We start from the raw sequence: 279,127 nt of genomic DNA, 5'->3' as shown, positions 1-279,127 counted from the left end.
TCCATCCATGAGGGAGGTGGAGACCTGCAAGAAAACATTCCGACACTCAAGTCAGTCTTTATTCAAGATGCTTGTAAAATATAGAATCATCTTATACCTCTCTACCTCCACTTTTCGTCAGATTCTAGTTCATTTATAGGCATAAAATACTTAGGCTCCAAGTCCCACTTTCCTTATATTTCTCCATGTTCCATCTTCCATGATCATGCCCCTTTACCCCAAATTTAGGAAGTGGCTGCTTGCTTAAGCCTTATTTTTTGCACCCACAAATGCCCTCCTTTTCCTCTGCAAATGTATATCATCTTACTTTGTAGAGGAAAAATATTTTTTTTGCAAAAAATCATGTGACTTGAAATTTCATTACAAGTTTAGCCTTTGGCTACAATCATAGTTTAGCCTTTGGTTGTGATCACAAAGTCATACATTATCCTTCGGACACGATCACTTGGTCATAATTTAGCCTTCGGTTACAATCTCATGATCATAATTTAACCTTCGTTCTTGGATTTTGATTTAAATTCAGTCTTAACCCATTTGATCTTGGTTTCTCGATCTTAGTTTGGTCTTAACCCATTCGATCTTGGGCTCTTTCGATCTTAATTAGATCTTAACCCATTCAATATTGGGTTCTCGATCTTAACCCATTCGATCTTGGGTTCTCGATCTTAATTCGGTCTTAATCCATTCGATCTTGGGTTCTCGATCTTAACTCGGTCTTAACCCATTCGATCTTGGGTTCTCGATCTTAACTCGGTCTTAACCCATTGGGTTGTCGATCTTAATTCAGTCTTAACCCGTCCAATCTTAGGTTCTCGATCTTAATTTGGTCTTAACCCATTAGCTTATCGATCTTAATTCGGTCTTAACTCATTTGATCATGGGTTTTCGATCTTAACTCATAAACCTTAGCTTAATTTTATATTTTCAATTTTTGGTCCTCAAATTAATAAACATCAGTTCATAATAAATCATGCAATTCATAAGCAAGCATTCTAATAATAGTATAAAAAATGGATCGTATTATATACGCAGGTTGGTGCGACACCCATAGTTGTCGTGCCTTAAACATTCCCATGCTGAATTCTGCCAACAACAACGTTCAAGAGCAAGGGAAATCATCAAAGTGATGCAGTCTTGTTTCATTCACGATATTAGGGATCCGAGGTGGCGTGCCGATCATCATCGTCTTGCCTTTATAATTATGTTGTTTAAACATTCCTCTCTGGCGACTTCGTCGCCACTAAAGTTTATGTAGAGTGTTTTTCTTTTGCTCAAAAGCCTTGAGTACACACCCTATAAGTGGCTTTTAAGTCTTTATGTTTAGCATACTGAAAATTGTCCATACTAGCAATAAACATGAATTCTTATTACTGGGGTTTAATCATGAGTCAGTTATTCATAATATATAATAGCGTTAATTGTACTCGTAGTCTAACATCAGTTTTCATACCTCTGCATTGTGCATTATTTTCCCTCCTTTAGTCATTTTTGCCAATGACCAAACCATTTCTCAAATATGCATCACGATCAAATGTTACCTTAATCAATCCAACATCCTAAGTAAATCGTGGCTTGTCCCACCATGCAAACTTTTTGGTATGAAAGCTTTCCTTGTAGAATTGCCTCGGGTCCAAGCTTGTCATGTGTCCCCACATGTTGCTCAAGGTTCTCTTTCTGCGATGGTGTTTCTTCCTCTGTTTGGTTTCTTGACGATTCGGGATGGTCATAGGCTGTAACTTCACCCAAAGTAGTTTGACCACTATAAATGTATCCCATTTGAATGCATAGTCTCATCGCCAATTATGGTTTGAGGATAGGGGTCTCGAGACCCAACTATCCGTGTGCGTACTCCACACAATTCACTTATCGTGAAACTCATCTCCAAATAAAAGCACTTGAAAAGATTTAGATCTTATAACATTCAAGTATGGAAAGATAGTCGAGTTAACGTAAGCTAGTATTTAATCCTTTGACAAGTTTCGAAGAATCTGATTCAAGAGTGATTGACATGTAATTTATTTCCTGACCAATTCAAGAAATAGAAAGAGTTTAGAAGCTTTGTCTAAAACGTAACATGGACAACACACATTCTAGTATGAACTCACATAAAATTATTCTTCATGCAGAATTTAAAGCCGATAAAAGATTTTTCTTTGCAAAATTGTAAAGCGATAGAGGATTGGTACGCAAATTTCTTTAACATGTTATGACGAAAATATGTAATGATAGAATTTGTATTTTCATGGTAAATCGTAAAAGAGCTAGAGGAAAGAAATTCTTCTCTATGTTTGGGGTATAAATTTGTGCCCCCATTGTTGCTTGGAGGGCATTCATGTCTTCTCAAGGCGACTTTTTGTACGTTCCCATAGTCTTGGGCCTTTCGCCCTAATTTGTTCTTGGTCTACAACCAACAATCTTATGATACTCGATCAAGAATTTATGTAGTAATAGCGTGCTCCAGGCCGTGAGTGCTTGCCGAACAATTTCCTTTTCAATATGCAACCAAACGATGTGTAATATAAGCATTTCCACTTTCTCTCCATATTCTCATAAATTGGGACAATTCACTGCCAACACAATTCCAAGAAATCCTCATTAGCGTTGTCAATATGAGGCCACAACATTAATAGTGAAATACTCATATTATTCATTGACATAAGTGATATATAAAGTAAATGATAAATAAGTTGAGATTCCATGTTAGTGATTCAGTGTTCTCAGCTTTCTTTGCCAAACAAAAACCATGGATTACACGAATATGAAACTGATTATAAATCAATGTGATAGTTCTTATCTGTTAGGCAATTTCATTGCCATTTGTGTCGCAAGAGTGAACTTCATGTTTCCTTGCTTTGCAACCTTGAACACATGTTGTATACATAGGTTTTCGATCTTTTTCATGTATAATCCCTATTTTAATGACATGGGAAGATGTCTCCAACGAATTTCTCTAAAACATGATCTTTGCACTCATTCTATAAAATATCATTTCAAGATGTTATCTTAATTATTAGGATAAACTTGCCCTCTATAAATAAGACTTTTCTTTCCAAATTACTGATCCAAAATCCTTGTAGGGGGATTAATCATTGGCTATAATAAAAGAATCTTCAAACGCAATGTAATTTAATTCAAAAACCAACTTATCTTTGATTGTAGTAATCAATAGCATGCATTTCAAGTGAGCGAAGAGCATAATTCATCTTATCCCCAACTTTGGTAATTCAATTTGCTAGGAGTTGCTTCCGTGCCCCCACTCTACAATGGATCTCCCTTAGGTACTTGGTTGGTTGTCTTGTTTGGCTTTTTAGGAACTTATTGTCTCTTCATGCAATTGTCTTTCTCAAGATAGGATTGAATGCAGTGTTCTTTCCCTTATTCCCCACTTTTGGGCTTTTTCTTTTTTTGTTCATGCCTCATTTTTTGCAACTATGTCCCTTTTTTGTCCTCAACTGGCTTCAAAGCAAGCTCCTGATATTCACGGGGCGTTATCCTTCCATTATCATGTTTCCGTCCGATCAAAAACATCATTATCCAATAGTAATAAATTGTATTCAGGTTCATCCACTGCAGTTCTCTTAAATGGTGCATTCCAACGCCATAGCCCTTTTGTACATGGGCAATGTGTAAATGCCACTTGAAATCCGAAAAGCTGGTTAAGAATAAAGCTTTTTCCCTGGTAGGCATGACCAACGATACAAATGGAGACAACCTCTTGATCCCTTCGGAACTTCCCATTCTTGTCGCAGTAGACGAGCCATATCGGCTTCGAGGGACCCGTCACAAGGGCAAGGAAGAGAACAACGACAATGGTGATGGTGGTTAAGAGTCATCTTCGCCTCTGAAAAATTTCCCATGTTTTACCCTCTGAAGAATTTCCCATGTTTTACTGTTGCTCTCGGTTACGACGTCTTATGGTGATTGTGCTTTACTTCCTCCAGTTCAACGAGAACAGGGGATAGAGAGACAGTCGAGGGTTTTAAATTGGGCAAAGAGAAGAATAGAAGAACTTATTCAGGTTTTTGTCCCGTGCCCCCATTGTGGAGTGAGTGAAACCATGACTTCTCAAATACGACTTTTTGTACGAATTCCCACAGACGGCGCCAACTGTTGGAGCGGAAAAATTTGGTTCCTCTAATCCTCCAACAAGTAAATCTTGTAACCATGTTGAGAAGCCCACAACACCATCTTCACTCGCCATCCATGAGGGAGGTGGGGACCTGCAAGAAAACACTTATTCAAGATGCTTGTAAAATATAGAATCATCTTATACCTCTCTACCTCCACTTTTCGTCAGATTCTAGTTCATTTATAGGCATAAAATACTTAGGCTCCAAGTCCCGCTTCCCTTCTATTTCTCCATGTTCCATCTTCCATGATCATGCTCCTTTATTCTAGCCCCACTCCCCCAAATTTAGGAAGTGGCTGCTTGCTTAAGCCTTATTTTTTGCACCCACATCATCTCAACCTGGCTGAGGTACATTTACATTCACACTTTCTTTTGTTTTTCAGAACAGTTTGCTTTACATTTGTATCTGTAGTTATTAAAAGCGGTATTCTTGATGAATTGCGAACTTAAATTGACGTCGGTGTGCACTGATTGGTATAGAATTTGCTTTGAGAATTCTGATTAGTATGAAAATGGTGCTAACCGGGGTACGATAATGGGATTCTAGCTTTGAATTAATGACGTGAGACATTGTTTTTCTTTGATAAGTGAATTGTTTGTCTTTGGTGTTTATAGTTTTGGTTTCTGACAAATTTATATGTGAAAGGTCTCCCTCAGGTAGTCCCGCTCTCATTTTCAATTTTGATGTCCTTGAAGACTCAACGATGCTATCTTTGAGCCTATTTTTGTTTGTTTTCCTAATTTTTTGGCCATTTTGTAGGCCAACTGCTATATAGTGACTAATAGAAAGTAGAAAAGAAGATAAAACGGGTTGAAATTTGGCTAATGTTGCCAATATAGATGTTTTGCAAGTGGCTGGGTTTTGCTTAGTTTAAGGGTCTTAATGCTTCTTTTTCTTTTACTAGTCTAGTGTTTTTGTTAATTCACGGTTATTACAATTTGCAAGTTACTCTTGAATTTGATACGACCAATATTGCATACATTTTAACGCCCTTTAGTTTCGATTCTTGTTATGTTTTTGAGTGAATTTAGTTTGTTTCACTTAGTTTTATGTTTTTCTTAGATTTGAAGAGTGAAGATGAAGAAAGAAGAAAAATGAGCACTTTTGCGATTAAAATGAGTTGGCATGCTGGAAGCAGAAGCTGTTTGTGCAGATCAGTCAACTTTACGGATTAAACTGTACTTCGTCAGAATGAACCAGCTGTTGAGCCTTATACCATTGGAAAGATATGGATGTTAGCTTTCAGAGGAATTTTACGGACTGTGATTTCGAGTTTTCTAGACGATGTTATGAAGGTTTTCGTACAAGACGTCGGTCAGCCGAGTCTATGCGGAAATTGCAAAGTCTGTTGGGTTTTTCGAGTCATAATTCAGTCGAAGTCCAAAGCCCAAGATAGAACGTGTTGAGCTGACTTTAATCCTATTTCGAATGGGTTTGAAGTAATTATTTGGAAAGTTTACTTGCCACATCATTCTGCAATAAAAAGGATATCACAAGACCTAATTATGTTAGGACTTGTCTACCATATAAAGGGGGGTTTTTGGGAACGTGCTTTTTGGGGTTTTTTCGAAGGTGCAGAGAAGAGGTCGCAGCAAGGAGTGAAACAGAGTCGCCGATCACCTGGGCAATCCATCATCATCGTGTGGAAGTATTTTATGTTTTTCAGAATTTTAATTATGTTTTCAGATTTTATGAGTAACTAAACTCTTTTTCTAGGGTTAGGATGATGCCCTAGCATGAATGTTTATGGTTTTTAATGTTATTCATTGGATTTCTAGATTCTTTTAGATGAATGCTTAATCACTTTTTGAATTGTTACTCTTTGTATGAGTTCTTTGATTGATCACCTTAGGGCTTTGCATCTAGTAAGATTGGAAGATGAATTTGAGGCTGAACTAGCAATATAATTCAATTAGCTTCTTGTGGTTAAGTGTGGTAAATTACATTATTGCTTGACAAAGAATAATGGTTTGCTTGGTTCCCTTGTTTTCTAGAGCGTAAAGAGTCCTACTTGTTAAATTTATGCCTTAACCAGGACAGACTGCATGTTAGGATATACGACCTCTGCCTGAACTAGGAGAGAATCATTCACTTAAGGAAAACTATGGTCTAATGTGCCTGACAAGGACTTAGATACGGGAATTATCATCTAAAGAATCGAAAGATCCATTGAAGGCATTGCAACCTAAACTAGATTGCTTGTGGTTGATTCCGAATCCCTAGATTTTCATCACTTGCCTTATAACACAACGTTTTCTTTTCTTTAATTTCAGTTTTTACTTAAGGTTCTGTTTTTGTTCGTTTACAAAATCATCACAACAAATTCTTCACATCCTTGATTGATTTATTAATTAAGATCGAGTCTAGTTCGTTGTTTGGGGTTGTGTGTCATTAATATTATTAGATTTGGTTTAGTTTATCAAATTGGAGATTTAATTAGAATCCTCGTGGGAACGATACTTGGACTTGCAACACGCTATATTACGACTATCTTGTGCACTTGCAAGTTTACACCAGAATTATCAAGCTTTCATTTAAAAAACATTGAATTGAGGTATATTTGATACGTATGCTATTTTGCACTACAGTGAATCGTACAGACCAATTAAATTCTGGGCGGCGAATCTCCACCAGTGATGAAATTGTGGTTCTATGTTTAACTTCATGTGTGTCCTCTGTTTATTTCTATAATTTCAATTTCTCAAATTGCTATTGCTTATTAGATTTTACTTTCGATTTGATTATTATTGTGTATGGTTTATTAAAAAAAATAAAAATCTTTGTCCTTGTTATTGGAGGCCTATTTCATACTTTGTGGATAGTTTGGTATTTCTAGTAATATTTGAATCTGCAATTTTTTTATGTAATTATTATATTGTAGTAAATTTGTATACATATTAAATGATTTATTTATTTTTGGAAATTTTTGGGATTTTTTTTATGACTAGGATTAGCTGTTCAATTTGTATTCCACAACGACCATAATGAATGTGGTGTTAGATCTCAATCTACTATGGGCACAATCTGTGTTTATATTACGTATGACAACATGCACAACCTGGTAGAAACTGAGACTTTTTTATCACATCCAAATTACTAACGGGTACAATGCCCGTGGTGAATTTCTATCATGGGCATTGATGGTGATAGATGAGCATTTTTGTACTAGTTGCAATTAGGAAGCTTGAGATTAGGAATGCCCTTGAAGAATCTAGTGTTTTCAACAATTGAAATTGCACTTTGATTTTCGAAAACATCTTACACTGATAGTGGTCAAGTCTGATAGGAAACTCGACTCACCATCTTTACGACTTCCAAGATGATTTTATTGAATGTTGAGGGTCTTGAGGTTATGAATCTTTCAAAAATTTGGAATCTGTCAATGTGAATATGCAACAATTTCGTGACACGATCTAGACTTTAATCAATGTGAATATTACACCAAAATACCAAGTACAAGAAGTAGTAATACACTCTTCACACATCTACTGCGATAACAAAAAGCTAGACTTCACAGGCACTGCCCGAAATTTCTCTATTGCAAAAGCACATAAAAAAGAGTTTCTATCCAAGAAAAGTATTCCTAATGGAATGAAGTTCAGATGCAGCATCATTGATATTCTTTAGTCGATCTGTTGCGGATTCAGCAGAACAAGCAATTCCAATTCTAAATATTAAACTCAAGCACACCTCAACTTTATGAATTCTCGCACTGCAATGATTGGGATTCTCGTTCGTGCCTCCTTGAAGAAGTGGTGCGTCAGCAATCTCAGTAACTTGCCCAGTGAGAGCCATCTTGACAAAATTATGAAGGTTCAAGCTATCACCAAACATCATGTCAGTGGGTCTCTTCCCTGTAAACATCTCCAACAAGAGAATGCCAAAGCTGTATACATCACCACTCGTTGACACCTCACTCCCCATTCCATACTCTACAATTCAAACATCACATTTGTGTATAAATAGTTCAGTTTGAATTTTGTAAATTAAATACTCCAAAATAAAAAAGGAAATATAATGAAGTATATATAATATACCTGGAGCTGCATAACCAATTGTTCCTCTTATTCCAACGGAACTTGTCTGACTATGAATTGTTGAAACATTACTCGTTACTTGTGAGAGAAACCTTGCTAATCCAAAGTCAGAAACATGGCCATTCAATTCATTGTCCAAGAGAACGTTGCTTGGCTTGAGATCACAATGAACTATTGGCGTTTCACAATGATTATGAAGATAATCCAATGCACAAGCAACACCAATGGCAATTTCTAGCCTCTGAAGAAGACTTAACTTCTTGGGTACATGATCTCTTAAGTCTTCAGTTCCAGTAGGTGGATGCAGCCACTCCTCTAAGCTCCCGTTGTCCATGAACTCATAAACTAAAGCCTTGAAATCTTTACCATTAAAATCAACACTTGAACACACGGTTATAATCTTGACGAGATTTCGGTGCCTAATATTTCTCAAAGCTTCACACTCGGCTATGAAACTCCTCGAAGCTCCATGGCGTAACAAGTTAAACACCTTCACGGCAACAAGTTGAGCTTTATCATCCTCATCAAGAACTCCTTTGTACACAGACCCAAAACTGCCAGCACCAATTAAATTAGCCTCTGAGAACCTGTCAGTAGCTTTGAGTAGAGTAGCATATGACACTTGCAAAATAGTGTTCCCCAAAGTGCTCAATGAAATTTCTTTCCTTTTCTTCCTTAAAGAACAAAGAAAAAAATAGAACACCATGGCTATTCCTAGAAGAGTAAGTCCAAATACTAAAGGGAGTATTAGTTTCAAGCTACGAGACAATCTTCGTTTCTTGGTCTCTTTAGACTTGCACTTGGGAAGGTTTAAATTAGCAACAGGGCTGCACAGATTAGTGTTGCCAACAACTGAAATAGCACTCGCATTTTTGAAAACACCTCCAGTTGGTACCACTCCCCAAAATTGATTGAATGATAAGTTCAGATTATTAAGGATTCTAAAGCCTTCTAAAAAATGTGGAATTTCACCTGAAAAATTATTGTGAGAAAGGTCTAGTTCTTGAATCCCTCTAACTGAACTCATAGACAAAGGAATGGACCCGTGGAAGAAGTTTCCTTGCAAATGCAGGACTTCTAAACTCTCACAACCACCAAGGCCACTGGGGAGTTCTCCAGATAACATGTTATCAGAAAGATCCAGTTCACTTAGACTATGGAAATTCCCAACCTCCGGGGGAAGGGAACCTGTGAAGAGGTTATTAGACAAGTTCAAAGAAATCGATAAGGAGGAGAGTCTAAAAACTTGTTTGGGTATTGTGCCATTTAGGAGGTTATCAGAAAGATCCAACAATTGCAACCCATGGCATTCCCCCAGACCTGAAGGAATGGGGCCCTCAAGATAATTTCCATCCAACTCAAGATGGTATAACTTGGTTAAATTTCTTAAGGAAGACGGAATATTTCCTGATAATTTGTTCATGAAAATTTCTAATGATCCAAGGTTTGAAAGCTTACCCATGTCAGAGGGGATGTTACCTGTGAAGCTATTATTCCCCCAAAGCAACCTTTCCAAGCTCACCAGATTCCCTATCCCAGATGGGATGCTTCCATATATTTGGTTATGTTGAACCCAAAACCATTCGAGTTTGGTTGAGAGATTGGCTATTGACATGGGCAATGTCCCTCCAAAATTGTTGCTGCTAATACCCAGCCTTTGTAACTGGGTGGCATTGGTCAAGTCCGAGAGAAAACTTAAGTCACCATCTTTACCGCTTCCAATATTGTTATATTGAATGTTGAACTGCACGAGGTTGTGAAGCTTTTGGAGATTCGGTACCCGTCCGATTAGGTTGTTATGCCCAACATCAAAATACCAAACACTTGTGACGTTGAATATTGAGGAAGGTATGGACCCAGTGAGTTGGTTTGAGTTGACGTTGAAGACTTCGAGATTAGGAAGAGTTTTGCCAATATCTGATGGAATACTCCCTTCAAATTGGTTAAATGGCATGGAAAATGTAACAAGAGAAGAGAGGTTATAAATTGAGGAAGGGATGCTACCAGACAACTGATTTATCGCCAATCCCAAGATGGCTAATTTTTTCAATTGGCCAAGAGAACTGGGGATGTTGCCCATCAAGTCATTACTACCAAGAGCTAGTAATTGGAGAGACGAAAGGTTCCCCAAGGAAGGAGGGACCTGTCCCGTTACAGTAGTATCTTGTAATGAAATTTTTTGCAGTTTCGACAGCAATCCAATTTCTGAAGGAATTTTACCCACCAACTTGTTGCGAGTGAAATTCACAAGGATAAGGTTGAAGCAATATGATATATTGTGTGGAATACTGCCACTAAATGAGTTCAGATCTAATCGCAATACTTGCAATCTACGCAAATTCCCAATTTGCGGAGGAATTTCTTGACTAAAGCTGTTGTTTTGCAGCCACAGCTCTCTTAGAAAACTCAGATTTCCTATGTTTGGGGATAATTTCCCTACCAGATTTTGAGATTGCAGGTCCAGCTTAGTGACCCTTTGGTGATGTCGTCGACTGCACGTCACACCATGCCACATGCAAAAGTGCGTGGATTCGTTCCAGGAGCTCATCACGTTGTAATTATGGAGATCTTGCTTTATTTGAGCTTTGATGGCAAGCAGAGCCAGCCTATCCATCGCATTCCCTCCGAGTCCCCATTGCAGAGAGCTCCAACAACAAACGAACACTGCACTGAAAAGCAAGTATATTAAGATCAATTTCAAAACCAAAACCCCCATTCCTGATCTGGTTAACTATATAACTAGAGAGAGAAGCAGAAAGAAAGAGATGGGTGTTGAGTTGTGAAGGTGGTGAGTTCCATTTGTTGCAGAGAACACAATTTATCGAAGAATAGCATCATAGGAGGAACTTACACCACGGTTTCTGGTTCTTGAAAATTCAAACATGAGAAGGAAAAAGTCCAAGTAAATGATAACCACTTTGACTGCTTTTTTATAAGACTTCAGCTTACTTCCACTACGGGGAAAAGCAAGGACTAAGATGATTTCATGGTTGATTATATATATTATGTTAATATTTTACATTTTGAGTTAAATAATTCAAGAATATTGTCTTTTAACAGTTTTTGTAGCCCAATAATACTTAGCAAATTTTATATTACCTTCATTGTTAACAGTTAAAAATATCATCCACAAACTATTATTTTAATTATTAGAATGATATAAGGACTTAAAAAAAATTAAAATGCGGAAATGTATGATGAATGTACCTATAACGGTGTTTAATTGTTAGAAAAATAAAATTATGACAAATTTTTCTTTTTTAATTTTCAAGTTGTTAAAAAAACATGTAGACGAATGAAAAATGAGTAAATGGTAAAAAGAAAAAGGATAAATGGGTAAACGGATACTAAACAGTTACGGTTAAATGGGTATGCGGTTATAGGTATGGTTAACCGTTTATAAACGGTTATAGGTATGAGTATAACCGTTTAAGCAATTACACAACAAGTAAACGGTTATGCGGGTATGAGAATAAACGTTATGGATAAATAACTGCGATTACCTGCCCGCCATAACCATTGCCCATCCCTACTTGTAAGATGGTATATTTACAATATTTAATATCATGAGCCAAAGATTTTGTGAAACTACATGTAATTTTTAATCCGGATGAACTAGGGGTGGACCAAAAACCGGCTGAATATTTTGAACCGGCCAAATGACATTCTGTCTCTTACCTAGTAGAACAGAACTATTAAGCTGGCTTGGTTTGGTTATACCTTTTATAGAAGAAGTATTGGCCAATTTTTCCGTCTTCAAATTTGTAAGGAATTGTTAATTTCTCTCTATAATTTTAATTTTAGCTGATTTACTCTCTAAACTTTTATAATTGGTTAATTTTTCTATGAATTTTAGTTTACCTCTTTGAATTTTATAATTGGCCGATTTCTCTTTTATCCCTAAAATTCAAACAAAAAGTATCCGAAGTGAACTAGCGGACGAGAAGAAGAAGAAAAAAAACAATATGTTGTCCACATTAGGGATAAAATTACCTTTATCTTTTTATAATTATTAAAGTTCAGAGGGGTAATCAACTAAAATTAAAATTGAGAAGAAAATTGACCAATTATAAAAGTTTATGAGGTAATTGGTTAAAATTAAAGTTCATGAGAGAAATCGACAACTCCTTACAAGTTCGGGAGAAAATCGACAAATACATGTTTATAAAAACCAAACTAAATTGGACCGTATCTTCTATCTTGCTTTTGTCACGCTTTGGGGATTGAGAAGCAAATGGTTTAGTTTTTTTTTGTGAATTTTAATACTTAACCTTTGATTAGTTTAGTCAACGAAAACATTCTGTGGTTTGAATAATGGATGAGGTTGGTTTCATCGGCATGGCGACTCAACGCGTATTTGGTATGGAATATATGACCTATTCATCTCGCTTCAAGTCTTAATCATGGAGGCTAATATTTCTAACGAAATTATGCAGTTACAACGAGATTTATGCTAGCACCATTCGTAAGTGGCCGCTTTAATGAATAAAATTGGTATTTAATGTCAGACCAGACAAATTAATAGTTGGCGAAGAAAAATGTCACATTATCCTCCAATAACCACCACACTGAATGTCGCCACGAAACAAAGGAAGCTTGCAAGAAGCAAGATCCCATGAGCAACATCACCACCAAAGGCGAATTCGGAAAAAAAACCAACAAGGGTTAACAAGGGTAATCATTCGAAGATTCGAGTTGAGGTTCTACACATAAATGTATAATAAAGGGGTGTGATATCCACACACCTCATTTTACTTCTCACACACCTTTTTAATTTTCGCCCGTCAGATCGGATGAATTGAAGAAGATCAACGGACATAAACTATCAAGGGGTGTGTGAGAAGTAAAATGAGGTGTGTGGATAGCAAACCCCATAATAAATCACCGTGAATACAGGCAGTACTATCATAATTAGGGATGGGCAAAGCATGTAGATTTTAACTTTGTTGTGGGCTTAGTAGGTGGAATGTTGCTATTAGTACATTCAATGATTATATATTTGGTACCATTACCTGAACAAGTATCGCCTCCAATTAAGCATTGATTGACTGCAATCTTTTAGTAACAAAAAATATTAAATTAAATTAAAAGGAAAAAGGAATATTCAAATCGTTGTTACGTCAGCTTGCAGGAAAATAATGAAAATTGCAATAGGACAAGGATTGTCTTCCCTCTGCGTCTTTCTATTTTGTATGATCACGGTTAAGCCACGTCAATATTTTATATATTTTTTTATAAAGATAATAAGACAAAAATAAATAGTAATATAAAATGTTGACGTGATTTAACCGTGACCATATAAACAGAGGGCACGGGAGAACATCAGAAGTGGGAGGACAGACAATTCTTGTCCATTGCAATAACTTGGTGGTGATCACTGACATCAGCAAAAAATTTCTCGTGTTCACATTCCACACTAAGATTAAATTAGTTAAAAACACTTTCAACGATTTGTTAGACAAATAAGAAATTAATTTGATTAAAGTATTCGCTAAAACTCACTGTTAAGGAAAACACAATGAGACTCGCTCCTAATGAGTGCGATTGTTCGACCATGTTATCAGTACAATGACATCACCTTGTAACAATTCTTTTTTTCTTCCTCTTCATTCCAACCAATCCGCTTGCTCGGCTTCTTGTATTTAAATAAGAGATTTATCGGTGTGATTAGATTAGAACATGGGTTGCTACACAACATGTTATTATATAAATTGTGAGATATGTGTGTTAAAAAGTTAAAAAGTTAATAACTTAAAAAATAAAAAATTTCACCACTTATATAAAAACACGTAGTCGTATTGTACCATCTGTGTTCCGGTTACAATAAAAAATTTATCGTCTCTAATCTTCAATGCCCATTTGATGATTTATCAAGGGTGGGCATAGTTGGTACTTGCAGAGCCTGTGGAAAGATTTTCTTAAATTTCTTGAGTAAGTATATTTTCATATTGTTTTGCACATAATATGAATCACACACTTCAAGTGGATCTAGCTCTCGTAAAAGCATTTGATATATATATATATATATAAATCAGCTGATGATTTCGTTATGGTAATTTATTTTTTCGAAAATAAAAAAAACCGACAGAGGTGTTTCGGCATTTCCTAATCACCGATTCACAGAAACATTGCAATAAGTAAGTTTATCTCTTGGGCACGTAGTTTACCCAAAGTCAACTGAACAACCTCACGTCAACGGTTTGTCTTTCGCGAGCCAGACTTAGCCAGAATCCAAGCCATTGATTTGCTTTCACAAAAAGCTAAAAACCATTCGGTGTCCGCGGTACGACGTCGTTTTACTCACGTCGAAGTAGAAAAGTACGAAAGGAGGAGGACAGACGGACGCCACAGAGGTGAAGCACGAAAAGGTCGGGCGTGAACTCATACGGTCAAATCCAATTGAATCCTCTCCGTCGGTTCCGATTTGCTCCGCACTGCGCAGAGACATTGAGACAAACGACGCCGTTTCGCCTCTGTCTAATGCTCTGAGAGATGGCCATCGCTGACCAAAAGTCGTCGTCGTCGTCTTCGTCTTCGTCCGACGGAAAAGTCTGGGGCTTCTTCAAGCGACCGTTTCGGACGTCGAGGAACGCCGCCGTTACGACGTCGTCCTCGTCGTCGCACAACGCTCCCCACCACCATAGTAACGCCCAGGGCGACGGATCGAATCAAAACGCCGCGAATTCGGTGTCGTCCGTCGCCAGGTCGCTGCTTCCGACTCGCCGTAGACTCAAGCTCGATCCCAACAATAAACTCTATTTTCCCTGTACGTCTCCTTATTTAGTTATCTTTTAATTAATTTAATTTACTTTTCCTTCTTCTATTTTTGGTATGTTATATGTAGATTGTGAATGATTGTTGTGGATTTATAGAATTGCGTCTGGATTTTAGATGTTGTTGCTGATTTTAGGATCAAGGAAACTGTAAAAATGCATTTGCAAGTTGCAATTCGTGTTATTAAGCTAATCATGTCGATAATACGGTGATTAATCCGTGTTTTATGGATGCAATCGATGATTTTCGTGTTGCTGTCACGATTTTTTCGAACGAGTTAGTGGCTATATAGGGAAATCAAATTAGTTTGCCGATTTATTTCGGTATTGGGTTTGTTGCCTGACGATTCATTTGCTTATTTATGTGTATGGACTCTGTTTCTTGAAGGTGAACCCGGAAAGCAGGTTAGGAGTGCCATTAGAATTAAAAACACCAGCAAGTCCTTTGTAGCATTCAAGGTACCGTTACGTGTTTACGATTTTACTTCTGTTATGTGGTTTGTAATTTGAGAATGTTTGGTGAACACTAATGTGGTTGATATTGTTAGAGTTTCTTATCCTGATTGATTTTTTCTAACGAGTTTTCTTGCTTACTTGCTTTAGTTCCAAACAACTGCACCGAAAAGTTGTTTCATGCGTCCTCCAGGAGCTATTCTTAGTCCAGGCGAGAGTCTTATAGCAACTGGTAACGGTTTCTGTATAACTTTGTGCAATTCAATTCATTTCCCTTTATGATATAGTGTTGGAAACGGTATTGCCCATTTATACGGGTTTCTGTTTTTCTTTAATGGAATTATGTCTCATGAACTTAAAAGTACCATCGTTTTTATTCAGATAGTTTTGTCTTCTCAAGCTTTAACTTGTGTTTTTATTCCGATAGTTTTGTCTTCTCAAGCTTTAACTTGTGTTGGCCTTTTAACGAGATTTTTTTGTTATTTTGGTTTGTTATGATAGTATTCAAGTTTGTCGAGGCCCCCGAGAAGAATGAAAAACTAGTGGATCAAAAGAGCAGAGTTAAGTTTAAAATCATGAGCTTGAAGGTGAAGGGACCAATGGAATATGTACCTGAGCTGGTGCGTAAATAGCATGCAAAATTTAAATGCTATCTCAAGTTATAAAATCCTAATTTAGTAGCTGGTCTTATAAACGTGTTCATTAGTGGAATTTTTAATATAAAATTTATTTGTATGCCGTGTTTAAATATTAATTTTCAAATTATTTTTTGGTGACAGTTTGATGAGCAAAAGGACCAAGTGGCCGTAGAGCAGATACTACGGGTTGTCTTTCTAGATCCAGAGCGTTCTACTCCTGTAAGTGCGGTTGACATGAAATTAACCTGATGTCAATATTTGTGTTTGTAAATGTATATCACGGACCTGTATGGTTTTCTGTTCGCATTTATGTTAAGAGATTAAAACTTTTTTGTTTCTTCAAAGGCTATGGAAAAACTGAAGCGCCAGTTGGCTGATGCCGATGCTGCGCTGGAGGCACGCAAGAAACCTGCGGAAGAAGCTGGTCCAAAGATTATTGGAGAAGGACTTGTCATAGATGAATGGGTGAGTGCATTGTTCTGTTGTCACACGAAAATTGCTTGTGCAATGAATACCTTCTTACGTGCTTCATTCATTTTTGCCCTTTGTGTCTTGTTTAGAAGGAGAGGAGGGAAAGATATCTCGCCCGGCAGCAAGTTGATGGCGTGGACTCCCCATGAGCATTTGTTTCGGGTGGCTTTTTCTGATGTGAGTGAGAAGCGATAGTCTACTTCGGTGTATCATTTGTAACCATCGTTTATTTGCATCTTTCGGTAATGTGAAGGATGTGGTATTGAAAAGGGTACAAAAAGGATGAGGACGGTCCAACGTTATACATTGATGTAAAAAAAGAAGACAATTTGAAGTGGAGAGTCTCTTGTAATTTGAGAGTACTCTGAACTTGGCTAAGTTAGTCACAATGATGAATGATATGTATGTAGATAACGCGATTTTGTTTCTCTTTCGAGAATAAAACTCGTCTTAGTTGTGTGATGTGGCATTTACCGAAGATAAAATTTTAGCATTTCTCAACATGGATTAAGATTTATTTTGAATCTATTCGTCCGAAGCCTAAGAATCGGGAGATCTGGATCACTCAATTTCAATTCTACAGCTCTTATTAGTTCATTTCACTGGTTTACTTCACCAAAAATTCAAAAACTTGAACGACTCAAATCTCTCTCTCTCTTGAATGGCTAGAATCTCTCGGTCTGCGGGCTTCGGACACAAAGTGATATTACAGTTGGATTGGCAACATGATGCCACCTCCCTTTTCTGTAATTAGTGTGTCAAAATTAGACACAGTTAATACATGCAAGGGAAAGGTATAAAAGTGCCGATCAAGTACCAAAATAGGCATGGAAGCCGGCCTTGTGCACTTCTACTTTCCTCCACCTGAGGCTGGTTTACAGCTGGTGCTGCCACTCTTCAAATAGGGTGGCCGCAGCCGCTGCTTAAGTTTGAAGATGTGCATTGACTTGTGCGATGAGCAACAGATTTTATACCGTTTGAACAAAATTGAGCAACATACAGAAGCTGTTTCAATCTTCGGAGTAACAACGGAATTGACATCACTCTCACTCCTCAGTTGTCATTTGCTTCACTATTTGCTTATTCCGATGCTGATTCGGCAGGTTGTCCAGACACTCGGCGTTCACCATCTAGTTATTTAGTCTATTTCGGCACTAATCTTATCTCTTGGTGTTCCAAAAAGCAACCAATAGTTGCCCGCTCTAGTGCTGAATCCGAGTACCTGTCTCTAGCTTGTGCTTGTGCTGAGACCACTTGGCTATGATTTCTTCTTGGTGAGCTTGGTGCACACTTGCGCTTCCCTATTTTGCTGCATTGTGACAACCTAAATGCCACTTATCTTGCTGCTAATCATGTTCATCATGCTCGCACTAGTCATATTGAACTTGAGTGTCACTTTGTCCATGAAAAAATGGCTCTTGGTAGTCACAGTGTGTGCTATATTTCATTCGCTGATCAACTTGCTGACCTTCTTACCAAAGCCATTCATCAGCCACGCCATGGTACTCTTCGTTCCAAACTCATATGATCTCGACCGTCCAGTTTGTGGGAGTGTTAGAATTGAGCCGTTGACTCCGGATTCTTCTCCGTAATTGTTATTGATTGCCTATTATGTAATTGATAATTGATAACTGTAATCGGACAAGGAAAAAACGTATCACAGAGTTGGTTAAAAGATGAAAAACCAATCACTCAGTACTACGGTCTGGTAATATTTCTTTTCACTTGGAAGTGAGAGATCTTATATTCGAATCTCTTGGATAACAAATTTGATACCAAATTAGGCTGTCCATTTTGTAGCTTAGCAAACTTTCTCTCTCCTTAGTATAAAAATATCGATGTACTTAAAAAAATTAAAAATAAAATAAAATTAAAAAAAAAACCAAAGTGTAACATAGCTACTTTGTATAGTATAATCCGCTTAAATGATAATGTATATATGCAGAGCAGCGGAAGCAACGTCCAACGCATACAGAGCTGGCCATTTTGTCCGAGGCTCGGATATGAACAACCTTCTTGGCTTCTTTTCCCACGTTTTTTACACTATAAATAGTAGAAACTCAATTAGGATGGCAAAACAAAGGAAGAAAGAACTTAGGATGGCTAAGATTGTGAACTTGGTTTCGGTGCTCTCTCTTCTCCTCCTCATTGCTTTTGCTGACGGCCAATTTCTCGGTAAAAATGAATTTTTCTCATTTCTTCCCGAAACCTGTACCTTATTATCGATTTTCTCTCTAAATTTTTATTTTGGCCAATTTCCCTACCAAACTATTGTAAATGACCAATGTCTCCCCATCCTTATAATTACACTCTCTATCCAATTTTCGTCCAAAAAATTTGCATATCTGTCCTTAATTGTTATTTGTTATTTTTCATTTTAATATTTTTTTCTTTCTTGAAAACAATGAAAAGTGATATTTTTAAAAACAATTAGATTATTATTTTTGAAACAGGGTCAAAAGGGGAAGATGGCAAATTTGTAAATAGCTTTAGACTTTAAGGGGAAATTGGTCGAAATAAATTTTTAGGGAGAGAAATAACAACATATAGTCGGTAAAATCCTATCAATTTTATGTTGTTAAAGTTTATATGAGGCTTTCTCTAGTGCATATCAAAATTGCACAAACAAGTTACACATCTGAATGGCAACGGTTAGATAATTTAATTTAATGAAATTTAACGACTCTGTATTGACATGCATTTGTTTTTTGTATTTTGAATAAGGACATGGGTTCTTGAAGCCGCCTCCCACCCTAAAGTGTGATAAAACCTACGGTGTAAAAAGCGGAGACACTTGTTTTGGGGTTGAGCAGACCTTCAACTTGTCTACTGCCTTCTTTGAGTCAATCAACCCTAATCTCAACTGCACGAGACTCTTCATCGGCCAATGGCTCTGCCTTAATGGATCACTCAGTTAAGAAGCTGCATGCCCAACTGCTCTCAAATATTGCAGAGTTCATGCACGATGATGAATAAGGAGAGACCAGAAAGTAATATGTATTAATCTGGTCACCATGTATTTGTTGTTGCCCATTAATTTTCAAGTGATTTTGGACCTTATATATTAAACTCAACTCAAAGACTTCCGAGTTGTTTTACCGTGTTTTTGTTATATATTCTTCAACGTCAAAGAGAAGTTCTTGAGTACGAGCGTCTGCATGCCGCACCCCTCGCACAAAAGGTGAGACATGCCGCATACTAGGGTTTATCCTTTAAGGACATGTTTACGTGTTTGTAATTAAAATAAGGAAGACCCAGACATAGCATCATCGAGTTATGAATGAATTGAAGTGAGCATGAATTGGAAAAGAGTCATTTTTATTAAAGTGTTTACCGACTATTATAAATCAAATTGAAAAAGAAGTTGAATCAAAATAAAATGTTTACTAAACTATCAAGAATTGATATACAAATCTTAACAGGAAGCCCAAACTTTATACATCCAACAACAAAAATGCCTATGAAAAATAAAGGACAACCCCAAAACCAACAAGGCTTCCCGCTTTGTGAGGCTCGGGAACGTCTATCATATATAGTCTTATTCTTACATTGCAAAGATGTTATTTCCACAACTCGAATCTGTGACCTTTCGGTCACAAAAAAGCGACATTTTTGCTGTGACAAGGCTCGCCCTCAAAAAGCTTATGAAAAATTCTTCTAAAAAGTGCTTTGGTATAAAAGTGCTTTTGAAACAATGATATAGCTAGTTAGCATATGATACCCAAGTTTCTATCCAAAAACATATCCATTTCAAAATCTAAGTCATGCGATTCTTCTTTTGATTCATCGCAAGGCCGTGACCAAATTGACAAACACCTCCCGCACACCTCTCCTTTTGTTGCTGCAAGATTTTGGCATGTGACATGTAGTAATTCGTACAAGATTTATCTCTTTGGATTCACATTCAAGTTTTGTGACAATACCAAAAGTTTCCCGCAACCCCATCATTACACTGCGGAAAAAAAAAATATACCAAAACCAAAAGCATGTGTGACATTTGATGCCCACCTCCCCACTTGAAATAAAGTTAGGAGAGTGATGAAAATGTTCATTTGGTTGTTGAATTTAGTTTCCCTTCGATCCCATAAACTTAGTATGATGCTATTTACACACGTATTTTTATTTATCACATACTCTTCTTAATTTTTTATCGTCAGATCGAAAAAATTGAAGAAGATTAATGGATAAAAATTAACAAGAATGTGCAAAGATAAAAAAGTGTATGTAAATAACATTATCATAAACTTCGAATTTTCCACACAAATGATTGTTTAACCCAATATGCGCCATTACAACTATTTATCAATAACTTGTTGGCGAGTGGATTGAGAGAGAAGATTGGTGTTTGGTTTCAAGAATAATGAGTCTTTAAAATTACTTGTCTTCATCTTATTACATATGTTAAAGGTCGGTAAATTTGGGTACCGACTCGTGAGTACCCAAGTAATTCGAATGATGTGTGATGTCCATATACCTTTTTTTATTTCTCCCACACCCTTTGTTAATTTTTGTCCTTTGATCTTCTTTAATTCATCTGATCCGACGGCCGAAAATTAAAAGGGTGTGAGAGAAGTAAAAAGGGGTGTGTGGATATCACACCCCAATTCGAATTTATATCTAACACTTGTATGTTTTCATTAATTTAGATAGAGTACTATGTGCAACTACTATATTAAACGGACAAAACTCCTTATTACTTGAATTTTTACAACTTTAAGTTTTGACTTGTAAGTGCGAAATCCTATGTAAAGTTTATAAGCAACTAGTTCAATACTTGATTACGATTAATTCATTGTATAAGCTAGCTTAGATCCTGACCAATATATAAATAAAGTACAAATAATACTAAAGATACCAAATTTTCAAACGAAAAATAATGCTAAGGAAATAAAATCTCACTCAACATGGTCCTAATTACCAATCCAAAAATAAAATGGAAAATAGATGGTCCTAATCAAGATGTCTCTTGCCCTTGTAAGACCCAAATACGAATCTCTTTTGATTAAGTGGATCCACCAATAATTGGTGCTCATCAAGAAATTGAATTTCAACTTTCTGCTCCTGACTTCATGGATACTCCTTCCCTCACAAATTGAATTCCTTTTCTCTTTTTTAATTATGTGGTTGCCTTTTGCAAGTCATTATTTTTGCCTCCTTTTGTTATTATTTATTCAAGTATGAATTGCTGTTTTCTTTTAGTCTACATCCTCTTTGGATCTCTGCGTCTAGATTTTAAGGACCCAAAGATCCAGACCATTGAAGAAAAAGAAAGAGAGATTCAGACGTTTGGTTGTGTAGGTGAGCTAGTGGAATAAACTAATGATAACTAGAGATTTAAAATGAATGGTCCGAATATCCGAATCCTTCAGCTTGGCATTGGCCGTTGGCTTATAGTGCAGAAATCACCACCCAATAAGATGCAAACACAAGCGGACTACGTTAGTTATAGCAATGTGTTTGTTTTCTATATTTAAATTCGAATATTATTTTTCATACTCTAAATTAGAGTAAAATATCAGTAAAAAAACCTTATAGCAAAACTAAATTGGACATAAATGCACAATAATTTTATATCACCCTTGCCGATGGGAACAATAATATTCACTGCTACAAAAATAAAAATAAAAGTTAATGAGGCGTATATTTGCCCATCACCCGAATTACACATTTTTGACAGTTTGAGCTGCCTTCTGCATCTCATAACCTCCTCCCTCTTCAGCACTCACGAATCTCTTCCAGTACCAATGTGACCTCCACACTTGGCCCATTTCTTCGATCGGAATCCCCTTCGTCTCAGGCAAGAAGTAGTAAACGAAGATTGACATCACAAACACAAAGAACGCAAAGAAAATGAAGAGCCCAAACTTCAAGTGGCAGAGCATTGTCAGGAAGATTTGAGCCACAATGAAGGTGAAGATCATGTTGACTGAAACGTTGACGCTCTGTGCGGCTGATCGGATTTCCAACGGGAAGATTTCACTCGGGACTAGCCATCCGAGGGGACCCCATGACCATGCGAATCCTGCAACATATGTGCAGATGAACAACACCACCACAATTGCATACCACTTTGGCAATTCTCCAGGGGTCCCATTTACTCCAAACTTTGCACCAATGCATGTTGCCACAACTGCCTGAAATTAAAACAAACACACAATGAAACTCAATTGACTAAATCATCAAAAAATTCTCTGCGCAGGACGTCCATAAGGGACTTATATTGTATCAATTTTATAAAAAACGTAGCAGTAACATGTCAATATATTTTGTTGACAACAATGATATCGATATATATTAGTCGATGACATATATTGTCAGTTGGTTCTTTACCTGGCAAATTAACATTTGAGCTCCACCCTCAAGGAAAAGGAACCTTCTTCCCCACTTGTCAACACCGTAGATTGAGACCATAGTTGCAAGAACATTAACACTGCCGGTGATCACAGCTGACATGAGCGAGGCATCAGATCCAAACCCGATCGTGTTGAACAAAACCGGCGCGTAGAACATGATCACATTAATGCCGGTGAGCTGCTGAAAGAAAGGAATGAGTATTGCCATGCAGAGGTGAGGTCTGTACTTCCTCCTCAACAAGTTTCTCCACGGGTCCTCAATTTGGTTCGCGGCATCACTGGCGGCAACTAGGTCACTGAATTCCTCGCTAACATCATCAACGCCGCGAATGCGCTGAAGCTTGGCCTTGGCTTCGTCGTGCTGGCCGCGCTCAATCATGGAGTTGGGAGTGTCTGGCAGGACAAGTGAGCCGATTGTGATGATAAGGGCGGGCACCATCGCGCCGCCCAAGCTCAATCTCCATCCCCAGCCACCCTTGATCTTGGCAAAGAAGTAGTTCAGCACATTGGCCACAAGGATACCAATTGTGATTGATAGCTGGAAGCCAATGTTGAGAGCTCCCCTGAATTTGTAGGGTGCCATCTCAGAGAGGTAGAGTGGCACTGACTGTAATCACAAAAGAAAGGGTAAACAAAAGAAACATAAAAACTAATTAGTCTAATTTACAAGGAGAGTGATTCGAACTCGAGTACATAAAAGAAAATTTGATTAATCTGGTTAATTGACCTAATACCCGTCTGCAAGATTTGCATTTGAATAGTGGTAATCAATTTTCGCAACCATTTTGATTAAAGTGAACAAAACGGTCATGGTCTAGGGCCACACATGGGTTTGACAAGTTGTCATGTTGCTTGGAACTTTGGAAGTAAATATCTTTATGAATTCTTTTTATATTAGGAAGCCGAGAAAATGACAATTTGTATTAAATTTAGTCAAAAACCGCTATCTGATTGCAATTTTTTAAATTTTCTATTCAAATTCTTCGCACATGACACACCCCTTGTTTGATGGCTAGGCTAAGAAAACGGAAAAACAATTAGCAAACTTTCTCCCCTACATTTTCTCAGCAACCAAACAGTGTATTAGAAACCAATTTTGATTCAGAAACAGTTCTATATTAGAAACCCCATTTTTTCATATTCCAAGTAATTTCAATTCAGATCTGAAGGAAAATAAGATCTAATTCTAATCATAAGCAAAACACTGTGATTTCCGTTTTCTTATTTACATCTTTTAAATAAATAAAAGAAGTGCGGAAATCACTGTTGGAAACAAAAAGAAGAATAGAATCTCATTAGGCATTTGTTTTTGTTTGTTTTCAGACAGCACGTTCCTTGTTCTTAACGGACAACATGCAATAAACAAAAATCAAACACCATGTAAAATATCAAAATCTCTCGACTCGATTATTAAAAAGGGAAAATGATTTCCGCCCACCCCGAATCAAAACTATGAAGCAGTAGTCTACCTGATTGGAGAATCCGATGCCGAAACCGAGCAACATACGGCCGAGAATCAACATCCAGACAGCTTTGGCAGCGGCATTGATGATAGCACCGGAGCAAAACAGCAGACCGCCGAACAACATGGACAGTTTCCGGCCGAATTTTCTCGTCACGGTGGCGGCCACGATCGAGGATATGAGGGCAGCCAAGTACAGCGACGATGTGAACATGGTCAACGTTTGACTATCATACTGACAGTACTGGTTGTTCGTCTTGTCTTTCTCCTTCTTGTGGTACACAGACAGAAAGAACTTCTTCAGGAACGAATCCATGGACGTTACACCACCTGATCATAAATGAAAATTACATAAACATCATTTAAAAAAAGAAGAAACTTTCGGAAACTGTAACTAAAATTGTGATCGGGAAGTTTTAAGTACCAGAAATTCCGATATCGTAGCCGAAAATCAGACCACCCATGGCTGCAACGATACATGTGACAAGAACGTAAGGAGTGAGATTTCCGGCATAGGCCTTGCCGTTCCCGCCGGTGGCGATACCAACAGCAGGCATTGTTGGGGTTTCTGGGAGGTTCAAATGCTAAGAGGTTTGATCAGAGAGAGAGTAGGCAAAAGGGTTTTAGAGAGAGAGTGAGAGTGAGGAAATAGGCCAAAGAGGAACAAGATGAGAACTTTTGGGCAAGCAGGAGCAGGTGTATATATAGAGAAAAGTGTTATTCAATATCTTAATTTACAGAGAAGTACTGAGCTGTCAAAATAATAAACAAAAATAGTATCTTTGTTTTTTTCAATTGGCAATCAAATATAATTTTCATACACGCTACTTAATTAATTTTTTGTAGATAAGATTGGATAGTATTTGGAGTAACATGTAAACAAGTTAAGCATGCTACCATAAATGTAAGGTTCATATTGAAACGGATTTGTTTCTTAAAAAAAAATAAGCTAGTGACTTTGTCTCGGCATTTTAATCTTTCGGAGGTCAAGAAGACTCATTGAGCCATTTCAGCATTCCTTGACCACCATCGTGTGATTCATCAAAGCCAGGAATCCAAGTGAGGATGTGTCATGTGAAATACGAGTCTGAAATTCGTCCACAACCACTGGATCACTTCGTGGTGCTTGTAAACTTTTGAAACCTATCAATTGCTCTAGACCAAATATGTCTAACTGTTTTTGTCAGATTTAACGTTTGTTTTCGTCTATCCAAGAGGGAAAACTAACATAAATTGTGAAAGTTTTACTGATAAGGGTATATTGAAACAGATAAAAAGATTTAGGGGCTCACAAATCACAATCAAGTTTAATAATTTGCCCAAGTTTTCCCTAAGCACAGGCAAGGGCATCCAAACATGAGACTTCACCATTTACTGATTTTTTACCTTGTTTGGCAGCAAACTTTACTTAACCAGAAAATAGTAATTGCTTTGCGGATAAGGGTCGGTGATACCGTTACAATTTCGTCAATTTACACGTCAGGTATTACTCAGCAAAAATATTGGATTAAGATGTTAATTTTTGTTGAGCTGTCACAACTTTTCTTTCTTTCCCTTGTTTCTTTTTCTTCCTACAACCACAATTTGCGCGGTTGGCTTATTGTGGATAATGTTTGGATACTTGGTACAAACTTCGGATTGGATTGGATTGGATTAATTAGTACGTTAGTGGCATCTGTATGGTACGTCGTCGACGGTATACTCATTAACCATGGGATTGTATTAAAGTTAGAAAATACGTGACTTACAAGGCCTTTACAATTACAGAAAACCAGAAAAAGCAGTCCCGGCCGTCGACTGTGATGCCAAGGACAAATACACGAGAATAATACGACTTCCAAATACAGGGGCGTAGTATATGGATGGGTTATATTTGGGATTTAGTCTAAGATTGATGACGACGTTAGGTCAGTTTACGTTACGGCAGGCAAGGACGAAAGAGTGTGTGGTCGGTTGTCTGTTCCTCAAGTCCCGGAACCTACATCGAAGTCTGAAAACTGCTGTGGACTCACGTTTCTTTTTCATGCAAATCGTATTCCGAAGACTCTGAACTTATCGCTTTTGGTGAATTGTTACTTTGAACTTCTTAATAAGCTAACCAAGCCTGCCGTCTTCAATAACTCTTTTTGGTGGTTAAGATCGTAATTTCATGCAACGCGATGTCAACGACGAATGGTGATAATATTCTAATCTAATTATGTCAGATGCGAATGTTAGCGAATATAATTAGTTTGAGATACTGATATAGTAACGAACGCAAATAGATTCAATAGTAAATGACAAGTATAAGGTCAAATTTGAAACACTCGTTTAATTATGCTCGATGAGGAAGTGAGATAGGTGAGAGTTTTAAGATATCCAAAGAATTAACTTAGTTTAATTAAGACCAAAACTTCCGTAATGGATTCAATGTGTTTTGATACGTGTTTTCCAACAACTGTAGAAACTAATTCTAGGTTAAGAATGTACTAGCTAGCTTTGCTAGTACATTCTAGGTTAATGAGATGACCTCGTATTATCTTCTAGTATTAAACACGAGATTTCAGTGAAATGCAATTTGATATAATTCACTCAATTTAAGTAGGCAATTTGTAAAATTAAAATTTTAAAAGTCCTTGATGCTGCAATTGCAATTTGCAAGGAATTCAAATAAAGCAAAAGGGACTAAAAATAAAAGGGAAAAGAAAATTGAATAATCTCTTTTACTCATTCGCTGGGCCCTAATCTCTTTGAGTGAGATGCTTTCAGTTCATATAATTTTTTTTTTTCGGTAAGATTTGTTCGGTCCAAAGTCGAAACACATCATGGACAGACCTATAAACCCTAACTTGATTTAACCAAACCACCACGTTAGTGATGAAAAAGAGATAGTTAGAGCAATTTCCTTAACTTTAGCTGAAATGAAGCTTTGGTTCCTGAACTAAAAATTCGTTAGTATTTATCTATGAATTTGTTATAATGTGGAGCAATGGTTATTGCAGTTAACTCCGTTAGAACTTCTATCTATTTTTTGCCCCTTTAAACCCTTGATTTTGGATAGCAATTCTAACAGAGTTAGTCAATAAAATGATCATTTCTCCACAATATAACAAGTTAAGGGACCAATACTCACGAATTTTTAGTTCATGCACCAAAATTTCAATTGAGCCAAAATTCAGAGACCATTGCTTCAATTTTCAAACTTTGAGGCAGAGAGAGATTTTATCAATTTTTTTGGGGGCTGGTGGGGGAAGCTTAAAGTCCAAGATTTGATCTTAGTTTTATGGTTATACTCTATCTGTTCTAAAACAGTTACGAGATAAGAGGGGCTGCCAAATCATCCTCAAGTTTATGAATATTTTCTCCACTACTTACACACAAGAGGGGCCGCCAAGGCATCCTCCAGTTTATTAATATCTTCCCCCACTACATATACGTCCTAATACCTATTACCTAGAAGGAATTAAACAATGACAAGATATGCCTTATAATCGGAAATGTAGCTGTTTGTATCTCCAACGCACCTAATGAGTACAACAAACTCAAACACAAGAGGATATATACACCAAGAGGTGAACTTGCAAGTGTACCACTTGTGCTTAGTTTTTGTGCCGTTCTGAAGTTTCCAACTCACACGAAAAAAAGAAAATTAAGAAGAAAAACACTTTTAGGGTTTCATTTTTCAAATAAGGCAGGCTTGACTTTGACCAGTACAAAAACAACGTCAAGCAACCGACGGGAACCCACCGCAGTTGAAAACTTGGAAGTTTGGCCGTCTGGTCATCTCCCCATCACCTTCGCTGCATTCTGCTCTCTCCAAATTAAGCAGAAGCTTCTCAAAGCTGTGATGATTCACACGTGCCACGGGTCATGACTCTGTTCACACGTGCAAGAAATGTTACACAGTGATCGTTTGCCGTTTGGTACGAGTAGAGCCGACGAACTGCTCGCTCTCTGTATATATTGTGGTCACTTTTAACAAAGACAATGAGAGAGAATTAGGGTTTATAACTTTTATGTGAGATTAAGAAACAGCTTCACATAATCATATCATTAGCTTATGACTCACCTCCACAGAATAAGTAGATTAATCATAAATTATTTAATTAATTAGATTTCATATATTTTTTAGAACCCGAAAAACAAGTATACATATCATATATCATTATACGAGTGGAATTATACTTAAACAAAAAAAATATATATATCTGCACTTGTAGAATAGCATATGGCCCCTTGTGTTACGTCCCGTGTTTCAGATTCGTTAAAAAATCTCCCATATCAACGGCCGGCATTAGGGCCCCACTAGATTGTTACTTTGTCTAAATGTCTCTTTCATTTTAAGCAATTTTCTAATCTTTATTCTCTCTACCCTTTTCTTTTTTTCTTTTTCTTTTTTCGGTAAAGCTCTCTTCCCTTTTCTTTTACCAAATGTTTTAGCATGATCAGAATATATAATTTGATAACAAAGGTATTTTAGCATAGAATATGATGCTTAATTTTTGTTGCTGGTCTAATGTATATGTCCAAGATAGTGTCATATACGTCCAAAACAATGTCGTTGTCCTATTTAACTAAAAAGATTATCGGCAAATTTGTAGTCGTTATTTACACACTCTAACCCTTAGGCCATCTTCAACCGACCCGGCCAAAGGGTTATAGGGCTAAAAATAGCTTGGAATGACACAAAAATCATCTCCAACCGAGGGCTAGGCCAAAGGGCTTGTGAGCCCCACTGGGCCTAAACCCCTAAATCAGGCCAGCGGGCTGGCCATTTCCAACCAGCCCTCCAGCGCCAGAATGTCAAGCTTGGCATTTTGCCAGCCCTCTAGCTTAGCTCATTTGAATGCCAATGGCCACCTGGCGTCAGCATGACGCCAACTAGCAACGGGTAGCTAATGTCAGGTTACCGTTGAAATTTGAAATTTTTTTTGCACGAATTTAAAAAAAAAAAATTCCTTTTTTTCCCTGTAAATACCTACACCATTCCTACAACATTGAAAGCTAAAGATAAGAAGTGTCACATAGATAAGAATCCTATCTAAAATTTGCACAACCAATTACATCTTGACACGTGGCATTCGAAATCCAATTCGAAAAATTATTAAGATTACATAAAGATAAGAAATCTGGAGAGTTACTCACTTTAGCGACATGCGTTACTTGAAATCCTATCCAAAAAATTATTGAGATTATATAAAGATAAGAAATCCAGAGGCTTATTCATTTGGCGACAAGTGTCACTCAAGATATGTCCAAAAACCTTATTTTAATATGGTAGTTTAATTAAATTAACCATATTAATTTAATTCAAATAATAAATTATGTTTGGCCTATGACCATTCGACCCTCTCAGTTGGAGATGATTTTTTGTCAAATGGCTATATTTGGCCTATGGTCCCTTCGGTTGGAGATAGTATAAAATATGGCCTAGCATTGTTCATTAAAATATAATTTCTTGCATGACTATAAAGCTAAAGGGAACCCTTTGACCCTCATTCGGTCGGAGATGGCCTTATTTCTTCCATCTCATATAAGTTAAGATTTTGTTAATTATTTACTTTTGTAAATCTTGATCCCATTAGGTCAATCAAATAAAACTACAAATTCATTCAAAATAAATAATAAAAATTAAGCAAAACAAAAACAAAAACAAAATGCGTATAACATTCTTGAGAAAAATAATATGGATTTAGATAGAAAGAAGTAATGTATGGATACGATGGTTCCATAAAAAGAAGTAATGTATGGATAAGATGCGGTTACTATAATTGATGAGTGATTCGGTGAATCTGCTTCATGTTCTCCAACCGAAGGTGATTGACTATTTAATTTGGATAAAGATGAATATTAACAGATTAAATATAAAAAACATTTGACAATTTGGGTATAAGAATTAATTTGTTAAGTATATCTCATACATTGTAGGCTAGCTTACATTTCCATTTGCACTTATAGTAGAATTGAAAATTTTTTTCACGACTCATTAACTCGATTCGAAATGATACAAAAATAACAAGTTTCGAGTCGATGTGTTAACGAGTCGGGTTGTTAGTGGGTCACTCGTTTAATGAATCGGATCATTATCGGGTCACTTGTTTAACGAAGCAGATCATTATCGGGTCACTCGTTAAGGATCATATAAGATAATGAGTTTAACACGACACGATCTATTAAAATAATGAATGTGATACAAAAACGACACAACCACAACTAACACAACTCGTTTGTCAAGCCTTAACTTACAATAGTGCATATAACAAGTCAACATACTGACCTGGATAAGCCTAAACTCCCCACGTCCAATTGTCCCTGCATTTATCTCTTTTCTTCTCTCCCAATGTGCATGCAATTTTCCCTATCTTTTTATAAACAAGATAAGGCAGAGAAATATGGAGTGGAGTGCTTTGAAGTCAACTTCCAGAAATACCAGACGAAAAAAAAACCATGGAACAAATTATATTTAAAGTCAACCAACATAGCATGAGATATATTGAGACTTCGTGGACCGTCGACAGATTTATTTATTTAGTTTCAGTTTATTTTGTTATACAGTTTTAACTTGGTAAGCTGAAAGTATGGCTGATCCTAGGACGTAGAACATGGACCCAACGGACGAAAAGTTTGAGGGCATGACAAGGAGATGAGATGGCCAAGCTACCTAGCTAGCTGGTTTGTTCTAAAATCGTTGACCAATATTAGCTTAAATTGTTCATAATTAAATTAACAATTTTAATTATTGAAGATTTTGAAGACTATGCTCCTAAATTAATATATATTAATTAAAACTTAAAAAAAAAACAAACAAACGTTAGCTTAAACGTTCGTTCTCAACTAACAATTTTTTTCTTGTTGATTTTGAAGACTTTTTTCCTAATTATATGTACATCGACTGTATATATATTTAAATTTCAAGATCTGTATATTGAATAGACACAAATCTCAAAATTTAAATTCATCTATCAATAAATAAATAGGAGAGCATTACCACACTTGAGAGCGATGAGCAAAAATACACCCATATATGATATTGTGAGACTGGCAACCATATTCATATTAACTTTTCGCCACATATATATCAAATATGATTTTTATCTTTTAATACCTGAAGGGGTACGTACGTGAAGCCTAAGGTTTACAAGTTGCCATTTAATTTTTATGTGAATTAATATTATTGTGTACACAGCAATACGTATTCCTCTCTCTCTCTCTCTCTCATCAGTTTCTTAAAAAACTGCAGCTAGATACACTGATTATTATCCTAATTATCTGTGACTAAAATACAATTTGTGATTTAAATAATATAAGATTCATACTACAATCCTATGCCAGTAGCTGTATCCTTTGTATTTTATTTACTAGTAATTATCACAGCTAACTAACTATATATATATATATATATATATATACACATATACATACATACATACATATATATATATATATATATATATATGATTTGTTTGTAGGGTAATACTAGGGAGACTATCTAGTTAAATTATATTTTGTTAATCATATTACGTGGTTGTTAATGATTGCATTATTACTAAAGTATTGATTAACGTGTTTATTTTCTATTTGATGATATATCACATGATTTACGAATTTGGTTTATAAAATTAGTCTAACTAGCATTAATCTTGTAAAGTAACCAACTTGTTCATATAATAAAACAGAAGAACGTGCATATTGGTGCCATTAATTTATGCTCCAATGCTCGTTATGTGTATTATCATATAAATAGACAGATTATATATTGATTCCTGTAATCATATGGAGTCATGCATGATAATATTTTTTTCAGTGTGATTGCCACACCATTATATGTATTACTAATTCACTCATATATAACGTAAAATTATTTTATATTAATTATGTCTTTTATCTTATAAATTATAGACAGTAAAATCACGTAACGGTATGACCAGAAAACTAACAATGTCATTACAAAATATGCCACACAAGGAGTCCTTGAAAGTTGAAAGCATGCATGCATGGATGAAGTTGTGAACATTTATTGATCGAAGATTTGAAGTCCAGACCCTAACTAGTATGCAGTCTCCTCCATGCCATTTGACTACAAGATGGACCTATCAACACAGCCAGCACAAGAAATGAAAATTAGTTGCACCCATAGCCACTTAATTTGTTTTTTTTTTAACTTCCTTTTTGTTCGAAGACACCATAGGCAAGTAGCAAGTAGCAAGTAGACTTACTATTAAGATAGCATATAATTAAGACCAAATCAGTTGAGGTTAATAACGTGATTAGAATCAGAACTGGATAACATAAGTAATCCTACTTCCCCTTTTCCAAGAACAATTGTAGGATAATTTTGTTGCAGGGATGGAAACCCCATGATTTAATTAAGTCAAGGGAATTACTAAGACATGATTTAAACACAAATTTTTATAATGTTTAATTGTATATAGAGATAGAAAGACATAGATAGAGCAGACAATGCTAATTCCAGAGGACTCCAAAAACAAATCATAATTGTCAGGAAGATTTTTATTATATATGATATGATATGATATGATGAATAATCAGGCACCAACTAGTCGACAGAAAAGGACCTAGGCCTCTTCTTGATACTCGCATTTTCACATGGTATGTGGGTTATTGGTGGGTCTCTGCTCAAAGTATGTTATAATTAAGACATCATATACACATATGCGTCATCATTAGACTGATACTAGACGATCTGTTACCCACAAAAATTTGCAGGACCAGCAAGTTAAGCTTTAATGTTATTACGAATTCAGATCCTCTTTGCATCTCTCGGTTTGGAGCCGACGCATCAGAGAATTCGAGGTCATTCGAGAGATAGCGAGAGAAAAAGATCCGAGTCGTTCAAGGGTTTGGTTTTGTGTGAGGTGGGTCAATGGGATAGGCGAATGAGACCCGTATGATTTAGATTGAGTGGTTCAGATTCTTTGATTCATCAACTCCAGACACAGAGATCCTGAAAGAATCTGAATTCTATTATTACAATATTCGGCGTCAGTAGATATTTTGTATATTAGTTTCCGATGAATATATATTGTCAAAATTATCATATGCGCAACGAATTTTTTGTAGGATTTAAGTGTAATTACAAATTGTAACATAATGATGTAGAAGTCATTCCTACTACAAAACGTACTTTCAAAATTGTTTTAAACGTAATAAAAAACTATAACATAAATAGTTTTTTTTTTTTTTTAAACAATACAATTTAAATAGTTAAAAAGAATTTTTAATCATTACCGAAACAATCTCAAACGAGTCCTAAACATGACTACCATCTTACGTTTCCACATTTCTTTCATATAAAACTCGGGTCGTCTTCTCCAAAGCAAGATATTACTTTAATCGCCATATATTCTTCCTCGGAAAAAGGGCCATTAGATTCAATCATCCATTTTCAACTTTGGGCATTGGGCTTACGACTTGTGTGTTTTCACTCTGGGCTCGTCCACATCAATCTTTGTTTGCTTTTATTATTTACGACGGAAAAAGACATTACCATGGTGAGCTTTGCATGCAGTTGTAGAGAGTTTTAGTCTAGAAGAGATTCAAAAGTCTTAATACGAAACACTCTTTTGATAAGTATAATATTAAAATTTTCTACTTGCAAAAATATTCAAGATGGGCCTGGGACCATCCTGGTACCTTCATGGCTCCGCTTACGTGCATTTGATATAAATATATTCTAATGCAAGCGATATTGGCCAAGAAAAAATTCAAATACGACATTTTAATTGTATGAATTGAATGCTGTCAATTAACTTAACGATAAAGCACTTTCACGCTAAAAACAAATGAAGGACCAACGATTACAACACCTAAATATCAGGAATTTATTACACTCTACATAATTAACTACACCATATCGAAATAAAGCATCAAGAAAGGAAGATTGAAACTACAAAATCGAATTTCATCTCATCGACAAAAATATGATTTCCATAAAATCAAGAGCAAGAAGAAACTTAGATGGTCCACATGTCCTCATCATCAAGTTGGATTACTAGTTGTCCAGGTCCATGTACCCTACTGCCTTATTTCCTAATACACAACCCTCTTTATGTCTTACAAATTATTAACATTTTTCCCCACCAAAACTCTATAAATCACTTTAAGGTCAGACGCTTCGGGAAAGAGTAATGTTAGATATATTAAATTTGTAGATTAAATTTGCAAATCAAATGATATGTCACCAATAAAAAAAACACGTTAATCAACACTTAAGTAATAATTCAATCATCAACTTCCACATCATTTAAGGACAGACGTTATAAATCACTTTAAGGACAGACGCTTTGGGAAAGAGTAATGTTAAATAGACTAAATTTGTAGATTAAATTCGTAGATCAAATGATATGTCATCAATAAGAAATAAACACGTTAATGAACACTTAAGTAATAATCCAATCATCAACTTTCACATCATTTAGTTTATAAAATTTAGTCTACATATTTAGTCTTCCTAACATTACGATTAACTCTATTCCATTTTGATTTCATTTATTGGCTGGGTTGATTAGTCAAGAAATAGAATCGCTTTTTAATTAAAGCTTCAAGTTCTTAAAATCTAAAGCTTTAAACCTAAAATCTAAGGCTTAAAGATTCTAAAGCTAGAATTCAAAAGTTTAAACTTTGAATGGCGACTCTACATCCTAAAACAATCAACTACGTCAATAAATGAGATCAAAACTGGGTAGAATTACGGTTAAACAGACGTCCCGTTTAAAAAACGCACGTCCATGACGAGAAATTTGCAGAAGAGACAATAACATACATAGGACAAGCAAATACAGCAGGAAACTTCATCTATCGCTGTCCTTTGTGTCCAGTCACAGAGGGTAAATGAAGTAGACCATGGCTTGCCTCTACTCCTCACATGCCCCTTTGGGAGTTCATGGCTTTCCCATGTGCTCCTTCCTAATAATACACAATCCCACTTAAATTAATTGCAATTGCATTCTCTTCTATCATTCATTCTCTACCACAATACTGCTACTACATGCAACACAATGCCTGAGTGTCTTAAACAAACATATTATCGTAGCAAAGTTGGACGTGGTTGAGTTGGTTAGGGTAGAGTCAAATCTTTATTCCCCTTAGTTTACATTAGATTAGAATATCGCTCGTATCAAAAAGTAGTATCGGCTCTGGCTGAGCTCTAGTTATGCATACAATCTTGACAAGAAGATGTTGTGATTCGTGAAAGTGGATCTAATTAAGATGAAATTTGGAGTTCCAACTTGAGCTTGACAAACCAGTAAAAACTTGGAAAACCCTTTTTATGCAGATATACAAGTTTTACAAAAATTAAATCAAAACAAATTATAAAGACAGAAACCCTACACTTGATTCATGAGTTAATGCCAGATTCCACTCAACATGCTACGAAATCTGTTTGTGGATAGCTTCTTCACAAGCTTCTTGGCATCTGAAACTTCATCTTCTGCTAGTTTTTCGATGTTTTTCATGTAACCCGAATGCGCAATCTTCCTCCTCCCGCTATTGCAGCTCGTCAGCGACATCAAAATGGAGAACAAGAGCTTTTTGTTGCCCGAATTCACTTGCTTCGGATCGAACCGCTGCAAGAGGAGGCACATGTTGCGATCATCCTGCACGAATCGTTTTCTGTTTTTCGGGACTGTGACCATGTTCGACAGCGCTTCAGCCGCCATTTCTCGAACCTCAAACGACTTGGAATCAAGAAACTTAACCAGCTCCGTCATGAAGTTTGCATCCCCCATTGCCTTCTTGGCCTCCTCTGATTTCCCACACATTCTAATCGACACTTTTAGCGCCAGTTCTTGAATCGAAACCTCCCCATTTTGGAGAAAGAACATGAGCTGATCAACAAAACCGTACTTGATCAGAAGACTAATCGAATTCGCATTGCGAAAACACAAATTCTCAATTGCCCTCAATGCTGTCTCCCTCACTTTACAAGAACAAGCCGCCGATCGGGTAGCCAAAACGCGAACCAACGCTTGAATTCCGCCCTCTTTCGCCACCATAACCCGAATTGCCTCATCCCCAGAAGCAATGTTTTGCAGAAACTCAATCGAATTGACCTGCAAGACTTCATCTTTCGACCTTGTGAGCCCGATAAACGTCGAAATAACACCTTCTTCGACCATGAATCTCTTGATTTCTTCAATGCCAACGAGATTTTTGAGTGCCCCGCAAGCAGGACCGACCAACTCTGCTCTGATCTCGCTGCCATCGCCGCCGGAACATAACTTAAGCAGAGCTGTGACTCCGCCGTGAGCTGAAATAGACCACCCATTATCCGAATTTTCCGTTAATCTCTGCAAGCTCTTTGCAGCTTCTTCTTTCCCAACCACACTCCCACACTCCAAAACCTGAATCAACGGCGCGATAATCCCGGCTCCGATCAGAACAACCTTGCACGAACCAAACCCAGAAATCACAGAAACAATCTTTGCAGACAACTCCTGGATTTGAACATCATGCGAAAAATCAAGAAAACTAGCCAATACATGCACAATCTCACTGTGCTCAACGACGACTTTAACATACTTGTCGTCTTCCACCAAAGCCTCGTGCAGATTAAGCAACGCCTGGCGTTTCATCTCTGCGTTGCCAATCTTCATCCTCGTCATCACGTCTCTGACGTAGAACCTCATGTCATCTCTGCAAGCTCCGTTTCCGGGCCTCGAAACGACAATCGCGAACCTCCGTGTCAAAACGCCGGCGTTGTAAACCTCCGAGAGGTTTCTTGCGTGAAGATCGAGTCTTGCTGAGAGAATGTCCAAGTCGCTCTGCATCAGGAGCTTCCCGCTGTACGAAAGATCGACGCAGCGACGCGCGATTTCGTGGCACTCGTTGACCGTCTGACATACGCCCGACACAATGCCTGAGAGAACTGCGTTTTCGCTGGCCTCGCAGTTTTCTACGGCCTCTAGGCCGGAGTTCAAATCTTCGAGCTTGGTCCTTATCGTCTTCCATTTCGCCGCAAATATTTTGATGGAATAAGACAGTGAAATCAGAGATGTAATGGACTCGATAGTTCGCCGGAGACTTGATTCGCCGGAGGAAGATTCCGACGAGTTTTGGCTCTGCTCTGTTTCTTTGGCTCCCTGCTTCTTTTCTTTCCCCATAGTTGCTCTCATTGGTTTTGGAACCAACCCATTTGGAAGTAGCGAAGTGGGTCGGATTCTGGATGGATGGGTACGAATATTCCGGCAATTCTGATCGGAATTCGAAACGGAATGGAATCTAGTTGACCATCTTATCGTGAACAGAGAGAGAGAGGCTCTGACTTCTCCCGTCTTTCTCCTGGTTCTATGCTTATCCTTGGTTTGGCAGCTGATCCACTGAATTGGACTTTAGTACGAAATTACATGACTGACCTTTTGGGCTGGCGTGTGGTAGTGGAATACGAATGGGGGATTCAATAGGGGTAATTTTGTAATTTTATTGGGTATCAAAAAATCTGTTGGAGTTGGAGCTTATTTATAGGAGGTGATACTTTTATGTTTGTATTCTGTAATCATTGTATTTTGTATAAAATTGATAAATTTTTCGCTTTGACGGAAACACGGCTCGATGTATGTATTATTATAATTTTTTGTTTCAAATTTTTAACTAACTGTACTATTACATTTTGTATTGAATCGTATTCTCGACACACTAAAACATCTCTCGTATAAAATAGTATATTCTAGTTGTATATAATCTACACAATTTAAATATGTTTTTAGGGCTAGTCACCCACTATTGGTGGTAAAAACTTTAAAGCAATGCTTAATTATGTATGTAAGGATTTTATTAATTATATATTCTAGAAAACTTTATAGAAGAAGAATTTAAATAGTACTGAAGATGTAACCAATTAACCATCATCACTCACAACACTCAATTACCAAAATTCCTCTTTTATCATCAAATAATTTGAGCAACTTTGAATATTTTGTGGCTGATTCATGGAACTGCAAGGACCTAGCATGTTCTTCCTATAGTTTAACCGTAAAGAGTTGGTATATGCGTTTTTTTGTGAGCTAAAAAATCTTTTAATTCTTTCAGGAACAATATTAAACGAATTATAGGTTGTTTCAGACGTTCGCAACTCACTTGTATCGGGATAATAAAAAAAAAAAGAAGAAAATGAGCATGAGCATACCATATGCAAACACAAAGAAGAATATATAAAGGAAATGAATACAAAATGTGAAGTCCAAAACTTTGACATGATATGGCATCAATGCTTTAACAAAAATTCATCTTTTTGTTATGGAAAGAAAAAATGAAAAAAGAAAAGTGAATGTTTGCGTTGAGTTCACGAGTAGGAGAAGTGTTATGCTAAGAAATTTCCAGGCTCGGACCGACATCAACTTCTAACTTTAAGGCTTTCTATCAACTGTTTTTAATTAGTAATGGAGACAAATTAAGCTGTATATTAATACTTTAGTGAGAAATTTAACTCGAGTTCTTATAGACCACCACTAAAATAACAAGAATCTTTTATGGTGACGATATATCGTCATAATCAGTGGCGAAATTACGCTTTTCAATTAATAGAGTTATGATGTCGACCAAAAAAATTTAATAGGACCATTTCGTTGAACATCTGACAGGAAAATGTCGATTATTGCTAACATCTGCTGAAAGCTAATACCGATATATGTCAACAACTACTATAATATGTAGAGACTTGTCAAAGGTGACTACATTTTCCTGTAGAGTAATGTTGAAGACTGCCAAAGCTTGTCAATTCAAGCATTTTATTAAGCATTTGGTGCACACAATAGAATTGCAGACAAGACGAGAGAAAAGAAAGACATGGATGATTAAAAAAAACATAGAAGAAGTAAGAAGAGGAGGTTGCAACATGGTTTACACTAACTGTTCATAGAGACAACACAATACACATACAAAGAGACATAGGATTGGACAACTGATGCCCTATGTTGACTCCTGAACTGGCCACAATATGTTAGTTTAATTGTTATAATACGGATGAACGACATACTGATTTGTCACTATATAACATACACCTATAATATAATATTAATAAATAGATACACAACAAAGAGCATCATTACCCATTTCTTAAAGAGTAGCATAAAATTTCCCTTTCATAGTTCATATCCTGCAAAAGAAAAAAATTACACCCGATCATTAACTAGCATGAAGAAACACAAGACCAAGTAAGTGTAGTATTAACTCGCTGTCTCAAGAAAAAAGAAGAAAAAGGAACTCGGTTTATGAAAGTCCAAACTTTGACATAATATGGCATCAACAAAAATTCATCTTTTTGTTATGGAAAGAAAAAAGAAAAAAGAAAAGTGAATTCACGAGTAGTAGAAGTGTTTTGCTAAGAAATTTCCATGCTCGGACCCTTTTCAACTTCTAGCTTTTAGCTTTTACCAACTTTTTTTAGCTAGTATATAATGGAGACAAATTACGCGGTCTATTAGTACTTTAGAGAAATTTAACTCGAGTTCTTATAGACTACGTCTGAAATAACAAGATTCTCTTACGACGACGATTTTTTATTATCATAATATCTAAATTTTAACTTTTATTGTTATGATATAGATGGACGACAAAATTAACTGATTTGTCATTATATACATATACCTGTAATATATTATTAATAAATAAATTCACATATTGTAATATCACTAATATTACGTAATAATCTGACAGTTCTACTATAAATCTTCCAAACAGTTGATTAGGTGAAAAGCAAAAAAACAGGTAGCTTTCAAAAGTTCAAAACTCTAAGCATGGGGATGAGATGACAAATCCGCCACCCCACCATGTGAAGCCCTTTGTTGGATGCCTTGAGCTAGCCGTCTCCTTTTGATCAGACAGGAAGTGGAGTTCCTATACAAACTTTGAAAAGAAGGATGCTTCTATTCAATCCAATATATTACCCTTTTGCACTGAAAAATAACGAGAGGAGCTTACAAAAAAGCCAAACGCTGCTTTTTCAAAGAGAGTGCCAAAAGCAAATCGAGAAAGGTTTTGAGCATCCTAACTTAGAGCTGGTTTGGTATTGCTATACTTTGAAAAAAAATTGCTGTTAGAATAAGCAGCTGTGCTGTGAGAATAAGCGGCTGTGAAGTAAATCAGCAGAGCGTTTGATAAACTTTTTTGTAAAAGTGCTTTTGGAAAAAAAAAAAAAAAAGCAGTCTGATAGTGGATCTTTTCATTAAATGAGCACTGTAGCTCTGTGTGCTTTGAAAAAAAAGCAGTTTTCCAAAGTTGCAAATAGCAGCTTCAGCTTTTTCCTTTGATTTCAGCTTATTCTCACAGCAGCTTCCAAAATAAGCCTTTTTTTTTAGTTTACCAAACACCTAAAACCCTCACAACTTTTTTTCATAGATGTTTTTTTTTAAGCACCTCACTCCCAAACTACCCCTTAATATTATGAGATAAGATTTTTGGTAACTTATCGTTTATTATTGTTCATGGAAAAATAGGAGACCTATTTATCATCGTGAAATGATAGTGATTTTGAAATTTAAACTCATTTAGTAATGATAAATAAGTTAATAGTATCACCATTACTTGATGATGGTGAGAAAAAATGCACTCGTTCTAGTACTAAAATCCTAGAAAGATGGCAAGTGAGGAAAACAAAAAAAAAATTCAATGACCCATGATGTGGTTAGGTGCCTTAAGTACATGACAATACTAGTCACGGATTATTCTATGTTATTTTGTCATGATACTGACCATGATTATTTGCAACAAGAGTTTAAGAATATTATTTGGTTTTAATTAATCATGGTTCTTTGTTTGATCGAATTGTTTTATGTGGGGGTCATTATATAGGCATAAACCCTTTTTTTGGTTCTCCAGTCTTTTGAACATTCTATAATTCTTAGGCCACCATGCTTACCCATTGAATATATCAAAAAATTAGCAATAATCAATGGCAGATTTTGGCCCTTCAGCATAATTGAATCTGCACATGGTCATCACAACTTAAGCCACACTGCCAGGGACCCCATATGTCACACCACATTCCAATTCCCATTGGGCCATTCCTCTCTACCAAGTATGCTACTAGCTTATTTTTGTTCGTTGCTTATCTACATCCAGAAAATTTTTCTTAGCAGTTGAGGAGGAGAGATTCAAACTTGAGACTCTTTCGAGGAGAGAAATACAAATAAATCAAAGGTTACAACTCGTTTTATCAACTAGCTTATGTAGGAAGCACTTCTATGTTTTGTCTTCTTGGAATGCTTTTATCAGAAACACGTTGAAATAAGTATCTAGCAAATGCTTCCTGAAGAAACATCCAACAAGTAATTCTCCAAAAAGTGTTTCCATGACCTAGAAGTAATTTTAACTACTTTTGTCAAATACAGTAAAAAAAACTTTATAGTTGTTAAGAAACACTTTTAGCTCGATCAAAATCAATTCCAAACATGGTCTTAACATAATGTAACCTATTACGTACGTGGGGTTGTGTTATGTAGCTCCTAGATAGAGGGTACGTTATGCTATATAACTATATATATTGGTTTTTTAATGGTGGTAAAGTGTAGGTACGTAGAAATGCCATTTGGATTGCACAAGCTCGAAAGTGATTGCTTTGCGTTGTTGGGACACCTTTGAGTATGAAACAAGTGAAACTCAATACAGCTGGCTAGTAGCACAGCCAAAATATGTACCTTAACTTTGAAGAGAAAAGTACATAAAAACAATCTTGCGTTTTCATTAGATCTCATCGATCTACTCCATCGCGATGCTGATGATCGATCAAATAGCTAGCTAGCTAGCTTAGGTGACTCTCCTAAGACAAAAATACATTGCTTTGATTAAGTTAAACCGATTTGGTGATGGTCAACCCTAATTATGATCGATCAAATAGCTAGCTAGCTAGCTTAGGTGATTCTCCTAAGACAAAAACACATTGCTTTGATTAAGTTAAACCGATTTGGTGATGGTCAACCCTAATTCCCACGTGTTTAACAAGCAAACCCTAATTCCCATAGGAAACAACAAAACCCTAAAGATCTTCTTGCATCCAAAGCACTCGGAAGTTAACCCTCATTAGGGTATAACATGCATGGAACCGATCGACTCGAAAATGTTTACGCGGAAGAACTGTACTGGTCAAGTCTTTAAACATGTTGGTGATAGGTGTTAATCGCACCTCTTTCGTTTTCTTGAAAAATAGCCATATATAATAACGTTTTCATCTACATCTTACGTTCCAAGAAAATGATGTGTGACTTAAGAGTTCATGCATGGGACCGGCATTGGCTAAAAGATTCATATAATCTAATACGAGAATATCTTTTACATAACTTTTTACACACGTTTTTGTGGAGCTCACTCCGTAATGTATTTTAACGATTCGAATCATCTATTTTTTAAAACATCATTCATAAATTATCTTTACAAAAAATTAGAAAAATCTAAAACCATTAAGACATTCATTTGTAGCGAAGAAAATAGTCGAATACAGCTCTATAAAGAAACCTAAACCCTAAATCCAACAGTTAAATGATTTCAGATTTAAGTGATTTTGGTAGACATAGTCTTTGAGAGAAGACCTAAAAGATGGGTAATTTAGAACGTTGAAATACATTACATAGTGAGTTCACGTGTTTCAAAAATTGTGTATGAAAAATGATACTACGAATCCGCTATACATATATGGTTATAATTATTTTCTCAAAATTTGAAACGGACAGCACACCAGAACCTGCATAATTACACAAAAGTTCAACTTTAACAGAAGTATAAAATTCATTTTTACAGAAGCAATACATGAACTTCATTTGTGTGTATTTTATATGCATCTAGTCTACTCTTTGTGCTAAGTATAATATTCAAGATATGACATCACAACAATAGACCTCTTACCAAACCACAGACCATCTCTAAGTTATTATAATTAGCTTTTGTGATGAATTCCTAGTCATGAGATTGCCCACAAAATCTAATTATGCCACTGTTAATTATTAAACAACCTGAACTCATTAGGGACAAATGATCTTCACGACTACATATTCTTACCAATCCTAAATAATTTTTTCGTCTATGTTTATCTCTCTAATCACGTGAAATCATATACTGATAAATATGTAGTTTTGAAACTAACAACATATCTGCATAAAGTAGCCAACATGTAAAAGCCCAGTTACATCATATGCCTTGATGGATAATTAAAGGCTCAAGCCTTGCTATTCACATTTGGAGGACAGAATCCGGGACGTATCATAATCTCGAATCAAATCTAGAACTTATCATAAACTTAACTCATTTCCGCTCAAATTTAGTTATATTTTTTAGGCTGACACTTCTCCAAGGGCCAAATGTTTCTTCAATAAAGTGCATATAGAGTTCTTCAATCCATAATGGGTGTGACCTCTCTGTGGCTTTAATCATTGACTGACACATATTAAGTTTCTGACAACAAAGTTAAGAAAAGTTAAGTTTATAAGCACGTATCAATCAATGATTGAGACAACACAGAGAGGCCACATTCATTTTGAGTGCAAAATGAGAGAAGCAATATTTCTTATTTTATTGATTTAATTTGCAGTATTTTTCTCATCAACATTGATCAATGACAAGCTACAAATTCTTGGATCAACGAAAAAGGTAAAAAAAAAAAACACAACTGACTATGAACCTCACAACACCATCCTGAAATTCAAAGGAAGCATCTTTTGTACAACCACAAACGTCCTGCTTCTTCGAGATAATGTGGACCCCCAATTGAAAACTGCCCCTCGCTATCGCAGCCATTGATCGAACAAGATGCGAGATCCTGTACACAAGCAATGCATCTTCCATGACCCCATCATCCATGACACAACATCTTGTCTGTTTTCTGACCACCTTGCTCTAATCCTTTGCATTATTCTTTGATAATCACACACAGCATGGAGACTACCACATAGAGATGTGAAGTTCCCGTTCGATATAATTCGCTTCACTACAGCCTATGCCTGCAATCTAAACTGCTTTATCTGCTACCTTTTTCGCTATTTCCCAACAGCAGCGGCAACTCCAGGCGGGATTTTCTGGAGCCATGTTGGAAGGCAAAGCCGTCGTCAATGAGACTGATATGCTTCAAGCAATGCAGCAAGACGCTCTCCATTTAGCTGCAAAGGCTCTCGATAACTTCGATGTCACCGAACCCACTGAAATTGCTCAATTCATAAAGAAGGTCACCTCTCCTTTTCCTGGATTATCCTCAGCATTGAATCCTCGCTAAATGATTTGAATTCAAGTGTTTGTTTCTACCTTCTTTGCTTGTTTCAATGCAGGAATTCGACGAGACATACGGGCTGGGGTGGCAATGCATCGTAGGAACAGATTTTGGTTCGTTTGTGACACACAGCCAAGGCTGCTTCATCTATTTCTTCATCGGTAGCCTTGCATTCTTGCTTTTCAGGGGAACGGCTAATCTCGCTGTGGAAGCAGATAAGATCCCGCCACTGGAGGTTGTGAAGGCATAAGCTCTGCTTCATAAACCTTGACTTCCTTTTTGCTCTCCTCAAATATGTACATCAAGAAAATAAATAAACGAATTCCAAGTTCTGTAATTTCTGGCCCTTCGTTCTGTCGACCTTCCATTTCATTAAGCTGAATGAAAGTGAAAATTTCATATCCAATATCTTTATCAAATGTCCTCTGCAGCTTGAGGCTGTATGAATAATATTTTTCTTAGGTCAGAGGCAGGGCTTCACGAAATAGTTTCAGCTGGGAGCAGGATAGTTGAAGACCATGCAACCTGATGCTTACAGATTCAAAGATAAGTAACTTGATGATCCATTCAATTGCTAGTGCGCAAACCTATCCCATGGTAAATTAGGAAAAAGGTTGCATGAATGACCATGAGTTTGTGCGTGTGCGTGTGCGTGTGTGTGTGAGAGAGAGAGGGTACCATGTTCTCTGTAAGCTTCAAAGCATTAGCAGAATAGGTTTGAATCTTCAGAAAGTGAGAACAAAAGGCGGGGCATCCCTTCTTGGCCCAGCAACAGAACGGTAAACATAAACTTTATCAGCCACACAGTCATCATCCCCTTCATCCTTCATTACCTCAACGTTCAATCTCGGCATCTGACTTGCCAATAACCGGCAGGCGTTTATAGTCACATTGCAGGCTGACATCCAAAGTGATCTCATGGATTCATACTTCTCTATATCTGAGAGAAAAGCTGCATTCCCAAACGGGCAGTCCCTTATCTCAAGTTTCTTGAGCTTTGGACAACCTTTCAGCACACACTGCATCCCCAAATCACTTTTTCCAGCGAAGGCTACTGAAAGCTTTTCCAAATTCTTAGCGTACTTCCCAATGTATTCGAAGGCATGGTCAGTCAATAAACCTGACACTGAAAGCCGTTGGAGTTTAGTGCAATTCTTCGCAACTGCACCAAAAGCCTCATCCATAGGCTCGTTCGTCATGTAATCTGGTTGCCCTGGGATCATTATGCAGAGACGAAAGTGGGTGATATCGGGGCAATTTTGTGCAACGGTTGCTACAGCTGCATTAGTCATCTGCCAACAGAAGTAGAGGATATAATGGAGTTTTCTGCACCCATGAGACACAGCAACAAACCCTGATTCAGTCACCCCACGGATAATACCATCACCATCAGGATCAGAAGGGAAAACACGGAGTTCCTCAAGCAAAGGACAGTTAGATCCAACAGCCTTCAACCCTTGGTCTTCCACTGTGTCCAGTACCTGTGATAAAAATTTGATATCAAGAGTTAGCACCTAAGGATTTCAACGGTGCACAACTCTCTGATTTCAACATTAGTAGTCTTGTTGATGAAGTATTTGCAATGTTCAGAAAAATAAACAAGTTAACTAAACCGAGTTCAAGTTTTTATGTCTTCCGCGTGATCAATGAATAATGATTTTAATTTTCCAACTATAAACCATGTCTGTTCTTCTCATATATTGATAAACTTTCCCAAAACGAAGAATTGCAGACCAAGAAAGATGTGGTAAATTTACCCAAAGGCGCCGGAGACGTGGGCAATAAGCAACAAGCTCAGCAAGGTCCCAACTTTGCAAAGCAGCAGCATAACTCAAATTCAAGAAAGTAAGATTTGTAGTACATGCAGGATATACAACTGGGAGATAAAGAGTGGTTGCTTCCCATAATCCAGAGAGGGTGTGTAAATTCTTGCAATTGCTAAATGCTCTTAAGAATTGTGAATTCTGACAGGCTGCGATCTCTTGCACGGCAAATGAGCCGGTCCCGAGCTCCAAAAGTTGAGGAGCATTGGTAAGAAGCCTCTGCAGTTGCTCCAAGGTTACATTTTTATTAACCTTCAACACCTTTAATGATATGCACCTTTTTACAAGCCTCTCAAGAGCATCAAAATCGACGTCGGAATTCAGGCTTGCAAAGTTCAGTATTTCCAAAGACGTGAATGTTTCAGGGAAACAACCTAACCAACTGCCACTTTTCTCATCAATTTGATTCTCCTGGATGTCAAGTTCAATCAAATTCCTGTAGTCAAATTACGAGGGGATCGATTTAGTTTATTCAACAAGTGAAGCTCAACATAAACTTCAAAAACAAACAATGCAGACAAGAGACAAGAATTCTCATAGATGTGTTTTTTGTTTCATAAGATGATCTTCTAAACTACTGTTAACCTATACAACAACAACAAAGTTTTATTCCACTAAATAGGGTCGGCTGTATGAATCTAAAATGCATCTATACTTAGTTTTGGCCAAGTCTATCGTTAGCTCCAAGTACTCAATGTCTTTTCTAAAGTCTCTTTCAAAGTCTTCCTAGATCTTCCTCTGTCCATCAAGGCTCTGGCTCATAATCGCATTTTCTAACCATAAGTTATGTGGGTTTTCAGTACACATATCCAAACCACCTTAATCAATTTTCTTTTATCTTATCTTCAATTACCGCCACTTCGACTTTAATCTATAATCTGTAGAAGGAAATTTCGTTTTCAGTTGCAAAAAGTATGCACACTGCCCTGTCAACTCTGTCAACTCTGTATTGATTGACCTACCTATTATGTCCACTAAATATTTGATGGTGGGGTGCTTTTGAATAGAAGGCGAATATTCCCCTCAGAAAAATACAGACTACTAGAGAGAGCGATGTGGTGGGGTCAGGATCTCTCTTGAGCAAAGGATGAGAATTCTTTTAATCAAGTTCATCGGACCGTTGAAATTTTATCCAACGATTACAAACAGGAAACATTTCTAAAAATTATAATAATTGTAATCGTTGGATAAAATTTCAACGACCCGATGAACTTAATCAGGAGGATCTTCATCCTTTGCTCGTAAGAGGATCATGATCCATGTGGTGGTAGTGGGGGTGGTTTTCTCAATAGAAAGAGAGTAAAGCAGAACACAAGTGTAAAATCAGAATCACTTTTTTTGAGGGGGTTTTTCTCTTTTTTTTGAGGTGGAGTATTTTTGTTATGTACATGGGTGAAAAGGTCATTTCAAAGCCTGAAACCTAATTTCGACTGTTAAATTAGATTCAAAATGATCTTTTTCACCTTTTAAGTTAAATTGATAACACTTTTCGCATGAGCCACGCACATAAATAAAATCGGACAAAGTTGAAATACGAAGTTCGCTTTGGACTAAATTGATAGTAAGTTGTACCGCCGAGCCTAAAAACACGCAATGTTTTAATTCAAATGTTATTATATGAATTGACGATAAAATTGATATGTCATCAAATTAGCGTATAAATAAATCTGCATGTTATAATATGATCGAAACAAATACTCCAAAATAAATAAAGAAGTAAAGGGACACTTATAATTCCAGAAAATTGAAAACAAAAACACTTACTTGGAGTGAGTGGCGATGGCGGCAAGGCCATCAGTGCTGAACCCATCACAGCTGACAAGCGAGAGAGCTTTGAACCCACCAAAACAAACACCCAACATCTCCAGACTCTCATCAGTCACCGTCATCCTCTTCAGCCGGAGCTCCTCCAGCAGCGGGTACTCGGCGGCGAACGCCTCCACCCACGGCCGGACATCGGAGCCCCAATGGTCGGGGACCAGATTGAAGTCCGCGAACCGGGGCTTCCCCTTCAGGGTCACGCTCCGAATGTTACGAAACCGCCGGGAAACAATCTCCGGCGATGTGGCGTAACAGTTTCCGATAAACACGTGGCGGCGCGACCACCGCTCCGCGTCGTACCAGTCCTTGCACACCAGCGACACCGAGCCCCGGTCCTTTCCCGACTCCACCATGCCCAGAACCCGCTCCAGAACCTCGTCGGGAAATACCGACCGGACCCTGTATTCGTCTTCCGGGTCGTGCAACCCGGATTTCTTCCTTTTCGGATCCATGAATAAAAAAAATGCAGCACGAAGAACTCGGACTGAAAACAAAAACCCGGAAATGCTGTGCGGATCCGAATACGAGATAGAGATTTGAAACTGAAAAAATGGAAAGATTTTAAGCTTTGAAATTTTTAATGGTGGGATGTGGCATTGATATGAAGATGAAAGCTTTGGATGAAGAGAGAGAGATGAACGAAAGATTTGAGGAGAGAGAAGGGCCAACCCAAAGACCTTTGCGTATTACAGCAGAAGGAACAGATGAATGAATAATTAATTATTGGTTTAATAATGGAGTTAATTATTTGTTTAATAATTAATTAAGGTTTTTTTTTTTAATACATTATGGTAGTTTATTGTACCTAATACTATATATTATTGCCCAATCAACAAATCTGAGTTTTTGAAATTTGATCCAACGATTAAAAACAGGGAATCCGTTTACAGGTTATAATAACTTTAACCGTTTAATTAAATTTCAAAGACCCAGATTGGGAGATTGGCGGATCCCTTTCATAACATTAGTACAAGTTTAGAAGTAGAAGTAGATATGAGACACGCTTACAAATGAAAGCGTTTCCGTTTCTCAAATTAATCATGCAATATTATATAAAATAATTAAAATATGTAAGAACGCTTAATAGGTTTTAGGGTTCATCATCTTGGTATTCCGTCTTAATAGGTTTCATGTTCTTTTTTCTCAACAATTATTTGTTACATTTATTCAAGATATTATCTACCGCTTCTTTGTGTAATTCCTCGACGACCACTTGAACCCAAAAAACAAACAAACAAAAAAAATCTTTATTGTCAATGACTTGTTCAAATGCACCCCATGGTCTAAAGAGACGTGTTCCACACGCGAACATTGTTGAAAGGCTAATCTCGTCTAATCCTACTCTGCGAGTTTGAGAATTGTCAGATGCCTCACCGCAAGTGAAATATCTCAGCCAAGACCGCAGGTATCACAAATTCCCTGTGGCACCAGCTGAATTGTCGTCACAATTTTCATCATCCCTCATTACCTCGGCACCTTACTTGCCAATGAACGGAAAGAGTTCGTTGTCACAAGGCAGGCCGACATCCAAAATGATCTCGTACGTAGGTTCATATTTCTCTAAACCTGAGAGCAAAGCCGCGTCGTCCCCAAACGGGCAGTTGGACCCACAGTGTCCACCAGAGCCTAAACAAGCCCATGTTCCACCAACGGCCTCTCTCCTGGGTGTCCATATAACCCCCATGCTGCGCACTACGTTGTTAATGCGTCACCTTGTGAATCTCAAAATTTTTGTTCAGCTTAATTCATCAAATATAAGGACGGAATCAAGAATTTTCACGAGTTGACTATTGATTTTAATTTGGTGAGTGGTGTATGATGACTTTTTCACAATACAAGCGCGAAATTAAGAATTTTTAGAAACAAATAACGCAGCGAGATATAAAAAGAAAGTGAAAATTAATATATAATAGAGCTCTTGTGCACAGTAAAAGTGACCTAAAAATTCAGATATCGCTTCACCAACCAAATCGGAGGGAATTTGTAACTGCAAAATTTGGGACCTTCAAATCCCACGTGGAGACGTTATTTTACAAAATTTGGGACGTAGGAGGAATATGGAGACAGTTATTTTACACAAAAACCCACGAGCCTGGGAGAAGGTTACAATGAAAGAGGAAGATCTGCTGCTGCTGCTGCTGCTGCTGCTGCTGCTGCTGCTGCTTCAAGTAAGTAATTCCTCAACGAACGATTTGAATTCGAATACAAAAATTTTGTTTTATTTGTAGACTCGATCTTTTTAAACGTGCGCCGCGGTGCTTGTCAATATATCGTCTGATGGCGGCTCAATTCAAATGCGACTCGAGTCCCTCCCCCAGATGAAACGCCTAGCCCAGTCCGTTACCACCAGTGACCTGTTGCGCCAGCTCACTTGTTTGCTGAAATATTGTTCAGACGCAAATGTGTTAAGATAATGAAATCAAACGTTTCATTTTTCTAAGGCATATACGCGTATTGGATTGGTGCTACCGCTCGATGAGCCATGACGATGTTATTTTCAAAGCGTTCGCAGTGTAGCGCGACGTTAATTATGCAGCTGTATCCAAATAGAATAAGTAATAATACCTAGCGTAAACAGAATACCAAAGCCACTGGGAGCTATGACCAATGGAAACCCAATCTCCAGGAAGCTGAGCTGCTGTCTGCTCTCCACCCAATGGAGCAAACTGCCCCAGATGCTTGTACCTTCACACAAGAATGTATCGTTCAACATATTAACCACCGACCAAGACGTCACTAAAAATTTAGAGTCCGTTTGATAATCATCTTGTTTTTATGTTTAATTATCAACTAAAGGCACTAAAATTCAGACATAAGAATCGCAAAGCATGGCTTCAGAAAAAGCACTCAACAAGAAATTTGAATCGTACCTAAAGGGTCGAAACCGATGGCGACCTTCTCCACGGAACCTGAGAGGACCTTCAGGATTTTTCTCAGCCTCTTCCATACGGTTGAAACACTTGGCAAGGTAGACACCTTGTTGAGCAGCAACCTGGAATGCATGACATTTAAGAGGCAAATAAGACCCATACATTATTTATATGGAGAAAACATGCGTCTTGATAAAAATTACAATTATCGAAATGTTCGTGTACCAAACCAAGTACCTGGGCTGTGGCTGGAAGATTTTTCATCTGGGAATCCACTTTAGAAAGAGCGGTCTTGAAATCTTCAATATTAAACTCCACATTTCCTTTTGAAACATCCGTTGTTTCCTTCAAAAGATCAACCATATTTTTCATCTGTTTGCTCTTCAGATAAAGCTCCACCTGAGGATACCTTTCACAGATATCCTTAATCACTTCTTCATACTCGTCGATTGTAAGTGTTCCTGAATTATCCTTGTCCGTTTTGCGGAATATGGCAGCAATATCCTCCTGAAAAGCAAACAGGCATTAAAAAAACAAACTAGACATAATAATGGAAGATTTAAACAAAGGATCGATCCAATACGATAGATATGTACTGCACTCGGTGGTTATTTAGCATATCACACAGATTTTCATATAGCTTAAGCAAATAGAGAATCAACAACTGGTTTATCGTATTGATTTTATCGGAGAAACCAGTCAAATTTCCAGTTTACATGACTCCCGTCTCCAGAGATATCAAAGCCTCCAATTTTAACGCAGTCATGCAAATTAATAGCATAAAAATCAATTGTTCATCAGGTAGCCAGAACTCCTGATGCCGATTAACAACAGGAAAAACAATACCACATTCTGCTGAACATACTATTTCACAGAGAAGATAACAAATAAAAGAATGACGAGACAAAAATCTATTGCAAACTGCATTTTCCAGCATTATCATTGCAACTTGCAACACATTAGAGAAATAAAAAGTGCAGTTACCATGACTTTGCGCTGATTTATTGTGGCACAATCACCAATTGCATACACTTTGTCGCATCCCTCCACACGCAGCCATTCATCAGTTGCTAAAGCCCGTCGATTACCCTGATATTCAAGTAACATATGCTAGTTTAATAGCAGTGACATTTTCTTGTAAAAGACACATAATTGCACATCATAAGCTTTCTTAAGACAGAGAAGTCAACTAAGAATCAATGAGAAGGAGAAACACACCTGACCAACTTGAGTCATGAAATCCTTTATGAAAGGACGCGTTCCAATACCAGTTGACCAGAGAGCCATTCCATAAGGCATAGCAGATACTTCCCCGCCATTTTTCATTTCCTTGGTAAAGATTTCTTTATCAGTTACTTTCACAACCATGGATCCTGTTTTCAGATCAATACCCTCTCTTTGAAACTTTTCTTCAGCAAAAGATGTGATTCTTTTGTCAAACCTGCAAAAACATGAGAAGAATTCAGTGATAATGAAGAAATAAAAAGCAGATATGGCTACTTTAAACAACAAAGTACTAGTTCCGAACAAATAACAAAGGTTTAGCATGTCAGATGCTTTACTAACATATTCAGAATATGATCTCCAGCCTCGAGAATTGTAATTCTAACTAGATCCTTGACCCCGGGATACAATTTGACCAAATCCTCGTTGACAAAATCATGAAGTTCTGCAGCAAATTCCACACCAGTTGGGCCACCCCCGACAACAGCAAAATGAAGAATTCTCTTCTTCTCCTCATCGCTTACAGTTGGAAGGCTTGCCTTTTCAAAGCAGTCAATAACAGTCCTTCGAATCTTTTGAGCATCTTCCACTTCCTGCACGAAGTAATTCCCCGAGACGCATAAAACAAAGATGCCAATATCAACTAACAAACCTGGTGAAAAAACTCCATTCACTTTCTTTATGCTACTAGCGGTAGCTGATGTGGGGATTTTATTTGCACAAGAGAAAACTTACAAGAATATATCGATTAATACAAATACAAGGTTTTCAAGAAAATAACCTTCAAGAAGTGGCAGTTCTCCATCACACCAGGAGTATTGAATGTATTAACATTGGCTCCCACAGCTATAATAAGGTAGTCATAATCCACAACAAACTCTTCTTGTCCATCCAAATTGTTTTCTAGATTAGAATGGCAATAGATTTTATTGTTTTGTGCATCGATCTTCAGACACGCAGCTTCAGTGAATTGAACGTCCACATTTTTCTGTACAAAAGAATCATTGTCCAGTCAAATAATAAGTGATGGCAACCAGAGACTCTGAAAACACTAAGCAACAAGCACTACCTTTCTAACAATGTTTCGAATGGGTTCAACAATGCTGCGAGCTTCCACTGTACCACAGGTAACGCTTGGTAGCAGAGGGGTGAAGGCAAAGTAATTCCGAGGTGATATGATCTGAACCTCATAGTTGGGATTTTTCAGATTCCTCAAGAAACTTGTTCCAGCCCAGCCAGTTCCAAGTACCACAATCTTCTGTTTCTTATTGTCCACTTGATCTATGACAGGCGCGCTGCTGATCAGTTTTGGCTCAGGGGTTGCCTCAGCGTAAGCCACATAGCCACCGCCACTGCCATAGCACAAAACCAAAACATAATCGTATGGTGCATCATGTAATATGCGAGCATATTAACACCAAATTGTAGTATCACTCTCATAAAGGGCTTGCAGCGCCACATATATTTAATTTTTACTCTCTGCGATCTTTTAGTTATCTACGAATAAGCATTCTCATTCGTTCACTACCTTTATGCACATAGAAACATTTTAAGTCAGTAAAACTGGTAAGCATAAAACAAGTAAAGACGCGTAGTTTCAATCTAAATTCCCTAAATATGCGGCAAAATTGGATGAATCTGTGGATCGTGATTCTTTTATAGCCACGGAACCACCAACGAATTGGCTGCAATTCATAGCTTGAACTAATCAAGTACACATCGAATGCTATATTTTCGTGCATGTTTCGAGTGGCGTCAAAATTGCCACCATAAGACATGATCTATTGAACCACAGCGTCCTTTTGAGTCAGTGAAACTGGTTAACACAAAAACAAGTAAACGCGCATAATTTCGAACTAAATTCCCGAAATATGTTGCAAGATTGGATGAATCTGTGCATGCTAATTCTGTTACATCCTTCAGATCAATGAACTCCAATTTCCTCACATTTTCAACTGACAGATTCAATTTTCCACATATGTGAAATAATTCCAAGAGATCTGATCGACTAAAGAGACTTCCAAAAATTTTGGAACAAAAAATATGAACAGAGAACATATTTTTCAGCATGCGATAAAACAGAGCAAATTTTTCAGAGTGTAGCAAAACAGAGCAAATATTTTCGAATTAAACAGAAATAATCGATTCATAAAGGAATCAAATGGAAATTAATTAACAGCCAATAAACTAGAAAAATAAGAAACCTAAATTTAGAAATTTCGCTCATATTTTCAAATAAATACTCAATAATCGAACTGAATAATCACAGAGGAAGCAGATTGAACACACAGAGGACGAAAGAGATGATCGAGACAGAGAGACAGAGAGAGAGAGGAGAGAGAGAGAGTATATACCTGACGGCGACGACGACGAGCATTTTGGAAGCCTTAGGATAATCATGGAAGGCTTTAGAAACTCGGTCGAAGAAAGCGAAACCTCGCATTTTCGGCGGTTTCAAGCTTTTCGGCGCTCAGATCTGCAGCCGAAAAAGCACAAAATCTAGAGAGAGAAGCACAAGGAGGCGGAGGAGAAAGAGGGGAAGTTACAGAGAAAAATGGGGAGAGAGAGAGAGAGAGAGAGGCGCGGTATGTAAAAGAAGTTAAAGAATCCGGAGAGGTTGGAGGCGAAGGTTCCAGCCTTGCCGACGACTTGGACCGCAAGGCACAACCCTCGCCACGTGTGATGCGGATGCGAGTCGAATCAAAACGGAGCGGTTCGTTTGTTAGAGTTGGACACGTCCGCCATGGTGGCCCCTATGATGTGCTGGAGCTCGAGGGCTGCGTGATCGATTCTACGTTAAATGCACGGCTCATGTTTTATTTTATTTTTTAAATTTAGAAAATTTTCTGTCAGATGGACCGACGGTTGCGTCTTTGTCTAATAGCACAATGTCGTATGCGAATTTCTTTTTACGTGACGTTATTAAAATAGAAATGTTATTGTAATAGTGTAATTAGCTTATATAATTTTTCTATTTTTGGGTTTTATGCGATTCTTATTAGCTCATTTTAATGACATATCTCAACGAATCAAAAATTCGAATCTCTCTCTCTTCAACAACTTGAAACTCTTAATTTTTGACCATCGAGCACAAAAACTCGAAAAAAATCTTGATACAAGGAAAAGGACCCCATTGACATCATCACATGCCACAAGATTGAAGTTGAAGAACCATTCCTACCGGTACATGATGTAGTACATCACGTTTCATTATACAAATGTTAGGATATATGTATTGAAAAGTTAATAACTTTAAAAAATAAAATTTCATATCGTTTACATAAAAATACGTAGTGTACCACTCGTGTTCCTGTCATAATAAAAAATTTCCCGTCAAGAGTAAGTTAGCATGCGGCCCCGGAATCAGCGGAATAACACCAAATCTTTGACTATTTTTTAGTTTTTATTGATGCTTACTAAATATCGAGTTTATTTATTTATTTATTATTTGCTTTGGTGAAATTTTATTATTTTGTGGCCTTTGGTAGACTAATCTCGAGAAATAGACCGAAGACATTTTATGGAACATGCTCTGTAGTTTCCGAGACGTCTTGCATTTGTCTTGTTATCTCAACAAATAAGTTGGTCAAACAAAATAAAGGAAATTGTAGTAATGGTCTACAATTTTAATTTAATTAGAACAATAGTTTTTCTACTAAAAATTCATGACTATTCATCATAACTTTCTTCAAATCAAGTCGTGTTGGAAGAATCATTGCTACAATTAGATTAAAGTTGAGGAGCCATTTCTCCAATTGGATTAAAGTTGAGGGATCATTGCTCCAATTGGATTAAAGTTGAGGGACTATTTCTCCAATTTGATTAAAGTTAAGGGATCATTCCTACAACTTGTTCATTTAGTTTTTCATATTTTCCTCTTGATTCTAACCTCACATGAGTGGCACGTACTCATTTTAACCGAAATTTTAACGAAGTTGAGGAAAATAATCATTGCTACACGTTTTGATGAATTAAGGAATTAATGATCATGAATTTTTAGTTGAGGAATTCATTGCTCGAATTAAATTTTAGTCAATAGAACATTGCTACAATTTTCTCAACAAAATAAAGCAAGAGAAATGCAAAAGCACTTTTAAACTAATCCTAATTCTTTGGCTTGCGTATTTTTTTAAGAAACTCTTGCAAGCAAGATTACGACGTTTGCTTACAAAAAAATAAATTAATGTGTCAAATGAAATGAGCATAAAGCTTTAAAATTTGTTGGGACAGGTTGTTCCACCCAAATTTGCATGTGATAGTTCACGTCGCTCAAAAGGCATGTGACTTGCCAACCTTTATATAATACTCGTACATGTCAAGCGCATGAAAGAGTGTGCTTTCATCAAACCATTCCCTTTTCCCTTGATTTCCTTGCCATACCGGCCAACTTCATAATATAATGCCACCTACTATAATGTCTCGTGCTAATGATAAAATGTTATATGGAAGATTTTTGGGAATTTTAATAAAAAACTTCTGGTATTGTTTATTTTAACGAAAAAACATATGTTTACACTAAAAAGTCAATCATGGTACCATTCACTTTATTCTTGATTTTGTCTTTATCGTTAAAATTCAAAGTTTTCAAGTCATTTTCATTAGTTTTACTAAGATTTTTTTCATATAATATATCGGTTAAATATCGGAGAAACTCTTATATTTCGTCCAAACCAATGTTTGACATTCCCTAAAGTTTCATTTTAGATTTTCATCATTCATATCGAAGGCAACCAATATCGATATCGATGTATCCCAATGATATTTTCACAAATGTACATATCGATATTCCAAATACTACTTAAGCCTGTCATAAGCCCACTTTCTATTTGAAGAGGCCCAACTGGATCAGTTCTGGGCCCAAATGAAGTCCAATTTACTCAAAACACACGCACAATCTGTAATTTGGTCATGGGAAAATAAAATTCCAATAAACTAAACGGTAGTGATTTGCTATCATAATCCAAGAAGCACCTTACTCAAATAGTATCACTTGCTAGTTGGAAAACGACAGGAATATTGCAAGTACAACGTTTTACTAGTCAAATCATAATTTTTGTACTTTGATCAAAGATTTAACAGTTTAAAAATTTTGAATATCCGACACTCTAAAACAACGTGGAAAATCCTAAGCTGAGCCATATTATGTACTTTGTTGTGAGGCAGGTCCATCCTCCAAATTTGCTGCACCACCATCAATCAATGTATTAGGTCCAAGTCTCTTTTTTTGACATTACCAATCTACTTGTATTTTTTTTTTTTGCTACAAATGTATTAATATTAGGTGATAATCTATTACCAAAATTCCGTATCCATGATTATACCGTATTCTAAATTTTAGACGTTTCTTGTGACAGTAGTTCTTAGATAAAGTTTGGAAAAAATATCACAAAAATAAAGGAAACCGATCTGAAGAGGATTCGAATACATAGTCAAACCTAGACCTGTAAACGGGTCGGGTTCAACCTGACCCGTTAAATTAACGGATAATCCGAACCCAACCCGTTAAGCTAACGGGTCACTCGAACCCGATCCTTTAAGCTAACGGGTCACCCGTTTCACCCGTTATCACCCGTTAACAATTATTATTATTTTTTCTTTTGCATAAAGTTTATTTTTTGTTATTAAGACTTTACTAAAATTACTAAAATATCCTCAACTAACGAGTGCTAACGCTCTAACAGGTTGACCCAAAGTGACCCGTTATTTAATGGGTTGTTAACGGATTCACCCGTTAGCGACCCGACCCGTTAAGCATCCATCTAAATACAAATATTAACGGGTTGGGTCGGATCGAATTAACGGATTGGGTCCAAAATGTCAGGCCAGTCAAACCCATCATCCTATTTGACATCACATACGACGAAAGACTCCAGTGAAACATACGACGAAAGACTCCAGTGAAAAAAATATACAACAGTACAGCACTCATCACGTAATTTGAACGAAGGAACTCATGCATTATATAACCTACAGAGCTAGCTAGGGCCATAGATTTAAAGATGACTGATACAGCAATTGCAAGTCATGCGGTTTGACAAGTTAGCATGCAGACAATGCCATGAGCTGACATCTGAGCTCAACAGCAGGTCGACCTTATTATAAACAGTGCAAATCATATGGGGCACACTGCACACGATCTGTCTCGATGTTCTTCAATGGAATTGGATTTCATCCTAATCCACTTTATAGAGATTTTAAAGATTCTCACATCTTAATTATTGATTGTATATTGTGCAGTCAGAAATCATATGATACTTAATTCTTGTTTATGAAGGAAGGTGGCATTGAAATCCTTGATTTGCACGATGTACGATAAACGACTAGGATGTGAGGATCCCTACGATCCCCACAAAGTGGATCTGGAGAGGATCCTCTTCCTTCTTCAATAGCATGCACTGCTAGCTAGGGTTCAAGAATACTAGCTACAATTCTAATGTGAACTCATGCTCTTTTTATATGGTATTAATAAACTTCGTATGTATTGTAGTGCTTTAGTACCATATAATAATTGACTGTTAAAATCTAAATTGAAAATTATATTAATGTGAGATTGTCCCCACATTTTTCATACTAAATCTGTAAAATTTCGAAATCCTAATTTTAGGAACATATGCTGTAACAGAACTAACACAAGTTACACTATAAATGAATGGCGAGGATCATGGCACAATGTTCATAACCTGTTTACATGTTATACAACAACAACAACAACAACAATAATAACAACAAATTTTTACCTTATTAAGTGAGATCAGCCGTATAAATCCTAAAATATCACTATGCTTGATTTTGCACCAAGTCTTCACAGATTTTTCTCCTAATCTTCACAGATTTTTCTCTACTCCTTTTACCTAGTGCTTCTGTCTTATAATACGAACAAATTTATTTCAGTATCGCATAATAATTTTTCTTGTCATTAAGCATAAGGCAACAAACATCAAAATTAATCACCATCTTAATGTGAGATTGTCCCCCCCCCCTCCCCTCTTATACATCAAAATTATATCTTATCAATTCCATCCCAATGTTTGTGTACATGCACCATGGACTCTGCCCCTCCCCCCTTTTCAAGTGCACTGTGGAGTATGGACCACAAGTTCAAATCCCACCACACCACACTAGCCTCCACGTGTCCCTCAAACCTCTCCAATCAAAGTCATTCATCTTATCCGAAAGTAAAAAAATGGTATTGGGCTAGGGGCATATTAGACACTCCAACTAAACATTTTAACCTTGGTAATATACAACGGTAAACCATTACACAAACATTTCAGCGCCCCAAAATCCCAACATCCCAAAACATTCCACGTAAAATGTTTTGGAGCCTATTTTAAAAGTAAAATTCTTTACATATTCTTTATCGATTTATTTTTATTTTTAGCATAATAATTTATGATGTTAATATAAAAATTAACGTTAAGCTGTAAAATGATAGAAAATTCATAAAAAAATTACCGTTAAGCATTTCACAACACTCCAATTTTCACAATCTCCATTTAACATTTACGTTTGGATTATTATTCTGTTAATTTAAATTAATTTAGTGTTGATATCGCTCGAATAAAAGAAGAGAACATAATCCATCTTGTATTGATATTAATCTCATAACCAATCCAACATTAGCTGAACCTAAGATCGCCGGAGAACTGCCATTTCTCGGCGCAAAATTCATTGCTTCTCGTCGGAGATATATCAATCTCTATCAAATTTTCTTCCTCGTGATCGTGATCAACCCGAAAATCCAAGCTGCCTCGCTTTGAATTGCCGTCCAGAGCAATCTCTATCAACCCTTCTCTATCCTCCTCCCACCGGAAACACATCGCCTCCGGCGAGTCCCACACTCCAGTCACCGAAAACCGGCCGTCCGAAGAGCTATCCGAGTCCGACTCCGGGTAATACAGCGACAACGAAGGGTGCTTATCAAGACCCAGAACTTGGTTTCCTTCCATTCGATTCGAATCCGGGTCGTTTTCATTCGGATCCACCTCATTTTCTTCACCTTCGTACTCTTCATAAATGACCTCCAATGGCGCCTTCAGGTTCCACTCAACGAACAAGTCTTCGAAACACGGGTTCGGGTCGAAACCCGCTTCGCTTTCGGAGTCTGTTTCGGATTGGTTGTCGAAAAATCTGTGTTCTTGGTCGCCTTGCAAACTTGGGATTTGTTCTTGGACTCCATTGCTGCTTCCCCTGTTTTCTCCGCCTTCGAGCAGAGAGCGATTGGTTTCCATTTGTTTGCGTTCATCGTCTTCCGTTTCAATCCTCTGAATCGCGCCGATACGGAGAATCGTGAGTAGGAGAATTCCGGTGATGATCAGGACCGGTGATAAAACGATTCGGAGGAAATGGTTCGGGAGGTAGAGGAGGATCAGAGCATAGAGAGCGACAATGCTGGAAAACAGAGGACTTGAGGAGATCGAAGCGCAAAAGTTCGTCATGGTTTCAGAAATTTGCAAGTTTGGAATGGAAGTTAAGATATTGAATTCCCAGATGATGAGACTCGCATTTTCTTCCATGAAAATGCAATCTTTCTTTATCAATAGAAAGCAAAACGAAATCCCATTGGAGGTGGGAGAAGAGAGAAAATGCAGAAGGAAGAGAGATGGATAGAGAGAGTGGGCTTGCAAGAGGACTCAAGACTGGGTTGTGGGGTTTAGGAGCCTTTAAAAGTCTTTTTCGGAAGAGGAGTGCGTGTGAGCAAGGCATGGAATATAATTGTTGAGGAGGATGGTAATGTTAACAAAAAATAGAGAAATACTAAGAGAGTCTTTTAAAAGCGAGACTCGTTGTGAATTTTTTGTCAAATCATGTTTTTGGTATAATACTTTGTAATAATGACAAATAAATTAACGTTAAACTGTGAGATGTTAAAGAATTAATAGAGAATTTCATTTTAAAAGAGTCTTATTAGCATTTTCCGAGAAAGTATCACAGGTGGGAGATCAAAGTTTTGCATTAGGTTGTCTTAATTTATCGAACGTTTGGATTTAAATGTGACATAGTATGTAGTAAGAAGTTAACAATGATTACAAACGTAAATTCTGAAGAACAAAGGTTTATGAAATCCACTGGAGGTTGGGATAAAACCCAAAGGTGGTTTGATTATTTCAATTGATGATTACATTGGGAGCCAAATGGCTTAAATCGAATTAAACACTGCCTTGAAAAGGATCATTGGAAATATAAACGACATATCAGATAGAAATTGAAAAGCTTGAAATTTATTACAAACTTTAAAACGTTCTTTTGGGAGTCTAAACAACCTAGGATGACTTTGAACACGACAAGCTCATGGTATAACCATGAGCCTTGTTCTGCTTGTGACCATCTTCAACAAAAGACATATTAGACATCCAATTCTGACACCAAAATATTTTTTGCTTCCGTTTCTATGCCATATCAATTGAATCCAGTATCTGTAAACTTTCTTCAGAATTTCAAACATTTTATTTTATTTTATCTTTCTTCGTTGAGCCTTATCTTATCCTACATCTAAATGTTAGATTGAACTAAGTATAACGTGATTACAGTAAAAAAAAGCTAAAACATAATTTCAATCCAAGGTGGAGCTCACACCAATAAAAATTTACATTTAAGTTTTATATCCAACCATCTCCAATACACATTCTCAATGTTTCAAAACATATCTAATGCGTATGCTCAACATTACCATCATTTTTGGATCCAAATGGGAGAATATGAATTTTGCATTAGAGTTTAGAGGCTTACCAATATTTAGATTTTTATATTATTATTAGTTAATTTTAGTATTCAAATGTTTACATTCTAACATGTTATCGGAACAAATTATCTATGTGCCAAGCATAACAGCCCTACATTCTAACACATTAGCCAATTAATATTTTTCATATGTTACGCAAGAGATTAAAATTTGTCACGAAGAAGATGACCCGTTATAATACTCTTATACCACAAAGAAGAGGATATGAAAGTGCTAGTTCTGATATGCATTTGCCAAGGTGATCTTTGTCCCATAAAATATAGAGTTAGAGATCAACCTTAAAAGGTGTATATAATTATGTGCATTCATGAATATAATCTGTCACATTCACTTAATGAGCTCAGAAGGTCACCACCAATCATCCGATACATCAAATTAGTCCTCATTCCACGTTCTTTTCCATTTTGAATTGAGATCCTGATGTCTAGGTTCGGAGTCGATGCATTTGAAATTCAGACCACTCAATTTAAATCATGTTGTCCTTATTTGCCAATTTCACACAAAACAAAGCCCTTGAACAACCCAGATCTCTCTCTCTTGAACTGTTCAAATTTTTGAGTTTGTTAACTTCAGACACAAAGATCCAGCGAGTATCTCAACTCCTCCATTTTAACCATAATTGCTATTGTTATGTACTTTATAGTGTTGTCGTATCACTCTTACATTACAAAATGGTACTATATATCTATTTATGTTCTAACAAGTATAACTACTTGTTAAACACAATATTCAACGTTCATAAAATATCAATTATCTCGTCTAAATATTCATAACCAAGTAATGGGAGATGTGCCTTAAATCGAAGGACAGTGCGCTTAAAGATAGGAAACGATTTCAATGCCATCCTCAAGTTATATGGCCAAATGACACTGCATGTCGCTTTCTTGGCCTTAAAGTTAAACCAAAGGCAGAAGCAACTTATGTTGCACTGCTTACCATCCAAATTATATGGACATAGAAGTACGGGAAATAAAAATCCCTAAGGAAATTATCACTGGTTGTTTAAGTAAAAATGCGGATAACTTTTCTGAAATGAAGAGTTAATTATCAGTCGACCGCTCTACCAAAAAGTGAAAGAGGAAAATACAGACCTAAAACTGCCGACTCTCGTTCACAGATGTATGTGAGGGTTAACACATAGCCAAGTGGTGGACCGAAAGGCATCAAAGTGGTATGGGAATGGGATTCCACTTTGGTTAGCATGCATGTGCAAGTGCTGGTAAAGTTATGGTGTAAAAGCTAAATGGAAAAACCGAAAAGAGAACGGAGACTTCTTTTTTTGCTTTCTGTACCATCCAGGTTTTGATTTGATGTTTTCAACTGAAACTCAAAGGGAACGGAAGAGCATCCTCTCCTGAGCTTAGGATAGAGATTCTCCTGATCATGAAATCCGAACCGTTCAAATTTAATCAAACGGTTGCAATTATTATAATTTTTAGAGGATTCCCCTGTTTGGAGCCGTTGCAATTATTATAATTTTTAAAGGATTCCCCTGTTTGAAGCCGTTGGATTAAATTTGAACGACCTGGATTTCGTAATCAAGAGGATTCCCATCCTGAGCTCAGGAGAGGATCCTCTTCCAAAGGGAACTATCTTTTTCTTGCACTGTATAATATATATATATATATATATATATATATAAACAGTCAATTATAAGTATATAATGAATGGGGCTCCCTGGATTTCTGTGGTGGGTCAACCGTGTACCACTAAATTCTAACTTGACTTCGAAGAAAATAATGCGGGAGTTATGATATGATCGGATGTGAAACAACAACATTAAATATCAAAGGGTGCTCTGCTCAGAGCTTTTATACATGTGTGGGGGATTAATGCAGATACATGATATAAATAAAATAGCACCCTCAAGTTAACAAGATTTATCGCTTTGCGAAGATCGAGAAGAAAGTCTGTCGTACGCAGTCTTACTCTTATTTTGCAAGGATGTTGTTTCCATGATATAAATGAATGAAACAATATATATATAGAGAGAGAGAGAGAGAGAGAGAGAGAGAGAGAGAGAGAGATGCTTACGTAGTTCACACTTGAAAACTCAAAAGTCTTACTAATTTTGTCCTTTTTTTTTATATTTTAATTTTATGAAAAACGGTATTCTACACTAATTTACATGAAAAGAAAGATGAAGGGTTTAAACCGAGAGGCAATCCACCATTTGCCAATGTATTGCTATATTCTTAAGTTCCTTAACTCAAAGCAATAATTTTGTATATTAGTCGTTTTATGTACTTCAAGCTTGGAAACCTGATGTGTTTTGAAATTTTGGAACTTCCAAATTTCAACATAGATACCAATTTTCTTATATTTTTCTGAATTTTCGGATTCAAGAATTCAGGTGTTCAAAATTTGGAAATTGTCGAATCAAAACAAGTTGAAATCAAAATTTCCAATCCAATTTGTACACCTATCTAAATTCTAAACTCTAAAGCAGACTTTTATATGCTTGAGTTTTCTTTTCAATATCGATTTCCATTTAATTCCAATTTTTCAATGAAGAGGGGTTCTAGACAGGAAGCCATATGGCTATAAAGGCAAATTGATGGGCGTTGTTAGTTGTGGCAGACAACGAATATAACCCACCAATTCATATGTTCAAGGCCAAATGAAATGGGTCACATACTAACTTTCCTATGCCCTCATCACATGGATTGGGACCCTTCAATTTCAAGACCAAGATTTGGCGATTCTTATTAACCACACAGCTCAAAACACTTTTGGTTGTCAAAAACCGCTTTTAGCACTTCCGCCGGCAATGCCGAAAATTTATTTAACCATCACTACGACACACTATAACGCGATTTTACGTTAATGTCGATAAAAGAACCAAAATGCAGTCAGTCATATACAACCCAGAGTTGAAAATATACAACTGGTTCAAGAACCTATCTCCCTCCCTCCCTTGCTCCTATTATCCTATGCAGCAAATGGAAGATGTCATGCTTTACAAGAAGCATGATATGTCTTCTACTTCTTCCCGTTTCATCTGTCTGGGGGAGTAGCCTACGGCGTCAAAATGATGACCGTCGAATCTGTATAGCAGTCAGTAGTAGTACCCCGGCGCAGGAGGTTTATAGGCTCCATGATATTGAGTGTTAACGGGAAGAAGATGTCAATACTGAGGACCAGGAGCTGGAGTTCCATATGGTATAAGCCTGAATCATAGCCAATTACACAATGAGCATAGCATAAATCATACAAGATACACGTAACGATAATATGAAGCTACCACCATGTGCAGGTGGGGAAGGATTGGGAAGAAATGTGGGTGCTATTGGAGACCGGGAAGCAGCACCTCTGGGATCTCCAGCACTGCCAAGATGTCTGTGAGCATTGCCTGTGAATGAAGTCGCCGCACTACCCGGATAAGCTCCACTCACAGTACTACCGTAGGGGTTAGTGGGAGCACAGGGTCGTCCATAACTCTGGTAATGATCTGTACCTCCCCTAGGAACACCACTGTAACCAGAAGGCGTAACAACCCTAGGTACAGGCGACTGAATAGGATATGGCTGCACCACAGATATCCTAGGTGCAGCACATGGCTTCCAACAGTATACGCAGAGGGGGCGTTGAGGGGGTGCGAAAGGTGTAGTCGCATATGGCCCCAAATTTGAAGGTGCAGCATAGAACTACATGCTTGGCTTAGGCTTCATCACCATGCACTCAATCACTTTAATGTCCTACTTACTCGCTAAGCAACGCTACTAGGCTTGGCATAGTGTGTGACTAATTCGTTAGCATATCGTGTACATGTTGAAGCTTCCATTCTTCTTTTTCCCGTACAAGGATGGTTAACTTATGAACTGTAAAAGGGAATTGTAGGTCATATTAAGACAGGATATTTAACGGAAAGCGTTATGAAATTAGGCATGTGAACCGGCATGGCCTTACTTTTCATTTGAAGAAGGATTTAATTTGAACAGCTAAAATTTAGGCAATGTCGACTTCCACCAAGTGCCGCCGATACAGTAAATTCTTGTAACTATTGAAATCTTACTTAGTTTGCAACTAAGAAAACGTAAACCCACGAATTGCTCCACATAAGAACCACCACTGATTCTGTCCTAATGATCAAACTTTCTAAAAAGTTTTAAGTAATTTGTACCTCAAGTCATAAGTTTTATTATTTATTTATTTATTTATTTTGAATACATACGATATTATCTATACCAAAGGGTGGTAGAGTGAGTTAAGACTCACAATGAGCTAGCTACATAATTTGGTTCGAATTCATCTTTAGCAAATAATAAGATGTATTTAAAAATCAGTGTAGTAAAACATGTGTTGGTCTTAGGCTTCGTTTGGCAGCTCGGACTATACTGACTATTTCAGTCAGATAGGATAATTTGTCATCGGATAGTACTGACTATTTAGTCGAGCGTACTGACTATTTAATCTGGCGTTTGGTGCAGTATCGGGTTAAAAAATCAATTCATCAAAGATTATCATGTTCATTTACTTCCTCAAAAGGAGATTGAGGAACATTTATGGCACTGAGTTTCACAATTTAAAACTAGCAAGAGAGATGGAAAAAAAGCCAACTTGATTTTGTTTTCAGCGACCCGACTAATTAATACCGACGATTTGGAGTGTATAAATTATCCGACGTACGTCGTATAAAATAGGCCGGACCGCATAAATAATTCGGTGCTAATTTAATACGGAATGGCACCAAACACCGGATAGTATTAAATAGTACTATCCGGTGTGTTATCTGGCATGCCAAACACGCTATGAAGGTCTTGGTTCTTTCTAACCGGTCTTAGCGGGAAGAGAAAATAAGAGCTCGTTTGGATGTGCTTTTAAAATGATTGAAAACGCTTTTATAGAAAATGTTTTTGGATTCCAAAAGCACTTTAAATGCTTTCTACAAGAAGCACTAGTTAATTGCTTCTTCCAGGAAGCAATTTAAGTGCTTTTCCAATATTTACTAACATTTTTACTAAGAACTGTTTTTAAAAATATTTTCATCAAAAGCGCTTTCTGTAATTTTAAAAGCACATCCAAACAGGCTCTAAGACTACAAAGGTTTATAATGCATTACGAGCATTGTTGGAACTAATTTTTGCACCTCTGTGAATGAAGTAGCTGTGCGAAAACGCCACCTACAAGCAAGAACAAACAACCATGAGTAACTTAGGGTATTGTAACGGCCAAAGGCCCTCCGACGGTAAGTCAATATAAATCTTAGAACTCAAGAGTGGGAAAGAGAGCAAAGCATGCGTATGAAAATGTTTTCATTGACTAGGTAAGGTATTTATACTAGTCAGGAAATAGTCATTTTAAGATGAATTGGTATTAAACTAAGAGAATTATAGAGGATAGCTAGCATAAAATATTGCTTCATTTTAAGATTATGATCTATGGTGTACGCCATAAATAGATTGTAAGAATCTTCAAGAATACAAGAAACCAATTCTGATCCCCAATCATATCAAGTTTTCATGTCTTGAGAAGCGAGTATGGTCAATCTCAAAGAGGCCTAAGAACCACGCCTAACATTCCAAAGCCCAACAGGGTATGGTGACATTGTTGGTCAATCTCAGCGAGGTCTGCGATCCTCGCCCATATTGCTAATTACATTTAAGAAGCCAATCCAATAAAAAATCCAAGAAAATAACAAAAAAACTAAAATCCACATAAAAAGAAAAGAAACAGAGAAAAAAACGAAGAACAAGTACATGGAAATTTCATTGAAACGCAACATCTATATACATTCTTCATTTTATTATCAAAGTGGAAGGGCACAAGATTAGCCCTTAACAAACAACTTGTGAATAGTGGAATCTCTCTCTCTCTCTCTCTCTCTCTCTCCTCTTCAAAACATGTACAAAAAAGAGATGAACAAGCAAGTTTATGATCTTCAACGATGGCTTTGAAGAAACTGCTTGCAACCATATATTTCTCTGTTATGCACACCCTGCAGCACCGTCTTTTGCTCTTTCGATCGTTACCCTAATCGACGAAAACTATGAAATTCACAAGTATGAGTTTGTATTTACACTACCGACATTGCATATATGCAGACTCATTCATCTTCCTCCATGAACAGCCCTTTTCGAGTCCCCTGATCCTCCTCCGCCTCGTCGTCCCATGAGGCAAACAAGTTCACAGACAACTCAGCAAGCTTCTTCTGGTTAGGCAACTTCCTGTGCATCTGCCTCCACTGTTTTGGAGCATTCGGGGCTTCAATCTCGTCCGGAGAGCTATTCGAATCTGATAAATCAATGGCGGTTCGGAAAGCAAGGGTTTTCGAAGGCGTGCTGTAAGCAAAATGCCACTGCTTCGCAACCAGAGTCTGCAATCAAACACTATGAAACATCAAAATCAATGCCAATTGATCAAAACAAATTAAAAATTAACTATTGAAGTTAATTGAACAAATTAAACTTACTGCTTCTCTAATCGCTTTCGATACACGGAAAAGCCGCTTCAAATCATCGTGATCGACTCCACACACAACCTTAATCTGCAATGCACAGAAATAGAAATGTGATTACAAACGAATTAAATCGAAATCAATTTTATATTTGATTGTTCAATCGCAAAAAATTGAGAATTAGTTTCCAAAAAAAATTGAGAATTTGGGGCTAACCAGAATCTCCTGAGGCAGAGCTTCTAGGGCGGAGGAGGCGGCAGTTTCCGATTCCCAAATCATCTTCCCACTCCGCTGCTTCTTCAATGGAGTATTGGGATACAAATCAGCCGGCGATGCCTCCTCGCCATTGTTAGAAATCCCAATCCTCTTCCTCCCCAAAGCTCGCGTGTACTTCACAAACCCTAACTCCATCATCGGCTCCGCCTCCGCCGCAACAGCACCGCCGCTGCCACGCTTCGTTTTCAAGCAACTCTTGCACTTCTTTCCCAACGCCATCTTCTCCAATCAATAAACAATCTCAAAATCCCTAAACCCAAAAACAAAAATGGAATCAGATTACAAGCAACACTGAAAAAACACAATCTACAGAAACCAGATTCTGAAAACAGTTTCTGAAAATTTCTAAAGTCCAGAGAACTGAGAATCCAAAAGCAAAGAGAGTAAGAAACCTTGCGTTAGATTAAACCCTAGATTCCTGCCCCGTTCAGAGTATCTCTCTCTTTCTCTCACTAAACTTTCTCTCTCTTCTGTGTTTTTTGGTGTAGAAATAGAAGCAGAGAAACAGTTTATATACGGAGCGAAAAGATTATATTTTTATATTATTTATTTATTGTTTTTTGAAAAAAGCGAAAAATGGTGAAAAATTAAATAAAGGAGGGTAAGCAAACTAGCCGTTGGAGTGCAGACGTGGCGGAGGGAGATGGCCGGTAGGAAGCTGCACGTGTGCTGCCGTGGCGATATGGACGGTCAGAGTCGGCGGCTATGTCGTCAGCTTTCCTAGCACGTTTTACGTGTTAGAGAGTCCCGACGACGTTGGCTTCGGGTTAGACTACAGTGACGGTCATCTAGTGGTGGAGCTTTATTGACTCGTTGGTTTCATGACACGTGTACGGATGATGTGGATGGACGGTGAATATTTTATGATTTTCTGCTTTATGACTGGGGATGAAGAAATTTTTAGTTGCGACGAAAACACAAGTGTTACATCACGTGTTTTAATAGGAATTGTGAGAAATTTTTTTTTTAAATTATTAATTTTTCAGCACACATATCTCAACATTTGTTTAGTGACACGTGGTGTACAATCCCGTGTATCGGTCACATTAAAAAATCTTTTCTGGGGATGGGCGTCGTTTGACAGAAGATTCAAAGATTGGTTGGCCGACGGCTGTCGCATTAGCAGCCGTCAATATCAACATACGTCAAAACCAAAAGCATGTTTGTGTAGTGAACATTTTTTATTAAGTTTTTCAATTGACTTAATTTTCCTTATTGGTTGCAACTTGCAAGCAGAAGAAGCCGGAAATATCGTGTGACTAATACATTAAATATTATAATATAAATAATTAGATATTTAAAAGAAAAAATTTTCAACCACTAATATTATGATATTTGGTGTAACGATCCACATTGAAGAATTTCTCTTGAGTGGCTAGGTTGTCTCGTTAACAATTTTCTTCTTCCTTTACAAAATTTAATTAATTCTTTATTGGTTTGTATAATTTTATTTTATTTCTCCTTTTTCTTATAGTTACTCATATTTGGCAAAATTTGTATTTGAAAAATCAATCCTCCAATTTATCCAAAACAATAAAATCAAACCTTCAATCATCAATTTGTTTATTTATTTTTAATATGGATAAATTTTATTGATTGGTCCGATAACGATTGATGAACACTTTTAGATAGAAAATGCATGCGAATTTAAAAATCTTAGATTTTAAATCGCAATCATTGTGCAATGAGAAGTGTTTGAGTTAGAAGTAATTAGCAAGATTTGAGGATGCCAAAAAGGTCGGGAGCTAGCAATACATTTCATTTTCCGTCGAAGAAAAAAAAAAGAAAAAAAAGGAGAATAACAATTAATTTGGTCACATTTGGTGAATTTAAGAAATAAAAAACTAGATTAGGCCCCGATGTTTCATTGAGTTGTCATATATACATAAGAATGGACCAGTTGATGATTTCGTCAAAGCAATCCTCCTTTTTGGAGGATGGGAAGGCTCAAGAGGAATTGAACCTAAAATCTGTGTGTGGTATACAGGCCTGAAATTTATTCCAAACCATTGAGCCACCCGTAATGGTTATTGAGTTGTCACATAATTGAATTGTATCAAATTTAAGCCATGCTAAGAAGGTATGTGAATGCAAATTTCTTCCTCCTTGATTTTGGACAAAATTGCACCTACAAAACAATTAACGCTTTAGGGTTAAGGCCAAGAGCCTCATGCGCCCACGATGAATGGGAGGGGCTTTGGCCGAAGAACCTCCGATGCCAAAGTTAGAATTTTGAGAGAAAAGTGTTTGGAGAGTATTGAGAGATTTGCAAGTGTGTTGGAATGATCTTTTGGTGAAAATGGGAGCCTATTTATAGGGATAGGGTGGCCGGTCCCCTTTGGATGTTTTTTAGGGTGTAACTTATGGTTTAATGTGTGATTTAATGGATAAATTAGGCAATTAATCCATTAATTGGTTAACCAACACATTTTGGGAATAAATATTTTGGGGGTTATGTAATTTATATGGGATATTTTGAAGGTTATGAAATAATTACCTTGTGGAAAATATAGGATGAAGATGGATGAAATAACTTTGAATTTGTTACCTATTTTGGGCACTTTTGATTTGGTTGAAGGATGATTGCCCGCTGCTCGAGCGTAGGAATCACGTTGTACCTCAAGGGTAATTTTTGACCTCTTTTGTCCAAAAATACATGTGTCGCCTTGTAATTATTTTTTGCTCCACAAGGTCAATGTCCCCCCAAACATCTAAGGCACCAATGCTAGCCCATTGTGAGACTTAGCATGCTCCTCTCCCTATAGATACGTAATATCATTTGTTAAAAAAAAGCCACCAAATGAGCACGAATGGGTTGCGGATCATGACAAACCTAGATTTTTTAGCCATTTCTTCATGAATTTAAATTCATGTCAATCCAACCTTAATTTACTTCAAACCAATTAGATAGCAAAGAGTCAGCTACCGCTACTGCCCTGGGTTGTCTTTTACAAATGGGCATTTGGGTATTCAGATCTTCCACGGTTCCACCAGCCCTTAGTTTGTGTTGGGCGTTTGGCCTTCTTGTATTACATATAAAGCACCCTCAATTGATGCTTGTAATTGGTGAAAAACACCACATATGGATGTAATCAAAGTTATGAAAAAAGTTTGTTTTGGTAGCTGTGGAACCATTAAAAGTTTACAATTTATTAATTGTTGTAACATTTTATATCTCCTAAGTGAACTAGGATACGTTTTGGAAACCAACCTAAAATCAAGAATCCAGCATCAAGACACGTGTGATATGCGTGTCTGATCTTGCTCTAGAACGATTAATTAATAACCGAATCTCGTGAGAATCATAAACAGTTAGCTATTTGCATACAAGTTTGAAGTCGTGATTAACACGCGCTGATGCATTAACTAAACTTAGAAAGTTTCAAAAATAAAACTGCCATATAAATGAGCGGCGAACCTCTATATTACAATGCCGTACATACGTGCATGTGATATACGTTCTTTCTCTATATATATTGCATGCAAAATGCACAAAGTGACGACTGTTGAATACCTATAATGTTATAAAGATTTTTTCTTCAATAAGTACAATGTTATGAGTTATAGCAAACTATAAATATATAGGGTACTTATAGATGAACTTGTTCAACTTGAAACTAGCAACAGGAACTGATAGAGCAAGATCAAAATTCAAAACAAAAGTTCAACGGAATTCCAGAGACATTAATCCAGTTGCAATGCAAATTGCTACAGAAATCACAATAACATACATAAAATTGATACTAAAACTTGATGTTTTTTTCTCAGAAATGACTCAGCCATATCTGAAAAAACCAAACGGTTAAGGATAATGGTGCTGCAATATCTATGAAATTAACCACCAATCTAAATAGCAATTGTTTATAATAAGACTTAATATTAGAACCTAATGGTTCTCCCCTCTGTGAATGCTTAACTAAAAATGCTTTAAATTATGTTGCAAACTAAACAACCAATCAGTTCGAAAACTGGCAATCTGGAGCTTCCAAACCTCTCAGAAAAAACAGTTCCTCTTCATCGCCATCAGCGTCCTTTCCAAATCCTTGAATGCTGTGGATGAACACCGCTCCTGTCATTCGCAGAAAAGTATACAGATAGTCTTGCTTTGCTAGATATTCTCCAAGCGAAAAAACATTCCTGCAAATGGTTATAATTCTGCCAATAACCAGGAGAGGTTTTGCTGTAATTTCTTACAAAAATCAGAATCAGGGATTCCAAACATATAGCCCTCTGCACAATAAAATTCACCAACAACATGTGATGAGGTTCGAAGGCGAAACCATGGATTTTGATGATAGTAAGAAACTTAAACCAGCCAACATTGCTGGTCTCCAATAACGGCTGAAGATGTAACTCCCAGTAAGGCCCATGGTTAAACTCAAACCTACAGGCACGCATCTGCAAGATAATTGTGTATATATGTATAAATATGTTAACCAATTACTAATGTTAAGTAGCCTCTATATAAAACCGTAGATAATTACTGAATTGGTTTGTACTCACGTCAATGAACAGTCTTTCCAAGGATGGAGTATTCTTTAGAAAACAAGCAATGTCTGTGACATTGCAGAAACAATGTTTCTGCAGGATGAGGTGCAGTTCTTTAAGATTCCAAAGGCTGAAATCCTTCTCCTTGAGACGCCCATTAACACATCTCGGGGACAAGCCCTAATTCACAAAAGAAAATATAGATTAATTAACAAAGAATATTAGATAAATTAATTGATTAATCAAAGAAATAAGAACAAATAATTTATGAACTAATCGATGATATCAATAGGCAAAAGGCCTCAAGTGTAATTAGAACTAAAAAATTTCATTATTCATTATATTTTATTTCCTCAATTTTTAAATGTGAGACTTTTTTTTTGTCAAAAAATGTGAGACTTTTTACACTGTTCAAAAGTGCAGATATCCGCATTTCATTGCAAAAATAACACAAAATCGTGAATGTGATAATATGTAAATTATTTTTTTAATGATTTTAATATGTAGAAATGAAGTTTTCTTTTGCAAAATTAGCTACATATTTAAGTAATCACTATAGTGAGGGAAAGAAAATAGGGATTAACCTCAAGGAATGTGCCGGTAATTGTGAGGACCCCGACCATGCAGACCGCAGAAACAAGGTTTTCGATTTGCCGATAGTTTGTGAAAACTGTGATCGGGTTAAACTTTATCATGGCCTGCTTCAAGTGCACCATAGGCTGCGAAATAATTTGGAAACCAGGAAACTGTCCAGTGTAGTAAAAATATTGAAGACTCGGGGCATATACCGTCACAGTTTCAACGCTTGAGCCGCGGTTTGCAATCTTCAACACACGGAATCTCTTTAGGTACGGTGTGCACACCACCAGATCTCGAAACCCTTCACACCATGTCATGTCCAGGGTTTCGAGGAGGAGGCAGTGATTGAATATGGTTTGGAGGTATTCTTCAATGATGTTAACTCTGGTGAGAGTAAGAGTTGTGAGGAGGGACAGACCTTTGCCAAGAGGCGGGAGCGTGAAGACGCAGAAAGTGAGCTTCAACACTTTGAGGGTCTCCACATCCAAAACCCTCGAAGGGACGAAGTAATCAGGAAAACGTTCGATTGCGAAAACCTCCAAATCGAGCTCTTCGACGCCTTTCTCTTTGCACTTGGAAACCCATTTCTTCAAGGCGATCCGCGCGACATAGTCATGGTCGGGATCGATGTAGATGTGGAAGCTCTTGATTTCGGGTCCCTTGTGGAACCTAAAAACACGGTCCACTGTGTCGGCGAACTCCATTGGTTCAAGTCTAAACTCCTTGACGAACTCCCTCCCGAAGTGGAGTCTCCGAGCAAAGCGCCACGAGTCTTTGAATCTCGTCGCCAAGCCGCGGGCCTTGATACACTTATCGACGGGGAGGAGAGTAAGAATGTGATGAACAACGTCGTGGTTCAGTTCTACAGAACCAACACGCCCGACGGCGTTTTTGTTGCTGCTGGAGCCAGAGCCGGAGCTGACTCCGGCCACAGGATTCGAATCGGAGTTGTTGCTTCTCCTAAGTCTTTTGAGAGGTGGGAGAGGGGGGCCATAGACAACTTTTTGCCTTTTGATGATGTTTGCTTGGTTGGACATTTTTTTTGGAACACGATGAGTGAGAGAGCAATTAGCAGCTTCAGGAAGGAAGGTGAAATCAAAATCCAATGGCTGTGAAATATATAGGGAGAGAGAGAGAGTGAGGAGAGAGAGAGAGGTTCACTGTGTTTGGGCAGGTAATGTTAGGGTGGCGAGTGAAGAATCAGCTTTCGCTGGTTTTCCCTTTCCTGCCATTTCTCTCCTCACTTGGAACGTAACGGAAGAAAATACCAGCGGAAAAGGTAAAGTGGTAATTTGCTGACCTGGTGAAACGTGCAGGGTTTGGAGACCAGGTTGTTTTGTGGACCCCACATTTTTTAGATCTTTTGTGTTCCCGGTAGCCGGTGAGGCTGTGTCTGTGTACTGAACCGGAAACACCCCGGTTAAGGTTGCCCTAGCAATGGACGGCGAAAAGTCCAATTTGCCCTTGGATTTAAACACTCTGCTTTTAATGACTCTTATCCGAACTAATCTGGGTGCTTAACGAAGACTTGACAAGTGGAAATCATGCCTTATTTTCGTATTTGTCCGTACTTCCGGTGGGTCCCATTGTTATTACTTTGAAATTTCTCCAAAAATGGTTTCTAATTAACTCCTTGTGGATATTATTTTCGAAAATTTAATCCCTAATTAAAAATTAACTCCCCTTTGAAAACATAACTGGCCCTTCCATATTGGCATTTCAATTGAAAATAATTTTCTAGTCACGTGCTTGTTTATGAGACAATGTGCATCGAATACAAGTTGTCATATGTCGAATCTTGTCCTAGAAGTTGTTAGCAAGAAAGTGATGTTCGATATGCATTGTATCCAGTGACCAGTAAATCATTAATCATATTACCAACTAGGTCATTCAGATATGTATTACAAGTCATTAGTAACAAGGTCTCTTTTGTGAGGTACATAATTTTTCAACGGCTAGTAAATAATTTGATTAAGCCATCAGTAAATATCGAGTTGAAAAATAGCATAAAAATATTAGTACGCAACATTTGAATATCGGCTGTTTATTATTGTGTTCTTAATAGAATAATTTAAAAGGAAAACTAATGAAAAAGGCTTGAAAACTTTGAGTTTTAATGATAAGGACAAAATAAAGGGTAAAGTGAATAGTACCAGGATTGACTTTTTAGTGTAAAAATGTGGTTTTTCATTAAAGTGAACAATACCGGGTGCTTTTCGTTAAAGTTCTCTAATTTAAAAGAATGGTGTTTTTCATTTTTGTAGAAAGCTCCCTATTAAGGAATCTATTTTTAAAATGACTGAAACCGTTTTTTTTTTAAATGTTTTAAATTCTAAAAGCACTTGAAATGTTTTCTGCAAGACGTGTATGTGTATTAATAATTAGTTTTAAAAATATTTTTACCAAAAACGCTTTAAAGCACTTTCAGATAAGCCCAAAGTGGCACTTAATGTCTAACAAATTCTCATTGAATTGAATTGCATCTTAAAAGCTTGTTTGGCTCTTGTGAAACTACCACCACTGCAAAGAAAAAAAAAAGAGCTTTTGTAACCGACTCGTCGTTTCCCATATAGCCATCAAAACTGAGCTCAAATATTTGGGTTTTACATGTCTTGATGCATGAAGGCATTTGCTATTTGACTGATATTGTTATGATCTTGTAATTCAATTAATGTACAACGATTAGACAAATGATGTGCGTCTCAATCCATCTTTAGATGTAACGGAAGCTCGCAGGGCTGTTTTGACTAGGGATGCTGGTCGAGGTTGTGGCTGTTATAATCATCGGCGTCCATTGCAGCATCATTCTCCACCATTGAAGCAACAGAGAAACTCCACACAGAAGCGCAGTTTTCGTCACCTGCATATCCCAGGACAATTAACCTTCGATTAGTACAATGAGTCAATGACATGTTCTTATGTTATCCAGTGAAATTATGCATGTAGCTCAGATTAGAACGCAGATAAACCGGCTTAGTTGCTATCATGTAGCTTCATGTCATCTAAAGGGACTGAGACGACTGGGGCATTCTCTAACACCTGGGTGAGTACAACGGAAAAAGGGCAAGTAGCAATTCAGATATCGCAGCACCCCACATTCATCTAAAAGTCTTTGCTACTAAAACCAGCAGGCCTGTAAATAATGAAAAACCCGACTTATCCAACATGAAAACAAAGGTGCCCATTTACCCAGCCGTAAATGGAGATAATGACATCAGTTCATATTTAAGCTTTAAGAAATGACCTAGGTGGCACTTTTTACCTTTTGAACCAGAATAACACCAAACTAACTCCTAAGTGATGATTAATCACTCGGTCGTTTTCACAATGCAGATTGGGAAAAAAAGAGCGGAGAAAATGACAAACAAACAGAACAAACATGATTAGCATAGGAGACTAAAATTGGAAGGATATACAATGTAATTTGTCAAAAGTATCTCTAAAAAAGGAAATTTGTTTTCAGCATTAGGGTTATAGGAGGTACCACTCAGATGCAATTCCTCATTGCCATCATCAGGACCAACAAATCTTCGATGCCCTGAAGAAGTGGTGGCCAATGGCAGAAAGGGATGAAAGGAGAATCCGTTAACGGTATCTGCGTGGTGTACAGAACAGAATAATGAGTCAGCAAAAGAAGAGAGTAAGTTATATTGCAGTAGCACTTTAACATATTTATAGGATATGAAATGAATTACCCAATGCCGCTTGGAAGCCTGTTACCCATTGTCCAGTTTGCAGATCATAGATATGCACAACACCATCCTGAAACGGATATGCATTATTAAACAAGTGATTTATCAGATCCAACATGGGGTTTGGAATTTTGACTTGGTCTGTGGCATCATATTTGGACATTTAAACATAATTTAAAGCTATGCTACCTGACCGCCTGTACAAAGATGGCGTCCAAGTGGCTCAATATCAAACAAAATCCGCTGGTTGGTATCTTCCGATGACCTATACAACCTGACTCCACGTTGCAAGTAAAACAATGTGAGCAAAAAAGGCCTCTAACGTACAAAAGACTAGATAGCTTTCTAAATTAGAAAAGGAAAGAAAAAATATCTTACTTATACACAACATCAACCGCTTTGCGTATATCCCAGCATAATATATAAGGATCCTTCAAGCAAATTTATGTAAGCTAAAGTCAATCACATTTAGAATTGAAAGCAAGATAACAAATGCTAATATACTAATACATACGTAAATAAATTTCCAAGTACAAGATAAAGCATGTAAGTCACATTATAAACTGACAGTTTTTACATAGAACTGGTTTACTGTATATCCAACAAAATAACTGCACTCCCGAAAAATTAAAAGACAAACTAAAAACGATGGAGCATGTAAAACATTTTACCTTTCGGCCTCCAGTATATAAATAATTTCCATCTTTTGAAAACTGGACCTGAAAGCAAAAGCTTTGGTTCATCTGTTGAAGTTATGATAAAAGATAAATGAACAATAAGGAACGATGACTTACATGTGTAATCCCACCTTCATGACCATGCAATACATACAAGGGTTCCATATTATCTTCCCTATATATTGCAGCAGTCTTGCTATAAGAACCTATAGCTAGCATTCCACTATGGGTTGGACAAAATGCCATTGCAGACATTATACCTGTCCACAACAGAAATGCTGAGAAATGTGCACTTGCACAGATTCTTAATTTATCATCAGAATTTAGAGATAAAAAATGATAACATGTACCTGTTTGTCCTTCTTTGTTTCCTTGAAGTGTAGAATATTGTTCAAAATCCCTACCAGGGCGATGTAAATCAAACACCCGAACAGATTTGTTGTATCCAGCAAAAATCCTACGAAACAATTGAAGAGTACATAACAATGACGTAGAAAACATGCAACTGAATTATATAACCCTTGAAAAGGAAAGGAAAAGAATATTGCTTACTTTGTTCCAGTAGGATTAAAGGCAATTGAAAAAGCAGCTGTGATTTCATCCACAGCATCATAAGCACGATAAGTGCAACGTAGCTGCAATTTCAGCCCAAAACAATGGTGGTAATGCGATATACAAACATTAACCCAAAAAATACATATCAGAACTGTGTATACAAGGGAAAAGAGTGAACCAAACACGGAATGCCAAATTGGGTATGTTACAATGCCGTATTAAGCAGTTAGCTATACCAAAAGATTTTTCTATTTACACACCAGACACATTTACATCAATATGGAAAAGATTGTACAAGAATTTATTATTACAGTTCTTATTGCGTTTTGAGATTATTTGATGATTTATGGACTTAGAACTTTGGTATATGGATTAGATTTATTGATGGTTTTGATTTCAAAGAGGCTGGTCTTTGGTGGAGGCTACACTTTTATTGATGGTTTTGATTTCAAAGAGGCTGGTCTTTGGTGGAGGCTACGCTTTGGCAGAGAAAAAGATGACGGAACTATCCACGCTGCCAGTTGTGGGAAGACGGTGGGGCGGCGGTGATGGTGGGTGTGGGTGTGGGTATGGGTGTGGTAATATCTGTTTAGGGGCAATGTGGGAAGATAGGTGGGGTGTCCTTAGAAAATGTAAAGTTTTTAATTTAAAGTGTGGTGCAGATACAAGTGCGATGGACATAGATAACATGTGGCGTTTAAATAGAAAAACTTGTACAAAAATACTAATTTTATTAGCATAATGAAGATTGCAATAATGAGCCAGCACCTGTCCAGAAGAAGCATCCCAAAGATGAATTGGATGGTCACGAGATGTAGTTGCAAAAACACAGGTAACCGGGTCTGCAACGTCATAAAAAATTCCAAGTCAAGCTTTTACTTACAGAATCATATCAGCCACTCTAAAGTAAATATCTTGGATATCAAGTTGAGATTCTCATCATCACAATAACGAATAAACTTAACAAATTGGCCCGCCATTAGAAGAGTTACAGAAGTACCTGCAGCAGACATGTACGGGTACCAACAGAAGTCGTATACAGACTCTCCCTCATTCACAACAAGGTTTGCAGCATACGAATCTGCAGCTCAAGAGTACAAAAACAAAAAGACTAAAAAGATGACTACACTTCCATGCAAATACAAAACCAATCAAACCTAGCTCACCCGAAAATTTTCGTTCTCAAACAATACCAAACAAAAACTTTCAGGTACAAATCTTCTTCTGGCAAATTAACATACAATAAATAAACTCCAAAGCAAATATATTTCCGGACGAAGAACTTACCTTCATCAGCAGCTACAGAACACCCATTTGCATTCTCACTCCCATAATCTGGCCTGATAAAACCCAAACAAGAGTAGAGTTAGCAAACACCACGGGTAGCGATTTTTGAAAAGGTTGGTTGTTGAAATGCATTTTGAGTACTGAAGGCAAGTAACAAAATCCCCAAATTGTAACCCAAATCAAAAGGCAATGCTTCCACACCAACAAGAATAAAAAGGCCATCAAATAATCGAAACTTACAATGCAAAAACCCGAAGCGTGTTGTCCTCGGAACTGGTAAGAAAGCACGATCCATCCGGCGACCTACGCCAAAAAAATCAAACCCCATATATAAAAAGACACAATTTTTATGAAAAAAAATGATGGGATAGTAAGGCGGAAGCAAAAGGAAAGTACCATTTGACGCCCTTGAGAAAGTTGTTGGGGGTCGGGGAAGTTCGGAACTGGCGGCGGAAGTGGAAGGCTCTCTGCGGATGGACATCGAACCGAATCGCCGGCCAAGAGTATTCTTGCTGTTGCTGGGTTGGGTTATCTGTAATCTCTGCGTCTGGGGAAGGCGAATTGGGTTGCTGCTGCTGCTGCTGCTGCGGCTCTTCTTCTTCGCCCATTGAGGCTTGCTGATCAGCCATGACTTCTCTGAGAGTGTACTGGGTATTACCGCCAAAAATAGGGTATGCTGCTTCAGTTTACCTTGAATTCTTTCTGAAATTTTATGGGCCAAAGTGTAAATATGTATCTTTCTCGGGTAAATTACAAGGACCGAAGTGATACATACAGCATAGATTTTGGGCATCAATAAGATATAGAAAGTATTAAGTAACGTAAATAACCAATACTTCATCAACGATAAACAACTGAGTCGTTGTAGTATAGTGGTAAGTATTCCCGCCTGTCACGCGGGTGACCCGGGTTCGATCCCCGGCAACGGCGTTTCTTTTTGCACTTATATTTTGGCTTTTGATTTTGATCACTGTCGGCCTGTCACCTGCCACCGTCAGTCACTGCACTTTGAAAGCCGAAAACAAAAAATCCCGCCCTCTCTCTCTCTCTCTCTCTCTCTCTCTCTCAGCACTGCTTCAGTTCAGTCGCCATCTCCCGCTTTCATACGCCCCCACGCCCCCCTTTTTGCTCCCATTCATTCCGGTACCAGCAGCAGGGTTTTAGCTTTTAGGGTTTTGCAAAGCTCTGCGCTTGCAGATTTCGCCATGGAAACGGACGAAGCCCAGCGAGTTCTTCCCTTTCAGCTCCAGTTCGACAAGCCACTCGCGTCTCAGGTTTCTTCTCACATCACAGCTTCCACAATCAAATCCCCCAAAACATTAACCTTTTTTTTTAATTAAAGAAAAAAAAAAAGATCTTTGAAACTTTGAATTCTCAACACTTTGCAGATTAAAATTGCAGAATGGAACCCTGAGAAGGATTTGCTGGCGATGGTCACCGAAGACTCCAAGATTTTGCTGCACCGTTTCAATTGGCAGAGGCTCTGGACAATCTCTCCCGGTATATCTTTCGTTCTCTCTCTCTTGGTGGTTACTGTGTTGTTGTGAGTTAAAGTTTTGAATTTTTTTGGTTTAGCAAGGAGCATATCGTCGTTGTGTTGGCGTCCCGATGGAAAAGCAATTGCTGTTGGGCTTGAAGATGGAACAGTTTCATTGCATGATGTTGAAGTGAGTAAAGTGTTGATTTTTCAGTTAAAAACATACTCTTGGTACTGATTAGTCAGTAAAGTTGCAAACTTGTCATTGTGAACTGATGACTTGCGTAAATTTGTGATATTGTTATACAAACGACATATATGAATACAAGGTTAAAGCTTATCATATGAATGTGGACTTATGGTTTTCTACATTTATGCTTTCTAAATCCTTTTTATTTCTTTGATGCGAGGCAGAATGGAAAGTTGTTGAGAAGCTTAAAATCACATTCCGTTGCTGTTGTTTCACTTAACTGGGAGGAGGATGGACACACGACTAGAGTATGTTTTCATCGATCCAATTGTAGGCTATGCACCAATTTGATTTTAATGGATGAAATCAGTTGGTTTTTCTTTACTTGAGCTTTTTCTGGGGTTAAATCTCTGCCACATATATATCCGCTTCTTACAAAACTTTTGCCTTGATGTTTTACTACGTTCCTATTCACTTGCCAGTTGTTTTGAACTTCTGAAATTTCATTATGCTTTGGTACATTGAATTTAGAGTTCAATTACAAACAAGAATACCTTATTTATGTATTAGAGATAACATGGTTAAGCTATTATATTACTAATCTCCCTTTTTCAAATATTGATTATAGGATGAGCACGGCAGTATATCAACATATGAAGACCGTACTTCTCGTTTCTTCCCACCTCCTCCAAGAGTTCCGCGGATGCCTGGACTGGTATCTGGAGATACTGGTTTCATAGATGATAGTGAAGATTCATTTCAAGAGCTGTCAAATTCTTCACAGCAACGTTTTAACATCCTGTGTAGTGGAGACAAAGATGGAGTCATTTGCTTTAGTATATTTGGGATTTTTCCAATAGGGAAAATTGTAAGTAGTAACTTCTGAACCATTGTCATAAAGTGTTGGGGTTGATGATGCTTAGTTATGTGAAACTTACTTTAATTTATGTTTGATGTGTCATGTGACTGCCTCTGGATATGTGCCAGAACATACACAATTTTTGTGTTCCTAATCCACTTACGGATGCAAAAGCTGAGTGCAGACTTCTTAATGCTTCTGTTTGCAAGGTAAATTCATCTTTAGTATGGACAATCTCAAAGTTATAGGATTATATCTGACAATATTATTTTCATGATTACTGGATTTTCCGTTTATTCACAGCTTATATTAAATTTACTAGATCAAGCTGATATTCTTACATGTTGTTATTAGGTTGCTTTGTCGAAAGATCTTTGTCATTTGATAGTCACATGTTCAGGAGAATTGACTGATGATAGGGAGGAATCAGAAAGCAGACGAGTGACTCAACATGGTATTCATGGCTTACACTGCATGGTGCTTGATACATCTATATTTTGGAAGAGGTGACTTTCCTTGTAGAACCCAGTATACGACAGGTTGTTTAATATGTATAGGAAGTTGTGCTGCCATATTGGTTATAGTATATGAGTCTTTACCATCTTTTTCTCTTGTTTTCTTGTTCAATGTTTCAATCTCATCGATATGCTCTACATGTAAAATTTTGGGCTCTGACATCAGTTTAGATGTGGATGATACAGTCATGTTATGTACTGCTTCCTTGTTTAAATATCTTTTCTACTCGTATATTGATATCCCCTTGTCAATTTAAAATATGCTTATGACTGTAAAACTCCGCCGTGTAAGTTTATCTTACATTGCCGGTCCCAAGCCCGGATAAAGGAGGAGGGGGAGGGCGTCAGGTAGTCGACAGCCGGCACTCCATGATCACGTCGAATCCTTATGAAAATGAATCCAGAACGAAATCGCGCTAAAGCTAGGGCGTCACCCGTAAGTGGCGCGCTGTGTGGCCTGAGCACAGTGATAAGTGAGCAAGGGTCGCTGTATCTCCATCGGCACCCGGATGCAATGTTAAATGAGCAAGGGGGCTATAGAAACTTCTTTTCGAACAACTCCACTCAAAGTTGTTTGGGAGCATATGCTCCTATCAACTTTACACGGGACACACAAAAGAAGTACTTTGATCCTATTAGACGGGGAAGGGTGAAGAAGCTAGGACAGAAGGGTAGAGTTCAAGAGAGCAAAATGCGTTTAGGAACGTGGAATATAGGAACCTTGACGGGAAAATCTATGGAAGTAGTAGAAGTTATGGTGAGGAGAAGGATAAATATTATGTGCCTACAAGAAACTAAGTGGGTTGGTCGTAAGGCAAAGGATCTAGAAAACTCAGGGTTTAAACTATGGTATTCGGGCACAAATAGAACGAGAAACGGTGTTGGCATCATCGTGGACAAGACCTTGACACAAGATGTTGTAGATGTCAAGAGGGTAGGAGATAGAATCATGGCAATCAAGATTGTAATAGGACAAGAACTTATCAATGTGATTAGTGTGTACGCACCTCAAGTAGGGTTGGATACGAGTTCGAAGGAGAAATTTTGGGAAGACCTTGGAGACTTGGTGCAAGGAATTGCTCAGACAGAGAAGTTATTTATAGGAGGAGATTTAAATGGACACGTGGGCAGGGAGACAGGCAACTATGGAGGTTTTCATGGTGGCCATGGTTTTGGGGAGAGAAACGAGGATGGGGAAGCTATCTTGGATTTTGCAATGGCATATGATCTCTTCTTAGCCAACACCTTCTTTAAGAAGAGAGAAGAACATGTGATCACCTACAAGAGTGGGTCGTCAAAAACACAAATAGATTTTCTTCTAATGAGGAAAGGGGATCGTATAACTTGTAAGGATTGCAAAGTTATACCAGGAGAGAGCGTGGCTAATCAACATCGCTTGTTGGTGATGGATGTACATATCAAAAGAGTGAGAAAAAAGAACAAGACTTGGAAGTGCCCAAGGACTAGATGGTGGAATCTAAAAGAAGAAAAACAAGCCATTTTCAAAGAGAAAGTAATCACCCAGTGTGTGTGGGATAGAGAGGGGGAAGCTAACCAAATGTGGGATTCCATGGCTAGTTGTATCCGAAAAGTAGCAAAAGAGGTATTAGGAGAGTCCAAGGGCTTTGCCCCACACCAAAAGGAATCTTGGTGGTGGAATGAGGAGGTACAAGCAAAGGTGAAGGCTAAGAAGGAATGTTGTAAAGCCTTATACAAGGATAGGACCGATGAAAATGGTGAAAGGTATAGAAAAGCGAAGCAAGAGGCGAAGAAAGCTGTGAGAGAAGCTAAGTTAGCGGCTTATGACGATATGTATAAGCGACTAGATACCAAAGAAGGAAAGTTGGATATCTATAAACTAGCTAGAGCAAGGGACAAGAAGACAAGGGACCTAAACCAAGTGAGGTGCATCAAGGATGAGGATGGAAAGGTTCTTGTTACAGAGAACGCGGTTAAAGACAGATGGAAAGGTTATTTTCATAATCTTTTCAATGAAGGACATGAAAGGAGTGCTTCTTTAGGGGAGTTGAGTAACTCAGAAGAGTGTAGAAACTACTCTTTTTATCGTAGAATCCGGAAGGAAGAAGTGGGTGTAGCTTTGAAGAAGATGAAGCATAGAAAAGCAGTAGGCCCAGACAATATACCAATCGAAGTGTGGAAAGTTTTGGGAGAGACAGGTATAACATGGCTCACTAACCTTTTCAATAGGATTTTGAAAACGAAGAAGATGCCGAATGAGTGGCGAATGAGCACTTTGGTGCCTATCTACAAGAATAAGGGCGATGTACAAAATTGCATGAACTATAGGGGTATTAAGCTAATGAGTCATACAATGAAGCTCTGGGAGAGAGTCATTGAGCATAGATTGAGGCAAGAGACACGGGTTTCGGACAACCAATTCGGGTTCATGCCAGGGCGCTCAACCATAGAGGCAATCTATCTCTTACGAAGATTGATGGAAAGATATAGAGATGGGAAAAAGGATTTACACATGGTCTTTATAGATTTGGAAAAAGCGTATGATAGGGTCCCAAGAGACATTCTTTGGAGGATTTTAGAGAAGAAAGGAGTACGAGTAGCATATATCCAAGCTATACAGGATATGTATGAAGGAGCAAAGACTGCCGTAAGAACTCATGAAGGACAAACCGAAAGCTTTCCCATAACTGTAGGATTACATCAAGGCTCATCCTTAAGTCCTTACCTTTTTGCGTTGGTAATGGATGAGTTAACAGGACATATTCAAGGTGATATTCCTTGGTGTATGCTTTTCGCAGACGATATAGTGTTGATAGATGAAACTCAGGAAGGGGTAAATGCAAAGCTTAACCTTTGGAGAGAAGTGTTGGAATCTAAAGGTCTTCGCCTAAGCCGATCAAAGACAGAATATATGGAGTGCAAGTTCAGTGCAAATGGAGGCCAAAACGAGTTAGGGGTGAGGATCGGAGATCAAGAAATACCAAAGAGCGACCGTTTTCGTTACCTAGGATCTATCTTGCAAAAGAACGGAGAATTAGATGGAGATCTCAACCATAGAATACAAGCTGGATGGATGAAGTGGAAGAGTGCATCCGGCGTGTTGTGTGATCGCCGTATGCCACTGAAGCTCAAGGAAAAATTTTATAGGACGGCAATAAGGCCGGCGATGCTGTATGGCACAGAATGTTGGGCGGTGAAGCATCAACACGTACACAAAATGGGTGTAGCGGAGATGAGGATGCTTCGTTGGATGTGTGGGCACACGAGAAAGGATAAGATTAGGAATAAGGATTTCCAGGGTAAAGTAGGAGTAGCCGAAATTGAAGGAAAGATGAGAGAAAATCGGTTACGGTGGTTTGGACATGTGCAAAGAAGGCATACTGACGCTCCGATTAGAAGATGCGACTATGGAACAGAGGTTTAGGGCCGAAGGGGCAGAGGAAGACCTAGGAAAACTTTGGAAGAGACCCTAAGAAAAGACTTAGAGTACTTGGATCTAACGGAGGACATGACACAGGACAGAACACAATGGCGTTCTAAGATTCATATAGCCGATCCCACTCAGTGACTTGGATTTTCCAAGTCTCCAACCAAGAAGTTTTCCTCACTCGGGAAATTAAGGGAACACTACCTCAACCTATATGCTCCACTCACAAAGCTTCAACATACAAGCTTCAACAAAAGAAAATTCAAAGAACTTAGCGAAGAAGGCTTTGGTGTATTTAACACAATACGTTGAAATGAAGGAAAGCTTATTTATTGATATCCCCGATAAGTTACAAATATGTACATATACTTGAGTCAAAATAAACAAACAAGAGGGAGCCTTCACAAAGGTTGCTTAGGAGAAGTCTCAGCAGTCGGTAGAGCCCCAGAAAGAGAAGGCACCGGAGGAGGATCATTCGGAGCCTCAGTACTGGACAAAACCCTAGAAGGAGGAGGCATCAGAGGTTGATCATTTGGAGCTTCATTACGCGGTACAGCCCCAGAAGACGAAGGCAATAAATGCCTTTGGAACAAACCCACAAATCTCTGATGATCAAGTAAAACCTGACCATCAGATTCCTTCATCTGGTCAAGCTTCCTCTTCATGTTTGTAGCATAGTCATGTGCGAGCCGGTGCAACTGTTTATTCTCATGCTTGAGCCCTCTAATCTCCTGTTTGAGACTCATCACTTCAGCCGCCAATGATTCAACTTGGCGGGTTCGAGCAAATAGGCGTTGGGCCATATTAGACACAGAACCTGCACACTGAACACTGAGAGCCAGAGAATCCTTAACAGCCAACTCATCAGACCGTTTGGAAAGTAGTCTGTTATCTTTGGGAGTGAGAAGGTTCCTGGCCACTACCGCAGCGGTCATATCATTCTTCATCACGGAATCCCCAACGGTAAGAGGACCAGTAGGGGAGACGAAGGATGGGCGCCATATGTTGTCTGGAGAAGGCAGGGCTGCCTCTTCAACAAGGTTCAAGTCAAAACGACGGTCGGAGGGGCCAGACATTTTCAAAGGTGTTGACGAGAGAAGAGGTCGGACAAATCAAGATCTTAGAAGTGCAAGAATGGAGCTTCTACTGGTGGATATTCAAGTGTGCTTTGGAACTTAATGTCAGCCCCTATAAAAATCTGCACTCGACGAAGCTTCAGAAATCGAAAAGGCGCCTGCTCAGAAATCGAAGAGGTGTTTGCTTTCTCAAAAGCTGGGCTGCTCAGAGACCACGAGGGTCGATCTCAGAAATCGAAGAGGCGTTTGCTTTCTCAAAAGTTGGGCTGCTCAAAGACCATGAAGGCCGATCTCAGAAATCGAAGAGGCTTGCTTTCTCAAAAGCTGGGATGCTCAGAGACCACGAGGGCCGATCTCAGAAATCGAAGAGGCACCTACTTTTCCAGCCTTGTCAGCACCTGTCACACGCACACTCAGCTTTGCGGAAATTATGGGCATTCTGTCGAAGATTTCTGACGAAGTAGAAAGCACATGAATCGTACTGTTCAATCACCCACTTCCCACACGCAACAGTAGCTCATGGGTACCACAGATAACTTTGCCAAAGTTCTCTGACAAAGTTGAGACACGTGAAGCTTGCAGCTCCCACTACATCGCTCTGACCAAGAAGGGTAAAAGAATTGCAAAAAAACAACACTAACAAAGTTTAAACACATAAATTTTGAAGGTCTAGCTACCATATTATTACCCACAAGGGTAAAGGAACAGTACCACTGCTGGATAATTGGAAAGTCCCGGTGTGTCAACCTCTGTGCTTCGTGGCAAGGTAGACTAGCAAACATGCCCAACCTGTACTCACATTCGAGAAAACACTCCCAACAAGATTGCTTGCTCCAAAATTGAAGAGGCACCGCCCTCCGAATCTCGAGAGCCAGACTTCCAACATGATTACTTTCTCAAAAATCGAAGAGAGGGTAAAGGAACAGTACCACTGCTGGATAATTGGAAAGTCCCTGTGTGTCAACCTCTGTGCTTCGTGGCAAGGTAGACTAGCAAACACGCCCAACCTTTACTCACATTCGAGAAAACACTCCCAACAAGATTGCTTGCTCCAAAATCGAAGAGGCACCGCCCTCCGAATCTCGAGAGCCAGACTCTCAACATGATTACTTTCTCAAAAATCGAAGAGACACCGCTCTCCGAATCTCGAGAGCCAGACCCCCAGCAAGATTGCTTTCTCAAAAATCGAAGAGGCATCGTTCTCCGAATCTCGAGAGCCAGATCCCCGACAAGATTGCTTGTTCGAAAATCGAAGAGGCACCACTTTCCCAACTTCAAGAGCTGGATCTCCTTGGATAAAGCTTGTCTGTAATCTTCACACGCAACATCAGCTTTCCAGATACCACAGACCACTTTTTCAAAGTGCTCTGACAGAGTTAAAACATGTGAAGCTGGCAGCTCCCACTACCGTGCTATAACCAAGCAGGGTAAAGGAATAGCATTATTACTTGATGTTAGGGAGACTCCTATATATGTCGACCTCCATCCCTAACGGACAGGCAGAGCTGCAAAAATGCTCAACCCTTTCTCTTATCTGAGAGGGCATTCCCAACGAAGCCTTTCGAAATATTCAGCTTTCTTTCCCCCCGATAATACCTTTGTAAACAAGCTATACTAGAGCAAGAATATCTCATATCATCAGGGTTAAAAGCAAGAGTATCCCATATCATGCTTTTTCCCTGTCTTTTCCTTTGGCCTTGTTCTTACCTGCAAGACAAGGAGAAAGAGAGCAATCAGTCAGCACTTGGAATCAAGCTTCCAGCCAGGAACTGACTGCCTGGAACCCCTTACCTGATTACTTACCTGGCATTGCTCTCGAGTACTCATCTTCAACATCTTATGCTTCCAGGGAAGATACCGCATTTGCCTGAGGAACAAATAGGGCAAGTGAGAAGGATACAAGGAAGCATGTGGAGACAAGCGTAACAGCACACGTGCCGATACATCCACTACTCTGTCAAAAGCAAAAGTATCCCATATCAGCAGGGTCGAACGTACTCTAGATTTGATGGACTTGTTTTGACCCTCAAATTCTTCAGTCGGCCTTATACTCTGGAGGAAACCAGAAAACCCTCCAGCCCAGTTCAAGAATAAGCCTGTGGAAAGTTACTTCTTCAAAAGCAAAAGTATCCCATATCATCTCTCCTCATTTTTCTTCTCTTTATCCTTCATGCTGCCTGCAAGATAGGGAGAATGTGAACAATCAGCCGGAGCTCTGATTGCTTACCTTGTCTGTCACCTCTTTCAGCAGATCCCCTAGCTCGGCGACTTGGGGAACTCCTACTACATGGTTTGTATCGCGCTTGACCAAGCATGAAACTACAAGTAAGCTTCAAGTGAAATTGATACATTACCTTGTGCATCTCCACCAGTTACAGATACCACCCCTGGATGGAGGAAGAGTACTTCCAGAGAAGATGCCACATCTACCTATGAGACAGATAAGGCAAGTCAAGACGATACCACACTCCGGTACTTAGAAGTTTCGTGGCTACGAGATCATTCTCCCACAATATTTCCTAATGTCATTTGTACTAAATCATTCACTTGTACTCACTAAAGGAGAGCTTGAACCTATGTACTTGTGTAAACCCTTCGCAATTAATGAGAACTCTTCTATTCCGTGGACGTAGCCAATCTGGGTGAACCACGTACATCTTGTGTTTGCTTTTGTGTAAACCCTTCACAATTAATGAGAACTCCTCTATTCCGTGGACGTAGCCAATCTGGGTGAACCACGTACATCTTGTGTTTGCTTTCCTATCTCTATCCATTTATATACTTATCTACACTAATGACCGGAGCAATCTAGCGAAGATCACAAAAAGTGACCGTTTTCGCTACCTAGGATCTATCTTGCAAGAGAACGGAGAATTAGATGGAGATCTCAACCATAGAATACAAGCTGGATGGATGAAGTGTAAGAGTGCATCCGGCGTGTTGTGTGACCGTCGTAGGCCACTGAAGCTCAAGGGAAAATTTTATAGGACGGCAATAAGGCCAGCGATGTTGTATGGCACAGAATGTTGGGCAGTGAAGCATCAACGTACACAAAATGGGTGTAGCGGAGATGAGGATGCTTCGTGGGATGTATGGGCGCACGAGAAAGGATAAGATTGGGAATGAGGTTATCCGAGGTAAAGTAGGAGTAGCCAAAATTGAAGGAAATATGAGAGAAAATCGGTTCCGGTGGTTTGGACATGTGCAAAGAAGGCCTACTGACGCTCCGGTTCGAAAATGTGACTACGGGACAGAGGTTCAGGGCCGAAGGGGTAGAGGAAGACCTAGGAAAACTTTGGAAGAGACCCTAAGAAAAGACTTGAGTACTTGGATCTAACGGAGGACATGACACAAAACCGAGCGCAATGGCGTTCTAGGATTCATATAGCCGACCCCACTTAGTGGGAAAAGGCTTTGTTGTTGTTGTTGTTGTTGTTGTTGTTATGACTGTAATTCTCATTGTAGGAAAAATGAGCTTCACCAAGTGGCTCAACAAGCGTCTAACATTGAGGAATTGGTGGAGGTTATTCGGGCATCACTTTCAGTTATGCACAAGCAGTGGTCTGATGCTATGCACACTTTCCATGAAAAGTTTGATTCTCTATCTAATCTGATTGTTGACCATGGTAATTTCTGGATGCTGCGATGTCCCACTTTGTTGATGTAATTCTTGGTTATATGATTCTTCCATTCATACAGTTTGTACCATTTGTATACAGGACTTGACTCTTGTCCCCAGGAGGAGTTTTTGAGTCTTTTAGGTGGTGCAAGGACTAGTCCACCTGTTCATCAATTTCTTGTTAACTCTCTTGGTGAAGTGGTAAGCTTAGTGCTATGTAACATCCTATTTTAACATCGAGATTTAGTATCACACTGAGCAATGTGTATATGATGACATTGTGAATTCAACAAAGCTTTTTTACTCATAGGGCGTGAAGCGTGTGTCAAAGGCTGTTTGTGGTGCCGGAAAAGAACTCCAGCTTATTGTCCTAAATCATCTCCAGGTGCTAGTTAGCCCTTGCAGTGGATGCAATATTTTCTTGTTAGGAGCAACTGTTTTTTGTTGTACTTTCTCTGCGTATCATTTTTTACAAAAGGTTACATGATCTGTGATCAGTAACTATATCAGAATTCAGAATACAATGTTTCTAATAGATGGATATGGAACTGATAGGCAGAAAAAGGAAACGTCGATTACCATTGTGAAGTCTCAATTATATTTTTGTTGGTTACAAACGCCTAATATATGTGATCCTATTTTCTAATGTTCCTTCCATCAGAGGACTTGGGCAGAAACTAAACATGGTTTACCCTTTTTTAGCCTGCTGCAGAAATTATTGCATTCAGGATGGGAGAATTAAGAGGCCTTTCAAGATGGCGAGCACGATATCAGGGAATTGGTTTGGATGAGACACTCATCAATAATGCAACAGAAAAAGCTGGGATGATACTTTTACAAGTTGAACGATTTATCAGGGTGCTGTCAACTGTTGTGCAGCAGGTTTGCTTGAGGTTTATACTGTAATAAAAATGAAAGGGAGGACAGTTTCTTTCTTCATTACTAAATTATAATGTCTTTTCTTTCAGTTTTCAAATTTCTTCAACTGGCTCTTGAAATGTATAAAGTTACTTATGTCAGAACCAAGCGATCACCATCTTCTACTGTACAATAGGTATGTGTTACACTTTCCTCTGTGTTTTGTTTGCTACCAGCATATATCCTTTTACTCATACTTTAGGTTTTGGCAGTGAACTTGTCGTTATATTCTTGAAGTTTTTATATGACCAAGATCCTGTCAAGCAGTTGCTGGAAGCATCAGAAGCCGATCACCATATCGATATTGGTTTGTAAGTTATTTCTAAATCTTGTCTGCATTGCAAACAGTTTCGCAATTATTCTAATGTATCATGTATATCTTTTATGCATAATGGCTTCTCTGTAGCCGTCTATGTTGTATAGCTGGAGATGGCTTGATATCTAATATTCTTATTGCCTGCGGACCACATCCAAATTAATAACACCGTATGTTATGTACATGTCTTATGCATATATGTGCATGTGAAAACAATGGACGTGTGCTTGCATGTTGGCAATTATACAAGTATTTCAATTCTCTTTTTGTATCTCTAACCAAGATGAAGTTGTATTGTTTTCAGGGAAACAATGCAAAGAGTTAAAGAACTGGTTCAGTTTGGGGGATTTTCAGATTTTGGATATCTGCAAAGGACATTAGCAAAGGAATCCCAGCAGATGGAGTCTAGGTATGCAGATTTCCATGGCCCTCATCTATGAACATTGGAGCAAATGATACTATATCCCTCTGTAAATGCCAACACTTGGGTTCCTCAAAATGCTAATTTATGATGACAGAAATAATAAAAAGGAAAGTGAAATCCTGCTTGTTTAACTTAGCATTGAGTCACTAACAAAAACAGGCAAGGGTGCACTGCACACACACGGATATGAGCATGCATACATTGGTACTGCCTTTTCAATTTCAATTTACAGATGCCCCTTGGTCTTATAGTTTCAAGGAGGCTTTTCTGATGCCCTTTACAACAATATCAAGAAAGATACTGTGCAAGGATTTATTGCCGCTTTGCCCTCTTCCACCTTTGTCATCATCTTTGTCAACCACCATTCCTGTTTCAGTATCGTATTATGAGGTACTTATTGGTTTTGCAGTTCGGGAAGTTTTTAACTTGAATCCTGTGATTCAGTAAAATCAATTTGAATTCACTATCGATAACATCGGTTCTTTTATTCCTATTCTATAGGATGCCTCCCAATCGGTCTCTTCTTGTCAGAGTGAACACTTGTTTCTCGATTACATATCTTTCCAAATACCAGATGAGTCTCTCTCCGGAATTGCAAATTGTATAGGAATAGTGAAAGGGTTTATGCATGACTCGAGCAGTGTAAACAAGGGCTATACTTCATTAGAAGCTGTATTGTTGGGGGTCCCTGCTGGTTATTACTGCATGGATCTTTCCTTATATAAGGTAGAGACCTAAACTGATCATATACCGTCATTTTATTTTCCTTTTCTGGAATGTTTCATAAACTGCTTTTACTTCTAACAGGAAAGTCAGATTGTTTTGTTATTAAATGAAACAACCGCCGCTTCTGAAAGTTCTGGAGACGCCTCTATGATGATTGTGCAAACAGATGACCTTCCATTTGTATCGATCTCAAGATCCACAGGTCTAAACTATTGGACGTTGCATCAACTAAAGGTAATTCTGATCTTTGCTCCCTCGTGCATTCATTGTGTTATATTACTTAAAACGAAAAGATGCCATAACTCTAGATTTCTGTTCCCAAGTTGCTCTGCGGCATATATGATACTACTGCTCAAATGTGTATATTCAGGACTCTGTTGTTCACCTGGAAATGGAGAATGAGAAGGTGCGCAATATACCTCACTCCATCGTTGCACCCCTCGCAGTCAGCTGTAAGTTCTAAAAACTGTTTCTTACTTCAAATCAAACAAGTTCTATCACCCGTGTCTCGAATTATTCTCACTTCATCCTCGTAGTTTCAATTGAACATGAGAGTTCTTCATTTTTTTTTTCTTATGAAATTTCGGATGAATTTTACTGTAACAGCATCAAGAGGCGTGGCCTGTGTTTTCGCTGCAAGAAAACGTGCCTTGGTCTACATTCTGGATGAAGACGAAGATGAAGTCTCAGATGCAGAGTGACTGCATCTAATTTACTCCTAGAACAAATATGTGTTGCATACTCCGCCTCGGCGTGTATCATATTTTTGTTCTGGCCAAATAATATGTTCTGCATTTTGTTTCTTAGCATGTATCGTAATTTCGATCCTCTGTTGCAAAGTTCGACATTTTGTAAGTATGAGAGAGAGAAGTGAGAGAGAGAAGTGAAAAAGTACTAGCGTACGTATTTTAAAATTAACAAATTGTCGTTAAAGACTTGTAGCTCAATCAGTTATGATTGTTCATGTCTGTAACTAAGGTCCCGTGTTTGACGCTCAACCTAAACCATAAAAATAAGGTGATGTGTGCAACAAAAAAATAAAATTAATAAAGTGCATTTGACTTCTATTTTTAGGGGGGAATCGGTGGCAACCCCACTTCCAATCTTCCTTACCAACCCCAACTTCTCCTCCCTCTCTATTGTCGCTTTAGCTTATGTGTTTTCTCACTTCGGCCTTGGTTTTTTTATTTCCTTGAGCTTTGTCTCAATTTTCCGGTTCTTGTCTCAGATTTTAAACTTTCATGCCGCACTTTTGCCCAAATGTTGGTTTCCGTTGCGAGTCTTCAACCACCAACCTTTGCAACTCGGCCTAGGTGCCTCTCCTTGGCGACGCGCTTTGGTTTTGGGTAGTTATTAAAGTCTTATTAGCACTATCTGGTAGAACTATGGGAGCGCTTTTTGCGCGGGTGGCTTGCTCACCCTCCTTTTTGTTCATTCAGTCATTTCATGAGTTCTTCTTGGTGGTGATGGCGACTTTTTTATGGAAGCGCAGTTGTTCGGTGGAAGCAAATAGTATTCCAGATCTAGGTTTTCCTTGTTGTAAGCCGGCTACTTTTGGGCCTTTTCATCGTATTTTCTTTGTTGTAGCTTTACTTGTACTTGGTTACTTTGGACTGCCTTTTGTATCTTGTTGTAGCCTTTTTATTACGAGAACTTTAACGAAAAGCTCCCAGTATTGTTTACTTTAACGAAAAATCATATTTTTACACTAAAAAGTCAATCATGGTATTATTCACTTTACCCTTTATTTTGTCCTTATCATTAAAACTCAATATTTTCAAGCCCTTTTCATTAGTTTTCCATTTTATTAATAGAGTTTGTTGATGCACAAAATCAGCGAAGACTTTGGTACAACAGAAAGTGTCAGGTTTGTGACCTTCGCTTGGTTGCTTCGATCACTAGTGAAGATAAGTACGTAAATGAATAAGGACAGGGAAGCAAACACAAGATGTACGTGATTCACCCAGATCGGCTACGTCCACGGAGTAGAGGAGTTCTCATTAATTGTGAAGGGTTTACACAAATACATAGGTTCAAGCTCTCATTTTGTGAGTTCTAGTGAATAGTTTAGTACAAAATGACATTAGAGATTATTGTGGGAGAATGATCCCTATTTATAGAGGAGAGTTTCTAGTTTTGTTCTAACATTGACATGTGTCGTATTGTGATTGTCTTCTGATGTTGACACGTGTCGAGCTGTGATTGGCTTCTGATGTCGACACGTGTCGCATTATGATTGGCCTCCTGGTTGAAGGGAAGCTCTTCTGGATCCTTGATGGTATAACGTTGACCGGTGCTCAGTAGTTTCGGGATTGGTCAAGTATGGTACAAACAGTGCTCCCCTAAGTTCCCGAGTGAGGGAAGCTCCTCGGTTGGGGACTTGCAAGATCCAAGCCATTGAGTAATCACGAAACTTCTAAGTACTGAAGTGTGGTATCATTTTCACGTGTCTTATCTGTCTCATATGTAGATGTGGCATCTTCTCTGGAAGTACTTTTCCTCCATCCATGGGTGGTATCTTTAATCGATGAAGATGCACAAGGTAATGTATCAATTTCGCTTGAAGCTTACTTGTAGTTTTGGGCTTGGTCAAGTGCGATACAAACCCTATAGTAGGAGTCCCCCAAGTCGCCGAGCTAGGAGATCTGCCGAAAGAGGTGACAGACAAGGTAAGCAGTCAAACTTCCAAACAAGCAACCCAGGATCGGAGGTTCGAGTTTGGCTTCCGGTTGATTGTTCTCCTTCTCATTGTCTCTCATTCAGCTGCCAGGATAAGGAGAAGCAAAAGGAGAAGAGATGATATGAGATACTTTTGCTTTTGAAGAAGTAACTTTCCACAGGCTTATTCTTGAACTGTGCTTGAGAGTTTTCTGGTTCCCTTCAGAGTATAAGGTCGACTCAAGAATTTGAGGGTCAAAACAAGTCCATCAAATCTAGAGTACATTCGACCTTGATGATATGAGATACTTTTGCTGTTGACGGAATAATGAATGTGGTATGGAAAGGTGTCGTGCTGTAGTGATCTGTTTCAGCTCACCGTTGAACCTTCTGCTTCAATCTTTTGCATGGCAGAAGTGGTGTGCAACCTTTGCATTTAAATGGTCCTTCAGAACATTCCTTCATAGTGACTCATCCACGCTTGGCAGCTTCAGTGTAAAGAGCCAATATCTGATCAACTGTCATGAGGTATGTGCCAGTGGAATTCATGACCTTGACAGCAGTTGAGGATGAGTTCTCGAGAGCAATGCTGAGTAAGCAACCAGGCAAAGGTCTCAGGCAGTCAGTTCCAGATTGGAGGTTTGATTTCAGGTTCCGACTGACTGCTTTCTTTCTCTTTGTCCTGCAGGTGTGGACAAGGACGAAGACAAGGACAGGGAGAAAGCATGATATGGGATACTCTTGCTTTCGACCCTGATGATATGAGATACTTTTGTTCTTGGTGTGGCTTATTTGCTGAGGTATTATCGGGGGGAAATAAAGCTGAGTATTTCGAGAGGTTATGTTGAGGGTGCACTCTCGAATGCGAGAAAGAGTTGAGCATTTTTGCAGGTTTGCCTGTCCGTTGAGGAGGGAGGTCAATGTATATAGGGATTTTCCAATAACAAGTAGTAATACTATTCCTTTACCCTTCTTGGTCACAGCAATGTAGTGGGAGCTGCCAGCTTCACGTGTTTTAATTTTGTCAGAGCACTTTGAAAAAGTGGTATGTGGTATCTAGAAAGCTGATGTTGCGTGTGAAGATTACAGACAAGCTTTATCTAAGGAAATCTGGCTCTCAAAGTTCTGAGAGCTGTGCCTCTTCGGTTTTCGAACAAGCAATCCCGTCAGGGATCTGGCTCTCGAGATTCGGAAAGCGGTGCCGCTTCGGTTTTTGAGAAAGTAATTATGTTGGGAGTCTTTTCTCGAATGTGAGTAAAGGTTGGACGTTCTTGCCAGCCTGTCTTGCCACAGAACACATAGGTCGACACACATAGGGACTTTCCAGTTGTCAAGCAGTGGTTCTGTTCCTTTACCCTTGTGGGTAATAGTAGGGTAGCTGGAACTTCGAAATTCTCGTGCCTAAACTTTGTCAGAGATCTTTGGCAAAGTTATATGTGGTACCCGAGGAGTTGATGGTGCGTGTGGATAGTGGTGATTGAACAGTAAGATTCACGTGTTTTCTACTTCACCAGAAATCTTCGACAGATTGCCCGTAATTTCTGCAAAGCTGAGTGTGCATGTGACAAGTGCTGACGAGGCTGAAAAAGCAGGTGCTTCTTCGATTTCTGAGATCGGCCATCGTGGTCTCTGAGCAGCTCAGCTTTCGAGAAAGCAAACGCCTCTTCGATTCCTGAAGCTCCGTCAAGTGCAGATTTTTATAGAGGTTGGCATTAAGTTCCACAGCACACTTGAATCTCCACCAGTAGAAGCTCCCTTCTTGCACTTCTAAGATCTTGATTTGTCTGACCTCTTCCCTCTTCAACACCTTTGAAAATGTCTGGCCCCTCCGACCGTCGTTTTGACTTGAACCTTGGAGAAGAGACAACCATGCCTTCTCCAGACAACATATGGCCCCCATCCTTCATATCCCCTACTGGTCCTCTTACCGTTGGGGATTCTGTGATGAAGAATGATATGACCGCTGCGGTGGTGGCCAGGAACCTTCTCACTCCCAAAGATAATAGACTACTTTCCAAACGGTCTGATGAGTTGGCTGTTAAGGATTCTCTGGCTCTTAGTGTTCAGTGTGCAGGTTCTGTGTCTAATATGGCCCAACGTCTATTTGCTAGAACCCGCCAAGTTGAATCATTGGCTGCTGAAGTGATGAGTCTCAAACAGGGATTAGAGGGCTCAAGCATGAGAATAAATAGTTGCACCGGCTCGCACATGACTATGCTACAAACATGAAGAGGAAACTTGACCAGATGAAGGAAGTTAATGGTCAGGTTTTACTTGATCATCAGCGGTTTGTGGGTTTGTTCCAAAGGCATTTATTGCCTTCGTCTTCTGGGGCTGTACCGCATAATGAAGCTCCAAATGATCAACCTCCAATGCCTCATCCTTCTGAGGTTCTTTCCAGTACTGAGGCTCCGGATAACCACCCTCCGGTGCTTTCTCTTTCTGGGGCTCTACCGACTGCTGAGACTTCCCCTAAGCAACATTCGTGAAGGCTCCATCTTGTTTGTTTATTTTGATTCATGTATATGTACATATTTGTAACTTATCGGGAATATCAATAAACAAGATTTGCTTCATTTCAACGTATTGTGTTAAATACACCAAGGCCTTCTTCACTAAGTTCTTTGAATTTTTCCTTTTGTTGAAGCTTGTATGATGAAACTTTGTGAGTGAAGCATGTAGGTTGAGGTAGTGCTCCCTTAATTTCCCGAGTGAGGAAAACTTCTCGTTTGGAGACTTGAAAAATCCAAGTCACTAAGTGATCGTGAGACTTCCGAGTATCAAGGTGCAGTAGCATATGGTAGGAGTCCCCCAAGTCTCTGGTCGAGGGAGTTGACGAATGAGGCATTTCCTTTCTAAGTGGTAGCCCAAAACTCCTTCTTCATATATATTTGTTATGAAAGTTGTTAGGCCCAAAGAAGAGGATGCCTAGGCAAATTTTTTATTTTTTTATTTTTTTTATTTTTTGATTTTTCAAATTTCCAGATTTTTGAATTTTCGAATTTCTGAAAAGAAAAAAAAAATATATATATATATATATATATATATTTAAAAGCTTTGTTGGTGAAGCTTTGGTGTTGAAGCTTTGTAGGTGAAGCTTTGTTGGGCATCATGAATTGATTTTGCTTCACACTATCTTGATGAAGAGTGTGTGAAGCTTTTATATGTTTTGGTGTTGAAATTATGTATTGTAGGTGAAGCTTTGGGGTTGAAGCTTGATAGGTGAAGCTTTGGTGTTGAAGCTTTATAGGTGAAGCTTTGGTGTTGAAGCTTTATAGGTGAAGCTTTGGTGTTGAAGCTTTATAGGTGAAGCTTTGGGATTGAAGCTTTATAGGTGAAGCTTTTGTTGGCACCATAAATTAATTTTGCTTCGCACTATCTTGATGAAGATAGTGCAAAGCTTTTGAGTTTGATATTTGTCCTCCATTGATGAAGCTTTTGTTGGCACCATAAATTGATTTTGCTTCACACTATCTTGATGAAGATAGTGCAAAGCTTTTGAGATTGATATTTGTCCTCCATTGATGAAGCTTTTGTTGGCACCATAAATTGATTTTGCTTCACACTATCTTGATAAAGATAGTGCAAAGCTTTTGATATTGATATTTGTCCTCCATTGATGAAGCTTTTGTTGGCACCATAAATTGATTTTGCTTCACACTATCTTGATGAAGATAGTGCGAAGCTTTTGAGGATTGTAGTTGTGTTCCATTGATGAAGCTTTGTTAAATTTCCCAATTTCCAATTTCCTCTTTTTTTTTGTTTTTTTTTTTTTTTGTTTTTGTTTTTTGTTTTTGTTTTTGTTTTGTTTTTTTTTTTTTGTTTTTTTTTGTTTTGTTTTTTTTTTGTTTTTGGGAAAACTAGAAATTTGAAAATGTGGGAGAGACAACGTATACAAATTTTGCTTCCATACTGTTAAGCGAGAGATTGTGATGCAAGCCACATCTTGTAGTAGTCGAAGGTTTGGATGAACCATATAAATTGAATTTGCTTCGAACAGTCTTGATCAAGAGCGTTTGAAGCTTTCTATGAGTTGTAGTGTTTGCATTGTTATAGAGGAGAAATGTCTGAAGCAGATGCAAGAGGGCTGAAGAGCTTGATCTTCGTATACCATGCACTGAAGCCATTGTTGGCTTGCAATAAGACTTTGTTGGTGACTATAGCTCTTGTTAGGCATAAGTGCTCCCCTAGTTGAGTTGTAAAGCTTGATGGTTTTTTATTATTTGTGAATGCTAGGAGTTCACATGTACAAGTTGTACCACTCGTCTTCTGGTTAATGGAATGAATGGTAGGTTGCTTTCATCACTTGGTTGGTGGTACGAGTGTGAATTCCTTAATCACCTTTCATCACATTTCATCACCTGGTTGGTGACATGAAGGAGAGTACGCGTTGTACATTTCATCACCTGGTTGGTGGCATGAAAATGAGTTCCTTCTTCACCTGATTGGTGATAAGGGTGGCAAGTTTCCAAATAATATTAGAGTACGGGTTGTACATTTCATCACCTAGTTGGTGGTACGAAGGTGAGTTCCTTCATCACCTAGTTGGTGAGAATAAGGGCAAGGTGTCGAGGCACATTGTGGCAAATGTCGAATGACACAAAGTGTGTTGAACCCTTTCGAAGCACAATTGGCTTATGTATGAATGTGTTGGAATGTATGATGTTTATGCATGAATGTGTTGGAATGTATGATGTTTATGTATGAATGTATTGGAATGTATGATGTTTATGTATGAATGTGTTGGAATGTATGATGTTTATGTATGAATGTGTTGGAATGTATGATGTTTATGTATGAATGTGTTGGAATGTATGATGTAGATCCTTTGTATAGTCTTGTTGACACATACTTAGATTTTGTTTTGTATTGGAAACATTTGCGTTGAAGCTTCAACACTTGAGTGTTTCATTGCTCAGAATGGAAAAGAGTTTATGGCCGAGTTGGCTAAATCACCTCTTTATTGAATTCATACCAAATGGTCTTTGTTATATAGGATGCCGAACGGCTGTAGCTTAACACTTGTACAATGTGAGTCTATTTGTAATAGTACTTCAAGTGGTCAGCATTCCATGGATGGCCAAGGGTCTTGCCGTCGGAGTTTCTGAGCTTGTAGGAGCCAGGGCGGCTGATGCCGACGACCTCGAACGGTCCGTCCCAGTTAGGACTGAGTGTTCCTTCACTCGGGACCCTATCACAGAGTAATCTTTTCTTCAGTACCCAGTCTCCCACTTTGAAAGAGCGAGGTTTGACCCTTGAGTCGTAGTAGTTGGAAATGCGCTGCTTGTAGGCGACATTCCTCAGGTGAGCCTGATTTCTGTGTTCCTTGACTAGATCCAGGTTGAGGGTGAGTTGTTTGTCGTTCTCACTCTGCATGTAATTCTGGATTCGGTATGTTGCTTGCTCAAGCTCAACCGGGACAACTGCTTCTGTACCAAAAGCAAGTGAGAATAGAGTTTCTCCTGTGGAAGTCCGATATGAAGTGCGGTATGACCAAAGAACTTGGGGTACGAATTCTGGCCAACAACCTTTAGCTTTGTCCAAGCTAGTTTTCAGAGTGCGCTTGATTATTTTGTTAACGGCCTCGACTTGTCCATTAGACTGGGGATGGGCTGGAGAGGCAAAACATAAGTTGATGTTGAACTTAGAGCAGAACATCTTGAACTTCTTGTTGTCGAACTGCCGCCCATTGTCCGTGACTATCGCATTGGGAATGCCGAATCTACAGAAGATGTTCTTCCATACGAAGTTTTCTATTTTTCCCTCAGTAATGGTTGCCAAGGGTTCTACTTCAGCCCACTTTTTTAAGTAGTCAACTGCAACGATTGCATAGCGGACCTTGCCCTTCCCTGCAGGCATTGGGCCGATCAAATCAAGTCCCCATTGGGCGAAGGGCCAAGGGCTGATCATAGGAGTGAGCGGCTCGGGAGGGGAGTGAGGGATAGTTGCGTAGCGTTGACACTTATCACATGAGCGAGATATTCTGATGGCATCTTGGTGGAGTGTTGGCCAATAGTATCCTTGGCGAAAAGTCTTGTGTGCTAGGGATCGAGACCCAGCATGATCTCCGCAGACTCCTTCATGTATTTCCCGAAGGACAATTTCCGCCTCCGCATGTGTAAGGCATCTTAGGTAGGGCAGGGTAAAACCGCGCTTGTAGAGTTGGTTATTAATGATCAGGTAGCGAGCAGACTTGTATCAAATCTACTTAGCTTGGACTTTGTCATTTGGGAGGGTGCCATAGGCAAGGAATTTATAAATTGGGGTGATCCAACTATCTCCTTGTTGTAAATTGCACACTTCCGCGACCATGGTGCTTAGTGCTGCCAACAATTCGACATGAATTTTTCTCCCAATCTTGTCTTCCACTGCCGAGGCGAGGCGGGCCAAAGCGTCTGCATGATTGTTTGCCGCTCGAGGAACTTGGGTGATCTGGTAGTGGAAGTGCTTGAGCAAAAGTCGTGTTTGCGCAAGATATGCTGCCATGGAGCTATCCTTAGCATCAAAGTTGTTCGTGACTTGGTTGACTACTAATTGGGAGTCACTGAAGATATCAATTTGTTTAACTCCAAGATGCTTGGCCAAACGTAAGCCTGCTAGAAGGGCTTCGTATTCGGCCTCGTTGTTCGATGCCTTGAATTTGAAACGAATAGCGTATTCTATCGCCACTTTGTCAGGGGTAGTGAGGACTAATCCTGCTCCGCAACCCTATTGGTTGGATGAGCCATCAACATACAGACTCCATGCTGGGGTTGTTGATTCTATCTTCTGAGCTTCCGATGGTAATGAAGTTATTGCTTCAGGTGTAGAAGCAATGTCAACAGGATATGTGAAGTCGGCGATGAAATCTGCTACTGCTTAACCCTTTTCGGCTGGTTTTGGTTAATAGGAGATGTCAAACTCACCCAATGCTATCACCCATTTGAACATTCGCCCAGACGTGTCAGGACTCTGGAGTATCTGTCGAAGAGGGTGATTGGTAAGCACGATGATGGCGTGTGCTTGGAAATAAGGGCGAAGTTTTCGAGCAGACATGACCAATGCTAGAGCTAATTTCTCAATGATGGAGTATCGTGTCTCCGCATCTTGTAGGGCCTTGCTAGCATAGTAGACGGGCCGTTCGACACCACTGTCATTTCGAATAAGAACAGAACTGACTGCTGAAGCCGAAACCGATAGATAAATAATGAGAGTGTCACCAACTTCTGGTTTGGAGAGCAGAGGGGCTTTACTCATGCACTCTTTGAGGTTCCTGAATGCCTTGGCACATTCCTCCGTCCATGTAATGTACTTCTTATTTCCCTTGAGTGCTTTGAAAAAAGGAGCACATCTGTCTGTGGCCTTAGAGATGAATCTGGTTAAGGCTGCCACCTTACCAGTAAGGCTTTGGATGTCTTTTGAAGTTACTGGCTCTTTCATGTCGAGGATTGCTTTGATCTTTTCGGGGTTAGCTTCAATGCCTCGTTGGCTAATCATGAAGCCTAAGAATTTACCAGAGCCCACGCCGAAGGCACATTTGTTGGGGTTCAACCTCATTCGATACCTCTTTAGAATGGTGAAAGTTTCAGATAGGTTGGTGATGTGTTGGTCAGCATGTTTGCTCTTGACTAACATATCATCAACGTAAACTTCCATGCTCTTCCCAATCTGTTCGGCGAACATTGAATTGACCAGTCTCTGATAAGTTGCTCCTGCATTCTTTAGACCGAAGGGCATGACTTTGTAACAATATAGTCCCCTGTCAGTAGTGAAGGCTGTGTGTTCTTGGTCTGAGGGGTTCATGAGGATTTGGTTGTATCCTGAATAAGCGTCCATGAAGCTCAAGAGCTCACACCCTGCCGTAGAGTCTATAAGTCTATCAATGAGAGGAAGGGGGAAACTATCCTTCGGGCATCCTTTGTTTAGGTCGGTGTAGTCGACACACATTCTCCACAAGACCTTTTGAAGCAGGAGACTTTCCTTGGTCGGATTTTTCTTAACAAGGACAACATTTGCTACCCATGTTGGGTAATTGACTTCACGGACGAAGCCTATGTCCTTGAGTTTTTCAACTTCTGCTTTCATCGCCTCGTATCGTTCAACATCATAAGATCTTCGCTTCTGTTTTACTGGTTTGGTCTTGGGATCAATACTCAAGTGGTGACAGATGATATCGGGAGAGATGCCCGACTTATCTTTATATGACCAAGCGAAGACCTCGGCGTTCTCTTGCAAAAAGGAGATCAACGACAATCGAAGGGGTGGTGACAAAGTGGTGCCAATCTTCACCATGCGATCTGGATGGTCTTTAGAGATAGAGACATTCTCTAACTCTTCAGCGGGTTATGCTTGTTGGGTGAATGAGTCATCTCGAGGGTCGTCGGGTTGACTGTTGCCATCATGAAGATCCGAGTTGGCTTCATCTGGACTGGTCTTTACTACCTGGTTATGTATAGAGAGGGTCTCCTTGGGGACAGGCAGGTGTTGTTGCTTAACTGAAGTGTTGTAACATGATCGAGCACTAAGTTGATCTCCCCTGATGTATCCATTGCCGAAAGGGGTTGGAAACTTCATCAACAACATATGTGTGGATACCATGGCCTTGAGATCATTGATGCCTGTGCGCCCAAAGATGACATTGTATGCCGTCGGGCAATTGACCACTAGGAAGTTAGTGGTAATAATAGCTGTGTAGGGGCCTGTACCAATGGTGAAGGGTAAGTGTATACTCCCTAAAGGTTGCACGATATCGCCAGAGAAGCTTATCAGATGAGAAATCGAGCTATCGAGCAAGTGTTCAGCTACATTAAGTGCCTTGAAAGCTTCAGCAAACATGATATTGACTGAAGCACCTATGTCTATCAGGATTCGTTTCACATCAAAATTTGCTATGTGAGCCTCCACGATCAGCGGGTCGTTGTGAGGGTAGATGATACCTCTTTCTTCCTCAGGGTAGAAACATATTGGATCCTAGTTAGGCTTTTGATACTTGCCTCCCCTGATGTCTTCCACGTGAAACACTTGATGGCCAGGTCTCAAAGTTCGTTCACTGTTTTTCATGGCCCTATTGGAAGATTCAGACATAGGTGTGCCACCGCTTATAGAATATATCACATTCACCTGGCGTTGGTTACGGCTATCCCTTGGAAGGTGAAGGAGGAACTGATCAATTTTTCCTTCACGTGCCAAAGCTTCAATATGATCACGGAGGATGACGCACTCCTCGCCATCATGGCCATTATACTCGTGGTAGCAGCAAAACATGCCCGTGTTTTTCGTGGACTTGTAATCTGGCTGTCTTGGCTTTGGCTTTGGTATCAGATGAGCTATACTGGGGTATATGGCCGCGCATGTAGCGTTCAAAGGTGTGTATGTCTCATACCTCGGGGTAGGGCCTGTCTTGACACGTGATTGGCCCACTGCATTGACTGCCTGGGGATGGGCGTTATTGTGACGATATCCTGAGTTATCGCGATAGTGCCCCTTATTCTTTTTATTAAAATGAGATTGGTGAGGATGGAAATCTTTCCTTTTGCCTTGGGATTGATATGTCTGCTGACTTGGCGAAGCATTAAATGAGGCAGGGGGTGTGCTGCTACCGTTTGGAAGGTTGAGGTCTTCTCATTCGGTTGGATCTGACCTCCACTCCCTACTTGCTGATAAGGGGTGACTGTAGGGGGTTTCCCTTGATATGTCTTTGCCTCGGCGGAGGCATGGTTGTAAGCTTGTGCCATCACCTCAGAGTAAGTCTTCCAAGTGTTGGCATTAATCATGTACTTGAAGAAACAGTCACGTAAGCCTGCCGTGAAGGCCTTGAGGGCGGTCTTGTCATCTGCCTCAGCGCAACGAGAATACTCATGGCTGAAGCGGTCAGCATACTTTCGTAATGACTCGTCCGGCTTCTGGCGAATAGTGTACAAGTCATCTGCGGAATGCAAGCGATCGGTCTGGAAGATGTGTTGAGAGACAAACAACTTTCTCAACTCTTCAAATGAGTCTACCGTCTCAGGTGGAAGACGGCAATACCAGTTTAAAGCTCCGCCAGAGAGGGTGGATGGGAAGAGAAGGCACCGTTCTTCATCGGTGTGTCTCCGGTATACCATGGTGGACTCAAAGAGGTTAAGGTGTTCAATCGGGTCTTCCCTTCCAGTATAGAGTTGTAAGTCAAGCTTCTGCTTTGTCTTCGCTTGGAGGGGGTGTTGAGGATCTTTTTTGTGAGGGGGCCAGGCCTGGGTTGGTTCCAGTCCGGTATCTCAGCTTGACGTTCAGCCTTCAACTTGTTTACTTCCTCCAGGAGCTGTAGGACGAGGGGGTCCTGAGTGGAGTCGTGCATCACTGAAGTTTTCTTCCGTAAGTCCCCATCGCCTCTTGGAAGTAGGAAAGTTTGATCAAGATAGCATGATTTTTCCTTGGACTCGTCATACTGACTTCTAGAGTGAGTATGTCGGAACATTTTCGAGTCCCCTGTACCTTCATGTTCTTCTGGGACTTGTTGCCCATTCCCTAGATTAACTGCTGGCCTGGGTCGTGGGAGAGGACCGAGTCTTTCAGAAACTCTTGGGTCATTGATCTTCGAGCTTATGTGGATGGGATTCTCCCGACGTTGCTTTAGGAAGTCTCGACAATCGCGATAAACGGCTTTTGATCCTTCCACTCCTTCTGTGAGGAGGTGCTTTCCTCTACTCCTTCTGCTTCGGGTTGAAGCAACTGGGTTGAGAGAGGTCTCATGTGGATTATCACATTGATGTGTAGCTCGATCCCTATCAGGGATGTCCGTGTTGGATATCGGTGACCCTCCGTGTTGGGGGGCATTCAGATGATTGTTGACCTCAGCATGGGCGACGAGCTTGTGTGCTTGAGCATGCCTAGCCTCGTGAAGCATCTCGAAAAGTTTTTCATACTGCTCCTGGATGACCTCGTTCCTTATCACTATCTTGTTGTTCTGAGCTTCTAACTCATCGACTTTAGCTTGAAGAGTAACTTTATTTCCTTCCTGCTTTCGTTGCTTCATACTAGGTCCAGTGGGGGTGTCATTATGTGTGCTATGGCTTCTTTCGCTCCCCATGTTGGAGAGAGATGTTTGGCCAAAAGAAAGTGTACGAGTGGTGGAAACCAGCTTGACAAAGCTGAAGAGAGTGGGAATAAGTGTCGATTTCCCACAGACGGCGCCAAATGTTGATGCACAAAATCAGCGAGGACTTTGGTACAACAGAAAGTGTCAGGTTTGTGACCTTCGCTTGGTTGCTTCGATCACTAGTGAAGATAAGTACGTAAATGAATAAAGACAGGGAAGCAAACACAAGATGTACGTGGTTCACCAAGATCGGCTACGTCCACGGAGTAGAGGAGTTCTCATTAATTGTGAAGGGTTTACACAAATACATAGGTTCAAGCTCTCATTTTGTGAGTTCTAGTGAATAGTTTAGTACAAAATGACATTAGAGATTATTGTGGGAGAATGATCCCTATTTATAAAGGAGAGTTTCTAGTTTTGTTCTAACATTGACACGTGTCGTGTTGTGATTGGCTTCTGATGTTGACACGTGTCGAGCTGTGATTGGCTTCTGATGTCGACACGTGTCGTATTATGATTGGCCTCCTGGTTGAAGGGAAGCTCTTCTGGGTCCTTGATGGTATAACGTTGACCGGTGCTCAGTAGTTTCGGGATTGGTCAAGTATGGTACAAACAGAGTTTATTTAGTTTGACAACAACAAAAAAACGTCGGAAGCTCTGATAGTACATTGAATATAAATCAACATAAAACTTCTTATTGCTGGTGTCGGAAGTTGACGCCACAATTTTAACTAACATAACCGCCACAACTACGTGGAAACGTAAACATGAAAAAACCCTTGGCTCTCTCTGGCCGCAGGAACAATTCCCAGCCGAAATCTTGCTAGTCTCGTAGGAGCGGCCTTCAGTTGAAACAGCTCAACGTGCGTTGGTTTCGGAACTTGCAATCATGAATGTTGTTAAACACCCTTTGCAGTAAAACACAACGGTAAAGCAAGGTGTCGATGGAAGACATTAGCTGACTGCACATGAACCGTACAAGCACGAAGATGTCCCAAGATGACGGTGGCTTATATTCAAGAAGCGTCATGAGAGCTCGAGCTTGAGGTTGTACCTGCCAATTAATGTCCACGACCATAGTACTCTCAGTCAGAAACTGCAGCGTGACAGGAATAAGGCAGGCAGGCAGCGGAGAAATGAAGCCTAGAGACACCAACATCGGATCAACTTTGCCTCGTCCATGTGATATTTACAAATCATCCAACTCAACAAGCTGAGCCCGTCTCTCAGCAGCCTTCTTTCTGACGAATATGCCCCATCTAAGCGCTGCCTTGAGCTTGAGCCAGCCAACAACAGCTTTCCCAGGTGAACGGCTCTGATCATCATCAATACTGTAGTTCGCTTGTGGAGTGGGGATGTATGGTGACGAATAAGGATAATTGTCTTCAGTGACGTTCATGGAGGAATGACCATAACTGTGGCCTTGACCCTGACCGCCCATGTTAATGACACGAAGCAGATGCTGCATATCTTCATTTTCGAGAATCTCATTGCTCCTCATACGAATTTCTTCCTCTGGGAAGAGGTCCTCGACTCCCCTATAAGAAGAAAGATTGGATGTGCCGATATTCTGGAACCCTGATGTGGACGACTGTAGTGGACCAAGGGAAAGCATGTTTTCATTTCTTTGAAAATGCGACTGGTGCGAAATGCTAGGCAGCTGATTCTGTTGAGGAAATGACAAGCCATCGAGCTGAATTGGAGCATTCAGATTTCCATTCTGTGACTGTATTGAGAATCTGGCAGCCATGCCATCACTATAACCTAGAGAGAGGAGAGAATTCACACATTAGCAACGGAAGTTAATCCAAAACACACAAACCACACTTCTGAAAATCAAAATTTTCAGGTTGGTACCGTGATATTTGAAGTAATGCAAGCACCGAAAATTCTTATTTGTGTACAATGACCCCCGGGCTTCGGTCCAAGAGGCTCAGGATTAAATTTTAGTAATTGGATATACTTATTTTGTGGTAATAAAATAAAGAAGATGTATATATATACCTCCCACGTTTAGGCCGGAATCCATAGGAGGCGGTTGTGAAGAAACTGAAGCTGGCAGGCTAGGTAGGGTGAACTGCTGATCACATGAGTTTGGATAATCTTGCGAGGCCATTGGGACCTCAGGTAGAGAAACATCTGGATTTTTCTGGCTTAGAAGAGATTTTCCATCATACTCCATAACATGCATCCAGTTGTCATATGCCTTTTTTACCAAACCGTCCACGCAGACCTGTAAGAAACACAACACTTCACAATTCAACCACTCTGAGGGGTCATGGCTCATCACTACTTTGTATCATTTTAGATACATTAACCAGGAAGGTCAACCTGCTCGGGAGAAAAGAGTGTTGTTTACGGATAAAAGAGTAAATGCATATGGACTGAATTTCTTCAGTGTGAAAAAATAGCCTCTATGGAGAAAATGGATTCTATCTCATTAAGTTTACATGCTTTGCGACATTTAACTAGTAGCGCCACCCCACCATAAGATGGAACAGGATACCAAATCAAGGCACTATAAAAGAGAAACAAAAAAAGAAAAGACAGAGAAACCAGACGGTCGCATACCTTCTGAGTTTCCGAGAGAGAATCAGCAGAGAAAAATTGTTCATCGGTAATTAGGCCACTCAACTCGTAGATATTGTTAAAAACAACACCAACATTCCTTGCATCCTCAAGATAATAGACATAGTGTTTCCCACCAAGAAGACAAGTTTTTGCATGCTGTATGAGTCCATCCCACATCTTATTTGACATGCCACTTCCAAGAATCTATGACAAATGGGCATAAAAATAATTAGGAATAGCATTTTCAAAATATGAACTTGACAAACAAATTCCAAAATCTTACATTCCGCAGTCTCTGCGAGTCTCTAACCACAAGTCGTAGGAAGTCTTCAACTGTAACAATTCCAGCTTTATTCAGCCTCTTGTGGAATGATCCATCTTTTCCAATTTTCTCTAATCTCCAGACCTCATCATGTAACAAAGGTGGGTAGTGTTTCTTGTACACTGTAAAGAAACCAAAAGAAAACTTACCATGTTGATTTTTATTCAACTAAAAAAGGAAATGTTAAATAACACTAATTATTAACTCACATTCCCCACGGTGATCCTTAACAGTGATGGCTTCTGTTTTTGCTTCCCGTATACGAATGTTGTCGCAATTGCCTGAAGCAACTTTCAGTCCTAGCCTAAACTTCCTGCTCCTAATCCAGCTAGAGTTATCGGTAAATGTCAATTCCCCTAGTGTTCCTACACCTTCCTTCAGTGTAACTTGCACATCCCCAGTAAGAAGTGGCCTCTTTCCTTCACGCTCTTTCACCACATGGCTCTCAAATTCTTCTTGAGTCCAGTTCTCATCATCCTCGTTGTTAAAATCACCTTCAAGCACAACTATGTCTAATTTCACCGCAGACTCCGGACCTGATGTCACGACGTGTTTTGTATTTGCATCAATCAAGACAATAGAGATTGCAGAACCCCACTCCCCTTCTACTTTTCCGCCAGTAAAAAGAGGAAGGGACAACTTGGATATAAAATGCAGCTGCAAGTTTCTTCCATTGGGCCCTTCAATTTGTTTAGGAGAAGACCTGCTATTTTTAAACCCATTATAAGAACAAACTATTGACATGGAGGCATCAGCACTGATTAAATGAAAAAAGGAAACAACCACGGATCATAACCCGTTAACACATAAGGGGTGAAAAGGGTTGATACCTTCCAGTAAGTTTGGCAGGGCCTAATTTTGCTAAAGCACGCTCCACCTCTTCGCTAACCTGTTCACCAAAATAAGTAAGAAACATCAACCAATGCTTCAAACACCGTATGGCGTATGCACATATCAAAGGATCAAATCCTGTTCATTAGGCATGCATTAAACTTTTTTCAAGTAATTATGAAGTCATAGACACCAATACATTATCAAGAGTCCTTATGACTTATAGTACCCCTTCTATCTACTATCCAGTGACAGATTATAAAACAAAAAGTCCACAAGAAAACTAGAAAGTCTTACAACTCTACGCAGAATCGGCTCCAGTGACGAGCAAAGCTTTTGCAGACTATCCACCTTGAGAGCTTCAACGATTACACTGCATTAAGTTGAGCATTCTCAATAATCGACATTTTCACCACATTCATCATTCATAAGACATTCAATTCATTACGGGATTATAAATTCGTCGGTTCAAGTCTTCAAGCTACACTGTTTCGCAAATTTAACACAATATCTTGAACAATTTCATATCCAGATATACGTTTCAGCTGAATTTACAAATCAGTTATAATTACGTCGAAAGCTAAGTTTTCTTTGAACAGAAAGAAAAAGTCACCTGGCGAGAGCAGGACGTTTCCTATCCGGCTGGCCTTCTTCAGCTGAAGACGAATCCAAACTTCGCTTCTCCCTCGCCATACTGTTGGATCTCTCCATGTACCTCGTCTGCATCTTCTTTCACCGTTTTCAAAACCTCAACCTCCTGTTTGGTTGCTGAGAAAGTGAAAGGAAAAAAAAACAATCACACAAAAACTTCCAAATCACTCGGAGCTAACTTTCACTTTAACGTGAAGATTCAGAATTCAAAATTTAAAATTCCATTTCTCACACGCAGACACGCACACCAACAAACAAACAAACAAAAGTCCAAAACACGACTCGGATTCCAATTGTCTTCCGTTTTCCGAGCAGCCAAACAGCAAAATCTGATCCAAAAACACAAGTGGCCCTCCGCTTTATTCCATGTGCGGTACGTGCGGAACCGAATTTCGGATAAGGAAAAAAGGAAAAGTAGGAAAAGGCGAGCGGGAAAAAGTGAGAAAAAAAAATGTACCTGAAAAATGTTTGACAGAGGAATCCGAGAAGTTTCCGCGAAGCGTCGGCGAACTTTCCCGCTCGGTAGCGTCTCTGAAACAACTAAACAGAGAAAAAGAGGCTTTTTTGTCTCAGTGCTCGCTCGCGATTTTGTATTTTCTTTCTCTTTCTTTTTAAATTTTCTCGCATTTTCTCTCGATCCAAACAGTGGCGAATCTCTTGCTGCCTCTGGTCGGCGGCTGAGATCTTCTAAGGGAGGCGATCGGAGGATCGGGACCGTTGGAACGGTTGAAGTTTGGGAATCTTTTGATTCTTTTTGTGGATTCGACCACGTGACCGGAGGATCTGTATGTTTCACAAACACTGGTTAATGTCAGTTGCACAAACACATGATTACAAATTTTTAATCATATACACAATTCGACGAAGGCAAAATCGACACTAAACTATTTATAAATTATGATTTAGCGTCTTATATAGTTTAAATGGCGTAATTCACCGAAATCAAATTTAAGATATTTTACTTTTAATTAAAAAAAAAATCTCCTATACCGTGATACTAATAATTAAGGACTTGTTTAAAAGTGTTTTTAAAATAACTGAAAAGTGAAATTAATTTTCTAAAAACACTTTAAATGCTTTTTTAAAGAAGCAGCATGTAGTATTTTTTACAAGAAAAACTTAAAACACTTTTTCCTTGGATCCACTTGAGTTTTTATCAAAGATTGGTTTCACAGACATTTTCACTAAAAACAGTTTCAGTCATTTTAAAAACACTTCCAAACAAATCCTAAGCAACTTCGTATTTAGATATGTCATGTCTTATGTGTAATGATTTTCTTCAATCATTAGATTAAAGTTTAATTTGATATTGCTATGCTTTAAAAAAAAAACTATTTCTACTGTGCTGTGAGAATTTTTGCTGTTTCATGTTTTCAGCTTTTTTTTTCACCAAAAACTATGAAAATAAGCTGTTTTTAAGTGTTTACCAAACACCTTTTTAAGCTCAACTTTTTTTTATACCCATTTTTTATAAAAGCACATCGATACCAAACCAATACTAATTATGACTTTAAACCAAGATGCCTAGATGATGAGAAAAATAAGAGATTATGCAGAAGCGGATGATGTAAAACATCCCACTCAATCAAAGGTTTAATACAAAAACACGGGCAGTACGCAGCTAAAAGTGTGATCCTCAACCGAAGGGTCACTCCAAATGTACCGAAATGGAACTTCTGGTCAGCTTATCTCATGTGCTTCATGATTCTACATAGGAAAGACAAGCTGATCCTACAGCCTCGCAATATGGAAGACCGATGGCTAGCGCTTGTTCTTGGCCGGTTTTGTTCCCTTCCTTTTATCTCTTTTCCGCTGTAGCTTGGGCCGGGATTTACGCTTTGCAGCTTTTTTCAGAGGTTTGGTCTTTTTCACTGGTATCTTGTGTTTTTTAGAAGCTCCGACTGATTCTGGTAGTGCTGCCTCTGGCTTTTCGTCTGGATCACTTTCCTCCTCTCGAGAAATCTCACTTGTTGTCACAACGACTTTCATCTCGCCATTGTCATAAGTCGTTGTACCTTGAGCAATAACAAAGGGGTCAAACTCAAATTGTGATTGACGATAAGCTGAACCATTACAGTATAATGAACAAAGATTTCCGAAATCTAATAGCTGTGATTTAGTGTTGAGATATCGTATAAAATTTGCAAACCAACACTGTCTCACTGAACCAAAAACAACCAATGAAAACTTAACACTGCAAGGTTATAGACTGCAAGGGGATGGCAGCACAAGAGTACCCAGTATAGTTAGACATGAATGCTTAATGTACTAGGTACTGAGTGACACATGACGGTAGCTTAAATTTATATTTGTATCTAGTTCGGAACAAAGGTTTCGAAAATACCAGAAATTGGTACAGCTGGCTCACTATCTTCATCATCCTGGTGGTCCTCATCACCCTCATCAACCTCATCAGCTGCTGTATCAGTGGCTGGGGTAATCCCACCATTAAGAACCAGTTCCTTTTCTAGTCTCCTCTGCAACAAAAGTAACCAACTTAGATTTGTTTTTGAAAAAAAAAACAGAACGTTAAAAAGGATGAACATATATGTAAAAGAAATGGACCAGTTTTCCCCCTCTTCCCCATCCCCCGCCATAAATACAAATCCTTGTGCCTACAATATGCAAGAATTATTGAGTGAAAATGATTTAGGAAACCAATGGAACCTAAGGTCAAAGCACTTGCATAAGGTGACCAATATGCCTTAGCTGCCTGAGAGAACATGCTTAGAAGCATTACCTCTATAATGTACGTTCATATGGCATTCTCTTCTGATTTCTATAGTGAAAAATGTTTCAGGCAAGAGAATAAGTTTTTTACGTTGGTTACAAATTCCAGTTTTTTGGCATAAAAAATCGATTTTACATAGGCTTTTCCAGCATAAAACCTCTGGTAAACCTCTAGCAGAAGGAACCCTAAACAGTAACTACCATCCTACTAGGAGGTCATTCTTCTGCACTATAGTAAGTTTCTTTCATAGTACAAAACAGTACTTGACCTACATCCTAACAACTAAATCTTATGCTCCAGAACGACATAAATAGCGGTCAATCAATAAAATTTATCCTGGTATCAGAGTTAGGACATCTTGAGTTGAATCTTCAATCTTGTACATGTCTCCCCCAAATGGATATCAAACTCCTGTGTTCGGCTCCCTAACTGTCGGGGGAGGCAGAAACGCGAGAAGTGCTAGAATATTAACCAACAGCTACCCCCCCACATCTTAAACCTAAAACTTGTAGTGTTACTAACACTTGTCTTGTAAATCTGTTGACCCTAGAAAATTACAAAGCCTACGTGGCGCGCAGGCCGAGTATTTTCTAAGCTAACTACGTCCTTCGGTGATTGCGGGGCGTGCCAACTCGTCGGCCGAGCTCGGCCGAGGAGTAAATTTGATGATGTTGCGTTGAGCGCGCTGCTGACTTCTGTGTCTTGCGATTGCGGCCGAGGAAGGAACAATTCTCAGCCTCTTGGGTTCTAGAGCCTGAAGACAAGGCTGCTAATTTGCGAAGTTCAATCTCAAATTCGGCTGTCAATGTGCCGAATACAGTAACCTGGTAACACCTCACTTCGCCGAGAAGGCTGATGAGATGACCTCGACCAATAAGGATTCGGAAATCCTTCTTGACCGAGACTTGGATAGGTAACCAGTCGTCCTCGCCGTAGTGCTGTTGATGCCAACGGAAGATGCTGCGAGATCGGCTGATTCTACGGTGACAGAGCTATCTATGCCGACTTAAGATATCACCGGTTGCCTTCACAGTGCTGTTGATGCCAACGGAAGATGTGTCGGCGAAAAAAAGAAAATAAAAAATCTCAAGGTGTTGAGAAAGTTTGCGCAGGGCAGTTTTGTGTGTTGGAGGTCCCTTTGAATGATGCACAGCCTCCTCTATTTATAGCACTAGATACCTTTGAAGTCGAGTCAAAACCCTACTCGAACTAGGTCTTCTTCTCCGGATCAAACACCCACTCGACCAGTCCTATGTTTACTAGGATTGTGAGCCTAGTCCTCTATTGAGCCGGATTCACTTCCGGGTTATTACCCTTGCCGAGACTCCTTATCGCGTTAGGACTCGACGAGTAAATGTAATATGACCTAGCCGACCTAGGTTTAGGAGCCCACGTACTAAATGATCCAAGGCTCCCCTGTCGCCAGGCCTCCCGGGCCGAGAGTGGTTCTATACTCGGCCCAACATGTTAATTTGAGCCCAAACACTCTTACTTGAGGATATAATTTGCATCATATCCATCCCGTTTAAGAATATGTCAAGATAATTCAAATTAAAAGATAATCATGATAAAAACCATAATATTATCTTTTAACAAAAATATTTTCACTTTTCCATCCGACGGCTGAGAACTATGTATACTCTACGGTCTCGATTACACGGGCCGATGATGTAAATTTGGGTCCAAACAAAATCACTAATAAGAAAAGTTCTCATTTTGATTTAATCCCGAATGAAGTTCTTTCGGGTTAAAATCTCATCCCGAAATTTTTTTCTTTTTGCTTTTTCAATGTAATTCCTCTTGCAAAGACACCAGCTTTTCGCAACAATGAGATTAAAAACCATATCAATCAACTATCAAAATCCAATGAGCAGTAAACAAGCTATACACTACGCAAAAGAGGCAATCAAACGGTCAAAAAACAGCCACAAATTCCAACCTTTTTGCGCAGCTCGAGACGCTTCCGCCGCAGCGCCTCCCCTTGCTTCTGCTCAGCTTCCTTTCTCCTCTTCTTCTTCCTCTTGTGAAACCCAGACACGAAATCGCTTCACAAACTCAAAACAAGCAAGCATCAAAACCCAAAAAATTCAAAAAACCCAATTCAGAAAACGCGAAAAGAAACAAAATTTCGGGACTTAGATTTCATCACTGAGCAAATTTTGTGATGGCGGTTTTTACTACCTGAGGTCTTTCTCGTTGAACGTGACGGCGAGAGCTTTGTTTTTGAGAGCCCTCTTCTTTATGTAAGAACCTCGGGGATTTACGGCCGGAATCGCTTCCTCTACAACCTTGCCCGCCATTGCAGAATCAGCGCTGCTTTCACTGCGCCGAAGTGTTTAGGCTTGTGGTTCAAGAGGCCGGTTCGCGTTCGTTTTCTTTGGCAGATGGAATTAGATTCAGTAGATTGGTCTGGACCAAAAGTATAATTGGATTTGAATATCCAGCCCAAAATAGATGGCTATGTTTTCTATGAACCCTAAGCCCAAACGATATTTTTTTTTTTTTTACAAACAATAGTGTTATTAGTTTAAATTGTTAGTTGTTAGAAAGAAGAGAGATGGAACCGTCACGGGAATGCATATACATAATTAATTTCTACCGTCACTTAGTATCATAGTTTATTACTATTCTTTTTTACTTGTAAGTGAGAGGATTTAAGTTCAATTCTCGCTAAAGGCGAATTTCAATTTGAACCACATTATTACTAGCATGTTTAGAGGCTTAACCAATTCTCTCAACTACTAATGTAGATAATATCATTTGTTTAAAAAAAAATTACCCTTAATTAGATAAATTGTTTGTTAAAAAGAAAAAAAATTCCGCCACTACGATAAAAAGTCATTTGCATTTTGTTTTTCGCTACTAATGACTCGTTTGGATGTGTTTTTAGAATGACTGAAAGTGCTTTTAAAGAAAATGCTTTTGGAATCCAAAAGCACTTGAAGTGCTTTCTGCAATAAGCACCAATTATGTGTTTCTTCCAAGAAACATTTTAAATGTTTTTTTAGGATTTACTTACATTTTTACTAAGAATTGGTTTCAAAATTATTTTCTTAAAATATGTTTTCAATCATTTTAAAAGCAAATATAAACGAGCTCTAAGTTACAAGTCATCCGACAACGCGATTATAAAATAACTTTGGGTCCAACGCCTCTTTGCTTTATCTTTTGTGAAACCTACAAAAGCTCAATACAGTACAACGAACAAATTTCAGTTTTCCTGGTTTTTTTGTAATTTTATTTAATTTGCAAACCAAGTTCAGTTCACATCGGACCCGATTCGCTTCATCCAACCGAACCCGTTTCTCCGCCAACCAGCACATAAAATTCCACGTCACACATTTTCAGGCTCACCCAAACAAAGAACCCCTCAACGATTCGAAGACTTGAACTACAAGCCAAACATGGACCGACCCGGACGCGTACCCGAGTCCGCTCCACCAGAATCCCTTATCTCCGACCGGGTTCTCATAAACGGCGTTGTTACACCGGTGACTCTATTCTCCGACGGAGTGCTCCAGTGGTCGCAGAGAGGTCACCGGAGCTTGATCGTCGAGAAGGAGGTCCTCGGGTTCGCGGCAGAAGGCCCGAAGATTAGGATAAGAGCTTTAGTTGAAGGCCGAGCTGGAATCTGCTGCGCCGCGAGCAGAGGAGCTGTGGCGCGGAAGGACTTGGTGTTCGAGCCTCTCTTTGAGGAATCGCACCGGCTCTGGTGCCAGAAGCTCCGTGATTACATCGATTCTCTCGGTAACTTTCGTATGCTTGTAATCGGCTTATGTCCTGTTTGGTTGATAGGAAAATGCAGGAAAATTAAATGCATGCTTGGAAAAGTTGACTTATGACTTCTTCTTGTTTGACCGTTGAGATTTTTGAATTTCTGTTGTTTTCGTTCTAATTTGTTAGCTCAAGCTAAATCAAGCTCCTTTTACTCTAATTTGTACTTAATTGAGGTTAATTATTGAAAATAACATGAACTTATGGTTTATTGTTTACTTTCTTGCATATATAGTGATAATATAGGTGGTAATTTATCCTCTTTTGCACAGGACGGCCAAAGAGGCTGTTTGTTTTTGTGAATCCGTTTGGTGGGAGCAAATCTGCTTCAAAGATTTATCTTGATCACGTAAAACCTCTTTTCGAGGATGCCGGCATCCAATTTACGCTGCAAGGTTAGGAATTTCCGTCAATGTTTTGCTTATTAGTTGTTAGTTGACGTGTGATACTGAATTTTGGATCTGTGAATTGCGGGTCGAGTTAATGTTTCCCTTTTCGTAATTGTTTCTTGATCGAATTTCTCAGAAACTCGATATCAACTACATGCGAAGGAAGTTGCTAAAACACTAGATCTTTCAAAGTATGATGGCGTTGTTTGTGTTAGTGGGGATGGAATCTTGGTTGAGGTTAGTTTGCAGTTATCGGTGGCAGCCATGATAAACACGAGCAATGCCATGTTGTGATCGAGCAGATGACGCTGTTGATGAATCAAATTACTAACGCTGACAAACTTTGTTTTTTCTCTTTTCCGTCAAATGAGTTAGATTTTGATTGCAGGGAGAGCTGCGGTAATTTGGTAAACATAGTTTTACTATTTTCTTCTTACAAGCGTTGCACTTTTTAGTAGGTAGTAAATGGATTCCTTGAGAGAGAGGATTGGGATGCTGCAATAAAGATCCCCCTTGGAGTAGTTCCTGCAGGTTTCGTACTCTTTAATTCTCAATTTTCTTTATATTTTACAACAACAACAACAAAGCCTTTTCCCACTAAGTGGGGTCGGCTATATGAATCCTAGAACGCCATTGCGCTCGGTTTTGTGTCATGTCCTCCGTTAGATCCAAGTACTCTAAACCTTTTCTTAGAGTCTCTTCCAAAGTTTTCCTAGGTCTTCCTCTACCCCTTCGGCCCTGAACCTCTGTCCCGTAGTCACATCTTCGAACCGGAGCGTCAGTCGGCCTTCTTTGCACATGTCCAAATCACCGGAACCGATTTTCTCTCATCTTTCCTTCAATTTCGGCTACTCCTACTTTACCTCGGATATCCGCATTCTCAATCTTATCCTTTCTCGTGTGCCCACACATCCCACGAAGCATCCTCATCTCTGCTACACCCATTTTGTGTACGTGTTGATGTTTCACCGCCCAACATTCTGTGCCATACAACATCGCTGGCCTTATTGCCGTCTTATAAAATTTTCCCTTGAGCTTCAGTGGCCTACGACGGTCACACAACATACTGGATGCACTCTTACACTTCATCCATCCAGCTCGTATTCTATGGTTGAGATCTCCATCTAATTCTCCGTTCTCTTGTAAGATAGATCCTAGGTAGCGAAAACGGTCGCTTTTTGTGATCTTCGCTAAATTGCTCCGGTCATTAGTGTGGATAAGTATATAAATGGATAGAGATAGGAAAGCAAACACAAGATGTACGTGGTTCACCCAGATTGGCTATGTCCACGGAATAGAAGAGTTCTCATTAATTGTGAAGGGTTTACACAAGTACATAGGTTCAAGCTCTCCTTTAGTGAGTATAAGTGAATGATTTAGTACAAATGACATTAGAGTACAAATGACATTAGGAAATATTGTGGGAGAATGATCTCGTAATCACGAAACTTCTAAGTATCGGAGTGTGGTATCATCTTGACTTGCCTTATCTGTCTCATAGGTAGATGTGGCAGCTTCTCTGGAAGTACTCTTCCTCCATCCAGGGGTGGTATCTTTAACTGGTGGAGATGCACAAGGTAATGTATCAATTTCACTTGAAGCTTACTTGTAGTTTCAGGCTTGGTCAAGCGCGATACAAACCATGTAGTAGGAGTCCCCCAAGTCGCCGAGCTAGGGGATTTGCTGAAAGAGGTGACAGACAAGGTAAGCAATCAGAGCTCCGGCTGATTATTCACCTTCTCCCCATCTTGCAGCAGCATGAAGGATAAAGAGAAGAAAAATGAGAAGAGATGATATGGGATACTTTTGCTTTTGAAGAAGTAACTTTCCACAGGCTTATTCTTGAACTGAGCTGGAGGGTTTTCTGGTTTCCTCCAGAGTATAAGGCCGACTGAAGAATTTGAGGGTCAAAACAAGTCCATCAAATCTAGAGTACGTTCGACCCTGCTGATATGGGATACTTTTGCTTTTGACAAAGTAATGGATGGATCGGCACGTGTGCTGTTACGCTTGTCTCCACATGCTTCCTTGTATCCTTCGCACTTGCCCTATCTGGAAGCATGTGGAGACAAGCGTAACAGCACACGTGCCGATCCATCCATTACTTTGTCAAAAGCAAAAGTATCCCATATCAGCAGGGTCGAACGTACTCTAGATTTGATGGACTTGTTTTGACCCTCAAATTCTTCAGTCGGCCTTATACTCTGGAGGAAACCAGAAAACCCTCCAGCTCAGTTCAAGAATAAGCCTGTGGAAAGTTACTTCTTCAAAAGGTGAGGGCAAAGCGGTGAATTGTATGTTTGCGCTTCAAAACAAGCATAGTTATTTGTCTGTTTTTGTTTTCAAGATTAATTTCTGACGAGATTCTCTCCATTAGGTACTGGAAATGGAATGGCAAATCTCTTTCGGATTCTGTTGGTGAACCTTGTACACCTTCTAATGCTGTTCTCGCCATTATTCGAGGTTATATATGCTGTCTGTCTATCGTTATACTGTGCTCAAAATATTATGATTCCTCCCTTTCTATTACTCTGTTGGTAATTGTTTTGATTAATGAATTTTTCTTTGTGGTTTTTTTTACGGTCAGGGCATAAGCGTTCACTGGATGTAGCTACCATATGCCAGGGGAAGACCAAATTCTTTAGTGTATTGATGCTTGCATGGGGTAAGTGAAAAGTATCACCACTGGATAGTGGAAAAATGCAATGATTTTATAGGTACCTAATAAAGCTTTATCTGCTTTCAGGTTTAGTGGCAGATATTGACATTGAGTCTGAGAAGTATAGGTGGATGGGAAGTGCTCGACTAGATTTCTATGTAAGTTTAAATCTCTCGTTTGTTATGTTAACGGATTACTCCATTGCTAATGCAGATGTTCGTGTGCTTGTGTATGATGGATTTGAATGGCAAGAAATTAGTAATAATTGTTTATGTATTTTAGGCTGTTCAACGGATTGTGCGTTTGAGGCAATATCATGGATCTATTTCGTTTGTGCCTGCACCGGGCTTTGAAACTTACGGAGAGCCGACTAGTTACAGTAATGACAGTGAACCTGCTAACCAACACATTGCATGTGCTCCAAATCAAGAGGAACCGATTAACATTCGACAGCATGGCTATGAGGGGCCTGATATTAACTTGGATAGCATGGACTGGAGAACTATTAGGGGGCCCTTCGTTTCAATCTGGCTTCACAATGTGCCTTGGGGTGGTGAAGACACAAAGGCAGCGCCTGATGCCAAGGTTGGACTGTAAAATTGCGTAGCATATACTTCAGATACTTCTCCGCTAACACTTTCTAGGGATGTTTATTTAAAACTCGAATAATTCACATGTATTCGTGCTCCTTTGCAGTTCTCGGATGGTTATATAGACGTGATATTGATGAGGGCCTGTCCAAAATTATCATTGCTCTCGTTGATGGCTGGGTTGAGCACCGGAAGCCATATCAAATCACCATATGTCTTGTACTTCAAGGTCAGCAAAATCAAACTCTCGAGCATTTACTATTGCTCAAGATTTTGTCTACCTTTGGGCAAATAAGAAGCCTTAATAACGTTTCTTGTGACATACTGCAGGTGAAAGCATTTATTTTGCAACCTGGTCCTCGCACCGAGGACCCAGTTAAGGGAGGGATAATCGACTCAGATGGCGAGGTCCTGGCTAGAGGCAGAGGAGCATACAAATGTGACCAAAAGACACTGATGACGTACGACGAACTTCAAATAACCGTGGATCAAGGTTTAGCTACTCTGTTTTCCCCAGTATAGAACAAACAAACTCTTTTTTTTTTTTTTTTTTTTATCACGGATTCGATTTTTGTTACAGAAAGAAATTCCAATCAGGCAGCTTTCATCCATCCCGTAAGTGTATAGCCGCAAGGAGGATACAAGGGATTTGGATGGAAGAGGCATTTTCTCAGCAACTTGCTTGCTGATAAGTTATGTTGTCATGGCCACCGGTGGCTGTCGATGTACTGTGCAGTTTGTCTTTCACTCTTCTTGCTATGATTTTTCAATTTCTTTAGTTTCGAATAAGATTGTTGCACAGAAATGCATGCGCTGCTGTAGATACAGAGACCATTTTGTATTCCACTAGTGAAATACATGTATACATATGTTCATTTTAATAAAAATGAGAGATTCTACTGTGTAATAATCGGGTGTGTATTTTGTCTTTTTTATCTCTTTCGTCACATTACACAAAAAATTTCACCTCACAAGGGTAGACCGGTTTGAGAACACGAGCCAGGGAAGACTATTTTTCCCCAGTTTAGATATGTAAATTTGAGAACTCTTTTCTAGTTCCGTTAATAAAATTGATTGATGCACATTATGTCAGTACGAAAATTCTATTAAAGTTAACGTCCGATGGAAACCTAGAACCGTTAGATTTGATGTAGTTCTCCGAAACATACTAGAAAATCTCCAATATAATATATCGAATTGTGCGTTGCATGAGCTAAAAATGTTTTGAGTCTTGACTCTTGATCCCCTTGGCCCAACCGTTGTATAATATTACCAAATTATACAACTCAATATGCCAGGTAATTATTTTTTTAAACTGTCGTTTGACCTTCTGAATTATTAATTCAGTTAAAATTTACTTCTTGAACTTTTTTTTTGGTAAATTAACCGCTGAACTATTTAAAATTAGCCAATTAACCTCTCACTATCATATTCGATGAAATTCATCCACTTTGCTGTTAAATACTGTCACGTGACCAGAACGTGATTCACTCTTGAGAATAAAGTTGTGCCATTATTTAACATCAAAGTGATTAAAATTTCATAGAATATAACGGTGGGGTGGGGGTTAATTGACTAATTTTAAATAATTTAGGTATTAATTTACTTAAAAAAATAATTCAGAAAATCAATTTTAAATTTCTGCTTGAATAATAATCTAGTGAATCAAACGGCAATTTACCCTTTTTTTTTTTTTCTTTTTTTTTTTTTTTTACGAATTATGACACACAATTCATGTTCAAAACATAAATAAAAAGATGTGAATTTAAGAAAGAGAATGTTGAACGATAATTATAAGGTTTGATTAGAGGCGAAGACGTGACAATGATTGCAGGAAATGCGTCGTTATGTCACACATAATTATATCAGTCATAGGTTGTTTACTTATGTATGATTCGTGCATATGACGTGCGGTGGCAGCATCAACAGGCCGGTCGGATATCTTCACCCAAATCTGAATCATGTGGTCCAAATCATTCCTACCTCATAATATTGTTGTCAAATGCTGAGTGCAAAAGGGGATGCTATCAACCTTATCCGGTTTTTGTTTTCATTTTCATTTTGTAATGTTATACGATTATTGAATTTGTTTGTTTTTCCTGTTTACCCATTGAAGATCATCAACTCCTCGGATCCTTTTTCTAGGGATCTAGGGGATCCCGTAATCATGACCGTTTGTCACATCCTGACTCGGATCCCATCACATTCCGGGCTCGACACCGTAGCATGATATTATCCGATTTGGATCCCGACCACGTCCTCACGGTTTTGTTTCTAGGAACTCAGACGAAAACTTTCCAATGGGTCACCCATCATGGGATTGCTCTCGCGCGAACTCGCTTAACTTCGGAGTTCTAATGGAATCCGAAGCCAGTGAGCTCCCAAAATGCCTCGTGCTAGGTATAGATGAAAATATACATATAAGGCTTACATGATCCATTCCCCTAGGCGATGTGGGATGTCACACCGTTTATTGTACATTGCGCGGTCAGTTTTTGTTAAGTACTATTTATATTTAATTTTAAATTTTAAATTTTAAATGATTTATGACCGCACGATGTGTCAAAATTATCTATGAATGTTAAATTCAAATATAAATAATTTGGGTCCTTGAAAATTTTACAAAATGAGAGCTATAAAAACGTGTGTCAAAATGCGTATCTCCATACTAATCCTAATCTATAGTTTGCAAAACAAATTGCTTTCATACATTGCAATATATCTCCATCATCATCCTTTTCAGTTTGTAGTTTTCTTACAAAACACATACAATCCTGGACCTGCACACATGGTCCTGCACTCTTAACTTTAGACACCACCAAGCAATTGACCTCTTTTATTCAGCCTATCCTCTCTTTAAATTTTTAATTTTTACTTCCATTTTTACGTATCGATGGTGTTTCACAAATGAACCAGCTAAGCCAAAAGTGTGTATATATAATATATATCTGTTTATTTGGTATTATCTGTTGCATGTTTCACATCTATATATGTTTTCATGTAGTGGATTATCACATGCAAACAGATCGAAAAGAAATCATCTATTTGAATCATATTTTATAGACTATCTGATGTGATGGTTGATAGTTGAATTTTTATTTTAACCCATTAAAAAAAAATTCAACGATCAACCGTCATATCATATAGCCAACAAATATAATTTATAAACACGATCGCCCAGCATTTTCCTAATCGAAAATGTGTTTTGTGTGTAGAGATGTACATGTGTTTATCCGTCAGTACCCGATCACTAAATTGTAAAACTTAATTGTTAGGCTTACTCTTACTCCTAGGAACAAAAAAACAAGAAAACACAGAATATTGTGTTGATTGTTAGACGTGGCCGAAGACTATTTGCTAAGCTCTAATATTGACTCACATAACTAAGCTTTAAAATATTGATAATGATTTAACCTATACGTATTTCAATCGATTACCGTTTGGTACGTGGTACGTGGAACGGGACGGAATGGAGTGAGACGAGGCGTTCCGTCCTACGTTTAGTGCGCCTAAAACGGGTGGAACGCGCTGTTCCACGTGACGAATTTTGGGTGAATTTTTGTTCCGCCTCACCCTCCTGGAACGACTCGTTCCACATCTGTCGAACACAAAATTATAACCTCTCTGTCTCCTTCTTCTTCCTCCTTGTTTCCATCCGAGAGCATCTTTGTTCCCTCTCCGTTCCGTCCCGTCTCGTCTGCATACCAAACGATACCTTAATTATCGACTACATTGTAGTAAGACATGAAAAATCATAGCATGTTATTATAACGCATAGTTGAGTTTAGTTAAGTTAGCTACTGAAATATGTTTTATCTTCTATACCTAGTACAAGTTCTCCCTCCCCCGTAAAAATGAATTTAGTATAATGGTTAGAATCAGGAGACCATTTTTTGTAAGCTCTACTTTCTAAATTATTTTAATAATTCAACCGTTTATTTTTTAAGTTTTTCAAGATCATATGTACCAAAAATCATTCAAATCCGAAATCAAATGTTCGTTGATCTCAATGATAGTAATTTTTTTTTTGTAAACATGTTCATTTATATTTTTCATTACAAATAAATATTTTAATAGTTTTGAATTTTTCTAATTTTTTTAACAATGATTGATATATTAAAACATAAACGTTTTGGATCGTTAAACAAAAAATTACTGAATGAATCTCATAAATATGTGTAGATATGTGTGAAAAAAATGAGTGTCCAAGTTGCAAACCCCAGCATAATTATCTTTTCCATCTTTTTTTTTTTTTTTTTTTTTTTTTCTTTTCCATCTTTTGTCAAAAGAAAACCGTACTACTAACACACAATCGATAATTGTTTAGATAAATTTGTCTATTGCGCAGACAATAGACAAATCAAATATCGTAACCCGAGAAATGCTTGGATCACTTTATATACATTGTCTCTGTCGTCTCTGTCGTCCCTAGCTCAATACATGGCCTATAAATTATTAAACTAATTTATTTATTTATTCTCATTTTTGCATATTGCTCCACGCGAGTCTTCCAAGCTTTGCATGTAAAAATGGGATGAGGATTATCTCCGGATACTCTTTGTCCTTATATGTTAATCGTTCATTTTATATCGTGTGATCAGTTTTTAATAGGTCATATTTATATTTAATTTTAAATAAAAAATTTAAAATGATTTATAGACGCATGATATACGATGAATGGAAATGTAGGATTCCTAGGATCCCCACAATTTGGATCTAGATGGGATCCAAATCTGTAAAAATATAGCAAGAAAACACGTCGTACGTCATCGATCGCCTCTCGATGGAGAGATTTTTTAGTGTGCTTGAACTTACGGGCACATAAATCAATATGTAATTATCAGGGCCGGTCTAGAGATTTTTGAAGCTCGGGACGACATCACAAAATGTGCCATCATTTAATATAAGAAAATTATTTGTTTTCACATGTAAGGCATCGATAAAATTATACTTAGAAAAACACTTCAAACTTAATCATTTAGAAACACCGAAAAACTAATTTATTTTGTATCGTGAGAAGGAAACAAAAAAACTTTGGGTTTACAAGTAGATAGATATGAGTTTTGTTTTCTATCTGAACTTTTAAAGTGTTTTTGTATGAATCGTGATATGTTTTTTCTTATTTACTAACCTTGTCAATATGGGACTAAAAAAATAATGATGCTTTTGAGTATTTAATTGATATGTATAAGTAATAAATGAGTACTAAATTAAACTTTTTGATAACACGTCATATGATTTGCAAATTTGGTCAATGCATTACTGTTTGTTGAAGATTATACTTGAATTGGAACAAATGTTTTTAAAATAACAACCCACATAGCTACTAGCTACTAATTAAAAATAAATTAACAACTAAACAAAAATTCGTAAAAATTGAAAAGTAAATAAGCACACATGGTGATTTGAACTCAAGACCTCCTTATTAATTTCAAACATCAAAACCACCATTTCTAATTAAATTTCTTTGTCATTGAACCAAATTTTATACATTTTTACTCTTATGAAAACATATATAAATGTATAACCGTAATAATTTTGGTGCCCCCAATTATTTTGGACCCTGGACAGTTGTCATGCCTGCACTGGGCCTGCGCCTGCCCTGGTAATTATTCAAATGAAAGGACACTTAAAAAAAGAAATTACTCTTCACTTGCATAGTAACATATGATGTGCCGTCCTATTTTTCGAATGCATTGAAAAACCTCTCACCTCACTGACGATTAAAAGGATACACATTGGACGCTGTCATAGCCGACCACTTCCATTAAGAAAACAAATTTTTTTTTCAAAATGAAATGAACTTGAGTTGATGGCTTTGCTTAGGAGAAATGTGCCATTAATTGATTTATTTAATTTAAAGTTCGACTACAACTCTACGTACAATTCAACCATATAAATTCAAGGAGATTTAACCGTGACGAAATTTATTAAATTTGTATATACAAAATTATGTCGCATCAGGATCCAGGCTTTACCACATTCTGAGCTCAACTCCGTCGTAGCACGATATTGTCCGCTTTGAGCTCTGACCACATCCTCACGGTTTTGTTTATGAGAACTCACGCGAGAAGAACTTCCTAGTGGGTCACCCATCCTGGGAATGCTCTAGTCCATTCCTCGCTTAACTTCGGAGTTCCTACGGAACTCGAAGCTAGTAAGCTCCCAAAAGGCCTCGTGCTATATGAAGGTGGGCATGTACATATAAGGCATAGATGATTCACTCCCCTAGGCGATGTGAGATCTAACAATCCACCCCCCTTAGGGGTTCGACGTCTTCGTCGGCATATTCGCACCGAACGGCAAAGTGGTTCTGATACCAAATTGTCACATCCCGGCTCCGCCTTCACCGTAGCACGATATTGTCCGTTATGGGCCCCGACTATGCCCTCACGGTTTTGTTTATGGGAACTCATGCGAGCAGAACTTCCTAGTAGGTTACCCATCTTGGGAATACTCTGGCCCTACCCATCTTGGGAATACTCTGACCCCTTCCTCACTTAACTTCAGAATTCCTACGGAACCCGAAGCTAGTAAGCTCTCAAAAGGTCTCGTGCTATATAAAGGTGGGCATGTACATATAAGGCATAGAGGATCTACTCCCCTAGGCGATGTGGGATCTAACAATCCACCCCCTTATGGGTTCGACGTCCTCGTCAGCACACTCGCACCGAACAACATAGTGGTTCTGATACCAAATTGTCACATCCTGACCCCGACTCCGCCGTAGCATGACATTGTTCGCTTTGGGCCTCGACTATGCCCTCACGATTTTGTTTCTGGGAACTCATGCGAGCAGAACTTCCTATTGGGTCACCCATCCTGGGAATGCCCTGACCCCTTCCTCGCTTAACTTCAGAGTTCTTACGGAACCCGAAACTAGTGAGCTCCCAAAAAGTCTCGTGCTATATGGAGGTGGACATGTACATATAAGGCATAGATGATCCACTCCCCTAGACGATGTGAGATCTAACAATTAGCTATTGGTTTTCTAAACCACAACAGTAGTACGTACGTAAATGTAAGAAAATAGTTTATTTTGTTTTATATAAAAAAAATTTACATACCAAAAAAAATTTCAATATAATTTCGTGTGGAAAAATGTCACTATCACTTTTGAAAGTTGGGGTCGTGTTCTTGCCATGTTAATCAGAGACTTTACATATAAAGTGAAGAATCAATGACTTTGAGGTATTAATCACTTTTACACTTTTTCCCTTAATTAGGATTTAGGAGTGACGACCGACCAGAAGAAACAGTTATTCAGGTAATGACGAATAACACCTCAACCATAATAATTCTTTCCTGGACATTGTTTGACTCATTACGCGTAAATGCAACTCGACACAAATAATGTAGCTCGTTAAGAAATTTTTTTTTATTACTATCAAAAAATTAAATTTTATTAGATTCTAATTCAGACGTTTACATTTTCAATTAGGGTAAAAAGGAATTCCGAACGGATACAATTCCAACTAAAAGAGCCCCTACTTTCTGAACATATGCTACCACAAAATGTGTCGCCTGGTTTCCCTCCCTAAGTGTAAAATCGAACCCCTCAGACCTAACACAACGAGCAAGGGACCAAATGTCATGAAAAACTAAAGAAGCCTCAACGTCAATTTCTTTTTTTACCATTTGTGTCACTGCTTTGGCATCAAACTCAATGATCAGAGGCATCCTAAAGTAGCTCGTTCAGATCACGTAAACAAAAGTGTATGTACTTGTGTCAAGTACTGTATTGAAAATACATCCATTTCTGTTGGAAATTTTGAGTAGAAATTTCTTATGTGGGGTTTGTCCCACATTGACCATTCCCACAAGGTCTCCACACTTTATAAGGCATTATCTCTTATAGAAAGTGATTGGAAGATAGGCATTGGAGAAGAAAATTGGGCTCACCCTTGAAGTTAGGCTTTGGGGTGTATTAATTAATATATAATTAATTATCAAAAGATGGGCCTTGGGGCTCGTACTCTAATAATTAATTAATTAATTTTTATGAAAAGACTCATCCTTTCAGATGAAGTCTGAGAGTTCTTTTTGAACACAGAGCAAAGCACCCCTCTGAAGAGATGTCTCCCAACAGTCACACTCCATTCTCATACCTGTTGCAAACATGCATCCATTTGCTATATATACATCCATCTGCATAGCATTTAGAACACAGAAAATAATCAACTTCATCTTCTACATTCCTAAACCTTCTTACTGAGAGAACCACATTAAGTTCGCCAGAAGTTAAATTTTTCGGTGTTGGAATTTTAACTTGATCGTTGAATCCTGGTGAAGCAGACGTCCGTAGAACTACAAGCACAGAGTAGGGACGAAATTTCTATTTCAAGGACATTGCGGTACGCAAGCCTCGATCTTCAAGTTGTCTGTTGTTATAATTCGTATTCTAGTTTATATTCTGTTAATTCCTACTGCATTTATTATTTATTAGCATATATAAATTATCACAGATTGTTGACATATATCCAACACTTTCATGTATTGATTCTTTCATGAACATGCTCAACTTATTACGTGTAATTCACAATACGTTACAAAGCAGCTCATTAAGATCAAACAAAAAAAAGTTTACGCACACAAGTAAAAATTTACAAGGAACAACATTGGCTCCTTACGTATAATGATTAATTCGAGAACACTTCTAGTTCGTTGTGTGTAAATTACAAACTTGCACGATCGCAAAGTATAATAAAAAAACCAACAATAATCTTCATCTGTCGTCTATCTAATTATGTAAGAAAAAATGACTTCTTACATATACAAGGAGTGATTTTTCAGAATAAAAATATCATTTTTGTTTAAAATAAACAATACTAAAAATGTTTCGTTAAAACTCCCTTAAAAAAACCATCGTGAAAGTGGGTCACGTCCGTCGATCAGGATAAATATATAAGTATATTCTCTTGCACATGAATTTAATCCCCATTTTTTTTAAGTTTTCCGTATAGTTATGGATAGTGTCACCTTATTTACACTTGAGTTCGATCTCGTCTTTTGTTAGATAGCTTGGATTATGTGTACATTCTCTTGCACTTGGATTTAATTTTCATTCGAATAAGTTTTTCGTTGCAAATATGAGTTAGGATGATTGAATATATCAATATGTCCACCGCATTTGTACTTACGGCGGAGTTATTTATTTCATGCTCATGATACTGCATTTGTTCTCTTAAACGTAAATTCTATACGTACTTCTTTACAATTTTTAGTGTAATTATAAATTAAGCTTGTTGACTAAAGCAAATATGTAATATCATCGTACTTTACTTTGAGTAATTTAGAATATCGGTGTATTTTTTTCAGCGGAAGGAGAAACTCTTAACCCTTAAAGGTAGATTTTCACCCTTATTTACTTTCTCTCACTTCCAAAAATAAAAGATATATACACTTTCTTTTTCTCTTCTCTCTCTAAAACCCTCTCCAACTCGTTCTGTCTCTGTCTCTGTTTCTCGCTCTATATGATTACGTACAAATCAAGCGGAAACCACTGTATTTTCATTTCTTTACAGCCTCCTCCTCCTTCTCTCTACTATCTCTCTTAGTTTCTAGGTTTTAGCTTCTTATATGCGGCGCTTCTCCGATGTCGTCGTCGTCGGCTTCCAAGGTCTGCTACAATCCTGAGTGCAAGGAGGTGAAATCGGAGTTTCCGAGAAAGGGCTGGCGGCTCCGGACCGGCGAGTACTCCGAGCTGTGCGATCGGTGCTAGTAAGTCAAGCATTTTCCATTCCATTTTATGTCTTGATTTTTTGAATTTCCATTTTTTGAACTGGTTCAGTGGCCTTTCTTTGTTTCTACTTACTGCTTCGTGCGACGTCGTTTGGGGTTTCGTTGATTGTTTTGAAATCGAGCTTAGGGTTTTAGGAGCGGGGTTTTGCGGGGGAATTTGCTAAATTTGGAACATGTCGTGGCGTTATGCACAGCAAGATTGGGTTTTTTTTTTGGAGGGTAGTTTGGGAACACCAGCATCTGCTCCGTTTTCTTCCGTTAGTCTTTCGAATTCGATTGAGGTGGATGAATAGCTTGGTTTCTGTTTAGTAAACTGCGTCGGAGCTCTCGTTTGTACCAGTACCGAGCTGCTTTGTGGAGTACGAGTGAAGAGCAACACTGTATTTAATTTAATTTAGGGGGAAAAAATGAAATGATTGTTTGAATTAATTGTTTCGTTGAATTCAGCGGATGATTTAATGTGGTGTTCATGAAACTACAAGTGTGTAGCCTCGGTTTCGGGATTTTGTTTTTTGTCTGGATTGTTATGTTCAAATATAACTTTGCTAAGCCTTAACCCCCTGGTACTTATTTTCGGCGAATGCAAACCCGCAATGAAAACCATAAAGGAGTGAAACTACAAGATGGTTTAATTGGACAAATATGGAAGTTTCATGTGAGAGTTTGACAATTTGAGGCACGCAAATTTATCAAACTTCTGCAACATCTGTGGTAATGGGAAGCTTTTGTTTTTGAAGATTCATGCGGAAAAGGAATTTATAATTGACTGAAAATTATGAAGAAAAACTAAAGTTTAAACTGCTTGTTCCAATACTAGGCATATGGAAGGTCTTCCCGTTGTGTAAATTTGCAGTCTTACTCAGGCGATGAATTTGTGTTGCTAGGTTTGCCCAAATTTTCAAGCTTCATTACCGGTTACTGAGTTAGTTCCGATACAACTTTAATTACGGAAGCAGGGATGCATGGCTGTTGATTAATTTTAGAACACCTTAGAATTTCAACAGGCTAGTCAAGGATCAAAATTAGACTACTAAGTGATTCATCAATATACTGAAAGATATCTCCCTTTTTTTTTTTTCAAGTGTTGCTTATGAGGAAGGAAGATTCTGTGATACCTTTCATATGAATGCTGCTGGTTGGAGGTGCTGTGAGTCTTGTGGGAAGGTAAGTGGATAGTTTATCCATATTAATTTATATCCTGTATAGTCTAAACATTTTAATGTTAAAAAGAAAGTCGTACTGACTTTAGCTTTGAATTTCTTGTATAAATGTTGATATCTTTAGTCTTCCTTTGCAGCGGGTTCATTGTGGATGCATCGTTTCAAGTCACGCATTTACATTGTTGGATCCCGGAGGAATTGAGTGCATGACATGTGCTAGGAAAAATTATGTTATGGTAAGGAGGTTTTCATCAAATAACTAAAATCATATGTTTCAATCGTCAATTTCTGCTACATCAACCTTTGTTTATTTTAGTATTTTCTTGAATGTACCAAAAACCATGCTATTCTGTTGTTAATCCAGACATCAAACCCAGCATGGCCAACATCTATGTTCTTCCATTCTCCTTTATCTGAGAGACTTAAGGACCTGTCTACCAAAAATTGGACTCAGTTGGCTGGATCTGGTCCTGTACCATGGAAGCAAGCACCCAGTTTATTCAATTCTTCTATTCCTTCATCTGAGTTGCATGCAAGGGTGCCACATGAAGTTGATGGTTCAACTGGAATTAACAAACTTAATGCCAGCGAGAGAATATTTGTCTCCACCTTGGAAAAGAAGAAAGTTGAGGAATTTTCTGAAAGACTAATGAAAATAAACCTCACTATTGGCACACAACAAAGTCTTGAAAATGGGATTGGGAACCCTGGTAATGATTTTTTCATGACATTTAGCATAGTGAGGAACATAATAGATATGCCAACTTTCCTTGCTTCTGCTCCATGCTGTAGAATGAAATGGCTAGTTGGTTGTTAAATTGTTGTGAACATTTTGCTGTAGGAAATAACATGGAGGAGAAAAGTAGTTCTTGTTTAAATATATCCCAGCAGTCTGCCTCTTTGAAGGAAGAACCGTCTACTCCACAGTTTGTACCTTATGGATCTGCAAGTGAAACAAACCCACAACTGGGGGTTACTGGAACTAATTTGTGGCCAATCGCTCCTTTGGCAAAGAATTATAATGGTAATTCACATAATGGAGTTGAATCATCTGGTGATACTCAGATCCGCAATGCAAGGCCTCGAGCAGATGCCCGGGGAAGAAATCAGTTACTTCCTCGGTACTGGCCTAGATTCACTGATCAAGAACTGCAGCATATATCTGGAGAGTATCCTTTAAGTCAATAAAGTTTTTCCCTTTTCTCTAACATGACAGTGTTGTATATGCTTTATGTTATATATCTTAAGGCTGTTTGTATAACAGTACTGCCTCTTCTTAAAACTTGTTGAGTCTTTATTCTTATATACTGTACACCTTAACCATATCCAAGTAAAAATACTGTAATCACTCCACTATTCGAGAAAATGTTGAGTGCTAGTGATGCTGGACGGATTGGGCGTTTGGTGTTGCCAAAAAAATGTGCAGAGGTGCGTCTTGATGCTTTCTAAGCCTAACCTGGTATTTTGAGGCATAATGGAAAGAATCTTCTTTTCAAATTTGCCACAAAAGTTATAGGTTGACTTAGTTTTTTATTTCATATTCAATTAACATTCTGCCTTTATGTGACAGGCCTACTTTCCTCCAATTTCTCAACCCGAAGGGTTACCTCTTAAAGTTCAGGATTCAAAAGGCAAGGAATGGATTTTTCAGTTTCGCTTCTGGCCCAACAATAATAGCAGAATGTATGTTTTGGAGGGGGTTACCCCTTGCATACAATCCATGCAATTGCTGGCCGGTGACATAGGTAATGATATTACATCACTGGAGAAATTTCTGATGGATGTTCGGGTTCTTGCTTAAACTCGTCAAGGACTCTGCCAATACTCTTATAAGAAGATTTTTTTATTATATTATTTAGGTATATATTTTTTAATTTGGTTCAGTGTTGCTAGTTTTCTGGATTCTTGCAGTATAAAGTTATTTTGGCTTTTGGATTTGATGCTCTCAATGTAAATTCTTGTTTTCATGCATCTCTCTTTTTCTCTCATTACGTACTACAATTAATTCATTCTGACTTTGTTCCCCCACTTTGGCTCTGAAGAGTTTTTTTTTTTTCTCAGTGACATTTAGTCGATTGGAACCAGAAGGGAAACTGGTTATGGGGTTCAGAAAGGCTTCAACTTCCCTACAATCTGATCAGGTTTTGCCCTGCTCAACATCCAGTTCCTGGTGAATTTATTAATTTTTTATTGGCAATATCAGGTGATTTTAGTGGCATGTATCCGGGATGCTGTTTTTGTTTTTGGGTTGTAAATATCGGATAAATAGACACTGATATCAGACTATTTATACACTTCAATTAAGTTGCATGATTGGCTAATGGCATTTTTTTCTCTGAGTCTGCACTGGATTCACTTGCAAACTCTGTTGCATGCATTTATCTTATTTATATAGATCTTTGTATTTGGTTTTCTGTAAGGTTCATTACTTATGTTTCATTTTCTTTTACACTACAATGGTAGGAAAATGAGGCAAACAAGACAACCAACGGAGTTTCAGCCCATGCAGAAGTTAGTATAACATAAACTTTATCTGGTGAAGTTTCTTCAAATTTTTGTATAAAGAGTGCAGAATCACCTAGCTTTTTATCAATGAACCAGGTTGAAGTGGCAGATCCTAGCTCATGGTCTAATGTTGATAAGTCAGGTTACATAGCAAAAGAAGCACTGGCAGATAAATATTATATGCCTAAAAAAAGAAAGAACAGTAACTTGGGTTCTAAGAGTAAGCGTCTGAGAATTGAAAATGAAGACTTGATAGAACTGAAGGTTACATGGGAAGAAGCTCAAGGCCTGCTTCGCCCTCCTGCTAACCATGTTCCCACTGTTGTGGTGATTGAAGGCTTTGAGTTTGAGGAATATGAGGTACACGGTTCACTATTATTCCTTTTCCAGAAGGGTTCACGTTGCCCTTTGTTGCTCATGTTTTTTGCGTGTTCCTTCGCTCTGATGTGTCTGTTCATTCCCTTTCACCACAACTGTAGCATAAAGTTGTTTTCTAACAGATTGCAACTACTATTGTGCCCCATAAAAATTATGTGAGGTACAATAACATTTATATCTTGTCATGATGGAACTACACAGATAATACTTTATTTGGATGTTATTCTTTTGTACCGAGTTCCAAAACTCAGAAAGAAAATGATATTGAGTTATGGATTAACAAAAGCTCAAAAAGAAAACAAATGCTAGATGAATCTCCACAAGCTTCTTTTATGTGGTCAATTCCAGAGTAACGCGTGGTAATATTATATGATATAATAATGTGTTCTTGAACTTGTAGAAATTTCTAGTCTGCCATCGATTCCTCTCTCTTCCTTCTGGATGGTTGGGTCTTTATCAAACTTATTTCAAGTTGTGATTACTTATATTCATTTTTGAGATGAACGTCAGGAGTGGGGTATTTAATGGGGGCTGCCCTCACCCATTTCCCAACTGTCCCCAGCCCCGAAACCCATGTCAACTGTTGAATCAAAACTTCCTCTCTTAGCGGGAAATATAGCTTGGCACTTAATAGGGAGTGTTACATCTTTCATTGCATCTTTGTAGTCTTTGGTGTGTTACGTTTTCTAACTATGGTATCTTGTTCAATATTGGGTTAGGACCCCTCCATTATCTATACTGACATCTACTATTTCAAATTGCAGGATGCTCCACTTCTTGGGAAGCCAACAATTTATGCGACGGGCAGAGCAGGGTAAGCCAATTTAGTGCTAAGATCTGTTTGTGAAGACTTCTATTTAGTTTTGTGTCCTGAACAAAAAAAAATAAAAATCAATTACTTCTGTGTTACTTCTAAATGCTTTTGTTTTTTTTGCATATTTATGACAAAAATTTATTGGTATTTGCTCTACCTAAGTGGGCTCGTTGATAAGTTTGTAGGTTAACATTTATTGGCTAACAAAATTGTGCCTCGGTGTGCTGCTGGGTGAAAATTTTCTGTTTTCTTTCCCATTTCTGGAATATTTTGAAGAGACTGAAAGGCACGTAATAAAATATCCACCAGATTCAAATGTTTTGTTCCGTTCTTGCTAGTGAAAGGATTCAGTGGGCTCAATGCGAAGATTGTTTCAAATGGCGCAAACTGCCTACCAATGCTCTTCTACCATCAAAGTGGACTTGTTCTGAGAATTCATGGGACCCTGAAAGGTAAATGAACAGTTTCCCTAATGTGTCACCTGAGATTGATATCAGCTCCAAGGCTGTGCACGTTGATAAACTGAATTTTTAATGTTTTGAAAAATATCCGCCAGATCTTTGTGTTCAGCAGCTCAAGAATTGACAACGGAACAGCTTCAAGATTTGCTACCCCGCTGTAACACAGGTATGAATTGCTGGAAACAATTATCATAATCCCGAGCTCATTGAGTCACGTGTCTTAAGAGAACAGCTTGGTTGTGGGCACTACATTTTCTTCTTTTTGACCTACCCATTTCTAAATGGTTATTTTTCTTTTCCTACATGCAAGTTTTTCTCTAACATTTACACGCGCACATCCTTCCAATTTATCAAATTTGCAATTGTTTGTTTTTTATTCTGATTGAGCAGTTGCTTCTAAGAAAATGAAGGCTGCTAAACAGGACCCCGATAACATTGAAGTACTGGAGGGGCTTGACACGCTCGCGAACCTAGCCATCTTGGGAGAGGGTGAGTCACTACCATCATCAGCTCAGGCCACCACAAAGCACCCCCGACATAGGCCTGGATGTTCATGTATTGTCTGCATCCAGCCCCCTAGTGGGAAGGGTCCTAAACACAAGCAAACATGCACCTGCAATGTGTGCTTAACAGTGAAGCGTCGCTTCCGTACATTAATGCTACGGCGCGAGAAGAAACAGTCAGATAAAGAAGCAGAAACTACACGGAAAAAGCAGCACAAGGGGCAATTACTGGTGGTTGATAAACCGGAGGATGACACCCTTTTATATTGTAACGCAGGAAGCAGTAGTCCAAACCAGAAAATAGAGATCCTTGAACTTTCCGATGATGACCTTAACCTGACGAAATCCTCAACTTCACCTTTTAAAGGCCAAATTGACCTGAATATCCAGCCGGAGCGGGAGGATGAACTGTCGCCTGGATCCGATTCAGGCGGCATGATGAAGTTGCTTCACGATGCCACAGCAAGGTATCTCAGGCAGCAGAGATTGTCAAGCTCTGGTGGTGGTGAAAAGTCATCAGGTAACGGGTCACCACGAGCTGCAAGTGAAGCAGGAGGGGGAGAACCCCTCAGCAACGGTGTAAACCTCGAAAGTAGCAATCATGATGGTGGCAACGACTGTCCTGCAACATTATCCATCACAGCATCAGCATCAATGACTGCTACGGGATAACATTAATACATCATTCCGTGCAACGATATGTAGGTCATCAGCAATGTAGGGCTGCTGTTCTGAACCGGAGATAGTTTTGCTGTACATTCATCAACACGGGCATCGCGCACCTCCACGTTTGTACATAAAGAGGTGGAAAGAAGGTAACTTCGTTGAGAAACTGTAATTTGATATGATGTTGTCCTCTCTTAAATCAATATAAACGGACACGAGAGCCGGATTTTTAATAGGGAAAGCGATGAATGTGACTGAATCGTGTGGCAGGTCGAGGCAACGCAGTTTCGTTTTAGTAGCTCACCTCGATACCTTGCAGTGAGATTTGGAGGGATGTAATGTGATTGATCTCTCTTTTTCCGTCACCTATTGTTTATTTTGCGTTTCTTGCTAGTAATTTTGTGCGATATCTCAATAACATATATTTTTTGCTAGCCGCAGCTAATTAGATACCTCGTCTCCGGTTTCCGTACCTTGTTTGAATCTTCTTTCTGGAGATTATAGATTATAGTAGTTTAAAATATCGTTTTGTCAGTCTGTTTTTGTACGTTACAATTGAGAGGGATTACTTTTGCTTTTATTTTTTTATCCGATTATTAGTTTGAAACTCCTTTTTGTAGATTATAGAAGTTAAAAATATCGCGTATCATTTTGTTTTTTGTACGTTAAAATTAACGGGGTAACTTGGTCTTCTTTTTAGGGAATTTTAACGAAAAGCTTCTGGTACTGTTCACTTTAACGAAAAACTATATTTTTACTTTAAAAAGTCAATTCTGGTGCTATTTATTTTACCTTTTATTTTGTCTTTATCGATAAAATTCAAAGTTTTCAAATTCTTTTCATTAGTTTTTTTTTTTTTATCTGATTAGATTTCTGTAATTAGATTTTTATCTTTGTAAGCTTGTTAAGGTTTACTTGTATTAGATATGTTTAGTCAGCAAATACAATGGTTAATTACAACTACTTGTTGCTAATCCATTTATAATTAGGGCAGGTTAATTATCCACAAATATCTTAATACCGAACTAGTGATAGGGAGGAGTATAAATTAGGGCAGGCTAATTATCCACAAATATCTTAAACCGAACTAGTGATAGGGAGGAGAGAAACGTACGACCAAGTCAACCAACAGATTAAGAGAATAGGATGATGCCACGTGTCAACTCAGGAGCTACTGTACAGCCATCGTTAAAACGGTATTATAGGTTAATTTGGCTGGTCCTTATTATGCAATTAATCCAAAACCTCTAATGCTAATAGCCTAATCCCACCCCACCACCCCCTCCTCACCAAAAATAAGGAAACTTCTTCTTTCGTCCATATCTTGGTGACAGCTTCTGCTTTTGTCACCTCCTCCTCCTTACGCACAATGTGGATGCAGAGGAGGTTGCAGAAGCCCGAAACCCCCATCCAAAAGCACTTTTAAGAAAAGCACACTTCGATTAATTTAGCTTACTTGTTATACGCATATGGTTTCAACTTTACGTGCTTTTCTGTATTTTCACCAACATTAGAGAGAGAGAGAGAGAGAGAGAGAGAGAGAGAGAGAGAGAGAGAGAGAGAGAGAGAGAGAGAGAGATCCCCATAGAAAAGCAGTTTTTAAGAAAAGCACCTTTGATTGTACATAAGATCGAGGCAAGATGAACGACTTATTTTCGAGCTCGTTTAAGAAGTACACGGACCTGAACCAGCAGGCCTACCTCGACGACATGGAGGCCGGCAAGGAAAGTGTTAACCTCGACAAGTTCTTTGAAGACGTTGAGAACGTGAAGGAGGACATGAGGCAGGTCGAGAGGCTGTACAAGCAGCTGCAGGAAGCCAACGAGGAAAGCAAGACCGTGCACAATGCGAAAACCATGAAGGAGCTCCGGACTCGAATGGACTTGGACGTCGAGCAGGTCCTCAAAAGGGTCAAAATCATCAAGGGAAAGCTCGAAGGTTTAGAGCGTTCGAACGCAGCGCACAGGAACCTTCCCGGGTGCGGCCCTGGATCCTCTGCTGATCGAACGAGGACCTCGGTGGTTAGTGGCTTGGGGAAGAAGTTAAAGGACATGATGGATGACTTTCAAGGGTTGAGAGCCAGGATGACAGCCGAGTACAAGGAAACAATAGAACGCAGGTATTTCACAATCACCGGAGAGAAAGCGAGCGAGGATACCATTGAAACTTTGATTTCGAGCGGAGAGAGTGAGAGTTTTCTGCAGAAGGCAATTCAGGAGCAGGGGAGAGGTCAGATTATGGACACCATATCCGAAATGCAAGAGAGACACGATGCTGTGAAGGAGATCGAGAAGAATTTGATCGAGCTGCATCAGATATTCTTGGACATGGCGGCCCTGGTCGAAGCTCAGGGCCATCAGCTCAACGACATCGAGAGCCACGTCATGCACGCGAGTTCTTTCGTGAGACGCGGCACTGATAACCTTCAGGTAGCCAAAGAACAGCAGAAGAAATCAAGGAAGTGGACATGCATTGCAATAATTCTTGGAATAGTCCTCATCATTCTCATCCTAATTCCAATTATATTACAAGTTTTGCCTCATATGAAATAGAAAGAGGGAAATGGGGGAGACTTTGTTCATAGTTAGATCTTACGGCGAGCTCAGAAGGAAGGAAGAAAGACTAGCGATTTTGACGCTCCTCTTTTGGTCTCCTGCACATTCATTTTGCAGTGCGTACGGCTAAAAGTAGAGCGCCACAATCCCTACGCAAGAAAATATAACGGTTTGTTCTCGAGGGGTGCGGTTTCATGTCTCTCACATACACAATTGTGACACAAAAGTAGCAAAACTTGGAAATGGAAGTTTGTTCATTCACATTTGGGCATCCTCTAAGCTTTTAAATCTCTCGGGGCAACGGGACCGAAATGGCAGATGGTAAATGCATGGAATTCTCATGAAGTAACGAATTAGACATTTATTTGTAACCAATTTTATTCTGGTTTTACGAATGACATTGCATTTTTAACTACTTTTTCATTGCCCCATTCCCGCATTCTTACAATTTCTCCACGACATAGGGCTCGAAAGTCGCTCGTTCAAAAGTATTTTTAAAATAACTAAAAGTGCTTTTAGAGAAAATGTTTTTGGATTCCAAAAGCACTTAAGTACTTTCAGCAAGAAGCACTAGTTATGCGTTTCTCGTAGAAAGCACTTCAAGTGTTTTTTCATGATTCACTTGCATTTTTACTAAGCATTGGTTTCAAAAACATTTTCACCAAAAACACTTTCAATCATTTTAAAAGCACGTCTAAACCAGCACTCACATTTTAAGGCCGAACCTTTTTGAGTTTGATGAGCTATCGATTTGGTAATGCTTTCTCCTAAGAGCTTTTACTAGAAGCATGTTAAAATCCAAGCGCTTTATGAAAGAAGTTCCAAACTTCCAAGTGCTTTATGAAAGAAGCACAAAGCGGAAGAACTTTTCGTTATCTAATTCTAAAAACGCACCCATCTCCTTCTAATCTTTAATAGAATTAGGCCACGGTTGGTGCACCAAACCAAAAGTAGTAGAGAAACTAATCATTTATACATCAAACAATTTACTCTCACAAAATGGCCATCAAACAATACACTTTTCACAAAATAGCCCGAATATTGAGCATTTCATTTCAATCAAGCCACCGAGATCATTTGCCATTAAAAATCAAGAAACTGAATTCAAGTGTAATTCCTACAATACAGTTTGGAAATCATATCTGGAATGATTGACACAAAATATCGACACTAAGCACAAAGTTCGGAACAGGCATTCACCAAAATATACACATATACGCTGCAGAAAAGTAGTAATCCGTCCAGTGGGGGTGTCAAGTACCATAATTCGGCAAAGCTGCCATAAACGAGTTGTAAGAGGACTCGAGATCAAAGTGAAGCTGCCTTGACTGCTGCTCCGTCAACTCATCAGCTGCTCCCATCTTCGACAGCCTTGCAATCCATTCCTTCAACTTCACCTTTCCCAAAAAGTCCGGTGGCAGAAAGGTTAACTTCCCAAGGGACGTTGAGAGGTCTGAGAGCAGCGGGTGCACCTGATCAACTGCCACCATGTTCAGCTTCAAGGAGTCCATTGCGGTGATGAAATTCTGTGTGCACTCTGCCACAGCAGCAGCTGAGGAAGTCATGGAGGAAGCTGCAGCAGCCCGGTGCTCCACTGTGGCAGGCACCCCTGAGGTCACAAGGCGGTTTATAGCTGCTGGGCAGTCCATCTTGTATGTATCTGCAAACCGCTCGATGCTCGGGATGGTGTCCTTAAGCGTGGATGCCAATGTCTTAAAGTGGGCAATGAGTTTTTGGCATTCAGTCTCATACGCAGAAGAAGTGATCACATCCCGAACATACGCCTTTTCAAGCTTCTCAGTGGTCTTGATAATGGCGTATAGTTCGGCAAAACTATCATACATTTCTCTTTCACGCTTGTCATTGGCCAACTTGACCTCCATTTTACTGATGTATGTGAAAGAAGAGTATCAGGTGTGCGTGTGTAGGTGGAGGATTGGAGAAGAGAACGGGACACGCGCAAAGGAGAGAAAGAACCTTATTCACTGCAGAAAGAATTGCATACAGAGAAAACATAAGTATGAGAACTTATCCCCTCAATTGACAACCCGCAAAAGAAACGAAAGATCTCAGCATCCACAAAAATCAACACAATTAAAAGGCTTTGGAAGAAAAAATTTCAATCCCTCATATCAATGAAGTCTGCTGCAACATTCAGCTTTACTAAGAACAATGATAATTTCTTTTCGTATCTTTTCGGCCCGGGAACAAAGATGATTCTCATAACCTAGCATTCTATAACTTTGATCCAGATTTTGGGAAACCAATATACAGGAAAATACATTATCTTCATAAGTAAGAAGCAGATTGGAACAATGGAATTAGCAAAAAGCAAAAAAGCCCCAGCTCAAAACCCAATTTTTTTTCTAAATCTCAACCTAGATATGAACATTTCAGCTGAAACCTAAGCCCCAGACAGGCACAAATGTTCAATTCTTATAGAAAATTTACAGAAATTTAAAGAACGACAAACCCAGCAAAACAAAATCCAAACATATCGAAAATTAGTAAGAGAAACACAAACCCGAAAGCAAATCAGCCTCTCACACTAAGCAAACACGGCAGCAGCCATGGACGCCCATGGCCCTTTCATCTCAGGAGGCCATGACCGACGACGGAATAACCAAAAACACCAAAGAACACGCAGATTCCAAACAAACCCAAATCCAGAAATTGAAATTCCGAATTGAAAATTCAAATTGGGGGATCTCCGAGATTTTACCTAAATAGCAGCTCGGATGGGGAAAAGTTGAGAACTTTGTTCTGCTGCAGCTGGGTTCGAGTGGGTGAGATTTAGAAATAAAAAATTGAAAAAAATATTAAAGGAAAAATCGAGGGAGGGGCCGCGCCAGGGAGTATTTGTATATCGAGAAGAAGAGGAGAGAGAAAGTCTGATGTTACGACACACAGAGGAGAGAGAGAGAGAGAGAGAGAGAGAGAGAGAGAAGAGAAGAGGAGAGAGAGAGGGAGAGGGGTTGCGTGCGCGTAGCGTATATGATTGCTGCTGCTTACGGTGTAGCAGTTGGAAAGCGACAAGGCCTTCCTTCCCTTCTTTTTCTCCGTTCTCAGACCGCGTTATTTTACGTCACTCACGCCAAAATATTATCATCATGGGCTTTTTAGGCCCACTTATAGATTTATGGGCTTGGGTTTCATGGCCCACCAGTACTTGTGCTCTTTACCAAGGCACAAGGGCTTCTTTGGGAAACTACTATGTCGAAAAAAAGTGCTTTCTATTAACGAATAGCGTTTTTGACTCACATAAGCGCTTTTTAAAAAAGCAATTGTCAGATACTCCTTCATAAAACACTTTCAGATTTTTCCATGAAAAACTTGAATTTTTAACAAATACTTCAATGAGGTTTTAGTAAAAATATTGATAAATTCCGCATAATTAAGGCTCGTTTGGATGATGGTTTTGGAGAATTAAAAGCGCTTCCGCACTTTCATCAAACTGTTGCAAGTTAAACTAAAGATTGTATCTCGTCCGTCCATTTTAAAATGTGTATTTAGTAAAGTGAATTAGATAAAAAAAAATTCCGATTCCCGGTTACAAAAAGATTCCGATCTGTTCGCGGATTCCAACCCTCACACAATTTGATACATTTAGGGTTTTATTCGACCCCAAAATCCCAGTCCATGCAACATTGAAACTTCAAAATCCCCAAAAATTCGAACTTCCCCGCGTTGTTTCGGTAGGGTTTAGGGTTTTTCCAGGCATTACCAACTCCTACCACTGCCAATTCACTCCCCCATGGCGATTTCTCAGGAGTTGTACCCATCGCAAGACGACCTCCTCTACGAAGAGGAGCTTCTCCGGAACCCCTTCAGCCTGAAGCTATGGTGGCGCTACCTAATCGCTCGAGCCGAATCTCCGTTCAAAAAGCGCTTCATAATCTACGAGCGAGCCCTCAAGGCTCTGCCCGGAAGCTACAAGCTCTGGTACGCTTACCTCCGCGAACGGCTCGAGCTCGTTCGGAACTTGCCCATCACTCACTCGCAGTACGAAACCCTAATTAACACGTTTGAACGAGCTCTGGTGACGATGCACAAGATGCCCAGGATTTGGATTATGTACTTGCAGACTCTGACGGAGCAGAAATTGGTCACCAAGACCCGCCGGACCTTCGACAGAGCGCTGTGTGCACTTCCTGTGACGCAGCACGACCGCATTTGGGTGCCCTACCTGATGTTTGTGAGCCAAAAGGGCATCCCAATCGAGACCTCGCTTCGGGTTTATCGCAGGTATTTGAAATATGACCCTACCCATATTGAAGATTTCATCGAGTTCTTGATTAATTCTAGTCTTTGGCAAGAGGCTGCCGAGAGGCTTGCTTCGGTGTTGAATGATGATAAGTTTTACTCAATAAAGGGGAAAACGAAACATAGGCTGTGGTTGGAATTGTGTGATTTGCTTACTAAGCATGCCACTGAGGTTTCAGGCCTCAATGTAGACGCTATAATTAGAGGTGGGATTAGGAAGTTTACGGACGAGGTGGGGCGGTTGTGGACCTCTCTTGCGGACTATTACATTAGGAGGAATTTGCACGAGAAGGCGAGGGATATATTCGAGGAAGGTATGACTACTGTGGTAACGGTGAGAGATTTTAGTGTGATTTTTGATTCGTATGCTCATTTTGAAGAGATTGTGCTTGCTCATAAGATGGAAACTGCTGATTTGAGTGATGATGAGGAGGACGAAGAAAATGGGGTGGCAGAGGATAGAAATGAGGAGGAAGAAGATCTTCGATTGGACATTAACTTGTCTGTGGCTGAGCTTGAGAAGAAAATGCTTGATGGGTTTTGGCTACATGATGATAAGGATGTAGATTTGAGATTAGCTCGATTGGACCATCTCATGGATAGAAGACCTATACTGGCAAATAGTGTTCTTTTGCGACAAAATCCTCATAATGTAGAGCAGTGGCACCGGAGAGTGAAGCTATACGAGGGCAATCCCACAAAGCAGATACTTACATACACTGAGGCTGTGAGGACAATTGATCCAATGAAAGCAGTTGGGAAGCCTCACACATTGTGGGTTGCTTTTGCTAAGTTGTATGAGAACCACAATGATATTGTCAATGCCAGAGTGATTTTTGATAAAGCAGTGCAGGTGAATTACAAGACCGTGGATAATTTGGCTAGTCTTTGGTGTGAGTGGGCAGAAATGGAACTGAGGCATAAGAATTTCAAAGGAGCACTGGAACTGATGAGGCGGGCTACTGCAGAGCCATCTGTTGAGGTGAAACGAAGAGGTAATGTTCATCCTTCTTTGGTTTGTTGGATAATTTTGTATGTGTTGGAAGTTCATATAAAAACTTTAGAGAGATTTTTATTCACTTATTATTCTGTTTCAATAAATCTCAAACATAAATACACTTCCAGAAATATCCTGCACCATCCTGCACCTGGTATCTTGCCTGTACCTCTTATGCTGCTTAATTTTGTATCTACTTTGGATCCAGAATTTTGTTTCCAATTTGAAGATCACATTGATTCGCTTTGATTTGTTTGGCATTGTCTCTATTATTATTGTTATTCCAAATACCGTTTTCAAGACCTATAATTCTGCCGGACTTCCAAGCACCTTCGCAAATGTAATTATATTAAAAGAAATATGCCTTGATGCCCTATTCAGTTTCCATATTCTTGTCTTTTTTCTTTTCCATTCTTATTTCGCTTTTTGTCAGGCATTTTTTTTTGTTTGGTTTGATCCTGTGTGTGCACAGTCTTTGGTTTGTAACAGCCCCCATCCATCGAGTTGTGACCTTTCTATTATTATTTTTTTATTAAATATTATTTTATTTTAATTGTTGAAAAGAAAAGGAAATTAAATAGTTAGGTTAGTCATATGGATTATGTGGGAGCTATAACTAAACTTTGGACTCTTGGCTTGTGCTCTTGCAGTGGCTGCTGATGGGAATGCGCCAGTTCAGATGAAGCTGCATAAATGCTTGAGAATTTGGGCATTTTATGTAGACTTGGAGGAGAGCCTGGGCAAATTAGAGTCCACTCGAGCTGTTTACGAGAGGATATTGGATTTGAAAATAGCTACACCGCAGATCATAATCAATTATGCATCGCTTCTTGAGGTATGGCATTACACCTGTTGCTCTTTTCTTGGCAAATTCACTTTTAAGTATCTTACGTTTATAATTTGACTGCACAGGAGCATAAATACTTTGAAGATGCATTCAAGGTTTATCAAAAAGGTACTAAGATATTCAAGTATCCACATGTCAAAGACATATGGATTACATATCTTTCCAAATTTGTAAAGAGATATGGGAAGAAAGAACTGGAACGCGCAAGAGAGCTATTTGAGGAGGCTGTTCAAGCGGTACGGGCCTTCTGTCCCTTTAGACTTTAGTCTGGAATACTCTGGATATATAAGTTACTCTGGTATTTTTAAAGCACTAAAATTTTTTATGTCGCATTCCTTTTCAACATTTTATGTAGCAATCATATGGTTCATTTTTATAGATTCTGTCTTATCATATCGTTCTTGTGTCATACTATCCATTTTTTAAAGGGAAACTCGACAAGCCATTGCGTTATAATTAAGGTTAATTTTTTTGTTTTATTGTATTGTATTTATTTATTTTTTATGTCTGCATGTGGTTTACTTTTCATTGACTATCAATGGGGGCCTGCATCTTTGTGTCTTCTTACTTACTGTGATTATATATGTGCACTCTGTCATCTAGTGAATGGAATATAACATGAATATTGTTACCCAAGTTGCTTTTGAAGTGCGTAAGGACCTCCTCTTGGTCCAGCTGTCCAAACTTTCTCACAATTGATTGCACAGAGCCTTTACGTTTTTCGTTTCAAGAGTTCTCCTTCTGGTTTACGGGTGTTCTGTATATCACCACTCTGTTTGTGTGTATAAATTTGTGTGGGTTTCATATTTTTTGAAATCATTTCAGGTTTGAGTTCAATATGCTAGAACGTTGCCCTTTTGGTTGTTATTTATCTTATACTAACCTTAACATGGTCTATCAGGCTCCTGCCGATGCGAAGAAACCTTTGTATCTTCAATATGCAAAGCTGGAGGAGGATTATGGTCTATCAAAGCGGGCAATGAAGGTCTATGATGAAGCAACTAAGGCTGTTCCAAACCATGAGAAACTGGGCATGTATGAAATCTACATTGCTCGTGCTACAGAGATATTTGGCGTCCCGAAGACGAGGGAAATATACCAGCAGGCCATAGACTCTGGTCTTCCAGACAAAGATGTGAAGACAATGTGTTTAAAGTTTGCTGAGCTTGAGAAGAGTTTGGGAGAAATCGATCGTGCACGGGCAGTGTATACATATGCTTCACAGTTTTCAGATCCACGATCTGATGTGGACTTCTGGAACAAATGGCATGAGTTTGAGGTCCAACACGGAAATGAAGATACATTTCGAGAGATGCTTCGAATTAAACGAAGTGTTTCTGCAAGCTATAGCCAGGTAAGCTCATTAGTTCTATATCTGTTTTTGTCTAAAACGTTTATTACTTTCATTTTTTTTTCCTCCAGCAAATTAGGTAGGTGTTTTAACTTTTATTAGGGTCTCAGTGAAAGGGCTCCTGAATTGCTCATTTAAATTCCCCTTTTTTTCCGTTCTTCAGACCCACTTTATTCTACCCGAGTATATGATGCAAAAGGATCAGAAGCTGTACATAGACGAGGCAAAAGACCAGCTGAAACAGGCTGGAGTCCCCGAAGATGAAATGGCTGCTCTAGAGAGGCAGTTGGCACCTGTGGCCAACGATACTACCACTAAAGATAGCAGTAGAATAGGCTTTGTGAGTGCAGGAGCAATTCAGCAGACTGACGGAGGGATCAAAGTTACTACAAATCCTGAAGACATTGAGCTACCAGAAGAAAACGATTCAGAAGACGACGAAAGGGTTGAAATTCAAATTGCACAGAAGGAGGTCCCGGATGCTGTTTTTGGAGAGTTGGCTAACAAGAGAAAGGAGGCCGAAAAAGATGAGGGCGGAGATGCTGATACCAAGGACAATGACAGCCGCCTTGGTGCCCTTGAGAGAATAAAAAGGCTAAAACGAGGTGCCTGATTTACTAGCAGTTTTGACGCGTATGTTCACCAACACCGTATTCAGGTTTCTTTTTCTCCCCTTTTCCATTGCATCTGGCCTGTATATTTGAAGAAAATAGCTGCATCTCTCGGTTCGCTTGCTCAGTGGTCCTGAGTGATCGAATCCGAAATAGACGACTTGAGAACCAAAAAATAGGAAAGAGACGACTTGTTTGCATCTCTCGAAAGAGGTTAGCTTGAAAGAAGTATTTAGCATAACCTTACACTATTGATTTTGGGGTGTGCTATTCACACATTCCTTTTTACTTCTCACACACCCCTTGTTAATTTATGTCCGTTGATCTTCTTCAATTCATCCGATCCGACGATCGAAAATAAAAAAGGTATGAGAGAAGTAAAAAGGGGTGTGTGGATATCACACCCTTTGATTTTGATGTCCCTAAGTACTAACTGAAAAGGTTGGCTGCTATATCAATTTAGAAACTCTTCGGTTCGATTCTTTCTTGGGCTATCTCCAACCGAAATGGCTAAATATAGTTCCATTCAGAGTTATAGCTATGCAAAATATTATTTTTAAATGAACAGTGTCAGATCATAGTCATATACCATCTTCAACCGAAGGGGTTAAATATAGCATCTTCAATAATTTATTAGTTTTAAGGTTATAATTTAAATTTATTAGTTAATTTAATTGAATTGACTTTTTTTGGATGTTTTCAAATCTCGTTGTTAAATTTGAATCAATTATCGCAATTGAGGGGCTGGACCCCAAAAAAGGGGCTAAGACCATCTCCAAATGAGATGTCAAATTTTGAACATAAAATTTAAATTTTGACAGCTTATGTGGCACTTTGACATCTTTTAAAGTTTTGTTCTCCAATTGATATGTCAAATTAAATTATTATTTTATAAAATAAATTATTAAACTAATTAAAATTTAATAAATGACATTTAAAGTTTAATCAGTAATTTGTTCACCTTTCTTGCTTGAAAATAAGAAAAAAAAGTAGGATAATTGCATCAGCCAACTCAACATTAATTATAAATAAATTATTAAACTAATTAAAAATTAATAAAATACATTTAATAATTAATAATATAAAAAAATTGAAGCTGCTGTCAAATTTGACAGCAACCTCTTTTGATGCCAATCCATATCATCGCCACATAGGATTTGACACTTTGGTTGGAGAATATTAGTGTGGACTTTTTTTACTGTTATAGCTGATGTGTACATTTTGGCATCTCCTTTGGAAATGCTCTAAGAGGTGGGTTACATTTAGCCAAATAATAGTCTGGTGGGCTCTATAGAATTATAGTCTAACCTTCGGTTGGATATGAGTTTTTGAACAAATCAAGTTATTTTTTTGGCTTTTGGACATTTAGCCCTCTTCGTTGGAGATGACGTAATGTAACATTCTTATAACTTGCGTCTACATGATTTTACGTCACAAGAAATTCTAAGATCATACACCTGGACCACATCAGGCCAACCCCAATTAGGTCTCAGCTGGGTGAGTCTGATACTGTACAAGGGTGTCAAACCATCTCCAAAGAAGATGTCAAATTTTGAACTTTAAATTTGACAGCTTATGTGGCATTTTGATATATTTTCATGTTTTGCTCCCCACCCAATATGTCAAATTAAACTATTATTTTGTTACATTATTATTATTTTCTTAATTTTTGTCTTATACTCTAAATTCAATGAACTAACAATAAAGAAATTAAACATTGCTTTGGTAATTTGTACTAACGGCTATAATATTATTTATAGATTGCATTGATCTTGAAACATTGCATTAAAATATCAAATAATAAATGACATTTAATAATAATTGACATTAAAATATTAATAAAAGACATTTAATAATGAGGAGTGTTAAACCCACCCCCTTTTCTTATTTCCTCACCCCACTTAAATGTGAAAATTCCATTGACAACTATGTTCTTTTAGAGAATGACTGTAAGGACCTAAATAATAACTAATTGTATTTTGTCACGTAAGCATTAGATTTTTTCATTAAAAACTAAAATAGTAGAAAAACGAAAAAACGAAAAAAAATAAGAAAACTCCCACCCCGTTCTCACTATCATTATAACCACGACAAGTGCACAACCACATGCCTCCCTCACGGCGGCGTCGATGATGGCTACCTTCTTTTCAACTCCTTCCTTTTCCCTTTATCTCATGACAGTGTACAATCTCGATCCAATACCGTCAGTGAAAGAGATTGTGTACAACGAAGGAAGATGGGTAAACCCATGGAGGTGGGCAGTTTTGAGGCTATGTTGGTGCTGCGAAGGTTGGATGGGGTGGAGCCTGGGTGTTGGTGCGGCTGCCGTATTGGGGATCGTGGTGCAGATGGGGTTTGGAGGTCTGTTGCTTCAGTGGTTTTGGAATTGGGATGGTTAACCAATTTTTATCATTTTTTTTTGTTAAAGAGATATATATATCCTATATATTCTAATAAATAGAATTTAAAAGATTTTAGAGATATATAAAAGGTTATATTAGGAATAAGGGTGGGTGGGAAGAGAGAGTTTTTCATTTTTAACTTTTTATGATGGGTGAAATTATAAGGTGGGTGAGAAAATAGGACAATGGGGTGGGGCTAGTAACACTCTTAATAATTAGTAAAAAAAATTTGAAGCTGCTGTCAAATTTGACAGAAAGCCCCTTTGCTGCCATTCCATGTCATGCCGCATAGAATTTGGCATTTCGGTTGGAAACAATTAATGACTGTCTTTTTTAACTGTTATAACTTATGTGGACAATTTAGCATTTCCTTTGGATATGCTCTCAGCAACTAAGAATCCCCCTCCCACGGTGAGGTGTTGAATCTTGAATACTTTTTGGTGCATCATTTCTATCTCAAAGATTCGAGTGGGTGTCCATCGGTGTCGTGGCCAGGCGTGTCAAGTCAGCCCCGGAAGCCGGCAGCTGTTTTTCTATGAATGGATTTGGACTTTGGATAACTATAGGGTTAGGGCCTAAATATTTGGACTTGGGACAGATGTAAAGCCATGAGTTACTCGCTAATCGTAGTTACGGACTAGATCTTTAGGTAACCTAAAATAAGAGATGTGATTTTGATATGGTGATAATGATATGATTCAACAACATAATGATATGATTTGATTCAACAACATAATGATATGATTCAACAACATGGGTACGTTTTTCACAAGTGTAGGGATACCGATAGTTTTGGATACGCCATTTGGGTAAGATATTACGTGTTGTTTGTCTAGAGCAAAAATTCTATGATGCTTCAAAACAAAAATACTCTGGGGAGTTTTATTTGTTAGATTTTAGTTTTTATGCTTTTAATCAAAGATTTAACCTGGAGTATGATATTCTAGAGTACCATAAAAAATCGTTTAAAGAATCTTGTAGCTTAGTAGTTAGGAGCAGGGGCGTATCTACTTTTGGGCAAGGTGGGTCAGCTGACTCCCCAAGCTAAGAAATTCTCCAGAGAAGAGATGGGTTTAGCCCTCTGAAAATCTGAGATGCCCTTGAAAGCTGACATCCAATAGCTCAATGAATTGCCTCTATGGGCACTGGGCACGGTAGCTGCTAGCCTTATGCATTTGTATGCGTTGTTATTGGTATCTGTCGATAGACTCACTCAACATATATTAGCATCTGTTGGCATGTTCGTTCAAAAACTATTAACATCAATCGACATGTTTGCTCATATGCTATTGGCCTCAGGTGCTATTCTTATTGATTCCCTAATAATATTTCCTAAATCCGCAATTGGTGAAAACATTTACCAACTCTTGAATTGGATTACCCCTATCCTTTGTTGTATATGAAAAGTAAATATCGCCTTGTCCTAAGAAAAACTCAAAATTCAATCATTCAGTGAAGTCAAAATCATGACATAACAAAAAGCTTACATTAAAGTACACTCTTTTAAAATTTCGAACTTTCCTTTACAGTAAAAAAGAACGAAAAAGAACGAACAAGATAAAAAGGTTTCTTGCTTTACAGACCCACACGTATTTCCTTCCCCATGACGAAAAACAAAAACAGTCCCAATTAAACCCTAATTGTAATTTTGTTTATCTTTATCTTTTTCTTTTTGTTAAAATTAATTCCAATCTAATATTAAAAAAAAACCTATTAAATTATTGGGGGGAAGAAAAAAGTTTGAGCAAGTATGTGTATCAATGGCTTCCACGGTTGACCATTTTCATGTACTGATTCAAAGACTCTTGTCTCTGCAGCCTCATTTCCTCATTGAACTTGTTTATGAACTCTTCCACTCGGCGGTTCAACTCGTCCTGACTCAGCGACGGCTCTTTCCTCAGCCTCCCTCCACTTCCATCCACGGCGGCTGCACGTCTCAGTTTCTGGTTGCTTCGGTCCTTAAACGTCTCTGCCTTCGCCATCACTGGCGTGTCCCCTGCCGACGTCAAGTCAACGTTTAACTGACGGCCACAGTTCTGCAACGTCTCGGACTTCTCCATGCGCCTGCTCAACGTATTCGACCGACCTTCCGTTATCGCCTTCCACGTGCTCTCCAGCGTGTCGTACTGCTTTGGCTTCACCACTATCAAAGGCTCCCCACCTGTGAAATTTGGCGGTAAAGGTTAAATGTCTACTTTACCCCTTTGTGCTAGAGCACCTTTTACTTTTCAACGTGTCATATATAAAAGGGCTTATTAGACATTATCCAAACTTTTATGCCGTTACTTGATTACCTGATAACGAATGTTGGAAAATGTTTTTTAGATAGTCACAAACATTTTCGTTTTTAAATAACTAAAAGCATTGTGCTAGCAAAAGTGCTTCTTACTAAAGCAATCTCATACTATTTAAACACAAAACTAGGGTTATGAAATTGAAAATGAAAATACCTTCAGGACTGGATCTAGCCGGTTTACGGCGACTGGATCTAGCCGGTTTCCGGCGACTGTGTCTCGCCGAAACTAGAGGTTTCTCCACCGGCAAAGCGATATCATCGGACTCCACCATACTCTTCGGCGGCGAGATCACAAGCTTATCTTCGTATTCGCGATCATCTTTATTCTCAGCCACCGCAGGCTTTGCTTCTTCTACGTAGCCATTGCTCACAAACGCAGACGTCGGCTCATGAACAACCTCCGGCTCTCGATACCTCGGTTGGTAAACCGCCTCCGACCCCGGTTTGATCACAACCGCAGACGTCAGCTTATGAACCTTCGGCTCTCGATACATCGGCGCGTAAACCACCGCCGGATCCGAAACGCTCACCTCCGACTCCGGTTGAAGCTTCGGCTGAGGCGACCTGCCGTGGCCGTCGAATCTGGAGGAAGCGGCGATGGTGATGATGATGCCGTTGACGAGGACGTAGAGGTACGGAGGGCGGAGCAAGAATCGGAATGAGGAGCACATGACCGAAAAGTTAGAGGCTACGAACTCCGCCGCCATCGGAACGGAGATCTTCATGGCCAGAGCCCACGCCACAAAGCCGCTCAAAATCAGGACAATCTTCAGAGAAGCTAACCAAGACATTTTTTATTAAGTAAGATCTTAATCAAGTTTAATTTTGATTAGTTAACAGCGGTGACTGTTTAAGAACGAGTGAGAGTGAGTGAGAACTGGAGATGTAAGCACTGAGAGGTGGTCGTTTGAGAGAAACTGAATTAATGCATGGGGAATATATAGAGAAGGAGAGGGAGGGGCGCGTATTTTGTGATGGGACTTGAGCCGTCGGATTTAGACGAGGAGTGATCGACATTGGATTGTTGACTGAATTAATGCATGGGGAGAGAAGGAGAAGGAGGGACGCGTATTTTGTGATGGGACTTGAGCCGTCGGATTTAGACAAGGAGCGATCGACGGTGGAATGTTGACTGGGTGCGCAAGGATGGCCCCACTCTTGTTGCCTTGTGGAGAGAACATCCACGTATAGTGTCCCACGTATCAAATAAAGTAATCATGATCCAGAGACTTAAGTGATAAGCTGTAAATATTTATGGGGTTAAGTTTAGGAGGTGGATTGGATGCCCACCCATTTTCATACTCTTTTCATCACTTTTTGTTTGTGTGGTCACAGTTAAATTATGTCAATATTTTATAATTTTTTTTTATAAAAATAATAAAACAAGTAATAAAAATATAAAATGTTGACGTGACTTAACTATGACCACATAAAACAGGAAAGGATGGGAAGAGTATGGAAATGGGAGGGTAGACAATCCACCTCCTTAAGTTTAAACATTTGTGGACCACTTCTTAATTAAGCGTAGTAATCATGATTTAGAGATAAAGTGATGAGCTGTAAATATTTATGGGTTTAAGTTTAAACATGTGTAAGCATGGAGGCACCGCCACGTCTGAATTAAGCGTGCCAGCGTGGTGGTAATTTGGCAAGTTGAGTTTCCATTTCACACTAAACTCAACCGCTTCTTCTCTCTCTCATTTTCTTTCCATTTCTCTACAGAGAGCTTGGTTTTTGGTCATTTTGTTTCGTCGTTGTGCATGACTTTCTATCTACCTTAAATACAGGTTACACTGAGGAAATCTAATTGATTATCAGTTGTCGTTGACCACGGCCACAAGAATCAGGCTATGTACCGCCTTTAAGTTTTTAACCTTTTGCAGAGGCTCGTGCACTGATTTAAGTTCAATAATACCTTCACTTCGACCTCACGTTTAGTTGCTACAGTTGAGTTTGTAATCCTAAGCAAACCGCTGGTGATTAGCCGAAGGAAGGTGAGGATGACGTCGTCATCATGTCCCTTATGCCCAAAATTACCATTTAATTTAAGAAAACTAATGAAAATGACTTGAAAATTTTGAGTTTTAATAATAATGACAAAATAAATGGCAAAGTGAATCGTATCATGATTGACTTTTTAATGTAAAAATGTGGTTTTTTGTTAAAATGAATAGTACCGGAAGCTTTTCGTTAAAGTTCTCTTTAATTTAATGTTTAAGTTTTTAATCTCAAATTAGTTAATCATTTAAACCGTAAGTTTTCCCGTTTAAGTATAACATTTGTACATTAGATAATCGCATCAAACAATGAGGCACTCTATTAACTTGTTGGCGAATATGGGTAACACAACCATCGATTGTCTTTTTTTCAGCAACTCTTCACCGTTCATCAACTCCATCTCAGATGTGTTCAGGCCTGAACGAAGAATCGCCGAAGTTAAGAAGAAAATGACCTTTTGAACTCTTTTGTTTGTTTAGATCCCAATTTATGTGTAAAGGGGGTCACAATCTTCTTTTTTTTTTTTCGGATTAAGGTAAAGAGGACTGGCTTTAGGTGACAGGAAAGTTTAGTAGTATTTACCAAAAGTAGAAGGCATTATTTTGAAATCTTTAGAGCATTATTTGACAGTTACTTAAGGATTAAGATCACGAGAGCATTATTTTGAATTTGTCTTTTGACAAACGGTAGTGTTAGTAGGTTAAATTGTTAGTTATTAGGGAAGGTAAATCGATGAGGATCAAACTCGTACCAAAGTGCATAAACGTCATTACTTTTCGCCACTACAGCAAAGCGCATGCACGCATTATACTTTGAATTTTTGATAGCATTATTTGACGTAGTAAGATCATTAGGGCTGGTCCAATGGTGGCGGAGACGCTCCTCCCTAGTAGGTGGCCAGTGGCGACCACCACTTGTTTTGTAGCTTTCACAAGGTGTACCTCTAAACCAATCACGTAACCTTGAGCTTTTGGCACTGGATCCTACGGCTGGAAGATAATAAGACTGTTTGTTAGGTCAACTTGATTAGAATAATGTTGTCGAATCTTAACCATTTAATCTAATGTTTTATAAATATAAATCTATTGATAGATTAAGTATCCATGCATCTTAGTCAGACACGCTAAATATGTTTAATGATTCAACAAATGTACGTATACTCCTAAATCCATCAAAATAAAAATTGAAAAGCATTCGAGTATTTTCCTCACCACACGTTTGCATAAAGAACAAAAAAAAAAAAAAAACAATGTTCGATAACAAACACTTAATCGTAGCATGACAAGTGAAAATTTATAATCTTGATCCTTGGAGATGAACTTAATCTGCTCCATATGGCATATATGTGAAGTGGAAAACGTATACAATATTAGAGCATCATTAAAAGGAAATGTCAAAATGTCCAAATTAACAATAACGGTAAAAAAAAGCAGCAATGTTTTCCAACCGAGAAGTCAAATTTGACATCACCTTTAAATTTGACATCAACTTCAAATTTTTTTAATTAACTATTAAATACTTTTTATTATTATTTTATTGGTTTAAGGCACTGGCTTTTAATTTCTTTTCATTACCACTGTTTACATCTTTTATACCTTTTAATTCATTTCCTTTCATTACCGATGCAAAGAAAATAAATATGAATTTTCATTTATGTTTAAAATTTGACATATGGGGTGGAGAGCAAAACTTAAAAAAAAAAATCAAAGTGCCACATCTTCTTTGCATATGGTCTTAATGGTTGTCTTGGACGTCATGGTGAGATTTCAGAGTGTAAATAAGTCTTTTCTGAAAATGAAAACTAATTAATAATTTAACATAGAAGCAAAGAGGGACTGAGATGTTGGTGCTTGACATCTCAACTAAATATATGGTTAGTTTGTGTAGACATCTGAGGACTGACCCGATATATATGAAGATATGGGTAGTTTGTGTAGACATTTGACGACTGACAAATATTTGAAGTGTTGAAGATCAATATAACTGAAATATAAATAATAATATCCACATTTAGCGTGCAATTTGGCCCATATATTAGCATAGTTCCCAACCGACAATCAGTGAAAAAAGGATAACCGAAATTAGATTACTGCAGATAAATTAACAGATAAACAAATGGGCAAACAAAAGATTAGTCAATTGTTCGCTGAGACGTAATTAGTATTTTCGACGTCAAATGACAGGTAATTATGTGGTAATTCAATATGGAAGTTGGAAGTTAGCTTGTCAGTTAAGCGATCCATACATATAGAGAAACAGAAGGTCAGTCAATTGGCGGTCGGTGTGCTTTAGTTTCAGGTGAACCTCAAATCATGACACTACTTTTTTGTGGACCTCAAATCACCCAAATTGCAAAGAAAAAATCTTCGTGCATGCGATTTCACCAAATGCCCAACTACAGTCTTTGACAAGTAAAAAGCTTGAAAAATACTCCCAAAAAAATGTAGACTGTAGACGTCACATTCATGCAATCCATTAAACCGTCCATATGTATCGAGGTTGTGTATATGTAGTACAGACATATATTGTGGATAATGCGTGCACCCCAATAAAAGGAATCGACATGAGATAATTTTTCAGCGCAGCGACAATCACATAATGCTATCAAACCATTAAATTCTATAACACATGTTATAATATATCAACACTTTTATGCACTCATGTGAATTTTATGCACGCGTGTGAATTAATACGTAACACCACGTATCAATGTCAACATTGCTAAACTCATAAATCTCTCAATTGACACAGTTTCTCCATGTCATCTCCAAATTTATGTCCACCGCCCAGTGTAAAATGTGAACGAAGAGTAGACTAATTGCATCTTTAATTATTGATTAGTGCTCTTTTGCGTAGAAAAAGTGTATGTAATGGTATGGAAATGTAACTAGTCGCTCTCAAAAATTAATTAATTGCAAAAGAAATTAAATAAATGGAGGATTAGGTAGTTAATTGATAAAGATGCATGGTTGGCTGCCTCCTTCTAGAGCTACCAGACTATCCAGGAAACTCCTCCGAAGACCCATGAAACAAGTCGTTCCTTTATCAGCAAATTTTTTATGTATCCGGGGGTGACGTGATATTATTCTACTTAAATATATATTAATACGTGGATTTGTATTTTATTATTGACCATGTCTTTTATTTTTATTATAATACGTGAAATTATACGTTACATAATTTGTAGTTCTGATACTCATAAAAATTTTCCTGGGTGTGGCAATATGTCATGCAAGCAGTCAATACTCAATAGCTTCCCTTTTTATGAATAACTAGCTGTAACCCAAAGTCGGAATATTTTTCTGTGTAGGTCCTTTCAGAGTACTGTGAATAATTTAGCTGCTTCGAAGACTACATCTTATGGATAAAAACTTCTATGTAAAAATATAGTGTGTATACGTATTGTACCAAATGAGGATCCCAAATTGCATGAGTATAAGTCTTACATGTAAAGGATCATACACCAATAGATACAAAAAAAATATTGCCAATTGCCTGAAATGAGAAGGAAAGATATTCTGATAAAAACGTTCCTCAGTCATATCATCATGACTTTTAAAGTCATGTACAGTAGCAATACCAAACCAAATACAACGAGTACTGAGTTCCTGAGCTAAGCCTTGGTTAACCCTTGGAAATCTTAAGGCATTATAAGATGTATACATAAGCATGATCGGTCCATTAGATTAGGTAAGAAAAACTGGCAGTTAATATACAATTACCAGCGAAACAAAGAGGGACAGAGAGATGGTGCATGCGTGTCAGCTCAGATAGTATTGATCAGTAGGTTTATTTGTCTGATCCCAGATAATGAAAGTGACACTCGAGTTCTGACTTTGAATGGAGGGAAAATACTTAACCTAATGGGATAGAAACTGCGTATTATGATATATGCTTGTGAAGTTGTTGTCGACGGGCAAGACTCGAGATAACATTTTGCATGGTTTGGTGGGAGCCAAACCGACCAAGAAAAACAGATAACAGAAACAAATGGGACAAACCTTGACCTAAATGGCAGTTTATTGTTCGTTGAGACTTAAGAGGTAGTTAATATACATCACACAAATACAGTTGATAAATAAATATACGACAGTTAATTAACTTGTCAATTAAGCTGCATATATGAAAAGACAGAAGGATAAGTCAATTGGTCTGTGGTCCTTTGATTTCAGGTAAATCTGTTGGTCTTAATCTTTGCGGACCTGAAATAATTGACAACTTTTTTTTCGCATGGCACCTTTTTTTTTTTTTTTTGTGGTCCTGAAATAATTGTCCGGATTGCAAAATCTTTGCATGCATGCGATTTCACCAAATGGCCAACTTCTATGTGTGAAGCGTAAACTTAACAATGCGTGTTCATCTTTTTTCCACCTAAACGTTATCCAACTGCCCCCAACTGCATGCATATAATCTGTATATACATACATATATATATATATATATAATTATATTTCTCAATGGAAGAAAAAATGGTTTAGACTGTAGACGTCATACATATGCACCATAATTACATGCGTACGATATGGAAAACGTGTGGACCCCACTTTAAGGGGATAATTTTTGAGAGCTTTAACGAAAAGCTCCCGGTACTGTTTATTTTAACGAAAAACCACATTTTTACATTAAAAAGTCAATCCTTATACTATTCACTTTACCCTTTATTTTGTCCTTATCGTTAAAACTCAAAGTTTTCAAGCTCTTTTCATTAGTTTTCCTTAATTTTTTTGGTAAATTTGGGGGTCCTTAACAGTTTGTTAATACATGATATCATTTAACGATCAATTTAACAAAAATATGAGAGTGCAAAATGTAGTTTATCCCTGATTATTTATAAGAGTAAATTGTAGTTATAATCCATTAACTTTAACTCAATTGGAGCAATAGTCCCTCAACTAAAAATCCATTATCATTGGACCCTCAACTCATCGAAACATGTAGTTATGGTCCCTCAACTAAAAATTCATTACCATTGGACCCTCAACTCATCGAAACATGTAGCTATGGTCCTTCAACTAAAAATTCATTACCATTGGTCCCTCAACTTTAATTCAATTGGAGAAATGATCCCTTAACTTTTACTCAATTGTAGCAATGGTCCTTCCAACATAACTCGTTTTGACAAAAATTTTGACGTAATTGACGAAAATGACCATAATTACACACTTTGATGAGTTGAGGGACCCTAATTATATAAATGATTATTCCAACATAACTTATTTTGACAAAATTTTGACGAAATTAATGAAAATGACTATAGCTACACATTTTGATAAGTTGAGGGACCAATAGTAATAAATTTTTAGTTGAGAGACCATTGTTCCAATTTGATTAAAGTTGAGGAATAATTGCTACAATTTACTCTATTTATAATCTCCGAACGAACGGTGGACTCGAGTCATTCACACTCTGCCTAGAAAAGTGCAGAGGGGCCATTGCCAGATTATGGGATTGTGCTAGTCATTGTCAGATTAAATTAGTTAAATAAATTAATTAAGGATAATGAAGGTAGTTAATTAAATTAATCATAAAGATGCATATGGTTGGCTACTGCCTCCTTCCAAAGCTGCCGGTCCATCCAAGAAACTACTCCCGATCGCCGATTGAGAGCTGCATGCGATCGAAACAGGTCATTGTCTCATGTGAGTGTGTCTACTAGTAAGAAATCTTCGACACCTTATCTCGTTAATCAAGTAACAAATTAAAGTATTTTTTTATACAACAATATTCTAACTATATAACGTACTGCATACACAATTTAAATTTAGGTGCAAAGGAACAAATATATACTTGCTTTAACCCACACTGTACTTAATAAAAATTGAAGAGTATTAGCGTTCGTTTGGAAGTGCTTTTAAAATGACTAAAACAGTTTTTAGAGAAAATGTTGTTGGGTTCCAAAAGCACTTGAAATACGGTCGTAAAAAACACCAATTATATACTTCTTCTAAAAAGTACTTTAAGTGATTTTTCATATTTACTTGCACTTTTACTAAGATTTGATTCCAAAAACATTAACAAAAACGCTTTTAATCATTTTAAAAATATTTTCAAATAAACGATTAGGGAGGAGATAATATTGGCTAAAACTTTATTCCCTTGATATGCCAGTGTATTTTCATACTCCACTAAAATATTGGATAGGGTACCGTGGGCGGTGGTCAGAGGGTGGGAGCGTGCCGCTGATTGGGCAGCTGCAAGAGAATGGAAGAAGACTTGGTAACGTACAAGCATTCCGAGTCATAGTCTTTGGTCCAAAGTCGTTACTGATGAACAGTTTACCGTTTACACCGTCCATTTCTTGAGTGTCAGCCATTTGTAAATTTCCTCCATCACAGTTTATGGATCTTCATGGTTGCATCAGTATATTTCTATATCCAGAATTGCGTAACTCAACCCTATAGCTCGGGTAAAACTCACGCGAGAAAAGGGATAGATTGCCTTCATGGGTCATATTAACCGTTCTTTTATGTATGGCCTATGAAGCTCATATTGAGTCTTATCTTCCAGAGAGTACAGAGATAAAAATATCTTCTTCTTATTTCACTTTCTTACTCAACAAGACATTTACATCAGTATATATATAGATACAATTCTATTGACATAATTGACCTCAACATTCATAAACTAATTACATATTCACCCTTGTCTAACTGACTCCAACTATACAATTACTACTAGAGTCTTTACACCCCCTCAAGCTGAGACTTGGGACAGGAAAATGGCCAAGAGGAAGCTTGGATTGCAGAAAACAGAATCTGTGTTTTGAAAGGGATTTGGTGTGAATATCAGCCAATTGATCTTGGCTGCAGACATAAAGCACTTTAATCAAATGCGCCAATACTAACTCCCGAATGTAATGATAATCCACTTCTACATGCTTTGTCCGAGCATGAAACACGGGATTGGAGGCAAGAGAAATGGCAGAAATGTTATCACACCAAAGAGTTGGAACAGTAGACAGAGGAAAGTGGATATCAGAAAAAACTTTGCAAATCCAGGTGATTTCAGCTGCAGTATGTGCTAAAGCACGATATTCAGCTTCGGTGGAGGACCGGGCAACAGTGGGTTGCTTTTTAGCATTCCAACTGATCAGATTGGGACCCAAAAACACACAGAAGCCAGTAGTAGAACGTCTATCAAAAGTACAACCGGCCCAGTCAGCATCAGAATAAGCAGTGAGGGCAAGAGAACCCTTTTTAAACCAAAGACCTTGAGTAAGAGTGCCTTTGAGAAACCGGAGAATGCGTTTAACAGCTTGCAGGTGTTGTTCCCGTGGGGAATGCATGAACTGACAAACTTGGTTTACAGCAAAGGAAAGATCAGGCCTGGTCCAAGTGAGATATTGCAAACCACCCACTAGAGATCTATATTCAGTGGGATTAGAGAGTAAAGGGCCACTGTGATCAAGTTTAGTGGTACCAAGAGGAGTGACACAAGGCTTGGCACCTGCCATATTTGCCTTGTGAAGAAGATCAAGAGAGTATTTACTTTGATGCATGAAGAGGCCTTCAGAATTGCGCTGCACCTCCAAACCCAAAAAATAATGAAGAGGGCCCATATCCTTAACAGGAAATGCTTGGCTAAGTTTGTGAATGAAGTGTTGGCAGAGAATGGTATTTGGGCCGGTGACAAGAATGTCATCGACATAGACCAAAACAAGAACAGGAGCTGAAGCTTGAAGAACAAAGAGAGAAGCATCAGAGGAGGACTGCTTAAACCCAAGAGTGCACATGACTTGGAACAGTTTATCAAACCAAGCCCTGGGGGCTTGTTTTAAACCATACAAAGATTTCTTGAGGTGGCAGACATGAGTGGGAAGATTGGAATCAATGAAACCAGGTGGCTGAGTCATAAAAACAGCTTCCTTGAGATCTCCGTGTAAAAAGGCATTGCTAATGTCCAATTGATGGAGAAACCAGTCATGTTGAACAGCCAAGGTTAATAAAATACGAATGGTGACTGGCTTAGCTACTGGACTGAAAGTATCTTGATAGTCAACACCCTCCTTTTGATGAAATCCTTTGGCTACTAACCGAGCCTTATACCTGTCCACCGTACCATCAGGTTTCCTCTTAATCCGGAACACCCATTTACAGCCAACAATGTTCTGAGACGGAGAGTGGGGTACCAAATGCCAAGTACCAGTGAGTTGAAGAGCATTAAACTCGTCCTGCATAGCTTGTCTCCAGTGGGCATACTTGGAGGCTTGTAAGTATGTGGAAGGAACAAAATCAACATCAACAGGTAAAGGATGTTTGGTGGCAGAATATGCTTTTGGTTTAAAAATACCAGCCTTTGAACGAGTAAGCATAGGATGGGTATTAGGAGCTGTAGAATGGGATACAGGAGGATGAGTAGGAGGAGCTGCAGAAGGTGAGACAGAATTGGAGGATGATGGGGAAGAAGAAACATGCTCAGTGGAAGGGACAGTGGATTGAACTGGAGAAGGTCGCTGGGGAATAGAGAAGTGTAAATCAAAAGGGGAATGTGGAGAGGGAGATCCTGGAGAAACCACCACAGATGAAGAAGAAAGAAATGGAAACCTGTTTTCATTGAATTGAACATGGCGGGAGATATAGATTCTCTGAGTAGTAGGATCAAGACATCTATAGCCCTTGTGCTGCAAACTATAGCCCAAAAATACACATTCTGTACTCTTCCCATCTAACTTGGAGTGAACATATGGCTTTAACCAGGGATAACATGAGCAACCAAAAACCTTCAACTTGGAATAATCAGGGACAGAGTGAAATAAAAGTTCCCATGGAGACTGATGCAAGCTGGAAATAGGCAGGCGATTGATCAGGTAGACTGCAGTAGAGAGGGATTCAACCCAATACAAATGAGGAACTTTCGAGGCAACTAATAGAGTCCGTGCTGTCTCAACTAAATGGCGGTGCTTCTGTTCGACACAGCCATTCTGTTCAGGTGTGTGAGGACAGCTGAGCTGATGAGATATACCATGATCTTGAAGAAAAGATTTAAACTTGTTACTAGTAAATTCACCCCCTGAATCGGACCTCAAACATTTGATTTTATTACCAACAGAATTCTCAACATAGGTCTTGAATACAACAAAAGTAGAATATACATCAGATTTGGCCTTTAAAGGAAAGAACCAAGAGTACTTGCTGTAATCATCCACTATTAAAAGATAGTATTGGTAACCACATGCAGAAATGACAGGAGCAGGACCCCAAACATCACAATGTAACAAACTTAAACTAGTAGTAGAAATAGAACTAGAGGGATGAAACGGGAGCTTGTGATTCTTAGCAACTGCACAGTCCGAGCAGAAGAAATCAACAGAGTGTTTTCCCTGCAGTGCAAGCTTATGTGCAGATAGAACGCGCCTGAAGATGGCAGAAGAAGGATGCCCCAAGCGACTGTGCCAAATATTCACAGGGGCTTTAGTACCGACTAAAGCATGAGGGGATGAACAAGATGAAGAGAAAGAAGCAGGGATACCTTGAAAAGTATAGAAACCATTGTTAACCGTGCCCTGCAAAAGCATCTTCCCCGTAGAACGATCCTTAACAACAGAACCATTGGAATGCAAAGTCAAAGAGCAGGAATTATCCTTAAGAAATTGATATGCAGAGAGTAAATTGTGCTTCATTTGCGGAACATGTAACACATTGTGCAACTGAAAAGAGGCATGAACAGTATTTAACAATGTACTGCCAGTATGATGAATGGACAAACCTTTTCCATCGCCGATATACACCTTATCTTCACCAGTGTAGGGAGTAGGAGAAGAGATATTGGAGATGTCATGGGTGATATGAGATGTAGCACCAGAATCTAAAATCCATGAAAAAGACGGTTTGGAAGCATAATGAGTATACAGGGCAGCAAGTTTAGTAGGGGGTACTCGACCAAAGATGTCGGGATTCATTCTATCAAAGCAATCAATAGCTTCATGACTGGAGGATCCACAAATTTGACAATTGTTACGAACTCCAGGAGTACTAGAAGAACGAAAACCAGGATTGTTGGACCTTTGGAAACCAGAATTAGAGTGAGAGCCCCTATTATTGTTGCCCTGATAGTTTCGATTGCCTCTGTTGTTGGGAAAGCGATTATTGTTCCGTCCACGATTAGAGTTGTAGCGAGAAGAATTCTGCATAGGGTGATGTTGAGCGGCATAAGCTTGAGAAGAATGTGGTGTAGGAAGGAGAGGTGGTTGACTCTGAGCAGCATAAGCATGAACCGGTTCAGCCGCAACTATTTTCTTACGACGAGCCATTGACAATTCTTTAGTAAGAAGAAGACCATGCAGTTCATCCAAAGTAGTAGATGAGAGGCAAAGAGTAATAGAATCAACAAATGAGTCAAATTCCTCTGGTAAACCATGCAATGTAGCAGCAATCAAGTCACGATCGGACACAGAGGCACCAGCAGCTGTTAAAGAATCAGAAATTGCTTTAATTTGCTGGAGATACTCAGAGATCGATTGAGAGCCTTTCTGAAGAGATTGAAGACGAGAGCGAAGCTGATGAATATGAGCATCGGAGATGCCACCAAACCTCTGTTCCAATTTGAGCCATAAATCACGAGAAGAAGAAACTCCAACTGTGAAAGGAATAATCTCCTCCGAGAGTGTAGAGTTCAACCAAATCAAGAGATTTTGATCTTTTTCGTACCACTGTTCAAACGCAGGATTGACAGAGCGATCAGACAAGAGAGGAGAGGGACAAGGTTCAGAACCATCAATAACACCGAGAATCTTGTAGCGACGAAGAATTGGAGCAAAGAGCGCTCGCCATGGAAGATAATTCGAACTCTTAAGCTTGATCGGAACCATACTGCCAATGTTCTGAATCGTGAGAGAGGTATAGCTTTGCACCAAATTAGGGTTTGGAGAAGAGGAATTTGGGAGAGAAGATGACGAATCAGACGCCATGGTGGAAGATACAGGCAAGATTCAACCAAATAACCACACTAATGACAGAAAAGAAGCACCAGAGATCAGATCGAACCAGAAACCGTAGCAGAGATGCCGTGAGATCAGAGATCGGAACGGACCAGAGATCGGAGCGGAGAAGCCATGAGATCAGATCTGAGCAGAAAATCCGTGAGACTGTGAGATCAGATCGAACCAGAGATCAGATTGAAGATGCCGAGAGGATCGAAGAGTCACCAAGCAGGAAGACGATGACGAGAGGGATCGAAGATTCACCAAGGCCGTGAGGCGGTGGCGATTGATACCATATTGAGTCTTATCTTCCAGAGAGTACAGAGATAAAAATATCTTCTTCTTATTTCACTTTCTTACTCAACAAGACATTTACATCAGTATATATATAGATACAATTCTATTGACATAATTGACCTTAACATTCAGAAACTAATTACATATTCACCCTTGTCTAACTGACTCCAACTATACAATTACTACTAGAGTCTTTAGCTCATTAGTCATTGGTCTTATGATCAAATTTACAAAAAAAGTGTTTATCACATAGTATGAATCTTTCTCAGTAAATAGTAAGACCGTTTTTAAAGAATTTATAATGTCTTTCTTTTGGAGTGGTAGGGGGTTACTAATTTTTTTAATTTAATTTAATTTTTTTTGAAAATCAGCTTTTTAAAAAAGTCGGGGCCTTAATTGTGTTTGATAAATAAAAGAAAATGTTTTTTTTTAAATTTTTTTTTCTTTTTTCAAAATCATGGATCCAAAACAACAGAAAGCATAAGCCGTTCATGTTCTCTATCTGTGCTTGATTAGACAGTGATGGAGTTCACATCTCTCTCTTGAATAGCTCATAGCACTTCTCACAAAAATTGTTGGTCGTAAGTCACAATTTAATTTTAATTACTTTGCGAACAAAACTATCAAAAATCTATTTCGTGTCATCATAAGAAGAAGAAAATTATATGAATCATAGCACAGCTTCAGATTTTAGTTGTGGAAGCATGGATGATGGCTACTCTAGGAAGTGGCGTCGGCCGCCGTGGGAGGACAAACGGGAACACACGAAAGTTTTCATCCTTCAAATCATGCTTGGCCAAAACCGTTTCTGTACGAATGCTGCAAATGCAGCAGTTTAGTTGTAACACGGTACAAATGGCGAAGACCAAGTTCATCAAGCACAGGGGACAAGGGAACATTATATATCAAGCAAAAGTTTCCTTCCTCAATCTCTCCTCTCAACTCCCAAATATGAATGCGACTCCCATTGACCATATCTGTAAGGCACAAACAGCCTCGGCGGACAGTGGACACAAGCGTCTAGTGTAATACGATTCATCTGGATGCTAGTGAACAAGTTTAATGAAGCGACATTTATCGAAAACATCTGCATTACTGGTACTACGGGTAGTGTTTTTGTTACTGTCGTATGCTAACGGATCCAACTCCATAATCCTGGCTTTACCCGATCAATACAAGTTTCCATTGAAAGCAACCGTCAACTGGGCCAAATTCATGTAAGACTCGCGTGCTAAGATAAACACGTTTAATAACTTGAGCTATAAGCCTGTTGCATTAATTGAACTTTTTTACATCCTAGCTTTCGTCATTTAACAGCGATGAAAAGGCCTAACCACAAGAAGCAACTACAAGAAGGTGAATTCATGCGATGGAATTTGAACCAATTTTATTGAGACAAGGCCTACTGATACAATTGAAATCAACATCTTAGGAAGGAATCAACTAAAATACTATTGCCCCATTTATTCTCCATCAATTTCTTTCATTCTGTACTGATGATTGATTAAAGTGGATTTACCCGCTGCAGGAGAACCTGCTCACTGTTTGGTAAACAATCCTTGAGTTAACGATGAGAAATCAAAATCCCTTCCTGACTTAGTTGAAGAGATAGAAGATATTGGTGACGTTGATGAAAATTTGTTAGCTCTGATGTTTGTGACACCATTAACTGGAGTTACTGGCCTCGTCCTGTACATGCTGCAAGAGAAAAATTTCACAAAAAATTCACATGGTTAATCAATGTTCTTCACTTTTTATTAAAAAAAGTATCTGAGCATGAATCACATGGTTTCAGATACCGGTCTATATTATAGTACAGGGCGAATTGATCATGATCATGTCGAATTGATATGTAATGTGTACCTTGATGTTTGGAAAGGAACTGTATTCCCTACCGGGAGTGTATAATAGCTGTTTCCAATCTGGTGCAAGAAAAGCAAAGACAAGATAAGAGATGGAATATCAAATGGAAAATACTAGGTGTAAGCTTTGTCCTAAGCACAACTTGAGTATAATGTTGTGGATGAACATGTACCAGGCTTCCAGGAACTTGGCGACCAATGTTTTGCCCATTTCGGGCGGGTAAGTGCTGAATAGAATGGGAGCCAGGTTGTGCGTTTGCAGGAATGGTATGGGATCCACTAGATTTTGCCGCAGAAGCCACGAGTAATGCCTGTTGTTGGGATGACATTGCAAGTTGCTGTTGATGCACAGAGAATGGAGAAGCCATACTGGACTGCCCAAAATCCAATATTAAATTTGTTAGAGAAATGTAAACCTATATAGCATCAACAAACCAAATTCCACCACAACACGATATCAAAAGTTAGATATGGCATGCTAAACAACTTTGCAACGTATACCTTCTCGAAGAAGTTCATAATGTCATTCTGCACGTCATTCTGAGTTTTCATTGAAATGGGTTGAGTGATTGGGGTTGGGGTTGGATCTATAAAAAAATCTTCAAGATCATATTTTGGTTGAATCTTGCTTTCAGACGATTCTGGTCTATTACTTTTCTCTTCTATCAATTTTGTTTCAACTGCTGCATGTTAAGGAGGTACGAGGTTAGCGGTAATGCTAAAGCCATACTTGCAAGATGTAATTGATTTGGAAACTTTCATCCATGGAAAGCAAGATAATCAAGCAACAGTTTCTCTCATGATGACAAATAAAAGAAACATACCATGGTTACCAGCCAATTTATTCTTACTGGCAGATACCACCGAGTCATTTTCTATATCTTCGTCCATGGAGAGCAAATTGAACAGATAAGTAGCATAATCCACTTTAACTGGTATGGAAACTGGCCTAACACTACCCGCCTCACTTACCGGTTCAACTTTCAAGACTACTGGTTTTGGTTTCTGTGCTGGTTCTTGTGATTTAGGTTTCTGATCAAGTTCTTGCGGTTTTGGTTTCTGTTCAAGTTCTTGTGGTTTTGGTTTCTGTGCAAGTTCTTGTGGCTTTGGATCACGACTGATCTGTCCATCAAGATCAACAGGCTTACTTTCATCAACAGAAAAAGGAACCAATACATAATACTAAAACAACAAGCAGCATGATATGTATCAGTTATCAACCGAGAGGGAAATAACCGAATAAAATTTACCTGCTGCGTAGTCCTGTTACGTGTACTGAGTGTACAAGCACCTTTCTGCTCCTCAGAAAACTGTTCCATCTTTTTCACATGGACATGCTGACTACTAGTCGCATTTCTCGCTCTATAAACGGAAGGCTTCTCCTTACTCACCCTCGGAGGTGATTTTACTTTCCCATCTCTAGGAACCCATTTTTTGTGTTCATACCTAATGGAGAACACAAGCACCCAAACAACTAAGCCCAAAATAAACCAATAATGAATAACAAGTACTACATCATACAATTCCTCGACAATCTAAACCAAGAAAAAACGAAGTCATACTTTACTCGAATGAAATTCTCAATTCCAACTCTGTCATACTTAGGAGGCAACTCTGCTTCCCAATACCTATTCGCCTTATCATTTCCCATTGCTAGCAGCAAAATGAACCAAAATGAATTTCAGCACTTGTATCATCATTTAAAACTCGATTCCCACCGGAATGAAAAGAAGCCGGTAAAACAGCAGTGGTACTTACATTGGATAAATGCAACCTGCTCCGGAAGCCATGTATCCAAATTGGCAGATCTCACCTACAAAAGCATCCAAATCATCAGAATAATGCAGGAGAAAATAGAACCGAAACTCAATAGCATAACGCAGGAATGAACTTGGAAGTTTTTGCATAACCGAAAATTATACCTTTGATATATGTACCCCAAGACTCCTGTGGATCCCTGAACATTGCATGCATATGAAGATACCAAGGTTCACGCTAGCCCATCGCGGAGCTCTGCACCAAAAAAAGGCAGCACTACAAGAAGTTAACCATCCATATAAGATGTTAACAGCGGAATAATCCTCTACAAAAAATACAGTATCAAATCTAAATAGCTTGCATTAGTCAGTTTCTACCCCTTGATCTTTGCAACTCAACCTACCGTTTTGCTTACGCTTCAATGAAAAAAAAAATTACTGTCTCTATAGTTCGTTACAAGAAACGTACTTGGTTTTGCAGTCTGCGCATTCTCTGTTCTCTTGTAGTTTAAGAAGACCCTCCAATATCTACATACAAAATAAACCAGATGAGACCAAACCAATCTAATCATTAACTCCAAACAAGGCCTAAGATTTCAAGGTATTATGCCTTGGCCAACTTGGAGCATACGAACTGATATATGTTGGTTCATGCTCTCAAAACTCAAAACCAACAAAGCCAAAAACTTCATCCTCCCAAAAACAAGAACATTAAAAACAAAAAAAAATCATATCTTCGAACCAAATAATACAGAAAATTACATAACTTGAGATCACTAAGAATGAAGAAATGAAGAGAGAGAGAGAGAGACCTTTCTGTGTTTGGAATTAAGCTCTTTAGAAACGCTCGCCTTCTGGTTCATGTTGCTGCTGGCACCCAATTATCCAAACTCTCTCTCTCTCTCTCTCTCTCTCTCTCTCTCTAAAAAAGGTTGGGTCTTTTTTTGTGATTCTGGAAATGAGAAAATGGGTTATCTGCGCTTTTGCTTTGCTTTGTTGAAGATTTTGTGTGTGTTGGTGTTGGACTTTGGAAGGTGGCAATGCCTTTTGGCTTTTCCTTATCCCACCACGCGTGTTGTTGCCTTGTTGGCCTTCGACGGCGCCCTCCTCTGTCCTTTCGTTCGTTTGGCTTTATCTCTGTGTACTGTCTGGCTTACCGACTCAACAACCAAACCAGTATTTATTCCCTCTTCATCTAGTCCCAACCCTGTCCCTTCCGCCTCAGTCGATCAAGAAAACAAAAACAAAATAATCTGCCGCTCCGAGTCCGAGTGCAAACTCTACCTTGTAATTACTTACCCCAACTTTTTTTTTTTTTTTTGTAATCATTGAGGAAATAAAACCAATAATATTCATATTTTCTCGATCTGACATGTTATGTTACCGAAAATGTTAATTAGATATTTAATATGTTATTCACGTACTTATTGTTCGACTACATAACATCCTACACGTCTTGACACAACTCATAAACAAAGTATTCTTTTAAATTACTTGGATTAAATAAAAATCCAAAGCAATGGGCAAAGGTAATACTAAGTTTCCATAAGCAAGAAGGGGATGATTTGCAATTAATTACTTCATTAGGGAAAATTATGCACTGATAATGAATATGTGCGCTGATGAGAATGACTTTCATGGCACGAATAGTCTCCTCGCTGACTTGGAAATATTTATCATGCGTGCCGAGAACACGGCCCGATTCACCGAGTGTAATAATACAATTGGTTGAAAACTTAAAAAAAAATATTTCAACCGATTGTATTATTACATTTGGTGTACAAGACAGTGTTCCCGGCCTCCTGAAAATTCTCTCGCTGGCTTGCTAGCTAAAAGGCGCATTATGATTGGTGGTTGTGATATTAATTTGGTCCTATGGTTTGGTTGTACCAACACCAACAAAATGCTTTTTTATTTTATTTTAAATCATTCAATTATGAAAACCAATAAACACATAAAATATAATTATATTTATCTTCGAGAAATATATTTTAAGAAATACATGACATTAACTAGTTGGTAAAACTATTGATACATGAAAAAGGAAAATCGCGTTCACGTACATGAGAGAAGGCTTCGAATCACTCCCTCTTCTTGTTTAACATCTTCTTTTCTACGTCTCCGCTGTAAGGCGCAACGTGGTACGCATACTGCTGGAGGACAGAAAACACAACCATCTCCAGACATATCAAGACATTCTGAATAGCTTCCTCGACGTGCTCCACATCTAACCAGAAATGGTGAGATCGAATGACGCCCACAGCAGCTAATATGTCAATGACCACTCCCTGCAATCGGATCAAAGCCTCGTTTGTTAACGAATGGCACAATAAAAAGCTTATAGATTAAGTCAATAATTGGGCTTAAAAGAATTTTCATGTGGCGTTTAACCAAAATCTGGTTCCAATAGAACGAGCTGATAAGTGAATGGTGGTTCGGTTACAAGAAGTTTCCAGTTTCTTACATGTTTTTGCTTCCAAGTATATAGAACCAGAGAATGTCAAATCAAAGTTGCAATTTGCAAGAATCACTCTTACATAGTAATTCTATCGTATAAGGCGAGTAGTTTGGAACAAGTAAAATAATTTTCATGTTCAAAAGGCCAAAACCAACCACAATAGATAATACTAATAGCTAGGATATTCTATAGACGGGTTTCATATCCTTTTACTCGGTATCTTTGTGGATTTGTATGTGTTCTATATCCTTGGCTGCATTTTCTATAAGGCTGCATATAAAAATTGGGCATGCAAAAGAACAGACGAGCTGTACCTGCCAAAAGACGAAGAAGACAATTCCCTTGATGCACAGGAACTTTGCAAGGGGTGAATGCGGTGCCAATTCCTTTGCAAACACATGGTAAAACACCACTAGAGAGTACAATGCTAAAGAAACCGAAATGTTAAGAATTATAGTGAAGGTCCAGCTCAACCAACTGGGGTACAGCCCCAGTGCCTGTAGAGTTATCATCAAAACAGAACAAACTGGGCGTATGATGACAAATTGCCACGTCCAATATTTGAGTAGCTTCAGGGTCTGGTGGTTTAGCCGAACGGTGCGAGGCTGCAGTTTGTAAAGCCACATTGTATCTGTTATTATATGATAGAGTCAACATATACAAAGAATTATGCTTACATATCCAATGCAATAGAAACCGAAACAGCATAAAACTACCTCGTACCTGAAAAAGAGTCATGGGAAACGAGTGGTGAATTTCTCTTCCTTTGATTTCATCTGGCACGATATTTTTGCTTATGGATATCTTCAGGTAACTATACATAAGAGCCAAGAACTTAGCAATCACCTGGAAGTAGGAACACGAGAAGTTAGCAAATTATGCAAGCCATATGAGACAGTTGACAATAAACAAAACCATAACGAAGTTGGAGGCACTCACCAGAGCCTCGTAACATTCCTTAATAGAGTCCAAAAACATGAAAAATGTTTTGCTTCCCTTAATATCCAATAAACCCACAAATGAGTCAACTGCGTATATAGGAGCCATGAGAATGATAATTATTATCGCCTTCTGCTCCTTCGGGTTCTTCCAGTAAAAGAGATGTTGCGACAATAACTGTAATGTGAAATGCACCGTAAGCATCACACAGCCTGCGGATGCCAGCAGGGTCAACTGACCGCGATCCATTGTACTAAAATCCATTATTCAGCAGCCGGATGGAACCCAAGGTTGAAATCTGCCCAAAAGAAATTAAATGATCCTCAGATTCTACATTGGTTCAACTATTCATGATTAATTCAAGTAAACCAGACAAATTCATGATTACTGAGATACCCCTTTTCTAATTTTCAATGCCTTGAAAGATTTTAGTTCAAATTGCAATTTTGCTACCACTATACCTCTAAAGCTCGAAAATTCCAACAAAACATAAATCTTGATTTCACAAGACAATCAAGCATTTCATCTGAATCTTCTAAAACCACTGACAATTCACATAGAACACAAAAAACCCATGATTGATCGAAACTAACATCGTGAAAAACACGATCATTAGCTCACGATTTTGAATGTCTGGTGAAAGAATGAAAAGCAAGAGCATGGTTTTCTGTAACAGTTCAACTAGTTCGAGAAATCGTATTAAAGCTAAGGTCTTTAAGTAAAGATTGTATACAAGTTGCAAGAATTGAAGGTGCAGAAGAAGAAGAAACTCACCCGAATCCGAAACCGAGCAATCAAGTGGATCCAATCCAAGAAATCTGAGAGACCCTTTTGTGTTTGTGCTGAAAATTGAGTCAAGAAGTCGGATTTTAATGAGAGCTTGTCACTTGAATTGGATCAGTGAGTGTCCATGCCGATTGATATCTTGTTATCGGAAGCTGAATGTTTTCCTCATGTATCACATGAGTGTCCAACGACCCTCTCAATTATCTTATGGCATTCAATTTTGCACACCAAAAAACAGAGAGCTCTGTTAGCTGCTACCATTCTACCCAGTCGTCGGTTTTTTTTTCTCCCAATCATTGCATCACACATTGATTTTTGTTTGTATATAACTTGTAGACTGGAAAAAAAAAACGGAAATTTTAACGAAAACCTCTCGGTATTGTTCACTTTAACGAAAAATCATATTTTTACACTAAAAAATTAATACTGGTACTATTTACTTTACCCTTTATTCTGTCACTGTCGTTAAAACTTTGACAATAAATGGACCCATAAATTATATTAATAATAAGGGTTAAGTTTGAATAATTACTCAAATTTTGGAGGTGATTTTAAAATTGTTCTGACATTTTAAAAAATTCTAAATAACCACTTAACGTTTTGAAAAGTGGACATCTCCTTGGTTCACTAATGCTAAGTGATTATGATGAGGACAATTACTAAAACGGATTTTTATTCTCAAGTCATTTATGGAGTTTTGAATCTCTAAATCGACGCAGTTTAGCTTAACAAATTTATGACTTAGTTTTGCTAAAAAGAGTCTATTTGATGAATTATAGCTCTAAGGACAATGATTAGCATAGGTCGTACCCAATGCACAAGGCTCCCGCTTTACGCAGGGTCTGAGAGAGGTGAATGTCGGCTAGCCTTACCCCCATTTATGGAAAGGCTGCTCAAAGGTCATACCCAGTGCACAAGGCTCTCGCTTAGTCTATTTGATGAATTATAGCTCTAAGGACAATGATTAGCATACATCAACTTTAATATTTGCTCACCCCATCGTTTAATGCTAGAAACATCGTTCGTCAGTGATGGTAAAGTCATCACTTAATATCGGTGACCTAACGAATGTCTAACTTTTAAAACATTAGATAATTATTTAGAATGTTTTAAAATGTTGAAATTAATTTGAAATTACTTCACAAAGTTAAGTAGTTATCCGTACATAACGATTTGTCACCAAAAAAGTTTGCCAGGCCTCAAGTTTGGCTCGTGTGCCTGTACCATATGCACAGGTGCAAATCCCCAGTCTATACAAATCCATTTTGTATTTGGTTGGATAGAATATTTAACGATGTGCTTTCTACCTCTGTGACACATGATCATAGGGCACGGATTATCGACGGAAATGATCGGAATTTGCAGTCGGGTTCTATCCATCATGCTCGAAGCATTCCGACTCCGGAGGTGAGTTTTAAAATCTGTTTGTTTAAGTGATTGTAATGCGGTCGATAAAGAAAATCTTAACCGCCAAGACAAACTCAATATTTTAAAACGACAAATATCATACTTCTCTTCAAATGAAAAAACGGTAATTGTTGGACAAGATTACAAACCTTGTTTGAAATAAGAAAATCAACAAAACGACCAACATGAACTTTAGCATGGACAATGTCTCGAATGTTTTTATATGTACCACAAATTTATGTGGTAAATATACATGGGCATTTGAGATACTTCACATATTATTTTCTGTGTTGATTTTGTTACTTGTGTTAATGTTTCCGTTACAACAAAAGAGATTTGTAATCATCCTCTAATGGCCAATTCCCCTCTACAATATAAAGACCAAAATAATCATTAACATTGCGGTCTAATGAAATTCATCTTTAAATCTAAGGTCTCAAGACTCTCAACTCGAACTGATTTGAATGACAAGTTATTTTTGAAGCTGCCCAAATTAACGGTCGAAAATGAAGCAAACTATCTCTGTTTTATCACTTAACAGCAACGCCTTTGTTTTCTTCTTCCAACCAAAACAGAAAAAGGCATCAGCTTCCCTCCAAAAACCAAGCTTGGTATATGTCGTCGGTCTGCATAATCATCAAGGTACGATCTTTTGCATTTTTCAGTGCCAACAAACAAAACAATCGAATACCCAGTTCATCATGCTCTTCTAATCTTTGAGGGGTTTTTGAAATTTTTGGGATTTTTTCGAATTCTGGGTTTTGTGAATTTTGTTGAATTGAATGATGGGGAGCAAGAATTGGGTAGCATTAGTTCTGTTTGTCCTTTTAGTTTTTGAAGGTTATTTCACTGAAACTGTGGTTTCTGCCACCGTGACATATGACCACAGAGCACTGGTTATTGATGGGAAGCGGCGGATTTTGCAGTCGGGCTCTTTTCATTACCCTCGAACCACTCCGGAGGTGAGTTCTAAACATCTTTTTGTTTATGTGATTGCAATGTGCTTATTGAGAACCTTTGAAAAAGGGTATTAGAGGGTGAATTATACTGACAAGGTGGGATTGTTCTTGTTGGGGGGCAATGCAGGTGTGGCCGGAAATTATTAAGAAAGCGAAGGAAGGGGGAATAGACGTGATTGAGACTTACGTTTTTTGGAACTACCATGAGCCAGTAAAAGGCCAGGTATATATAAGTAACCCTAGCAATTGCAGCCTCTCAGTTAGCTAGTTAGTCCTTTAGGTCTATTGACAACTATTTTCTCACTAGATTTGTCTTTAGTTTGACGGATTTTTTCGTTTTACATAGTACTACTTTGAAGGCAGATTTGATTTGGTGAAATTTGTGAAGACAGTCCAAGAATCAGGCCTTCTAGTTCATTTGAGGATTGGCCCGTATTCTTGTGCTGAATGGAACTACGGGTTTGTTTTGTTTCTTGTGATGTTCATTGCACCGGCATCAGTTTCTTAGTTTTGTATGTTCCAATCTGTTTTAGCATTGCACTGATTCTTCAGACGTTGCTATCTTATGACAGGGGATTTCCAATTTGGTTACACTTTATTCCCGGAATTCAGTTTCGCACAACAAATGCACCTTTTAAGGTACTTGATATGTTTATATTATACTTGGCTGTGGGAATGGTTTCTTCATGAGTAAAACCGGACCACTTACTTTTCCATCTTTATTTCCATTGCTTATGCTTTTAAAAGAAAGTTGTTCAAATTAATGCCCAAATTTCAAGTGGTTTCCTTTTGAGTCTTATGGATGGGTAAATTTTATACTTGTCAAAATGCAGAAGGAAATGAAGATATTTCTTGCAAAAATTGTTGAAATGATGAAAATGGAGAATCTCTTTGCATCACAAGGAGGCCCAATCATTCTTACTCAGGTGCTTCCCTTTGACGGTTAGCCAATTTACCAACTGCATGTATTTTGAGTCAGATTCGGATCGAGACATATAGTGATAAGATGGTTGTGCAGATTATGTATCCAAAACTTCGCTAGGGCACTCGTGGTGTTTTCTTATGCAATTTGATGTAGTAATCAGGCTAACAAAAATGACAGTTTTATTTTGCATTACTCAATTTTTATTTCTTCAATCGCATTCTTATATGTGCTCTCACAGGTTGAAAATGAATTTGGAAATGTTGAAGGGTCCTATGGGGTTGGCGGAGAATTATATGTCAAATGGGCTGCAGAAACTGCTGTTAGTCTCAATACATCTGTACCTTGGGTGATGTGTGTGCAAGATGATGCCCCGGATCCAGTTGTGAGTGTTTGAACTTGATTTTTCATGAAAAGGTGTAGCCTATGTATCAAGAGCACTGCTTTTCTTCAAGAAGTAAAATTACCTTTTAACTTATGAGGCATCTAGATATATCTTCTCAGAGTTTCTCCCTCCTTTTCATTGTTCTTTCCTTGATTCCAGTTTAAGGGTTGAAGGGGTTTCGTTGGAGAGCAAACTCCCGAGATATTCATTAGTTTTATAAATTACCTGCAGATAAACACATGCAATGGATTTTATTGCGATGAGTTTACTCCAAATTCCCCATCCAAACCGAAGATGTGGACAGAGAATTACAGTGGATGGTAAGATCTTTGCTTATTTAGCCTATCAAATTGTGTATAGGATACAGGAGTCCTCTCTGGAGTTCACTTGGAAGTACAGGTTGTTGAATTTCATATGTAATGTATAGGTTCCTTGGATTTGGCAATCCAATCCCCTTTCGACCTGTTGAGGACCTTGCTTTTGCTGTTGCACGATTTTTCGAAACAGGTGGCACTTTTCAAAACTATTACATGGTAAGCTACACAGATTCTCTTTCTCTACTATCTCTAGTTCTAGCCTTGATTGGTAGATGTTAGCATTTTCATCACCATATAATTCCATAAACATCATCATAATGTCTTCATTCTCCGACATTTCCTTGCAGTATTTTGGCGGTACCAACTTTGGGCGAACTGCTGGAGGCCCTTTGGTTGCAACGAGCTATGATTATGATGCTCCTATAGATGAATATGGTAACTTTATCCAACACTTAGTTTGATATGCACATCTCCTTTTGTTGTTTCATCTTCTGAAGCATCTTATGCAGGTTTTCTTAGACAGCCAAAATGGGGACATCTGCGTGACTTGCACCTGGCAATAAAACAGTGTGAAGAATATATGATCAGCTCTGATCCGACACAAATGAAACTTGGTACTAATTTAGAGGTGTGCGACATATTTCAAGATCCTTATATGTTTTCTGGACTTAAAATCAATTTGTTTTCGAAGACTCAATTTTAACCATTGTTTTCTCTTGTTCATATCTCTCACTCCATCCTAACTTCGGGTTTCCCTTTTCTTTCATCAGGCACATATCTACCATAAAACATCCAATGAGTGTGCGGCATTTCTTGCTAATTATGACAGTAGTTCAGATGCAAATGTCACTTTTAATGGAAATATCTATTTCCTTCCAGCTTGGTCTGTGAGCATCCTTCCGGATTGTAAGAATGTTATATTTAACACCGCTAAGGTACGGATCCTGTTGCAATTTAGTATATCATGGGCCAATCCGGACTAGCAACTTCTTTTAGCACAAAACAGAATGTCCCAGAATCTCTTGAACCTAACATTTGCCTGATTATTTTTCCTCTCCTAAATGTGTCACAATTGAAGGTTGTCTCACAAAGAAATATTGGACATTCTCCTTTCGCCCTCACACCCGGTGTACATGATTTTATACTGGAACCAGCTTCATGGAGTTGGTATAAAGAGAGAGTTGGTACTTGGAGTAACAATTCATTTACTGACTCAGGCTTACTGGAGCAGATAAGTACTACGAAAGATGTTAGTGATTATTTATGGTATACAATAAGGTAAAGAATCCAGTTTTGATCATCTTCTGAGCTCATCAGAACAGTGCAATCCAAATCCTTGGCATACTTGCATTATAGTTATTTTTGTTCTTATCAAAATTTGACATGTTCTTGAATGTGCTTCACCATACTGGCAGCATTAATGTGAATGAAAACATAATAACCCGTCAAGAGGAAGAACTTTTTTTACACATCGAGAGTCTGGGACATGCAGCCCTAGTTTTCGTAAATAAAAGACTTGTGGGTAAGTAGTCTATTGAATTGCAGAGAAGCGAAAAACTGACCATCTAATTATTCGGAAGCTTTGAATCTTACGTTCCTTTGTGCATCTAAATGAACATTTTATATCGCTATCTTGAAGGATTTGGATATGGTAACCATGAAGATGCAAGTTTCATCGTTGATGAGAAGATTACTCTAAACCACGGAAACAATACAATAGATTTGTTGAGTATGATGATTGGTGTACAGGTACGTAAAAACTGTTTGTTAACAGCCATCTTTGCACCGTTTCCTCTGCTTATATAAACACAGTGTGTGTAACTATTCAGAAATTTTATGCAGTAATTACTGTTACTAAATCTCTGTTATTTTCCAGAATTACGGGCCGTGGTTCGATGTTGCAGGAGCAGGAATCTTTTCTGTTGTTCTTAGAGACTTGAAGAACAGAACAAATGATTTTTCTTTTGAAGAATGGACCTACCAGGTGGGACTTGAGGGGGAATACCTTGGATTGGATAACATAAGCCTTGCAAACAGTTCACTGTGGACTACAGGGGCTGCTCCACCACTTAATCAGAGTTTGATATGGTACAAGGTAAGTAGTTGGCATGCTTGACTGATGTTTTTCTGTTTCCTTTTCACCCGCTTCAATTGATGTTCTTCTCATCCTCAGGTTTCATTCCTTGCTCCTGAAGGCAAGGGTCCTTTGGCGTTAAATCTTGCTAGCATGGGAAAGGGACAAGCGTGGGTTAACGGGCAGAGTGTAGGGAGATATTGGCAAGCCTACCTCTCGCCATCAACTGGTTGCGTAAATGGCAGTGATTGTGACTACAGAGGAGCCTATAACGCATCTAAATGTCTAAGGAACTGTGGTCAACCGGCTCAAACTCTGTAAGAGTGAACATTGCTGGTTTTGTTCATTTTGTAGTCCTGTATATATTTTGCACGATGCAGTATTATGCATCTCTTGCACGTAGATTTACTAACAAATGCAAAGACATAATGTTTAGGTATCATATTCCCCGTACATGGGTACATACCGGAGATAACCTTCTAGTTCTCCACGAAGAGCTTGGTGGTGACCCTTCAAAGATTTCTTTGAGGACAAAAACTGGCCAAGAAATATGTGCACATGTATCCGAGACTGATCCTCCGCCTGCCAGTTCTTGGAAACCAAACTCGGAACTTATATCTCAAAACCCTGAAGTTCAACTGACCTGCGAACGAGGATGGAGTATCACTTCAATCAATTTTGCTAGCTTTGGAACTCCTATTGGAAATTGTGGCACATTCGCTTCGGGAGCTTGCAGTGCTGACATCTTATCAATCGTTCAGCAGGTAGGCGAAACCTCAGCTTATTCATATTATAATGTTGAACCAGTAACTCATATGTTTTCGTAGGGGAATGCTATTCACACTCCCCTCCAATGAGCTTCTTGCACTCCTCTTTTTAAGAGTCGAAAACTATGAAATATTGACTTCCGGGTGCAAGGGAGTGAAACGGGATTGCAAATAGTAGTTTCTAATTAGAGAGGGCTTAAACATGCTTAACACCTTTGCTCGTTTCAATGGACTTGCAGGCTTGCCTTGGCCAAGAAGGATGTTCAATCCCTATCTCCGCTGCAACCTTGGGCGATCCTTGCCCTGGAGTGCTTAAGAGTTTAGCTGTCGAAGCTATTTGCAGTGAATGAAAGTTCCACTTCGTACCCTAAATGGCGATTAAAGACGACACTGTTATAGATTAATAAGATGGATCAGTTTTGCATGAATGTCGAGAGAAGGGCATTCAGCATTATTATAGACCCGACATCACGAGGTCTGGACCATTTTGTTCACTTGATTACTTAATAACAATTATATGATCACACAAGCAGCAGTATCTTTCCGATATGCTGACTGCTTTCCAAGAGCCGGTGAGCTTCTGCTGCCTAAGATAACGGAAAAGACATGTAGATCACAGTTTTCACCTTGCCAGCAACAATTGCAGTCCACACATTGTTCTCCCACCTCCCTAACAATTACCCATTTGTTCTCTAGACCTTTGTACCGCATCCGCAAGGCGGCAGCTGCATACAAAACCACCATCTGATACAAGGATGTTGATAATGTCAGGCTTCCAAGGCTCCCAAGCTGCATTGGATATCCTATATGTTAAACTGCTACTTCGATACAACCCAGTCTCTTCTTTTGCTGACACATTCTCTTTTGAGCATATGCAGTGTAGAGATGCATTCGCAAATCGTTCGGCAAGAACCCACACGGAACCATCCCCACGATTTTGATAGCTATACCCACCAAAGCATAGCTATCACGCGGTTTCCTTTCGGCCACCATGGTCCGAACACTTGAATTACGATTAACGTATCGCTTAAAAAATAAACCCTATTAGCTAGTTTCCAATTTCCAAAATGATTTATTTACATTCAGTTTTGTACTCAGAATTCATTTTCTACTGGGATTCGTATTTCACTTGTACAATCAAGATTACTAGCAAACGCTGTATATACATATATAGATATATATATATATATATATATATATATATATATATATATCTCGACTCTCTCCATGATTCCATATTGGTTGAAATCCTTCGTCGGCTTTCCTGGAAATCCGCAGTTGAGTGCATGTGCGTGTCCAAACGTTGGTGCAGTCTCGTTGTTGATAATCCTCGTTTTGATGACCCTTTTTTGCGTGTCCAAATTGATAAGCAGAGGCCCGTTACGCGTAGTCTAATCTTCACGAATCCAATAGACTTGAGGGATTTCTTTACCACGTCCGAGCACCCTTGGGCGCCCAAAAGAGTACTCCGCGGCAGCCGGCTGCGGTGCAATTTGTCCTTGAGTTTCCTCCCTTGTATTCAAGGGCCTGTCAAGAAAATAGCTGAAGGAGGTGAACCCGTTGTGGTAGCAGCTCACAACAACTTTGTTTTTTGCTCCGGGACGAGGTGGTTTCAACAGGATTATCCATACACCATGCAATGGAATGCCATTCCTCCCCCTCCTCAATGCACCAAGAAAGTAATCGTTGGACTCATGTGCAATCCCTACAACAACCTTCATGAACGTCGTGTTTGTGACGATCAGTGTAGGTACAGGGTTGTGCAAATAATTATTCCTAATGATAGAGATGAAAGGTGTAATTCATCCCTAGGTCAATTCAAAGCGGAGATTTTTTGCTTCCGAGACTCGTAAATGGACAGAAAGAGTTGTATTATACCCAAAAAATAGAGTATTTTTTTGTTGGTAATTTGGTTCAAATGCATGTGGCGGTTGTTTTCAATGGAATGTTGTACTTCTTGAGCGATGATGGCTTTGTTATTGGTCTGGATCCCTACGCAAACTATATCACTCCTCCTCCCGCGAGTCCTACTAGTAGTAGTACTACTAGTACTGTTGATGGTAATAATTATATTAATTGTCATTTCATTGATAAGCCTGAAGGTGAAGATGCAGTAGAATCTGACTTCCTAGGTGCGTTTAGATCATCATCAGGATCTTATATGCGAATGTGCCTGCTCGTTCTAGATAGTTCAGGTTCCTTTCGTGATCTGTGTGCTTGGGATTACGTGAAAGATGATCAGGCTGCAGCAGGCAAATGCTATTGGAGATTAGGAGGCAGAGTGAACCTGAAAAGTATGGTTACGCTTAATCCGCTCCCCATCAAATGGGCTCTTGACAGCCGCTTTCGTAACGAGTTACGTGTGCTTGCTTTGGACCCAAATGATGAGGATATCTTGTATCTAGAATTGTTTCAACACATTGTCAAGTTCAACGGTGTTGCAGGAACGCTAATCGAAGCTTGGAAAACTAAGGTTTCTTATGAAACGATGGCCAAAGGTGGTACTACTTCCCATTCATACTCCCATGGTGGCCGATCCTGAAACGACGGGAGCAAGCTAGCTCAAATAATTCAAACTGCCACATTAGCCGCCCACCCACCCACCTGCCATCACCATGACTATACTTGGTCTGAATGTCATAGTCCATGTCTCTACGTATGTGTAGTATCGATTATTATGTATATACATGTAACGTTGCTATTCCGAGCTAGCTAGGTTTTGTTATGTACTTGATTGTTAATTGACACTTGTAGACTTTGTCCTCGCATGATATAAAGTGTGTAAAATTTTTAGTCTAGATTCTGTTGGAGTGAAATTTTTTTCAGGAAGAAATACCTCTACAGATTCGTTGACCATAATCCTCACATTTGCCGAATCCCTCGTGAGTGGTGTCCACGAACAGTCTTTCTCTGAAGTTTGTCTAGGCGGGGGTACCTGCAAGAGATACTTCGACGCTCTAGTCAGTCAATTGGATTTATGTTCTTTAGCCTTGGGTTTTTCTTGCGTACCTTGCTCTTTGACTCTTCTCCATATTTATAGGACTACGACGCTTGGAGAACAAGTACCACGACATGTCCTTCTCTCCCTCTTTCTTAGTGGTCCACCGTAGTGGAGGTGGTTATCTACCTCCTTCTCCAAACTCTTCGTGCAAAGCCTGACACGTTTCCCTTCCCTTGCGCGAGTGAGAAAGAGTTGGAATGTTTCTTGTGGGCTTTCCTCACAGCTTGTCTTGCACAACATCATCTCTTTGGATGATTGATATTGGCCCATGAGTCGAAACCAAAGCTGGCATCTTTTCCTATGTCATAATCTAATTCTTGAAACATCAAAGTACGACACAAAAGTAACTGAATCTTTATCAATTACAGCAAAAACTCAGCTCCTAATTTTACAAATTTTTATTGAACAAAAAAATAATCAAATAATAGCAAAAAAATTACTGCGCAGTAAACTGAGCTCTGCAATCTTGCAAATTTTGTAGTGGCCTTCTTTGCATCAAACCACCCTCAATCTGATCAGTTTCTTCAAGGACTACCTGTTGGACAACGTTGGTGTCCTTTCTGGCCTAATCAACAAGGTCGCACCCCCATGGGTGGTCGTGGTCCTATCTATCAATAAGTGCAGTGCAGTCCTATACATTGTTAATTTGGACGATGCTCAACATCTTCACGCAGCTTCCTGCCCTTGTTTTATCCCTGGATTTCTGAGTGAAGAATGAAGATGCTCTAGCTGCGGTGAAAGAATCGCGATGGGCATCTGCTGAAGGTGATCTTGCGGAAGTTTTCTCCAGGCCTGATGATGAGACACTACTACACAGCTACCATTGGTGATGGAGTAGTCCTTCACAGTACGTTGACGCACCGGATTTTAAGTGTAACTACAATGAAATGCTGCAGTAATTATATGAATGTTAATGTAGTATGGTTTACGTATACGAACGTTTCTCTAATTATATGCTCATGGGATTCTCGAGTATGGAACATATTGGTTTAGCAGCTTGTGCGTGCTGGTGTATATGGTGCAAGTGTGATCACTGGTCAGCAATTCACAGTTTTTCAATCTGAAAGTAAAGGATAATGTTATGCCCTTGTTCAATAGGAGACTGCCGTGATTCTGCTGGACATAAAAGATAGGTATACTTCTGAAATCATTAGTTTGGCATGCAAATATGCTTACAAAAATGATACATCCGGAAGCACATTGAGCGGCCGGTATGTTCCATTTTCTGTTGAAGATTCGCTTTTTTCACAACAGGACCCTATAGAAGTTTTCTTTCACTATCCTGGAAAGGGTAAAGTACACAACATCATAGGAGAGAAAATGGTGAAAAACCTAGCCTCAGTTTCAAGCCTAACTTTACAGTGTTTTTAATTCTCACACATGATAGTGCGTGATTGACTTAGAATACTGTCTATCACTGTATCATCTCAATTGCATGGAAGGCTCTTTTTGCAAATGAAAAATAATAGACTTCTAGCTGACTACTGCAGCAATGACAAACCTATACCTACATAATTGCCTGTCCTAGAAATATTTCTTACATCCACTTTTCTCCGCATCGTATGGAAATGGATCATTTTCTCATCTAATTTTGTTGTTATCATGTGAGATGATTACTTCTTCTCCCAGTTACCTGTTGTGGAGAAAAGGCTAGCTCAAAGTGGGGTCCGTGTGGCTGCCACCCCTCAGCCGTGTTTTCTCTTCTCAAGCAAAAAAATTCCTCTATCCAAAAAAAAAAAAAGAGAGCAAGAAAAATTGAGAAATTTGGAAAAGTAACCATATTTTAGATCTTATATATAATTATAGCCACTATTTTAGTTTTATGATAATTCTAACCAAAATTTGACGTAAAAGTACTAATGTACCCTTAATATTAGGGTTTCTCACAACAAAAACTCCTTTAAACTCTCTTGCAACCTTCTGGTTTCTCACCTTATTAGAATTATAAAAAAACTAAAATGGTGGTTATAATTCTATATGGGATCTAAAATATGGTTACTTTTCAAAAAATCCCAGAAAAATTTGCTGAAGCATGAAGATAAAAGGATAGGGAAAGACCTTCAGAGGAACACATAAAGTGGGGCCCACCATTATTGCTCACAGGTGGAAGCTCCCCTATGGGAGAGACCTCCCACGTATACCAACTCGTCAAGTCATAGGCTAAATATATAGGTAATGTTAGGGAAATTAAATTTAGAAACAAATTTTCCAAATTAAATGATGTGTCATCAGTAGGAATTGACACGTTTATCAATGCTCAAGTAATATACCAATTATTAACTTCCATGTCCTTTAGTTTCCAAAATTTTGTTTACAAATTTAATGTATCTAACATTATTCTAAATATATAGCACTTATAATCCCTGTAGTTCATCTCAATTTTCACTTTCTTCCTTGTAATTTCATTCAGTTAACACCGTTAGTTTAATCCGTACTTCTAAAATGAGTTTTCCAAACAAGAAGATGCGCAACAAAAATGGATGGAGAAATCAACTTAGTTGACGAATTGGATTGTAGCGAAAACATAATGAAGCTACAATAACGAAATACAACAAAAAAAATCTACACCAATGAAATCGAAAATCTGACTAAATTGCAATGACTATTAGTGCAATTTAACCTAATTCTCAGTAAATCCCTAATATGTTGTGCTCCAACTCATCCCCACCTTGCTTGTGTTAAAGAATGACTTTTGGTGTACATAAATTAGTTGGAAGCCGAAACTTGTACTCATTGAATACCTTTGGTGACTTGTAAGTTAACATAAGATTCCTTCTGCTGGGCCTATAAATAATCTGTATATAAGTATAGTAGTGTCAACAGAGAGAATTAAGATGGAGACGTACAGATACTTTGGGAGATTGTCCTTCCATTGGTTTGTTTTGTTGGCTTTTGTTTGCATTTTAGTTCCAAGAGCTCAAGGATGGAGCAAAGAGGGTCATATTATGACGTGCCGGATTGCGCAGGTAAATAAGCGAGGTAGTTTCTTATGTGGACCTTAATGGCATCAACCACACGAGCCCACACTTGATGTGCACCATTAGAGTCTGCATGAGAGAATTTCCGTTAAATGAGTTGCCCTAGAGTCCAAGTTGTCCAAAGAGAATGTAACATCTATCACTCTTTGTAATTTACACGTCTAAACATTTTTTTCATGTCATATTTTTAATCTATCAAAATTACAAATAACTTAATTAGAATTTCTTTTTTAATCTTTGTTATCATCCAGATTGCACAATTTGCATGCCCTTAGGAAAAGGAAAGCAAAAATGCAAGCTGACCAGTTCTAGATTTTGAGTTTTCAAAGAAAATCCTTCAAATATCCTGATTAATTAGTGATAAACTGCAGGCACTTCTAAAGCCCGAGGCCGCAGAAGCTGTTCGAAATTTACTACCTCACAACGTTGATGGTGATTTATCAGCTCTCTGCGTATGGCCGGATCAGGTCAGGCATTGGTACAGATACAGATGGACTAGCCCGCTTCACTTCATCGATACACCGGATAATGCTTGCACCTTTGACTACTCAAGTAAAGCTTCCCCCTGCCTAATTAGTATTTAGCACTGCTTGATTAGCAAGAAAGCAACATTAAGGCAAAGTTTGGTTTTGAAAAAAAAATAGGGGATTGTCATGATCAACATGGCGTGAAGAACATGTGTGTTGCTGGTGCCGTCCAAAACTTCACCTCTCAGCTTTCACACTACACAGAAGGAACATCTGACCGTCGATGTAAGGAACCCCGATTTTCTTACATATAGATTGATGATATTGCTTTAGGGTTTGTCAATGTCTAATTTCTTGTATTGCACGGACAATAATATCAAAGTTTGTTTGGTGTTTGAATATCTTTGCAGATAATATGACTGAGGCCTTGCTTTTCTTGTCACACTTTATGGGAGATATCCATCAGGTAATATACATACCTGTGGGCAATTCCAGCAAATATGAATGTTATTTTTTAGATATCTTGGGATGTAATTTATATGAATTTCTGCCAAGTTTTTTTGTTTCTAATGGTCTTCGTGCATCCTTTGGCAGCCAATGCATGTCGGGTTCACGACAGATGAGGGAGGAAACACGATAGACTTGCGTTGGTACAAGCACAAATCCAATCTTCACCATGTAAGCCCTTGAAGTTGTCGCTCTTGGAACAACCAAATAGTAGTCCGGCTATGGAACGAACATCCATTATTTATTAAAAATCGAAATGTCTTGTTTGTGCAGGTATGGGATAGGGAGATTATACTACAAGCTATGAAGGACTACTATGACAAAGACATGGAACTCCTCCTACAAGACATACAGGGGAACATCACAGATGTAAGAACCAATGTTTATTAATTATTAAATTACAAGGGATCTATCGATACATGGAATTATATGTTTGAATTAATTATTAACTATGTTAACAGGGAATCTGGTCTGATGATGTTACATCATGGAAACATTGCGATGATCAACATTCATGTATAAACAAGTAAGCTTTGATCAACGTTCATGGTCTCATACGTATACACAAGTGTGCACGAGCACACACATGTCCGTACAGACATACATAGCTTTGATATTTTGGTGGTCGATATTAGTGTTGAAATATACCTTGTTACGTATGTACTTAGGTATGCTACGGAGAGTATAAACATAGCTTGCAAGTGGGGTTACAAGGACGTTGGGGTGGGTGATACTCTTACAGGTATATACACGCAAGTACATTTTTACCAGTGTACATACATTACACATACACACTCCCAAATTTCAATTGTTAACTAATCAATGATGTGATTGAAATTTTTTAGAGAATTACTTCCTTTCTCGGCTACCTGTGGTGGAGAAGAGGATTGCTCAAGGCGGGGTTCGCTTGGCGGCCATCCTCAATCGCGTCTTTTCTTCCGGTCAAGAGACAGAAGTTGCTGACGAAGCATCACACTCACCCACCTAATCTAATCAACTAACCAGAAGTTGCTAATCAAACTCAAGCATGAAGATTGAACCCTAGCTAGAAGAAGACATGACATTCTAATTAGTACTTGCGTGTGTTGAAAACTTGTTATTCCACTTCATTGCTAAAATGCTAATGTATATATGTGCTAAAGTCATATTAAATGAAAAAGGAGGACGACTTCCACATGTCCAAATCGAAGGTTCTTTTTTTTTTTTTTTAAAGGGGGACAACCTATCCTTGGCCACAGAGGCATTTCATTTTTAGCCTCTCCTTGGCCACAGTCAAGCAGACTCACCAACTTGGAGCCTCGAATCCGAAACCTCCCTATTTTTTATATTTTGGGAGTTGGAATCCGCACTCTTACCACTAGACCACTTCCTGTGGTTCAAATAGAAAGCTGAAGATGGTGTTATTACTTATGAAGTACACAAAAATCTTCGAAAAATTAGGAATCACATTTTTCACATTATGGTTGATGGAACTCCATTTTGACTTCCCTTTACTTTACACTAGTATTTTCTTGGATGAGAGGAGCTTAAAAAAAAAAAAAAAAAAACTAATGAAAATGGCTTGAAAACTTTGAGTTTTAATGATAAGGACAAAATAAAGGGTAAAGTGAATAGTACCATGATTGACTTTTTAGTGTAAAAATGTGGTTTTTCGTTAAAGTGAACATTACCGAGAGTTTTTCATTAAAGTTCCCTAAAAAAATATATATATTTATGAGAGGAGCTTGGCTCCTTAAGATTGAGGAGGATTTTCTCCTTAATTTAAATCTTTGCCGAATCACAGAACTTCATTTATATGATCGGAACCATTTATATTATAAAACACTACGTAAATATCAGCTCAGCTTTACAACAAATCAATTAAAATTAAGGTCGTGTTGTCAATCAACTGTACCAAATAGATAGACGTTCATAATGCTTTTATCGATTCCGTCCATCTATTTGTATATAGTTTGAACAAGAGCTGTTAGACCCTGTTAGGTTAAATGATGTGTAAATATTTTGATGCGTAGTAGAGAATGCCTCTTTCCGCCACACAACAACACTCAAAAGACTTGGATTTGGGCCTCCTAGTCATAGGGCCGATTTGAGTAAAGCTATTGGTTACTAGTAGTGAGCCTTTGGGGGAAGGGCCATTTTCGACCCACAGAAATTAAGAAAAGGAAAGTTCAAAAGTACGACCCGATATCGTGGGAGACAAGACAAATTGTATTCAATGCCGCCTACCTAGATCAAACCTTGACTTTGTCTCTTCCACCTCTCTCACCAAACAACTAGGGTTTAAGGTTTTACACACACAGACAGCTAGCAGCAGGGGAAATAGTTCATGGGAGTGGGACCCACTGAAGTCTCCATTACACCCCCAAACGAAACATCGTCGTATTTGCTACCACTCTCTCTCTGCATTTTCTTTCCGGTTTCCACATTTCGATTTTCCCACAGAGAACGAGAAAACATGCCAAGTACGGACCTTTTCCATTCTTTTACTGCCTAATATTTAATATATTTACATATCGAATCTCAACAACCTTCCTTGCGTCGCAAGTCGGTCCCTTCAAACTCCCTCTTCATTTCCCAACTTTTTAATTCCCGAATCGGTTCTTATATTTTGTGATCTCCCATCACCTTTATATAAACAGACACGACGGCCCTTTTGATTTTTTTGCCCTACGAAGACGCTCCAAGAATCTGGGATATTCCAAAGCAGGCAACTTTCATGATTTCATCGCTCCAAAATCTCTGTAAATTCTGCTTCACGAAGATTACGTTTTTACTGTTTTGGATTTTTGGTTAGTTTTTGGATGTGATCTGCATATTATGATGCTGGTGGGTTGCTGTTAGATTAGTGTTTGATTTTTGGGGTTGAAAGTTTTTGTCTTTTTCGCTTTCAGATCGAATTTTTCATGCCTTTGGTGTTGATTTTTGTGTATAAAGCAGAGTTGTTCTGTTTGTGTGGCTTTGTTTCTGGATGCCGTCCAATTTTCTTAGCTAAGTTATTGAATTTTTGAAAATTTCATGAATCTGGATGTATGGACTCATCCGGGTTGTTTTTTATTTTTTGATACGAGCGATATTGAGAGAGAGGGAGTCGAACACAGGAAATCAAGCGCCGGGGCGTTTGTGCATGTGTGATCTTGATTTGATGCTAAATGTTAATTTCTACAAGCAATGCATAAGAATTAGACATCTGTTTTTTTTATGATCTTCAACTCCTCCTAAATTTACAAGAGCCTTTCTCTTTGTTTCTGCCGTCAGCTGATGGCCAAATGTAAGCTGGTATTTTCGACACGAATCGTTGTCATATGCTAATAATCTTACCATTCTTTGATTGTAGTATTGCTCTAATTATCCTGCCTGTTGTCTTCACCTCTCCATCTGTTACGAGTGGCCAGTTCATCTCCCTATATATATTTCTGCCCTCAAATGTTGATCCGATAGTAGTAGCGGTTTTCGTAGCTCACTTCCTTTGGTTCAATTTCAACAGGTTGAACAAGCACCGATTTGCTTCTCTTCAGAAGGTTCAACGGGTACTTGTTAATCTTGTTTCGGAGAGTAGTGCTTCATCTGAACATGGCATTAGAAAGGATTGCCAGGACTGCTCGAAATGGATTCAGAAGGTCGTCATCAGGAGCATCCGCTCGCACAATTGAGAAGGATATGTTGTGTGAGCGAGCATCCACACGCAATTATTGTTCCGTACCTTCACTCGAAAGTGAGACTAGAAACAACAATCTTTCGTACCTCTCCAGCATTTCAAAGGTGAATCACAATAGATTCTGGAGCAGGGGAATAAGCATAACTCCAAATTATCAGTTCCCTTCTGCAGAAAGGATTGTTGAGGAGTCTGATTCGGAGTGTAATGAGCCCAAGTATCCGGGACTAGAAGCAACCAGGCCGGGTGAAAAGCCAAGAGTGGTGGTCCTTGGTACTGGCTGGGCCGCTTGTCGATTCCTCAAGGGACTAGACACCAAGGTTTATGATGTTGTTTGCATATCGCCGAGAAATCACATGGTCTTCACTCCTTTACTTGCTTCAACTTGCGTTGGTACCCTGGAATTTCGTTCGGTTGCTGAACCTGTTAGTCATATACAATCTGCAATGGCGACGAGTCCCAATTCATACTTTTACCTGGCTTCCTGCGTTGGCCTTGACACAGACAAACATGAGGTAACGGAACTATAGTTATCAACTTGATTATTTTCAAATTTGGGAAATGTTTGCTTACATTGTTCAGTTATCTTAAGATTCATAACATAATGGACACTAACTAATTTAGATTTTTGGTCATAGCAACAGAAAAGTTAATGTTCTTCTTTCGTATAGGTTTACTGCGAGACAGTTAGCAATGGCGGTTTATCTCATGAACCTTATAGGTTCAAAGTTGCATATGACAAGCTCGTCATAGCTGCAGGAGCTGAGCCTCTGACATTCGGTATCAAGGGTGTGAAGGAACATGCATTTTTCCTCCGTGAAGTGAATCATGCCCAAGAGATTAGGAAGAAGCTTCTCTTGAACCTCATGCTCTCTGAACATCCAGGTGAGTGTTATATGTCTCTCAGAGTATACAATTATTTGAAGACTTGGTTTTGCTCTCTCAAGGATGAGTGAAATACAATTGGTAGGAATCGGTGTTCTTCCCTCTTACATCTTATACATTTTACTTTGCAGGCATATTGGAGGAAGAAAGGAAACGCATTCTGCATTGTGTTGTTATTGGAGGTGGCCCTACGGGGGTGGAGTTCAGTGGCGAGTTGAGTGATTTCATCATGAAAGATGTCCAAGAACGGTATACTCACGTTAAGGATTACATCCAAGTCACACTCATTGAGGTACAATCAGTTATTCTCTCCTATATTTATGCACTCTGCACTGGCTTCTTGTGGACAAATTATGAAACAAATGATTGTTTTCTCGTTAATTTTTTTAACAGGCGAACGAGATTTTGTCATCGTTTGATGTTGGCTTAAGGCAATATGCAACAAATCACTTGACCAAGGTTAGTTGATTTTCTTTCTAACATTCTGGAGGCTACTTCATGTTGGTTCTTGGGATTGATTTGAAATGTGAACTTTTGCACCAGGCTGGCGTTCGCCTTATGCGAGGCGTTGTGAAAGAAGTGCATCCGAAGAAGATAGTTCTCAACGATGGAACTGATGTTCCATATGGCCTTTTGGTCTGGTCTACCGGTGTTGGTCCCTCAGAGTTTGTGAAAAAACTTAATCTTCCAAAGTCCCCGGGTGGAAGGTATAACCACCAGCATTTCTTTACTTTCTCTCTTTTTCAAGGTCCGGTTTCTTCCTTCGATTCAATTGATCAAGGATCTAAAATCAACTCTGTTGAGTGATACAGGATTGGTGTTGATGGCTGGATGCGGGTTCCTTCAGTGGAAGATGTGTTTGCACTAGGAGATTGCGCCGGTTTTCTTGAGCATACGGGGAGGCCAGTGCTTCCGGCTTTAGCTCAGGTTAGAATTATGTTTTCACTCTACAAACTAGACATTGCTGTCAAGCCTGTCATAATTCATGCATATTCCCTATGGCATCCAATATTTGAGTTTTGTTAAAATTGCTAATGCCAAAGGCTAAATATACAGATAAGAAGAGTTTAACATCAAAATTTGTAAGGCATTCCAATCGAAATAGCTATCACATTGTTAGCATATTTCAACCGAATTCACATTTTCAGACTTGCTGATAGATCGACGTAGAGAGAGAGCAAATGAGCAACTGTGAAGCCATCTTAGAACTAACCCAGTTCACTTTGTTTCGAATAGGTGGCAGAACGCGAGGGAAAGTTTCTGGTGGAGTTGTTTAACAGGATAGGAAAGCAGGATGCCGGGAAGGCCTTCAGCGCAAGAGACATTCCTCTCGGGAAGCAATTTGTGTACAAGCACCTTGGAAGCATGGCGACAGTTGGAGGCTATAAGGCTTTGGTTGATCTACGCCAGTCTAAGGTAAGGGCAATGTGCTTTTATGCCAAGCGCTTTCAGTGTGCTTTTCCGCCAAGCATTTTCCTTCAACCTGTTGAGTAAAATTTTGCAGGATGCAAAGGGCATATCCCTTGCCGGATTTCTCAGCTGGTTTATTTGGCGCTCCGCTTATCTGACGCGTGTTGTCAGCTGGAGGAACAGGTTCTATGTTGCAGTGAACTGGGCTACTACTCTTGTCTTTGGCAGAGATAACTCGAGAATAGGTTGATGCTACAAGTCACCTCACACACCATTGCCATGTGTTATAGGCTAGTGATTTTAACACTCCTCGTTTCGCCTTCTTCCGAATATAAAGGCTACATATGTTAGAGGTTTAAGATCTTGATCTCTCAATTTGTCGAATTGGGTGAAATTTTTGGTTCAATTTAAACTCAATCTCTTAGGGTTGGTTTGATATTGCTGTGCTTTGAAAAAAAGTTGCTGTGAGAATAAGCGGTTGTGAAAAAAATCAGTAGAGTGTTTAGTAAACTTTTTTGTAAAAGTGCTTTTGAAAAAAAAAGGAGTCTGATAGGGGTCTTTTCATTAAAGGAGCCCTGTAGCTCCGTGTGCTTTGAAAAAAAAACCAGTTTTCCAAAGCTACAAATAGCAGCTTCAGCTTTTTCCTTTGATTTCAGCTTATTCTCACAGCAGCTTCCAAAATAAGCCTTTTTTTCAGTTTACCAAACACCTAAAACCCTCACAGCTTTTTTTCATGGGTGCTTTTTTTTTAAGCACCTCACTCTCAAACCACCCCTTAATCTTTTGTCGCGAAGTTCTGTGTACCGTAAATGGTAAAATGATTTTGACCTTCTCACCAATCTATTGTCATTTAATTTTGAGTTCGATGCTCGCACTTTAATAGACGGATTGAAAGAAGACACATAACTAAGAGTTAACAAACATATTCCAACAGTTATAAACTTCAAACTACAAATTTTTTACAGCCTTTTGTTGCAAGAAACAAAGGTAAGAACTCAAACTTTTTACCCTTCCCTCTCCCTCACTCATAAAAAATGTAAAAATCTTTCACCAAAAAAACTGGACTGATTGATTGATCAACATGATCTCATCAGCTAAGAGAAGTGATGAGCATCGCTAGATTCACAACCGTCGCGGCGGCTGCTGGCAGAGAAAACGGAGGAGAAAGAGTGAAGCAGAACCCCAACAATAGCCACCTTCACCTGACCCCTCTTGGGAATCAGACGCCCAGAATTGGGCCTCTGAGAGAAACGTCCGCCGTTGATCATAGCGCTCCTTGTGTTGTGCTAGGATAGCACCAAACCTTTTAGAACCAACTCTTTTATAACCCACAGGAAATATATCAAATAAAATGCAAGAACAAAATATTAAAGAACACCAAGATTTTAACGAGGTTCCTCAACAGTCAGTGTAACTGGAGTACGTCCTCGGAGCAGTAGGAGCTCACCCAATAATCCACTATCAACCAAATTGGAGTTTACAAAGTGTTGGCAATCTCACAACCCAAATAACCCAATACATCCAATAATTCTCACTCACCAAAGAAACAAATAGAGAGGGAAATATAGTGAATAATTCCCTCTCTATACAAAACTCAAAGCTAATACACAAATACAACTTTGATTGAGTGAGTACCAACAAAGAAAGAAATCACCTTTCTTTCTTCTCTTTCTGCTCTCAGTTTTCTGCTCTCTGCAGCTTTCTTTGCTCTCTCAAAGATGGACTACAAAACAGAAAATGGTGCACACTACTTCATCTCTCTTTCTCACTTCCGTATGATAACATTCATCCATCATCATCACCCAATAAAAAATTCAAAAACATCATCATGACCATCAACTTTTCTTTTCAACAAACATAATCATGATGCCTCCTCATCATGATGTCTTTCACCTTTTTTTATTTTGGTTTGTTTAATAGCCGAAAGGTTTTTTGGACACTTGTGGCCATTAATTCAACAATCTCCACCTTGGCCAAGTTCCGAAAAACGCCATGATAAGCCAACCAACACAATTAGCACGCAACATCACTCCCGAACACTAGCAAGAGAACAACTCATGCCGAGCCAAATACTCCAAAACTCCTACTGCTCAACGCCTTCTTTATATAGGCATAATGTGAGCCAAGTTCAAACAGTGAACAAACTTGGCTACACCAACAACCTTAGTCAACATATCAGCAGGGTTGTCTTTAGTTGGAATCTTCTGGAGAATGATTTCCCCTTCACCAACAATTTCACGAACAAAGTGATAACGCACATCTATGTGCTTGGTCCTCGCATGATGAACCTGATACTTAGCCAAATAAATGGCACTCTGACTATCACAATGTACCTCCACCTGCTTCTGATCAACCCCCAAATCCCTAATCAGCCCATGTATCCAAATGGCCTCCTTTATAGCTTCAGCAACTGCCATATATTCAGCCTCTGTAGTAGACAAGGCAACAGACGACTGCAAAATGGACCTCCAACAAACTGGTCATTTAGCCATAGTAAACACATAGCCTGTAGTAGACTTCCTTCCATCCAGATCACCTGCATAATCTGAATCAACATAACCAACTGCAAAATGACCAATACCAGAGTCATCTCTCTCAAAGCATAAACCAACATCTCGAGTACCATGGAGATACCTCAATATCCACTTAGCTGCTTGCCAATGCTCTTTACCTGGATTATGCATATATCGACTCACCATGCCAACTGCATGAGCAATATCCGGTCTAGAGCATACCATTGCATACATCAAACTACCAACCAAATTTGCATATGGTATATTTTTCATTTGCAGCTTCTCTTTATCATTTTTAGGACATTGTAGAGAACTCAATTTAAAATGAGAAGCCAAAGGGGTACTAACCGGTTTGGTTGAATCATGAACTCCAAACTTCCGAATCAACTTCTCAAGGTATTGTCTTTGATTCAAACTGACCAAACTCTTCTCTCTATCTCTAGTGATCTCCATGCCAAGGATCTTCTTCGCTTCACCAAGATCCTTCATCTCAAACTCATTCTTCATTTGCTTCTTCAATTTTTCAATCTCTTCAACATTTTTTGAGGCAATCAACATATCATCAACATATATCAACAAATAAATGAAAGACCCATCTTGCAACTTCTTGAAGTACACACAATGATCATATTGACTTCTAGAATAATTTTGGCCTCTCATAAATTTATCAAACCTCAAATACCATTGCCTTGGAGATTGCTTCAAGCCATAAAGTGATTTCTTCAATTTGCAAAACAAATTTTCCTTCCCTTTCACTATATACCCATCCGGTTGACACATATAAATCTCTTCATTCAAATCACCATGTAGGAAAGCCGTCTTCACATCAAGTTGCACAAGCTCAAGATCATACTGTGCAACAAGAGCTAACATAATGCGAATTGAGGAGTGCTTCACAACCGGAGAAAAGATTTCATTGTAGTCAATGCCCTCTTTTGTGCATACCCTTTAGCAACTAATCTTGCTTTGAATCTCACATTGCTTTTCTCATCAGCATCTTCCTTCTTGGCATACACCCATTTGCAACCGATAGCTTTCTTGCCCTTAGGCAATTTAGCTAACTCCCAAGTCTTGTTCTTCAAGAGAGAATTCATCTCATCACCCAAGGCATTGCACCACCTCTTCTTCTCCTCACTCTCAATGGCTTCCTCATAATTGGATGGAATCTCTTCAGTGATAATAGGAAGAGCAAAAGCAACATAATCATTATACCGAGCTGGCTTGGTAATTTGTCTATTTCCTCTGTTCTTGGCAATAGACTCTTGAGGTGAAACTTGCTCTTCAACTTGAATAGAATCTTCAAGTTCAACTTCTTCAACATCCTCATGGTCTCCAACTTCTTCACTTGTAGTGGCTTCGACATCAGCGGAAATAGGATTTGAAGTACCAGAGGCAACTTTCTCAAGCTCCACCTGTTGGACATCTTTCACATTTTTCTCAGAGTCTTTGAACATACTTTCTTCGTCAAATGTCACATCTCTGCTGATTACAATTTTTTTCATCTCTGGGCACCACAACCTGTAACCTTTGACACCACTACTAAAACCAAGAAAGATAGCCTTTTTGGCTCTAGGATCAAGTTTATTTTCAGTCACATGAAAATAAGCAGGTGAACCAAAAATACGGATATAGTCATAATCAGAAGAAGGTTTTCCAGTCCATACCTCCATTGGTGTCTTACCCTGAACAGCAGCTGAGGGTAACCGGTTGATGATGTGACATGCATAATTAACTGATTCTGCCCAAAATGACTTGCTTAAACCCGACTGAGACAACATACATCTAACCTTCTCAAGCAAGATTCGATTCAATCTTTCTGCAACTCCATTTTGTTGTGGAGTTCCCCGAACACTGAAATGTCTCACAATTCCTTCCTCTTTGCAAACTTTAAAGAAAGGATCGGATGTGTATTCACCACCATTATCCGATCTCAAAATCTTAATCTTTCTCCCAGTCTGGTTCTCAACCATTTTCTTCCAACCCAAGAAAATGCTCAACACCTCACTCTTGTGCTTCATAGTGTAGACCCAAGACCTTCTTGAATAATCATCAACAAAAGTTACAAACCAATGTCTACCACTCAAAGAGGGAGTCTTTGTAGGACCCTAAACATCTGAATGCACATAATCAAGAATGCCCTTCGTCTGATGTACTGCAGTACCAAACTTCACTCTAGTTTGCTTCCCCAAGACACAATGCTCACAGAAATCAAGCTTACAAGTCGTGGCACCTTTTAGAAGACCTTGTTTTACAAGCCCTTGTAGAGCTTTCTCACCGGCATGGCCTAATCTCATATGCCACAATTTAGTAGTATCTGAATCAGATGTGCCCATATTTTCAGATACTACAGATGCTTCATCTGTCACAGTGCTTCCCTGCAATAAATACAAATGGCCACATCTAGGAGCTTTCATCACAACAAGTGCACCATAAGTAACTTTCAATGTCTGTCCATCTGAATGAAACCTGAAACCCTTGGATTCCAAAGTACCTAAAGAAATAAGATTTTTCTTCAAATTCGGTACATACCGAACACCTGTCAACTCTTTAACCATGCCATCATGCAACTTCAAACGAACTGTACCAATCCCTTTTGTTGTGCAAGGATTGTCATCTCCCATGAACACAACGCCACCATCAAACTTTTTCAAGTTTGAAAACCAATCCTTGTGAGGAGTCATATGATGAGTACAACCCGTATCCAACACCCACTTAGTAGCACAATCAAATGATGAGGAAGTGGTTAAAGCAAAATCAGAAAAATCTGTTTCAACCTCAGCAACATTAGCTTCAGAACTTTCTTTTCCTTTGGTCTTCAATTTAGGACAATCTTTCTTCCAATGGCCCTTATTATGACAAAATGCACATTCATCCTTTTCCAAAGGTTTTCTACCTTTAGAGTTTCCTCTAGGTCGAGACTGTGATTTTTTCCTGCTAGAAGATGACCTCCTCTCCGATGATCTACCTCTAACAAATAAAGCTTCAGAGGTACTATCATGATTTTTATCTCTATGCCTCATTTCATAATTCATCAAGGCATTTGACACATCTTCAAATTTCACAGTTTCTTTACCATGCATAATAGTGGTAACAAAATGCTCATAAGAGTCTGGCAAGGAATTCAACAATATTAAGGCCTTATCTTCATCCTTAATATCCTCATCTAAATTTAACAAGTCGGCAATCAACTTATTAAAAGCATCAAGGTGTCTAATCATTTTTGTACCTTCTTTGTATTGGAAGCGGTAGAGCTTTTTCTTCAAGTGTAGCCGGTTCTCTGCACTCTTTGTCATATACTTGTCTTCCAATTTTTGCCACAACACACTTGCTACCGTCTCCCGCATCACAAAATACTTCTGAGTTTTTGCAAGGCACAACCGAATTGAAGAGCAAGCCCACAAATTTAATTTCTCCCATTCTGGCTTCGACATAGCTTCCGGCTTCTCTCCCAAAGCGGCAAGTAGATCTTGTTGAGCCAACACATCTTTGACCTCACATTGCCACATCCCGAAGTTGTTTGTGCCATCAAACTTTTCCACTTCGAACTTTGCATTTTGCACCGTAGTTCTTGCAAACCCGGAGGTGCTTCCAAAAGGATTTTCATCTTGCCCGTCTGACATCTTTGACAACTAGACAGTACCTAAGAGCAACCAGTGCTCTGATACGAATTGTTGTGCTAGGATAGCACCAAACCTTTTAGAACCAACTCTTTTATAACCCACAGGAAATATATCAAATAAAATGCAAGAACAAAATATTAAAGAACACCAAGATTTTAACGAGGTTCCTCAACAGTCAGTGTAACTGGAGTACGTCCTCGGAGCAGTAGGAGCTCACCCAATAATCCACTATCAACCAAATTGGAGTTTACAAAGTGTTGGCAATCTCACAACCCAAATAACCCAATACACCCAATAATTCTCACTCACCAAAGAAACAAATAGAGAGGGAAATATAGTGAATAATTTCCTCTCTATACAAAACTCAAAGCTAATACACAAATACAACTTTGATTGAGTGAGTACCAACAAAGAAAGAAATCACCTTTCTTTCTTCTCTTTCTGCTCTCAGTTTTCTGCTCTCAGCTCTCTTTGCTCTCTCAAAGATGGACTACAAAACAGAAAATGGTGCACACTACTTCATCTCTCTTTCTCACTTCCGTATGATAACATTCATCCATCATCATCACCCAATAAAAAATTCAAAAACATCATCATGACCATCAACTTTTCTTTTCAACAAACATAATCATGATGCCTCCTCATCATGATGTCTTTCACCTTTTTTTATTTTGGTTTGTTTAATAGCCGAAAGGTTTTTTGGACACTTGTGGCCATTAATTCAACACCTTGCACTCTCCATCACTTCTTTTGCTTCTGATTATCTTAATAAGGGATCAAAAAGTATATATCAAGCAGAGAACGCTCAGTATTTTACACTTCAAAAGCTCTTCTCGATGCAGATATCCGTCTTCGATTAAGCAAGAGAGAAGATGAGTGCTTGAATCGTGAAAGTTTGAAACTTTTGAGCTGTGAGGTTGTTTTGTGATTTGGGCTTTCTTGCTTGTGTTTATATAGTGCCAAGGACATCAACTTTTTTATTTTTTTAACTTTATTTTATTTTGGGGAGATTAATATATTTGATTAGACTGTGTTGCTCGTCGAATTTGACCGTTTGACAGAGACAATCTTGACCTTCCTTCTTAGAGAAATTTTTAATTGTGACAGGAACACGAGTGATACATTACGTGTTTTTATATAACTGATGAAAAATTTTATTTTATCGGTTCTCCAATTTATAAGTTTTTTTTCTTCTGAATTTACGTCGTCTCTTGATTTTTGTGTCCAAAATAAGCAGATTCAGAAATTCAAATTACTCAATTAAAATCTTACGGCCTAATTTATTTATTTCATTGATCAACTCATTTAAACTAAGAGTTCAATTCTCTCTCCTCTTTTAAATAGTCCAAATTTTTAGATTTCTGGATCCGAATTTGAAGATTTGATGAGGATCTTGATTTCTTTTTTTATTTTTTCTGTACTCCTTGAACTCATAAACTAATAGCTTCTCTCTTCACAATGACTTCGACCAGGAAAAGTCGTTCAACACTTCACACACAACAATCACAAACTTGAAATTATATAAAACGGAAAATACTTGGTTTTTCTTACACGTATAATAAAAATAAGAGTGGAGAAATGTCACATTTGGAGCTGCTTTCTACATGAATTTGAATTCTATATATAAGACTTGAATTTGAATTTAGTGGCAGTGTTTCATTTATTCACAAATATACAATATATAGAAGTACAAATATACAAATTAATTACAATGAATTTACTTTGAGTACGCACCGATAAATCTGTCATTTAATGAACCTAATATAGAAAATTTAATTAAATTAATTAAAAAGATTACAAAGTGAGTGAGACAATTTCACTAACAGAAATAAACCCTGCCAACGACTCCATGAAGAGATGTGATTCATGTTAAATTTTCGACCGGGTTTCTTATTCGAGTTTTCCTGATCCGAATAATAACTTAAACCAAAATTTTATGTCATCCGTTCATTTTAATCTTTCGGTTACTGTTTATACATGTAACTAGAGATTAGTCCTAGAGAATTGTTTTGTCTTTAGCTTTTACTTATTCTGCAGAGCCAAGCAAATCCTGAATCGGGTCAGCCCGGTCCCGTAAGGGCCTGAACTAGATTCAAATTGAAGTGCCCAACTCGAATCTTTTTCTTTAGGAAAATTAATGAAAATGGTTTGAAAATTTTGAGTTTTAATGATAAATACAAAATAAAGAATAAAATTAATAGTAAAAGAATTGACTTTTTAGTGTAAAAATGTGAACCAGATTTTTTATTAAAGTTCCATTTTCTTTTCCCCACTAATGATTAAAGCTCCAAAACATAATGTCTTTGTCTATACATATCGGTGCGGATTTGGTCATCATCGATCTCTCTCCTCCATAACAATGTACCTGCCACTAATATAATTAATTAATTTTAAACTGCTAATTATATGTGAATTAAAGTTGTATCAGATTATTCCAAAGTACAATTGTAAAGTCAATACCCACTGAATCTGATAGTGGAAAAGAGAGCACCTTGATTCGTTGTATTTCATCTAGGTAAACCCACTAGACAGTGGACACAATATTTTAATTATGTTAGATTATGTTTAAAACGGAAGAGATTTGGGGCTAATAATTTGGATTATGGACAAAATAACTAATAAGGCTTCCAATTATAGAGGGAACCCTTATTTTGCAGTATATTCTTAGTGTTTTGTTTCGTTATAAATGGAACAAGAACAGCTAAGCTAATTCTTTTTCTAAAGTACGAATGTTTTCCTAGTAGATCAACCTTTGAAAACTATGATTGTGACTTTAAACTGTTGGAAATTATATATTATAATATGAAATATTGTAATATATAATTTTAATAATTGAATGAAAAATAGTGTTAACCAATTTCTTAGAAAGGTTATGTTGTTTAAGTGATATTCCCTTGATAAGTGATGTATACTTATAGTGAAAAGTTACATCTCTTTAATAAGTAGAAGTTGGATTCTATATAAACCCATGAAACCATTGGTATTAGAAATAGAGAAATTAGAGTTAATTTTTACTCTTGAGAAATAGGGTTTCCCCACTTTATTTCTTTCATTCTTAGTCAAATTCCGAGTTGTGTCTTGAGAGTACGGAATATATGAAGTTCGCCAGAGTCCGAAGATTGAAGTGCTTTGACTTCGGATTATAGATTGTTGAATCCTGGGAGATAGACGCCTATTGAACTACAAGCACAAGAGTAGGGGTGAAATTCTATCTTTAGGACATTGCATTTATGCAAGCCTCAATCTCCAAGTTTGTCAGTTTTCTAACTTTCACTCTAGTTGTTTATATTAATCTCATATATAATTGATGTTGTGAATTTCTTTATTATTATTGGAATTATATTGTTATTTTTCATATTTTCTAATATTGCTCCAACAATCTAAAGATAGAATTTTTTTCTCTTGCAATATTAGAGAGTATGAGTCTGAGTACGTAATAGAAGAAGTTAAAATCAATAACATTGAACGTAGCCCTAAATGCTAAGTAGAAGAAATTCTGATGTTGCTTTGGAAAATTTGTGGGGCTGGATTTTACGTGCATATTGATGTATATTAGTTTATTTGATGTGCTTGAATTCTTGATATATACAATAATGTCTGTATGTTGCCACACTAGTGGAAATTGCATTCTGTATATACTAGAAGATGTTTTTCGGTTTTCATCTGGCAGTGATATGTGTGCTTTCATTGTCTGCATATGTATGTTACAACATATATGCCTTCTTGCTTGGTTATTCTCACTAAAATGAATCTGCCATGCGTAAGAGAATAAAAGAATTAATAAATAGATTTTTCTACATTTGACAGTGATAGGGTATTGATGTCTTTGGCCATTTACCACCATGTTAAAATTTGAATTGTCATATGGGCTGATGCCCAGAGTGTTTCTTTCAAAGAACAAAATTAAATTATTTCATGAGTTACTGATAAGTGACTTGGATATCTCCATGAAAAGGTATTCGGTACTTTAACCAATCAGTTTAGTGTGGTTCGTGGTTGGGGCTGAAATCAGATATGGCTATTCTAAATTTTCTTTGATTATCATGATTGGTTTTGAGACATTTTCAGAGAAAACATGGATATATTGATAATATATGTTACACTGCAATCATGAATCTTTTGTTTCACATATGCGATTCTCATGATTCAATTGCATCATTCATGAATATTTGGCAAGTATGTTTGGCATTGACTTTTCTATTAGAAAGGATGTGACGGTTAAGGTTAAATGAAATGGCTTGATTCAAAAATTTGCATTATTTGCAAATATAAAAGGGCAATAATGTGTACCAGTTCGTGGACTGATACAATGTTTCTTTCTTGGGACAAAGGAAATCAATTTTTGATTGGGCACGAGGATGATTAATCGGGTTTTGTTGAGAAAACCCTTATATTCATAAAGATGTCAGCGAAAGCTACTACCCAAATAAAATGGGGTTGTTCTAAATTTGTATTGAAACAGTTTGGAAAACTCCAGTAGAAGATATGAACCCAACTTCCATGGTATCATAGAAATATAAGATGATTATTCATATTTATTCATGGAAAGAATGGAATACATATGAAGGAAATTGAACAATTACTCAAGCATATGTGTGCATATGCAAAATTGGGTTTAGTCTTTAGTCATGGTCAGTCATGATAAGAACCCAGAAAGTGGATAAATTTGGCTTTGAGAAGCAACGAAAATAAAATGATAAACTGAACTCATTTTAGATGAGTTATCTGCCAACGTCGAAAAACGCTTATTTAATTATGGGGTCAAGGTCCAAGACTTATATTGAACCATGTGGAGGTTAAGTTGTAGAAAGATGCAACTATTTAACAAATGGATGGTTTTGTAATGTGGTGGAATTGAAAATTGAAATCTGCCATGAAATTCAAAGGAAAAGCATGTCATTTGAAGTGTTGCTTTTGATAGTGAAAGGGTATGACCTTTCCAACTAGTCATTGACATATTCAAATGTGTTCATGGGCTGGTATGTAAACTTCTACATACCGACTGGATGTATTATCATATAGTGATAATAATGTTGCAAAATCATTTATATGCTTTCTTCGAAGTGATATATTTATAAATTATAAGAGGCTCAAGATGATATTGAGTGTCATTTAAAATGATATTAATATAAAGAAATAATCATGAAAGTGTGGGGGTCTTTCAAAAAAGGACAAAACCATACTGAAAATGTAAAAGACATTTCGCAGATTTGAATTCGACATAATGATGCTTATTAAGTAAGCATATGATTGGACATGGCCATTGGGTCATGCATGTTAGTCATAGTAAGGAAAGAATGAAAGCCAAGAAGTGATTTTCTCATAATTTCTAGTGAGGCATGAATGCCTAAAAAGATAGATAAAGTCTATCTTAATTGTTCCTTACTTCTTAAAGTGGAAAATGTGATCGATTTAATGATAGCATTACAAGAAACTATAATTATGAAAGAATTGTGGGGGTTGGTTAAAAGTAAGTTGCTGATTGAACGACATTTAAGATGTCATCTCCTGTAATGAGTAATTGTTTAAGGTATGGCAAGGTTAGAGACCTTCTTACAACTACCTTAAATGTGGGGGAGTATGCCCAAGTATTAGCAAATTACTAACTAAAGTCCCAACATGTACGGTTGAGGACTTGACATTGTAAATCAACTACTCTCGTATGAAATATAATTTCATAAGATGGATTGTGCACACCATTAAAAATAGTCAACCTAATAGTGGATCCAATTATTAAAGGTTAGACTAGAGAGTAAGTTGATCATCGAGGGGAATGAGGCTAAAGCCAACATAACTAATGAATCAGCCGAGCGGAAACCTAACTTAATTGATTGGAGATCCCATGGTCTAAGTTCAATAGGCAAACTGGTTGGGCATGATTCAAAGAAGTTAACACACTATATACCTCATTCCTAAGATGGAAGAAGTGTGTTGTCTGCAGATGTTTTAGGTTGTATATTTATACTTAATGACAATGATATCTTATAAATAAGAGGAATAAAGCAGACTATTCTTAATCAGTGGTCACCTATGTGAGAGTAGAAGTGGGTCGCTTCTATGAGAATGAGATGGCTAAATTCTCTAAAGCTCTCATGAATCCGGGATTTGTTCAGGACCAAAATGAACACAACCGTATGAACTGGAATATATTAGGATTAGTGATGTGTGTTGCTTATTGTCTCGGTTTACTACTGCGGTGAACAGTTCAAGATTCTATATTCACTGCGTCACCAAGTAAATCCGATAAATATTCACTAGGGTAGGTTCAAGTCCAAAAGACACCTCTCCCGATGCATCTCTTTTCCGCCTGTACTCTCAAATTCTTCCTAATTTTTCATTCATGTGGGGGATTGTTGGAAATTATATATTATAATATGAAATATTGTAATATATAATTTTAATAATTGAATGAAAAATAGTGTTAACCAATTTCTTAGAAAGGTTATGTTGTTTAAGTGATATTCCCTTGATAGGTGATGTATACTTATAGTGAAAAGTTACATCTCTTTAATAAGTAGAAGTTGGATTCTATATAAACCCATGAAACCATTGGTATTAGAAATAGAGAAATTAGAGTTAATTTTTACTCTTGAGAAATAGGGTTTCCCCACTTTATTTCTCTCATTCTTAGTCAAATTCCGAGTTGTGTCTTGAGAGTACAGAATATATGAAGTTCGCCAGAGTCCGAAGATTGAAGTGCTTTGACTTCGGATTATAAATTGTTGAATCCTGGGAGATAGACGCCTATCGAACTACAAGCACAAGAGTAGGGGCGAAATTCTATCTTTAGGACATTGCATTTATGCAAGCCTCAATCTCCAAGTTTGTCAGTTTTCTAACTTTCACTCTAGTTGTTTATATTAATCTCATATATAATTGATGTTGTGAATTTCTTTATTATTATTGGAATTATATTGTTATTTTTCATATTTTCTAATATTGCTCCAACATAAACCAAGAAAGAAACTTCGATATGACTATTGATTAGGGCAGTGTTTATACTGGGTGAGATTAGATCAAAATACAATCAGTATTACATTCTTATGAAAACTACTCTACAAATGGCGTGGTCGTTCAACCATACAAAAATAATGTTGTGCACGATTGCTACATAAGAGAATTGTCTCCCAATAATAAAACCAATGCGAGGCTGATGAGACCAAGATATAAAAGAGGTTGTACTTTTGTGAGGTTGAAATGACCATCAATAAAGTCCGACAATCTCAAGAGTCAAGACTCTCACTAAGATTTTTCCTTTCACGTTACCCCTATCTACTCGAACTAGGTCTCCAGTCAAAAACCAATTAGTTGTTTTCAAATTACCTTCAACTTAAAGTACCAAGTTTAGGGACACAGCTGAACAATTAACCAAACATTAATCTTTGGATTTATGTATACTTTTACATTTTATTGCTTTAGGGCTGATTGTTTTTTATTTGTTGGCAACATTGACCCTGCCAGCTGTTGAGTTCTCTGGCCACCAATTCATCAACATGAATACATCTTTTAAAATGGAAAACCATAAAAAAAAAAAAAAAAAACCCAGTAAATATGAACACGACAACTAGTAAGGTCAAAGAATTAATTTGAATATTAATATGACCTAAAGTAGTAAAGTTTAAGTTAATCATGGTGAAAGTAGCAAATTAATGTAGGACCAAATTAAACAAATGCATAAATTGTGTTGGTTCCTTCTTGTTGCTCCTGCTGCTATATTATAGTGCACAAGAATCACATGACCATTTTGCTAGCTAGCTTCCACTAAAAAAGTAAAGTCATATGATTCTCTTCTCAAATAGCCTTCACTACCAAAGATCTTGGGATCTCTCTTTTGAATTTAAAACATTATCTTCGATTATATGACAAGTGAGTTCTAGATACAATGTTACGTACACTTCATAGTATAGATTTGATGCAATATTTAATTATTATAAGATTTCTTAGATCATTCTACCGTTAATTTTCTAGATCACTCAGCTACATGCACCATGAAAGAAAATTATTGAAAAAGATGAAAGATGCCAATTATTTTGAGAAGGACTTCTACGAATCTATGGTGCAGGAAACAATCATGATGTTACGTATATAATTATCATGATATTATAAGTGCGTAAATGATATTTTATGCAATTTTCTCTTCACATGACCTAGTTTCACTGACCCGAAATCCCTCGGTAGCGGTGCACATCTGCCATGAGAGTTTGCTCTCCATTATCAAACCCTAAAAACATAGAAACAGTACCGCCAAACAAAGTGATGGCCTTATTATAGTACGATGCATGCATTGAATATTGTATTGAAAAGGAATAGGGCTAAAATCTGTAAGAACATGTGTTTAATTGTGTCAGATTGTGTTAAAAGAGGCATAGATTCGATCTAGGCAGTGAGATTATCATGATATTTGTAAGAGTTGGTTGATGGCTGTTTGGTTTTCTTCATATCGTAATCCACCCATATCTTACATATTATTTCATATCCTAGTGCATAAATACATGCACTGCATCCGGATTCTAATCTCTTTTTAGACATGAAATGTCGTAGTGCTAGTATTGTACATCGAATTTTGATAATATTGTATTTCAAACTTTGATACAGTCAATAATTTGTGTGTGGGTGAATGGTGATCATTAATTTGAGCTTTAAAATACATTAATTGATTGTAAATCACTCATCATTTACAATAAATCAACGATCATGATACACTCTAACGCTTCACAGACTATAAAATGTAATAACTCTATTAAATATATGATTCAAGACCCAATAAGTGGAGTTTTTGTTTCTATAGAAGCGATACTATAGGATCGCGAATTCGCACATAGAGCTCAAGTGCAAGGTTAAACGTTGTTTACCATTTAAGGTACAAACTCCTTACAAATAGCAGTTTAATACACTAACAATGTACGCTAAATGCAATATGAGTTCCTGCTCCTGGTGTTCCAGTTTAATTTTTGTTCTAGGTTTTGAGATTTCATTTCACGCACCAAAAGTGTTGTACCAAACAAAATAATTTGACCAAAGAAAGCAGATTCTCATTCAATAGTTGAACCAAATTCTACAATGTACAAAGATTAAAATCCATTACATGAACAAATTAACAATCTCTTCAAGCCTCAGAACTTCTTGACCTAATTAGTCGATCTCGAAATTCGTCTAAGTTTAGTAACTACGAGTTGCTTAGGCTGCTGCCATGTGCACTTATGGACGATGAGGATTGAAGATTGAAGCCAAAATTGGCTAATCCCACCACGATTCCCATCTTCACCTGATCCCTCTTGGGAATCAGCGGGCCGGAAAATCTCCTCGACGTCGCTCCCCCGGCGGTAGAATTGGATGCGGAACCTTCCATCTCTGTAGCTCTTCTTCTTGTATAAAACCCTCTGAACTGTGTAGCTCTTCTTCTTGTAGCAAAATCCTCTTCAAACTACAAAAATTTTACAGCCTTATGTAACTACGTTGCAAGAAACAAAGACAAGAGCTCAAACTTTTTACCCCCTTTCACTCACTCGCTCACTCACTCGCTCACTCATCTAAGATGTAAAAATATTTCACAAAAAAAAAAATGGACTGAAAGATTGATCAGAACATGATCTCATCAGCTAAGAGAAGTGATGAGCATCACTAGATTGACAACCGCCGCCGCGACGGCGGCTGACGGCAGAGAAAACGGAGGAGAAAGAGTGAAGCAGAACCCCAACAATAGCCACCTTCACCTGACCCCTCTTGGGAATCAGACGGCCAGAATTGAACCTCTGAGATAAACTCCCCCCGTTAATCATAGCACTCCTTGCACCCTCCATCTATTCTTTTGCTTCTGATTATTATCGTAATAAGGGATCAAAAAGTATATATATCAAGCAGAGAACACTCTCAGTATTCCAACGCTTCGAAAGCTCTTCTCGATGCGGAGATCAGTCCTTCTATTAAGCAAGAGAGAAGAAATGACTGTTTGAATCTTGAAAGTCTGAAACTTTTGAGCTGTGAGGTTGTTTTGTGATTTGGGTTTTCTTGTTTGTGTTTATATAATACTAAGGACATAAACTTTTTTGTTTTTTATTTTTTTTATTTTTTTTTATTTTTTTTATTTTTTATGTCAACTTTTTAAAAATTTGGGGAAATTAATATATTTGAGTATCCAGTGTTGCTCGTAGAATTTGACTGTATTTTCTATGGTTTTATAAAGACAATCTTGACCTTCTTGGTTGGTCTTGTGACTCGTGTTCACACTTCACATTTTATTGGCTCGTTTTGTCGGTTTTCCATTTTTATTAAGCTTTTTTTATCTCTACACCTTAAACTCATAAACTAAATTCTTCTCTCTTCACAACCAGTTAAACAGAAAAAGCCGTTCAACATTTCACAAAAGAGTAAAAATCTCATGTACGATTTTTTAGAGTGATAGTAAAAGTAATTTATTGTCAACTTTTAAACTATTACTCCTGAGAAACCCAAACTTTTACCTTACGTAAAATTTTCAAAAAATTTAGTTACAAGATAATAAGAAATAGAGATTTTTTTTCTCTTTTTCATCCGACTATTAATCTTAAGAATGTTGATTTTAAGAATGAATGATTGTCATTCTCCGACCCTCATTGCTCCCTTGGACCAAGTGGAGCATGCATGAAGGAGTTACATTATTTGGAGCTACTAAATGTGTCACCTGTATTAATTAGAGATGACCTAAATTGTGGGTTATAAGGCTTTTTACGGCTATGTATGGGAGCCTGATTTCCATATATAAAAATTAAATTGTTTGAATTTGAATCTAATAACAGTATTCTATTTCTTGTATAAACATAATATAGTTGTTAGAGTCATATTTTATACTAATCAAACTCATAAAACTCTTAAATTACAGCAATTAAACTCCCTCGTATTGGACTTCAGTTTTCTGGTTCGTTCTTTTAGTTTATTTCTAATTTATAGGAATCAAATACAAAGTTTCTTGCACACTGAAAACCCTGAATGAGCTATTTCTGCCTGCATGAAAAATCATGATTTGATATATTTACTTCTTTGTACGATTTTAACAAGTTACTTTTGTCTAGGTCAGATTGTTATTTGGAAATAAAAAATGACTCCTTAAGTATAGTGAACAATTATATAAATTTAACAACTATAAAGAGAAAGGATATGATGCATTTTTGCTCACCACTTTCAAGTGAAGGTAATGCTCGTCACGCTACTTATTAGCATTGAATGAGTTTAAATTTTGAGGTTTGTGTCTACCCAGATCTCGAAATTTAAACTCATCCAATGGTGATAAATAAGATGATAAGCATCATCATCACTTGAGGGTCGTGAGTAAAAATATTCCATTTTTCTTTAAGCCTAGTGATTAAAGATTTCCAAACATAATGTCCTTGCTCTGGTGCGGGTTCAATCTTTTTTCTCTCTACCAGCTAACAGTTTAATCCACTAATTCTCGTTTGTAAAACAAAAAACATAATGTCCCTGCCACTAATATAATTAATTAATTACAAACTGCTAATTATATGTGAATTACAGTTGTATCAGATTATTTCAAAGTACAATTATAGAGAGTCAAACCATTCACTGAATCTGATAGTGGAAAAGGGAGCACCTTGATTCATTGTACTTCATCTAAATATACCCACTAGACAGTGGACACAATATTTTAATTATGTTAGATTATGTTTAAAAGGGAAGAGATTTGGGTCTAATAATTTGTATTATGGACAAAATAACTGATAAGGCTACCAATTATAAAGGGAACCCTTATTTTGCAGCATATTTTGAGTGTTTTTGTTTTGTTATACATGGAACAAGTACAGCAATGCTTGTTCTTTTTCTAAAGTACGAATGTTTTTCTTGTAGATCAACCTTCGAAAACAATGCACCACGAAATACGGTGGTCGTCATATTTTTGTAAGAGCTACTCTAAAGATGACGTGGTCGTTTCAGCCATACAAAAATAAATCGTGTGTGTGATTGCCACGTAAGACAAGTGTCTCAAAATAATAAAATCAAGGTACTGTTGTTCACACACATCTTTTTACCTCTCTACACCCTTGTTAATTTTTTAGCATTGGGGTTTTTCAATTCGCTCGATCCAACCGCTGTAAATTGAGAGTAGTATGTGAGAGGTAAAAATAACTGTGTGGATATATAGCACCATCTTAAAACTAATGCGAGGCTGATGAGACCGAAATACATAAGATGTTCATACTTTTGAGATTGAAATGATTATCTATAAAGTCTGACAATCGCATAAGTTAAGACTCTCACCGAAGATTTTCCCTTTCGCATAACCTCATTTTACTCAAACCAAGTCTCGAGTAAAAAACCAATTAGTTGTTTTCCAAATTACCTTCAATTTAAAGTACCAAGTTTAGGGACATATGCTGAACAATTAACAAAAATTAATCTCTTTAGGACTCATTGACTTTCATTTGTTGCCAACATTGACCCTGCCGGCTGTTGAGTTCTCCTGCCACCAATTCATCAACATAATACATCTTTTAAATGGAAAACCAACAAAAAAATCCAGTAAATATCAACACGACAATTTGTAAAGTAAAGAATTTGAATATTAATATGACCTAAAGTAGTAAAGTTAAGTTAATCATGGTGAAAGTAGCAAATTAAAGTAGGACCAATTAAACAAATGTATAAATTGTGCTGGTTCCTTGCTGCTGTATTAGAGTCGACAAGAATCACATGACCACTTTGCTGACTCCCACTATAAAAGTAAAGTCATATGATTCTCTTCCACTCGTGAAGTTTGTTGGGTCTCGTAAGCAGGACTTATCTGCAATTATTTATTAGTTCAAGGGTTTGAAAAATCAAATAGCCTTCACTACCAAAGATCTTACAATCTCTTTTTAGAATCTAAAACCTTATTTTCGATTAATATAATATGCAAGATTTGGATACAATGTTATGTTGCACTTACTCGTATGGATTTTATGCAAGATTAACGAGTTGTAAGATCTATTAAATTATTCTACAGTTAATACGTCGCACTTAATCATATGAATTTTATGCAAGATTAACGAGTTGATCTACTAAATTATTCTACGGTTAATTCTTTGGATCACTCATAGGTATATACCGTGAAAGAAAAATTGTTGAAAGAGATAAATGATACTTGACAATTATTTAAAGTAGGGCCATTTGTGATGGCCTTTATATAATACGATGCATGCACTTAATCTTGTACTGAAAAGGACTTTGGACCAAAATCTGCAAGAACATGTGTTTCATTGTGTCAGATTGTGTTAAAAGAAAGAGGCATAGATTCGATGTAGGCAGTGAGATTATTACGATATTTGTAAGAGTTGGTTGATGGTTGTTTGGTTTCATTCATATCGTAATCCACCCATATCTTACATAACTACTGCATAAGCACATGCACTGCATCCGGATCAGTGTTATCCACTTATGATGGTATTGAATTTAGTATTATTCAATCTAATCTATTTTTAGACATAGAAAATGTCGTAGTGCTAGTATTAATCATTGGATTTTGATAATATTGTATTTGAATTTTGATACAATCAATTGTTTGTGTGTGGGTAAATGATTATCATTAGTTTGAGCTTTAAAATACATTAATCGATCATAAATCACTCATCGTCTACAATAAATTACTCTAACGCATGATATACTATAAAAGGTACTAGCTCTATCAAATCCATGATCCAGGGCCAAACAAGTGGAATTTTTGTTTCTATATAAAAGTGATACTATGGGATGGCGAATTGAACATAGAGCTAAGGTGCAAGGCTAAACGCTATTCACTATTTAAGCTACAAATTCTTTACAAATAGCGGATCTGATACACTAACAGTGTACACTAAAAGCATTATCTGTTCATTTTTAAGTAAAACTTGCTATGCAATATGAGTTCCTGCAAGTTTTGTTCTAGGTTTTGAGATTTCATTTCGCGCACCAGATTTGTTGTACCAAACAAAATGATTTGACCAAAGAGATACGATTTTGTTTGACCAAAGAAATGCAGATTCTCAAAGAAATGCAGATTCTCATTTCAATAATTGATTCAAATTCTACACTATGTACAAAGATTAAAATCCGTTACATGAACAAATTAACAACCCGCTCAAATCCTCAAAACTTCTTGACCTAATTACTCGATCTCGAAATTTGTTTAAGTTTAGTAACTACGAGTTACTTAGGCTGCTGCCATGTGCTTTTATGGACGATGAGGATTGAATACTGAAGCCACGGAATTGGCTAATCTCACCACGATTCTCTTCTTCACCTGACCTCTCTTGGGAATCGGCCGGCCAGAAAATCTCCTCGAGAAATCCCTGCCGTTCATCATCGCTCTCCCGGCGGTAGAATTGGATGCGGAACCTTCCATCTCTCTAGTTCTTCTTCTTCTTCTTCTATAAAACCTTCTGAATTCTGTATGTGGTTTTCTGAAGTTTTGATGCAAAATACAAGTTGGTTTTGCTGAATGCTCTTTCCAGAACCCACTGCTTTCTTATATACCACTCAGCTGGTTTAGGATAATGACCATATTGGCCATGCAGCGGTTCGATATACAAAAGTTGTGCATGCGTGATCCAGTCATTTTATTGTTTATAGGACCAATAATGCTTGTGAATTAATCAAGTGCATGGGTCTACAATATAAAGTGGTGGATGGCTGCTGCATATGGATCACGTGGGTAATTAGTTTTGTGTTGTTTGAAGGAGTCAGCATTCCACCGATCATGTCGAACTGTTTGGAATATTGTCTTTGTTTACAAATTATATAACCCACTATTTCTTGTTATTAATGATAGGGTTAAGATATGAATTAGGTGGTGATAATAGTTTACTTACTTTTTGGGAGCCAGTCTCTTCAGTTCTCACACAAAGAAGAGACTACTTTTAACATGTGAAATGAGAAAGATACTAATATAAGATATACACCTGAGTTATTGTATCTACAAATGTCAGGACAAATAAATGGGTTCATTGTCTTGAGATTAACTTCTTTACTTATGGAAGAAATAAGGATGATAAGTGAGTTGGTTAGAGAATCGAAAAGTTGGAGGGACTATTTTGGCCGAAAAATTGGTCTAAGCTTGAATTATAATAGATAAATATAAGTAGGAAAATTTTTAAAAACCAAAATTGGATTGAGCTAGAGCTTGTTCAGCCCTTTATTTTTATCTAATAACTCGTGTGACATGTGGCATTTCACGTGATAAAAGAAAAATTAATTAGTCACATGATAAAAGAGATATTAATAAGTGATATACTCTCAGTTATATCCAAGAATCTCCCCACACAAACACATTAGCTCATGGTCATCGAGATTAACTTATACACCCAATTTAGACGAGAAAACATGATGATAAAGTGAGATGGCTGGAGACTTAGAAATTTGGACTAAAGATTCGTCTAAACTTTAATCATAATGGATGCATATAAGTAGGAAAAACTTTAAAATTGGGTTGGGCTAGAGCTCGTTTAGCCCTCTTCATCACGTAAGGAGTGATATAAGAATATTGGAGTATAACAATATACCACGGACATACAAGCGTTTTTTCATGATGATGAAATTTGCACTTTGTTATATGAGATAAGTATGATCAGATAATTTAATTTTATCAATTGTGAGACTCACCCAAGCTGGGCGAAAGGAAAATCATAACCTCCACTCCACTAGTTGAGCTACATTATTGTGAAGTTGACAAGTTGGCTTTGATTTCAATTTCAAGTTCAAAGAAGTTGGGGAGCTTTAGCTTTCACCCTTGTTCTAAGATAAGATTAGGGACAATAACAAATAATGATAAAAAATAGAAAGCAAATTCATTTTCTAAAAGATGAAATGGATTGATTGCAACATCCATGCACAATCAAGCCCAAATTCAATTTTATAAGTTTTGGGCTCAATCTAATAAGAATGTGAATGCCTATCACCCCCAGTGAAACAAATGGCGGCAGACCAAAAGTCAAAATATATGTGAATAACGGTGTGGGCGGGCTCCCTCATGATTTTTGCAAAAACCTCATTCATTAATTAGGGGATCAATCAACAACATTCTTATGATACTTATACTCTTTTTTTTCACAAACGTGATATCATTTCACTGTACAAATGTTATAGTCGAAATTGTTCATTATATTATCATCATCTAAAGATCATCTTTAGAAAATTTCATTTGATTCAGAAACCGTTTAGTCATTTATATGAGTCAAAGCAGTTGATAGTTTTATGACGATGTCACTTGCTACCATAACTATCAATCTTCGACACACATAGATGGCTAAATGATCACCTAATCGAATGAGTTTATCTAAAAATGATCTTTAGATGTTAATAAAGAAATGAAACGTTCTAATATGATGTTTGTATTGCAAAATGATGACTCGTTGCAGTAGAATGAGGACTTTCATAATGGAAGTGTGGATGAAAACAAGAAAATCGAAGTACGTCATGCTGTTGAAACGCTGAAGTAATAAGTCCTGTGTTTGAACATTGAAACTTGAACCCCAGGAATCTAAAACAATCGAAACACAACAGGTTAAGAAAAATTGACCATTAAGAATTCAATACCAATCAATCATGCTGCTGTGAGTGATTTGCGGCTACTAAATTCTTGCCCATTCGCCCACCTGTGGGAGGGATTTTTGGCATACAATGCCTTTCTGCTTTAATAATTTCAAATCAAGTGGGCAGTATTGTTGTATTAAGCACTAAAGTGGCACACTTGGCCCATCATTGTATGAGATAATTACGATTATTACTTGTTGGTTAGTGTATGTAACCAGTATCCGGGGCTGATTCCAAGCTATCCAGTAGTTTTGTTTACTCAACAATTGTCATTTGTGTGATTAGAACTCACCACTTATCATAATTTTTTTATTTAACTGATGGCATCATTAAAAAGTAAATAAAACTAAAAATATGTACTTCGAATCTGAATCCGACTGATGCTGAAATGCTTCCATGAATCTTCTTGACCCCCAAAATGATAGACTGCCGCAATGATACCATATGCTGATTTATTTTTAAAAGAAAAAAAAATGAGAACCCAATTCGTTCAACTTGATTAAGCCATCACAAGTCTCCAAAACTAAATAGTAAACACTACTAGAAAATCATTAATTTGATGATTAAAATATGGGTCCTTGCACTAATTAAGATAAACATTATCAAAAGAGTATGAACATGGATTCAACTTGCCTATCAACAACATCAAGTGTAAAGTGTTATTCTATCAATTATATGCTTTCCTATCTTATCATATACCACTCCTTCTAAAGCATATTTTGATCGAGTATGAACTTGCATTGCATACGTTTTGATGAGCTCACAATGACTCTAACTTTGGTTTAATTTTATACCCTTTTTTTTTTACAAAATTCGACACTTCATTGAAAAGTCCAGTTAAATTTCATGAAATCTCATTAACCACCATATGCATCAGCTAGATCACATGATCAATGCATCTAGCAGTCAAAGATGAAATGGAACTTCGAGCATGTGAAAATTCGTTAATTATTAAGCAATCTTCAATTTGATTAACTATCTGCTGAGATAACGCTTAAATGGTCATTTAGGAAAGGAACATCTTTTATTGTGACATAAGTTGTTAATCGACGCTAGGGTAGACAAATAGAAGAGAAATTTTAGTAGAGCTGTATGATTAAGGTAGTTCTCACACTAAGTAAGATCATCATAAAATCAAGTAGAACCAAAACATTAAAAATTTGTGTGAGTTTACAAGTCTTGCAACAGTATTGGCGCAAAAGGATTGGTCCTTCAACTGTCAATCGTTTGGGAGTCGAACTCGCTCGCTTGCCACGCCTTTTACTCATCTTACCAATGTCGTGACCGAATTCCTTATATTAGTTTTTCTCAAACAAAGTGCATCTAAATATTCTTTTTTCCTTTAAATGAAGAAAAATTAAGTTAGATTAACTTTTTGATAATGATCGTATGCAAGAAACCTAAATATTGTTCAAGTAAATATAGCTTATTATCTCATATTTATAGCTTATTCTTAGCTCAATTCCTTTGTATTTATTGAAGTCCAGCCGAAAAACAAGTCTCCACCAATCATTATCTATCACTTTCTATTCATTTTGCCTTTTGGTTACCACGCTTCCAACGTCACCAAAACCAACACCCTCCAAATCCACACAAAACACACTCTCTCTCTCTCACTCTCACACACAAACCCAAAACATTCTTCAACCATGGCTATAAAATTCTCGCACAATTTGGGTCTTGAAAAATGGAATGACAACAAGTTGACACGCAGCAACAAAATCCACCTCAACTTTTCTGGGAAATTTGGCTGCTCCTTATCCAAGTTCAGGAAAACCCAATCCTTCCCAGTAATGGAGGGCCTGAAAAGTTCGAGCCTTTTGGCCCCCGAGCCAGTGATTAATTACTCCCAGGAATTGGATGTGGCTGTTAGAGCTGTGCAATTGGCTTGTTCTCTCTGCCAGAGAGTTCAGAACAGTTTGATTTCGAAGAACAGCAATGGGGTCCAATCCAAAGATGATAACTCTCCTGTCACTGTGGCAGGTCAGTTAAATCTGCGATCTTTTTTGTTTCAGTGGTTCTTAAATTCTGTTTTGTGAACTGGGTTTTTTTGCAAATTTGGAATTTTGGTGATTTGGTTTAATTTAGATTTCAGTAATTATAAATCTTTGAGAAATTATTTGGGTTTGAAGAAATTGTTCTTAAAGTTTCTTCTTTCGAAAATTACGACTTCTTGAAGTTAAAACACGTTGAAGAATGTGAAGTCACACGTAGGAGAGGGCCGAATTAAATCTAACTTAGAAATGCGAAACAAGTTCTCTTAAAAGCGAAACTTTTCGTTGACTTCCTATCATCTCATGTTTTTGGCACAATATTCTATATTGTTGTATAGAAATTAATGTTAAACTATGAGGTAACAAAAAGTTTCAAGTCTCCTTAACATTTTTTATCTAACTCGTATTAAAGTATTTCACTATTAATTGCATAGAGTCGTTTTGTATAAGACTCTGCACATGGTTTGTACAGTTAGTATAAGTTGAGGTAATATTAATGGGAATTAGTAGCGCACCGCTGAAGCGATTTTGAAACTTTGGCAGAATATTACTTTTCGTTTTATATTTTAAGTGCTATTAAAATTGTACTAGTAAACATAATGCGGTTTCCAGTGGAAGTACTATGATGTGGAAAAGGAAACACACAAAGGTATCTATAAGCCTAAAAATATCAACTTGTGGAGCTGTTTGGTGGTTTTCCTAGTGGCAGCTATAGTACCATGCTAATAAAGTAGAACGATGCTGCTAGCCTGCTAGTCATAGTTTCCTCTGTTCATCAGCAGCAAGCTTTGTTTTCAGCCTTTTTATCATAATCCACCTTCACCCCTTAACAAACTTGCAGAATATGTGATAAAATGTCGAACCGAATGCGCAAAATTCATATCAGAACCTGTAGAGGACATTGAATCTTAGTCCTATGTTATGTTATTCGTTGAATTTGCATATATCATTTAGCCTAAAGTTGGTGCGGCCTTTGAGAGTGCAGAATCTCTGTGCACAACTTGATTTCTGGACCAAGCATAGTGGGAGCATAAGTCCTTTTTTTTGCAGTCTCTTCTAGCACTCAATCTTTCTATCTTCGAAAGCAATCATTATGTTTTCCTCCAAGATGTATTAAATCATAGCAGAACTGAACATTTTTCTTAAAGCGTGTCTTTTTGTTGTAGGACCGAGACATTTCATCTCTATTTCCTCACAAAATCTCCCTCACGCACCTCTCTTGATCATCTTACTTATATGCCTCGTAATCGTTGTTTGTCTGCTCAAACTTAGATTCTTAATTGAGAAAAATCATGCCCAATTTGCTTTTTAGGTCAGGATCTTTACAATTTGGAACAGTTTAGCTTTCAACACAAAAAGAAAGCTTCCGATAAAAAAGCTGGAATATTTGGCATCACTCTCTTAATAAGTTGTTGCTGGTATGCCAGTTTATGGTCCTGAACATCTCTCCAGGGAATAACTTACAATATAGTATTTATGTTAGTATATTATGTTTTAAACTTGTTATATTTCCGATATGAATTCCGATCTATAACGTAAGAAATATGTACACCAAGAAACAAGCGAGAGCTTAGTCCTATACCAGATGACCACATGTTATTCGAGTCTATTTCTTCAAATTATCGTATCAATGGTTCGTCATGGAAAAGGAATTTCAACATTTTGGGTGCAATTTTATGGTCAATGAAGCTATGAATTCTTTTTAATACATGTCCTCTCTTTAATGTACCTTGCAAACAGATTGGAGTGTCCAAGCAACTGTGAGCTGGATACTGTCCGAGTCTTTTGGGAGCAGCAACGTGTCCATTATTGCTGAAGAAGATATTCAAAATTTGTCCATGGCAAAGGCAGGTGGAGTGCTAAAAGATGTAGTGAAAACTGTGAACGAATGTCTAGCTGAAGCACCTCGTTTTGGACTTAAAAGTCCGAAAATGGCCCTTGGGACTACAGAGGTTCTTGAAGCCATCAGTCGGTGCAACTCACTTGGAGGCCCGGCTGGGAGATTTTGGACACTTGACCCCGTTGATGGCACATTGGGTTTTGTCCGCGGTGATCAATATGCAATAGCTCTGGCTTTAATAGAGGATGGAGAAGTTGTGCTTGGAGTTCTTGGCTGTCCTAATTACCCAATGAGAAAGGAATGGCTCAATTATCATCACCGGTATCATAGAATTATATCTAAATTGACACCACCAACGTCAGAATCTTGGGACAAAGGCTGTGTGATATATGCTAGAAGAGGCAGCGGCGAGGCTTGGATGCAACCGCTGCTCCATGTAAATAAGAACTTAGTGTGGCCAAACTCTGCAAAACCTGTCCGAGTGTCGTCCATAGATAATCCAGCACTGGCAACATTTTGTGAACCTGTTGAGAAGGAAAATTCAAGTCATTCCTTCACTGCAGGGCTAGCTCACAGTGTCGGGCTTAGGTACCACAATTTAAACTTTCATCTCTCTTTGCTATATATGTTACATTCTACAGGTGTATGATAAGATGAACAAATGATATTGTGACTGCAGGAAGCAGCCACTGCGAGTATACAGCATGGTGAAGTACGCAGCTATAGCTCGTGGAGATGCCGAGATTTTTATGAAGTTTGCAAGGGCTGGCTACAGGGAGAAGATTTGGGATCATGCAGCCGGCGTTGTTATCATACAAGAGGCTGGTGGGGTGGTTACAGATGCCGGAGGGCGTCCACTGGACTTTTCGAAGGGCATATACTTGGAAGGCCTTGATCGAGGTGTAGTAGCTACTGCTGGAGCCAATCTACATGACAAGATCATCAGGGCCGTTGATGCTAGCTGGGACTCCTCCAGTCTATAAAAGCCGTCTACTGCTGCTGCCTGGCATCAATGAAAACACAACTCCTTAGCCCTTACATTACCGGAAATCGTACAAAAATTGTAAATTATTGTTTTCATTTTTGTGTTCTTTATTTATCTGATTTTTGCATTGGCAGAAATATTAAATCCTTCAGGGGAAAATGCAGAAGTATATCTACAAAGTTCATGCTTGACCATCTTAGCCTATGTTCCAATATGCTTTAAGGTAATTTAGAAGTCTCTCCTAGCAGCCTAGCTGCAATTTAGAGAAACTAAGTGTGTACTGGGTCAAGCAATGTAAAATGTATTGAATTGGAATCCAATTGCAGAGACAATGCTGAACTCTTTGGCCCAAAACAAACCCAACAAAAAGGAAGAAAAATAAGAAGGAAATGAAACTTCTGAGGAAACTTTGGGTGTAATTGTAACACGACGTGGTACTGCCCATGTGTTACTAGCTCACCTAAAATGTTACAAGTCATGTTTTGCCATTCTCTTCCAAATCAAACTTCGCTGCATATAGTCTTTGATGTCAGCAACCACATTGAATGTATAAAAACGACTCTTCTCACTTTGTAATTATCTGTACTAGCGAAACACAATATGTGGTAACTAATTCATCAGTACTATAACACGTAAATTGGTTATATCACGCAAAGTTATTCCAGTACCATAACCTTTTGTGAAGGAGGGTATAACGCGCTTGGCATCCCAAGCTGTGATTGATACCTTGAGATAAAAATGAGTGAGACACTCACACTGAGAGTCACAGACTCTGACAGATGAAGCACGCACGGGCAGAAGTTGAAATAAATCTCACCCGTGTTTTTGGATGCAACTAGTTATACAAGTCATCAATCTTCTTAATAGCAATCCACATGAAATCTTGAAATATTTTTGTGTGTCTAGAATACAGGTGGTACATTACATGTAATTATACAATTGGAGGGTCGACACTTGAAAAAAGAGTTTTCCAACAATTGTTGAGAATATTTGGCGTATCGTCCCGTACTCCGAACACACTGAAAAATCTTTCTGAAATCTTAACTCGTAGAAATGCAATTAATTGAACTAAAGCAAGGACGGTGACCTCGGTATTACAAAGCATCAATGTTTATTGAATGGTCTAACTCCCAATCCACTGCTTAATAGTAGATAGAAGAAAAAAAAGTGGTTGTCAGCACAACGGAGAGAGAGTGATATTTAACTAGCCCGAATCTTATTGCGTAGACTTGTAACTAATCAGTGAAACTTTCGATTAAAACTAACTTAAACACACCCTAAGTCTTCAAATTAGTAGGAAAACCCCCATTCCCAACAGATGGATGGTAAAATTTACCTTCAAATATAAAAATATCTAACCTAGCTCTTCGGATTGGAGGATGCAGAATAAGTTTTTTATCTTTCTTTTGGGAGTTCAGACTTGAGAGATCGGAGACATATATCTGTATGGAGTTAGTCATAAATGATCATAAAGGTGGTCGGCCCTCCAACTTTAATTGGTCAGCTCCTCTCTTGACAACTTGACATGTGATCTGGTTTATTAAGACTAAAGATCTTACAATGATAGTCTTGAAGGACATTGTTCATCTTCTTTAAGAAATAAATTAGTATTAAACTCGTCATTTATAAGATTTGAGTTTAAAATTATTTTCACTTACTATTTAAGAAGAATATATGCATATAAAAGTTGAAAATGATGCTTTACAATAGACTATACACTTCTCACCTCAACTTTTGGCTATCAAGTGATGAATGTTACCATATTTGGTCCATCCATCGTGCAAATTAGGATTTAGGGGGCGTGAACTATAAAGACATAGCCCATAACCTTCTAAGATTGCTGCATCCCCTTAAACCCAACCCTAGAACACCCAAATCTAATTAGTATCCAATATTTATTTGTCACGTGTTCGAAAGCTAAAAGAAATTTAATTTCCATTGCAAATTATACAATATTTGAATCAATCTCATAGAAAAATTTTGGGAGAAAAATGTTGCCAAATTATAGGAAAGCTGTAGTTTCAACTTTCAAATTAGAGCTAATTTCTTTTTCAGGTCATAAATTATTATCTATATTAAGAATCAACGTTATCGAACTACTTTTCACCTTTTAATTGGAGAAACAAGATATCAAATTGGAGAGATTTGACAAGAAACCAATCATCAAAAGACGTATGATCAAAATCTTGCAATAAAAAAGCGCCAATAACATCAACATGTAGTCCTTATGCCATGCTTATAATTCAACCGACTCAGTAGAAACGAAAAGGGTATAAATTGGCTGATACTGGATATTAATTTACAGGAGTAAATTGTAGCAATAGTCCCTCTATTTTGATCAAATTGGAGCAATGATCCTTCAACTAAAAATTCATTACCATTGGTCCCTCAACTTATCAAAATATGTAGTTATAGTCATTTTCATCAATTTCGTCAAAATTTTGTCAAAATAAGTTATGTTGGAATGACCATTTATACAATTAGGGTCCCTTAACTCATCAAAGTGTGTAATTATGGTCCTTTTCATCAACTACGTCAAAAATTTTGTTAAAACGAGTTATGTTAGAAGGACCATTACTACAATTGGGTTAAAATTAAGGGACAATTTCTCCAGTTGAATTAAAGTTGAGGGACCAATAGTAATGAATTTTTAGTTGAGTGACCATTGCTCCAATTGAGTTAAAGTTAAGGGACTATAATTACAATTTACTCTAATTTACAGTATTCTATTAGATTTTGCATTCGTGTCGTGTTTTTCGTATTCGTATCATTTTCGTGACATACCCGATATCTTAACAGATCATGTCACGTAACAATCAAATACATCCAACCTACAATAACTTCACGAGGGCCCCCATCAAGAACAAAATGTGGCATATATGTCAAATTGTCACTTAATACATAGACCAAACTTCATGTGTCCAACTTATTACGTAATACTAGAGAGTAAAAGAGGGATAGTAATGGCACCCAACCTACTCCCCGTTCATGAGAGGACGTCTACGTAACTGTCCTCCAACACGCTCTCAATTAATGCCCTTCTTTTGGTAACCTTCCCCCCCACCACAATCCCTCCACTTGTATATATTCACCATATCCCCTAACAATCCCTTCTCTTCTCTATCTCATCACTCTCTCCATAAGTGCTTTTCCAAAAAGCCAGAAAAATGATCCCAGCAACAAGTCTTTTCCTAGCCACTTTGCTCCTCACTGCTTCACTTGGCATCGCAGCCCGACCGGGATCCGATGGAGCCTTCTCAGCTGAGCTCAAGAACTCAAAGGACAAAGGTGGTGCTGCTAATGGTGGTGGTGGTGGGGGTGGCAACAGTGGTGGCATAGGGGGGTTTTTCCCGCCCGGGTTTGACATACCAGGGTTCGGAAAGGGTTTTGGAAGCGGTGTGGGTGGCGGATATGGAGGCGGGTATGGCAGTCCGAATGGAGGGTACTCCAAGGGTGGAACTGTGAGGACTTCTCTTGTGTGTAAAGAAAAGGGTCCGTGCTACAAGAAGAAGCTGACGTGCCCTGCTAAGTGCTTCACATCCTACAGCCGGTCAGGGAAGGGTTTTGGTGGCGGCGGAGGCGGCGGTGGGTGCACTATCGACTGCAAGAAATGTACTGCTTACTGCTAGATGAATAGGCTGCTCCTTTTGTTATGGTACTGCAGCCGGTAGCCGGTAATAGTTAACTATAATTAGTATGTTTATGCATGTGATGTGATGTGATGTGAGCCTTCTAAGTAGACCATGGATATAAATGGATTTCTGAGTGCAAGAGTTTCTATGAGACAAACTCTATTTTATTTTCCTGTTATTTTTCTACTACTATTTTGAGGGCTTTAAGAGTGAGTTTGGTTTGTGAGTGACCACAAACCTAAAATATATGATATGTGATTTTGCTTTATCTAAGAGTAATGTTCTCCTGCTTCACAAGCTGACATCTAAACCGCTTTTAGATAACAAAAACGCTTATAACAATGATCGGAAGAAGCAGTTCATTCACAACAAAATCATATCTGAGAATGTTTAAAAGGTATTTAAAAGGTTAAACTGCTTCTGAGTTATAAAAGCACTCGAAAATCTTTTTCTCCATAAAAGTGTGTTTTCCAAGAAACACTTAGGGACTTTTTTATTGAAAAGTTTGGTGTGCCTCTAAATAGAAGCCCGTTATGAACAAAAGTACTTGAACAAAAGCATTTCCGATCCACATAGGGTTGATTGATTGTTTAACAATCTTTAACATTCTTGATTCTTAAAACAAGGTAATATAACTTTTGTAATAAATTTCTTCCACGACAAGTTGCTTTCATAAATATATTGACTCGTTTGGAAATGCTTTTAAAATGACTGAAAACACTTTTGATGAGAGTTCTTTTAAAACCCGAAAACATTTTCACCAACAAAACTTTCAATTCTTTTAAAAACACGAGTTGTATAACTTAAGAGTTTTTGTGTTCAATCCATGAAGGTACAACAAAGGGTACCTTGCAAAGTCATAGAAATTAATCACTTCACACAAAAGCAGTCTCAAAACAGTAACAATTAACGTTTTGAGAAGTTAGGCAGCCTATCAATACCTAATAAGCAGCTTGATTATCGGAAAATTCTATCATACAACAACGGATTTCAGAGGAAACGAGTTCAAAAGATTAGAAATTTCATAATACGGTTGAAAGAACGCAGTAAACCAAAAAAAATGCAGTAATCAAAAGATTTAAGCAAAAAAAAAAAAAAATGATGGAATGAAGAGTTTTTCTCAGAAACAGAAAAATGAAGAAAACATGATGTTTCTAGCAAGCCAGTGATGTCAAGCCTCCTAATCATATTCTCCAGTATAGAAACAGAAGTAGCACTTAAAAATCATCTATGAAACAGGCGTAATACGACGGAACAAATAAAAAATGAAGGCTCGAACAAAACCATAATCCTGTAACTAAAGGGGGCATTTACAACCTATATCAAATACACAAGTCCGCCATCTTTTCTTCTCCATACAAGACCTTAGCTTCAAAGTGCTGCCCTCACGACTCCTCTCGCTCCTTCACGCCTCATTTCAGCAGCTTTACCGCTTCCTCGGAAATACATGTATACTTGCTGCACATGTAGAGGGGGAGGGGGGAGGGGGGAGGGGGGAAATGTGTTATAAAAGACCAAATAACAAATGCTAGCTTTTCTTTTTCGTGACAATTTGGCAACGATATTTGGGATTGGAACTAGACCTGAATGACCCAGATGCTCAGCACTGATTCAAGACAGAACATTCCAAATCCAATGAAGTAGAAGATCTGCAAGCAATGGAAAAATAAAAAGTATCATTGAGGACCGTTTGGTTTCTCCCTTCCGTATTTTGAAAACATCTGGAATATGCTTTTAACCCATATCCTCTCAAAGGTTCTGAATGTGCAACACTCATGTGGCTGGGCAGCCATACAAAATATTAGAAGAACAATATACTTATGGAACCAACACTCTTACCCCAACCAAAACATGGTCACCAAGAACATCAATTGCAGGCAGAATGCCACTGTTTCAAAAGCACACGAATAAAATCATAAGCAGCATACACAGGAGAAAACATTCACTTTGTATATCCATCAGCACGCACCAAATAAATAATCCATTGATCAATCATAAATGTCTAAAAAGTGTTAAGGGAAATTCAATTAAACTACATACGTGAGAGATTTTCCTTTGAAGAATATCGGAGGAGCAACCGCAGCAAAGATGCAGAAGCCAATGTGGATCTGTTGGTAGAAGAAAATGGAATATGTAACTAGTTAATTATGCTAAATGACAATGTGGACTGCATATCAACTACAACAACAAAAATTTGGGATAGCTTACCAGATAAAACAAGAAAAACCATCCATACTTTAAAGCACTCTCGGACCTGCAAGAAGATAAAATTAGAGAATTCAAACCAATACTATAGCTAGCTACAAATTAAGCAGCTATATTCATCATGGTTGAAACAATTACATATGCTGTAACCAGATGAATTCCTCATAACCATCATCAATACTACTGTCATATTACCCAAATCCAATAAGTTTTATTCCCTAAATCTTCCATAACTGGTTCTTTGTTGCTTCATAATAGTCTCACATGGTGTCCAAGCTTTAAAGGAGTTCCTTTTGGCTATAAACAAGTCGTATACAGAAGTAGGACTCTGGCAGGATTCAATAAAAATGGGCAATATATACCTGAAAACACGGTACAGTGGACGGTACCACAAGACATAGGATCCAGGAGCCCCTGATATGAAGTAGATAACAGCAAGGAACCAAATTTTTACCCCTACACCAAAGATCAGGAAACGATCAATTTCACCCAACATGAGATAGATCCAAAATGAGTACTTGTTTACATGCAGGACAGTTGCCAAGTATGTTTTCACACGCACCTTCCCCCTTAATCCATGCCGTAGTAACAGCTATTACATTCCAGAAAAGGCAAAGAACAAGTCCTGCATAACACCATCGATCATCACAAAATTTAGGCAGCCTTCAATGAACTTTAGAAGTTTAGGACATATAAACAATAACATAAGCTATAAAACATCACACTACACAGATAGACTCACGCAGCCTATCTCACACCCATCTTATACATATAGAGATGAAGTAATGCTAAAAAAACAGATGACTAGAAACTAAATCTGCTCAGCACAATAGGTTAGTTTTAGAAGCCAAGCTCATGTAATGATACATATAGAGAGAGACTATGACCAACTTCTATACTTATGATTGTTTGAAGTTTTGGTTTTCCTCAAATTTTCAAGCCTTAACACCATAATCTAAGATCCACCATCAACAATCATAATTTCCAGTGAAGGGAACAAAAAGCCAGCGCATATGTGAATATAATTTAGATTTAAGTTTCTGCAATAAGAATTGTGATATAGAGTCAACGCATAATCATATCCATAAATAAAACAATGACTGACATACCTAACCATGTTGTGAATGCAACATACTGCACCCTCTGCAAATGAATTGGTATTTCATTTGCAATATCATGATGGATAATTGGGAAGAAAGGTGGCCAATTTTTTTCCTCAAGAACAATTCCAGCTGCAAAACAAAAGGGACGATGGAAAACATTAGTCGATAAAATTTCAAAGGATGTCAAACTTGTAAGTGTTTCGAAAACCATTATTTTAACCTCCCCCAGAATGAGGAGAAAAAGTATCTCAGAAAAATAAGTCAAAGTAAAATACCACGTGCGGCAGCTTCTTCTTTCCGTCTTACAATCTGCATAATATCACAAAAGATGACAGTGAAAAACTTGTTTGGATGAATAAAAAAACCACAACAGGGAATTTGCTGAAACATTTATTGCCATGATCTTTGAATGATTATCCACACTTTCAGAATTCAGAATATCTTTCAAGTCATACCTCCTCCCGCTTTCTCAATTCAGCTTCTTTAGCTTGGAGTTCCCTCTCCCTCTTTTTCAAATCCTATATTTAAAAAAAAGAACCTACACTTAGTAAACAAAAGAAGTCCACTTCAATTGCCTAACTAACAATCTGAAATTAAAACTTACTGCATTTCCATCGATAGGTATATCAACGGGGTCACCAAGGCCGTAGTTGAAACCAGCACGTTCAGGAGGAAGAGGTGAAAGTCTTGAGTTTTTGGCAGGAGCAACAATTCCAGGATTCTGCTAATTATGTTAGCACATCATAAGAGCTCAAACAATACGTACAAAAAAGCAAATTATTTCTCTGTTTTTACATATAAATCCATGATTTATGTTTTATGCGCCTGATAAGTTTACAACACCCATGCCTTGCCCAAATGGTAGAGCTTAATCTGAAACAAGATAGATACATACATAGCTTGGTATCTACATGTGCGCTCAAATATTTCCAACTCAAAATTCTGACTGGAATCCAATAACCCACAAATACCCAACTCAAAATTGACCAAAAATAAATAAATAAATAACGGAAAAAAAAAAGAAATAAAAAAAAGCGTAAATTGGATTTAGATAAGGTTACTTCTATACAAGGATTCAATCATAACCGCTCGAGCAAACAGATATAATTAAAATTTGAAATTTTGAAAACACAGACAGTAAACCCATGAAATTTTCGAAGTGGGATTCAGATATGTTGACTTGATTCACTTCAATTCGACAGCAAAACCCAGATCTTAAAATCTCTAAAACCCAAGTCCAAATCCAAGTCGACGACTTTATCAACCAGATTCACCAAATCAGAAAACCCAGTTCGAATTCAATTGATTTCAAAAGAAACAACAGCAAAAATCATCTAGATAGATAACTCACCGAGAAAGGATTGACTTCTTCTTCTTCGGCAAAAGGGTTACTGTCGTAGCGACCAGCCATGGGGGAGAGAGAGATTTGAGCGCCCAAAGGACCGGTCTCAGAGCTTGTCCGAGAGATCTGAGAGCTTATGAGAAGAGAATAAAAGAAAAGACTTTGATGGAAGAAGTAAAATTGAAGCAAAATATAGTTTCAGGCACAAAAGTATGAAGGGAAACTGTGAGCAGATGAAAAAGGAATTTCTAGAGAGAGAAAGTGAGTAGACTGGAGAACCGCTGCCTTTGGTTTACTGATTTTTTTTTTTTTTTCTAGAGAGAGAAAGGGGATGAATCGCCGACTCTTTGTCAGCTTTTGACAGCCAAAGGCGGCTTTTTTATTTGATTTTTCAGAATTTTAGGGGCATAATTGAAAATTCAATTTAATTTTGGGTTTTTGGTTATGGTATGTTTTTTCAGACAATGACATTGAGATGTGAATGTGATGCTATATTTTGGAAAGCTATCTTATCCCTATATCACTGTCTGAAACGTAATGATTAGGTAATTCGGACCATTAAAATTAAAGTCAATAATTATCATTAACTTAGTTGGTTATCTCACACAAATCAAAAGCTCTGATCTCCTTTTCACAAAAGATGATCAGGTTTTTTTGTTCTTAACTTCTTATGCTTCAGACCTCTGAACATTAAGATCCAGAGAAGATTCCAAATGCCTATATTTTAGCAACATTTTGAAGTGCTTCCAAATCTCTATTTGTTTGGAAGAAGTATCATGTCTTAGGTACGAGATGAGCATGCAATATATTTTATGATGAGTTCGACAGATGACTGTATCTACTTCAACGGTAAAAACATAACGTTGTTACTTACATATATTCGATGTGTTACTCAATCCATATGATGTTAGCTGTGGGTTTTGTTGTACCAAATTTCGTAGTTTTGTAGTTGTTTTTTATGCCCCACCTAATTTTTTAATCTTTGGTTAGACAATGTAAAGTTAGGCAGGCATCGCTCGGACCTCCTTAAACTATACGAACTCGACCTCGAACTTTGAATATAAAGAGACGAAGTTAGCTACTCTAGCTAAATTGACTAAAACTTTGTTTTGTTTTATAAACTTTCACCATCTATATTTCCTTCTACACTTCTCTCTTTGTTTTCGTTTTCTTTTTGTTCGTCAATTTTGTTTTAATTTACTTGATTCGAACCTCAAAGAAGTTGAGTTTCGTCCACCAATTATCTTTTAATTTACTCGATTCAAAGCTAAAAAATAATAATGAATGTATGTATAAGATGGAAGTTCGGAAATTAATTCCCTACTTTTCTTCTCATTTGCAAACACTTAACCGAGAACTAGAAAATTCTTATCAGAATGATTATTCTATTGTGAATAGGATTATTAATTAGAAACGTGATTTTTTTTTTTTACTTTTTATTGTTAAAAGAGAAGGAGATGTTCAAAACTATTACAATAATTTAGGAGATGGGTAATTTTCGAACCCAAAACACATGGATAGAAATCAACACCTTATCCACTAAAATATTGGACCACATACAAATCAGAATTGTTATTGTGCAAACTTAAAGTAGAATTCCAGTAAGATTTGGATATCAAATTATCATGAGTTTGTATTACATGGAAGACAAGAAACTCATCATGATTAATATAAAAACAAAAATACAAGATCAAGAACTAAGCACACAATTCTCGTACACCTGAATCATTTTCTATCTTTATCGTCGCTTTCTCTCTCACCCACTTTTAAAATTAGCTTCACAACATATTCTAATATATAAAGGTTAGACTAGAAGGCAAGGCACCAGCGATCAAGACTTGACCTGATTATTTATACGATTACGCGCTAATGCGTTATTCATGTGCTTCCAGAAGGATTGAGACTACATTTCTGCATTACATTTATTCAGAAAAATAGCTCCGGATTCGAGTCATAGAAGCAACCTTTTTTTGCAAAGCAAAAGTAAATCTATGTACAAAAGATGTTGTCCCGACTCTCGTAAAACTGAGAACCTTACTGACTTACGGTCTGTAATTTTTACATTTATTAAAAGAAAAAAAAAACTTGGATTCCGAGAAAATAAGGGACAAAATTTACTGATTATATTGTCACTGCCATCTTCAAAGAACCATCTGGTGTAAAAAATGCATATGAGACCAGTGTAGACCATCCATATACATAACCAACTACACCGAGACATATCAAACTTACAAGGACCGCGGCCTGAACAAATATCGAATTTACGAGAACCACGACAGGGCGGAGGCAAAATCTGAATTGCAAGGATCAAAACTTGTGAATAATTCAAATAATGAATTAACTATGGGTTCAATGAAACGCTACACAAACTATGGGTATAGACGAGATTGAGCGCCTCTGAATGAAGAGGCACTAATAATTTCAACTAGCTCGGCTAGGACTTGTAAGTTAAGATCTCAAGTTGTCGAATTTACGCTGTTTCCTGCGTTTTAGGCTACTTTTAAATGGATCAGCCCAGCTCGGGTCTTCTTCTACTGCGTTGTTCCACCGCTGTTTGAAGGTTATAAACTCCCGCGTTGACTGCCTCCTAATCTGCAAATGTAAACAACAATACATTGGTAAATAATTCATCGCTCATATATTGAATAGTTCGGTAAGAGGATTGGTGATTTCGCATGATAACTTGATCACTTTGGACATCTATACTACATATTGGACAGCAGGTCTCACCTCAATTCGCACGTCATGCCCTGAAGCAGCTCGTTTCTGTATATCATTAACAACGTCAACAACATCAAATTTAGAATGCTAGTAGTTGTCGAATCTTTTGAGAAAGAAAACGAAGAAAACAAAAGGATGGCTATTGCTTGTGAAGTTTACCTTACTCTTCTTCTCAGGAACCTGGAAATAGGGAAAGAAAAATGGGAAATGTTAATGGTGAAAATAAGAAAAGAAAAAACCAAGCCGTCGACAAGGATCAAATATGCATGTGCAAGAGATATGCAATGCTTATGGTTTAACACTTGCAAGCACGAGAACTTCCTTCTCTAGCAGACAAAGAATATGCAGAGATTAACTAACCTTGTTTGTCGACGAACCACCATATCCCAAAGTTTGTATTCCCTTGTGAACAATATATTCACTATCAACAACTCCCACTTTCTTGGTACGGTCTCCCTACAAAACGCAGTATTCTAGTTATGGCCAGCTGAATGTTATGTAAACTGACTCGGGATTATTGACTTGAATAAGCAATAGTCAAGCAAAAGCAAGAAACCTAAGCAATTTCTAGCAACCTAATGAGGAAATTGATCCTAACAAGAACCAGGAAAGCAGTTCTTACCTGTGCACAATACCCAAGTCTCATATCCAGACCCCATCCATGTACAAGATCATTCTGAACAAAAAGAAAGCTGCTCCGTGAGGAATTAATGAAGATAATGTTTAACATAGTATTACACATGGTAGTGGCGCTCATATTATGCAAGCGTAATGTTTTCTTCAACAATATATTGTAGTAGAGGTGAACAGATTAAGATACAACGGCTACCTGTATAAGATGCCAAGTACAATGCCAGGCAGCTCTTGAAAAAACGGGAGCCATGCCTTCCACAAACCTGCATTTGTCAATTTAAAAGGCTAAGCAACAAGTCCTATGGTCCATTCTAGAAAATGAAAAACTATATCCCAAAAAATAAGCTGATTAGAATTCTTGCAATTCGGATATCAGATGACCCCTTGGAATGTTTAGTCTTAATTATTAACTTTTCTTCACCCAGAATGACAATCAACAAAAGAACACAGTGTTGGACTATTGAATAACAGTTAACCCACATCCTAACATTTGATCCTAAATTCAAGTTCCGGTATTCACAGCTCCTTGATGAAAAGTTGAATTACACACGTATAGTCTCAGAATATAGAATAACTGTCAGCTCTCATCTCAACGGATATAACTGTCAACTCTCATCTTAACGGATTTTAGAAGCAGTGGTAAACCAAGAAAACATCATACAAGGCAGGTCAGACCTCACAGCTACTCATCACACAAGCAGCCAACAAATTCTTCAAACTTGGAAGGAATAGCTGTGTCTGTCATACATATTAATATGAGCATGCCAACTCACCCGGTACATGGTGGTCCCTGACTTGCTTCTGTACACTTTGTGCTGCCTCTGGTGTCATAAACTCTTCTGCGAAGAGTGAAATCTTGTTATTAAGATAACAAGTGCTCAGAAAAGTAAATCAATAGACTTAAGATAGTTGTTTTGAAACCACCATATTCACCTATGAAACTTCTTATTTTTAGCACGAATTGTAATTCTATGATGTATATCTGTTGAATTTGGATGCAAAGCTGGCTGAGATATCTCCAGTCCCGCTTCTTTCACAATTTCAAGGTATCTGGGAAACAAAACAAAAATTTAAGTTACCGGCTATCATGCCATTTATGGTCCAGAGAATAGCATGAAAATAAAACCATATGCTGCCTATGGGATCAAGTTAAAATGTTTAGACAAAATAAACTCTCTTAAACAATTTTCAGACAAGTTAACTAATGAAAATAATTTCAAACAGATAATCTTCTGAATTATGGTCCTAAAAAGATGCTTTAGTACAAGAAAATGCAATGAGAAGGCAATGAACTTACATTCAATTGATATGCCCTCACTCATGTAATTATGAATAACTAACTAAAAACTACCCTATTCAGAGTCGAACATAATCAGAGTATGTGTTGCATAAAGTGTCCTGGGATGCATTAAAATTACCTTCCTGGATGAAAATTATCAACCCCCAAATCCTCATCCCAAAGGAATACGTAATCATAAATGGACACAATATCTGGATGCAGAAAGCGTTTCGCAAACCACCTGAAAATAAATCATAAAAAATAGGATGAAGGAAAGAGAGATGAGAAACGGAACAGAAAACCAGGAACAGCACTAGAAGGAATTCTTGGATAACTGCAACTGTGAGATTTTCGGTAGGAGATTGCATGTTTTTTCATATCACGATCAAACGAGCACATTGCAGGCACTACATATATGTTATATATTCAAGCCAGATAAATGGAATCATAAGTGGAACGATTAACTTACCACTTTGTTTGGTTCTGGGCAACTATGTGTATGGCCTCGTTACTCCACTCAAGATCCCACCACCCATCAACATTCCCATCATAATGGAATAGGATAAAGGTAAAATTTTCTGGAAGAAACTGAAATGGATAAAATTAGCCGAAGTGTCAGTTGATGTCTTTTGGAACATAATAAGAGAAAAATGCATTACTCACCTTTCTCACAATAGCATCAACACTATCCTTTTGCTTAATACCAACCGGAATAGCCAGCAAGTTACGGTTGCTATAATCATCGACCTGAATCAGAATAAGCACCCAAATCACAAAAAGTGTCTATATCCAGTTCATAAGGAACAAACTTCACTTTACACATTGCAGTCTATGATCAGTAACTGAACAATCATCTATCAATTTTCTATTAGTGAGGATAAGTTGATATGCAAGAAAGAACCTTAAAGGTGGTGCTAAGCACAAGATGATTAGAATCTTACCTTTAACCTTGAACTACTTGTCAACCATAGAGGCCTTTGCTCTAAATCTGACCTAGGCTGTATAATCCCACGAGGTAAACTGTCCAACTTTCTCGAAGTCGCAAAAATTTCCTGAAGCATCAGAAGAACCTCAGAATATAAAGAAGGAAGAAACATCAATCCGCAATGGATGATCCAATCATGAAAGAATTGCATATTGGACTGGTAATCTCCGTAATTTGGAAATCAACGGAAAAAGAGCTACTGAAGTCTTACTTTAAGGTATTATAGAAAGGTAACAAAACATTAACTTGGCAACATGGACACGAGGATCAAATCACTACCTTTACTGTGTCAAAGGGATTCCACTTTGCGTCAATCTAATAAACGAAAGGAGCAAAGGACAATCAGTAGACTAACCACCAGGACAAGGAAAACAGCAATTATAGAATTACCATGATATCAAAAAGCTAGAAATAAATCAATTTATCAACGACTATGAGAACTCAGGGTCAAACTCAAACACAAAACAACAATAACGCTACTACTATGTTACTTTTGAGTTTCTCTTGAACCCGAGAAAAATTATTTCAATCGGCCAATCAAATGCAGTGAATTGCTATCATAATTCTTGTGTGTATGATGGTACCTCCGTCTGCTGATAAGCTTGATACTGAAAGTTGGTGGTTCTATACACTATGAATAACATTACGGTACATGTAACTCCCATAAATGACAGCTGCTTCATCTTCATTCCGCTTTTCCCCTGCACCGGCATCATACATTATTGAGCGTGAGACGGGTTACTCAACGGAATACAAGCTTTTGGCTCCAACTCAACTGAATACAACGACAGAAACAAAAACACCAAAGGGTAAGAAATTGTGGGTCATACCCCATCAGAAAAAGAATTCTTTTTCTTGAACATCCATATCCATGAGTTTGGCGACTTCATGGACAACCAAGTTCTCTAATTTGTTTTCATATACGAAGCTGCATCAAACAAAAACCAATATTATTTGTAATTCCAACCAAATGCTACCAAGATATATAATCCACAAATTTACCAAAATCCAAGTTTGAGATCCAATTTATAATGATGCATCTTATTCAGAGTAAATGTCAAGAAAAGTTGCAGAACCCATCAAAATTTAAAGAAAATTATAAATGGGACTACATAAAGTTATGTTCTTTTTAAACTTTACCATCAATGGGAAAACCTCTACACAGAAATCAATCCAATTAGATCTTAATTAGGCAAAAATACTATAACCCACATACAGAAAGTTAATTTTCTTTAAAATAACAAGGAAAAAAAAAATCAGACCAAAAAGACAATGAAAAAAAACAAAAATGTTTCCTCTTTGTTTTTGCAGATATAATTGAAGAATCTTGAAGCTGATCAATGACTGATCAGAACCCAAAAGAGAAAACCCACCATGCAAACAATAAAACCTCCGGCCTTCCTCTGTGAATCTCCAAAAGAAAGCAGAACCAAAAGCAGAGATTCGCTGAAAGATCAAGCCTTGACGACCGTCGGATTCAACAGCTGCGGAAAGAAAAGAAAGAAAGCCAGACACTCTCACTAAAGTTTCAGCCCAACCCACAAGCAATGGCGACCGTAGGATTTGGCAAAATGGAAGAACACGCTTTTTAGAGAGAGAAAGCAGGGGAGAGAGAGAGAGGGGGGAGAGAGAGTCGAAAGGCGGATTTCAAGGGAGAGAGTCAGCTGCTGATGATGTATTGAGCTATTGCATGCGCAGAGGACGAATCAGAAATCCATTTACTTATATGTTTTGGGGGTTCTGATTTTCCGGCGACGACGAGTGTCACTGTACGAATCAGACGCGCGCGAACCTTCCGATCTCCGTCTGTCTGTTTCTTTTCTGTGTCCTATTTCCTAAATATCATGTTCCTTTTTTATATTCGTGAGATCTCAGACCGGACACCATTTGTTTGTTTTTATTTTATTTTAATTTTGTTTAATAAGAAAAATAAGGTTTATATTTAATTGCATTTTACACCTTTTATGTTCTAACGAATTTCTAAAATAGGTCATAATGTTTTAATTTTCTTATTTTGCACCATTAAATATTATATTTCATTCATTTATGTCATTTGTTGAATAGATTGTCTGATCCTTTCTTAAACTATGTAATGATACTCTTATATAAATTAACGTGTAAGCGATAAAAAACCAACCAAGAATTTGTAAAAAAAAAAAAAAAAAAAAAAACCTGTGACCAAAATAAAACTTCAAGATGCAAAGCGGCCAAATTAAAACATTGTGTACCATTTTGATAGTTGCCTCAAACTTAAAAGGGCGAAACATAATTAGCCAAAAAACCAACCAAGAATTTGTTAAAAAAAAAAAAAAAAAAACCAAAACCTGTGACTGTGAAGTGTCGCCGTCTGTCCTCCTCAAAACAGATCTTAGGATTTCTAATTTTCTAGGGTGTTGCTTTTTAGCCATTTTCTTGCCTTGTTGTCCAAATCTATAAATCTTTTATTTATTTATTTATTTATTTTATCTGTTTTTGGGTGGGAAAATTTGTAACCAATTGAATTAATTTACCAGATTTATCCAAATGATTTGTTATTTATTTTATAAGAACAAAGATAATTTTGTTTTTGAGCTAAGGATAATGATGATGATTTCTCTTCTAAGGTAGGAAATTGGTTGAGAAGCTTAAAAGTCAACAATTTTGGAAGGTTTACACTCAGTTTCCACATTAAGTTTCTTTTTTCTTGGCTTTTGTTATGTTTGATTAATGGATGATTAGTGGCATAGGATAGTTACCTAAGTGAATTTATGCAAATTCAAACCTACACCTTTTCTTCTTTTTTTTCCTTTTTGATCTAGAGGACTGAATACAATTACCTAAATTTAAATTTTCACACACATTCAATCATTTGAGATGACCAAGAGAATGCTGAAATGTCTTTATGAATCTTTTCGATCCTAAAAAATAAATAAAAATAAAAACTGTGAAGACGAAGCCACTAGCTAGTTTTTTTGTAAAAAAGAGAAAAAAAATTACACACACATCCTTTATTCTCTTAGCATTACAATATTTTTACAACTAATATCTTATTTGGAAGTGTGTATTTTTTTTTTAACAAACGATATTATCTACACTAAAGGAATGAGATATGATTAGCCTTATAATGAGCTGGCAATAATATGGTTCATGTTCAAATTTGGCGAGAATCGAATTTAAGACCTCTCACTTACAAATGAAGAGAAATACCACATACTGTAGTATTAAGGGGCTCATTTAAAAGTATTTTTAAAATGAATGAAAACGATATTGGTGAAAATATTTTAAAAACCAATCTTAATAAAAATAAATAAATAAATCTAAAAAAACACTTTAAATACTTCCTGCAATAAGCACATATCTTCCGCTTCTTCTAAACTAGCACGTATTCGTTACATTTGTGATAACTTATACAACTTGTGAAGTCTGTCATGCGTAAGGCATATAGAAAAGTTTGAATAACTTTATTATTCTGTCAAATTTTCAGCTTGACACGTATAATATATCCCTGAAAAAAAAACTAGAAAATTAAAAACGTGGCTTCTCACTAATTTTGGGTTGTTTTGTAAATACACGAAAGCATGGACCCATTAGGACAAAAGTCTCTTTCCATTGCAAGGAGATCGTTGGATTTGGTGTAGGAACTAGAAGCTGTGGACCAATCAGCTTCTTCCACCTTTCCCCCTCAAAAGCCGGACTGCCAACTATTTTTTACGACCACGACAAATCTGTGGTCTTTTTTATAATTAGCGAACAATTAATCTACTTGTCAATTACCTTTTCAGCCACGGTTTACGATTTTTTTTCGGTACAAACAATAAAAAATTTACGTTAAATTCTAAAAATGAAAACTCACAAATTAAGTTGCAGGCTACTAGCTATGCTAGTGTTCTTTTTCCTCAATAATTACCAATGTCATGGTCGCGTAATCACTATTTTTTCATAAACGATAGTATTAGACAGTTAAATCATCAAACACTTAAAATAAATAAATAATAGTTTTCTCTTTCATAAACAATAGCGTAAGTGAGTTAAATTATTAATTATTAAGGAGAAAAGAGATTGGTAGGAATCGAAACCGTACCAAAGTACATACGCATCGATGCTTTAACTCTAAATTTTCTTATCCAATGAGTGAATGAAGAAAATTAAAAAAAAGTGAGATTAAGGAAAGTAGTTAAAAAGGTGAGATTAAGGAAAGTAGTTAAGTAATCTATTAATTTATTTATATTTATAAGAAATTTTGGTGAGAAATCACATCTTACGAAATATAATACTCACCAAACTTTTTTTGATGGGTTGTTGTTGGCGGTTTGCCTTTCTATTTTCTGTTACGGATGCGTGACAAAAACCTCAATCGACTTAAAAGTAAGTTTTGAAGAACCCTAAAGCTTATCAGGTGTAGCATTCGATCTATCGTTTTTAAGTTTATGATCGTCACCTTTACCATGTGATGATGGACATGGGTTCACAGCCATCTATTTCCAAAAGTGCTTTCACTTGTTTAAAAGGCATCTTCTTGATAAGGATCGTTATCTTTTATAAATCAAGACTTAAATTCGAGTTTTGTTGTCGACAATCTTTCTCAGTGAATGATCTGTAAAAACAAAAAAATGGATCAAGACTCTCTTGGTAAGTCCTCAAACAGACTTGTGCTATGTCCTCACCCTAAAAAGATGTTAACATATATGTAGACTTAGCATAATAAAGTGATAAGAAATGAGATTGATTAGTGTATCAAATCAAAGGATACTTAATTAGTGACATTGTTTAAGTTCCACTACACCTTAGTGGAGTATGGGAATCATTAAACGCATTAATGTATAAATTAGACGGAAAATTAGTACTTCATCACCCAATCAAGTTCGATGAATGCAAAGACTTTCAAGATGATTGGTTGGAGTCCGATACGTATAGGTTAATTAGCAGCCAGTATAATATTCATAATATGGTTGGGCGTTATTGGAACGATGACACGAGAAGCTTTTTATTATGATATAATATAAATAGACGATGTTGTATTTGATATGTAATATAATGCAAGAGTAGAACCAGAAATTTATATAGGAGTAGGATAATAGTTCTTCTACCATATCAAGATGTAAGTAAAATTTATTCTTAATTAACAGAAGATTGGTTTTGCATTTTTGCAGCGGATAGAGTGGGGGTGGGTTAATTTTTGCTTAGTAGGTTGGAACCGTTGGGATGACATATTATATGTGGGATGGGGTGGGCGGTCTAAGAATTATAAACCTTTATAAACCTTCCCCTTCGCTAGAGGCCACTCAAGCCTTGTCTTAGTTTATGCACCTGATGTCCTGGACATATTATATGATACTAAAAATATATATAAGTACTATAATATAAGGTGATTGGTAACATTACGTGAATGTGTGTGGCCATATTGAAAAATTACTAAATTAAATAATACCTATGCTTAGTTATGAAGAGATTTTTCAGTGTGTCGGGAACAACACAATTTATATCAAGTGTAATAATACAATTGGTACCAATTGTAATATTACACTTCGTATAAAAGGTCATGTTCTGTTTTTAGGACACTGAAAAACCTCTCCTAGGCACATTGAAAAAACTTCTCCTAGTTATGGGACTCCGCGATGCATAATGTATAAACTATAAACTGTGCCCGAAAATTATAAAATAATGAAGAATTTTTCTTAGGCCAGAAAAAAAATGAAGAAAGTTAAACATATGGGGGAGGTGCTAAAGTTAGGAGTTTTTGTCATAAAAAAAAGGTCACATGGATTTGGTTTCTCGGTGTAGTTTTGTGTTTGGTGGTGCTTAACTATTAATTATTTGATATAATTTAAAAATAATAATAGGGGTATGCTATCCACACATTTTTTTTACTTCTCACACACCCCTTGATAAATTATGTTCGTTGATCTTCTTCAATTCATCCGATCCGACAACTGAAAACTAAAAAAATGTGGAAGAAATAAAAAAGAATGAATAGATATCACATCCCAAAAAATATTATGGATTGGGAAGGTTGGACTTGGAGTGGTTTCGAAGCTGAAAGTTTGTTGGTGCTGCTGCTTAATTACTTGTTAGTTTAATCTGCTGCAAATAATAACTTGGAAGGCATGGCTAGTTGATGACTCCAAGAAAACGCACAAGTCGAAATGTTTAGGTTATGGGAATCCTGAGTCCTCCTGCCTGCGTTTGACGTCGGTTTTTGCCCCGCACGTGCCCCGCGCCCATGCAGTGCGAGATGCATGGTTTAAAACTTGGATCTGGATGACATCAAATGGTGATCATTTGTACGAAAAGGCCACCTTTGCGTGCACGTTTATGTGTGTAATTGTTGTTCTTAATACATCATGTAATTGGAATCAGTTTGGTGACATCATTTGTGTGCGGGAATTTGCCCAGAAAGTTGCAAACCGATATTAGGTATGTTGTATGGTGTGGTGCGTAGAGGATTATTTGGGTTAATTAATGATACTTCATGTTCGTATGGTTACTATTAGAGCAACTCTACCTTTGAAAAATGAGCTGGCCTAAAGTTCAACTAATCCACCAAAATGAATAGTAATTGACTCCAATGAACAATAATTGACCAAGTGCACCTCTACCCTTAAAAAAATGAGGCAAGAGTTTAGTCAATTCGTATTAAAATATTATTAATATTTTTATAAAATAATAAAAATAAATTTATTTTTATTTTCGGATAGAATTTTTATCTAATCTTGTCTCGTCACGTGTCATTTTCCAAAAGTACATTTTTTGTAAAAGATGGTTAGGTATTTATATATAAAAAAAAATCTTCTTTTTTTTTTAAACAATTTTTTATAATTTTTTATTAAGTTAATTAATCTGGACCGTTGGATTTCAAAAAAGGAAACCCAACAGCCCAAAAGTGGACACATGGCCCTTAAGATTCTCCCCTTTTTTTTAATGCTGGAATGCGCGCCCACACGCATGTATATCCCACACGCCAGCGGCAAAAAAAAAAATCACATAGCTGACATCAGCCTTGAGTTATGTAGGCCGGTCTCTTACTCAGTCCATTATGTGCTGGGCTCAAAGCTGGCCTCCATTTTGGGCCAACCTATTGGGTGATGGAGTGGGTTTTTTTGGGGGAGGGGGGGGGGGGGCGCTAGCCTAAAAAATAGACTTTGGGCTAGCACATTTGTTAGAGGTTAAAGTGCTCTAAGAGTGACGGAGTTCAATACATTTGAAGATAGGTGTGAATACTTTTTCGTTTTGAGGGAATTATAAAAGAGTTAGACAACAATGTATTGTATCCTTGTCAATTGCATTATTTTGGGAGAAAAGTGATTCATTTATGAAATTAGCATAACTTCTCATCTTGGACATAGAAATTTGAAATCGATAAAAGAAAAATATAATAACTAAGCAAGTGGTTGAAGAAAAATATATATTATTTTGGTTTATTGGTGTAGTTTTCCATTACACCTTGAAATTGGCATAACTCCTCTCCGCAACAATAAATTAGACCCAGGCGTTGTCTTCTCTCTCTCTCTATCTCTCTCTCTCTCTCTCTCTCTCTCTCTCGTGATTGATGGTTCCATGGGCCTTCCCTTCTCCACCGTAGGTGACATGGAGGAATCCATCTTCGTCCTTGTTTTGCTCATCGACTTCAGACATCAAGGCACCTATCAAAACATTGGAAGTATTATTTCAACAGCCACAACTTTAACTTTGGGAACAAGATGGCATATTTAAGCCTAAAACTAAAATAAGGTTGAGTTTGAACTCACCAATGGGAGGCTCAATGTTCTTGAAGGAAACAAAAATAGGCTTGTCTATGGTGTCTATGTTGAGCCACCCGATCCATGCCCGAATGAAATAACTATATTCACCAAGAGGCAGCTCACCGTGGACAAGCATTCTGTAGACAGAAATTAAATTAACAGAACAGGCAATAAGAACCCGCCTTCGTATAAGACAAGGAACTATGAACACAAATGTCTTCTTCCTTTGCAGATGAATTTCCGAACATATACCGAAAACATAAACGACTAATCCACGGTAACAACAAAAATAAGATAACTAAAGCAAAAGGGAATTGGAAATTAACTTGTCATACTCAACGTAAGGAATGTCACTCCTTCCATCCTTCACAATCACCTGTATGGGAGCTCAAATTATAATATGTATCCAATTGAATGAACGCATGGAGAGGAAGTAAAACATAAATTTGACAGGGTGAAATTCTTACTGGTACAAAGCCTCGACGCTTCTCCCTTAACTCCCAAGCTTTTGCACAAGTATGGAGTTTGTGTTTGAATATCTTAATATATAACCTGAACACATATCAAAAGCGTAAATGGAAAAACAACATCCCAATCTATTGAAGCAGTACAAATTAATCAAGACAACTCAAGACAACAAGGGAATTGGCAACTAACTCAATATTCCTCATGGCATCCTCCTTGCCAGGAATGTCAGGCCTCGCGGCAATCCAAGCGGCATTCTCCTTCATGATAGTCTCCTGCAACTTATCATACATACCACCCTTCTCCGCAAATCACATGTATGGAAGCTCAAAGTAGTACTGCGTTCAAAAAATGCAAACGTGCATAGGATATTGACCGAGTAAAATTCGTACCCATCCTTTCACTTTAACACACCAATGGGCCTTGAAATCGCAAAGTTTCCTTTATTCCAAAAAAAATGGAAAGAAAACAATCATCAAGATTCAAAATTCACACCAAACAGAAGCAGAAAATCATAATTTATGTCTTCTTCTTTTTCTTTCAATAAAGCAACTTCCAATTCAAAAAGGAACAAATATCATAACTCTGGTGGAAATATTAAACATCCAAAAATTAACATCAAAATATTTAAAACAAACAAAATAGGCATATGAGTATTGCAAAAACTATAAAATTAACTAGTTAAAAACAGATGAACAGACCCCGAGCATATTCAGCATCGACAGAGCTTTTTGCCATATCGAGTATGATTGCTGTTCCCTGCAAATTTTCAAACAACGAAACATCACAAAATAACAGTGGAAGAGGGTAAGCTTTCTATGTGGATAGGACGTATCAACACCTTTTGCATCTTTTAAAGGAAATATATAAGAATGAATAATATTGTGTTGGGTCCTGAGGACTAGGATGGCTGAAGATCAAAACCTAAATGTTCCCGGGGTTGATCATCGATGCCAGGGACGATGAAAGAATTTGAGCGCTGATGTAGCTAATAGCCACCTTCATAGTTGTTTCATTAAGGTCGTCACCTTCTACTCAACTAGTGGAAGTATCCACTGTTTTCTTTGTCTGTTAAGCCTCACTGAGAAAATAATACAAAAGGTCGTCGTACCCAGTGCACAAGGCTCCCGCTTTACGCAGGGTCTGGGAGAGGTGAATGTCGGCTAGCCTCACTGAGAAAATAATACAAAAGAAAAAACAATTTATAAATATAACTAACAAGTCCAATTTCAATCAATTAGACAATTAGAATTATAAGAAAAAATAAGGGAAAACAAAAAACTAAGGACTTGACATAAATGGATTAGGGATTTGATTGTTGATGGTTGAGAACTGGGAAAATAACAGACGGCCAAAATCAATCAAACGAGGAGAGAGATATTTAAAGGCACAGAATCACAAGTACGCCTAAAATATAAGCTCTATGTTCTATTGAAAGAAAAAGAAATGAAAATACTTTTGTTTTGCAACTTTCGAAGACTCACCACTGTATTTAAGATCTTCTAGGGTTTTTTACGGGCAAAGAAAACAAGGTTCGAGCTTCTGACGTCTACTCACGCGAAGGCAGATCTCAATGATAACAAAAATCCATATAAATCTTAATACGCTACACCCCTAAGATGTTAGTATAGAGACATCGTGTTCAAATGTCAGAATTTGACATGACACAAAACAGGTTTGTTGCCCGCTATCAAACCTAAAATTTATGTATCTTAATATGCGTCTACAAGTATATGATTGTTTGCCATCATACATAAGATTTTCTCAACCAAGGTTCACAAATTGTTGTGCTTGTTCACCGACTGAACATCTCTCCACTGTTCGGCAGTCATAATCCAAATTAGTAAACTTTGGATAAATTGCGGGTTTAGGGTTTATCATAAACCCTAATTATGTGGGGAGCTAGGGCTCACTATCCTATCCCAATTATAATTAACAGACAGGAAAAAGACCAGAGAGGATTTTCAAGCTTGAAAGAGGTTAAGGCATAGGCAAAGCTCCCTACGAATTGTATTACCCAGAAAATAAATAACAATAAAGGTCATACCCAGTGCACAAGGCTCCCGCTTTACGCAGGGTCTGGGAGAGGTGAATGTCGGCTAGCCTTACCCCCATTTATGGAGAGGCTGCTCCCAAGTCTCGAACCAAAGACCTACCGCTCATGGGCGAAGACACTTGCCATAATCACTATGATCAACCTCGTATGTACGAAATTTTCAAATAACTACTTATGATGAGAGCTCCCATATATGTCAAGAGCATGCCGATTCTTGTCCATTACTCGTCCAGTATATTCTATATTCACTTCGGAAACTACTAGCACCTTCATCGTTGATGTTCAATGTGTTGAAATGTAATCTTGTCTTGGTCCAAGACAATTGATCTGGCCCATACATAAAGAAAGATCCATGCACATGCTAAAGAATTCTAGCAAAGTTCAAGTTGGTGGAAGAGTCTAGAAGAATGGTGAGGATTCCACCAACATACAAGATTAATGTAGATAATTCTAACTTAGGAAGGTAGTGGAATTATCTAGATATCTCTAGCATGATGCTTCCATGTTTCTCCAAGGTTCCATCCATGCCTATAAAATGAGAAGGCATCCACACCATTTGAACCAACCAAGAGAGCAAGTAGTGAGAAGTGAAAAGAAGCAACAAAGCTTCTAAGAGTGTGTGAGTGTTTCCTCTTGTACTAAGTTTGTGAGTAAATAAAAATCTTGTGTAATACTTTGAGTATTCTTTCTTTCTCTTGCCTATCAATTCCGCTGCATTACATTCTTCTTTGTGAGATAAACATCTCCAAAGTAGTGAAGTCTTTTTAAGCCCAAACAAAGTGGTATCAGAGCTATGGCTAGCAACGCTATGGCAGCCTTCCAAGTTCCAGTGCTCGACAACAACAACTTCGATAATTTGAGTATTAAAATAAAGGCCCTTTTGGGAGCACACGATGTATGGGAAGTCGTGGAGAAAGGCTACACTGAGCCATAAGATAAAGCTACTCTGTCCAAACCCCAAAAGGAGAGTTTGAAAGATTCAAGAAAGAGAGACAAGAAGGCTCTCTACCTCATCTACCAAGCATTGGATGACAATGGCTTTGAGAAGGTCTCGAGTGCAACCTCGGCCAAGCAAGCATAGGAGAAGCTTCAAACCTCTTACAAAGGAGCTGAACAAGTGAAAAAGGTTCGTCTTCAAGTATTAAGAGGTGAGTTCGAATCTTTACAAATGAAAGGGTCTGAATCAATCTCTGATTATTTCTCAAGAGTCTTAGCCGTTTCCAATCAATTAAAAAGAAACGGAGAAAAGTTGGAAGATGTTAGAATTATGGAGAAGATACTACGTTCGTTGGACCCCAAGTTCGAGCACCTTGTCGTGACGATTGAAGAAACTAAAAACTTGGAAGAAATTAGTATAGAGCAATTAATGGGTTCGCTACAAGCATATGAAGAGAAACATAAGAAAAGGCAAAGGAATGATGAGCAGCTCCTCAAGACGCATGTCCAGCCAAAGAAGAAAGAAGAAAGCTTCGACAACAAGAGAAGCCATTACGAAAGAAGTTGTGGTCGAGGTCGCAGACGAGGACATGGACGTGGACGTGGTTGGAACTTCAACAACCATATCAACTACGAAAAAGGAGGAAGCTCAACAAAAGGTCGTGGAAGAGGGCGCTCAAACTTAAGGTATGAAAAATCTCAAGTTCAATGCTACAATTGTCAAAAGTTTGGGCATTATGCTTGGGAATGTAGAGCTCCAAGCAACAAGCCTGATGAGAAGGTCAATTATGTGAAAGAAGAGAAAGAAGATAATGGCGTTGTGCTACTAGCATGCATGAACAATGATGGAAACTAAGACTATACATGCTACCTTGACACCAGCGCCAGCAACCACATGTGCGGAAGAAGAAGCATGTTCGTAGAGCTTAATGAATCGGTGAGTGGCAACGTTTCTTTTGGAGACGAATCCAAAATACCTGTCAAAGGAAAAGATAACATCCTAATTCTCCTGAAAAATGGCGGTCACCAATTAATTTCAAATGTCTACTACGTGCCCAATATGAAAAGCAACATTTTAAGCTTGTGTCAACTCTTAGAAAAAGGTTATGATATTCACATGAAAAATTATTGCCTTTTTCTTAGAGATGACAAAGGAAGATTAATTGCCAAGGTGAAAATGTCAAAGAATAGGATGTTTCCTATGAATATTCAAAATGATGTTGCAAAGTGCCTCAAAACAAGTTACAAAGACACATCCTAGCTTTGGCATCTTCGTTTTGGGCATCTTAACTTTGGGGGACTGGAGTTATTATCCAAGAAGGAGATGGTGAGAGGCTTACCGTGCATCAGTCGCCCTGATCAAGCTTGCGAATGATGTTTACTTGGGAAACAGTTCAGGAAAAGCTTTCCAAATGAGTCGACCATAAGAGCCCAGAAGCCACTCGAGCTCATTCACACCGATGTGTGAGGTTCAATAAAATCAAGCTCTTTGGTTAAAAATAATTATTTCCTTCTCTTTATTGATGATCTTTCAAGGAAAATCTGGGTGTATTTCTTGAAGCAGAAATCAGAGGTATTTAGAGCATTTAAGAAGTTCAAAGTTTCCGTAGAAAAAGAAAGTGGTTGCAAGATCAAAGCCATGAGATCTGATCGAGGAGGAAAATTCACTTCAAATGAATTTCAAGAATTCTGTGAAGCCAATGGAATTCATCGACCTTTGACAGTTCCAAGATCCCTTCAACAAAATGGTGTGGCAGAAAGAAAAATCGAACCATCCTCGACATGGCTCGAAGCATGCTCAAAAGTAAAAGATTGCCTAATGAGTTGTGGGCAGAAGCTATATCATGTGCTGTATACTTATCCAATCGGTCTCCAACAAGAAGTGTGTGGGGAAAGACTCCGCAAGAAGCATGGAGTGGAAGAAAACCAGGTATCTCTCATCTAAGAGTTTTTGGAAGCATAGCCCATGTACATGTACTAGACGAGAGGAGAACCAAACTCGACGAAAAAAGTGAGAAGTTTATCTTCATTGGCTATGACTCAAATTCAAAAGGCTATAAGTTGTATAATCCAAACAATGGGAAAACGGTGATCAGTCGAGACGTGATGTTCGATGAAGAAGGAGAATGGGATTTTGGCTCTCATGCAGGTGATCTTCACTTCTTTCCTCAGTTTGAAAAAGAGAATGAACAAGGGATGATGGAGCAAGCAAGAGAGGTTCAACAAGAATCTACTACTCCACATGCTTCATCAACATCAACCAATCATGGCAATTCACCAGCATCAGCATCATTAAGTGAGAGTCTAAATGAAAGAGAAGTACCACGCACAAGAAGTCTACGAGATCTCTATGAGGTAGCTGAAAGACTCGATAATCCTACACTTTTTCTGTCTCTTTCCTGATTGTGAACCAGTTGACTTCCAAGAAGCAGTGCAAGATATTAAGTGGAGGAAAGCAATGGATGAAGAAATTGAAGCAATCCAGAAGAACGATACATGGGAACTCGCTATTCTTCCGAAATGACACAAAGCCATCGGAGTCAAGTGGGTGTACAACATAAAGAAAAATGCCAACGAAGAGGTCGAAAGATACAAGGCAAGATTAGTGCGAATCGCTATAGTCAAAGAGCCAGAATCGACTATGATGAGGTATTGCACCCGTTGCTCGGTTGAAAACTATACGATTACTAATTTCTTTAGCAGCTCAAAACAAATGGAAGATTCAACAAATGGATGTGAAGTCCGCTTTCCTAAATGGAGTCCTTGAAGAAAAAGTCTACATTCAGCAACCATCAAGCTATAAAATCAAAGGGTATGAAGATAAAGTTCTGAAGCTGAAGAAAGCCCTATATGGGTTAAAACAAGCGCCACGAGCATGGAATAGTCACATCGACAAGTACTTTCAAGAAAACAACTTCATTAAGTGCCCTCATGAACATGCTTTCTACATCAAAGTCAAAGATGGAGATATTCTAATTGTGTGCTTATATGTGGATGATCTAATCTTCACCGGAAGTAATCTAAGCATGTTTGAAAAGTTCAAAAGAGTGATGACTAAAGAATTCAAGATGACCAACATCGGGCTAATGGCATACTACCTAGGCATTGAAGTAAAGCAGAACGAAGAAGGCATTTTCATCTCCCAAGAAAGCTACACAAAGGAGATACTAAAAAAGTTCAAAATGGACAACTGCAAGCCCATAAGCACGCCAGTGGAGTGCAGAGTCAAACTAACCAAGCATGACAAAGGAAAAAACGTAGATCCAACATTTTTCAAAAGTCTAGTTGGAAGCTTATGCTACTTGACTTGCACAAGACCAGACATTCTCTATGCCGTTGGATTAGTCAGTCGCTACATGGAGAATCCCACAACTACACATTTGAAGACCGTCAAAAGAATTCTTCGATACCTTAAAGGTACTGTTAACTTTGGCTTGTTCTATTCAAGTTCTAGTAACTACAAACTTGTTGGATATAGCGACAGTGATTGGGCAGGAGATTCCGACGATAGAAAAGCACTACTAGATTTGTGTTCTTTATGGGAGACACTGCATTCACATGGATGTCGAAGAAGCAATCGATTGTCACTCTCTCTACCTGCGAAGCTGAATACGTAGCTGCTACCTTATGTGTTTGTCATGCAATCTGGGTGAGAAATTTGCTGAAAGAATTAAGCATGCCACAAGAAGAGCCAACGGAGATCTATGTCGACAACAAGTCTGCAATAGCTCTAGCAAAGAATCCAGTATTCCATGACATGAGCAAACACATAGATACCCGCTATCATTACATAAGAGAGTGTATTGCAAGAAAGGATGTGCAAGTGGAATACGTGAAGTCTCAAGACCAAGTCGCCAACATATTCACCAAGCCACTCAAACAATAAGACTTTGTTAGATTGAGGAAATCAATCGGCATCACAAGACAAGATTAAGGGGGGATGTTGAAATATAATCTTGTCTTGGCCCAAGACAATTGATCCGGCCCATACACAAAGGAAGATCCATGCACATTCTAGAGAATTCTAGCAAAGTTCAAGTTGGTGGAAGAGTCTAAAAGAATGGTGAGGATTCCACCAACATACAAGATTAATGTAGATAATTCTAGCTTAGGAAGGTAGTGGAATTATCTAGATATCTCTAGCATGATGCTTCCATGCTTCTCCAAGGTTCCATCCATGCTTATAAAAGGAGAAGGCATCCACACCATTTGAACCAACCAAGAGAGCAAGTAGTGAGAAGTGAGAAGAAGCAACAAAGCTTCTAAGAGTGTTTGAGTATTTCCTTTTGTACTAAGTTTGTGAGTAAATAAATATCTCGTGTAATACTTTGAGTATTCTTTCTTTCTCTTGCCTATCAATTCCGTTGCATTACATTCTTCTTTGTGAGATATGTTGAATTAATGGCCACAAGTGTCCAAAAAACCTTTCGGCTATTAAACAAAGAAAGAAAAAAAAAACAACATGATGATGTTTGTTGAAAAGAGAAAAGATGGACAACATCATTGTGTCTCTTCCTTGTTTTGGGTGAAAAGTTTTTTCTTTTTCTTTTACCTTTAACACCCGTGGGTTTTTGGTTCAAGACTTGGTGTTGTTGCCTTTGAAGCTAGATATAGAGAGCTTATTTTCTGCAGAGAGAAGGGAGAGTTGCAGAGAGCCCAAAACAGAAGAAGAAGCTGCTGCTTCATTTGATTAGTAATCATCAACCAAAGTAGTTGTTGTTGTAATAGCTTTGAGCTATATGTATAGAGAAGAAATTATTCATTATATTTCTTTCTCTATTTGTTTCTTTGGTGTGTGAGAGCTATTGGGTGTATTGGGCTTTTGGGTTGTGAGATTGTCAACACTTTGTAAACTCCCATTTGGTTGATAGTGGATTATTGGGTGAGCTCCTACTGCTCCGAGGACGTACTCCAGTTACACTGACTGTTGAGGAACCTCGTTAAAATCTTGGTGTTCTTTTATATTTTGTTCTTACATTTTCATTTGATAAATTTCCTGTGGGTTAGCTTGAGTTGGTTCCAACGGGTTTGGTGCTATCCTAGCACAACAAGATAAACATCTCCAAAGTAGTGAAATCTTTTTAGGACTTGGATTGTCTGCCCTCCTAGTTGTGGTGCCCTTCCATGCCCTCCTATTTTGTGCGGTCACGGTTAAGCCACGTCAATATTTTATATTAATTTTTTAATGAGATAATAAGACAAAAAATAATTAAAATATAAAATATTGACGTGGTTTAACCGTGACCGCACAAAATAGGAGGGTATGGAAGGGCACCACAACTAGGAGGGCAGACAATCCTTGTCCATCTTTTTAAGCCCCAACACAATGATGCTCCATGATGTTCATTTAAAACGAGACTCAAATTCTTCCAGTCATCCAGTGGTACGCTTGGAGGATTATGTATGGGGAAAGTTTTGTAGATTTAGCCAAAGTACAGTCTCAAAACACTTATTAAGAACAGACTCAAAACACCTCTTTCTCGTCTTGGCACATAACCAGAATTAGACATAAACATAATTACTAAGCAGGATTTAAAACTAAAAGGACTAAGCATGTAGTCGAATCAATGACTGAGAGAGCTCCCGCATTGTCTTCCCAGCAAGCCCTCTCCCTCTCCGCAACAATAAGTCAGGTCCAGGCATTGTCTTCTCTCTCCATTCTTGCTCATGATTGATGGATTCAGGGCCATTCCCTTCTCCACTGTAGGTCACGTGAAGAAATCCATCTTCACCCTTGTTTTCCACATCGACTTCAGACATCAAGGCACCTATAACAATATTCGAATAGTTATAACCACAAACACAGTTTTAACTTTGGGAACAAGGTGATATATTAAAAAAAAACGAGTGGAAACTCACCAGCAGGAGGTTCTGTGTTCTTAAAAGAGACAAATATAGGCTTGTCTATGTTGTCTACGTTGAGCCACCCAATCCGTCCCCGAATATAATAAACAAATTCTCCAAGTGGCAGCTCACCATGGACATTGAATCTGCAGACAAAAATACAGAATATGCAATAAAATTGTGAGAAGAGAACCCCTTCATTAATTTAGGACAAGGAACTATGAAGGCAACTGGTCTTCTTTCTTTTTCCGATAAATTTCCGAACATATACCAAAAGCATAAACGACTGCATGGTAACAACGAAAATAAAGATCACTAAAGCAAAAGGGAATTGGAAACTAACTTAACCAACTCAATGTCAGGAATGTCACTCCTTCCATGCTTCTCCACAATCACCTGCATGAGATCACAAATTAGAATATAGTATATTATCAAATGAATGAACGCATGGGAAGTAGCTAAAAAATAAATTCCTACTGGTACAAAGTTTGGACGTTTTTGCCTCAATTCCCTAGCTTCTGGACAAGTACGAAGTTCACGTTTGCATCTCTTAAAATATGGCCTGAACATATATCAAAAGCATGAATATTAAAACAACAATCCCAATCTATTGAAGCAATATACAAGTCATGATAACGAAAAAGAACAAGGGAATTGGCAACTAACTCCATCTTTCTCATGGCAATCTCCTTGTCAAGAATGTCAGGCCTCGCCTCAATCCAAGCCTTCGCATTCTCCTTCACGGCAGTCTCCTGCAATTTCTCAAATATCCCACCCTTCTCCGCAAACCACATGCATGCAGGTTAAATCAAAACATAGTTCATCCACAGAATTCATCGTAGGAAATAGATTGAGTGAAATTATTACCCATCCTCTGGCTTTCCAAGGCTCTAACTCAATAATGGTCCTTGAAACCGCAAAGTTTCCTATAATCCCAAAAAAAATTTGGAAGAATACAGCTATATGTGAGAAAGAAAACTAATCACGAATTTCCAAAATTCACACCAAACAGAAGCACCAATCTTAATTTCCATTTTCTTGTTTTGTTTTGTTTTATTTTTTGTGTTTTAATAAACGAACTTTAATCAATAAGCAACTTACAAATTTACAATTCAAAGAGGAACAAAACTCACATACTAAACATTCAAAATTACCACCAAATATTTTTTTTTTTTTAAAAAAAAAACCAAAATAGGCACATGAGTATTACATATATTATATTAGTAACTAGTTAAAAAACAAAACAAACCAACCAACCCCGAGCATATTCAGCAAAAGAGCTCTGTGCCATATCGGATTAGGATTGTCGTTGCCTGCAAATTTTCAAACAACGAAATAAGTTACGGCAAGAAATAAGTTGTGGGATGAATAATTTCAGAAAGAAAATAAAATATATCAAAGAGAAAAAAGGGATCGACTAGGGTTTTGGTAATGAAAGAATTCAAACTGGAAAAATTAACAGAGGGTCCAAATCAACCGAAGAGGGATCGAGGGAATCATATGTATGAAGGCAAATAACCATATACTCGTACGCATACGATACATAAATTTAGGGTTTGATATCGGGCAACAGACCTGTTCTGCAGGTTATGTCCAATTCCGAGTTTCAAACACAAGGTCTCTTCTCTGTGTCTTTTTTCTTTCCCTTCTCTGACAACGCGAGGTCTCTACTACATCTTATCACTATTTATATCCTAATACGTTCCTCTTTTTTATTCCGGGTGTTGCAACCGACCACGAAGCTGGCTAGGCTATGGGATATTGTGCGCATGATCCGATTTAATCAAATCTCTACCACTTATTTTTGTAGGTGAATATCAGCGGCTGTGATGCGTTTTTAAAAGCAACCCTAAACCTTCTTATCCTGGAGAAATTATAAGTACGAAACAACAGAAATAAGACACATGGTAATGCAAAAAGGCTAACGTCTTGTTTAGGTTAACGCTGCTAACTCATATCCCAATTTTTTAGTTCATATTAGAGATGATTGTCGTTCCATGCAAATTTTCAAACTACGACACATTGCAACATCAATTTATATGTACGGCAAGGTAATAAAGAATCACGGACCTAATCTCATATTATATGGAGATGTACTGAGAATCCATTTGGGTTTCGTAGTCACTTTGGAAATTTCATTCAAAACTTAAGGGGCATGTTGAGAATGAATTTCACAGACCTAATTTCATTCAAAACACCTCTAAGTATCGTGATTTAGCTCATGCATGTGTAGAGAATCCATTTGGGTTTCGTAGTCACTTTGGGAATTGTACTTCTCCGCAACCTTGCCGACCTGTGTACTTCGGGAAGTGCACTTATATGGCGACAAATTCATTATTGTTGGAGAATAGGATCCCACATCAATAATATGACAAAATAATGTACAATTAATATATGAGAGTTTTCACTCCTAATATTACTGAGATCTTTTGTGATAAAACTCAAACACCTAGTAACAGATGGTTAAGTTGGATCAATATCGGTGATATTGGTGGTGAACTATACTTGAGTCTACAAAATTTATCATAGTATCAGAGCAGGTTATTCCATCGACACGCCCTGGGCTCGAATGCTTCCTAAAGTTGGGCTTTCAAAGATTGAAGTTAGTTCCAGTAATTACTTGATCAGTTCCTTATGTAAGAATTGGTTTCTCTTGTGACCCCTTGTGGAACCACTTGTGAGAGCGCATGTTGGAGAATATGATCCCACTTAGGTCTTATGACAAAACAATATTGGTGGTAGATCATGTTTCGGCCTACAAAATTTATCAGTTGTTCCATGCTTCCACTAAGCATATTGAATTAGATTATCATTTTGTTCATGTGTCAAACTTGGAATGCACAAATTGTTCTTCATTCCTTCTCTGAATCAACCCGCAAATAGTCTCACCAAAGAACTCTCCAAGCAACTGTTCCTCTTTATCCGGTTCAAACTTGTCTTCTCTCGATCGTCAAGTTTGCGCGAGCATAATAAAGATGGCGTGTTAAATAAGGGAACCAGCTCTCCTTAAGTTTAGGAGCCTTGTTCATAATTGTATTATGGGAAAATTAAGTTCACATCATTCTTTTTGTTACTCTATTGATTAAAATTCTATTGATTTTGAATTTTTGATCAAGGTCATTGGGTACTAATAACATCATTAATTATGTGAATAATAAAATATTTTTATTTTTAAATATATTCTTTTAGTGTTAAAAATGTTGCAAATATTTTTTTAATTTGTACCAATTTTCTTTTCATTTTTAATTTGCACCCATATATTAGTTTATTTTTGTGCCCATATTTTTTAAAGTTTTATTTGTGTTTGTACCCATGTGTATACCGTTACATGACATTGTATATTTAATCAATGATAGAAAAATTACATATGGTATATTTATGTTTTATGCCTAAACTTTGTATCATATATTTATATTTTTAGTTTGTACCCACTTTTAATTTGCAACATATTTTTTTTAATTTGTAGTATTTTTTTTTAGTTTTATTTTGTACCCATGTATTAATTTCTTTTAGCGCCTATATTTTTAAAAATTCATTTGTACTCATAATTTTTAATCTTTTATCTGTACCCTAATTTATTTATAATGTACTCATTCTTCTTTATTAATGTACCACTTTGTTATATGTGAAATGTACCAATTTTTTTTGTAAAATGTACCAATTTTTAACACTATGGATACATTCTTTTGCCATTTATTATTTACATAGTTTTTATCCATTTATTCAATCAAAATGTTTGAATTTTTTTATTGTAACCGTTTCTAATAGTATTATAATGAGGGATTTTAAATTTATAGAATTTTAAATCTCATAAAATATCAAACAATTAATATCAAAACTATAAAAATATTAATATTAATAGTAATATAATGAGGTGTACAAAGTCAATGGACCTTGATCAAACTTTGAATACTATTAAGGTTTTAATCAAAGAATGTTAAGGATTATGGACCGCATCCAAAGTATCCCTTGTATTATTTGTACTCGTAAGTTATTATTTATTATACGGAAAATTCCACGTTGCACCATAAGCTATCAAAAACATTGTAGAATGAAGAATTTCACGAAAAATATGAATAAAGGCAAACTCATGTGTGTGTGTGTGTATATATATCCTAGAATTAACCTAATAATAGCCAGTTCTACAACCCACGCTTACATTATTGGAGGAGAGATTTTTCAGCACAGTACATGTTTTCATATAAATGGTGAGACATGTGTGTTAAAAGGTTAATAACTTAAAAATTAAAATTTTTTACCACTTACATAGAAACATGTGGTGTACCATTCATATTCCAGTCACAACTAAAAATTTCTCATATTGGAGCACTATTAACTGGAACCCACGCTTTCCGCCTCCAATTCTGCACCAGCAAACTCGGCCGCCTCATCTCCTACTGCACCGGCAAACTCGACCGCCTCCGGCCAATCAATATTGTTAACGTTAATATTTTGAATGTATAGCAGATCCATATCCCGGCACCAGACAGCCTGCAGATTTTGCTCAACATGCTCCAGAGGCATATTGTTGACCACGTCATCCCTCGGCAATTCTGTGTGGCCTTGATCTCCAGGGGAAGAGAATATGTAGGAAAATGCATGCAGCAATGGAGGCCCGGGCAGAGGCGGCTCCCCGTCTAATTGCACGTACATGCGTGCGAGCATATATTGTTCAGCGCGATCGATGTCAAAAGGCCTGACATTGACATCTCCTCGAAATCTCGTCTCTCCGCTTGGAAAAACTCTACGGAACGGAACAAGTCTAGCGTGGAAAAAGTCATCCATAACCACGTACCGGATGAGCTGACAAAAGGCTGGCCATGTCAGTTCCATAGCCTGCTCCCTGGTGTATCTGTCTCCTCCTAATAACCCAGGAGAGTACACAATTGTCCAGTCGTCAGGAATCCTCCATCCACGGAGGTTATATAGGCACCTACAGGTAGTTGCAATGAGAATCTCCAACTCTTGCACACTGCCAAACAGCGTCAGGTCCAACATAAACAAAAACTGCCACACGTTCGAGTTGAGATCAACTGAAATAAGCCTGTCCCCTTCGTTAACTCCAGGGACATTCGCTGCAGTATTCTCCTCTTGTTGCTGGCCCTGCGGCGGCCCGTCCCCACCTTCACCAGCAAAGAAACCAACATTGTCAATGTTCGGACCAATATTGTTGTTAATATTCGGACCAATATCCGCACAGAAGACACACTGCAGACCACGCTCAACATCCTCATGTGGAATGTTGACCACGTGATCCCTAGGACATTCGTAGATGCCTAGAATTCCAGGGAGAGACAGTTTGTAGGAAAAGGCATGCTGCAATGGAGGCGGCCCGTCCTCCGGCGAATACATTCGGGTGAGCATATATTGTTCTGCACTAACGATGTCAAAAGGCCTGATATTGACACTTCCTCGTTCTCTTTGCATCCCTGTCAGCAAAACTCTATAGAACGGGACAGTTCTACCGAAGATATAATCATCAGTAACCATGTATCGGATGAGCTGACGAAAGACTTGCCATTCCAATGCCATAGCCTGACCTGTAGTGTATGTGTCTCCTCCAAATAACTGGGATGAGTACACAAATGTCAAGTCGTCTGGAATCCGCCATCCACGCAAGTTATATAGGGTGGTAAAGGTATCTCTAATGAGAATCTCCAACTGTTGCACACTGTCAAACAGCCCCAAGTCCAACGCAAACATAAACTGTCGCAAGTTTGAGTCGCGATGAACTGAAAGAAGTGTGTCCCCTTCATTATCTCCAGGGACATTCGCTGCGGCATTCGGCCCCTGTGGCTGGTCCTCTGGTGGCCCCTGTGGCTGGTCCTGTGGTACCGGCCCAAGATGCACATCCATATTATGCAAGTTAATTGGGCGTGACAACAGCTCAAAAAGTTTGGAGCTGCGCGCGCGTTGATGTCTATTCACGCAATGGATGTCAGAACAATCGACCTCAATAAAAACGTATGTGCATTAGGGCAGAGTCTCTTATTATAACAGTACACACTGAACGTGAAGAGTTTGAATTAGGGCAATACTTGTTTTTCACTCTAGTACAACCCTAGTTTAGGAAAGGTGAAGATTTCTTCCTTAGGGTGGGATCTTGTCCCTTTTTTGTCAAGTAGCTATGTTATGTATCCCCGATTCTAGAAATCATGCGGGAACCCACGTCAAAATCTGACGCCCCAGAATCGATCATCTACGAGTCCATGCATGCAAAAACGGGAAACAAGTCACGAATTGCCTGTTAAACACTTGGCTCGAAAACTGGCAGTCGATGGTGTGCAAATCAGGTAATTAACTTATTGCTTTAACTTGGAGTACTTCTGATATTCTTAACCTTTTTGGTTTTCTAATGATCAATGGTACTGACTTTTAAGTGCCAGAAAACAGGAATGGCAATAAAATCTCAAGTCAGGAATGGCAATAAAATCTCAAGTCAGTGATGTGTAATTAATTTGTCTTCTTTTTGATAAGATGGTCTATGTTGTTTACGTTTTGCCTCGGCCTTGAGGTCTTGCAAGCATGAATTCTATGAAGGCGACGCAAGATAGGACAATGAGGCCTAGCTGACTGCCTTGTATAAAAAGGCAAAGAATGATATGCACCCATACAATGCATAAATTCTAGCTAGGGTTTGGAATAGTGCAACGGCGTTACAGACCTATTTCAGTTTTGGGCTTATTTCTAATTCCTAGTTTTCCCGTGCAAGTCCATATATTTAGTGAGTTTTAACAAAACACTTCCGGTATGGTTCACTTTTAACGAAAAATCACATTTTTACCTTTCCCTGGTACTATTACTACACCTTTATTTGTCATTTTTCATTAAAACTAAAGTTTTGTTTGGACTTTTCGTTAGTTTTCCTTATATATTTTAGACCGCACAATGGTCTTGCCCACCCCATATGAGAGATGTCCTAATCGGTTAGTGTTTTGGTAATTGTAAGTTATTTTATAGGAAAACTAATGAAAAAGACTTGAAAACTTTGAGTTTTAACGATAAGGACAAAATAAAGGGTAAAGTGAATAGTACCAAAATTAACTTTTTAGTATAAAAATGTGATTTTTCATTAAAATAAACAGTATCAAGAACTTTTCATTAAAGTTCTTTTATTTTATCCGTGGAGGGTCTGATGCATCCAAGGAATTAAATATCGATATTATCGGCGAAATATCGCCGATAATATCGTTTTTTTGACCCGGCGATATTTTTTTTAGTAAAAATAAAATATCTTTAAAATATCGCGATAATATCGCTAATATCGCGATATTACCGATATTAGCGATATTATCGCGATATTCGTCGTTGTCGCCGCCGCCGGGAGGTGAGAAAGGGATCCAGAAACCAGATCGAAGAAGATGGATCCAGAAACCAGATCGAAGAAGAAGGATCCAGAAACCAGATCGAGGGAGAGACGAAGACGGAGAGACCGAGGGAGAGACGGAGACGGAGAGACCGAGGGAGAGACGGAGACGGAGAGACCGAGGCAGAGAGAGAGACCGAGGGAGAGACGGAGACGGAGAGACCGAGGCAGAGACGAAGACGGAGAGACGGAGACGGAGAGACCGAGGCAGAGACAGAGACGTAGAGACGGAGATGGCGATGAGGTGGTGTCGCCGTTGATGTGGTGTGGAAGTGAGGGTGTGGGTTGTTCACGGGGAGAAGGAAAGAGTGCAGAGATGCAGAGAGTGCAGAGAGTGCAGAGAGGGCGAAGAGGGAGAATGAGGGTTGTTCACGGGGAGAATGAGAGAGTGCAGAGAGTGCAGAGAGCGATGAGGAGGTGTCGCCGTTGAAGTGGTGTGGAAGTGAGGGTGTGGCGTGTGGGTTGGTTCACGGGGAGAAGGAGAGAGTGCAGAGAGAGAGCACGGTAGAGATGAGAGAGTGAGGGAAAAGAGAGATCTGAGAGAAAAGAGAGACGGGGACACAAAAGCAAGGTGGGCCCCCTGGGCACACCTATTAAGATCTAAAAATAATTTTAAAAGCAAGATAAACTCAAACTTAGTGAAAATACAATTTAAATTGGGGTGGGTGTAACAATCTACCCCTCTTAAAAGAATTTCGTCTCCGAAATTTAAAATCACTTACTAAACTGAAATACTAGAAAATAGGAAGAAGAATATATGTATAAAGAGAAATCAAGTCCAAATAATTACATCATATTAAAATTTGATTAATTTTTTTTTCAGTTACATATATTCTATATGATAAATTTCTATTTTAAATCAAGTCCAAATAATTATATCATATTAAAATTTGATTATTTTTTTTTCAGTTACATATATTCTATATGATAAATTTCTATTTTAAATCAAGTCCAAATAATTACATCATATTAAAATTTGATTATTTTTTTTTCAGTTACATATATTATATATGATAAATTTCTATTTTAAATCAAGTCCAAATAATTACATCATACTAAAATTTGATTAATTTCTTTTCAAGTATCTACTTTTGAACTACTCACCACGTTCACTCTATGTGATACTAAGTCACTCATGTATCTTACCATACAATGTATAAAGTGTAAAATATTGTACTAATTCATTATATATAAATGATTATGGTGTGTTTAAACTTATTTCATTAATTACTACATATTTTCTACACTTACAATGTTTGCCAGCTCGCTATATAATCAACTTAAATCAGTTAAATCCATCATGCAATGCATTTCCTTCCAATTTTTTGTGATAAACTAATAGATAATTGACTAAATAAACATCCTGTAAAGTTTCAATAAAAATTTCCAAGTTTTTCTTACAATTTCCGTGGTTTCCATGTAATTTTTATCGATATCGATATTATCCCGATATTTCCATCGATATTTCCGTGTTTTCAGACTACCGATATTTCCGATATTACCGATATTTTCTTCCTTGGATGCATCCTTGTCAGATTTCCTAAGTGGTGTATCCAGCCTAATTCAATTAAGTCGTGCATCCGGCCCGGTCCTCTAAGTATTGCACTCATGACGGGAAGCTTTTGACCGAGATGCGTTCCTTAATCGATCCACAATCATATTGAACGAAGACATATCCAAGGCCGAACAATAAGGATGGGCATTGGGCAAAACAAGTGGGTTTGGATTAACCCATGCCCATTTACTAAGATAAAAAGGGACACATTCGCTCCTCCCATCGAATATGGTTCGGCCACGTCCGGTGTCACGAAATGCTTGAACCATCAAATTCATCTAACTTAATGGGATATATCCAGGCTCGTATAAATGAATAGCTGGTGGGAAATCAATCTTCGCTCCTCCCATCGAATATGGTTCGGCCACGTCCGGTGTCACGAAATGCTTGAACCATCAAATTCATCTAAATTAATGGGATATCCAGGCTCGTATAAATGAATAGCTGGTGGGAAATCAATCCACTATGAAATGAGTACGAGTTTTTATCATTAATAGCCATAATTTAACGCTTAAATTCGTAAATATCAGTTTTTATAAAGAATTTCGGCTACATTTCATGAAAGGAGGCAGATTCTCTGCCTTTCCACCCCCCGTGCCCTCCCGTTTTATGTAATCATGGTTAAATCACGTCAATATTTTATATTTTTTTTATAGAGAATAAGACAAAAAAAATTAATAATATAAAATGTTGACGTAGCTTAACCGTGACCACATAAATAGAAGGGCACAGGAACTGGGAGGGCAAAGAATCTGCCTCCTGAAAGCTGTAACCCCCCATTTTCATTGTCGGACCTGATTTTCCGAAATTTTGGTCGCAGCGATTTTTCAATCCACGATTCACACAGAAATTGTTAAAAATAAATAAATAAATAAATTACATTAGCAGCACCTTCCCATTGATAAGAGAAAACAAATGAGTACACTAAATTATGTCAAAAGAGGTCTAGAGTATGCTGCTGCGGCTTCACCCGTCACACAACTCCAAAGTCCCTTTCAGACCTAACTTGCAGCTCGGGCAAGCTCACCACCTGACTTGAAACGTTTTCCGGTTAAGATTTTATCCTCAATTGATTGATTGCTGGAGGTTGGAGGCTCTGATTACACCATTTGTAGGAGTTCCTGGACAATTTCAGATATTCGTGGCCGGAATTCTGGCTCCCTCTGTGCAAGAAAGATTGGATATAAGGTGAATTTATCGCTTAACGGAACACCAAGGAGTCCTTGAAAATATTTAACATTGAAGTGTTGCTTTGAGGAAAATAATACGTTGCTTCCGATGTGAACAGGATACGTAACAAAACACGCACAAAACTTCTGCGTAAACACTTCAGTGGTACGTTTTCTTAAGTTTTATATTCCTGAAGCACGTCTAGCAAGAACACAAAAAGTTGGTGGGAGGAAAAAGGGACGAAGAAACTCACTTGTACGCAGGAGGAAATGATATCAGCAAAACGGGATAAAGACTTCATTGTATATGCTCCATTTAGAGAGGGGTCAACCATCCTTGATAATGCATCAATGTCATGAAGCTTCGGAACCGCCCATCTAACCAAATACTGCTCCCCACGAGGCCGTGACCTAGATTTTTTAATAACAGGAGAAGACAAAATTGTGAATGATAGCTAAGTTCAGCTGAGGCAAACATACTTAACAGTGAAAGGTGCGAGAAACACGCATATTAGTTCTTGATGTAATTGCCAACCTGTCATAGGCCTTCCTCCCTGTAAGGAGCTCCAACATTACAACCCCAAAGCTGTAGACATCACTTTGGTGAGTATAACTTCCTGAGTCAAATTCCGGGGCAGCAGAACCATAAGTAGTGAGGAGGTGCCCAGACATCTGAGAGTCAACGAACACAAATCAGCTATAGATTAAGCCAACTCTATATATAGCTTAAATTGCACTCTTATCTCCAACAGTCAGTTGGCTCCACCCAACAAGTCAGCTTATTACTTGCAAGTATAATATCAAGGTTTCAAACCAGAACGTTACAAGACTTACTGAGGGAGACAATATCAGAGGAGCTAAACCACAGTCCGAGACACGTACTTCAAGCTCTTCATCAAGGAGAAGATTGGCAGACCTGAAATTATGGTGCACAATGGGTGGCTGACAGGCCTCATGCAAATACCTATACCAAAAGTAAAAGATAAGATTAATAACCTAGGTGGAAGGCCAGCTCTTTTGCACAAGTGCACATGTCAAAAATAATAAAGTACAGAGATTTTGGTTTTGAGTCATTGCTCTACTTACTCAAGAGCTCTTGCAGCTCCAAGTGCAACGCGGATGCGCACACTCCATGTAAGCTTATGATGGATTTCATCATCAGTATGCAGTGCATCATGGAGAGTCCCGTTTCTGCAATACTCATACACAAGTAGCCGTTGGCCATGCTCAGCACAGTAACCCACTAGTTTCACGATATTAGCATGTTTTGCTTTAGAGATATTAGACACTAAATCAAGAAATTCATCATCGCTCTGCTGTGTGCATGCTGTACTGTCCAGTTTCTTGACCGCCAAAATCTACAAAAAAAATTAAAAAGTGAGGGGTTAGATGCCAGGGCAGAGACATAAGAAATGAGGAAGCCAAACAAAGCAATCAAGAAACCAGCATCATCACCCCAACTGCCAAAGAACAAACAGAGTCTACAGTAGAAGGAAAAATAAGCCACACGACCAAATGACCAGTTCGTAGTTCCAGAAGATAAGTTAACGTAAAATCAAAGGAATCGTACCTTTTGGTCAGGAAGCGTAACCCTATAAACACTGCCAAGCATGCCTGCTCCAATATAATTTTCTTCAGAGAAGCTATTAGTATATTGCTGAAGTGATCCAACAGTAAACACTTGTACAGAGCTTAGGTCCGGCGATTTCATGGGAATCCTGCTTGCAGTTACTCTAGCAGGCCCAACCAAATTTCCAGTGTCCTTGTTGGCAAGGAAAAATGGGGGAGGGGGTGGTCGTGGCAAAAATTCTGCACTCACGTCTGTCATGTCAATTGAATGATCCTTCTTATGTATCGAACTTTCTGCAGAACTTTCCACCTCTATATTTTTTTCTTTTTGTGGCTTTGGAACTGCAACCACTCTGTTGCTGTCCACTCCATAGTCATCCAGTGGTTTCATAACTGCCTCTTTTGGGACTGTAAAAGAAGTTCAGAAAGTTACCTTTCTTTTATATATAATGTAAACAGAGAAACTTATGTTTTAGTAAAACTAATAGAAATTAAGTTACCCTTCTCCATTTGACCACCTTCCTGAAGTGACGATTCACTGTAATTCTTATTCACTTTAGGGATCTTATATGCACTAATCTCATGCTTCTTTTCTTCCTTGCTCCGTCTCCTTCCTTTGAAACATCTTACTAGAAGACATAAAATTAGTACAATAACTACTAGAATCCCAATCCCCCCAATAGCAATCCACATCACTGTCTTAGTTGTAAAAAATTTCCTAGTTCTAGCAGTAGTTAGCATTGCTGGCGAAGAAGGACCATTAGCCTGTTGCCAAGGTAGTTGAGAAGAAGTAGGTGCCCCGGCTACAAACGAAGGTGCTGGTGGTAGAGGTGATGGAATAATAGTAGTATTGAAAGGATTTCCATCTTTTCTGCACCCACAGGTGTCAGCATTAGTAAAAGTAGAAAGAGATGTAAACTATAGTGCATTCAGTAATTTCTGGGGGCGTTTGACAAAGGAATGAAGAAAAAAGGAAACAACATGAACGTTCAACATGAATACACTGAGACGGAAAGTGATGACAATATAAGCATGCATGGTTTTTCTGTGGAAGGTTCCATCAGAAATTTTGTAGTCCCTCGGGTTTACCTGAAATTAGGAATGCCAAGCAACTTTGGAGGTATTGGCCCAGAGAATAAATTGTTTTCAATGTTCCTACATCAGAAAATAACAATTTTGAGTTGCTGAAGAGAGCAGCGAATTGGTTGGCGAACTAAAACGAAATCCACTTAAGGTAAACATGCAAATAAAAAGCCATCAGACAAAGTAATTTAAGTTATAAGGGATGTAAGAATTTACAAATCCTGTAGGGGAAGATCCTGTAACACATCAAGGGTTCCAACCAGGTTATTGTTCTGTAAGTGCCTGCATTCAAGAAATACTTAACAGTTAGCAGAGATTATGCACGGATAGTAAATAGATGATGAGAAATCTGAAAATAAAAAAATGTCGGACACCACTATCCAAAAATCTTAAGTTGTCTTGAATGGACCAAAAATTTATATCAAGCACCATCATAACTCACAATGTGGAAAGAGATGACAAATTTGCCAATGAGGGGCACAATTGACCACTTAAATTATTGCCAGACAGATCCCTGCACAATGATATATCGTTATGACCAAAAGTACGAATTGTAAAACAAAGGAAAAACAGATTGAATGAATGAAAAAGTCGTACAATCTATTCAAAATGGTGAGCGGTTGAAAGGCATCTGGTATTTCTCCACTAAGATGGTTATTGTCTAACGACCTGAAGTAATATAAGAAATATAATCATATTGCAATGAGAACAAGACAGCATATTAAATAACAATACAACACCAAGAAAAGAAGTTGTTGAATGAATCTTACAATTCCAACAACTGTGCTGATGATGACAAACCGCCGCCTGGGATGCTTCCATTGAACTGATTATTTGATAGTGAACTAAAGCAGGGGAAGTACAAGATAGAACTTTGTTAAGGAAACATGCACAAAAGGATAGACAAACAGCTAAACAATCGAACAAAAACGAGTTGGGGTGCAGACATACACATTCCTGACTGTCAGGGGAAACGATGTTGGAATACTCCCTCCAATATGGTTATTGCTGAAATCTCTGGTCCATAAAATAGAACAAAGTTTCATAAGATTACACATAGATATGTACATAAATGTAAACAAGCGAATGCAAGCAGCCATTGCCAGACAGTTTGTCCACCCTTTACGATGATGAAAATTGAAAATGAGACTCACATTTCTATGATGGACCCGAAGAGTGCCAAGCTATCACCCAACTGTCCTCCCAAGTTGGCTCCATTAAGCTTTCTGTTAATCCAAACAAATAGTTCAGAACATATGGCTTAAAAGATTAGTTTGCACTATTTACAAAAGAAGGAAATCAACCTACAGTGATGTTATGTTTGAGAAGACGCAGCCAACACCTTGCCAGTTATCCCCACATGGGTCTCCTCCAACAAGAAGCCACCCTGGAAGAGGAGGGTAGCCTAGAGCAACGAATAAACTATTCATTGCGATAACTGAAAGACAAAAACGCACAACATAATCATTCAGAGCATGACGTTCGCAAACTCAATTAAAAATCAGGAGTAAAGTTCACAGTTTTTAAATAGTTTGAATCTTCATCCATTGAAATGCAAAAACCTCCAAGACTTCAAGAAATATAAACACAGAAACAGCAAATTATGAGAAAGAACAAAAAAAGGAAAATCTATTCTAAGTATTTTGCTCGCAGTTGAGTTAAAGGATTCCCGATAAACAAACAGAGGACTAATTGTTGAGAGTGTTAATCCCACATTGCGAAAAGAAAGGACTTTGCATATGCTTTTAAGTACTTGGGCTACTCCTCGTATCGTCAATTGGTTTATGGTGGGACCTTAACTTTCTTCATGTTTTAACGGTATGTTGTCCCACATGTCCATGTCACTATGTTTGTGTCCACACGTTAGGCTTAAAAATTCACCATCCGTGAGGAACAACCATATCACTATCACAGCATATGTTCAAGCATTTTGCACTCAGTATAGTTCAATTTTTCCCAAGAAATAAACAGATGACTATCAAAGCATATTCCAAGTATTTTTCTTTCAATTCAGCTCAAATTTTCCCAATAAACAAACAGAGGACCACCAAATCATATTTTCAAGTATTTTGCTTTCAGTTTACTTAGCTCAAATTTTCCCGAGAAACAAACAGATGACTACCAAAGCATATAAATTCAGCTCAGAAATTGAGAATTTCATACTTACCATCTTGAGAATCAGTCAGTGCAACAGAAGCTGGCACAGTGAGAATCAGCATCAACCCAATCAACAACTGCGTGCGCATTTCCCACCGCACACGAACCATCTTAGGCTGCTCCAAGAAAAACCCAACCTTTTAATCTCCTTACTTTCTCAGGAAATAAGCAGAAAACCCCTTGAACACGAAACCCAGCTTTTTTTCTGCCTTTATTTTCTTTTATTTTCTCAGGAAACAAACAGAAAACCCCTTGAACACAAAAACACAACTCGTACAAAAGGTTACAAATTTCAAAACCCAGCTAAAAAGTTCAAATTTTCAGAAACTCCATGGGCTGAAAACTGAAGAGCTGAACTCAAATTTGGCTAATAACTTGAGATTAGCGAACAAAAATAAAGTCTTTAACGGGGTTTGAGAGATAAAAGAAAGTAGCAGCAGCAGCAGCTGAGGAAGAAGAAACAAAGAGACAGTGAGTTGAACAGTTAGCTCTGTCTTTTCGAGAAAAGCCATAGGGGAGTGCTCTGTATACATCATATTCATATGTATCTTTTTCAAAGATGCGTTTTTTATTTTTTCAAAAATTTAAAAAGAAATCGAACCGTTTCTTTTTAGTCTTTGGGTTTTTGTTTCTTGGACATTGTCTTGTATTATATTGCCGTTAGGTGCCCGCGCTTGTTCTTTTTTTCTTAAAAGTTGATCTCCACTCATACTCAAAATAACCTAATTTTGTGCTCAGTCAATGAAATTTTTCTATCTTCTTAACGTCAGTGTGCTGGTCGTATTTTCGATACACCAAGTGCTACGATATAATTAGTTTAAAATTTGAAAAATAAATTTAACCAATTGTGTTATATTACCTGGTGTATCGGGTCATATTCTCGGCATACTAAAAAGTTTCTCTTCTTAACAAGTTTGTAGGTTTGGAAATTTTGAAACAAACAAAGAAAGCACAGTTCTCAAGGTAAATTTAGTCTAATTCTTCTTTTTAAATATGAATTCGGCTCTGATCAAAACAATTATATTATAAACTATGATAAATTTAAACAATTAAAATCTACACGAAAAAAATAGCAAAATACAAGCAACATTGAAAATTAACAAGGTCTGACGATGTTTAAGAAATTTCACTAGCAAAAATATACAATTCTGATGGTGAATAAATGTATCAATCTCTTGTTGTTCTCCTTTACAATCTCTCTTACGATTTTCCTACTATTTAAAGTACATTTATATCACATAAGACCTATTACATGTACACTATGGGTTGAATATAGGAAACTAGGTTCCTAAAGAAACACGAAAAAAGAAGATGGAAGGAAAAAAACCGACATGCTCGATCCTATTTACCAAAGGGTTTTTGACAATATTTGGACTAATTACGTAGTGGATTAATTTCTAAGAAATATGAATTTAATAACAATGTAGGTCAATAATTCTCCTTACCAACATGGTTATTTTATAATTTAAATAGCTTGGGAGTTCAAATTTCATTTTGGTAAGCTTTGTCTCAACCGTGCATAATTATAAATTGGGTGATGTTAGAGAGTTATATTTTTATACTACATGATGTGACGGTTGATAGTTTGATTATTTCTTTAATTCATTAAAAATAAATATAATTATTAACCACCACATCATTTGATTTACAAAATATAATCTTTAAGATATGATCTCAAGAGCATTTTCCATATCAATATAATCTGCGATGTTAACTTGGTGAGAGAACGTATTGTTTTATAATTTATTGTAAGATGGTTAATAATATTGCACCAAATCCCAACCATTTATATGCAATTCATGCAAAGGACCCATGTGATTCTCACGTCAACTTCCACATGAGATATCAATCACGACGAGACCCATAATTTTCTCTCTGCACGCACCAATGCATGATGAGTGCCATAATTAGCGATCAGACTTAGGTTTTTGTCAATAGAAGTTGAGAAGTGAGGATTTACTATTGATAAGGGAGGGGGAGAGTTCAAAATTATTACTAATTTAGAAGAGAGAGAGTTTTTAACTTGAAATGCTTGGGTAAAAATCCTAAAACATTGAACCACATGCAATTTGAGAAATGAGTACTTGCGATTTGCTACTTATCAATGGAGGATGGATTTATGCTTTATTAATCCGATAGCTTCAAATGTGCTTAATATGATCTCAAATGAGTTGATAATGAGTATCTCAACCTCTTTAACTAATTCTTCATCTAGCTAATTGCTTTAGTATCTTACTTAGTTACAAGCTAAGACTCAACTAAGACTCAGCTATTATCAGTATTAGTAAAAGCCCAACCTTGTCATTTTAAAAATCTATAATATTAATTATTTTCTTGACAAGCAATTTTTATTCTATACTACATTAAATGTAGAGAGAAGAGAATTCGAACTAGAGTACAAGAAGGTAAAAACATTGTTTTGACCAACTAATGTTTGGAGAACTTTTTTGTTGTGAAGGGAACACCGGCGCAGTACACCAAGTGGCAAGTGTTATGATACAATTGGTTGAATTTTTTTTTTCCAAGTTTCTAACTAATTGTATTATTACACTTTGTGTATCGTACGTACTGTGGTCCGGTAGGCTGAAAAATCTTTCCAATGTTGCTTAATGTAATTTTTAGATAAAGTTGGACTTGTAGGCAGGGAATCCCTTTATGCTTCTATATATATATATATATATATATTGACCAATGCTTTATCAATTTTAATCAATGATACAAACAGCACGCAGCAATCAATCATTGTACTCTTTGAATAATTAGTAGCTTTATCTTAATGTATGCATGGTACATTTGTAATTGTAACTTAGCAAACTTTGGTCCACATAATTAAGCTTCAAGATCACGCTTTGCACAGAAATGAGCAAATAATTGAATTCTTCCACATCTTGAAATGTGATTATGCAACGATATTTTTGCTCATCACTCTTAAGTGATGGTGACGTTCACCATCCTATTTATCATCATTAGATGAATTTAAATTTCGAGATACTTATAGTAGATAGACGCAAATTAATCTCGAAATGTTAACTCATTTAACAGTGATAAATAGGATGAGAGCATCACCAGCGCATCTAAGAGTGGTGAATAAAAATGCACCCGATTATGCAAAACTTAATTAGCAACAGCCTGTATGGCACTTAAGTAGCTACACCTTTCACAGGTCAGTTTTCTCTCTCCTCAAGAGTTTGATTATTATCCCTGAGACGAGCAAAGAAATAGACACTTCACAGACATACTTGTCTCGAAGCAGCTCGTAGTCTAGCTGATTCAAGTAGATAAACAACGACAGAAGTCGTAACTTGGAGCATTGTTTTATTAGTATAGTATATTTATATATGTTTCTTAAAAGAAGGTTCACACACCAACGATTGAAGGTTAACAAGTCATTGGCGTTAATCTAAGTGGCGAGGGAGGGTGGAGTAATTAGTTTAGAGTTCGATCGCTTGAAGTATAATACAAGGATAAAAACTTATGTTGGTACAAGAAGAAAAAGATAATATTGAACCTTTTACATGTATGTGTGACTACACAATCACGTGGTCCGACAAGCAAACTTTAGAATTTATCCTAAACAAATCTTCAAAATAATAAAACCACAGTAAAGTAGAGAGAGGAGAAAATGCAATACTGGGGCCTTCTTTACGTTTGTGTATGGGGTGCACAATTACGTGACCCGACCGACAAACCCAAGAATTTGCCATGAACAAACCCTAAAATCATATAACTCATTAATCATTCAGACTAGATGTGGGTTGGTGATGTTCTTCAATCTCTTGTTGATCCAAACTCCCTCCAAGGCCGAACCAGCCCAATGTTAAATTCACCACAACAGTTGTTTGCTATTTCGCATGACAACATTGACAAGCCCAAACATACCAAACATGAAAGCTCTCTCTTAATCGGAATATCTCCTTTGGTATGCATGGCAAAATCAGCCATAAATAAATAAACAAAACCACAGTTGTTTACATACCAATAAATATGCGCATTATTTTGTTCGGGTGTGGGAGGGACCATGCTTTTTCTGGTATGCATGCAAGTTGCAACTTCTGGTTCTGTGTTTAGGGTTTAGGTCTCGTTTCTGCAGGCAGGTGAATTCTGCAGAGGACAATAATACATGCACATGAAGCCACGTTTCTTCAAAATCCTTTGCTTCTTCTTTTATCACACGTTTCTGTCTGTGGCTCTCTGCGCGACTCTGTCTATCCATTTACTTTTTAATATGCCAAGTTTACATCCATCCCACACTGTTTTACTGCAGATCTCACATAACTGTTTTGCAAAATGGAGGAGGAGATGACCTGTCCATTTTCCTGCATGTCCTCGTCTGCTTAATCTCATAGTCTCTCTCTCATTTGTCATGGCAATCACAGTGTCCACAAATTAGTATGTCACATGTCATCTGGTTCATAATTCATCATGCATACCACATTAACATCTTGGTTGTGCTGATAAGATTAAGTACAAATTTTATCCCTAAAATTATACTCATGTGTTACTTTCATGGTGATATTTATCCTCGATATCTCAATCATAGGTATAAATAAAAGTTATACGCAATGTAAATGAGTGTGCATTCCTTATCGGATAACTAAAAACATCGGTCAATATATTAGTACTAATATGTATAAACTACTCTAGAGCGTACTATACTGAATTTTCTCTTACAAATTCATATTTGATCACGTTCGTTGTTTGTTTTCATGTAACTTATTAAATATAACAGTAAAAATAAAGAAATGTACGTGGGAAGTAAAGTGTTGTTCCACCCTTCTGGTTCATGATCTACGGGGGTCCTATTTGAATATTCAAAGCCGTATGAACATTTACAAGTTACAAGGACGCCTACCCACCACCTTTGTTGGTCCAGTCCAAATTCAATTGCTTGTGGTAGTCTGGCCATGGAACTGCAGGGTACAGTCCCATACTGATTGGACATGGCATTTGTCTTTCTTGCACATTCCCATGTACATGATGGACGCTTGGGAATTGTATAACAACATTTTTCATGCGGCGCTATCTAATTAAAAAGCTTTCCATTTTTTAACGGGAAGAGATATTCTTTGAATATATACATTCGGAGTCCAAAGATTAAATAATCTCGATTTTTAAAATTTAATTAAATGGTTAAAAGTAAAGAAGTTAGTAAAAAAATTTAAAATTACAATACTTTTTTACCATATGATCAAATTTAAAGACCTGAATCATTTGATCTCTGGACTCTGAATGTATAGATCTAGAAAGAATCTCTTTCATTTTTCAATGATGTAGCTTATGTATATGGTATTTGTTTAAGAGTATCTTACGCATTGAAATTTAGCTGTTAAATTCTCGGTCAAGGATTTAGTAGTGTCCAAATCTTGTCGTATTAGAGTATTTTATATATGAGATGTCATTTTACCGGTACATTAAGCAACTAATGCAATTTAAGTGAAAATATTTTAAGATGTAATAAATCTCACTTGATAATAAAAACATTTCTGACTGTATTTGTCTGATAAAACATTATCAGGTGGGTGTAAAAGCGTTTGAAATATTTTTTAATGAAGCAATTAATTTTAATAAATATTTCCAATTTCTAATAAAGCACTTCTTCTTCTTTTTTTTGTCAAAAGGCAAACTTTATTAAAAGTACTTTCTACACCCTAAATTTAAAATAATGAGCCACAGATCACGAGACAATTATCACAAGAACCATATTTATGGAACCGGATCCAAATATATTGAGTCTATTGAGTAGGGGATTCGGATTGTTAAAATTTAATCAAATGATTACAATTATTAAAACTTTTAGAAATTTTTTTATTTGTAATCGTTAGATTAAATTTTAATAGTTCGGATTTCCTGCTTAACAAACTTAATTTTATTGAGTCCGAAAAAGATCTGGTTCCATATTTATAAACAAATGCAGCGGTGCAGTGGTAGTAGCTAGTATGCTAGATTTCCTTTCCACTTGTTTTCTTTTGGCCAGTAAAAAGGAGGTAGATTCTATGCCCTTTCACTCTTCGTGTCCTTCTATGTTTTTTTGTTTGTGTGATCATAATTAAATTATGTTAACATTTTATATTATTAATTATTTTTATTTTATTATCTTTATAAAAAAATATAAAATATTAACGTGATCATACAAAATAGAATGGCACAGAAAATAAGAGGCATAGAATCTGCAGTAAAAATTTCCTTTTTTTAACTTTTTGTCCACTCCTCATCTGTGTCTACAGTTGCAGAAAGAGAGAGAGACCATACAAAAATGTCCCGCATCTGCATTGCAATAAATACGTTTCTTTGACCCTCCAATGTTCCCAAGCTTTCAGTGTTTCCTCAAGAAACTCCAAGAAACAACACCCCCTACCCTGAGCTGTCCTTTCACTCTCTCTCTCTCTCTCTACCCCCTCTCTCTTTCTCCCCGATTTATATAGATTAAGACCTCCACCCACCGTTGTTGCATGCCCTGTGATCTCAACTTCGGTAACAAAATACCCACAATGCCTTCTCCAGTTTAGCTTCTGATTGCATTCTCGATTGAAAGTTCGAATCTTTTCAAATGGGTTGCTGTTTAAGCACCGCCGCCGCCGGAAAGTCCTCCGCTTTAGGTGATCAGAAGCACCGGCATTCATTGGTGGGCAATGAAGAGTCAAGATCTGGCGCCGCCCGCGAGAGTGGAGGACCTCCGCCAGTAGACGTAGAGACAGTGAAAGAAGTGCTGTCGGAGACACCGAAACCCAAACCCAAACCTCTACCGCAGTCTTCGCCGCCGCCGCTATTCAAACACGAGCCAGTACTAGATCGAGATCAAGAAAAAAGAGCAGCTTCCGACGAAGAAGAGTTACCAGTGTTCGTTTCGTTGAAAACTAAACTCGACCCAGAAAAGATTGAGCAGAAAATACCCATTTGCAACAACAATGGCGGCGGCGGAGGAGAGATCTCGGAGGTGTCGGAGATTTGCAGCCTGAGTGAGAGCATGTCGGCCACCACCGTCACCAGAGACGACGACGAAGAGGTTCATCAGAGGTTAGTCAACAGGTCGCCGATGAAATTACGACAAAACCGGGACTCTTCAACGGGTCAAAGGAGAGACCGGGTTGTGGGTAAGTCTCCGACCCGGAGAACCGAATCCTCTCCGGGTCGGAGATATGGACCAAATGGTGCTGGATCAATGAGGTTGGTTCAGAGCAGAGAACCGGGCCCGGGTCAGCAGCCAATGTCCAGGCGTGGGCCGAGAACCGAGTCCAACCGGCGTGATCCGGGTGATAGTTCCGGTCGGAGGTCTAGGTCACCCGCCACGAGGATTACGGACGGCGGTGGGGTTAATAGGGCCAATGCAGGTCGGAGCCCCTCGGCCAGAAGATCCGGAAAGTATCCGACTCGAACTGCAATTGGTCCAATTGATAGTTCGAGTTCTGGTCCGACCCGGAGAGTGGTGGAGGAGCCCAACAAGGAGGAGGGTACGTGGCCCACCACCAATGAGTCTCTCGACAATCCACATGTTTCCTTGGAGTGCTTTATTTTCTTATAAGGTGCAATGCCGCCGAAATGTCACAGTAACGATATTTCAAGTTGATTATTAAGGGGATAGCGTTGAATTTCTCAAGTTACTCTCCTAAATTTGGACCTCCATCTCTTTTTTTTGGTTTAGAACATAGAAGCTAAAATCCCTAGTGTACGCTTTTGCTTTCATGGATCTTCAGTATATGTAAATAATTGTTATGTGGATGGGCAATATGGGAATTTGGGGTACGATATAGTGATGTAAGAAATGAAGTTCCTGACTGTGTGACTGAAGAGGGCAGAAGGAGATTTGATTTACCTAACCGAAGGTGTCACAGATTTGTATGGATATTTGGACATGTAATTGATGTCTGTTTTTAGGGTTTCAGCTGCAACAGCTACGTATTGGGCAGTCCATTATATATTTTCTTGGGATTGAGGAGAAAGTTTTAGTTGTGACGGGAATATAAGTAGTACATTACGTATTTTAATATGAATAATAAGAAATTTTATTTTTTAAGATATTAACTTTTTAGCATATATAATCCACAATTTATTTAGTAACACGTGATGTATCATTTCATGTATCAATTATACTGAAAAATCTCTCGAGATTGAGATCCTTCCTTAACTAACACTTCAGCGCTTGCAAATCTAATAATTCGGATTGTTCAATTTAAATCATGCAACTCACTTCACAAATAAAATTATGTTCTCATTTCTCTCTCAGCCCTTGATTATTATTTTTTTAACGGTATAAATTACTGAATTCGTTGATTCCATAGTTTGAGACTAGAAAAGAATCTCAATCTTTTTTCTTGTACTAGTTTATGTAAAATCTCAATTCTGCACCAATATAGTCCTGAGACAATTGATTGATTTCTTGCACCAAAAATACTGCCAAGTTTCTCTTGTTCTTGATCACAAGAGAAGCTTTCCTACACATATCGGGATGCCACAGTTTGTCTACGCCAATAATGGCACGTAAAAATGTTAAAATAGATAATATCGCGATGTTGCACCGGTTGCCATGTTGACAACCCCAGTTTGTTTGTGTAAAAACGTACTTGGGTTGAAATATTTCACATCAAGCGTATCTTTGAGAAAATAAGAGTTTAAATATTCTAACACTCAACTCTAACTAATAATGAGACATTTTCTGATAAAACTCCACACCTGACGGATTGTGCAGGTAGTAATTACCAAATTTGGGACACGATCAATGTTGTTGGAAGTGGATCTTTGACCGGTCTTTCTGATAATTCTACACTTAGCTATGTTTAGCGAGTCATTTTTGCAAACAATCACATTTTATATGTTTGAAAGAAAAAAAACCTTGTCTCCACAGTTTTAACAACAAAAAAAAAAAAACTTGATTTCTTACATGTGCTGAGGTCATCTCTTCTTATAAACAAATCATTGTTTAATACGCATGCATCAGCTCTCTTCTTTTGTGACTTTAACTAGTTATTTTGTACACACGTCAAACAATAATTTACAAAGTAAGAACGACTTCTTCTACGTAAAGAGCTAAACGGTGTATATTTTTATAAGTTAGTCTCACATATGCGTCAAATTGTCATTTAGGCAACAGAAAAAAAGTGAGAACCCTGCTTATAAGTTTTCTCAAGTTGAGTGTTAAGTAGTGTTGAAGTGTATTAGAATTTTAGAATAATGTAAAGAAATGCTAAAACTTAGAGAAGTCGGTTTCAATCATTTCAAGGGGCCTTGTAATTTGTGGTTTCCTTGCTACTTTAACTTTTCTTAGCTTTTGCTAAATTGCTACTGCCACTTATGACATTGTTTGTACAACCGTGAACCAACCACACACAAAGCATGAAAATTTCCATGTCATCCCCATTCTTCGGCCACTTCTTTTGGGGAACCAAACCCAATAATATATAAAAATAATTTGCATCTTATGATTGTAAGAAAATTGTAGCAATCACCCTTCAATTTTAGCTCAGATTAAGCAATGGTCTCTCAACTAAAAATTCATAATTATTGGTCCCTTAACTCATCAAGACGTGCAACTATGGTCTTGAATCATGTTGGAATGACTATTGCTACAATTGAGTTAAAGTTGAGAGGTCATTACTCAAATTAGGTTAAAGTTAAGGGACTGTTGCTACAATTTTTGTCATTTGGTTTTTCATATTTGCTCCTTGATTCAGCACCACGTGCATGACACGTGACTCATTTTAATGAAAGTTCTAATTGAGCTCTCAGATTTCACAGCATTTTAAGTTAGAGAGAGAAGCAGAGGGGGGAGAGAGAGAGAGAGAGAGGAGCTTGTGACAGCAGTAAAGGGTTTACACCATTATCAAAGCTGTGGGGGAGTACTTAAACTGGTAAAACAGACAGACAGACAGACAGACAGAGAGAGAGAGAGAGAGAGAGAGATGGAGGGGATGTCTTCACAGAGAAGTGAAAAAACAAATCAGAAATATTCAGAAAGCTATGAAATTTCGGATGGCTTTTGCTTCCTTGTACTTGATTTATAAAATAAATAAATTAAAGATCAGGAATTAAAATTGAAAAATATAAGGGCAAATTGTCAATAGTTAGCCACTGAATAAGACCTTTCAGTTTTCTCTATCCAAGATTGGGGATAAACATCGGCTTTTACATTAACTTTTGTACCATGGCTTTAAAGTTTTTCTACATTTCACAAATTACTCTCTTTTACCAAAAAGGTTGAGGTGGTTTTTACTGGTCAACCTCTTTCCCGAAAGTTTTATTATGCATTTTGCATCGGATAGTTAGAAGTTTTTTTGTGCATGACGTCCCGATGTAGTTGATATTGTATCAATATTATCGTAAATGTACTAATAACACGTACGTTGATATGTTTCGCATAAGATAACACCTTATTAATATCATACAAATAGTCTGAACTTCTGTTTCTTAGCTGAACAATAAGACAGTTTGAATCAGTTTGTTTCTTGCTCTTTCCTTTCTTTTTAATCTCAAAATTCTCTATGTATGACCTCCAGATATATATGATACTGTATCAATATGTTTTGTTAACAACGATTATATCAACAAATTATTTATAACATACGAACAGTAGTCTGACGTTTATTTCTTAATCGGAATATGAGATGACTCAAAAAATGTTTGCTTTATTTCAATTTTTTTCTGTGAAACCAAACTTTTATAGGGTCCGATTTCACAATCATGGCCACAAATTATCACCTTTTGTTGTATATTTTAGAGACCTGGTTTCTTTTGGAAAGATTGAAGATATACAACATGCATGCATTAATGCAAAAATCTGAGTTCCTAGCCACAAGATGCAGAGACAGTTTTTGGCCCAAGGAATATCTTTTCTGTGTTTTATTACTTTCCGAAGACAAAATCAAATAATTTATATTCAAGAAAATCACTGTTCGATGGCCTGGGCCATGCCAGCTCCAATACACATTTTCTCTCTTGTTTTATGGTTTTCCTCTCTAAATACCACTGGTTTTGTGGAATTTAACCAGAAATGCCACTCTTCTTTCAGGGCGCAAAGAGTGTGGTGATGCTCAAAGGGGTAGTTTCTGAAATAACCGGCTCAACAGGGGGCATACATGGCAATTGATGTGGTATAATCCAGAGTGCTAGCTAGTTGCAGACTTGCAGTTATATGGAACCGATGGAGACGGCAACATGAATGCTTGATTTGGTCCTTGCAATTCCCCCGCATGCGCTTGATTTCGTGTCAACCCTAGTCCCTCGTGACATACGGATCGTTAGGATAAATTTTCTTTACGTTCAAAAAACTCTAAAGTTGGTGTACATCGCAGAGAGAGAATGCAAACACTAATAACATGAATCGACTAAGTTTACAGCACATTTTATAATCGTCTATCAAATAGATTATGGTCAGTCATCGACGAGCTAGAGCTCCCATACAACTGTTTCTATCATTTGATCATATATTTCGAACTCACATCTCATCAACGATCAAAAACCGAAATCCAAAATGCTATGCAGATGGTTGTTGTTCTTGTTGGCAACTTGATCACGCTAGGGGGAGGGACGGATCCCTAAACAGTGCGACAAGAGACCCCAGCTCGAGCTTAAAGCCCCATCTTAAACCTTCATTAACCTCCTTCACATGCACTTTGTCTGCCTACGTTGCTATCACGCCCCCCCCAAAACCCTACAACCCCAAATGGTCCCCACAGTAACTCTTTTACCACGTGGCATACGAAGCATCCATCTCGCTCATCGACACGTGGCATGTACTGGACTACTCTCTCTCTCTCTCCTCTCTCTCCCTCTCTTCAATTTCATCTCTCGTTTTCCCATGACAAGAGACCGACATATCAGCTTCCCATGTCGGGGCTTTCAGGTCC

General features: G+C 38.0%; 31 protein-coding genes, 4 long non-coding RNA genes, 1 other non-coding gene and 1 pseudogene across 58 annotated transcripts; 15 read left to right on the top strand and 22 right to left on the bottom strand.

The window, feature by feature from the left end:
* Nucleotides 1–7,529: 7,529 nt before the first annotated feature.
* On the bottom strand, nucleotides 7,530–11,044 carry LOC114827786 (probable LRR receptor-like serine/threonine-protein kinase At3g47570). Its single transcript, XM_029110408.2, has 2 exons — nucleotides 8,168–11,044; nucleotides 7,530–8,062 (listed from the first exon to the last, which is right to left on the bottom strand). The coding sequence occupies exons 1-2, from the start codon at nucleotides 10,881–10,883 to the stop codon at nucleotides 7,695–7,697; spliced, it is 3,084 nt and encodes a 1,027-aa protein (XP_028966241.2). The 5' UTR covers nucleotides 10,884–11,044; the 3' UTR covers nucleotides 7,530–7,694.
* A 3,264-nt stretch (nucleotides 11,045–14,308) lies between these two features.
* LOC114827785 (vesicle-associated protein 4-2-like) lies at nucleotides 14,309–16,964 on the top strand. The gene is made up of 7 exons (XM_029110407.2): nucleotides 14,309–14,933; nucleotides 15,329–15,399; nucleotides 15,544–15,625; nucleotides 15,895–16,013; nucleotides 16,173–16,250; nucleotides 16,377–16,496; nucleotides 16,592–16,964. The coding sequence occupies exons 1-7, from the start codon at nucleotides 14,660–14,662 to the stop codon at nucleotides 16,649–16,651; spliced, it is 804 nt and encodes a 267-aa protein (XP_028966240.1). The 5' UTR covers nucleotides 14,309–14,659; the 3' UTR covers nucleotides 16,652–16,964.
* A 1,610-nt stretch (nucleotides 16,965–18,574) lies between these two features.
* Nucleotides 18,575–19,612, top strand: LOC114827326 (uncharacterized). The gene is made up of 2 exons (XR_003776498.2): nucleotides 18,575–18,677; nucleotides 19,227–19,612. It is a non-coding gene; the product is annotated as an uncharacterized lncRNA (long non-coding RNA).
* A 2,435-nt stretch (nucleotides 19,613–22,047) lies between these two features.
* Nucleotides 22,048–25,217, bottom strand: LOC114827784 (sugar carrier protein C-like). The gene is made up of 4 exons (XM_029110406.2): nucleotides 24,742–25,217; nucleotides 24,325–24,647; nucleotides 22,833–23,462; nucleotides 22,048–22,636 (listed from the first exon to the last, which is right to left on the bottom strand). The coding sequence occupies exons 1-4, from the start codon at nucleotides 24,872–24,874 to the stop codon at nucleotides 22,163–22,165; spliced, it is 1,560 nt and encodes a 519-aa protein (XP_028966239.1). The 5' UTR covers nucleotides 24,875–25,217; the 3' UTR covers nucleotides 22,048–22,162.
* Nucleotides 25,218–35,501: 10,284 nt separating this feature from the next.
* Nucleotides 35,502–37,837, bottom strand: LOC103446481 (vacuolar protein 8). The gene has a single exon (XM_008385608.4). The coding sequence runs from the start codon at nucleotides 37,430–37,432 to the stop codon at nucleotides 35,663–35,665; it is 1,770 nt and encodes a 589-aa protein (XP_008383830.2). The 5' UTR covers nucleotides 37,433–37,837; the 3' UTR covers nucleotides 35,502–35,662.
* Nucleotides 37,838–43,791: 5,954 nt separating this feature from the next.
* Nucleotides 43,792–48,979, bottom strand: LOC103446480 (protein TRANSPORT INHIBITOR RESPONSE 1-like). 4 transcript variants are annotated; one of them, XM_070806616.1, is made up of 4 exons: nucleotides 48,093–48,979; nucleotides 46,263–46,764; nucleotides 45,184–45,986; nucleotides 43,792–45,092 (listed from the first exon to the last, which is right to left on the bottom strand). In XM_070806616.1, the coding sequence occupies exons 1-3, from the start codon at nucleotides 48,599–48,601 to the stop codon at nucleotides 45,231–45,233; spliced, it is 1,767 nt and encodes a 588-aa protein (XP_070662717.1). In that variant the 5' UTR covers nucleotides 48,602–48,979; the 3' UTR covers nucleotides 43,792–45,092; nucleotides 45,184–45,230. The 4 variants fall into 4 exon arrangements, with proteins under 4 accessions (XP_070662717.1, XP_008383827.2, XP_008383826.2 ...); XM_008385605.4 differs by having other exon boundaries at nucleotides 43,792–45,030; XM_070806617.1 differs by having other exon boundaries at nucleotides 44,807–45,036.
* LOC103446479 (dynein light chain 1, cytoplasmic) lies at nucleotides 44,325–44,842 on the top strand. The gene is made up of 2 exons (XM_008385603.4): nucleotides 44,325–44,463; nucleotides 44,564–44,842. The coding sequence occupies exons 1-2, from the start codon at nucleotides 44,326–44,328 to the stop codon at nucleotides 44,753–44,755; spliced, it is 330 nt and encodes a 109-aa protein (XP_008383825.2). The 5' UTR covers nucleotide 44,325; the 3' UTR covers nucleotides 44,756–44,842.
* Nucleotides 48,980–50,031: 1,052 nt separating the features above from the next.
* Nucleotides 50,032–54,915, bottom strand: LOC103446477 (external alternative NAD(P)H-ubiquinone oxidoreductase B2, mitochondrial). Its single transcript, XM_008385602.3, has 10 exons — nucleotides 54,598–54,915; nucleotides 53,313–53,595; nucleotides 53,025–53,231; nucleotides 52,586–52,836; nucleotides 52,238–52,460; nucleotides 52,004–52,108; nucleotides 51,257–51,526; nucleotides 51,020–51,141; nucleotides 50,715–50,834; nucleotides 50,032–50,527 (listed from the first exon to the last, which is right to left on the bottom strand). The coding sequence occupies exons 1-10, from the start codon at nucleotides 54,684–54,686 to the stop codon at nucleotides 50,440–50,442; spliced, it is 1,758 nt and encodes a 585-aa protein (XP_008383824.1). The 5' UTR covers nucleotides 54,687–54,915; the 3' UTR covers nucleotides 50,032–50,439.
* Nucleotides 54,916–59,804: 4,889 nt separating this feature from the next.
* LOC103446476 (uncharacterized) lies at nucleotides 59,805–60,937 on the bottom strand. The gene has a single exon (XM_008385601.4). It carries the CDS (start codon nucleotides 60,757–60,759, stop codon nucleotides 59,863–59,865), a length of 897 nt encoding a protein of 298 aa, XP_008383823.1. The 5' UTR covers nucleotides 60,760–60,937; the 3' UTR covers nucleotides 59,805–59,862.
* Nucleotides 60,938–67,666: 6,729 nt separating this feature from the next.
* On the bottom strand, nucleotides 67,667–69,180 carry LOC103446475 (F-box protein At4g05010-like). The gene is made up of 4 exons (XM_008385600.4): nucleotides 69,051–69,180; nucleotides 68,599–68,908; nucleotides 68,398–68,472; nucleotides 67,667–68,301 (listed from the first exon to the last, which is right to left on the bottom strand). Exons 2-4 carry the CDS (start codon nucleotides 68,875–68,877, stop codon nucleotides 68,032–68,034), a joined length of 624 nt encoding a protein of 207 aa, XP_008383822.1. The 5' UTR covers nucleotides 68,878–68,908; nucleotides 69,051–69,180; the 3' UTR covers nucleotides 67,667–68,031.
* Nucleotides 69,181–72,346: 3,166 nt separating this feature from the next.
* LOC103446563 (putative FBD-associated F-box protein At1g61330) lies at nucleotides 72,347–74,894 on the bottom strand. Its single transcript, XM_017335125.3, has 3 exons — nucleotides 73,731–74,894; nucleotides 73,162–73,326; nucleotides 72,347–73,056 (listed from the first exon to the last, which is right to left on the bottom strand). The coding sequence occupies exons 1-3, from the start codon at nucleotides 74,760–74,762 to the stop codon at nucleotides 72,682–72,684; spliced, it is 1,572 nt and encodes a 523-aa protein (XP_017190614.2). The 5' UTR covers nucleotides 74,763–74,894; the 3' UTR covers nucleotides 72,347–72,681.
* Nucleotides 74,895–76,267: 1,373 nt separating this feature from the next.
* On the bottom strand, nucleotides 76,268–80,639 carry LOC103446474 (uncharacterized). Of its 3 annotated transcripts, none has more exons than XR_011571983.1 (15): nucleotides 80,333–80,607; nucleotides 80,177–80,239; nucleotides 79,937–79,989; nucleotides 79,650–79,730; nucleotides 79,418–79,491; nucleotides 78,647–78,729; nucleotides 78,445–78,551; nucleotides 78,212–78,354; nucleotides 78,089–78,136; nucleotides 77,796–77,848; nucleotides 77,607–77,691; nucleotides 77,421–77,487; nucleotides 76,988–77,320; nucleotides 76,695–76,858; nucleotides 76,268–76,585 (listed from the first exon to the last, which is right to left on the bottom strand). XR_011571983.1 is itself a non-coding variant. In XM_008385598.4 (14 exons), exons 1-14 carry the CDS (start codon nucleotides 80,563–80,565, stop codon nucleotides 76,473–76,475), a joined length of 1,314 nt encoding a protein of 437 aa, XP_008383820.1. In that variant the 5' UTR covers nucleotides 80,566–80,639; the 3' UTR covers nucleotides 76,268–76,472. The 3 variants fall into 3 exon arrangements, 1 of the variants encoding a protein (XP_008383820.1); XR_011571984.1 differs by having other exon boundaries at nucleotides 76,765–76,858; XM_008385598.4 differs by lacking the exon at nucleotides 76,695–76,858 and having other exon boundaries at nucleotides 77,210–77,320; nucleotides 80,333–80,639.
* Nucleotides 80,640–80,794: 155 nt separating this feature from the next.
* Nucleotides 80,795–80,866, top strand: TRNAD-GUC (transfer RNA aspartic acid (anticodon GUC)). The gene has a single exon. It is a non-coding gene; the product is annotated as a tRNA-Asp (tRNA).
* Nucleotides 80,867–80,899: 33 nt separating this feature from the next.
* Nucleotides 80,900–94,409, top strand: LOC103446561 (anaphase-promoting complex subunit 4). The gene is made up of 19 exons (XM_017335018.3): nucleotides 80,900–81,210; nucleotides 81,325–81,436; nucleotides 81,512–81,603; nucleotides 81,828–81,911; nucleotides 82,232–82,471; nucleotides 82,591–82,671; nucleotides 82,817–82,968; nucleotides 90,925–91,085; nucleotides 91,179–91,279; nucleotides 91,389–91,463; nucleotides 91,781–91,960; nucleotides 92,047–92,132; nucleotides 92,209–92,307; nucleotides 92,617–92,721; nucleotides 92,988–93,126; nucleotides 93,238–93,462; nucleotides 93,544–93,696; nucleotides 93,833–93,914; nucleotides 94,069–94,409. The coding sequence occupies exons 1-19, from the start codon at nucleotides 81,142–81,144 to the stop codon at nucleotides 94,161–94,163; spliced, it is 2,331 nt and encodes a 776-aa protein (XP_017190507.2). The 5' UTR covers nucleotides 80,900–81,141; the 3' UTR covers nucleotides 94,164–94,409.
* A 13,439-nt stretch (nucleotides 94,410–107,848) lies between these two features.
* On the bottom strand, nucleotides 107,849–112,673 carry LOC103446473 (calmodulin-binding protein 60 B-like). Of its 8 annotated transcripts, none has more exons than XM_070806613.1 (9): nucleotides 112,006–112,673; nucleotides 111,511–111,665; nucleotides 111,195–111,270; nucleotides 110,897–110,955; nucleotides 110,276–110,769; nucleotides 110,028–110,188; nucleotides 109,745–109,948; nucleotides 109,178–109,406; nucleotides 107,849–108,937 (listed from the first exon to the last, which is right to left on the bottom strand). In XM_070806613.1, exons 2-9 carry the CDS (start codon nucleotides 111,621–111,623, stop codon nucleotides 108,363–108,365), a joined length of 1,911 nt encoding a protein of 636 aa, XP_070662714.1. In that variant the 5' UTR covers nucleotides 111,624–111,665; nucleotides 112,006–112,673; the 3' UTR covers nucleotides 107,849–108,362. The 8 variants fall into 8 exon arrangements, with proteins under 8 accessions (XP_070662714.1, XP_028966236.1, XP_028966234.1 ...); XM_029110403.2 differs by having other exon boundaries at nucleotides 110,276–110,772; nucleotides 112,006–112,331; XM_029110401.2 differs by having other exon boundaries at nucleotides 110,276–110,772; nucleotides 111,795–112,086.
* A 404-nt stretch (nucleotides 112,674–113,077) lies between these two features.
* LOC103446560 (ribosomal RNA-processing protein 17) lies at nucleotides 113,078–116,731 on the bottom strand. The gene is made up of 4 exons (XM_008385691.3): nucleotides 116,461–116,731; nucleotides 116,219–116,324; nucleotides 113,893–114,025; nucleotides 113,078–113,563 (listed from the first exon to the last, which is right to left on the bottom strand). Exons 1-4 carry the CDS (start codon nucleotides 116,577–116,579, stop codon nucleotides 113,310–113,312), a joined length of 612 nt encoding a protein of 203 aa, XP_008383913.2. The 5' UTR covers nucleotides 116,580–116,731; the 3' UTR covers nucleotides 113,078–113,309.
* An 879-nt stretch (nucleotides 116,732–117,610) lies between these two features.
* On the top strand, nucleotides 117,611–122,601 carry LOC103446472 (sphingosine kinase 1-like; annotated as a pseudogene).
* An 8,466-nt stretch (nucleotides 122,602–131,067) lies between these two features.
* Nucleotides 131,068–138,160, top strand: LOC103446558 (B3 domain-containing protein Os07g0563300). The gene is made up of 14 exons (XM_029110399.2): nucleotides 131,068–131,411; nucleotides 132,515–132,596; nucleotides 132,730–132,828; nucleotides 132,957–133,302; nucleotides 133,434–133,761; nucleotides 133,924–134,020; nucleotides 134,163–134,337; nucleotides 134,654–134,733; nucleotides 135,056–135,103; nucleotides 135,194–135,457; nucleotides 136,240–136,289; nucleotides 136,628–136,741; nucleotides 136,846–136,916; nucleotides 137,141–138,160. Exons 1-14 carry the CDS (start codon nucleotides 131,287–131,289, stop codon nucleotides 137,923–137,925), a joined length of 2,664 nt encoding a protein of 887 aa, XP_028966232.1. The 5' UTR covers nucleotides 131,068–131,286; the 3' UTR covers nucleotides 137,926–138,160.
* Nucleotides 137,879–138,628, bottom strand: LOC139188803 (uncharacterized). The gene is made up of 2 exons (XR_011572099.1): nucleotides 138,373–138,628; nucleotides 137,879–138,231 (listed from the first exon to the last, which is right to left on the bottom strand). It is a non-coding gene; the product is annotated as an uncharacterized lncRNA (long non-coding RNA).
* A 552-nt stretch (nucleotides 138,629–139,180) lies between these two features.
* Nucleotides 139,181–140,889, top strand: LOC103446467 (syntaxin-124). The gene has a single exon (XM_008385589.4). The coding sequence runs from the start codon at nucleotides 139,560–139,562 to the stop codon at nucleotides 140,469–140,471; it is 912 nt and encodes a 303-aa protein (XP_008383811.1). The 5' UTR covers nucleotides 139,181–139,559; the 3' UTR covers nucleotides 140,472–140,889.
* A 604-nt stretch (nucleotides 140,890–141,493) lies between these two features.
* LOC103422402 (vacuolar protein sorting-associated protein 28 homolog 1) lies at nucleotides 141,494–143,529 on the bottom strand. 2 transcript variants are annotated; one of them, XM_008360467.4, is made up of 2 exons: nucleotides 142,999–143,529; nucleotides 141,494–142,459 (listed from the first exon to the last, which is right to left on the bottom strand). In XM_008360467.4, exon 2 carries the CDS (start codon nucleotides 142,355–142,357, stop codon nucleotides 141,728–141,730), a length of 630 nt encoding a protein of 209 aa, XP_008358689.1. In that variant the 5' UTR covers nucleotides 142,358–142,459; nucleotides 142,999–143,529; the 3' UTR covers nucleotides 141,494–141,727. The 2 variants fall into 2 exon arrangements, with proteins under 2 accessions (XP_008358689.1, XP_008358688.1); XM_008360466.4 differs by having other exon boundaries at nucleotides 143,197–143,529.
* Nucleotides 143,530–143,981: 452 nt separating this feature from the next.
* On the top strand, nucleotides 143,982–148,784 carry LOC103422403 (uncharacterized). The gene is made up of 5 exons (XM_008360468.4): nucleotides 143,982–145,732; nucleotides 146,385–146,569; nucleotides 146,647–146,817; nucleotides 147,483–147,935; nucleotides 148,096–148,784. Exons 1-5 carry the CDS (start codon nucleotides 144,229–144,231, stop codon nucleotides 148,543–148,545), a joined length of 2,763 nt encoding a protein of 920 aa, XP_008358690.2. The 5' UTR covers nucleotides 143,982–144,228; the 3' UTR covers nucleotides 148,546–148,784.
* Nucleotides 148,785–152,412: 3,628 nt separating this feature from the next.
* Nucleotides 152,413–154,160, bottom strand: LOC103446471 (uncharacterized). The gene is made up of 2 exons (XM_008385593.4): nucleotides 153,396–154,160; nucleotides 152,413–153,106 (listed from the first exon to the last, which is right to left on the bottom strand). The coding sequence occupies exons 1-2, from the start codon at nucleotides 154,030–154,032 to the stop codon at nucleotides 152,703–152,705; spliced, it is 1,041 nt and encodes a 346-aa protein (XP_008383815.2). The 5' UTR covers nucleotides 154,033–154,160; the 3' UTR covers nucleotides 152,413–152,702.
* A 13,655-nt stretch (nucleotides 154,161–167,815) lies between these two features.
* On the bottom strand, nucleotides 167,816–171,123 carry LOC103422400 (ADP-ribosylation factor GTPase-activating protein AGD5-like). Of its 7 annotated transcripts, none has more exons than XM_029110397.2 (11): nucleotides 170,886–171,123; nucleotides 170,543–170,601; nucleotides 170,239–170,329; nucleotides 170,075–170,129; nucleotides 169,879–169,969; nucleotides 169,567–169,762; nucleotides 169,141–169,438; nucleotides 168,818–168,999; nucleotides 168,490–168,690; nucleotides 168,318–168,376; nucleotides 167,816–168,152 (listed from the first exon to the last, which is right to left on the bottom strand). In XM_029110397.2, the coding sequence occupies exons 1-11, from the start codon at nucleotides 170,934–170,936 to the stop codon at nucleotides 167,993–167,995; spliced, it is 1,443 nt and encodes a 480-aa protein (XP_028966230.1). In that variant the 5' UTR covers nucleotides 170,937–171,123; the 3' UTR covers nucleotides 167,816–167,992. The 7 variants fall into 7 exon arrangements, with proteins under 7 accessions (XP_028966230.1, XP_028966228.1, XP_028966229.1 ...); XM_029110395.2 differs by having other exon boundaries at nucleotides 170,239–170,350; nucleotides 170,886–171,085; XM_029110396.2 differs by having other exon boundaries at nucleotides 168,818–168,996; nucleotides 170,239–170,350; nucleotides 170,886–171,085.
* Nucleotides 171,124–171,952: 829 nt separating this feature from the next.
* On the bottom strand, nucleotides 171,953–174,572 carry LOC103446466 (uncharacterized). Its single transcript, XM_008385588.4, has 5 exons — nucleotides 174,245–174,572; nucleotides 173,471–173,768; nucleotides 173,255–173,377; nucleotides 172,846–173,136; nucleotides 171,953–172,361 (listed from the first exon to the last, which is right to left on the bottom strand). Exons 2-5 carry the CDS (start codon nucleotides 173,732–173,734, stop codon nucleotides 172,155–172,157), a joined length of 885 nt encoding a protein of 294 aa, XP_008383810.2. The 5' UTR covers nucleotides 173,735–173,768; nucleotides 174,245–174,572; the 3' UTR covers nucleotides 171,953–172,154.
* Nucleotides 174,573–176,150: 1,578 nt separating this feature from the next.
* Nucleotides 176,151–181,655, top strand: LOC103446465 (beta-galactosidase 8-like). 2 transcript variants are annotated; one of them, XM_070806640.1, is made up of 19 exons: nucleotides 176,151–176,305; nucleotides 176,553–176,625; nucleotides 176,750–176,845; nucleotides 176,969–177,081; nucleotides 177,195–177,261; nucleotides 177,456–177,548; nucleotides 177,786–177,929; nucleotides 178,161–178,249; nucleotides 178,357–178,462; nucleotides 178,594–178,681; nucleotides 178,756–178,874; nucleotides 179,017–179,181; nucleotides 179,325–179,524; nucleotides 179,662–179,768; nucleotides 179,886–179,995; nucleotides 180,123–180,341; nucleotides 180,420–180,637; nucleotides 180,757–181,084; nucleotides 181,327–181,655. In XM_070806640.1, the coding sequence occupies exons 6-19, from the start codon at nucleotides 177,462–177,464 to the stop codon at nucleotides 181,435–181,437; spliced, it is 2,091 nt and encodes a 696-aa protein (XP_070662741.1). In that variant the 5' UTR covers nucleotides 176,151–176,305; nucleotides 176,553–176,625; nucleotides 176,750–176,845; nucleotides 176,969–177,081; nucleotides 177,195–177,261; nucleotides 177,456–177,461; the 3' UTR covers nucleotides 181,438–181,655. The 2 variants fall into 2 exon arrangements, with proteins under 2 accessions (XP_070662741.1, XP_008383809.2); XM_008385587.4 differs by lacking the exon at nucleotides 176,151–176,305 and having other exon boundaries at nucleotides 176,308–176,625.
* A 5,254-nt stretch (nucleotides 181,656–186,909) lies between these two features.
* Nucleotides 186,910–189,224, top strand: LOC103446464 (endonuclease 1). Its single transcript, XM_008385586.3, has 9 exons — nucleotides 186,910–187,054; nucleotides 187,438–187,618; nucleotides 187,711–187,818; nucleotides 187,944–187,999; nucleotides 188,128–188,211; nucleotides 188,314–188,409; nucleotides 188,502–188,566; nucleotides 188,709–188,782; nucleotides 188,886–189,224. Exons 1-9 carry the CDS (start codon nucleotides 186,923–186,925, stop codon nucleotides 189,026–189,028), a joined length of 939 nt encoding a protein of 312 aa, XP_008383808.2. The 5' UTR covers nucleotides 186,910–186,922; the 3' UTR covers nucleotides 189,029–189,224.
* A 1,056-nt stretch (nucleotides 189,225–190,280) lies between these two features.
* Nucleotides 190,281–194,425, top strand: LOC103446463 (internal alternative NAD(P)H-ubiquinone oxidoreductase A1, mitochondrial-like). 2 transcript variants are annotated; one of them, XM_008385583.4, is made up of 9 exons: nucleotides 190,281–190,781; nucleotides 191,525–192,207; nucleotides 192,364–192,577; nucleotides 192,709–192,869; nucleotides 192,971–193,036; nucleotides 193,121–193,284; nucleotides 193,390–193,504; nucleotides 193,814–193,993; nucleotides 194,082–194,425. In XM_008385583.4, the coding sequence occupies exons 2-9, from the start codon at nucleotides 191,611–191,613 to the stop codon at nucleotides 194,235–194,237; spliced, it is 1,653 nt and encodes a 550-aa protein (XP_008383805.3). In that variant the 5' UTR covers nucleotides 190,281–190,781; nucleotides 191,525–191,610; the 3' UTR covers nucleotides 194,238–194,425. The 2 variants fall into 2 exon arrangements, with proteins under 2 accessions (XP_008383805.3, XP_017190311.3); XM_017334822.3 differs by having other exon boundaries at nucleotides 190,285–190,502.
* A 469-nt stretch (nucleotides 194,426–194,894) lies between these two features.
* Nucleotides 194,895–201,046, bottom strand: LOC114827782 (uncharacterized). Its single transcript, XR_003777057.2, has 2 exons — nucleotides 200,849–201,046; nucleotides 194,895–195,262 (listed from the first exon to the last, which is right to left on the bottom strand). It is a non-coding gene; the product is annotated as an uncharacterized lncRNA (long non-coding RNA).
* Nucleotides 201,047–218,202: 17,156 nt separating this feature from the next.
* LOC103446461 (3',5'-bisphosphate nucleotidase AHL-like) lies at nucleotides 218,203–221,671 on the top strand. The gene is made up of 3 exons (XM_008385581.4): nucleotides 218,203–218,636; nucleotides 220,388–221,075; nucleotides 221,167–221,671. Exons 1-3 carry the CDS (start codon nucleotides 218,303–218,305, stop codon nucleotides 221,468–221,470), a joined length of 1,326 nt encoding a protein of 441 aa, XP_008383803.1. The 5' UTR covers nucleotides 218,203–218,302; the 3' UTR covers nucleotides 221,471–221,671.
* Nucleotides 221,672–224,508: 2,837 nt separating this feature from the next.
* On the top strand, nucleotides 224,509–225,377 carry LOC103446460 (glycine-rich cell wall structural protein 2-like). Its single transcript, XM_008385580.4, has one exon. It carries the CDS (start codon nucleotides 224,640–224,642, stop codon nucleotides 225,099–225,101), a length of 462 nt encoding a protein of 153 aa, XP_008383802.1. The 5' UTR covers nucleotides 224,509–224,639; the 3' UTR covers nucleotides 225,102–225,377.
* An 826-nt stretch (nucleotides 225,378–226,203) lies between these two features.
* LOC103446458 (secretory carrier-associated membrane protein 3-like) lies at nucleotides 226,204–230,245 on the bottom strand. Of its 2 annotated transcripts, none has more exons than XM_008385579.4 (12): nucleotides 229,764–230,245; nucleotides 229,017–229,133; nucleotides 228,868–228,930; nucleotides 228,688–228,721; nucleotides 228,419–228,541; nucleotides 227,872–227,934; nucleotides 227,672–227,765; nucleotides 227,313–227,358; nucleotides 227,145–227,212; nucleotides 226,944–226,992; nucleotides 226,688–226,753; nucleotides 226,204–226,562 (listed from the first exon to the last, which is right to left on the bottom strand). In XM_008385579.4, exons 1-12 carry the CDS (start codon nucleotides 229,821–229,823, stop codon nucleotides 226,476–226,478), a joined length of 870 nt encoding a protein of 289 aa, XP_008383801.2. In that variant the 5' UTR covers nucleotides 229,824–230,245; the 3' UTR covers nucleotides 226,204–226,475. The 2 variants fall into 2 exon arrangements, with proteins under 2 accessions (XP_008383801.2, XP_008383800.2); XM_008385578.4 differs by having other exon boundaries at nucleotides 229,017–229,136; nucleotides 229,764–230,152.
* Nucleotides 230,246–231,844: 1,599 nt separating this feature from the next.
* Nucleotides 231,845–237,265, bottom strand: LOC103446457 (uncharacterized). Its single transcript, XM_008385577.4, has 16 exons — nucleotides 236,746–237,265; nucleotides 236,203–236,300; nucleotides 235,957–236,073; nucleotides 235,652–235,687; nucleotides 235,329–235,439; nucleotides 235,051–235,134; nucleotides 234,857–234,975; nucleotides 234,527–234,628; nucleotides 234,042–234,158; nucleotides 233,882–233,947; nucleotides 233,305–233,371; nucleotides 233,098–233,151; nucleotides 232,836–232,931; nucleotides 232,635–232,655; nucleotides 232,485–232,520; nucleotides 231,845–232,346 (listed from the first exon to the last, which is right to left on the bottom strand). Exons 2-16 carry the CDS (start codon nucleotides 236,260–236,262, stop codon nucleotides 232,203–232,205), a joined length of 1,230 nt encoding a protein of 409 aa, XP_008383799.1. The 5' UTR covers nucleotides 236,263–236,300; nucleotides 236,746–237,265; the 3' UTR covers nucleotides 231,845–232,202.
* Nucleotides 237,266–242,736: 5,471 nt separating this feature from the next.
* LOC139188802 (uncharacterized) lies at nucleotides 242,737–243,466 on the bottom strand. Its single transcript, XR_011572098.1, has 3 exons — nucleotides 243,417–243,466; nucleotides 243,097–243,227; nucleotides 242,737–242,991 (listed from the first exon to the last, which is right to left on the bottom strand). It is a non-coding gene; the product is annotated as an uncharacterized lncRNA (long non-coding RNA).
* An 8,478-nt stretch (nucleotides 243,467–251,944) lies between these two features.
* On the bottom strand, nucleotides 251,945–254,107 carry LOC103446456 (uncharacterized). The gene is made up of 8 exons (XM_008385576.4): nucleotides 253,967–254,107; nucleotides 253,649–253,704; nucleotides 253,259–253,317; nucleotides 253,058–253,167; nucleotides 252,869–252,953; nucleotides 252,735–252,787; nucleotides 252,407–252,537; nucleotides 251,945–252,315 (listed from the first exon to the last, which is right to left on the bottom strand). Exons 2-8 carry the CDS (start codon nucleotides 253,680–253,682, stop codon nucleotides 252,095–252,097), a joined length of 693 nt encoding a protein of 230 aa, XP_008383798.1. The 5' UTR covers nucleotides 253,683–253,704; nucleotides 253,967–254,107; the 3' UTR covers nucleotides 251,945–252,094.
* Nucleotides 254,108–259,752: 5,645 nt separating this feature from the next.
* Nucleotides 259,753–260,187, top strand: LOC139188726 (uncharacterized). Its single transcript, XM_070806413.1, has one exon. It carries the CDS (start codon nucleotides 259,753–259,755, stop codon nucleotides 260,185–260,187), a length of 435 nt encoding a protein of 144 aa, XP_070662514.1.
* A 1,963-nt stretch (nucleotides 260,188–262,150) lies between these two features.
* Nucleotides 262,151–267,799, bottom strand: LOC103446455 (protein STRUBBELIG-RECEPTOR FAMILY 3-like). Its single transcript, XM_070806513.1, has 17 exons — nucleotides 267,578–267,799; nucleotides 267,301–267,406; nucleotides 266,442–266,571; nucleotides 266,288–266,359; nucleotides 266,085–266,150; nucleotides 265,904–265,978; nucleotides 265,731–265,802; nucleotides 265,576–265,647; nucleotides 265,350–265,415; nucleotides 265,140–265,205; nucleotides 264,551–264,921; nucleotides 264,052–264,458; nucleotides 263,568–263,839; nucleotides 263,316–263,445; nucleotides 263,017–263,153; nucleotides 262,736–262,892; nucleotides 262,151–262,475 (listed from the first exon to the last, which is right to left on the bottom strand). The coding sequence occupies exons 2-17, from the start codon at nucleotides 267,398–267,400 to the stop codon at nucleotides 262,413–262,415; spliced, it is 2,256 nt and encodes a 751-aa protein (XP_070662614.1). The 5' UTR covers nucleotides 267,401–267,406; nucleotides 267,578–267,799; the 3' UTR covers nucleotides 262,151–262,412.
* Nucleotides 267,800–279,127: the final 11,328 nt, after the last annotated feature.

Source organism: Malus domestica, chromosome 10 (assembly GCF_042453785.1).
Source record: "Malus domestica chromosome 10, GDT2T_hap1".
Lineage (NCBI taxonomy): Eukaryota > Viridiplantae > Streptophyta > Magnoliopsida > Rosales > Rosaceae > Malus > Malus domestica.
The sequence above is the reverse complement of the archived record's forward strand: the minus strand, read 5'-3'. Positions and strand labels throughout refer to the sequence as shown.

Coding starts and splice junctions, on each gene's coding strand:
- LOC114827786 (XM_029110408.2), bottom strand. CDS start 10,883: ATGGGGGTTTTGGTTTTGAAATTGATCTTAATATACTTGCTTTTCAGT. Junction 8,063..8,167: donor AATTGGTTATGCAGCTCCAG/GTATATTATATA, acceptor TTTGAATTGTAG/AGTATGGAATGGGGAGTGAG.
- LOC114827785 (XM_029110407.2), top strand. CDS start 14,660: ATGGCCATCGCTGACCAAAAGTCGTCGTCGTCGTCTTCGTCTTCGTCC. Junction 16,251..16,376: donor ATCCAGAGCGTTCTACTCCT/GTAAGTGCGGTT, acceptor GTTTCTTCAAAG/GCTATGGAAAAACTGAAGCG. Junction 16,497..16,591: donor GACTTGTCATAGATGAATGG/GTGAGTGCATTG, acceptor TGTCTTGTTTAG/AAGGAGAGGAGGGAAAGATA.
- LOC114827784 (XM_029110406.2), bottom strand. CDS start 24,874: ATGCCTGCTGTTGGTATCGCCACCGGCGGGAACGGCAAGGCCTATGCC. Junction 24,648..24,741: donor CTACGATATCGGAATTTCTG/GTACTTAAAACT, acceptor ATTTATGATCAG/GTGGTGTAACGTCCATGGAT. Junction 22,637..22,832: donor CTCAAATGTTAATTTGCCAG/GTAAAGAACCAA, acceptor TTTTAATTTCAG/GCAGTTGTGGCAACATGCAT.
- LOC103446481 (XM_008385608.4), bottom strand. CDS start 37,432: ATGAGAGCAACTATGGGGAAAGAAAAGAAGCAGGGAGCCAAAGAAACA.
- LOC103446479 (XM_008385603.4), top strand. CDS start 44,326: ATGTTGGAAGGCAAAGCCGTCGTCAATGAGACTGATATGCTTCAAGCA. Junction 44,464..44,563: donor TTGCTCAATTCATAAAGAAG/GTCACCTCTCCT, acceptor GTTTCAATGCAG/GAATTCGACGAGACATACGG.
- LOC103446480 (XM_008385604.4), bottom strand. CDS start 48,601: ATGGATCCGAAAAGGAAGAAATCCGGGTTGCACGACCCGGAAGACGAA. Junction 46,765..48,092: donor GCCATCGCCACTCACTCCAA/GTAAGTGTTTTT, acceptor ATTTGACTACAG/GAATTTGATTGAACTTGACA. Junction 45,987..46,262: donor CACGTCTCCGGCGCCTTTGG/GTAAATTTACCA, acceptor TTTTTATCACAG/GTACTGGACACAGTGGAAGA.
- LOC103446477 (XM_008385602.3), bottom strand. CDS start 54,686: ATGCGAGGTTTCGCTTTCTTCGACCGAGTTTCTAAAGCCTTCCATGAT. Junction 53,596..54,597: donor CTCGTCGTCGTCGCCGTCAG/GTATATACTCTC, acceptor GTGCTATGGCAG/TGGCGGTGGCTATGTGGCTT. Junction 53,232..53,312: donor TTCGAAACATTGTTAGAAAG/GTAGTGCTTGTT, acceptor TCTTTTGTACAG/AAAAATGTGGACGTTCAATT.
- LOC103446476 (XM_008385601.4), bottom strand. CDS start 60,759: ATGGAAGAAAATGCGAGTCTCATCATCTGGGAATTCAATATCTTAACT.
- LOC103446475 (XM_008385600.4), bottom strand. CDS start 68,877: ATGGCGTTGGGAAAGAAGTGCAAGAGTTGCTTGAAAACGAAGCGTGGC. Junction 68,473..68,598: donor CTCTGCCTCAGGAGATTCTG/GTTAGCCCCAAA, acceptor TGTGCATTGCAG/ATTAAGGTTGTGTGTGGAGT. Junction 68,302..68,397: donor CGAAAGCGATTAGAGAAGCA/GTAAGTTTAATT, acceptor GTTTGATTGCAG/ACTCTGGTTGCGAAGCAGTG.
- LOC103446563 (XM_017335125.3), bottom strand. CDS start 74,762: ATGTCCAACCAAGCAAACATCATCAAAAGGCAAAAAGTTGTCTATGGC. Junction 73,327..73,730: donor TTACCGGCACATTCCTTGAG/GTTAATCCCTAT, acceptor TTTGTGAATTAG/GGCTTGTCCCCGAGATGTGT. Junction 73,057..73,161: donor TGGAAAGACTGTTCATTGAC/GTGAGTACAAAC, acceptor ATTATCTTGCAG/ATGCGTGCCTGTAGGTTTGA.
- LOC103446474 (XM_008385598.4), bottom strand. CDS start 80,565: ATGGCTGATCAGCAAGCCTCAATGGGCGAAGAAGAAGAGCCGCAGCAG. Junction 79,990..80,176: donor ACGCTTCGGGTTTTTGCATT/GTAAGTTTCGAT, acceptor GGGTTTTATCAG/GCCAGATTATGGGAGTGAGA. Junction 76,586..77,209: donor TGAGGAATTGCATCTGAGTG/GTACCTCCTATA, acceptor TGGGATATGCAG/GTGACGAAAACTGCGCTTCT.
- LOC103446561 (XM_017335018.3), top strand. CDS start 81,142: ATGGAAACGGACGAAGCCCAGCGAGTTCTTCCCTTTCAGCTCCAGTTC. Junction 81,912..82,231: donor AGGATGGACACACGACTAGA/GTATGTTTTCAT, acceptor TATTGATTATAG/GATGAGCACGGCAGTATATC. Junction 91,280..91,388: donor TTAACTCTCTTGGTGAAGTG/GTAAGCTTAGTG, acceptor TTTTACTCATAG/GGCGTGAAGCGTGTGTCAAA.
- LOC103446473 (XM_029110403.2), bottom strand. CDS start 111,623: ATGCAGACGAGGTACATGGAGAGATCCAACAGTATGGCGAGGGAGAAG. Junction 110,773..110,896: donor CCTGCCAAACTTACTGGAAG/GTATCAACCCTT, acceptor GTTTAAAAATAG/CAGGTCTTCTCCTAAACAAA. Junction 109,407..109,744: donor CTCTCTCGGAAACTCAGAAG/GTATGCGACCGT, acceptor TGTTTCTTACAG/GTCTGCGTGGACGGTTTGGT.
- LOC103446560 (XM_008385691.3), bottom strand. CDS start 116,579: ATGGCGGGCAAGGTTGTAGAGGAAGCGATTCCGGCCGTAAATCCCCGA. Junction 116,325..116,460: donor TTCAACGAGAAAGACCTCAG/GTAGTAAAAACC, acceptor GAGTTTGTGAAG/CGATTTCGTGTCTGGGTTTC. Junction 114,026..116,218: donor GTCTCGAGCTGCGCAAAAAG/GTTGGAATTTGT, acceptor CTTTTGTTGCAG/AGGAGACTAGAAAAGGAACT.
- LOC103446558 (XM_029110399.2), top strand. CDS start 131,287: ATGTCGTCGTCGTCGGCTTCCAAGGTCTGCTACAATCCTGAGTGCAAG. Junction 134,021..134,162: donor TGCCAAAAAAATGTGCAGAG/GTGCGTCTTGAT, acceptor TTTATGTGACAG/GCCTACTTTCCTCCAATTTC. Junction 136,742..136,845: donor AATTCATGGGACCCTGAAAG/GTAAATGAACAG, acceptor AATATCCGCCAG/ATCTTTGTGTTCAGCAGCTC.
- LOC103446467 (XM_008385589.4), top strand. CDS start 139,560: ATGAACGACTTATTTTCGAGCTCGTTTAAGAAGTACACGGACCTGAAC.
- LOC103422402 (XM_008360467.4), bottom strand. CDS start 142,357: ATGGAGGTCAAGTTGGCCAATGACAAGCGTGAAAGAGAAATGTATGAT.
- LOC103422403 (XM_008360468.4), top strand. CDS start 144,229: ATGGCGATTTCTCAGGAGTTGTACCCATCGCAAGACGACCTCCTCTAC. Junction 146,570..146,646: donor ATTATGCATCGCTTCTTGAG/GTATGGCATTAC, acceptor TTGACTGCACAG/GAGCATAAATACTTTGAAGA. Junction 146,818..147,482: donor TTGAGGAGGCTGTTCAAGCG/GTACGGGCCTTC, acceptor ATGGTCTATCAG/GCTCCTGCCGATGCGAAGAA.
- LOC103446471 (XM_008385593.4), bottom strand. CDS start 154,032: ATGTCTTGGTTAGCTTCTCTGAAGATTGTCCTGATTTTGAGCGGCTTT. Junction 153,107..153,395: donor GGCTAGATCCAGTCCTGAAG/GTATTTTCATTT, acceptor CAAATTTCACAG/GTGGGGAGCCTTTGATAGTG.
- LOC103422400 (XM_029110395.2), bottom strand. CDS start 170,936: ATGAACCAGAAGGCGAGCGTTTCTAAAGAGCTTAATTCCAAACACAGA. Junction 170,130..170,238: donor TTGGGGTACATATATCAAAG/GTATAATTTTCG, acceptor ATGCTTTTGTAG/GTGAGATCTGCCAATTTGGA. Junction 169,970..170,074: donor GCAGGTTGCATTTATCCAAT/GTAAGTACCACT, acceptor TTTTGCTGCTAG/CAATGGGAAATGATAAGGCG.
- LOC103446466 (XM_008385588.4), bottom strand. CDS start 173,734: ATGGATTTTAGTACAATGGATCGCGGTCAGTTGACCCTGCTGGCATCC. Junction 173,378..173,470: donor AGGAATGTTACGAGGCTCTG/GTGAGTGCCTCC, acceptor TCCTACTTCCAG/GTGATTGCTAAGTTCTTGGC. Junction 172,362..172,845: donor TCTTCTTCGTCTTTTGGCAG/GTACAGCTCGTC, acceptor ATCCGATTGCAG/GGAGTGGTCATTGACATATT.
- LOC103446465 (XM_008385587.4), top strand. CDS start 176,446: ATGATGGGGAGCAAGAATTGGGTAGCATTAGTTCTGTTTGTCCTTTTA. Junction 178,875..179,016: donor AACTTGGTACTAATTTAGAG/GTGTGCGACATA, acceptor TTCTTTCATCAG/GCACATATCTACCATAAAAC. Junction 179,182..179,324: donor TTATATTTAACACCGCTAAG/GTACGGATCCTG, acceptor TCACAATTGAAG/GTTGTCTCACAAAGAAATAT.
- LOC103446464 (XM_008385586.3), top strand. CDS start 186,923: ATGGAGACGTACAGATACTTTGGGAGATTGTCCTTCCATTGGTTTGTT. Junction 187,619..187,710: donor TTGCACCTTTGACTACTCAA/GTAAAGCTTCCC, acceptor AAAAAAAAATAG/GGGATTGTCATGATCAACAT. Junction 188,410..188,501: donor TACAGGGGAACATCACAGAT/GTAAGAACCAAT, acceptor CTATGTTAACAG/GGAATCTGGTCTGATGATGT.
- LOC103446463 (XM_008385583.4), top strand. CDS start 191,611: ATGGCATTAGAAAGGATTGCCAGGACTGCTCGAAATGGATTCAGAAGG. Junction 192,208..192,363: donor TTGACACAGACAAACATGAG/GTAACGGAACTA, acceptor TCTTTCGTATAG/GTTTACTGCGAGACAGTTAG. Junction 192,578..192,708: donor CATGCTCTCTGAACATCCAG/GTGAGTGTTATA, acceptor TTTACTTTGCAG/GCATATTGGAGGAAGAAAGG.
- LOC103446461 (XM_008385581.4), top strand. CDS start 218,303: ATGGCTATAAAATTCTCGCACAATTTGGGTCTTGAAAAATGGAATGAC. Junction 218,637..220,387: donor CTCTCCTGTCACTGTGGCAG/GTCAGTTAAATC, acceptor CCTTGCAAACAG/ATTGGAGTGTCCAAGCAACT. Junction 221,076..221,166: donor GCTCACAGTGTCGGGCTTAG/GTACCACAATTT, acceptor TTGTGACTGCAG/GAAGCAGCCACTGCGAGTAT.
- LOC103446460 (XM_008385580.4), top strand. CDS start 224,640: ATGATCCCAGCAACAAGTCTTTTCCTAGCCACTTTGCTCCTCACTGCT.
- LOC103446458 (XM_008385578.4), bottom strand. CDS start 229,823: ATGGCTGGTCGCTACGACAGTAACCCTTTTGCCGAAGAAGAAGAAGTC. Junction 228,722..228,867: donor AATTGAGAAAGCGGGAGGAG/GTATGACTTGAA, acceptor GATATTATGCAG/ATTGTAAGACGGAAAGAAGA. Junction 227,766..227,871: donor GGCATGGATTAAGGGGGAAG/GTGCGTGTGAAA, acceptor TCTTTGGTGTAG/GGGTAAAAATTTGGTTCCTT.
- LOC103446457 (XM_008385577.4), bottom strand. CDS start 236,262: ATGAAGTCGCCAAACTCATGGATATGGATGTTCAAGAAAAAGAATTCT. Junction 234,159..234,526: donor GATAATTTTCATCCAGGAAG/GTAATTTTAATG, acceptor TTTGTTTCCCAG/ATACCTTGAAATTGTGAAAG. Junction 232,521..232,634: donor TTCCTGAGAAGAAGAGTAAG/GTAAACTTCACA, acceptor AATGATATACAG/AAACGAGCTGCTTCAGGGCA.
- LOC103446456 (XM_008385576.4), bottom strand. CDS start 253,682: ATGGCACAGAGCTCTTTTGCTGAATATGCTCGGG. Junction 252,538..252,734: donor CCTGACATTGAGTTGGTTAA/GTTAGTTTCCAA, acceptor TTTTGTCTGCAG/ATTCAATGTCCATGGTGAGC. Junction 252,316..252,406: donor GAACACAGAACCTCCTGCTG/GTGAGTTTCCAC, acceptor ATATTGTTATAG/GTGCCTTGATGTCTGAAGTC.
- LOC139188726 (XM_070806413.1), top strand. CDS start 259,753: ATGGATCCAGAAACCAGATCGAAGAAGAAGGATCCAGAAACCAGATCG.
- LOC103446455 (XM_070806513.1), bottom strand. CDS start 267,400: ATGGTTCGTGTGCGGTGGGAAATGCGCACGCAGTTGTTGATTGGGTTG. Junction 265,979..266,084: donor CCCCTGACAGTCAGGAATGT/GTATGTCTGCAC, acceptor CCCCTGCTTTAG/TTCACTATCAAATAATCAGT. Junction 264,922..265,139: donor CTTGGCATTCCTAATTTCAG/GTAAACCCGAGG, acceptor CTGTGGGTGCAG/AAAAGATGGAAATCCTTTCA.